Below are 251,315 nucleotides of genomic sequence, written 5' to 3' on the forward strand. Positions count from 1 at the left end.
ATTCTTAATTATAAACTGGGTGGTTGGAGTCCTGAATGCTGATTGGCTGAAAGTCATGGTATATCAGATCATATACCACGGGTATGATAAAACATTGCTCTCTCAGGGTCTCTGTGCAGCTCTGGGTTAGCTGGTCCACCCTACGGTCCAGCTCAGACAAGGAGTAAGGGTCGTACTGCAGAAAGCAGGGCTCCTGGACCTCCTCCACCACGTCAGCCAGGGCCAGGTCATGGGCCGACAACACACCACTGCACCTGGGAGGGAGAGGGAGGGACAGGGAAAGGGTTAGAGTTAAACTGGAGGGTGGGACAGGGAGAGAGAGAGAGGGATACAGTTAAATTGGAGGGAGGGACAGGGAGAGAGAGGGGGATACAGTTAAATTGGGGGGAGGGACAGGGAGAGAGAGAGAGGGATACAGCTAAATTGGAGGGTGGGACAGGGAGAGAGAGAGAGGGATACAGCTAAATTGGAGGGAGGGACAGGGAGAGAGAGAGGGATACAGTTAAATTGGAGGGAGGGACAGGGAGAGAGAGAGAGGGATACAGTTAAATTGGGGGGAGGGACAGGGAGAGAGAGAGAGGGATACAGCTAAATTGGAGGGAGGGACAGGGAGAGAGAGGGATACAGTTAAATTGGAGGGAGGGACAGGGAGAGAGAGAGAGGGATACAGCTAAATTGTAGGGAGGGACAGGGAGAGAGAGAGAGAGGGATACAGTTAAATTGGAGGGAGGGACAGGGAGAGAGAGAGGGATACAGCTAAATTGGAGGGAGGGACAGGGAGAGAGAGAGAGGGGTATATTTAAATTAGAGGGAGGGACAGGGAGAGAGAGGGGGATACAGTTAAATTGGAGGGAGGGACAGGGAGAGAGAGAGGGATACAGCTAAATTGGAGGGAGGGACAGGGAGAGAGAGAGGGATACAGTTAAATTGGAGGGAGGGACAGGGAGAGAGAGAGATACAGCTAAATTGGAGGGAGGGACAGGGAGAGAGAGAGAGGGATACAGCTAAATTGGGAGAGACAAAAGTGTATTGAAAGAGAAAAGATGAGAGAATCTGCAGACAAGCAGAAAGACCAAGTTTCTGTTAAAAGTAAAAAATAAAATAAAAAGGGAAATTCATTTGAATGTTAAAGTTAACAAAATCATACTTGAATACTAGTAAAAATTCTACTTGAATACTAGTAAAATTCATACCCTTACACACGACATACCTAACCCGGTAACACTTTACTTGGCACCCATTGTCATAACACATGTCATATGTCATAACAGTTGACAACTTGTCATAATATGGTCATAACATTGTCATGACACATATATTTAGACTTGTTGTGACATATATTGCGTTATTTTATGGCTGGTTATGACACCTACATAAGAGTGTCAAAAGCCACAAAACCTACCACACAAGACAAAACCTTCCATTACACCATAGCCTATGTGTCAACAGTATGTTCATGTTATATAACATTTTCAGAAATGTACCATATTAAATGATCATTGTAATTGTGCACACATTGATGTCAGACATGCACCTACCTCAATGCTCTGTGTCTGATGACTGGGCTGAATGCAGGAGCAGATTTCAGGAGCAGGACAACACACCCTCTTTGTTTCTGATGACTGGGATGAATGCAGGAGCAGATTTCAGGAGCAGGACAAGACACCCTCTTTGTTTCTGATGACCGGGCTGAATGCAGGAGCAGATTTCAGGAGCAGGACTAGACACCCTCTTTGTTTCTGATGACTGGGCTGAATGCAGGAGCAGATTTCAGGAGCAGGACAACACACCCTCTTTGTTTCTGATGACTGGGCTGAATGCAGGAGCAGATTTCAGGAGCAGGACTAGACACCCTCTTTGTTTCTGATGACTGGGATGAATGCAGGAGCAGATTTCAGGATCAGGACAACACACCCTCTTTGATGACTGACATAACGGCATGTACATGACAGGCCTATCTGGCTTATGTGATGATGATGGTCATAATGCTTCTTGACAGTGTTATAAAGTGTATTTTCTTAGTCCAAGTAAATTGACACAGGATGGTCATAACGCTTCATGACAGTGTCATGAAGTGCATTTTCTACAAGTTATTTAAAAGATGTCTGTTAAGAATTTATTAAAACAGGACTTCAGAAACAAACTTTGAAACGAAAGGAAGCTTCTTGGCAAGGAAAAATCCCATTTGAATAAATGTGGGTTTTGACACTCTTATGTAGGTGTCATAACCAGCCATAAGATAATGCAATATATGTCACAACAGGTGTAAATAATGATGTGTTATGACACTGGATGTCAAGTAAAGTGTTACCCAGAACCCTTAGACACACAACTCAGAACCCTTACACACAACATACCGGACCCTTACACACACAACTCAGAACCCTTACACACAACATTCCGGACCCTTAGACACACAACATAGAACCCTTAAACACAACATTCCGGACCCTTACACACACAACATAGAACCCTTAAACACAACATACATGGACACACGACATGAAACTAAGGCACTAGTGTTTCTGAACAAAGTGATGGACGATACTGTCATAAATGATATAGTGAAAGGCGGCAGCACCATCCTAGGCACCTTTTTTACCTGGCCAGCGGCCACTGGTATGAATCATGGGACATGAGCAACGACTGGTTGGACTTAAATCAAATGTCACCAGCGTTCAAACAAGCCTACTATTTTCATGCCAGCCTCGCAAGCTCCTTGCCCCTCTTTCACTCACCCCTACTTTCTCCTTCTCTGGAATACACAAACACACAGGGGCGCAACTTTCACTGTGTCCCCCCCACATTCTGAAATTGCATTTTTGTCCCCCCCAGTTGTATCATTGGAATGTGATACAAAACGAGGCAACGGTGTGCTTTAGGACCATGTGGACCACTCCGAGCGGTCGGGTAGGATGTTTGGAGTGTTTATCCAACCGGATGAAAACATTTATATGTTATGTCCCCCCCACTTCTAAAACCGAAGTTGCAGCCCTGCAAACACATGTACTCAACTCACACATGTACTCAGACATACAAATGAGTGCACAGGCAACAGGACTCACATGTGTATGAAGACAGTCCTCATTCCTAAAGCTTGTACGATGGCACATGCGTGTTGCCCACCTGGTCTGCCAAAATATGCCAACACATGCTTTAAAAAAAAAAAGGTTTATTTTTTCTTGCTTATATAAATGTTACGTTCCAAATGCTTCAAAAAAATGTATGGCATGCGAGGCGTATTTGCGTTTAGACAGAGCATTTGGGCAGCGTCTGGGAATTTTCCTCAAAAGTCTAATGAAATTGGTGTCACACCCTGATCTGTTTCACCTGTCCTTGTTATTGACTCCACCCCCTCCAGGTGTCGCTTGTTATCCCCAGTGTATTTATCCCTGTGTTTCCTGTCTCTCTATGCCAGTTCATCTTGTATGTTCCAAGTCTACCAGCGGTTTTTCCCCATTCTACTGCCTTTGCTATTCTCCTTTTTCTAGTCCTCCTGGTTTTGACCCTTGCCTGTTTCTGGACTCTGTACCTGCCTGCCTGCCACTCTGTACCTCCTGGACTGGTTGGAATCTGAACTGGTTTTGACCTTTTTCCTGTCCACGACCACTCCTTGCCTACTCCTTTTTGGATTATTAAACATCTTAAACTCCAACCATCTGCCTCCTAAATCTCGTCTTGTGTCATGATAATTGGAGTCATGAATATGGGCTACTGTTCAACATGGAATGGTTTATTACTAGCAACACTATTTCATATATCATTAGTCTAATGACTATTGCTCATGTTGAAATGGGACTAATTCATGTATTTCAACAAATTTTTATTTTACCTTCATTTAGCTAGGCAAGTCAGTTAAGAACAAATAATTATTTTCAATGATGACCTAGGTACAGTGGATTGTTCGGGGCAGAACAACAGATTTTTCAATTGTCGGCACGGGGATTCAATCTTGCAACCTTTCGGTTACAAGTCCAATGCTCTAACCACTAGGCTGCCGCTAAGAATGTCTCTAGTGAAAAAAGATACATCAAATAATCCCTCCTCTCAATACCTGTGTCAGTGCTCTGATTGGATGACATGGCCTCGTTGGCCACTCTGACAAAACCCATGGCAACTTCCTCAACGCTCATCTCTGATTTGCCACCCATGACCCTGCTGTTGTGTGAATAGGCGCTCCTGTTGGCACTGCTCTGGGATTGATTGGTGGAAAAGAAAAGGTTGATCTCGCGGGTTAGCTGGTGAAAGTGCTTCATGGTGTCATCGCTGGACAGAGGCTCGTCCTGTCCCGGACCAAAGATCCTGGGGAAGAAGGAAGGGAGCAGGCGGCCCAGAGGCAGGTTTCCATCCGTCGCGTCAGAGAACAACCTATGGAGATCAGACACGAATACCTGTACATTAGACCAGGCCTTAGACCACAGTCTACAACTCACATATTTCTGTCTTCTGTGCAGTACTACCAAACCAAAAGTGTAGGGCTGGTTCATAATATAGGCAACACTATAAAGAACACACTTCCATACAACCGTAGCAGGAATCATACCATACCAACCGTAGCAGGAGTCATACCATACCAACCGTAGCAGGAGTCATACCATACCAACCGTAGCAGGAGTCATACCATACCAACCGTAGCAGGAATCATACCATACCAACCGTAGCAGGAATCATACCATACCAACCGTAACAGGAGTCATACCATACCAACCGTAACAGGAGTCATACCATACCAACCGTAGCAGGAGTCATACCATACCAACCGTAGCAGGAGTCATACCATACCAACCGTAGCAGGAGTCATACCATACCAACCGTAGCAGGAGTCATACCATACCAACCGTAGCAGGAATCATACCAACCGTAGCAGGAATCATACCATACCAACCGTAGCAGGAGTCATACCAACCGTAGCAGGAATCATACCATACCAACCGTAGCAGGAGTCATACCATACCAACCGTAGCAGGAGTCATACCATACCAACCATAGCAGGAGTCATACCATACCAACCGTAACAGGAGTCATTCCATACCAACCGTAACAGGAGTCATACCATACCAACCGTAGCAGGAGTCATACCATACCAACAGTAACAGGAGTCATACCATACCAACCGTAACAGGAGTCATACCATACCAACCGTAACAGGAGTCATACCATACCAACCGTAACAGGAGTCATACCATACCAACCGTAGCAGGAGTCATACCATACCAACCGTAACAGGAGTCATACCATACCAACAGTAACAGGAGTCATACCATACCAACAGTAACAGGAGTCATACCATACCAACCGTAGCAAGAGTCATACCATACCAACCGTAACAGGAGTCATACCATACCAACCGTAGCAGGAATCATACCATACCAACCGTAACAGGAGTCATACCATACCAACCGTAGCAGGAGTCATACCATACCAACCGTAGCAGGAGTCATACCATACCAACCGTAGCAGGAGTCATACCATACCAACCGTAACAGGAGTCATACCATACCAACCGTAACAGGAGTCATACCATACCAACCGTAGCAGGAGTCATACCATACCAACCGTAGCAGGAGTCATACCATACCAACCGTAGCAGGAGTCATACCATACCAACCGTAGCAGGAGTCATACCATACCAACCGTAGCAGGAATCATACCATACCAACCGTAACAGGAGTCATACCATACCAACCGTAACAGGAGTCATACCATACCAACCGTAGCAGGAGTCATACCATACCAACCGTAGCAGGAGTCATACCATACCAACCGTAGCAGGAGTCATACCATACCAACCGTAACAGGAGTCATACCATACCAACCGTAACAGGAGTCATACCATACCAACCGTAACAGGAGTCATACCATACCAACCGTAACAGGAGTCATACCATACCAACCGTAGCAGGAGTCATACCATACCAACCGTAGCAGGAGTCATACCATACCAACCGTAACAGGAGTCATACCATACCAACCGTAGCAGGAGTCATACCATACCAACCGTAACAGGAGTCATACCATACCAACAGTAACAGGAGTCATACCATACCAACCGTAGCAGGAGTCATACCATACCAACAGTAACAGGAGTCATACCATACCAACAGTAACAGGAGTCATACCATACCAACCGTAGCAGGAGTCATACCATACCAACCGTAGCAGGAGTCATACCATACCAACAGTAACAGGAGTCACACCATACCAACAGTAACAGGAGTCATACAGGTATTGTGGTTAGTGATAGGTTAAGACAGTTGAATGTTAATCAGGCTTAAGATTGAGTGAACTCATTATCATTATGGAACAGAAATGATCCCAGATTTGACCTTTAGCTCAATTCAGGTAAACATATTATTTGCCTGTTGTTCATATTGCTTCTGTGTGCGTGTGTGTGTGTTCAGGGTATTCCATATTGTAATGCCACTGATACTATTCCATCTCTGAAATAATATAGGAGATCCAGGAAAGCAGAATTTCAGAGAGCAAGGGAGAGAGGGGAGCAAGAGAGAGGCGCAGACAGAACAGAGAGAGGAGCAGACAGGACAGAGAGAGGAGCAGACAGGACAGAGAGAGGAGCAGACAGGACAGAGAGAGGAGCAGACAGGACAGAGAGAGGAGCAGACAGGACAGAGAGAGGAGCAGACAGGACAGAGAGAGGAGCAGACAAGACAGAGAGAGGAGCAGACAGGACAGAGAGAGGAGCAGACAGGACAGAGAGAGGAGCAGACAGGACAGAGAGAGTAGCAGACAGGACAGAGAGAGGAGCAGACAGGACAGAGAGAGGAGCAGACAGGACAGAGAGAGGAGCAGACAGGAGAATATATATAGAGAGGTGGGAAGCCAACACAAGACAAACATGTATTATATTCCTCTCAAGCCAAAGGAAGTAGTGGTTGCTAAACATTACCTCTCAAAAAAAGAAAAATGCCACTTCTGACAAGTCCTGTGTGTATAAACTGTTAGACCCTGATATGTTCCTATCCCTGAAGGACATCATACAGGTCTCTCTGATCATCCATCCCAGTTAGCAGCTGCAGCTGTGAAAGATTTTTCAATGCATTAAGACATCTACATACAGTACCTGGTTTAGGAGCCTAATAACCCAAGATAAAATGCATCATGACAATTGATAAAGATATACTAACAGCTTGTGAAAGAGACAGGTTTGCACAGCTGACAAATAGGCGATATAGTTTGATGCTACCCTCAACAGGAAAATAGCTTTACACAGTTCCAACAATATCCAACGGATGGCAGTCTAAAATCAGTCTAAAATCCCAATCCTGCTATACTGCAACTACAACATTATTTCATGCAAAACATTCATTTGTGGTCTAGGCTGCCACCCTTTGGATTATGTTGGAACTGCACAGTGTGCGCAGCACAAACTCACATTAGTTATAGCCGCTACATTGTAAATCAGGCATCTTGCATTGGCGGTGCAGCATTTTGAAGGAAGTTATCAAGGAAGTGAGTTTGTGTTTATACAAGACCTCCCGCCCTCACCTACCGTCAACCAATCATGTCAATGCGGTGCTTTACGGAGCCCTCCGCATTGTTAAAAACTTTGAGTCGCACAGCGATGTGCTACTGAGCTCAAATTGGTCTCTGCGTGCCTCCAGTCTCCGCAATTTGCGTCACACCATCCATACGGCGCCTCCGACCACATGGCGGTAATGTGACCAACATCAACATGAGGCTTTGTGTTGTTGTTGCCAATCGCGATATAGTTATGCACTTGTTATTTGTACGTGCTAATAGACTCTTATAAATATTAACAGTCGCTACGCAATTAACTAACACCATATTCAATGGGTTTACTGACCACAATCCATTGAATTAATATAAGAAGTATTGATTATTTGGCGTCAGGATAGCACAGCGCATGGACAAAAAGCAGTGAGATATGCAACATAGCGTTATGTTCCTGCAAAATGTTCACGGTTAGCGTGCGGGGCGCTTCATTTCGGTCGCGCAGGGATGAAATCCCCGCCCTCCTAGAGTCAGGCCCAGGTCTTCATAGCCCAGCCTATTCTTATTGAAATTACAAGTCAATCTTACAGATTGGCAATTTATAACGGTTTGCAGTCTTAACATCTGGTACATAATACCGTAATGACACAGTTGCCAGAAAATAGCTTAACATTCGTTTTTTAAAGTTTAATATGTTTTCTTTTGCGACATATTCAAATTCCTTTATTAATCACATTAGCAAGCAATAATTATTATTTTGATGGAAAACCGAATTTTGCTTCTTAGGTCGAGATTACTTACACTCGATAACGTTATGGAAAAAAAGGTTTATTGGCTAAATGTAGCAATTCCCCTCTTGCTGCAAAAATGTTTCACGGTATCAGGCCTTGTGGTCAGGTTTTGAATAGTCGTTATTCTGTACATTTTTGCTAGACCTGGCAACCCTGGAGAGGTACACTATATTACCAAAAGTATGTGGGCACCTGCTCGTTGAACATCTCATTCCAAAATCATGGGCATTAATATGGAGTTGGTCTCCCCTTTGCTGCTATTACAGCCTCCACTCTTCTGGGAAGGCTTTCTACTAAATAAAACATTGCTGCCGGGAATTGCTTCCATTCAGCCACAAGAGCATTAGAGAGGTCAGGCACTGATGTTGGGCGATTAGGCCTGGCTCGCAGTCAGCGTTCCAATTCATCACAATGGTGTTCGATTGGGGTTAAGGTCAAGGCTTTGTGCCAGCCAGTCAAGTTCTTTCACACCGATCTCGACAAACCATTTCTGTATGGACCTCGCTTTGTGCACGGGGGCATTGTCATGCTGAAACAGGAAAGGGCCTTCCCCAAACTGTTGTCACTAATTTGGAAGCACAGAATAATCTAGAATGTAATTGTGTGCTGTAGCATTAAGATTTCCCTTCACTGGAACTAAGGGGTCTAGCCCGAACCATGAAAAACAGCCCCAGACCATTATTCCTCCTCCACCAAACGTTACAGTTAGCACAATGCATTGGGGCAGGTAGCCTCCTCCTGGCATCCGCCAAAACGAGATTTGTCCGTCGGACTGCCAGATGATGAAGCGTGATTCATCGCTCCAGAGAAGACGTTTTCACTGCTCCAGAGTCTAATGGCAGAAAGCTTTACACCACTCCAGCCAACGCTTGGCATTGCACATGGTGATCTTAGGCTTGTATGCGGCTGCTCGGCCATGGAAACCCATTTCATGAAGCTTCCAACAAACAGTTGTTGTGCTGATGTTGCTTCCATAGGCAGTTTGGAACTCGGTAGTGAGTGTTGCAACCAAGGACAGACTATTTTTACGTGCTACAGCACTCAGCTGTCCCGTTCTGTGAGCTTGTGTGGCCTACCACCACGCGGCTGAGCCGTTGTTGCTCCTAGATGTTTCCACTTCACAATAACAGCACTAACAGTTGACCGGGGAAGCTCTAGAAGGGCGGAAATTTGACGAACTGACTTGTTCGAAAGGTGGCATCCTATGATGGTGCCACGTTGAAATGCACTGATCTCTTTAGTAAGGCCATTCTACTGCCAATGTTTGTCTATGGAGATTGCATGGCTGTGTGCTTGATTTTATACAAATGTCACCAATGGGTGTGGCTGAAATAGCCGAATACACTAATTTGAAGGGGTGTCCACATACTTTTGTATATACAGTGGGCTCCAAAATTACTGGCACCCCTGACTAGCAATGCACAAACAATTATAGAGATAAACTCAAAATACCAACATGTGAGAAATACTGTACTTATTTAATGTTTCAATGGAACCAACCAAAATCATAAAATTATTCAATACAAAATACATTTGACCAAAATCAAGGTTTCATAAGTATTGGCACTCCTCATTTAGTACTTAGTGCAACCACCTCTGGCAAGGATAACAGCATGGAGTCTTTTCCTGTAATGTTTGACAAGGTTAAGGAACACATTTGGAGGGATTTTGGAACATTCCTCTATGCAGATCCTTTCAAGATCCTTCACATTCTTGAGTTTGCGCTTATCAACTGCCCTCTTCAACTCAGCCCACAGGTTTTCGATTGGATTGAGGTCCAGCGACTGAGATGGCCATGGCAGAACATCGCTTTTGTTGTCATAGAACCATTTCTGTGTGGATCTTGAGGTGTGTTTTGGGTCATTGTCTTGTTGGAAAGTCCACCTACGGCCAAGTCCCAGCCTTCTGGCAGAGGCAACCAGATTGTCAGCCAAATTGCCTGATACTTGGTGGAATTCATTATGCCATCAATCTTAACCAGTGCCCCTGGACCTCTGGAATTAAAACAGCACTGATCCACCACCATATTTCACTGTGGGTATGAGGTGCCTCTCCTTGTATGCATCTCTGTTTTGACGCCAAACATGCCGATGCTGTATCTGACCAAAACATTCAATTTTGGTCTCAACTGACCAGAGCACCTTCTTTCAGTCATAATTTAAATGATGTTTGGCAAACTCCAAGCCCTTGCGTCTGTGTCTTGGGGTCAGAAAGGGCTTTTACTGGCAACCCTTCCAAAGAGCCTGTGGTTGTGGAGGTGGCATCTGATGGTGCCTTTTGAAACCTGGTGACCCCAAGACGCCACCAAGGCCTGCAATTCTTTCACAGTGATTGTTGGGGATTGTGTTGCTTCTCTCACCATCCTCCTCCCTATCCTGTGGGGGGAAATGTATTTGCATCCTCTCCCCGTGAGGTTTTCAACTGTTCCATACCTTTAGAATGTTTTAATAATTGCCCTGACAGAGCTCAGTGGTATATTCAATCGTTTGTGGATCTTCTTGTAGCCATTAACAGATTTATGAAGGTCTACAACCATCTGTCTCTTTTGAACTGCCAGTTCTTTTGTTTTCTTCATGGTGTTGGATGACAAAGGGATATTGCATGCAAGTTTCCTCATTTTTATACCCTAGTGAAACAGGAAGTGATGTAATGGCTCAATATAGTTCCTTAAGACTTAGATACACTTAAATAAGTGGAGTTTAATTTTGGTAGATGTTATTTACAATAATCTTTAAGGGTGCCATTAACTGCGAAACCTTGATTTGGAAGACATTGATTTTTAATTAAATCAATACATTATTTTGATGGGTTCCATTGAAACATTAATAAAGTACGGTATTTCTCGCATTGGTATTTTGAGTTTCTCTCTATAATTATATCGTTTATATTTTTGAAAGTATTATTTGTGCATTGCCAGTCAGGGGTGCCAGTAATTTTGAAGTTCACTGTATAGTGTTGTCAATATATCCATAATCTTGCTACACCCCTGCAGTCCGCTGAACTGAACATGCAATTGAAGCACCCCTTGCCACCTCTATTGCCTTGGTGATGCAGAAACGAGAGACCACATATGTGGCTGTTTTATAAAAATCTGGGAATATTTGACCAAGGAAACATTTCTGGTTGGTCTCAGGGAATGTAAAACAGTTTAAGGGAGACTTTTAAAACGTGATTCAGTGAAGTAACAGCAAATATATTGAATAAGCAAGGAGAGCCTCACAAGTTTGATGACATTACCTTATATATTTCAGTCTAATACAGCTATTTACTTACTTTTGTAGGTCTTCACCAAAAGCACATTAGACCTAACTGTCGTCTTCTGTCATTAGACCTAACTGTCGAAGTGATTTGAGAAATATGATTGGTTGACAATAGGCCTATTACATGGCCTAACGCCTCGATTACACCAACAGCACCATTACGTTTTGGTACACCAGAAGTCCATTTCTAACGGAACGCTGTGTTTGCCTTACAGCGTTGTCTTGCAGTTGCAGTGCTTTCTGCATGTGTAAATGGCTTGACAGAAATACTAGCAGAAGGTGAATGCTGAACTTCTGTTGCAAACATATCCAGATGATGCTGTAGGTGTGATCGAGTCGTTAGGCTACTACATCCTTATGATGTACACTGAGTGTACAAAACAATAAGAACACCTGCTCTTTCCATAACATAGACTGACCAGGTGAATCCAGGTGAAAGCTATGATTCCTTATTGATGTCATTTGTCAAGTCCACTTTAATTAGTGTAGATGAAGGGGAGGAGACAGGTTAAATAAGGATTTTGAAGCCTTGAGACAATTGAGACATGGATTGTGTATGTGTGCCATTCAGAGGGTGAATGGGCAAGACAAAAAATGCAAGTACCTTTGAACGGGTATGGTAGTAGGTGCCAGACGCACCGGTTTGTGTAAAGAACTGCAACGCTGCTGGGCTTTTCATGCTCAACAGTTTCCCATGTGTATCAAGAATGGTCCACCACTGAAAGGACATCCTGACGAATTGAGGTTGTTCTGAGGGAAAAAGGAGGTATTCTTCTCTGCTCATACAGGAGTAATACAGGCCTAGTTTACAAATTCTGTGGCTAAATTGGCAATGTAGGCCTGATTGCAAAACTAATGCATTGCGAAATGTTTGCAATAAACTCATGATCACTCACTAGCATAGCCTATGGCAAATCCTAAACCTTGTCATATGATGGTCATCATTTTTTAACTAGGGGTTAATCTCGATTTATCAGGAGATGCTGCAGCACCCTCAGAATCCCTACTTCCACGCGGCTATGTGAGCGAGCTCCCCGATTGTGCAGTGCATCTCAGAATCTTCATTGACGTGCTTGAGGCAAGCCTCGTCTCTCTTCCAGTGTTGTCACCTTTCTGAAAACAGATTTACAGCTTTTTAGTACCAGCTAGCTGCAACAGTTGCCTGGCTACCCAGACTCCTTGCTCCTGCCATGCCCACGGACGTTAGTTTCTTCTCCCCCAATGAAAAAAGGGAATAAAGGGGAAAAGTTAATGAAGTATGTAGCGAACGACAGAGCATAGTAAGAATTTGGCAGACTACTGCAACAGATTGCCATCATATGACAAGGTTTAGGATTTGCCATAGTGGTGTGATCCTGAGTTTATTCCAAACATGTAGCAATGCAATGCATCAGTTTTGCATTCAGGCCTACATTGCCACTGATTGACAGAAAGCTACCTATAATGAAAAGCTGCACGAATTCTGGCATTCTATTCCTCCGTAGGTTACATAATAATAATTTGTTACATTAAAGGAGCCGATCTGGTTAAAGATAATACAAAGAAAAAAACTTTTTACATTTTTTGGTACCATCATCTTTGAAATGCAAGAAAAAGGCCATAATGTATTATTCCAGCCCAGGCACAATTAAGATTTTGGCCACTAGATTTTAGACTGATCCAATGAACCACTGCATTTCTGTTCAAAATGTTGTATCAAGACTGCCCAAATGTGCCTAATTGGTTTATTAATACATTTAAGTTCATAACTATGCACTCTCCTCAAACAATAGCATGGCATTCTTTCACTGTTATAGCTACTGTAAATTGGACAGTGCAGTTAGATTAACAATAATTGAAGCTTTCTGCCCATATCCGATATGTCTATGTCTTGGGAATTTGTTTTGTTACTTACAACCTCATGCTAATCACATTAGCCTACGTTAGCTCAACCGTCCCGCGGGGGTGACACCAATCCCGTAGAGGCTAATAATGTAAACCATGAAAATAGTGTATTTGCCAGACTGGGTAATACATTGTAATTACCTTAAGCAACTTGAATAGGCTAAAGAAATGCAGAATGAGTGTGCCATCCTCATGAGCTTGGGCAAAACAGGAGGCATTCAAACCGTGTGGTGGTTGTTTGTGTTAATGCTTTATCATATTAGATTTAATTAGAGACTAAATCTTGTGTTTAGAGTGGCTTTATTGACACACTGTTTTAAAAACGCACTATGGCACACAGCAGTTACTGAGCAAATCTGATTATTCCATGAAAACTGGCAGATAGAAAGTGTTTTCTTGGCGTTCATACATTTGTCTGTCTGTAACCAGAGCCTGTGAGTAATAAATAGAACAAAATAGAACACTTAGTCTTGGAAACAGATCTACGTGACAGAGCCTGGCATTCATTCAGAGGTGCTAAAACATAGAAAAACATGCAGAAGTATTAATTTCACATGAACTCTCATGTACTTTCAAAATGGCTATTAATTGGCACACATCGCAATGCAGTTTGAAACAGAGATTGTTTGTTCTGTTTCTATGCAGAAAAAATGGCATTATATCCAGTCAGAACACAGTACGCTCTCTGTTACAACCCCAGAATGCGGTCATTAGCATTAGACTTTGGCTTTGAGGGCTGAAAAAGTTAAGTACACTTAGTTTAATGTGTCCCTGAACAGTATTGCATGACTCTGGCTGCACTTAGACAAGCAGCCCAATTCTGATATTTTTTCCACTGATTGGTATTTTGGCAAATCACATCAGGTTTTTTTTCAGAGCTGATCTGATTGGTCAATAGACAAATGAGTGAAAAAAATATCAGAATTGGGCTGACTGTCTAAACGCAGCCTAAAGGGAGAACAGAAACTAACAGAAAACGTGCATAGCTAAATGTGCAGTGCAATCATCAATCCTTTGAGTGACACACAATTTGTCCTATCTCACTCTCAAACACACATCCCTCATTGTCTTTCTCAGTGGCAGTTCTGACACTTTGGGTGACATTTTTGGTTGTTGATGTTGCAGCGGCAGCCTCCGCTGGTATCTCCCGGACCCTGGGAGGAAACAGAAGCACATTAGATATTTTATTGTCACACCGGATAGGTGCAGTGAAATGTGTTGTTTTACAGGGTCAGTCATAGTAAAACGCCGCCCATGGAGCAAATTAGGGTTAAGTGCCTTTCTCAAGGGCTCATCGACAGGTTTTTCACCTTGTCGGTGTGGGTATTCGAACCAACGACCTTTCAGTTACTGGCCCAACGCTCTAACTGCTAGGCTACATGCTACATTGGACAGGTAGCAGACAGATGTGAAATGTCTGCATTACAGGTGACCGGAGGAGCACAACCATGCAGAGCTAAACTGAATTTGACAGAGACAGGAGGGGCAGGCTCTTACCCCTGGCCCCCAGCGAGGCCCTCTGGTGACCCAGCAGATCTCACTGTGACAGACAGTGCAACGCAGCCAATCACAGCCCTCCTTTTTCTGCACGATGATGCCGCACTGAGGGCAATGCATGGCCTCCCCGGAGAGGACCAGGGTCTGAGAGAGAGAGACACAGGTATTACATGTTAATATAACAGTTATATGTTAATATGATATGAGCAAAGTCTTACAAACCTGAAAACGAACAATCCTTCCCCTAAAATCTCATTGTCCTCAATGCTTTGCTGAAATCGATCTACAGGTATAAATTATGTGTGTAAAAGTGTCTGTGCGTCACCTTGAGCAGATCTCTAGTTCTGCGGGCTGCCGAGTCGTTCTCAGCACGGGTCGTAAGGTCATCCTGGTACTGCTTACAGTCCATCCCTTCATGAATCGCCTGAGACAGACAGAGTAGAGAAAGAGGTCTGTTCAAATCCATGGTGTATGCAATCATTGGTGAATGTAAAGGTGATGTGTGTGTACCTTGCAGAGCAGGCAGTTGTGCTTGTTGCAGACGGGGCAGTGGAACACGTTGACGGTGTCCTCGTACACACACCACCCGGCACAGTCTGGGCTGGCACAGTGGTAACTGCCCTCACAGCGAGACTCTGCCACAGACAAACCTCTCTGCAGCCAGCGCTCGTACTCCTCTTCCGACACCAACTGGTAGGCAGGAAGGAACGAAAGAGCAGAGGGGAGAGAGATGATTAGATGACTGATGTATCGTGGGTTTTCTGGTTTGCATTAGCCAGGCATTAGGCAGTGCGTTATAACAGTATGTCTCTAATATCCAATGGGCCATCGTGCAGCTACTATTAAATACATTAGAAAGAAGCCAGTGATGTCACCACTCACGGCTCTGATCTCTCTCCCCTGCAGGGTGCAGTCACAGGCGTATGTGTCATCACGGTAAGGACAGGCCACTTCCGGGTCCTCACACATCAGGACTACTGAGCGCAGGCAATCTCTGTGAACACAACACACTGGTTCCATCTCTGCAGAAGCATCTCATCTCACCCACGCCCTTCTTGCACAGTTCGAAATCCCCCCCAACACAATTCTTGTAGAAAGGAAGAATCCGAGGGGTGTAAGCAATACGATGTTATAGCTCCACTTAGCAGCTCTCTGGCAGGCTAAGTGGAGTGTCCACCACATTGCTAATACCACTCCAATGCTTTCAGATCAGCTAGTGTCTAGGTGGAGGGTCATGGGGGGGGGGGGGGGCGGGTCACTAGGTGGAGGGTCATGGGGGGGTCACTAGGTGGAGGGTCATGGGGGGGGGGGGGTCAGGAGGGGGAGGGTCACTAGGTGTAGGGTCAAGAGAATTGCGGACTGGGATACGGTCTCCTATGTCTCTGAGTGGTACCTGCAGAAACAGTGGAGACACTCTCTGAGCAGGACTCCCTCCCCAGGCTGCAGGTCCAGGTAACAGATCCTACAGTCCACAGCATCTGGGTTGGGCACCAGGTCCTTTCCATCCAACATCACCAGCCGGGCAAAGTTCTCCCTCCGCTCTGCTTCCCTCGCCTGGGGTGGTGGGGATCCACAATATACAACAACACACACGTTGAACACGCACGTTTGTACACACACATCGTTCAAACACACAGACAGACGTTCATTTTGTTCAAAACAGCATTTTATTTTCTTGCTTTATTACAGTTAAATACACATTTTAAATTGCAACAACATGGATGTTTTTTTGTTCTACATTCAGTCAAAAGGCCTTCATTATTTATTAAATTGTGCATTTTGAAAGTTAATACATTAAAAACAAACAGCCATTGAAGTTGTCCACTTGATGACCCTGACTGTAACAAACAGGCACAGTGGGCAACACAGCAGTTCTTTGTCTTCTCTGAAATAGTAGGTTTCAACTGGTTGGCACACACGAAGCAAACTAGGCCTACATGGATTTGCAGTATAATTACATAATTCATTACAAACATGCAAAGTTACATTTACATTTCAGTAATTTAGCAGACGCTCTTATCCAGAGCAATTTACAGTAGCAATTATAATTAAGTGCCTTGCTCAGGGGCACATCGGCAGATTTTTTTCACCTAGTCGGCTCGGGAATCGAACCAGCGACCTTTCGGTTACTGGCCCAATGCTCTTAAACGCTAGGCTACCTGCTGTCCTATATACAAAGTCTTCGACATAGAAGAGCCATGATTCTTTCATTTGCTTAAAAGTCATACAAACACACTTCTGTGCAGATAAACATACACTACATGAACAAAAGTATGTGGACACCTGCTCGTCAAACATCTCATTCCAAAATCATGGGCATTAATATGGAGTTGGTCCCCCCCCTTTGCTGCTATAGCAGCCTCCTCTCTTCTGGGAAGGCTTTCCACTAGATGTTGGAACATTGTGTGGGGACTTGCTTCCATTCAGCCACAAGAGCATTAGTGAGGTAGGGCACTGATAAGCGATTAGGCCTGGCTGGCAGTCGGCGTTCCAATTCATCCAAATGGTGTTCAATGGGGTTAAGGTCAGGGATTTGTGACGGCCAGTCAAGTTCTTCCACACCAATCTCTACAAACCATTTCTGTATGGACCTCGCTTAGTGCACAGGGGCATTGTTATGCTGAAACAGGAAAGGGCCTTTCCCAAACTGTTGCCACAAAGATGGAAGCACAGAATCGTCTAGAATGTAATTGTATGCTGTAGTGTTAGGATTTCCCTTCACTGGAACTAAGGGGCCTGAACCATGAAAAACAGCCCCAGACCATTATTCATCCTCCACAAAACTTTAGTTGGCTCTATGCCAGCTTTACACCACTCCAGCCCACGCTTGGCCTTGCGCATGGTGATCTTAGGCTTGTGCTCGGCCATGGAAACCCATTTCACGAAGCTCCCGACGAAACATTTATTGTGCTGACGTTCCAGAGGCGGTTTGGAACTTGGTAGTGAGTGTTGCAATCAAGGATAGACCATTTTTACGCGCTAAGCACTTCACCACTAGGCGGTCCCGTTCTGTGAACTTGTGTGGCCTACCACTTCGTGGCTGAGCCGTTGTCGCTCCTAGACGTTTCCACTTCACAATAACAGCACTTACAGTTGACCGGGGCAGCTCAAGCTGGGCAAAAATTTTACAACCTGACTTGTTGGAAAGGTGGCATCCTATGACGGTGCCACGTTGAAAGTCACTGAGCTCTTCAGTAAGGCCATTCTACTACCAATATTTGTCAATGGAGATTGCATGGCTGTGTGCTTGATTTTATACACCTGTCAGCAACGGGTGTGGCTGAAGTAGCCTAATCCACTAATTTGAAGGGGTGTCCATATACTTCTTTATATATAGTGTATTTGTATCAAACAATGTCAGAAGGTAGGTAGCCACAATGCTATGTAATGCACAGTCACTGAGATTCTGTCACAACATGAATGAGTATTGCTCAGTAGCGTGAGTGTATGGGTTGAAGAGAATGTTTACAGTGGCAAAATATAGAAAGTGTGTGTGCGCGTCAGTCAGTCAGTGTCTTTCTGCGATGTTACGGAGTGTGTGTGTGCCTGTAGTCCTGGGCCAAGTTTTCCAGTAGTGAGTCATTTTGAGCACCGGCGCCCCTCAGCGCCTCTCTTCTCCCTTTCTCCTTCAAAAAACAAAGAGACAGAAGAGAAGAGAGTCAGCCTTAGAGCCCATCCTACCATCCCTGCTCTTCTCAACTCTGCTACCCCTACGGAGCCTACCTTTCCCCTAATAAACCTTTCCCCTAATAAACCTTTCCCCTAATAAACCTTTTCCCTAATAAACCTTTTCCCTAATAAACTATGCACTGTAATTAACTGTAAACTGTGTGCAAGACTGTATGTGTTTGTCTAGGTTTCTACCTGTCCTGTTGACACTGTCTGACAGCTTGCATTTCCTGCTGTATGCACCATTTGACTGTGTTTATGTGCACGAGTGCGTGAGTTTGTGTATGTGTTCATGAGCATAAAACATCCTACCTGCTGGTACTGTCGGACAGCTTCTTTCTCCTGCTGTATGCGGTGAAGCTCCAGAGGGTCTGGTTTGTAGCTCCCAGGAACAGTATAGCTCTCTGGACGGTCTGTACTGCAGATCTCACAGCCAGGCCGTGTGGGCTTGTTTATGTACGTGCAAGAGGGGCAGGCCCAACCCTGAGACACACAGCGAGACTGTCTTTACAGGTGTGTTGCTGGAAACCTACTGTATGTCAACTTACCGCATCTAGGTATGCATGCATACCTAGATGAAATCCATGTAGCAGAGTGAAATAGTTAGTCAATTAATACCAAGGGGTACTGTACAGAGCTTGTGTGTACCTGAGGCCCTGATTTCTTAGGGGTAAGTGCTTTGTTGAGTTGCGGCATCTCCAGGTTGATGAGGTCTTTGATTTCACTGATGTTCAGCCTCTCTGCCCCGGCTCCATTTGGCCCCGCTCCATTTGAACCTATTGGAACAAAGCTCGGTCAGGAGGAAGCCAACACAATGGGTCCTTCTGTCAATGGTGTGTATGTGCGTGCATTTGTGTGAGTGTTTAACAGTGTCACCCATGCTGCTGTGGCTCAGTCTGGGGGGCAGGGTGCTGTAACCCCTCCAGTCCTGGGATGTGGGGCCGTTGCTTGGGGTCTCAAGAGGAGGGGTAGCGGGGGTGAGGAGGGCTCTTTCCTGGTCCTGCTGGAGCAGCTGCCGTGTGAGACGGGCGTGGCGGGCAGAGAGGAGGTACAGGAAGGCCGTGTCTCCATCCCTACGCACCCCGTAGGACGCGAGAGAGCGCTGGTCGGCACACAGACACTGGCCAATCACCCAGCGCTGCACCCGCGGATGGAAGCCATACTCCAGGAATACCTAGGGGACAGAGAGAAAAGGTACAAAAACTAAAAACACAGGCAGAAAGTAGGTTTACATTATGATGAAACTATTGTAGAGCTAGATACTGTTAGAGATCTGAATTCAAACTTTTAAAAAAAGAATATTTTATTTAAGCTGTTCAGACTGACCTGCTGCTTGAGTATTGCGATGGTCGCGTGGGGGGGGACTTTCACTGTGACACAACAGGAAGATGAAGAATCTTCGACCACTACAGCCAAGCTTTCACAGAAAGATACAATCGTCATGAACTACTAAAATATGCATTTCCTGTCATCGCACCAGTTCACACAATATTCAGACTTCTTCAATAACTTCCTGTTCTATTACCCAGTAACTTGTTTGCTCTTAACTCTCTCACCTAAGCTCTGTGTCTCCGTAGCTCCTCTCAGAGGGCCGGATCTTCAGCTCTGCCTGCTGACGAGCCAGGGTGGCAGCGTAGATGGAGGCCGCCTGGATGTCACCAGCCTCGATGGCCCTGGTCAGCTCAGCACACATCTCCTCTACAGATGAATGGACACAAGGTTGAAACACAGAGTCCGGGACAGTGAGCAATTGAAAAAAAGAGTAGAAACTTGGCCAATACACTACTGTACACACACACACACCCACTGAGGGCTACCTGTGCGTGGTAAGGAAGCGGAGCTGGGTGTCTCCAAGGCCTCCAGAGGAAGTTGTCGGTCATCGGTGGGAGGGCTGTCGGACACTGAGGGGTCAGGAGAGGAGAAGACAGGGGACTCAGGTTATTAGAGCACAGCAAAGATTGGAGGAGAAGACAGTGGAACATCTGAACAAAGAGAACAGAGGCAGGAAGAAAGTAGACTAACCCCTGTGTGCCTCTCTGAGTGATGACATTACCACGGTGGCCCACTCCTGAGCCTCCTGCTCGCAGCGGAAGTTGAAGCTGATGCGGTCGTGAGGGGGCATGAACAAACTCAGCTCGTGGCATTTTGGCGATTTCACCTCATAGTGCACCGACCTCAGGTCAAACTCTGCAATGGACTGGAAGACATGGAGGGGGAGAGAGAAGAAGAGTGATGCTCATTTTATCACACTGAAATTGGCTGCCTACCACTCTTTGTTTCATGGTAGTATGTTGACTTTAGGTATTGCATTGATGTCATGTTGGAATGACCTTTGAGCTCTGTTTTTGGGAGAGAATGATTGGACAGCACTGCAGCCTATAGACCTAGTCAATGGGAATGCCTTTGGAAAGTATTCAGACCCCTTGACTTTTCCACATTTCTAAAATTGATTAAATAAATACAAATCTTCATCAATCTACACACAATATCCAATAATGACAAAGCGTAAACAGGTTTTTAAAAAACAGAAATACCATATTTACATAATTATTCAGACCCTTTGCTATAAGACACAAAATTGATCTCAGGTGCATCCTGTTTCCATTGATCATCCTTGAGATGTTTCTACAACTTGATTGGAGTCCACCTGTGGTAAATTCAATTGATTGGACATGATTTGGAAAGGCACAGACCTGTCTATATAAGGTCCCACAGTTGACAGTGCATGTCAGAGCAATAACCAAGCCATGAGGTCAAAGGAATTGTCCGTTGCGCTCCGAGACAGGATTGTGTCAAGGCACAGATCTGGGGAAGGGTACCAAAAACACAGTGGCCTCCATAATTCTTAAATTGAAGAAGTTTGGAACTACCAAGACTCTTGCTAGAGCTGGCTGCCCGTCCAAACTGAGCAATCGGGGGAGAAGGGCCTTGGTCAGGGAGGTGACCAAGAACCCAATGGTCACTCTGACAGAGCTCTAGAGTTGCTCTATGGAGATGGGAGACCCTTCCAAAAGGACAACCATCTCTGCAGCACTCCACCAATCAGGCCTTCATGGTAGAGTGGCCAGACGGAAGCCACTCATCAGTAAAAGGCACATGACAGCCCGCTTGGAGTTTGCCAAAAGGTCTGATGAAACCAAGATTGAACTCTTTGGCCTGAATGCCAAGAGTCACGTCTGGAGGAAACCAGACACCATCCCTACGGTGAAGCATGGTGGTGGCATCATGCTGTGGGGATGTTTTTCAGCGGCAGGGACTGGAAGACTAGTCAAGATCAAGGCAAAGATGAATGGAGCAAAGTACAGAGAGAGATCCTTGATGAAAACCTGCTCCAGAGCACTCAGGACCTCAGACTGGGGCGATCGTTCACCTTCCAACAGGACAAGCACACAGCCAAGACAACACAGGAGTGGCTTTAGGACAAGTCTCTGAATGTCCTTGAGTGGCCCAGCCAGAGCCTGGACTTGAACCCGATCGAACATCCCTGAAAATTGCTGTGCAGCAACGCTCCCCATCCAACCTGACAGAGCTTGAGAGGATCTGCAGAGAAGAATGAGAGAAACTCCCCAAATACAGGTGTGCCAAGCTTATAGCATCATACAAGAATACTCAAGGCTGTAATCACTGCCAAGTGTTTCAACAAAGTACTGAGTAAAGGGTCGGAAATACTTATGTAAATGTGATCAGTTGGTTTTATTTAAATATAAATTAGCAACATTTTCTAAAAACCTGTTTGTGTTTTGTCATTAGAATAAGGCTGTAACCTAACAAAGAGACAAGGGGTCTGAATACTTTCCGAATGCACTGTATAACTACACTACCGGTCAAGTTTTAGAAAAACCTACTCATTCAAGGGTCTTTATTCTTACTATTTTCTACATTGTAGAATAATAGTGAAAACATCAAAATTATGAAATAAAACATATGGAATCATGCAGTAACCAAAAAAAAGTGTTAAACAAATACAAATATTTTATTTTAGATTCTTCAAAATAGCCACCCTTTTCCTTTGACAGCTTTGCACACTCTTGGCATTCTCTCAGCCAGCTTCACCTGGAATGCTTTTCCAACAGTCTTGAAGGAGTTCCCACATATGCTGAGCACTTTTCCTTCACTCTGCGGTCCGACTCATCCCAAACCATCTCAATTTGGTTGAGGTCGGGGGATTGTGTTGGCCAGGTCATCTGATGCAGCACTCCATCACTCTCCTCCTTTGTAAAATCGCCCTTACACAGCCTGGGCGTGTGTTTTGGGTCATTGTCCTGTTGGAAAAACAAATGATTGTCCCAATAAGCGCAAACCAGATGGGATGGCGTATCACTGCAGAATGCTGTGGTAGCCATGCTGGTTAAGTGTGCCTTGAATTCTAAATAAATCACAGACAGTGTCACCAGCAAAGCACCCCCACACCATAACACCTCCTCCATGCTTTATGGTGGGAAATACACATGCGGAGATCATCCGTTCACCCACACCGCGTCTCACAAAGACAGCGGTTGGAACAAAAAAATCTCCAATTTGGACAAATTTCCACCCGTCTAATGTCCATTGCTCGTGTTTCTTGGCCTAAGCAAGTCTCTTCTTATTATTGATGTCCTTTAGTAGTGGTTTCTCTGTAGCAATTTGACTATGAAGGCCTGATTCACACAACCTCCTCTGAACAGTTAATGTTGAGTTGTGTCTGTTACTTGAACCATGTGAAGCATTTATTTGGGCTGCAATTTCTGAGGTTGGTAACTCTAATGAGTTCATCCTCTGCAGCAGCTCTGGGTCTTCCATTCCTGTGGCGGTCCTCATGAGAGCCAGTTTCATCATAGCGCTTGATGGTTTTTGCAACTGCACTTGAAGACACTTTCAAAGTTCTTCAAATGTTCTGTATTGACTGACCTTCATGTCTTAAAGTAATGATGGACTGTTGTTTCTCTTTGATTATTTGAGCCGTTCTTGCCATAATATGGACTTGGTCTTTTAACAAATAGGGCCATCTTCTGTATACCACCCCTACCTTGTCACAACACAACTGATTGGCACAAATGCATTAAGGAAAGAAATTCCAGAAATTAACTTTAAACAAGGCACACCTGTTAATTGAAATGCATTCCAGGTGACTACCTCATGAAGCTGGTTGAGATAATGCCAAGAGTGTGCAAAGCTGTCATCAAGGCAAAGGGTTGCTATTTGAATAATCTCAAATATTAAATATACTGTGATTTGTTTAACACTTTTTTGGTTACAACATGATTACATGTCTGTTATTTCATAGTTTTGATGTCTTTACTATTATTCTCCAATGTAGACAGAAAACCCCTTGAATGAGTAGGTGTTCTAAAACTTTTGACCAGTAGTTTATACTGGACAAAATTACAAAGTGTTGGTCCTATATTTCATGAGCTGAAATAAAAGATCCCAGAAATGTTCTATACGCACAAAAGCTTATTTCTCTCAAATTTTGTGCACAAATTTGTTTACATCCCTGTTAGAGCATTTTGTCCTTTGCTAAGATAATCCATCCACCTGACAGCTGTGGCATATCAGGAAGCTGATTAAACAGCATGATTGTTACACAGGTGCACCTTGTGCTGGGGACAATAAAAGGCCACTCTAAAATGTGCAGTTTTGTCACAGAATACAATGCCACAGATGTCTCAAGATTTGAGGGTGCATGCATTCGACATGCTGACTGTAGGCATGTCCACCAGAGCTGTTGCCAGATAATTGAATGTTAATTTCCCTACCATAAGCCGCCTCCAACGTCGTTTTAGAGAATTTGGCAGTACGTCCAACCGGCATTACAACAGCAGACCACGTGTAACCACGGCAGCCCAGGACCTCCACATCTGGCTTCTTCACCAGCGGGATGGTCTGAGCCACCCGGACAGCTGATGAAGCTTTGGGCTTGCACAACTGAAGAATTTCTGCACAAACTGTCTGAGACCGTCTCAGGGAAGTTCATCTGCATGCTTGTCATCCTCCCCAGAGTCTTGACCTGACTGCAGTTCGGTGTCGTAACCGACTTCAGTGGGCAAATGCTCACCTTTGATGGGTACTGGCACGCTGGAGAAGCTCTTCACAGATGAATCCAGGTTTCAACTGTACCGGGCAGATGGCAGATAGCGTGTATGGCGTTGTGTGGGCGAGCGGTTTGCTGATGTCAACATTGAACAGAGTGCCCCATAGTGGGGTTATGATACGGGCAGGCATAAGCTAAGAACAACGTAAACAAATAGCATTTTATCGATGGTAATTTGAATGAGATACCGTGACGAGATCCTGAGGCCCCATTATTGTGCCCTTCATTCTCCGCCATCACCTCATGTTTCAGCATGATAATGCACAATCCTGTTGCAAGGATCTGTACACAATTCCTGGAAGCTGAAAATGGCCAGCATACTCACCAGACATGTCACCCATTGAGCATGTTTGGGATGCTCTGGATCGACGTGTACAACAGCGTGTTCCATTTCCCGACAATATCCAGCAACTTTGCACAGCTATTGAAGAGGAGTGGGACAACATTCCACAGGCCACAATCAACAGCCTGATCAACTCTATGCTAAGGAGATGTGTCACGCTGCATAAGGCAAATGGTGGTCACAAGATACTGTCTGGTTTTCTGATCCATGCCACGAGCTTTAAAAAAAGTGACTAACAGATGTATATCTGTATTCTCAGTCATGTGAAATCGGTAGATTATGGCTTAATTTATTTATTTCAATTGACTAATTTCCTTATATGAACTGTAACTCAGTCAAATCTCTTGCGTTTATATTTTTGCTCGGTGTATTTTGTTGAACTATAAATTGTTTCAAATAACTGACAGTTCAATGAATGACAGCCAAAGGTAAGCATGAGACCAGCGGTAACCCTCTGTACACATGTCTGCCTGCCTGCCTTGGTAACGCTGGTAATAATAAAACATCACGTGACATGTAACTTTACTCCATCGAGTTTTAGCTGACAATTTCAAAAACTATTTTTAATGAACAGCATTTTGTAATTTGTCAAAAAGCAATAAACATTATTTGTCAACATGGCTGACAAATGAAATGAATTGAAATCCGCCTTTAACCCTTCTCTCTTACCACACTCCGACCCGTTGTTCCGCTGGTGTCCCGTAGCGTGAGACGGAATTCCCCGGACTTCCCGGGGTCCATACTGAGCTGTAGACGGAGTGACTCATCACCTGCCCCAGGAAGACACAGCGGCCGAATACCAGAATGGCAAACTGATACCCGTACCGACATCAAGACGGTATGGCAGCCAGTTTGTGAGGCCCCATAGCCAGGGATAGATGAGGACGGGTCCGGCGGTGGGGTGTGAGTAGTCCACCCGCCTGAGCTCAGCGACATTCCACCAACAGCCTCATGCAGTGTTTGGAGACGTCAAGACACCGTTACCGGTGTGTTTACCACCACGCCAATATTGCCAGCAACGATTGCTATTAGTATTCCCATAAAATGTGCAGTTTCATCGTAGTCCCTCCATTTACCAAGCTCACAACAACAGAACCGATGAACGACCAGCTACCAGGAAGTGCGCACTCTGTGTCACTGTTTGTTTGGCTGGCTCTCTCGTGCTGCCAGTGCCAATCATTTGCGCCCCCACACGTTGTATCCATGTACTGCACAACATGGCTTTTCTGCAGGTCCAAAAACGTTTAATTTCCTACATTTCTCAAAATCAGGTTCACAAATATACAGTATATGTGATGTACTCCTATACTAAATTGTATACGTATTTTTTAAACTTGGACCTGCAAATTGTAGTGGAGACAATTGCGTATATGGTTGACCTACTTTCAAAAAGACATTAGCAGATAGAAATGTCTGAGGACTGCAGCACTAATGTCATGCCATGAAAATGTTGCTTTTTTGGCCCCACAGTTGTAGTCCAACAACTCAAACAGCTTCTAATCCAGTGTTCCTTCATTTAGGCCTGGTGAAACAGCGACCCCCATTGTTTACCTTCATGTGTGCGCCAGTGGAAATAGAATACACATCCATTGAAGATGCCTGGAAAAGTCCACATCGTATCCCTGCACTCACATACTAAAATGGGGGAAGTCTGGTCCGCTCTGGTCACTTCCTCTTGCTGTACGGAGCTCAGTCAGCCAGCCTGGTCCTGAGATGTGCGTAAGGGAATTTCCAATTTGGTACACCCAACTTTTAACCTAAATCCAATGACATGGAATTCAAGTTAGTTGACAGCTCAACCAAATATAAATCGAAACTAGACGTTGGAATGACGTCTGTGCCCATGGGATAGCACTGTCATGTCGGTTACAGTTTATGTTTTCACTAATTGTTGTTATCGATAAATATTTTCTTATATCAGGAAAAAGTAAACATTGTCTGAAGTTGCTGTTTGGTTTTTCCGGACCCTGACATTGGAGTCAGTCTTAATTAACCCCTTCCCTCCCGTGCCATCATTGTATGAGGGCAATTTGAGTGTCACATCTGCTCAGTGAGTTCAATATTTACCTTTGTTTGCACTTCCGTTCAAAACAAAGCCACTGGTGTTATAGTTCCGACCCTAACCCCGACTTAATGTTACACATCAATATGAAATAAACAGTGCTAACTGGTATGAGTGTATGTTTTTGAACATTTCCCTGAAGAATATTAAAATAAATCAAAGCAACTGCATTCACCCATAGCTCAAAGACGCCAGATCATCACCATTCAATTTAAGTTGGTAAATAGTATGTTACGTTGTCATCAAATACACTTGGAATAAGCCAACCCTTGAAACCCTATTGTTGATTGATGGCGGAAATAAAGATAAACGTATTACTTTTGGCAAATTCAGCCCACCAGCTATGTGAAAGCTAGCAGGATACATAGATCCTTAATAGAAACTAGGTTGAGTCATACAAAAAAATCCCAGCAGTTAGTGAGTGTTTGATCTCTGTATACTGAGTTTACAAAACATTAAGAACACCTGCTCTTTCCATGACATAGACTGACCAGGTGAATCCAGATGAAAGCTAAGATCCCTTATTGATGTCACTTTTTGTTTTTCACGCTCAACAGTTTCCCGTGTGTATCAACAATGGTCCACCACCCAAAGGACAGGAGGGGACTCAATATTAGGAAGGTTTTCTTAATGTTTGGTATGCTCAGTGTATATCCCTCTCCCACAGGGCAGTCCATTGAGGAGATATACCGGTCTGCTAATGTGTTCCTGAAGAGGGGTGCCATGTTTCACTATGATGAGCGCCTGGGCCTGCCCGATATCCCCTGCTTCACCTTCTGCTCCCGAAAGAAAGACAGCAGATCAGGGCTGGGATTCAATCAAACCCAGTAGCTACCAAAAAAAAACAATGGCGTAAATACAGAAATGCTGGTTTGTTTGAATTGAGCCCCATGTCAACAAAAAAAAGCACCCTTAAAAAGTACATATTAAGTATTTCTCTTGCATTAAATGCACTTCACGTTACAGGGTGGGAAAGTGTTTGCTATGCTGTTAAATGCATTGATAGGATAGATAGACAGGTGCATTAGCAGGATGCACTGTAGCACAATGGTGTGCAGAAGGGAATTATACATTTTATAGATTCATGATTAATATAAAGGTTTGGTTCACTTGGATGTGTTTCTTAAACTTTAAAATAGGGTGTATTTATTTGCAGAACTGATTGTTTATGAAAAACCATTTAAGTTGAATCTGGACTACCTACCATGGGTGAAAATGTTGCTCTTATATTGTGAAGTACCTATTTGGACACATTCCTGTGAAGTGCATGTTATAACCTCATTCTTCCTCTGCTCCCCTCTTCAGAGATGACTTGATGTGCATGCTGTTGTGGTGAACCAAAATGGCTACCACATTGCCTGCTTCAATCTCACTTTAAGAAAAAAATAGGCCAAGGAGAAGGTTTAATGTGAATTAGATTACGTAGGGAGGAAAGGAATAAATACATTGTGACCACACAATTATGTACCGTTTTTGGATAGTGTGTGTAAATGTTACTGACATACTGTAACTCATGATGTACTTAGATATTAGCTGTTTGCAACACTAAAGATTAGTAATTTGATAATTGTATATATTTAATAATTTCAGTTTGTGACAAAACAAGCAATGTAGAGAATCATTGTACCATCTAAACCACTGAAATATCGTTTCAATTTCCAAAAATATTGTATTTTCAGCTGTTTGAAGCTGGTGTACAAAACCGAAAGTAAAAAAAGCAAAGGAAATGTAACAACAGAAAGCATAGAAATAATGCATATAGACTTGCTTTCAATGAGAATGACAGATCTATAACTAACATTTCTATGTGAATTTGGTCGTCAGCTCAAAAATTACATATTGCAGTTTTAAGCCTTGTCCTGGATTTACAACCCCTTTGAATTAAGAATCTCCCATAAAAATACTTCTTCTTAGTCTAGGACTAGGCTTAGTCTGTGTCCGGCAAACTGGCCCATAGTGAACACAAGATGAAATGCTTGATTCAAATAGACCTGCACCATAATTCAAATAGCATGCATTAGATCCATGATTTGTGAAGGTGCATAATATCTGTCCAATTACAATTTGTTAATGTATAAATCCTGTATTAAATGAGTTCTTTGCCATTTGCTCTGAATTTCAGGTTCTCTGATTCTGTTCATTGATACAGAGTTCAACATACAGTAGAACAAGTTATGTTTATAAAAGTTCTGACTACTGGGGATTTCAAAATGACAACTCGTTCTTAAAATAAAAGCTTCAAAGGCAAAAATGACCTCTGTCCGAAATATACTCTCTGATTATGCAATCCCCTACAGAAGGGTAGTAAGCATACATCAGCAGTTTTCCATTTTGCCCACTAGATGTCCTACTCTTTCCAATGTGAGAGTAGAGAAATACACAACGTTCCATGCCAAATGTGAGAAGTTCCTTTTATTGTTGACATAATAATGTGCGGACACACTCTTTTCACGCCACTTCGATACATCTATGACCGGAAGTGATTTTCCCTAACCCTTTTCCTAACCTTAACCGGGGTAGGCCGTCATTGTAAATAAGAATTTGTTCTTAACTGACTTGCCTAGTTAAATAAAGGTTAAAGAAAAATCAAATAAAACCTAATTCTCCTAACCTGCTAAATTAATGATCCTAACTTGCTACGTTAATCCTCCTAACCTGCCATTAAAAAGTAACTTCCGGTCATAGCTGTACAAAGTGGTGTGAAAAGAGTGTTTCTCAACAATGTGTGAACCCGTTACTGTATCCTGTTTAAATCCATGTCACTGTTTTATTAGTCATCAGTAAAGGTACCCTGTGGTCGAATTGAACACTGATACTATTTTAGCTGGATGTTGATACATTGTCGCTTTTGTTGATTGCATATGTGAATTTGGATACAATGTTATAGGCTATATATTATTATTGTTTCCATATATTTAACTTTTTATTGTCTTTACAGACAAATTTTCTCTTTGTCAAACACTTCAATGTGTGGACATTCCAAGCAGAATATGCTTATTTTTGGCTTAAGGGTCACTTTTGCAGAAGGATTGAGTCTGTTTTCAGCACCAGTCACTGATATTGATACTGCTAAAAGTATTTCCTGTTGCCATAGATTCAAGAGGTTCACGCCAAAATGTAAGGTCTTCAGTAGACCAGTAGATCAGTTTCAAAATGATTAAAAAATAAATGCATTGAGGCTGGCTTTCAAAACTCAAGTTGGTCTTATGTTTGGATTGCCTGTCTGATGCACTTTGTGCTGGCCTTTGCTCTCATGTTTGTCTGAAAGGTGGCAACTGGAAAGCATCCTCAATAACAGGTGTGGAGCCATAGCAATCGTCCCTACAGTTCTGCACAAGGTTGAACTGTCTCACCCCAGCCGAAGTTACCGCCATTTTGGTGACTCATGTCATGACCGAACCACACACAAACACACACCCACTCACCCATCCACACACACACACACACACACACACACACACACACACACACACACACACACACACACACACACACACACACACACACACACACACACACACACACACACACTGAGACTAGCAAACAGGTCAATGATTAACTCCTCAAGCCAGGAACACATGCACCTCACTCACACCACTATCACTTTCCACATGAAGCATGGTAAGAGAAGGGCTGTATTCCTAAAAAAGTTGTTTACATGATGTTCATGTACTGCTACTGCTGTAACAAATCCCAAGGTTGTTTCATCACAGATTGTGTGATGGCCTCTGGGCATAGACTTTAGTAGGACAGACAGCCACGCTGCAGAGCAGGTCAGATCTCAAAGCACTCGAGCACTCCAAACTATTTGGATCCCTTGACAGGGTTGAATGAGGCTTCATGTTACTGCCTACTCTCTCTCTCTCTCTCTCTCTCTCTCTCTCTCTCTCTCTCTCTCGTCCTCCCCTCCCACACACACTCTCTCTCACTCCCTCTCTCTCATCCTCCCCTCCCTCTCTCTCTCGTCCTCCCCTCCCACACACACTCTCTCTCACTCTCTCTCTCTCGTCCTCCCCTCCCACATACACTCTCTCTCACTCCCTCTCTCTCTCGTCCTCCCCTCCCTCTCTCTCTCTCCTTCCCCCTCACTCTTCTATCCTACTACTGTTCAAACTTGCAAACATCTCGTTTGTCACCTTTTCTTCCCCCTAATATCAGGATAGTGTCAGCATAGGCAATAAAGGTTTCACATTTATCCAGAGAAAACAATTTAAAATAAGTGTTTTTTATTGGACAAGCCCAGATGGTCCCTCCCTGTTTCAGTCTGTTTTCTTCCGTTCGGTGCCCAATGAACACAGCCCATGTGATAGGTCCTTCAAAAGGGTATAGTGGTGATTTGGGGTTGGGGAAACCTCTCCAACCAGTAGGAACCAAGCTGACAAGAAACCTTCCTAGAACATAAAGAACATTTACACCTAGTTCCTGGTTGGTTAGATAATAACCTTCTAACATTATTTGAATATTCCTATTCAGGGATGGAATTAAATTAGAGTTCTTGAAATGTTGCTAGACTGTCTTTGAGAAATGTTGTGGAAAAAGACGCCTGTTGCCTAAGAGAGTTCAATGGAGGAATGAGTCAGGCTCTATTGCACTGACCTGTCATCTCTCCAAAATCCCAATAACCCACTGGGCACACCACGTCATTTCAATGTTGATCAGTGAAATTAAAACCTATTTTCACCCACTCAAAAAGACAGACAAAAGTTTGTTGAATTCCCAATGTGTTATCACTATGCTTTCAACCATGCAAAAGCACAACTAAATTCCAATGGAAAATACATTTCAGATTTTTGGTTTAGTTGTCACCTAAATGTGTTATCACTTGCTTTCAACCATTTAAAAGCACAACAAAGGAATACAAGGAATTCAAATAGGAATACAATATCAGATATTTTGTTAATTTATACAATTTAATGTGTTATCACTGTGCTTTATCTAATCACAGAACCAAATGACCAGTATTGCAGTTTAGATTACATTAAAGTACATGGTACAAGTGATCAATGCCATTTGAGATTCTGCACAGATTAGTATAGCAATTGTAAAGCTCTCCACAGACATGTCACCTTTGCATGCTATCTTGAACATACAAGCTTTCTATGATTACATTTGTTGTTACAGTAACCTCAAAATGCAGACATGGTTGTGTTACTCATTTTAAAGTTGAATAAATATGGTTACATTAGTTTGTAAGATAGCTTTAACTTTAGGCTATTTACTGTATTACAAAAGTGACATTGAATTGTGTTTGGTTGTCATCTCAACCAAATATCAACATTTGAAGGAGATGTTTTTTCTGCTTGCATAGTTTTATCTGTGCCACTGAGTGAGTCTGGCATTAATTCCAGTTTGTCTACAAATTAATAATTGATATGTTGGATTCACGTCTCCATTTCAACCAAAAATTAAAGTTAAAGAACAGGACTAAATCAAATCAAACTTTAAATGCACTTTAAATACAGTTTGATATCATTTAGTCCTATTCTTTAACTTAGATTTTTGGTTGAGATGGAGATGAGAATCCAACATATTTATTATTAACTTGTAGATTAGTGCCGCTTTTGATACCATCGATCACCACATTCTTTTGGAGAGATTGGAAACCCAAATTGGTCTACATGGACAAGTTCTGGCCTGGTTTAGATCTTATCTGTCGGAAAGATATCAGTTTGTCTCTGTGAATGGTTTGTCCTCTGACAAATCAATTGTAAATTTCGGTGTTCCTCAAGGTTACGTTTTAGGACCACTATTGTTTTCACTATATATTTTACCTCTTGGGGATGTCATTCGAAAACATAATGTTAAATTTCACTGCTATGCGGATGACACACAGCTGTACATTTCAATGAAACATGGTGAAGCTCCAAAATTGCCCTCGCTAGAAGCCTGTGTTTCAGACATAAGGAAGTGGATGGCTGCAAACTTTCTACTTTTAAACTCGGACAAAACAGAGATGCTTGTTCTAGGTCCCAAGAAACAAAGAGATCTTCTGTTCGATCTGACAATTAATCTGGATGGTTGTACAGTCGTCTCAAATAAAACTGTGAAGGACCTCGGTGTTACTCTGGACCCTGATCTCTCTTTTGAAGAACATATCAAGACTGTTTCAAGGACAGCTTTTTTCCATCTACGTAACATTGCAAAAATCAGAAACTTTCCGTCCAAAAATGACGCAGAAAAATTAATCCATGCTTTTGTTACTTCTAGGCTGGACGACTGCAATGCTCTACTTTCCGGCTACCCGGATAAAGCACTAAACAAACTTCAGTTAGTGCTAAATACGGCTGCTAGAATCCTGACTAGAACCAAAAAATTTGATCATATTACTCCAGTGCTAGCCTCCCTACACTGGCTTCCTGTTAAGACAAGGGCTGATTTCAAGGTTTTACTGCTAACCTACAAAGCATTACATGGGCTTGCTCCTACCTATCTTTCCGATTTGGTCCTGCCGTACATACCTACACGTACGCTACGGTCACAAGACGCAGGCCTCCTAATTGTCCCTAGAATTTCTAAGCAAACGGCTGGAGGTAGGGCTTTCTCCTATAGAGCTCCATTTTTATGGAATAGTCTGCCTACCCATGTGAGAGACGCAGACTCAGTCTCAACCTTTAAGTCTTTACTGAAGACTTATCTCTTCAGTAGGTCCTATGATTAAGTGTAGTCTGGCCCAGGAGTGTGAAGGTGAACGGAAAGGCTGGAGCAACGAACCGCCCTTGCTGTCTCTGCCTTGCCGGTTCCCCTCTTTCCACTGGGATTCTCTGCCTCTAACCCTATTACAGGGGCTGAGTCACTGACTTACTGGTGTTCTTCCATGCCGTCCATGGTAGGGGTGCATCACTTGAGTGGGTTGAGTCACTGACGTGGTCTTCCTGTCTGGGTTGGCGCCCCCCCCTTGGGTTGTGCCATGGCGGAGATTTTGTGGGCTATACTCGGCCTTGTCTTCGGACGGTAAGTTGGTGGTTGTAGACATCCCTCTAGTGGTGTGGGGGCTGTGCTTTGGCAAAGTGGGTGGGGTTATATCCTGCCTGTTTGGCCCTGTCCGGGGGTATCATCGGATGGGGCCACAGTGTCTTCTGATCCCTCCTGTCTCAGCCTTCAGTATTTATGCTGCAGTAGTTTATGTGCCGAGGGGCTAGGGTCAGTCTGTTTCATCTGGAGTATTCTCTTGTCTTATCCGGTGTCCTGTGTGAATATAAATATGCTCTCTCTAATTCTCTCTTTCTCTCTTTCTTTCTTTCTCTCGGAGGACCTGAGCCCTCGGACCATGCCTCGGGACTACCTGGCATGATGACTCCTTGCTGTCCCCAGTCCACCTGGCCATGCTGCTGCTCCAGTTTCAACTGTTCTGCCTGCGGCTACGGAACCCTGACCTGTTCACCGGACGTGCTCGTTGCACCCTCGACAACTACAATGATTATTATTATTTGACCATGCTGGTCATTTATGAACATTTTAACAACTTGACCATGTTCTGTTATAATATGCACCCGGCACAGCCAGAAGAGGACTGGCCACCCCTCATAGCCTGGTTCCTCTCTAGGTTTCTTCCTAGGTTTTTGGCCTTTCTAGGGAGTTTTTCCTAGGGAGTTTTTCCTAGCCACCGTGCCTCTTTCACATGCATTGCTTGCTGTTTGGGGTTTTAGGCTGGGTTTCTGTACAGCACTTTGAGATTTCAGCTGATATACGAAGGGCTATATAAATAAATTTGATTTGATTGGTAATCAACCAAAGCTTGAAACACTAGGTCTATAGGTATTTTCTATTCTTGACTCCTGGGCTGAATTTAAACAATAGCTGTTGATGACTTCGCAAATGCTATATAGGCCTAAATAGCATCATTGATATGATTGATGGTTACATTTCATTTGCTCTGTTAAACATACCCTTTGGAATGACTTCGATAGCAACAGTGAATCTATTTAGTGGAGATTTCTCAACAATCCCTCTCATGATAGCACATTGGTAGTAGTCGGTGACAAATATCAAAGCTCAGCAGGGCTTGATTAAAACCAAAAGGATACCTGTAGATAGATCAACTCATCACTAGGAGGTGCTGTCCAGCTTATTGTTTTTTTCTTATTGTAGATATTACGTTGAAGATCTGATGATGTTTCAAAGGTTGAATATTGGTTACCATGATGACATAATCCTGTGGTTGAAATTTTAGTTGAGGGTGATGACTTTTTGCAAATCCAATGTATTTTCCACGTAGACTCCACGTCACAATACATTGACAAATTAATTTGAAACAACGTTGATTTAACCAGTTTGTGCCCAAAAGAAAGAGACGTTACTAAAGGGAGAGAGGACATTCTTGCACTTGTGGCTAATATATACTGTAGTTGCCCAATGTAATTGTTGCTATTCTCTTCACCTCTTCATTTCCATGTATTCCATCCAAACTATTTTATGAATTGGCACAAAGGTAGATTAGATGCACTTCAATCAGTAACCTTTCTCTTGGGGTCAAGGGTGTTATAGACATAATAACCAAATTATGATTTATTTGTAATTAATGTAATAAAAATTAAAACATAAATGGATGACAGATGGATGAGGTTGTTTGCAAAACATTTGAGAGATCACAACTTCACTCATCCTCATATTCCAAGTTATTTTTTTAGCCAAAGAGACCATACACTTTAAAATGGACTTAATTAAGGGCAAACTGCGACTAAGAAGTGGGTGCAGACTATTTTTTTGTGCATATTGCGCCCAGTAATAAAGAATGAATCAGCAAGTTATAAAGAGAGAATTTACAAGTTGCCCTCATGCACGAAGAGTCTCTGGGCAGCTATAGTGCAGTGCAGCCTGCAAGGCAAACAACTGTTACCTACAAATCATCCGTCACCAATGGAAACCGGTTTTTCACCACTCCCCCTGTCCTCTTTGCATTTACTTAGAAGCACATGCTGGAGCCAGCCAGGGCAACATCTTTAACAACCTGTTTACTGTACTTCACATAACTACTTTCTTTAAGCACAAAGTCAATTTCTGCAACACATATATGTGTAAAAAAAATGCAATAAAAGTTTTCAGCAGTTAAATAGACTCCATAGGAAAGAAAAGTAGACAGTCAGTCCACAGCCAGTTGAGTAAGTGCAGCATGTGCTTGTCATCCCCCACACAACCAACAGGTGTTTATCTCATGTGACTGTCGATGGTGCGAGGGTAGAGTCAAATACAGTGTAATTACTGTTTGAACAGGAAGACAGCGTCAAATGGTTTTTAAAGTTAAAACATAGTGACCCATATGCGTCGAGTGCTATCAACTTCTTCGACTCATTTAGAAAAATGCGCTCGCGCGCGGTTCAGACCAGTCTGGAACTTGTTTTACAGAATGTGAGATGCTGTGGTCGCCTCGCCCACGATGGATGAATCCACCCTTTTGTTGCTGTCGAATTGGGATAGTTGTTCCCAGCAACGGGGTTGAAGCCATGATTACGTTCAATAAATAACATCACTCTCATTTTCGTGGGTTTTGTGACTGAAGAAAGGCACACTGCCATTTCTGGCAATTATGCGCGCGCACGCAATCTCAACTGTTGACCACCATCATGTATAGGCATGCTACAGGTCTTACTTGAAACTCAAGTCAAATTGATGAAATTGTCTTTTATTATCATAAAATCACATACAGCTTTTTAAAATGTTTGAGAGTTTTGATGGAAGATCATCAAGTTTGAGCAACCTAAAAGTTAAATAGTTATTTAGCATGAAAGCCCTTGAAGACAAAGACTGATACCATTAGGGGAAAGGCAACATGTTTGTGAATCAGTTCAAGGAAAGCATGCACAGCAGCTTGAAACTAAATGTGCTAATTGCACAACAATATAAATCATTATATTGCTATGGCTAATTGTTTGTCAATATTGTTCATTGGAATTTGAAAGTAAACACTATTAGATTAGTGATGTAATGTAATTACTTTTCATCACAGGCTCATGAGGCTGATACTGTGAGTATTTCCTTTATATAGGCTAGGCACTGCAGAATGTGTGTGTGTTTATGTTAAACATTCAAGTTTAAAAAAAAGTATATTTATAAACTACTTGACTTGGACAGAAATAGGTGCCGGTACTGTTTATATTTAGGTGCAGGAGCTCCACAATAGTTTTGAGGTAATATTCTATAAAAGTAACAGGAGCTCAAGCAGTAGAACATTTGAGATGTCGGTACTCAGCTCTGGTGAGCTCCTGTCCAAGTCAAGCACTGTTTTTAAAACTAAATTGATGCACATTATGAATGTGTAAGAAGGTCCATATTTGCCTTTAATTGAATAGCTCACCAATCTTTCTTTAACTCTGCATTGGGAAATACAGTGCCTTCAGAAAATATTCACACCCCTTGACTTTTTGCACATTTTATTGTGTTACAGCCTGAAATTAAATTAGATTAAATAGAGATGTTTTTTGTCACTAGCCTACACACGATACCCCATAATGTCAGAGTAATATGATGTTATTCAAAGTTTTTACAAATGAATTAAAGATTAGAAGTTCAAATGTCTTGAGTCAATAAGTATTCAACCCCTTTGTTACAGAAGCCTAATATGTTCAGGAGTAAAAATGTGCTTAACAACTTACAATAAGATGCATGGACTCTGTGTTTAGTGTTTATCATGATTTTTGAATGACTGCCTCGTCTCTGTATCCCACACATACAATTATCTATAAGGTTCCTCGGTTGAGCAGTGGATTCCAAACACAGATTCAACCACCAAGACAAGGGAGGTTTTCCAATGGCTCACAAAGAAGGGCACCTATTGCTAGATGGGTTAAAAAAAAGCAGACATTGAATATCCCTTTGAGCATGGTGAACTTATTAATTACACTTTGGATGGTGTATCAATACACCCAGTCACTACAAAGATACAGGCGTCCTTCCTAACTCAGTTGCTGGATAGGAAGGAAACCACTCTGGGATTTCACCATGAGGCCAAAGGTGACTTTAAAACACTTATAGAGTTTAATGGCTGTGATAGGAGAAAACTGAGGATGGATCAACAACATTGTAGTTACTTCAGAATACTAACCTAATTGACAGAGTGAAAAGAATTAAGCCTGTACCGAATAAGAATATTCCAAAGCATACATCCTGTTTACAACAAGGCACTAAAGTAATACTGCAAAAAATGTGGTAAAGCACTTAACTTTCTGTCCTGAATACAAAGTGTTATGTTTGCACAAAATCTAATACAACACATTACTGAGTACCACTCTCCATATTTTGAAGCATAGTGGTGACTGCAACATGTTATGAGTATGCTTGTAATTGTTAAGGATTGGAAGTTTTTCAGGATAAAAAAAGAAACAGAATGGAGCTAATCACAGGAAAAAGCCTAGAGGAAAACCTGGTTCTGTCTGCTTTCCACCAGACACTGGGAAATGACTTAACCTTTCAGCAGGATAATAACCTAAAACACAAGGCCAAATCTACACTGGAGTTGCTTACCAAGAAGAAAAGGAATATTCCTGAGTGTCTGAGTTAAATTTTTGACTTAAATCTGCTTGAAAATCTATGACAAGACCTGAAAATGGTTGACAGAGCTTGAAGAATTTTAAGCTCTTAGGGGTGTGAATACTTATGTAAAAGAGATATTTCTGTATTTCATTTTCAATACATTTTCTAAAAAATCTAAAAACATGTTTTCACTTTGTCATTATGGGGTATTGTGTGTATATGGGCGAGATTTTTTTTAAATTAATTTTGAATTCAGGCTGTAACAACAAAATGTGGAATAAATCAAGGGGTATTAATACTTTCTGAAGGCACTGTATGCTAGGTATCTTCTTAGATTAGCTATACAAATAAGATCTAAGATCTCACTCCCAAAATCATATGTTTGCCAGATGTTTTAAAACCTTCTGAAGTGGTCTATCGAGATGAGTCCATGTCCCATGCCTCAACCCCATATTAATAGGAAAGCTAAGCACCGTTTCTTTATTTTATTTGGTGCAGATCTTTTCCATTCAGTTGGGGTTGATTGAGCATACAGCTGAATAGAGCCTAGAGTTGAACTTTCTTAGAATGTTTAGTGATCAATGGTCAGATCAATTTGCAATAAGTGTCTCCATAAGTGTCATAAGAATGATGTGATGCAAACAAAATTACAACCCGTTCATCATATTTTTGTTGTTGTTGAAATCTAGCACTAAAAACATCCCAAATTAGCATCCTTATTATCTATCATTCCTGAAGCATCACTAGGCCTATATGCTTGGCAATGGCTATGGATGTTTAGGTTAGGTATAATCAACAGAAGCCACAATGACCAAACTCTCTCTAGGCTAGGCCTATCCTCTCACAATTACTATTCAGTTCATTAGGCCTAAATGAAAGTTGTTCGTCTAGATTTATAATAATTAGTAGCCTAATGTATCTGACTTCATCTCAATGGGGCCCAGACAGTGTGAGGGCTGTGCAGGCTCCTACCAGTTCAGCTGCATAGAGGGGAGGGAATGTTATGTCGGCCAGTGGTTGATGAGTAAAGGCACAGGGAGGGGTCTGTATCCAGAGAGGAGGGCTTGGAGGAATGTGGGAGTATGCCAGCACCAGTTGAAACTAAATTTAACAATTGAAACTAGTTAAATATAGTTTGCTTATGCATCCATCACTGGGTCCTGTACCTACTTAAACATTATTTAATCATTACACTTACTTAAAAAATGATAGGTGTGTATTCTTGGTCGGCTTTTATTTTATAAAACGCATCTGTTCATCGTTCAAAGTTGCCCCATAAAGAAATGTTGATCAACAACAAAGTTCTAGAACTTTAAAGGGCTCGAGTTTCCTCGTCGTGCACTTCCTCTCTCGACACGTTTTCATGTTGAGGGTACCAGGCCGCTCGATAAAACTTTTTGCTCTTTTGAGACCCCTCCTGTAGAGATGCTTACTGGCTTAAGTCTTGTGGAAGCAGCCTCAGTAACACGTCCCCTTGGAGACTAGCAGGAGCAACACGTGATGCGTCTTACTTATCAGGTTAGGGGAGAGGAGAGAGCTGCGCTTTGGGGACGGTCAGAGAGGATAGCGAAATAAGTGTTTTCCTCTCGTCTCTGAACTCTTTCTTCTATCTTCCTTTTTAGGAATTTGGAAGAAAGAGGGGGGAACAAAGTTGTCGAACTTTGCACATCCTCAGAAACGCCATTTTGATTCCTCTCCGGAACAACTTTGCAGCTTCTTTTTTTTTTTCTTAGCCCATCATCACCATTCACCATCATCAGTATGTCTCGGCGTAAGCAGCCCAACCCCAACAAAGTCAAACGTAAGTACCTAGCTAGCTTCTCGGCTTATTCTCTAAATTCTGCCTTATTTGTCAGGTTTAGTCGATATGTGATGTTAATTGCGTGTTTGGCGAAGTTTACAGTTGTTGTGACAAAGTTGTAAAACTTCGAAAAGCGACGTGGATAGGATAGTTTTCTCGACTCCCATTCGCTTCCTAGTTTCGCTGAGGACCTGATGCTCATCCATGATTAAAACGCTTGAGCGATGGAATTTCTCTTCCTTATATGATTATTCGTAACCGACGAGGTTTAGTTACTCATCGCCACTTAAAAATTAACAGCAATTGTCGGAGTTCTAACTTCCACCATCGGTAAAGTTTGTTTTAATTATGGGGGCTGGAGGTGGAGGTTCAAAGTCTGCTAGCTTGCTAACTAACCGCCTGTTGCTCCGCTCGAGCATCCATATCTTCAGTGCACTTTGATCGAAGCCTAGCTACAGCTTAGTGGCCATGTGTCGGTATAGCTAGTTACATTTTGACCTTGTCAAGTCGTTTTCGAAACTTATTTGTTTTTCAAGAGTAGCCTGTGTGTGTGTGTGTGTTAATTCGATTTGTTCAATGATTCGATATCATTATTTCTTCATTGTTCAGGAAGTAAACATAATAGTTATCCGTACTCCATCACGCCGCTTGTTATCCTAGTCTATATTTGTCCTAATTATTACATCACTAGAATTAAGATCGTCATTATTTGTCTTTTTCACATAATAAAATTATCATTCAGTGATATATGCTAATTAATTTTGGATCATCTACGAGGTTGATGTGTAAAGTGTTTCTTGGTGATCATTTATGGTTCGTTTTATTTTTTGTTACTCTTTTAGACGCTCAAAAGTTACTCAAGTGAAGTGATGAACTGATGCGTGTTTGTCTCTAGTGGAACTGCAACGTAGCGAGGGCTGGTTAGATAATGGTTGCTAGGCATTTTTTGTCATACGTCCCTTGCTCTCGTCGACTACTGTGCGCATATAACCGCATTGGGTAAAAGTGTAACTTTGTCTCTACTGTGTTTCTCTGTTTGCAAAAAGTTCTCTGGTGATAGAGAAATTACCTGTTGATATTTGCATTGCCTACTGTTTTGTTGGTGGTTGAAAATAGAAGCAACACGGTTTTTGGAGCGCTCAGTGGTCGATGTTCCTCTTCTCTCGAGCTCTCTGACCACTTGGAAGAAGACAGGGAGGAGAGTGCTGATCCGGATGAGCAGTTCGCATTCCATTACGAAATTCTACACTGTAGTCGAGTAGGCCCACGACGACAGCGGGATCAAACGCGCTCATTTTGCTGTAGGGAAACTCGCCATCCAAATCTAGACTCTCTATCAAAGATGGTGGGTTTATTTCAGTTGAAGAAATACTGAAGTGTGAATAGTTTAGTTGAATGTGTGATGAAACTAACACCTCAAGGCAACACGAGGGGACGATGGAGATAATGGTGGGGGTGGGGGTAGTAAGCAGGATGCTCAGTTGACTTAATTGCTTGAAGTGAATTGAGGAAAGCCTGATATAGGCTAGAGACATAACTTTGGTTTTTAAAAGTAGTTTTTCTGTGGTAGAGAAAGATGAGTCTGTCCTGGTTTAGGCCCTGCAGTCATACTGAAGCAAGGCCATGTAAATAAAATGGCAGACTAGATCAGAGGAGAATGCTTTTGCACTGTCAAGAAGACAGTTGGTTTAAAAATAAATAATGTAATCATCCCTCATAAATTATCATGTTCTTTTTGGAGGAAGTTATATAGATGGTGTGATTTGAATAAATGATCAATACATTTATTCTATACTAACTATTTTCTATTGAATTCTGAGCCTGGAGATACAGTTGAAGTGGGAAGTTTACATACACTTAGGTTGGAGTCATTAAAACTCGTTTTTCAACCACTCCACAATTTTCTTGCTAACAAACTATAGTTTTGGCAAGTCGGTTAGGACATCTACTTTGTGCATGACACAAGTAATTTTTCCAACAATTGTTTACAGACAGATTATTTCACTTATAATTCACTGTATCACAATTCCAGTGGGTCAGAAGTTTACATACACTAAGTTGACTGTGCCTTTAAACAGCTTGTAAAATTCCAGAAAATGATGTCATGGCTTTAGAAGTTTGTGATAGGCTAATTGACATAATTTGAGTCAATTGGAGGTGTACCTGTGGACGTATTTCTAGGCCTACCTTCAAACTCAGTGCCTCTTTGCTTGACATCATGGGAAAATCAAAAGAAATCAGCCAAGACCTCAGATAAAAAATTGTAGACCTCCACAAGTCTGGTTCATCCTTGGGAGCAATTCCCAGACGCCTGAAGGTACCACGTTCATCTGTACAAACAATAGTATGCAAGTATAAACACCATGGGACCATGCAGCAGTCATTCCGCTCAGGAAGGAGACGCATTCTGTCTCCTAGAGATGAACGTACTTTGTGCAAAAAGTGCTAATCAATCCCAGAACAACAGCAAAGGACCTTGAGAAGATGCTGGAGGAAACCGGTACAAAAGTATCTATATCCACAGTAAAATGAGACCTATATCGACATAACCTGAAAGGCCGCTCAGCAAGGAAGAAGCCACTGCTCCAAAACTGCCATAAAAAGCCAGACACAAAATAGATGGCATCATGAGAGAGGAAAATTATGTGGATATATTGAAGCAACATCTCAAGACATCAGATAGGAATTTAAAGCTTGGTCGCAAATGGGTCTTCGAAATGGACAATGACCCCAAGCATACTTCCAAAGTTGTGGCAAAATGGCTTAAGGACAACAAAGTCAAGGTATTGGAGTGGCCATCACAAAGCCCTGACCTCAATCCCATAGAAAATCTGTGGGCAGAACTGAGAAAGCGTGTGTGAGCAAGGAGGCCTACAAACCTGACTCAGTTACACCAGCTCTCAGGAGTAATGGGACAAAATTCACCCAACTTATTGTGGGAACTTGTGGAAGGCTACCCAAAACATTTGACCCAAGTTAAACAATTTAAAGGCAATGCTACCAAATACTAATTGAGTGTATGTAAACTTCTGACCCACTGGGAATGTGATGAAAGAAATAAAAGCTGAAAGAAATAATTCTCTCTACTATTATTCTGACATTTCGCATTCTTAAAATAAAGTGGTGATCCTAACTGACCTACGACAGGGCATTTTTACTAGGATTAAATGTCTGGAATTATTAACTGAGTTTAAATGTATTTGGCTAAGGTGTATGTAAACTTCCGACTAAAACTGTAGTTGATGAATGATCGATGTGGAATCACACTTTAAAAGAGGAGGTCCCTTTGTATGTCCTCAGCTCTCCACCCTCCACAAGGTCTCCAAATCCACTGCATTATTGGTACTCATGACCCTTGCCTGTTGACAAAATAGACTAGCTATGGGTCTCAGTTTAGCCAAGGAGTCTGGAGGCAAGTCAGTTTGAACAGTTAAAAAAAAAAAAAAAAATCCTTGATGTGGGATGCATAGAGCGCAATAATGTTTGATTTTATGTGATGTTGACCAGTTGTAGGTAGTTACACATGCCAGAAGGCCAAAGGCATATTTGATGTGATAGGCTTTAATGTAGAAATGTTTGTTTTGTCTTCGGCCTAGATGGTCCTAATAATAACAATGTCATTATACACAGAGTGTACAAAACATGAAGGACACCTGCTCTTTCCATGAGATAGCTTCTACCTGAATTCACCTGGTTAGTCTATGATCCCTTATTGATGTCACTTGTTATATCCAATCAGTGTTGATGAAGGGAAGGAGACAGGTTAAATTGAGACATGGATTGTGTATGTGTGCCATTCAGAGGGTGAATGGGCAAGACAACAGATTTAAGTGCCTTTGAACAGGGTATAGAGTACCACAGTGTGGTATGGCATTTATTAGGATCCCCATTAGCTACTCTTCCTGGGATCCACATGAGGTCATAATGCCCATAAAACCTAGCTGTCAAACAAGGAAATGGTTCCAATAGTTTTTCCACCATTCATTTTTTCCCATGGGGGATTTCAGAAACACTTAAAATAAGGGCTGTGTTTCGCGTAGGTTTACCCTGGCGTGACGTTTTGATTAACTGTGTAAATCTCTCTAGGACAAGGTGACTTTTATCAATATATTCACCTCTATTTACCCCCCAAAAATGAAATGCTAATTAGCTGCTAATGTGGCGATCATAAAGAACTACAAATGCTATGATGATCTGGATGAGACCGAAGCAAAAGGTAAGAATCTCTGGATTAACTGTCTAATGTTAGCTAAATTTAGTAATGAGTAAATTGGCTACATTTATTTTAAATTGACAATACTATGAACTGCCTTGTGCATGTTTTAAATTGACACAATACCTTTTTAGTAAAGATGTCAGCTAGAAATGACATGCAGGGATTTGTAGTTTTTCTTGATGTCTACTTTGACGCTTATTAGCATTTTCGGATCTGAGAGTAAATGGAGCCGATTATATTGATAAACGTCACCTTGTCTGAGAGAGATTTACATGGTTATCAAAATGTCACGCCAGGGTAAGCCTGCACAAAACACCGCCCTTATTTTAAGAGTTTCTAAAATTCCCTATTGGATAAATGAATGGTGAAAAAACTATTGGAACCATTTCCCTGTTTTGACCTCTAGGTTTTATGGGTATTATGGCACCTCCGCTGTGAGGCTCTATGGTAGTTGGTGCCAGGCCCACAGGTTTGTGTCAAGAACTGCAACGCTGCTGTTTTGTTTTTTACACTGAACAGTTTCCTGTGTGTATTAAGAATGGTCCACCACCCAAAGGACATCCAGCCAATTTGACACAACTGTGGGAAGCATTGGAGTCAACAAGGGCCAGCATCCCTTAAGAACGTTTTTGACACCTTGCGAAGTCCACACCCTGATGAATTGAGGCTATTCTAAGGGTAAAAGTGGGGGGTGCAAGTCAAAATTAGGAACGTATCCTTAATGTTTTGTACACTTAGTGTATATGGGCTGGTTAAATAATTTAAATAAATAGGCCACTCAAGGGAATGATTAGTCCAACTAAACACTCGATAATATCCAGATGTGAACCATGGATTTTGTAGCATCACTGAAACGATAACACAAGTAATTAGGAGTTTGGATAAGCTAAAAGGACAATCATTTATATATTCTTTGACAAAAAACCAAGTCCGCTGGTCAACATTCCTCCCAATGAGGTTCGGGCCAGACGAGGATGCTGTGAGCTCCCTCTAAGAGAGGTATTTAAGAGCCTTCAACCCCCCTCCCCTCCAATCGGGTCCCTTATGCTCTCATTAGCCCACCATTTAACCTAATAATAACCCACCCATACCCCCAAAGACACCTACTTAAACACAATGTCCCCTGATGGCAAGCCGACAGTCAAGTCCCTTCAACAATGCAGGGCATTGGTATTAGGTCCGTGCTGCCCCCCCCCCCCCCCTCATTCTTTCTCTTCTCTCATTTAGCTGTTAACCTGTTGTTCTCTGAGGCTAAATCAATGGAATAGGAGAGGGATGTATGGGTCGAACCACCCGGAAGACACGGTCAAAATGAGAAAAGTTGTGGTATTAAGACACTTTTTCTCTCTCTTCCTGGTGGAGATGGGTCGTGGTTTCCCCAAGGGTACAAATGGGTTGGCCCTTTGGCTCCTAGAGCTATTTTTAACCCGCCTTTTTTAGATAAGATTAAGTTCCATCTCCTGGCTGGCCAGTGGGGCATGGAGGGGACACAGGGACTTACTTGTAGGTGCAGGAGGAGGAAGGAAAGAGGGAACCTGAGGAAGATGGTTTCCAAAATGGAATCTAGGGTTGGGCCTCACTGTGCCACAACGCCCCTCCCCACAACGCCCCTCCTCCTCTTAAACCTTCTTTGCTCAGGAATTTCTCAAATGTAGGGTACTCGTAACTGCTACATTGCAAATTGAAGTAATTCATAACGTGTTTACTTTGCGATTTCGGGAAATGGCTAAGTTCATACATTTTACGCCTTGATGCAGTTGTTACTAATCATTGACAACTTGTTTAAATATGACAATGCACTGTATTGCACCTCATATGTTACATACCCAACATTATTGATGGAATTAGGGAACGTTGGGGAGGCTCCAGGTATGTGGGGATGCGGTAACACAGCCAAGTGACATGACAGAAATTTGAGAAGTGGACAAAACAGCTAAGTAGGACGGTGTCGGTGCTTCCATTGTGTGCACATAGGCCGCTTTTTAAAGGGATGTTTTCATTGGGACTGAGTAGGGAATGGACTTCTTTCACAGGTGTGTGAATGTAAGCTGCAACTAACAAACACTCACGGAGGGACCTTACAGTAGACATTACAACATGTCCCTGGGGTGAGTCCTTAGTTAGCCCTGCTATACTCTGCCTGTGGTCTAGGCCCCAGTGTAAATATAGGCCTAGTGGTGAGGCTTGGTGATATTTGTAGGCACAGTTACACATTTGTGGTAGAAGTCCCAAATCTAGATTAATATCAGTCTTTTTTTCTAGGCGATACTTGGCTGTACAGATAATGTGCAAAGTAGGTCCTAATGTTTATGGGGCCCGTCTCTCGAGGTACTATTGCATCACATCGCTGGATTCTGTAAACATTTGGATGAATTCATTGCTGACTACTCCAAGCCACTACTAGAAAATCCATACCATCCATCCTACGTTGGTGAACATTACCATTTTTGTTGTTGACGAATGGATGGATGCCTTTATTTGTTGTTACAGGTACTAGGTGACCTATTTTACTAGCAACCCTTGCCTTTACAACCAAGTAGCACCTTGGTTGTCCAATAGTTCTCCTCTCTCTCGTCGATCCACAAAAGTGTGTTGTTAATATTGGCCAAGTCATCCATCTCACAGGGTGTGTCCAGGGTCTAACTGATAAGCTGCAGGGAGGGAGGGAGAGAAGGAGGGAGGGAGGGAGCCCTGCATTGGGGTGATGTCTGCCCTGTCTCAGTGCAGAGCCCTACGTGTTCTTTATCCCTCTGCCCAGCTCCGAGCTGTCACTACCCCCCCCCCCCCCCCCCCCCACACACACACACGTATACACCACAAACATACACACACCCTTCCCAACCACCGGCCACCACCTAGTCTTCAACCTCCAGCACAGGCTGCAAATAAAGCAGGTATTTACTGTGGGTTCAAAGTCTAGCTCGACGGCTGTGTCACTGATGTGAAAGAATGCCACAAGGAGGAGGGTGGAGGAGGAGGAAAGGGGTAGAAAAAATGAAAATGGAGGCTGCAGCAGGACCTGGGGTGAAGCATGGGGGAGACAGGAAGTTAAACTGCCTCCTTTTCGAAGTGGTGGGGGAAGAGATGGAGGAAGTGGAACAACAATGGGTCTGCTCTCCAGTGTTGTCCCCTTCTCCTAAGTCAGCCCGTTTCCAAGCAGCTAGCTCTGTCTTACGGCTGAGAAATAAAGTTTAAAGTCTTGTTGTTTTGTTTACAATTCTTTAATTGAGTTCTAGTCCATTGACTCCTATTTACCTGCAAAATAACCCTAAAAATACTCTTACCACAAAGTGGATTGTCTTTCCCCCTCCACGAATAGCCATCTCTCTGTGTCGGCTGTCTCGGAGAGGAAAGGGTTAACACTGTAGAGAGAGTGATGGAGAGGAAAAGGGAGGCTAAATGGAGAGTGCGCAGTAAGAATGTCTCCAGCTCTTGCGCTGTCCCTCCCTCTCTCTCCCTTTCTGCCTCCTCGCTCTGTCTTTACCTTTCTCTCTCCTCCAGCCCCACATCGCTCCCTCCCTCCCTCCATCTTTCTTGCTGACTAAACAGTTTTGTCAGCTGGCAGTTGCTCGCAGGCTGAGGATTTGCGATAGCTTCTGGAGGTTGGGGGGGGGGAGGGGTGGTACTCACAGGCAGCACTTGTTGCTCACTGGAGCTAAGCAGGGGAGGGAAGGAGGAACCAATGATGTGTGTAAACCCTGGATGACTGACAGAGGGCGCTGTATTGAAGCCACTGCGCAGCCATCTTGGTACTCCTACTCCATTGTAAAAAAAGATTTTGGAAGCTATATAAATGCATTTTATAAATGTTTAAATTTGTTTTTGACAAGTTTATTCTATTACAGACAACTTTAATGCATACTTATAAATGATATTATGTGAGCTAAACATTAAAAAAAATGAAATAATATATTCCTTAAAGTATTTTTTTAGAGTACTAATGTTACTGTCCCCACTACAACAACAAAATACTTAAATACTGTAGAATTCCTTTCATTCCTATGGACGATTGCTCCTACTGGGGAGTGCCAATATGGCCGACCGGTGGCTTCAAAGCCTCAATGGCCAATAGATTGCATCAGCAATCCAGGGTTTATATACGTCATTGGGAGGAACAGAGTGAGAGACAGAGACAGAGGGAGAGGGGAAAAAAAGTGCGTACGGCAACCGCATCGTCCAACCAGTTTTGTGTGTGTGTGAGAGACGGGAAGAGATGAGAGAACATGCAAATATAACATACTTTATCATCAACACAGCCAGATTACTGCAATCAAAGTTTTTGAATTTGGACATAATGTTTCAGGCAAATAGTTTTTTATACTACCTAACATTGTGTGGTGTCTTTAGAACGTAAATAAATGTCTTGAGAAATGTAGTCAAATGAATGGATGATTATAGGCTGTATCTGCTAGTTGTAATCGAGAAAAGGCTCTGTTAGTCTGTGTGTCTCAGACAGTCAGTCAGCTGCACAGAGACGATAAATATTGAAGGAAGAGCTGCCCTAATGACAGCCCACCTGAGCGCTGCATGCTGGGAAAAGATGCCAGTGGGGTCAGAGGTGACTGCTAATATGGTGCAGACGTGCTAATATAGCTTTCAGAGGCTTCTGACTGAATGTACACCCAATCTATTTCCTGCAGTTTTATATTTTCCTTCCTTGTGCATAACTATGGTGGAGCATTTCGACGTGCATCTGAGTCGTGTTACTTTTAACTCACCGTTTGGAGGTTTAGGCTAACTTCGTTATGTTTTTCTGTATACCCTGCTTTCTGGAATAAAGGATAAACAATTGAAATCCAGGGCAATATTCACATTTCCTTTGCATTGTAATTGTTAAACCCAACTCCACGTTGGTAATCCCTATTAATCCTGCTAGGCTAGCTCTGCGTAATGCCTCTTCAAAACGGCGTCCTTGGAAGAAACACTGAGCTGCCACTTCCTTGTCCCATTCTCTCTCTCTCTCTCACACACACACTAGCCGTCTTCCCCTTCATCAGTTGAAAAGGTACCATTTGTTTGTTTTACAAACAGACGGCACACCTCGTCTCCATCGAGACCGGAGCACATGCCCCCAGACTTGTTGCTTGTTGCTCCTCCTTGGTCTTGAAAGGAAGTTAGCGCCACACACCTTCACTCACCCCCCCCACACACCTTTACTCACACCCCCCCACACACACACCTTCACCCACATCCCCCCACACACACACACCTTCACTCACATCACACACCTGAGAGCATCCCTTTGCACTGCTGGGTGGGGGAGGGGACAGGGATTATGGGATGGGAGAGGCTTTCGTGTAGGAGGAGACGGGGGGGGCAGAGTATGACTGCTTGGTGTTACTGTTTTTTTCTTCCTGTTTTGAAATGATTCAGCGCTTACAGCAAGTAGTTTTGAACTAGCCTAGTCCTACATAAATTGACTATTTTTTTCCTAACATTTTCATGAGAGAAACAAATTTCGAGGAAAACACAAGAACTTTCATTCTTACTGACAGGAGGAACTCTGTTTTGAGTTTGAGTTTTCTGTTAAAAGTTCTCTCTGGTTATTAGACATGCTCTCATCATCAGCCGTGAGACAGACAAACCACACAGACAAGATGGGGTAATCTCTGTGACGTCGGCTACACACGTAACTCTGTATCATGTCGTTCCACGCCCAAGGATTGAGGATGACACTGGTTATAACTCAACCCCTCCCTGCCTGCTTCTGTCTCACATCACAGAATGAAAACGGTGTCGCAAAAAAAAAAAATTTGCTAATGAGATTGAACTATTTGTTTCGAGACAGCTTTTGATTATGATTGGACAATGGATAAAGATGCGCACTGTTTCCAAAACACTTCCTCCGTCCTGAGAAGAGCTGGAGAGGAGGAATGCAAAGAGGGGGAGAGGGGTGCTTAGTGGGGGGATGGATAAGAGAGGTGAGGGGGTGGGATAGGTGTGTTCACTCCGTTGATCTGAAGTTAACACTACACCCCACCACCACCACACACTGGGAGTAGAATTGATGGGATAGGCTCTCTTCTGACATGCCCTGGAGGCAGGGCACACAAAGGCAGAAACGCGGTCCTTTCTCTGGGTTGAAACCTGGCCTCTTCTCCCTCCACCCCCCACAACAGGAGCAGCTCGCTCCCACACAATGGAGGGACCTACCTTAAAAGCTTAAACCCTGCCCAGACAACACTGGTGATATATAGGCCACACACCCATCTCACGGAAGGTGTACACACACAGACAGACAGAAACACAGGACCACTTCTGCTGTTTCAACCATCCAGGGAAATGTTTTCTCTCCGAACTGAACAGCTCTGAGATAACTGTATAATGACGTAGGCCTAGTGCAACTTTTTTAGCCCCCCCTTCCGATCCAAGTATCACCAGCAAAGACCCTATATCATCCTCCCCCACCCCCCATCACTCTCCTGAGCTGCGCTCTTCCCAGCATCCTCGGCTTGGTGCGAGTTTGCGGCACCTCCTTCAAAGAGGAATTATAATTAACCAGCCAGTCAGACCAGCATGTCAGCCAGCTCTCCTCCTCTCTGCTCTCTTCCCCCTCCCCCCAGGTACCAAAGTTCACCAAAGTGGAATCATAAACCCCGTCCAAGGAGAACATTAAACATCTTTCACAGCTTTCCCGCAGGCATTGGTGCCCAGTTGAAAACCAGGTTAAGGCTTTCCTTCGAAAGAGCAGCTGCATTGGGACAAAAGAGGAGACTTTGACCCCTTTATGTAGCTAACTACTTTCCACTGAGATGAGTGCACTCCCTCCTAGCTCTTGCTCCTTCACTAGGTATTGAACAGTAGTTGGCCAGTTTCGTCTTTGTCCATCATTCATCCCTCCATGTCTACTGACAAACGCTTTGCTTGTTATTTGTCGCCAAATACTGCAGAAATGTGAACTGTGAAACCACCAAACTTTCTCAGTCCTCTGAGTCATCAAGGCGGTCTCAATCAACACCGTCTCTGGAAGATGATGCCATTTCAGGTCCGTTATGTCCAGATATGTCTCCACTTCCTTATCTTTTCAGAGCAAGGTCACCAAGCTTGTGATGCAATGACTCAGTCAGCCCCCTCAGTGTTGAAGACTGTAACAGTGTAGCAAGGCCCCGGAGACGGGAGTGTTATGGCCCCGGAGACGGGAGTGTTATGGCCCCGGAGACGGGAGTGTTATGGCCCCGGAGACGGGAGTGTTATGGCCCCGGAGACGGGAGTGTTATGGCCCCGGAGACGGGAGTGTTATGGCCCCGGAGACGGGAGTGTTATGGCCCCGGAGACGGGAGTGTTATGGCCCCGGAGACGGGAGTGTTATGGCCCCGGAGACGGGAGTGTTATGGCCCCGGAGACGGGAGTGTTATGGCCCCGGAGACGGGAGTGTTATGGCCCCGGAGACGGGAGTGTTATGGCCCCGGAGACGGGAGTGTTATGGCCCCGGAGACGGGAGTGTTATGGCCCTGGAGACGGGAGTGTTATGCTCATTGAGCCATCTAATGATCCTAATGGAGATTGTCTGAGTAAAGATAGACTCGCATGCTGACAATTTAAAGGCTCTAAGGAATTGTCTTGGAATACGTCTGTACCGTCATTTGGTTTGTTCAGTCATTGATATGTTTTGTTGTTGTAGTTGCTGGGACTTAGCATTGGTGTGTCATTTGTCAAGATTAAGACTACTTAATTCTGTCAGTGCAACGTTTTCATATTCTTAACTCAGCAAAAAAAGAAACGTCCCTTTTTCAGGACCATGTCTTTCAAAGATAATTAGTAAAAATCCAAATAACTTCACAGATCTTCATTGTAAAGGGTTTAAAGACTGTTTCCCATGCTTGTTCAATGAACCATAAACAATTAATGAACATGCACCTGTGGAACGGTCATTAAGACACTAACAGCTTACAGACGGTAGGCAATTAAGTTCACAATTATGAAAACTTAGGACACTAAAGAGGCCTTTCTACTGACTCTGAAAAACACCAAAAGAAAGATGCCCAGGGTCCCTGCTCATCTGCGTGAATGTGCCTTAGGCATGCTGCAAGGAGGCATGAGGACTGCAGATGTGGCCAGGGCAATAAATTGCAATGTCCGTACTGTGAGACGCCTAAGACGGGGAGACAGGACGGACAGCTGATTGTCCTCGCAGTGGCAGACCACGTGTAACAACACCTGCACAGGATCAGTACATCCGAACATCACACCTGCGGGACAATACAGGATGGCAACAACAACTGCCCGAGTTACACCAGGAATGCACAATCCCTCCATTTGTGCTCAGACTGTCCTCAATTGGCTGAGAGAGGCTGGACTGAGGGCTTGTAGGCCTGTTATAAGGCAGGTCCTCACCAGGCAACAACGTCTATGGGCACAAACCCACCGTCGCTGGACCAGACAGGACTGGCAAAAAGTGCTCTTCGTTGACGAGTCGTGGCTTTGTCTCACCAGGGGTGATGGTCGATTTGCGTTTATCGTCGAAGGAATGAGCGTTACACCGAGGCCTGTACTTTGGAGCGGGATCGATTTGGAGGTGGAGGGTCCGTCATGGTCTGGGGCGGTGTGTCAGCATGATAATGCCACCAGGAAAACTGCTCGTTCTGTGCGTGATTTCCTACAATACAGGAATGTCAGTGTTTTGCCATGGCCAGCGAAGAGCCCGGATCTCAATCCCATTGAGCACGTCTGGGACCTGTTGGATCGGAGGGTGAGGGCTAGGGCCATTTCACCCAGAAATGTCCGGGAACTTGCAGGTGCCTTGGTGGAAGAGTGGGGTAACATCTCACAGCAAGAACGGGCAAATCCGGTACAGTCCATGAGGAGAAGGTGCACTGCAGTACTTAATGCAGCTGGTGGCCACACCAGATACTGACTGTTACTTTTGTTTTTGATTCCCCCCCTTTGTTCAGGGACACATTATTCAATTTCTGTTAGTCACATGTCTGTGGAACTTGTTCAGTTTATGTCTCAGTTGTTGAATCTTATGTTCATACAAATATTTACACATGTTAAGTTTGCTGAAAATAAACGCAGTTGACAGTGAGAAGACGTTTCTTTTTTTTGTGAGTTTATAAGTGTGTGCTGGTTGTGATGCCTTTAGCCTAGGCCTGACTAGTCAGAATAGCATGCCACCAGAGACATTTTGAGATGGCGGGACAATGTCAGGGATAAATAGAACTCTGAGGGGGAAAAGAAGACTTATTTCTCCTCATGTCATTCTTTGATGAGGAAATGGGTCATCCCACAAGACTGCAAAATCTTTTGGACTATCTGAACAGGAAATGGTGGCTTGTGGATGTTTTTCAGGTTTTCATAATATGATTAGCACTTGTGTGCATCATTAGGGGAATTGTTGTCAGAAGGTGAGGGGAAATAAACTGGTTCAGAAAGAAGTAGTTAACAAAGAGAATAATCAAAATCTAGTCAAAGCTTATCCTTCAGGCACTCCCTAAGCCAGCACTTCTATCCCAGTAAACATTCACTTTTTCTTTATCAGGCCTTGTGCTCGACGAGGAGACACTTTGCTCGGAGCCTTGAGGCAGGTATCAGAGCAGGAGCCTCCTAGATGCTAGCATGTCTAGCATTACTATTAAACATGGAAAGCAGAAACAAGCTTGCTGTCTTTGTAACTGTTCCTTACTGCTCCATTCTCCTCCTCCCATAGTGTGTTGGGGGGGTTGACTTTGAACACTTTCAAGCCCTGAAAGTAGCCCATCTTTCAACCTCCCAGATTTTGCTCTGCTCGGTCACCCATCCTGCTCTACCACTCAATAATGTCTGACATGCAACAGGCTCCATCACTGCCTAACTTGGGCAAACATCGAGCTGGACAATGAGGATGTAAATTAGGTCTTTACACTCAGTCAGCTGAAATGTTACATGTCTTTTATTTCCCCACACAACACTGGGCAGAAGACCAGGGCTCATTGTGACCAGCCTCTGATGCTCTGACCCCTCTGGGCTGTAGGGGTCCCTCTGTTTGGGCCACAGGCTCTAATAGTTCTACGCATTGTGTGCTGGTGGGTGTATTTGTCATGCTTTCAGAAAATTATTCATCGCTTGTCTGTTTTTCTTGCTTTCTTTCTTGTCAAGGCTGACTCCATCTTAAGAATCACAATTCTAGACCGTAGATGATCACAAGTACTTTTTAAAAACATATTTTTTTATGACAATTATTGGATGGGTGTACATTACCATAAGATGGCAGTTTATTTATGTGCCCCCCCCCCAAAAAAAACTGCTCTATGTGAAGTTCCAGCATCTCCACCTCCCACCCCACCCTCTAGATGAATCACTCCCTTGTAGGAGCCCATTTCCCCAGGCAGTAAGGCAGGCAGAGAATCCATGTAGTGAGATCCCAGCACTGCAGGAAGAGGGGGAAAAAAACACAATGTGACTCTTATTTCAGAGAGGAGTAGTGGAGGGATATGAGGGGTAGGAGTAGTGTAGTGGAGGAGAGGGGGGGTGGAGGAGGGGGGGAGTAGTGGAGGGATATGAGTGGTGGAGGGGTAGGAGTAGTGTAGTGGAGGAGAGGGGGGGTGGAGGAGGGGGGGGGTAGTGGAGGGATATGAGTGGTGGAGGGGTAGGAGTAGTGTAGTGGAGGAGAGGGGGGGTGGAGGAGGGGGGGAGTAGTGGAGGGATATGAGTGGTGGAGGGGTAGGAGTAGTGTAGTGGAGGAGAGGGGGGGTGGAGGAGGGGGGGAGTAGTGGAGGGATATGAGTGGTGGAGGGGGGGAGTAGTAGGAGAGGTGGCGAGGGGGAGTAGTAGTGGAGGAGAAGGGGGGGTGGAGGAGGGGGGGAGGAAGAAAGACAGGCAAGACATGATGTGATGCTGCTGCTGTGTGAGTTGTTTCAGTGTAGCCGAGCGGTGCTGTGCTGCACGGCCGGTCATATACCCCCGGGGGCGCCATGTATACCCCCCACCCCCGTTGCTAGAAGTTGTGAGAGCCCCCTCCTACCCCCGCTCGCTGTCATTCACACGTGCGGCTCAGGCAAACAGCTGGCCGCGGAGTACCTGATTGGCCTGAGGCAGAGAGCAAGGGGGCCGGTGCCCATGTGGGTAGGAGGGGCTTAGGCACTGGGCGGCTCAGTGGGTGAGTGCGAGCTGGTGACGGCAAATAGTTGGCCGATGTTGTCTGGCCTTGTACTTTGGCCTGCATCCTCACTTTACAGTGTTAGGTCATCTAAAATCAAGAAGCCAAAGAAGGGGGAGGAGGATGGGGGTTAGGGGGGAGGGGTTGGAGGATGGGGGTTAGGGGGGAGGGGATGGGGGGGAGGTGTAGAAGGACAGATACAGACAATACCTGGTGGTGCCTCTGCTGAACTGATCCATCTAGTTTTACACTTTGCTAAATGTTGGCAGACACACACACACACACACACACAGAGAGAGGCAGTCCTCTACAAGGAGGAGGGAAGAAATGGTCTTGACAGCCACAAATTGTGTGTGTGTGTGTGTGTGTGTGTGTGTGTGCGCGCGTGCGCCTCAGTCCCCAGCCCAGATGAAGGGTGTATTCTTCTTGGCTGTACAAAGAGCTCCATTATGGTGAGAGTGGTGAAGAGGCCTATCCTCCCGACCTGGGCTGTGGTTCCTCTGCTGGGAGAACCCCCACCCCCTCCAGTGGTTTGTCCTGCTCTGTCTCCTCATCAGACATGGTGGAACACAGACCGACAGCCTCACAAGCTGATGATGCTTCATGCTCCAGTTAAAAGAGCATCCCAGACTCATAGGGATACAGCATTTTAAACACAAAAGACCAAGTAGCGTAAAAACATTTCACTCACATATCACTCGCTGCATTTCAAGCAGTTATTGTGCGAAATGACTTACTGCGAATGTCTGAAGTGGCATACTTTTTACATCTGACAAACAAGTAGACCAAACTCATCCCAGATGTGTATGTTCACTGTGTACACTGCTCTATAGTAACATGAACACTACTGTCTGTAATGACTGACTGAATGGCTGAAATAATTGTCTGCTTTTTAAGATCTGACACAAGCAGTTCAGATGACTACATGGGTTGGGAGATGCTTTGGGTGGGCTTTTTGCTTTTTTGTGGTATGCCTTTGCACACAAGTTTTCATGTAGGATGGGCTAATCCGTGTGACGAGGGTGTAAGTCTTGTCTGAGGGACTTGGTGTGTTGGGTAAGTCCAGGCTTAGGCAGGTAGGGCGTGTATGAGCTTGTAGGCCTGAAGGCAGCCCCCCCCACAACCTACACTCACACACACACACATATATATATATATATATATATATACATACATACATACATACATACATACATACATACATACATACATACATACATACATACATATACACACACACACACAAGTGCTGAAAGACTGTGAGGGTTTGCGAAAGACAGCGACACACCCAAGTGCATTGTTGTAACACTGGGGATGTTGTTGAACTGAGCCCATCTCTTTTCACTTCATTCCTCCCCCAAGATGTTATGTTCCTCAACTGCTGGCATGCCACCATTTTATAAAGAATCTAACTAGGAGGCTTCTAGTTATTGGTGCTTGGCTTCATGTGGATACAAGGTGTCCTGGACCGTATGTGTAAACCTCAGCAACAAATGTTGTGGGTTGGCGTCGAGTTGGGCATCATGGCCTAATTCGGGTGAATCGAAATTAAAACTGGAGGATGCCCCATATGCAAATAGGAGCAGACCATCCCATACAGCCTTAGTAAACAAAGTGCTTTTAAAGGCTGTTCTGCTGTTCATTGGCTTGGAATACTGATACGGTAGTCAATGCCTGTTGGTAAACTAGACTATTAACTGACTTGAACTTAACAGGCCTTTTTAAGAGCTGCACATAAAGTGGATGGAGCAGAGCAGCATCAACACAGCAGGCTCTGTTGTTGGAGGTGCTGTGTGTGTGTGTGTGTGTGTGCGTGCGCGCACGCCCCAGAATTTATGGAGTGGTGCTGTCACTGCCGCCCCTGAATGAATGTGCCATTTGTTGCACAGATAGACAACTGTCAGTGGAGAGCAGTCCAGGTCCACTGTGTCCTCTGTGTGGAGAGAGAGAGACCCATGTGACTGATAATGGGGACGTACACTTTTTGTATTGATGAAACACATAAAGTTGTGGAACTTGAAGTACAAGTAAGAGCTAGACTCATCTTTACCACAGACCTACAGTTTCTCACCGGCCCCAAAGTGTACTGTAAAGGTGCGTGTGTGTTTGGGGGAAGGGGAACGGTTGCCAGAGAGGACAAATGAGCAGAACAGGATAGGTAGTATACAGAGAAAGATGGATGGGTCTCCGTTTCCCTACATAAAAGGGTCTGGTAAATAAAGGACTGGGGGATGAACATAACAACAAAGGAGGGGGGGTTAAAAGCGTACCCTTTCTGCTCACCGCTGTGATTTACTCATGGCGGAGAGACGTGCCAAATAAGTAGCTTGCTAGCAGGGGCTATTTATTCTCAGCCTGTTGGGGATGTCAAGCCAACTCTCCCCTACATCTATCTGGCCTTCAGAGAAGACCTTGCTTCATGTCCCCTTTGATAAAGGTATAGGCTAAGGCAACACAAGTACACACACACACATACACAGCAAAGGAACTCAAAAGTTATCTCTTTGGGAAGTAATCAGTCCCTTTTTTTCTCCATCACTTTTATTTGTAGGAATGTTTAAATGAGCATTAGCGTGTAACTGTAGTGTAGCTGTTATGTGTATGTGGCATTAAGGGCACATACAGTACATTGCAGCCAGCTATCTGGTCGGTGTGGTTCGTTGGTTCACGCAGCTGTCAGTGGGGCTGCATGGGATCTGTCAGGACACAATCTACATCTGCACTCTCACTCTATGTAACTGGCACCCACCACAATGTCTCTGTGTTTGTGTCGTGTGTGTGTGTGTGTGTGGGGGGGGGGGGGGGGGGGTGTCTTTGTGTGTGATGTCAATATAGCCTAACTTACATTCACTTATTTTATATAGGCCTAAAAGTATTTTTGTATATGAGTGTGTTAAACTAGCAGTGGTAGCCTACTGCTTTGTCAATAGAGTAGTAGAATAATGTAGGATAATCTGGTTGACGTTATCTCTCCCTACATATTTTCCACTACTGAAGATGTGGCTGAAATATGAGCCTATCATGCCCCCCACCCCACCCCCACCCCACCCCCACCCTGGGCTCCCGAGTGGCGCAGCGGTCTAAGGCACTGCATCTCAGTGCAAGAGGTGTCACTACAGTCCCTGGTTCGAATCCAGGCTGTATCACATCTGGCCGTGATTGGGAGTCCCATAGGGCGGCGCACAATTGGCCCAACGTCGTTAGGGTTTGGCCGGGGTAGGCTGTCATTGTAAATAAGAATTGGTTCTTAACTGACTTGCCTAGTTATATAAAAACCAGGCTCATGTGAGCCTGTCAAACTAGACTCCACTCTGGAGAGTCAACACTCACTCCCCAGAGTGGCCTTGCAGCAGACCTCCAGTCCCAGCCACTGTCCCAGCCAAGGCAGCATATGTCCCATTTAGGGCTTGAATAAAGCCCTGTCTTTTCTCCTGGAGGAGAGGAAGGCCCCCAAAAGTCCCTGGCTGTCGCAGGCACCTGTGGCTGGCTGACAGCTGAGCCCCTGTGTTGCCAAGGACCCTTGTTTCCAAACCCTACTATGCCACCCTTGATCTGTGAAGTGTGTTTGTGCTGCTGGGCAGCTTGACAGCTTTCCTCTGAAGCATCCAGTGGCTTATCGTCTGTTTTTGTGTTAGTGAAATGGTCTACAGTGCCTTTAGAAAGTATTCACACCCCTTGAGTTTTTCCACGTTTTGTTGTGTTACAGCCTGAATTTAAAATGGATTAAATTGAGATTGTGCCACTGGGCTACACACAGTAACCCATAATGTCAAAGTGGAATTATGTTTTTAGAATATTTCTTTTTTTATACAAATTAATAAAAAATTATAATGTCTTGAGTCGATAAGCATTCAACCCCTTTCTTATGGCAAACCTAAATAAGTTCAGAAGTAAAAAATGTTCTTAAGTCACATAAGTTGCAATAATAGTGTTTAACCAATGCCTCGGTTTTCCAATACCTCGCAAAGAAGGGCACCTATTTGGGCCAATTGTGCGCAAACCTATGGGATCCCTGGCCACGGCCGGTTGTGGCACAGCCCGGGAATGAACCCGGGTCTGTGGTAATGCCTCTAGCACTGCTTTTTGACCGCTTTGCCACTCGGGAGGCCCAACTCTCATAGCTTTTGATACAAAGCCTAGAATATACTGTATGGTACGTTTCCCCGTGCTTTTATCAACCATACTTTTATCCATCATTTTAGCATTCCACCATTGGCTAAGTGAATATTTATATATGGGAAGTTATAAAATAATCTTACGATCTGGGCTGGAGGCAGAATGGTAGCAGATGAACATGCAGTCTGTCACGCTTTCATAATGAGTTTTAGGTTGAAATGTGAGACATCCTGAGAGAGACTCTTTTTACCTCAGGAGAACTGCGATCTCTACCCACCAGTTTCTCAGTGGGTTTCACAACTCTCTTTTCAGGAGTCAAATTGATCAGTCTTCTCACAGTTCATGAGACTTTGTTTGTAAAGTTGCATCTCTGTGCGTTCTCAGCTTTGAGGAGAAAAGGGGAACCTGAAATCACAGCGATCAAGTTGTTTCTCGCTGGTGTTGTATAGAAGGAAGTTTAAAGAGCTCAGCTGCCGTCAACTTTTTCTCTGATATAAAAACACACACACACAAGGAACTCAAGACCACATTAGGAATTGTCACACGTTTGACACGTGTGCTGGTTGGTCAGATGACTTCAATTTTTTGCATTGCTGTCATTTTTGCTCTGAAAAAGTATTCAAATGACTTAGACTTATTGGAACTGAGTGAAAAAAAACAATGGAAAAACATTCCCTACTCAATTCCTCATGATGCTGATCGACAAGTTTGATTTACGTAGCTTATTTAGCTGAGGGCAAGTCACAAATAAGCAACATATACCAAACTTTTTGACATTTTTTTTCTGAAAAAAACAAAACAATCATTAGAACTGTCTTGCTCATTGGAGAAAGCAATCTCTCCAAAGTAGTCAACATGATGGTGGTTGGGTGCACTGTTTGTCTCTACAAGGATGCTTAGACCAGAGCGAGGCATGGCTTATCCTGTAGCATGGGTTAGACTTGACTGGAGAGCCAATGAGCAGCTAGCTTCTCCGCTCTGGTGGCAGCAGAGAGCTGATGGAAACAGACATGGGGGCTCTCTTCCTCTCTAAACCATAATGGAGGAAACCGGCTCGTCTAGTTTGTCCAGATGATCCTCCCTCCCTGCCTCCACCTCTTCTCTTAGTGGGCTGTGCACTGCAAAGCCATTCATCTCTTTCACCTCCCTTTCTCTCTCACTTCCCTTTTCTCGGCCTCCATCTTCCTTTTTGCATCTGTCTGTTCCCCCCCCACACCCTCTTTCTCTCTCTTTCTCCTTTCTCTTTCTCTCTCTCTCTCTTCCTCCTCTTTCTCTCTAGCTGTCTCTCTAGCTCTATCCACCCCCCCTCTTCGCCCCCTCTCTCTGCTTTTATCTTAACCTTTCCCTGCTGTAACTGATATAGCGGGGATGCTGTCGTGTAGAGCAGGCAAAAAGTGATATCTCCCTGTGCCAACTGCTCTGCTCTCAAACCTCCAGGCTTTAGCACTTGTCTGTGCCTGTCAACCGGCTATGAGAGCAGCACAGCAGCATTCTTACACACACACACACACACACACACACACACACACACACACACACACACACACACACCATTGTCACTGGCTCTAGTTCTACTCCCCATCCTCATCCTGTAAAGTTTATATTTTCTTCACAAGACTGTTCTCTACATAATAAAAATATACCAGTATGCAGTTTAGAAGAATTGCCTATCTTGCATAAAATAAAGCTATTTTAGGCTACTTACTTACTAGCAGAAGTTCTATGTGCCCATAGGTCCCCCCATGGGTTTAAAGTGTCTTAGTGTGCTAATTAGGCTAGCCATAAGCAACAGAGGCTACCAGTTTAGTGAGGGCTTTGTTCTGCCTGCTGATGAAACAAAGTGATAAACCTCCAACCAGTAACAAGCTGATAACTGGACAGCTCAGTTTACGTGCTTGTATCTCTCTCAATTAGCACTGTTAAGACTGCTCTTTTTAAAATTATATATACAGTACCAGTCAAAAGTTTGGACACTCCTACTCATTCAAGGGTTTTTCTTTATTTGGACTATTTTCTACATTGTAGAATAATAGTGAAGACATCAAAACTATGAAATAACACATATGGAATCATGTAGCAACCAAAAAAGTGTTAAACAAATCAAAATATATTTTATATTTGAGATTCTTCAAAATAGCCACCCTGTGTTGTGATGACAGCTTTGCACACTTGGCATTTTCTCAACCAGATTCATGAGGTAGTCACCTGGAATGCATTTCAATTAAAAGGTGTGTCTTGTTTAAAGTTAATCTGTGGTATTTCTTTCCTTCTTAATGCGTTTGAGCCAATCAGTTGTGTTGTGACAAGGTAGGGGGTATACAGAAGATAGCTCTATTTGCTAAAAGACCAAGTCCATATTATGGCAAGAACAGCTCAAATAAGCAAAGCGAAACAACAGTCCATCATTACTTTAAGACATGGTCAGTCAATGCGGAAAATTTCAAGAACTTTCAAAGTTTCTTCAAGTGCAGTCACAAAAACCATCAAGCCCTATGATGAAACTGGCTCTCATGAGAAACACCACAGGAATGAAATACCCAGAGTTACCTCTGCTGCAGAAAACAAGTTCATTAAAAAAAATTGCAGCCCAAATAAATGCTTCACAGAGTTCAAGTAACAGACACATCTCAACATCAACTGTTCAGAGGAGACTGTGTGAATCAGGCCTTCATGGTTGAATTACTACAAAGAAACCACTACTAAAGGACACCAATAAGAAGAAGAGACTTGCTTGGGCCAAGAAACACGAGCAAAGGACATTAGACTGGTGGAAATCTGTCCTTTTGGTCTGATGATTCCAAATTTGAGATTTTTGGTTCCAACCACCATGTCTTTGTGAGACGCAGAGTAGGTGAACGGATGATCTCCGCATGTGTGGTTCCCACCGTGAAGCATGGAGGAGGCGGTGTGGGGGTGCTTTGCTGGTGACACTGTGAGGTTTTATTTAGAATTCACGGCAATTAACCAGCATGGATACCACAGCATTCTGCAGTGATATACCAACCCATCTGGTTTGCACTTAGTCCCACTATCATTTGTTTTTCAACAGGACAATGACCCAACACACCTCCAGGCTGTGTAAGGACTATTTGACCAAGAAGGAGAGTGATGGAGTGCTGCATCTGATGACCTGGCCTCCACAATCACCCGACCTCAACTCAATTGGGATGAGTTGGACTGCAGAGTGAAGGAAAAGCAGCCGACAAGTGCTCAGCATATGTGGGAACTCCTTCAAGACTGTTGGAAAAGCATTCCAGGTGAAGCTTGTTGAGAGAATGCCAAGAGTGTGCAAAGCTGTCATCAAGGCAAAGGGTGGCTACTTATATTTGGATTTTTTTAACACTTTTTTGGTTTCTACATGATTCCATGTGTCATTTCATAGTTTTGATGTCTTCACTATTATTCTACAATGTAGAAAATAGTACAAATAAAGGAAAAACCCTAGAGTAGGTGTATGTATGTATGTATGTATGTATGTATGTATGCATGCATGTATGTATGCATGTATGTATGCATGTATGTATGTATGTATGTATGCATTTTTTTTCCAGTTTGTAACAGGTAGCCATAACACTTTATTTTTTACACACCTGCAAGTGTGTAAGGCCTAATAAAGTAGAATTGAGAGTTTTTTGACGTGCAGTGATCAGTATCTAATCATCTGTATCGATCACGTTTTGCACCACTTGTATAGCCTAGTTCAAACCAAGCTTCTGTGATGGGTTTTATATGTAGGTTAAGTTATTGTCTGCTCCACAGTAGCATGGCCTTTCATCTGTCAGACAGCTAAGTCGCGTACGCAGCACGCAGCACGCAGCATGGTGATCCTGCTGGACTTACACTGGGCCACAGTTGGTCTCCTCTGACGTGTACACAGGCCAGGACGCGCATGTAGCATTTCTTGTGAACAGGACTTGAGATGCTTGGGGACACAGTCCACTGATCGTGGCTAAACAGGCATTTGAACCGAAAATGTCTCCTCCGCCCAGCCCCATTATAACTGCCTCTTAATTAGGCCCTCTTACCAGCCACTAATCTGATAATCTCTGTTCTGTCCCTCCTTTCCTCTCTCTCGACCCCTCCTCCCTCTTGCTCATCCCTGTCCTCTCCCGTATCTCTCGACCCTTCTCCTTTTCTCCGTCTCTCTCATCCATACTTCCTCATCTCATCTGTCCTGTTTTAGCTAGCCATTTTTATCCTCCCTCTTTTTCTTATCCATCCTTTGCTCTCTCTCATACACAGATGTGTGCGCACCACACTCCTCTCGCGAGACAACTCCCCACAACACCCTGCAACAGCCACCATTTAGAATGTGTTCTCCCTCCCTTCCCCCCTCATCTTAGTTTTTCCCCCCCAAACCTCTTTCACAAAGTAGATAAGCTGTCGGTGGCTCTGCACTGTAATTCCTTCTTGTGTCCATCTATCCTTGTTTGCCTCACCTATTACCATAATAATCAGCTGTCAACAGCTTTTTGTGCTAGTCTGACATGTTGGAAATAAATGCCATAATGAGAATGACTGTCTCGTGTTGGGTTCTTGTTTGGGCCTTCGTTTCAACTCGCCATCCTGCAAAGGGCCACGGTTTCCTGGTTTCGCTGTCGGCAGTGTGTGTGTTGGTGCTCAGAGACACGTTTATGTGATAAGAGTACACGTTGTTTGATTCATTTACAGCTTAACAAGGCAAGAAATCAGTCTACTACCTCCGAGTGTCTCTCTCTCTCTCTCTCTCTCTCTCACTCACTCACTCACTCACTCACTCACTCACACACACACACACACACACACACACACACACACACACACACACACACACACACACACACACACACACACACACAACAGCAGCCTTCTCATCATAGACCAGAGCAGCATGCAATGACAGATTGTGTGTGTGTGCGTGCATGTGTGTGTGCGCGTGCATGCGGACGACATGACTGTGTGTATTGACGGCGGTCTCTGTGCTCTCCCTGCAGTGTGAGCAGTGGGGTGCTGACACTCGAGGTGGGCAGGCAGGCAGGCCGTGGTCACCCACCCAGGCCCTGAGCTCCGAGCCCAGACGTGTTTTTGCCCTGGTCTCTCGACGGGTAAATATAAGGCTCTCTTCCCTCCATCCCACCACTCAATACTGTAAACTCCCCATATACTGAAGGCTGTGCTTTAACCTTCACTCAGCATGTCTACTTTTTTTCCTCCTTTATTCATTCGTCATCCGTATTCTTTTTCACATTTTCACATGTTCTTCCATTCTTGCGTTTTTTCTGAGTGTTTTGACATTCATCAGTTGCTTTCTATAGACGTAGGTGGAGAACAGTAAAAGTTAAAGGCTCATTTTGCTTCATTACCGATTTTGGATGAAATCGTGTCATTTGTTTTCTTCCAGTAGTTTTGGTGTGTGCGTAGAGCACACTGATAGTCACTGTGTCTAGCACTCAAGTCATTGTCCAGACTCTGCGCTATGTGCATGGCATGCTGTCATCTCTACCCTCTCTTTATCTGGCTGTGCTTTTGTTGAGAAGAGGAGTCCTTTTTCCTCAATTCTTTGTCTCACACACCCTACCTCCAACATGTGTGTAGGTAAGTCACACAGATTACACACTTTGAGTCACTGCTCTTTGCCTTGTCGGCAGTATGGTATTCCCACCTCCCTCACCCCTCTGATTGTTGGGTCGACCCTTGGATGATGGGAGTCAGGACTGAACCATTTTGGATGATGGGAGTCAGGACTGAACCATTTTGGATGATGGGAGTCAGGACTGAACCATTTTGGATGATGGGAGTCAGGACTGAACCATTTTGGATGATGGGAGTCAGGACTGAACCATTTTGGATGATGGGAGTCAGGACTGAACCATTTTGGATGATGGCAGTCAGGACTGAACCATTTTGGATGATGGGAGTCAGGACTGAACCATTTTGGATGATGGGAGTCAGGACTGAACCATTTTGAGTGATGGGAGTCAGGACTGAACCATTTTGAGTGATGGGAGTCAGGACTGAACCATTTTGAGTGATGGGAGTCAGGACTGAACCATTTTGAGTGATGGGAGTCAGGACTGAACCATTTTGAGTGATGGGAGTCAGGACTGAACCATTTTGAGTGATGGGAGTCAGGACTGAACCATTTTGAGTATGCACTGATTTTTTTCATGTTCTACCATTTTCTCAGTTCGTGTCATATTTAGACCTGAATATGCCATGATTTTATTTACATATTATATGCAGCTGCAGCATTTCTAAATAATTTAATTGTAAATGTGTCCTATAAATTAATTATTGATGTCAAAATCCTGGGTTTAGATAAAATCCTGTGTTTGTCCATCCCATCTTTACATTGATTAATTAATGGTGTTCCTATACTTATTGTACTTCTGTTTTGTACAGTCTGCCTGTCCCTGGTTAGACTGAGAGCTTGTGTAGTGTGGTCTCCCCTGTCTCCCCTTCTCCCAGTCTGCCTGTCCCTGGTTAGACTGAGAGCTTGTGTAGTGTGGTCTCCCCTTCTCCCCTTCTCCCAGTCTGCCTGTCCCTAGTTAGACTGAGAGCTTGTGTAGTGTGGTCTCCCCTTCTCCCAGTCTGCCTGTCCCTAGTTAGACTGAGAGCTTGTGTAGTGTAGTCTCCCCTTCTCCCAGTCTGCCTGTCCCTAGTTAGACTGAGAGCTTGTGTAGTGTAGTCTCCCCTTCTCCCAGTCTGCCTGTCCCTGGTTAGACTGAGAGCTTGTGTAGTGTGGTCTCCCCTTCTCCCCTTCTCCCAGTCTGCCTGTCCCTAGTTAGACTGAGAGCTTGTGTAGTGTGGTCTCCCCTTCTCCCAGTCTGCCTGTCCCTAGTTAGACTGAGAGCTTGTGTAGTGTAGTCTCCCCTTCTCCCAGTCTGCCTGTCCCTAGTTAGACTGAGAGCTTGTGTAGTGTAGTCTCCCCTTCTCCCAGTCTGCCTGTCCCTGGTTAGACTGAGAGCTTGTGTAGTGTGGTCTCCCCTTCTCCCAGTCTGCCTGTCCCTAGTTAGACTGAGAGCTTGTGTAGTGTGGTCTCCCCTTCTCCCAGTCTGCCTGTCCCTAGTTAGACTGAGAGCTTGTGTAGTGTGGTCTCCCCTTCTCCCAGTCTGCCTGTCCCTAGTTAGGCTGAGAGCTTGTGTAGTGTGGTCTCCCCTGTCTCCCAGTCTGCCTGTCCCTGGTTAGACTGAGAGCTTGTGTAGTGTGGTCTCCTCTGTCTCCCCTTCTCCCAGTCTGCCTGTCCCTAGTTAGACTGAGAGCTTGTGCAGTGTGGTCTCCCCTGTCTCCCCTTCTCCCAGTCTGCCTGTCCCTGGTTAGACTGAGAGCTTGTGTAGTGTGGTCTCCCCTGTCTCCCCTTCTCCCAGTCTGCCTGTCCCTGGTTAGAATGAGAGCTTGTGTAGTGTGGTCTCCCCTGTCTCCCCTTCTCCCAGTCTGCCTGTCCCTGGTTAGACTGAGAGCTTGTGTAGTGTGGTCTCCCCTTCTCCCAGTCTGCCTGTCCCTGGTTAGACTGAGAGCTTGTGTAGTGTGGTCTCCCCTGTCTCCCCTTCTCCCAGTCTGCCTGTCCCTAGTTAGACTGAGAGCTTGTGTAGTGTGGTCTCCCCTGTCTCCCCTTCTCCCAGTCTGCCTGTCCCTAGTTAGACTGAGAGCTTGTGTAGTGTGGTCTCCCCTGTCTGCCTGTCCCTAGTTAGACTGAGAGCTTGTGTAGTGTGGTCTCCCCTGTCTCCCCTTCTCCCAGTCTGCCTGTCCCTGGTTAGACTGAGAGCTTGTGTAGTGTGGTCTCCCCTGTCTCCCCTTCTCCCAGTCTGCCTGTCCCTGGTTAGACTGAGAGCTTGTGTAGTGTGGTCTCCCCTTCTCCCCTTCTCCCAGTCTGCCTGTCCCTAGTTAGACTGAGAGCTTGTGTAGTGTGGTCTCCCCTGTCTCCCAGTCTGCCTGTCCCTGGTTAGACTGAGAGCTTGTGTAGTGTGGTCTCCCCTTCTCCCCTTCTCCCAGTCTGCCTGTCCCTAGTTAGACTGAGAGCTTGTGTAGTGTGGTCTCCCCTTCTCCCAGTCTGCCTGTCCCTAGTTAGACTGAGAGCTTGTGTAGTGTAGTCTCCCCTTCTCCCAGTCTGCCTGTCCCTGGTTAGACTGAGAGCTTGTGTAGTGTGGTCTCCCCTTCCCCCAGTCTGCCTGTCCCTAGTTAGACTGAGAGCTTGTGTAGTGTGGTCTCCCCTGTCTCCCCTTCTCCCAGTCTGCCTGTCCCTAGTTAGACTGAGAGCTTGTGTAGTGTGGTCTCCCCTTCTCCCAGTCTGCCTGTCCCTAGTTAGGCTGAGAGCTTGTGTAGTGTGGTCTCCCCTGTCTCCCCTTCTCCCAGTCTGCCTGTCCCTGGTTAGACTGAGAGCTTGTGTAGTGTGGTCTCCCCTGTCTCCCCTTCTCCCAGTCTGCCTGTCCCTGGTTAGACTGAGAGCTTGTGTAGTGTGGTCTCCTCTGTCTCCCCTTCTCCTAGTTAGACTGAGAGCTTGTGTAGTGTGGTCTCCCCTGTCTCCCCTTCTCCTAGTCTGCCTGTCCCTGGTTAGACTGAGAGCTTGTGTAGTGTGGTCTCCCCTTCTCCCAGTCTGCCTGTCCCTAGTTAGACTGAGAGCTTGTGCAGTGTGGTCTCCCCTTCTCCCAGTCTGCCTGTCCCTAGTTAGACTGAGAGCTTGTGTAGTGTGAGCTTGTGTAGTGTGGTCTCCCCTGTCTCCCCTTCTCCCAGTCTGCCTGTCCCTGGTTAGACTGAGAGCTTGTGTAGTGTGGTCTCCCCTGTCTCCCAGTCTGCCTGTCCCTGGTTAGACTGAGAGCTTGTGTAGTGTGGTCTCCCCTGTCTCCCCTTCTCCCAGTCTGCCTGTCCCTAGTTAGACTGAGAGCTTGTGTAGTGTGGTCTCCCCTGTCTCCCCTTCTCCCAGTCTGCCTGTCCCTAGTTAGACTGAGAGCTTGTGTAGTGTGTTCTAGAGGAGGCAATGTATCCACTAAGAACATGTTTGGGTGCCAGCATGCATACTGTCTGTCTGAAACAACTACCCCGTAACTACCAATCACATTCATACTGAGGAGAGGAGGGGCGAAAGAGAGAAATTAACAAAGTCCTAGCAATCTACACAGTATTACAATCAAGTGTTTTTTTTAATAACAATTGAGATTATTAGTATAAAGTGATGGTATCAAGATGAGCACCTCATTGAACTCGGTGACTACCTCCTTGAGTAATGTGTGGGTGTGTGTGAAAGTATGTATAATGTTATTCTGTGTCTTGATGCATGAACTGTGGCTGATTTAAAAAAAAAAAGTGTGTGTGTGTGTGTGTGTGGCGACAGACAGACGGGGAGGAGGGGAGACAGAAGGGGGGAGGGAGAAGGGGACAGACGGGGAGGGGGGATATAGGGGGGAGACAGACGTAGAGGGGGGAGACAGACGGGGAGAGAGAGGGGGGACAGATGGACAGACGGGGGAGAGAGGGTGGGGGGACAGATGGACAGACGGGGGAGGGAAGAGAGAGGGGGGACAGATGGATGGAGGGAGGGAGGGAGGAGAGAGGGGGGACAGATGGACGGAGGGGAGACAGAAGGGGACAGACGGAGAGGGGGGAGACAGACGGAGAGGGGGGAGACAGACGGGGAGAGGGAGGGGAGAGGGAGGGGGGGACAGATGGACAGACGGGGAGAGGGTGGGGGGACAGACGGACAGACGGGGGAGGGAAGAGAGAGGGGGGACAGAGACGGAGGGAGGGAGGGGAGACAGACGGGAAGGGATGGGGGACAGATGGACAGATGGGGGAGGGGAGACGGGAGGAGAGAGGCCAGACGGGGGAGATGGGAGGAGAGAGGACAGACAGATGGACAGACGGTGGAGACAGATGGACAGACGGGAGAGAGAGAGGAGACAGACGGGGGGAGAGAGGGGAGACAGACGGGGAAGGAAGAGAGAGGGGGGACAGATGGACAGACGGGAGGGAGGGGGGACAGATGGACAGACGGGGGGAGAGGGAGGGGGGGACAGACGGGGGGAGAGGGAGGGCGGGACAGATGGACAGACGGGGGGAGAGGGAGGGGGGACAGATGGACAGACGAGGGAGGGGAGACGGGAGGAGAGAGGCCAGACGGGGGAGATGGGAGGAGAGAGAGGACAGACAGATGGACAGACGGGGAAGAGGGAGGGGGGACAGATGGACAGATGAGGGGAGACGGGAGGAGGGAGGACAGACGGGGGAGATGAAAGGACAGACGGATGGACAGACGGTGGAGACAGATCGACAGACGGGGGAGAGAGGAGACAGACGGGGGAGAGAGGGGAGAGAGGGGAGAGAGATGGACAGACGGGAGAGAGATGGACAGACGGGGGGAGAGAGGGGAGACAGACGGGGGAGAGAGGGGAGACAGATGGGGGAGAGGGAGATGGACAGACGGGGGAGATAGATGGACAGACGGGGGGAGAGAGGGGAGACAGACGGGGGGAGAGATGGACAGACGGGGGAGGAGAGAGGACAGACGGATGGACAGACGGGGGGAGAGAGGGGAGACAGACGGGAGGGAGCGAGATGGACAGACGGGAGAGAGATGGACAGACGGGGGGAGAGAGATGGAGGGAGAGAGGGGAGAGAGATGGACAGACGGGAGAGAGATGGACAGACGGGGGAGATGGGAGTAGAGAGGACAGACGGATGGACAGACGGTGGAGACAGATGGACAGACGGGGGGAGAGAGAGGAGACAGATGGGGGGGAGAGAGGGGAGACAGACGGGGGGAGAGATGGACAGACGGGGGGAGGAGAGAGGACAGACGGATGGACAGACGGTGGAGACAGATGGACAGACGGGGGAGAGAGAGGAGACAGACGGGGGAGAGAGGGGAGACAGATAGACGGGAGGGAGAGAGGGGAGAGAGACGGGGGGAGAGAGGGGAGACAGACAGGGGAGAGGGAGATGGACAGACGGGGGAGATAGATGGACAGACGGGGGGAGAGAGGGGAGACAGACGGGGGAGAGATGGACAGACGGGGGAGGAGAGAGGACAGACGGGGGGAGAGAGGGGAGACAGATGGGGGAGAGAGGGGAGACAGATGGGGGGAGAGAGGGGAGACAGACGGGAGGGAGAGAGGTAGAGAGAGATGGACAGACGGGAGAGAGATGGACAGACGGGGGGAGAGAGATGGACAGAGGGGGGGAGAGAGATGGAGGGAGAGAGGGGAGAGAGATGGACAGACGGGAGAGAGATAGACAGACGGGGGAGATGGGAGGAGAGAGGACAGACAGGGGAGAGGGAGATGGACAGACGGGGGAGATAGATGGACAGACGGGGGAGAGAGGGGAGACAGACGTGGGAGAGATGGACAGACGGGGGAGGAGAGAGGACAGACGGGGGGAGAGAGGGGAGACAGATGGGGGAGAGAGGGGAGACAGATGGGGGGAGAGAGGGGAGACAGACGGGAGGGAGAGAGGTAGAGAGAGATGGACAGACGGGAGAGAGATGGACAGACGGGGGGAGAGAGATGGACAGAGGGGGGGAGAGAGATGGAGGGAGAGAGGGGAGAGAGATGGACAGACGGGAGAGAGATAGACAGACGGGGGAGATGGGAGGAGAGAGGACAGACGGATGGACAGACGGTGGAGACAGATGGACAGACGGGGGGAGAGAGAGGAGACAGATGGGGGGAGAGAGGGGAGACAGACGGGGGAGAGATGGACAGACGGGGGAGGAGAGAGGACAGACGGATGGACAGACGGTGGAGACAGATGGACAGACGGGGGAGAGAGAGGAGACAGACGGGGGAGAGAGGGGAGACAGACGGGAGGGAGAGAGGGGAGAGAGGGCAGACAGACGGGGGAGAGAGGGGAGACAGACGGGGGAGAGAGGGGAGACAGACGGGGGAGAGATGGACAGACGGGGGAGAGAGATGGGAGACGGGAGGAGAAAGGACAGACAGATGGACAGACGGGGGAGAGAGTGGAGACGGGAGGAGAAAGGACAGACAGATGGACAGACGGGGGAGAGAGGACAGACGGGGGACAGATGGACAGACGGGGAGAGAGGGTGGACAGATGGACAGACGGGGGAGAGAAAGAGGAGACAGATGGACGGACGGACGGACAGACTGGGGGAGACAGACGGGCGGAGAGGGAGGGAGGACAGACGGGCGGAGAGGGAGGGAGGACAGACGGGGGAGACAGACGGGGGAGAGAGAGAGGGGAGACGGGAGGTGAGAGGACAGACAGATGGACAGACGGGGGAGAGAGGACGGACGGGGAGAGAGAGGGGGGACAGATGGGGGGGAGAGAGAGGGGGGACAGATGGACAGATGGGGGAGAGAGAGGGGGGGAGATGGACAGACGGGAGGAGAGAGAGGATGGACAGACGGGGAGACAGATAGACAGACAGGGGAGAGAGAGATGGGAGACAGACAGGGGGAGAGAAGGGAGACGGGAGGAGAAAGGACAGACAAATGGACAGACGGGGGGGAGAGAGGGGAGACGGGAGGTGAGAGGACAGACAGATGGACAGACGGGGGGAGGAGAGAGATGGGAGACAGACAGGGGGAGAGAAGGGAGACGGGAGGAGAAAGGACAGACAAATGGACAGACGGGGGGGAGAGAGGGGAGACGGGAGGTGAGAGGACAGACAGATGGACAGACGGGGGAGAGAGGACAGACTGGAGGAGAGAGGACGGACGGGGTGAGAGAGAGGGGGGACAGATGCACAGACGGGGGGAGAGAGAGAGGATGGACAGACGGGGGGAGAGAGAGAGGGGAGACAGATGGACGGACAGACAGACTGGGGAGACAGACAGACTGGGGAGACAGACAGACTGGGGGAGAGAGACAGACAGACTGGGGGAGAGAGACAGAGAGACAGACTAGGGGAGACAGACGGACAGTGAGGGAGAGGATAGACAGACGGGGGGAGAGGGATGACAGACAGACGGGAGATGGAGGGGAGAGAAAGGAGAGATAGACAGGGGAGAGAAAGGGGGAGGGAGGGGAGACAGACAGGGGGAGGGAGGGGAGACAGGCAGACGGGGGGAGAGAGAGAGGACAGGCAGACAGACGGGGGGAGAGAGAGGACAGGCAGACAGACGGGGGGGAGAGAGGACAGACAGGCAGACGGGGGGAGAGAGGACAGACAGGCAGACGGGGGGAGAGAGGACAGACAGGCAGACGGGGGGGAGAGAGGACAGACAGGCAGACGGGGGGAGAGAGGACAGACAGGCAGGCGGGGGGGGAGAGAGGACAGACAGGCAGACGGGGGGGAGAGAGGACAGGCAGAAAGCTGGGGGGAGAGAGGACAGACAGGCAGACGGGGGGAGAGAGGACAGACAGGCAGACGGGGGGGAGAGAGGACAGACAGGCAGACGGGGGGGAGAGAGGACAGACAGGCAGGCGGGGGGGAGAGAGGACAGACAGGCAGGCGGGGGGGAGAGAGGACAGACAGGCAGACGGGGGGGAGAGAGGACAGGCAGACAGACGGGGGGGAGAGAGGACAGGCAGACAGAAGGGGGGGAGAGAGAGGACAGGCAGGCGGAGGGAGAGAGAGGACAGGCAGACGGGGGGAGAGAGAGGGGAGACAGACGGGGGAGAAAGGACAGACAGACAGACGGGGAGAGAGGACAGATGGGGAGAGAGGACAGACAGACGGTGGGAGAGAGAGGGGAGGGGTAGGAGAGGACGGACGTGGGGATGAGAGGACGGGACGGAGGGAGGAGACGGACAGACGGGGGTAGGGAGGGGACGGATGGACGGGAGAGGAGGAGAGACGGCGACCAAGAGAGAGACGGGGGGGAGAGAGGGGGGGAGGACAGAGGGACAGAGAGGACAGAGGGACAGAGGGAGAGAGAGGACAGAGGGAGAGAGAGGACAGAGGGAGAGAGAGGACAGAGGGAGAGAGAGGACAGAGGGAGAAAGAAGAGGAAATAAGAGGGGAGAGGAGAGGAGATACTGAGAGGGCAGGAAAATATATAATTGGCTGGGCTGTGGGTCTCGACAGACATTTTCCGTGGCCACATTGTTCCGTGGTTGGTTGAAACACACCCCTCCCCCATCTCTTCCTCCCTCCCATCTCTTCCTCCCTCCCTCCCATCTCTTCCTCCCTCCCTCCCATCTCTTCCTCCCTCCCTCCCATCTCTTCCTCTCCTCCCTCCTCCCGTCTATTTCACACCAGAGCCCAGATCTGTGAGAGGAATGCAAGCGAGTGGAGCTTCCACATTACTGATGCTATCTGCATGGCTTATCAGATCAAGTTTAAACTATTTGTGGGTATGTGCGTGACTATTGGTAGCCCTATGTAGGTCTAGATGTAGGTGTGTGTGTGTACACGTCTCCTTTATTAGTCCAAGGAGAGGGTTGAATCCGGTTATGTTAGCACTTTGTTTAGAAGAGATTATCCTAACTCTCATTTGTCACCGTGGGATGTGGTAACTCACTTCTCTCTGCCTAGCAACTGACTCTGTTGTGACATGCTGCTGCCGATACTGAGCCAAGAACTTTCACTTTAGCAGAGAAACAAATATCCTGTTTTATTCAATGAACTTTGCTGTGTGTGTGTGTGTGTGTGTGTGTGTGTGTGTGTGTTGACCTGAACACATGGGAAGATAGATACTTGCACACTGTCAAACCATTTGGGGAAAACTGCAAAAATATATCCAAATCCCTGAACACAGCAATATAGCCTACCGCGTGTTAAGCATTTACCATAGGTATAGCCCTGGCCTATTATAAAAGGAGGAGGAAGCGACTGAAAGAGGGATGGAGAGACGGCGAGAGGGAGAAACGGAGACGATGGAGGGGAAGGGGAAAAACAGGATTATTGAGAGGCAGAGGAAACAGAGAAGAGGCTCTGTCCGTTCCTGTATGCCTCCCCCTCCTTGCCTCTGTAAACATTGTACTGCACCGACACCCTGACCTTTGCTCTGTGAGAGGGGGTGGAAGAGCACAGAGCTAGAGGCATGGTAGCTGGATGTGGTGTGTGTGGTTAGAAGTGTGTGTGAATTTTCTCTACCTGTTGCATCTGTGTTGCATTTGAGTTGGCCCTACCTGTTGCATTTCAGTGTGTAGGTTGTGTGTGTGTGTAGGTTGTGTGTGTAGGTTGTGTGTGTGTGTAGGTTGTGTGTGTGTGCACGCATGCAACATGTCAGGGCAGGGTAGTCTGAGAGAGGGGAAGGAGAGGGAGGGAGGATGGGTAATGGCAGCTGAGTGTGAGCTGAAGGAGGAACCGGAGGAGGAGAGAAACAGGAGAGGGGGAGGGGTGGTCCTCTAAAAACTCACAAGAAGCTGGCCAGTGAGAAGGGGGAGAGAGAGAACACTCAGTCAGACACAGCCACCACACACACGTGCAGAGAGAAAGAGGGAAGTGGAACACTGTGACTGGCGAGTCTGTGCTTCCTGTTGTGATCGAGGAGAGTGTCATGCTCTGCCACTTTGTCTAAACGCCAGTCAGTCACATCTTCACAGGCAGGCCAGACAGGACCAACTGTACTTTACTGTTCTATCACTCACAAACACACAAAACTATGCTGCTATGTATTGGCCGAAAGGCTATTCTACTCTGCGTTTTCCATCAACGACCCTACATTAACTTGGATTAGGCAATTGCATTTCTTAACCCTTACACTTGTGGGAATTGGCTTATAGTGCCTTCAGAAAGTATTCATACCTCCTTGACTTATTCCACATTTAGTTGTTACAGCCTGAATTCTAAAATTCACAAAAAACACCCATCTACACACAATACCCCAATAATGACAGTGAAAATATGTTTTTTGTACATTTTATAGAAAAATAAATACGAAAACATTTAATTTACACCCGAGTCAATACTTTGTAGAAGCACCTTTGGCGGCGATTACAGCTTTGAGTCATCTTGGGTATGTATATCAGCTTTGTACATCTGGATTTAGGGATTTTCTCCCATTTCTTCCTTGCAGATTTTCTCAAGCTCTGTTAAGTTTGATGGGGAGCGGTGGTGAACAGCAATCTTCAAGTCTTCCACAGATTTCCAGTGGGATTCAAGTCTGTGGTTTGGCTGGGCCACTCTAGCGAAGACTTTCACATTCTTGTTATGAAGCCATTAAAGCGTTGCTTTGGCTGTATGCTTGGGGTCATTGTCCTGCAGGAACGTAAATCTTTGCCCCCAGTCTAAGGACGTTTGCACTCTAAAGCAGATCCTTATCAGTCTCCCAGTCCCTGCCCCATAGCTTGATACTGTCACAAATTTGCAAACATTTTTAAAAACATGTTTTCATTTTGTCATTAATGTGTATTTTGTGTAGATTTGTGAGCAAAAAAAATCGATTTTAACAATTTTGAATTCAGGCTTTAACACAACAAAATGTGGAATGAGTCAAGGGGTATGAATCATTTCTGAAGGCACTATATGGATGCGGCTAAATTGAAATGTTTCTTACAGAAGAATTCTGAAAAGCATATGCATTATTACACTGAGAAGAAAAATCCTATCAAATTGTATTTGTCACATGCTTCGTAAACAACAAGTGTAGACGAACAGGGAAATGCTTACTTATGGGCCCGTCCCAACAATGCAGAAAGCAAAAAAGAGAAAGAATAGAAAAATAACACGAGGAATAAATACACAATGAGTAACAATGACTTGGGTATCACGGTGCACCAGCACCGAGTCCATGTGCAGGGGTACGAGGTCATTGAGGTAGATATGTACATATAGGCAGGGATAAACTAGGCAACAGGATTAGTAGCAGCAGCAGCGTATGTGATGAGTCAAAAGAGTTAGTGTGAAGAGAGTCAATGCACATAGTCCTGGTACCTATTGGTTAACTATTTAACTATACTGAACAAAAATATAAACGCAACATGTAAAGTGTTGGTCCCATGTTTTACGAGCTGAAATAAAAGATCCCATTTGCACAAAAAGCTAATTTCACACAAATTTTCTGCACAAATTTGTTTATATTCCAGTTAGTGAGCATTTGACCTTTGCCAGACAATCCATCCACCTGACAGGTGTGGCATATCAAGAAGCTGATTAAACAGCATGATCATTACACAGGTGCACCTTGTGCTGGGGACAATAAAAGGCCACTTTAAATGTGCAGTTTTGTCACAATACAATGCCACAGATGTCAAATATTTTAAGAGTGTGCAATTGCATGCTGACTACAGGAATGTCCACCAGAGCTGTTGCCAGATAATTTTATATGAATTTCTTTACCATAAGCCGCCTCCAATGTTGGTTTTAGAGAATTTGACAATACGTCCAACCGGCCTCACAACCGCAAACCACGTGTATGGCATTGTGTGGGTGAGCGGTTTACTGATGTCAACATAGTGAACAGAGTGCCCCATGGTGGCGTTGGGGTTATGGTATGGGCAGGCATAAGCTACGGACACCGAACACAATTGCATTTTATCGATGGCAATTTGAATGCACAAAAATACCGTGACGAGATCCTGAGGCCCATTTTTTGGGGGGCGTATCTGTGACAAACAGATGCATATCTATATTCCCAGTCACCTGAAATCCATAGATTTAATGAATTTATTTAAATGGACTGATTTGGCATGCTTGTATGCCATCAAAGCTGTAATAATTATAATACTCAACGTCTCATCTTTCCAAATACATTGAGTCCTCATAATTAACACCAAATCCCTCACTCAGACAACAAAAAAATTGCAAAACTTGCCCAATTAGCAGGAGGGAGGGGCACGTCTTGTCGCGAGCGGAGCTAAAGTTCAAAATGGCTGTCTGTCAAAACACTGAACTCTGATGTCATGTATAGCATGTTACTGTACAGCTACTGCGTTCCAATGTACAGTTGGAAGTCGGAAGTTTACATACACCTTAGGCAAATACATTTAAACTCAGTTTTTCACAATTCCTGACATTTAATCCTAGTAATAATTCCCTGTTTTAGGTCAGTTAGGATCACCACTTTATTTTAAGAATGTGAAACGTTAGAATAATAGTAGAGAGAATGATTTATTTCAGCTTTTATTTCTTTCATCACATTCCCAGTGGGTCAGAAGTTTACATACACTCAATTACTATTTGGTAACATTGCCTTTAAATTGTTTAACTTGGGTCAAATGTTTCGGGTAGCCTTCCACAAGCTTCCCACAATAAGTTGTGTGAATTTTGTCATTCCTCCTGACAGAGCTGGTGTAACTGAGTCAGGTTTGTAGGCCTCCTTGCTCGCACATGCTTTTTCAGTTCTGCCCACAAATTTTCTATGGGATTGAGGTCCGGGCTTTGTGATGGCCACTCCAATACCTTGACTTTGTTGTCCTTAAGCCATTTTGCCACAACTTTGGAAGTATGCTTGAGGTCATTGTCCATTTGGAAGACCCATTTGCAACCAAGCTTTAACTTCCTGACTGATGTCTTGAGATGTTACTTCAATATATCCACATCATTTTCCTCCCTCATGTTGTCATCTATTTTGTCAAGTTCATCAGTCCCTCCTGCAGCAAAGCACCCCCACAACATGATGCTGCCACCCCCATGCTTCACGGTTGGGATGGTGTTCTTCGGCATACCGCTGAGGAAGGAGACATGTTCTGTCTTCTAGAGATGAACATACTTTGGTGCGAAAAGTGTAAATCGATCCCAGAACAACAGCAAAATAACTTGTGAAGATGCTGGAGGAAACAGGTACAAAAGTATCTATATCCACAGTAAAACGAGTTCTATACCGACATAACCTGAAAAGCCGCTCAGCAAGGAAGAAGCCACTGCTCCAAAACAGCCATAAAAAAGCCAGACTACGGTTTGCAACTGCACATGGGGACAAAGATCGAACTTTTTGGAGAAATGTCCTCTTGTCTGATGAAACAAAAATAGAACTGTTTGGCCATAATGACCATCGTTATGTTTGGAGGAAAAAGGGGGAGGCTTGCAAGCCGAAGAACACCATTGTTGGAAAAATTACTTGTCATGCACAAAATAGATGTCCTAACCGACTTGCCAAAACTATAGTTTGTTAACAAGAAATGTGTGAAGTGGTTGAAAAACGAGTTTTACTGACTTCAACCTAAGTGTATGTAAACTTCCGACTTCAACTGTAGATACTTATCAGTGTCCAAGTCTGCCATTTTCAACCCGTATACGGGTACAAGTGTAAAGGGCTACACAAAGACAATCCACAATAATCAACTTTGGTCTGCTGTCTCTCTTGGCATGTAAAATATTGTATTGATTGGTGGTAAGTTGGTAGCAAGTTTTTATCTGGTGCTTTTGCATCTCTAGTCATGTTGAGTGTTGTGTGTGATCTGTGCTAGTTAGTGCCAGCCGGTCCCACTGCCTTAACACTTCTCTTGGTGTCAGGAGAGAGACCGTTAGGAGGGGGAAGTTGACTTCTCTTGGTGTCAGGAAGAGCGAGACCAGCCTCGAGCTGGCCTCAAGCTAGGCCCATCTCCCGGCTAGCAAACGAAGTACACCAACTACAATACCTCTCTTGCCAATTGGCCTGGACCCTTTGTCGACACGGAGCCCCGCCGATCCATCACAACTGGTCTGCTGACGTAATTCGGCCGATGTGCTCTTAACCGGCCTTTGCGTCATGGATGTAGGTGATGATTCATCTGATAGCCCCGGCCCGCTAGCTTCCTGAACGCCATGTCTCCCGCTCGCCTAGCATAGTCATCGACTACCAAACGGCTCCCTGTTTCATCTATTGCTGCTCATTGGACCCTATGATCACTCGGCTACACAGCTGATGCCTGCTGGACTGTACATTGATACGGTACTTCATTTTGTTTTGTCTGTCGGCCCCAGCCTCGAACTCAGGCCCTGTGTGTAGCTAACTGACCCTCTCTGCCCATTCATCACCATTTACCCGTTGTTGTTGTCCTAGCTGTTTACCCATTGTTGTCTCACCCATTGTTGTCTTAGCTCTCCCAATCAACACCTTTGATTGCTTTATACCTTTCTCTAATGTCAATATGCCTTGTATACTGTTGTTTAGGGCAGCTCTCATTGTTTTATTTTACTGCGAAGCCCCTAGTCCTGCTCAACATGCCTCAGATAGCCCCCTTGTCCCACCCCCCACACATGCAGAGACCGCACCTAGCTTAACTGGCGCCTCCAGAGATGCAACCTCTCTCATCGTCACTCAATGCCTAGGTTTACCACCACTCTACTCGCACCCTACCATACCCTTGTCTGTACACTATGCCCTGAATCTATCCTACCACGCCCAGAAATCTGCTCCTTTTATTCTCTGTTCCCAAAGCACTAGACGACCAGTTCTTATATCCTTTAGCCGTACCCTCATCCTACACCTCCTCTGTTCCTCTGGTGATGTAGAGGTTAACCATGGCCATGTGTGTCCCCAGGCGCTCTCAATTGTTGACTTTTGCAACCGTAAAAGCCTTGGGTTCATGCATGTTAACATCAGAAGCCTCCTCCCCAAGTTTGCTTTATTCACTGCTTTAGCACACTCCGCTAACCCTGATGTCCTTGCCGTGTCTGAATCCTGGCTTAGGAAGGCTACCAAAAATTCTGAAATTTCCATCCCCAATTACAACATTTTCCGTCAAGACCGAACTGCTAAAGGGGGCGGAATTGCAATCTACTATAGAGAGAGCCTGCAGAGTTCTGTCATACTATCCAGGTCTATGCCCAAACAGTTCGACCATCCCTCATCCATCTCTCCAGAAATAAGTCCCTCACTGTTGCCGCTTGTTATAGACCCCCCTCAGCTCCCAGCTGTGCCCTGGACACCATATGTGAAATGATTGCCCTCCATCTATTGTCAGAGTTCATACTGCTAGGTGACCTAAATTGGGATATGCTTAACACCCCGGCCGTCCTACAATCTAAGATAGACGCCCTCAATCTCACACAAATTATCAAGGAACCTACCAGGTACAACCCCAAATCTGTAAACATGGGCACCCTCATAGATATCATCCTGACCAACTTTCCCTCTATATCCACCTCTGCTTTTTTCAACCAGGATCTCAGCGATCACCGCCTCATGGCCTGTGTCCGTTATGGGTCCGCGGTCAAACAACCATCCCTCATCACTGTCAAACGCTTCCTAAAACACTTCTGCGAGCAGGCCTTTCTAATCGACCTGGCCCGGGTATCCTGGAAGGATATTGACCACATCCCGTCAGTAGAGAATGCCTGGTTGTTCTTTAAAAGTGCTTTCCTCACCATCTTAAATAATGTCCCTCTCAATTATTTTTAACTAAGAACAGATATAGCCCTTGGCGTACTTCACTAGCTTCGAATAGTTCCCGCGATATGCAACTTTTCAGGGAAGTCAGGAACCAATACACACATTCAGTTAGGAAAGCAAAGGCTAGCTTTTTCAAACAGAAATTAGCATCTTGCAGCACTAATTCCCAAAAGTTTTGGGACACTGTAAAGTCCATGGAGAATAAGAGTATCTCCTCCCAGCTGCCCACTGCACTGAGACTAGGAAACACTGTCACCACTGATAAATCCACGATAATCGAGGATTTCAGTAAGCATTTCTCTACGGCTGGCCATGCTTTCCACCTGGCTACCCCAACCCCGGCCAACAGCTCTGCACCCCCCGCAGCAACTGGCCCAAGCCCCTCCCACTTCTCCTTCACCCAAATCCAGACAGCTGATGTTCTGCAAGAGCTGCAAAATCTGGATCCCTACAAATCAGCTGGGCTAGACGATCTGGACCCTCTCTTCCTAAAATTATCCACCGCCATTGTTGTAACCCCTATTACTAGTCTGTTCAACCTCTTTCGTATCGTCTGAGATTCCTAAAGATTGGAAAGCGGCCGCAGTCACACCCTCTTCAAAGGGGGAGACCCTCTAGACCCAAATGATGTCGCTCTTGCCCTGGGTGACTCTTTGATCCTCCTCTACTCAGACGACACCATTCTGTATACATCTGGCCCTCTTTTACACACTGTTAACAAACCTCCAAATGAGCTTTAACGCCATACAACACTCCTTCCGTGGCCTCCACCTGCTCTTAAATGCTAGTAAAACGAAATGCATGCTCTTCAACCAATTGCTGCCCGCGCCCGCCCGCCCGACTTGCATCACTACTCTGGACGGTTCTGACTTAGAATATGTGGACAACTATAAATACCTAGGTGTCTGGCTAGACTGTAAACTCTCCTTCCAGACTCACATTAAGCATCTCCAATCCCAAGTTAAATCTAGAATCGGCTTCCTATTTTGCATCAAAGCCTCCTTCACTCATGCTGCGAAACATACCCTCGTAAAACTGACTATCCTACCGATCCTCAACTTCGGCGATGTCATTTACAAAATAGCCTCCAATACTCTGCCTCCAATTTGCTGAGTAGTCTATCACAGTGCCATCCATTTTGTCACCAAAGCCCCATATACTACCCACCACTGCGACCTGTATGCTCTCGTTGGCTGGTCCTCGCTACATATTCGTCTCCAAACCCACTGGCTCCAGGTCATCTATAAGTCTTTGCTAGGTAAAGCGCCGCCTTATCTCAGTTCACTGGTCACCCACTCGTAGAACGCGCTCCAGCAGGTATATTTCACTGGTTATCTCCAAAGCCAACACCTACTTTTGCCGCCTTTACTTCTAGTTCTCTGCTGCCAATGACTGGAACAAATTGCAAAAATCACTGAAGTTGGAGACTTATATCTCTCTCACTAACTTTAAGCGTCTGCTGTCAGAGCAGCTTACCGATCGCTGCAGCTGTACACAGCCCATCTGTAAATAGCCCATCCAACCAACTACCTACCTCATCCCCATATTTGTTTTAGTTTTTCTGCTCTTTTGCACACCAGTATTTCTACTTGCACATATATCACTCCAGTGTAAATTGCTAAATTGTAATTACTTCACCACTATTGGCCTATTTATTGCCTTAACCCCTTACTTCTTTTGCACACACTGTATACAGATTTTTCTATTGTGTTATTGGCTGTATGTTTGTTTATCCCATGTGTAACGCTGTTGTTTTTGTCACACTGCTTTGCTTTATCTGGGCCAGGTCGCAGTTGTAAATGAGAACCTGTTCTCAACTGGCCTACCTGGTTAAATAAAGGTAAAATGAAGAAATAAATATAAAGAACGTTAGGGGGGAAAGTTGACTTCTCTTGGTGTCAGGAGAGAGACCGTTAGGATGGCAGGTAGCCTAGTGGTTAGAGCGTTGGACTAGTAACCGGAAGGTTGCAAGATCGAATCCCTGAGCTGACAAGGTAAAAATCTGTCGTTCTGCCCCTGAACAAGGCAGTTAACCCACTGTTCCTAGGCCATCATTGAAAGTAAGAATTTGTTCTTAACTGACTTGCCTAGTTAAATAAAGGTAAAATATATATATTTTTTTTAAAGGATGGAAAGTTGACTTCTCTTGGTGTCAGGAGGAGAGAGACCGTTAGGAGGGAAAGTTGACTTCTCTTGGTGTCAGGAGGAGAGAGACCGTTAGGAGGGAAACTTGACTTCTCTTGGTGTCAGGAGGAGAGAGACCGTTAGGAGGGAAAGTTGACTTCTCTTGGTGTCAGGAGGAGAGAGACCGTTAGGAGGGAAAGTTGACTTCTCTTGGTGTCAGGAGGAGAGAGACCGTTAGGAGGGAAAGTTGACTTCTCTTGGTGTCAGGAGGAGAGAGACCGTTAGGAGGGAAACTTGACTTCTCTTGGTGTCAGGAGGAGAAAGACCGTTAGGAGGGAAAGTTGACTTCTCTTGGTGTCAGGAGGAGAGAGACCGTTAGGAGGGGGTAATAAATAGCCAACATGTGGTCATCGGATATCTCCCTCCCTCTCCCCTTCTCTCTTTTCCCCAAGTCCCTACCTAACCCAGTCTGTGAACTGACAAGCCAGCCTTGATAAAGACGGCCCCTCTCTCTCATACACGCACACACGCACAAAAACAGTCTTCTACGCAAGACACCCGGCTGTAGCCACCAGTGGAATGCTTTGAAAATGCGTCCTTGCGTCCTCCCTCTCTCTCCATCTCTCGCTCTCTCTCATATTTAACACAGTGCTAGCTAGTTAGCGTGCTAACATCGCGAGGGACCCAAAGGTGAACGGGTTATAAACAACACTGCTCTGTTAGTGCTGGGTGAGAGCAACCCCCCCACCCCCCACTCCCAATGTTTGCTTTGAAGAGCATGTGTCAGTTTTGGCAGTTTGGCTTGGGGCTCATTGTCTCTCTATCTGCCTTGCTGGTAGAGGACACAACTTCCCTATTTAATGTATTACTCATTGAACATAAAGCTGCAATATGTAACTTTTTGGCGACCTGACCGAATTTACATAGAAATGTGAGTTACAGATTTGTCATTCGCATTGAAAGCAAGTCTAAGAAGCGGTAATCTCTAGATCTGTTCTGTGTGCTATTTCTATTCTTCCCATTCTTAAGTTTCGTTTTTGCATCTTTTGGTTTTGTACACCAGCTTCAAACAGCTAAAAATACAATATTTTGGGTTATTGAAAATATATTCAGTTGTTTAGATGGTACAATGATTCTCTATACTAAAATTGCTTGTTTTGCCACACAAACTGAAATTAGGTGAACTATTAGGAAATGGCGGAACAACTTCTGCATATTGCGCCTTAAACAATGGTTGTAGTTTGAGTCTAATACAAGTAGCAAAGTTGCTCAAGGTGATGCAAAGGTAGCCCTGGTTTAAACACAGTGCCTTCGGAAAGTATTCATATAAAAACCATAAACTCCCTTGTGTTGCAAGTAGCACCATGCCCAGACCACCGAGTCATTAAAACTGACCACATTATTAAATAATGCAAAAAATGAATGAAAGCCACTGGTTTACAACTAGCAAAGTATTGTGGAGTAGTAAGTAGCTAATGGAGTAGCAGCTCTAACTAGCAATACAAAGCACAGACTAAGTAGTATGGTCATGTTGAATAGTGGGGGGTTGGCCAAGGGGTGTGTGTGTGTGTGTGTGTGTGTGTGTGTGTGTGTGTGTGTGTGTGTGTGTGTGTGTGTGTGTGTGTGTGTGTGTGTTAACCGCAGATCTCAAGATTAGCCGTGGATTTGTTTTCTTTCATTAGCTGAGCATCACCCCCTCCTTCCATCCCGCACTCTGATTGGTAGATCAAACGCTTGGGCAGCACTTTTTATGGCCTGCTAAAATGAACTGCAACAGATGGTGGGAACCGAGAAGAGGGAGAGGGGAGAGGAGAGGAAGGATGAAAGAGGGATAGATGGAGGAAAGAAAGAGGGGGAGGAGAGACAGGAGGGGGGGGAGGAGAGAAGAGATACCGATGCAGAGGGGAGTTGGAGAAACGAAAGAAGGCCAAGCGGGGAAAAAAGGTGTGGGGAGAGGAGAGATTGCACAAGGGCCGTGCTAGGTTTCCAGATTTCTGTTGTGATGTTTCAGAGCAGGCAACTGGAGGAGAGTGTTGCACTTGTTTGGAGATTCCAACACACGCTCATGGAGAGAAAGTGCTGTGTGTTACAGGAGAAGAGTGTGTTTGCATGCGTGTAGATGGTGCGGAGGAGGAGGGGCAGCAGTGGCTGCTGTTACTACATCTGTTCCCAGCCATCACTCTCACTACAGCTTTGACCCCCCCCCCTCATCCATAACCCACCATCCTACACACAGACACTACACTGCGTGTGTGTGGATGGAAAAGTCGCCACACTGTGCCAAAGAGCAGCAAACAAGAATGCCTCTCCACGCCTCTCCTCTCTTCTCCTGTCCTGTCCTATCCTGTCCTGTCCCCTCCCCTCATCTATCCTTGGGCCCCTCGCAGCTCGCACTCCCTTCCTCTCACAGACTCCTCCCACCTCCATTTGCTCTCCCTCTTTTCTTCCCTCTCTCTCCATCTTGTTTTGTCTGCCTGCCTGACTGGGTCCTTCGCTCCATCCTCTCTCACACTCGCTCTCTCGGTTTCCCTCCTTTTCTTCATTGTAACTCCTGTCGTTTTAACCTCAATCTGAACAACACATCTGTATTGGTTGTTACACTTTATTTGCAAAACTTTATAATCGTGTTCAATTAATTACAAGGTGCTCATTCATATTACTTATTTAGCCAGCTAAGTTCATGAAGTTGGATTGATTAATGGAAGTATTAGGCTGTGCAATCAATTATTTTAATAGATTATTGGAAACGGTAGCCATTTTTTTTAGGTTTCAAGTCCTATGTGAAAATACTCTCAATCAATCAACTTGCAGCAGCCAAAGACATAGATTTAAATATAGCAACCTCCACCACCATCCCCTTCCACACACAGTCAGTCAGCCACCAATCTGGCAACCGCATGAGTCAGCTGACAAGGTCAGAGGGGTGGTCACACCACAACCCTCCTGCTGGGCTAGAGGGGACACCGGTGTGAGGGCAAAACGCTGGTGACAAATCACTTGTGACACGTTTCCATAGATTTAAAGCCACCATTCAGTCTCCCTTACTTTATTAAAAATCAGTGCCTTCGAAAAGTATTCAGACCCCTTGACTTTTTCCTTATTTTGTTAGGTTACAGCCTTATTCTAAAATGTATTAAATACATCAAAATCCTCAGCAATCTACACACAATACCCCATAATGACAAAACGAGCAGGTTTTTAGAAATGTTTGCTAATTTATAAATACATAAAAATGTAAATATGAAATTTACATAAGTATTCAGACCCTTTACTCAGTACTTTGTTGAAACACCTTTGGCAGCAATTACAGCTTCAAGTATTCTTGGGTATGACGCTACAAGCCTGGCACACCTGTATTTGGGGAGTTTCTCCCATTCTTCTCTGCAGATCCTCTCAAGCTCTGTCAGGTTGGATGGGGAGAGTTGCTGCACAGCTATTTTCAGCTCTGGAGCAGGCCTTATTGGAGGAGTGTGCAGAGATTGTTGTCCTTCTGGAAGGTTCTCCCATCTCCACAGAGGAACTCTGGAGCTCTGTCAGAGTGATCATCGGGTCCTTGGTCACCTCCCTGACCAAGGCCCTTCTCCCCTGATTGCTCAGTTTGGCCGGGCGGCCAGCTCTAGGAAGTAAATAAGAATTTGTTCATAACTGACTTGCCTAGTTAAATAAAGGTTAAATACATTTTAAAAAACATCTTGCAAATCACCAGCAGAGGGCCAGCATTTTGAATCCATTTTCACGTTCACTCTGTTAGTAGTGCTTACAAATCGGATCATAACTCTAAAACTAGCAAAGATCCCACACTGGAACTTTGATATGCCAGTAGAGTATATTATGTTCAACAATATATACAGCGGCTTCGGAAAGTATTCAGACCCCTTGACTTTTTCCACATTTTGTTACGTTACAGCCTTATTCCAAAATGGATTAAATAAATACAAATCCTCAGCAATCTACACATAATACCCCATAATGACAAAGAGAAAACAGGTTTTTAGAATTTTTGTAAATGTATTAAAATAAAAAAATAGAAATAACAGACCATTTGCTATGAGACTCTAAATTGAGCTCAGGTGCATCCTGTTTCCATTGATCATCCTTGAGATGTGTCTACAACTTGATTGGACATGATTTGGAAAGGTACACGCATTTCTATATGAAGGTCCCACAGTTGACAGTGCATGTCAGCGCAGTCTGTAGAGCTCCGAGACTTTTGTCGGAGGGATTTTTGTGGGATTTTGTCGAGACACAGATCTGGGGAAGGGTACCAAAAACATTCTGCAGCACTGAAGGTCCACCAAGAACACAGTAGCCTCCATCATTCTTAAATGGGCGAAGTTTGGAACCAAGACTCTTCCATTTTTTTATATAACCTTTATTGAACTAGGCAAGTCTGTTAAGAACAAATTCTTATTTACAATGATGGCCTACTCCAGCCAAACCCTAATGACGCTGGGCCAATTGTGCGCCACCCTATTGGACTCCCAATCATGGCCGGTTGTGATACAGCCTGGAGTCTGGAGTCGAACCAGGGTCTGTAGTGACGCCTCTTGTACTGAGATGCAGTGCCTTAGACCGCTGCGCCACTCGGGAGCCCACGTGATGTGCAGTGATGCAAGTAAAAGGACATTGTCTACTATTGGTTACATTGCCTACTATGCCAATTTCTCTGTATAAAATGGCCCATAACTGTTTTAAACTATCACTCTTGAACTTTGATATGCCTGTAGAGTAATTTATGTCAATGAAAAAAAGCAAAATATTTTGTACATGGGATGCAGTAGCAGCAAGACTTGGAGTGAGACATGCACACCCCCCCTCGCACTCTGACAGAAGGGTTTGTGACACTGCACCTGCTTAGGCCATGTTGCTGTTTGTAAATGGGGTGTTGATGAGTAATCGTGTTTTCATATAAGAAAATACATAGTGTTGGTATTCCGTGTTGGTATGCCTTCATCATAATAACTCCTTATTATACAGTACCAGTCAGAAGTTTGGACACACCTACTGATTCCAGGGTTTTTCTTTATTTTTACTATTTTCTACATTGTAGAATAATAGTGAAGACATCAAAACTATGAAATAACACATATGGAATCATGTAGTAACCAAAAAAGTGTAAAACAAATCAAAATATATTTTATATTTGAGATTCTTCAAATAGCCACCCTTTTCCTTGATGACAGCTTTGCACACTCTTGGCATTCTCTCAAACAGCTTCATGAGATAGTTACCTGGAATGCATTTCAATTAACAGGTGTGCCTTGTTTAAAGTTAATTTGTTGAATTTCTTTCCTTAATTCGTTTGAGCCAATCAGTTGTGTTGTGACAAGGTAGGGGTGGTATACAGAAGATAGCCCTATTTGGTAAAAGACCAAGCCATATTATGGTAAGAACAGCTCAAATAAGCAAAGCGAAACGACAGTCCATCATTACTTTAAGACATGAAGGTCAGTCAATACAGAACATTTCAAGAACTTTGAAAGTTTCTTCAGGTGCAGTCGCAAAAACCATCAAGTGCTATGATGAAACTGGCTCTCATGAGGGCCACAACAGGAAAGGAAGAACCAGAGTTACCTCTGCCGCAGAGGATAAGTTCATTCGAGTTACCAGCCTCAGAAATTGCAGCTCAAATAACTGCTTCACAGAGTTCAAGTAAGAGACACATCTCAACATCAACTGTTCAGAGGAGACTGTGTGAATCAGGCCTTCATGGTCAAATTGCTGCAAAGAAACCACTACTAAAGGGCACCAAAAAGAAGAAGAGACTTGCTTAGGCCAAGAAACATGAGCAATGGACATTAGACCGGTGGAAATCTGTTCTTTGGTCTGATGAGTCCAAATTTGAGATTTTTGGTTTTAACCGCCATGTCTTTGTGAGATGCAGAGTAAGTGAACGGATGATCTCCGCGTGTGTGGTTCCCACTGTGAAGCATGGAGGAGGAGGTGTGGGGGCGCTTTGCTGGTGACACTGTCAGTGATTTATTTAGAATTCAAGGCACAATTAACCAGCATGGATACCACAGCATTCAACAGTGATACACCAACCCATCTGGTTTGAGCTTAGTGGGACTATCATTTGTTTTTAAACAGGACAATGACCCAAAACGCACGCCCAGGCTGTGTAAGGGCTATTTGATCAAGAAGGAGAGCGATGGAGTGCTGCATCAGATGACCTGGCCTCCAGAATCACCTGACCTCAACCCAATTGAGATGGTTTGGGATGAGTTGGACTGCAAAGTGAAGTGAAAGCAGCCAACAAGTGCTCAGCATATGTGGGAACTCCTTCAAGACTGTTGGAAAAGCATTCCAGGTGAAGCTGGTTGAGAGCATGCCAAGAGTGTGCAAAGCTGTCATCAAGGCAAAGAGTGGCTACTTTGAAGAATCTCAACCAACACTTTTTTGGTTACTACATGATTCCATGTGTTATTTCATAGTTTTGATGTCTTCACTATTTTACAATGTAGAAAATAGTAAAACTAAATAAAAACCCTTGAATGAGTAGGTGTCCACACTTTTGACTGGTACTGTACATGGAATCAGGAATACCAGCCCTTTGTATTTTCTTAAATAAATAAAAATTAACTACAGTAACTGTTGGCATTTTAATTCCCTGTGTACCAAAATCGAACCTCGACCCCACAACCACAATACGTACCCCATCCGTGGGTTTGGCGAACCATTACACCCTTAGTCTGTAATGTCACTTCTCTACTCCCTCCTGGGACTCACTAGAATAAACACAACCAGCCGTCACCAGTCTGTTCAAGCTCACCTCTTTCACCCACTCTCCCCCCTCTCATCTCCTCCTTTTCCTCTCCTCCATCTCATCTCTCTCTACTTCTCCATTTCCAAGGCTTTCCCCCCTTCCTTTTCTCGCTATCATCCTCAACTCATGTCCTCCATCCCTTTTATTTCTCTCCCTTTTTTTATTCACTTTGATTAGGGTGAGTCATTTGGAAAGCCAATGTAGAGGAATGTAGACACTAAAACACACACACACACACACACACACACACACACACACTCCAACCCTCCCTCCATGAGGAGGAGGAAGTGGCCTGGACCGGAGAGGAGCTTCCTGTGGGGCTGTGAACGGGAATCTGCAATTAACAGGGGGGGGGGGCTCTCTTATTTGGGCTCTCTCTCTCACCCCTCTTCTCTCCTCTTTCTTGCTTATTCTGCGTCTGTATCTCTCTCCTTCCCCCTTCTTTCTTTCCTTTTTCCATCTACCCCTCTTCTGCATCCTTCTCTTTTGTCCTCTCTCTGTCTGTCTGTCATTCGTCTGTTTCTCGGTCACCGTCTGTATTAGCTGGAACTCCTGTGATACTGTGTCATAGCACGTTAGCTGGGCCAGATAACAATAGTAGGCATAGTTAGGGATGTGTGCTGGATACAGGATGGGCCTGGGGGGATGGTACAGAAAGCGCCAGTCTAGCATGGAGTTAGAGAGATTAGCCCCCCCCCCCAAACCCTCCCATCGGGGACTGGCCCTGGTGCAGAGAGAGGATAGGGAAACCAAGGGCTTGAATCTGTGTGTGTTTGATTGGGTAGTGGCTGGGGGCCTATGGGTTTACCTGACCATGGACCATATACACTATTGGTGGCCTGCTGTGATTGGTTTCTTACTAAATTGTTATGCTGAGGATAGAAAGGGGAGGACATTTCATCCTCTTTCTCCCTCCCGCCCGCCCGCCCTCTCTTGTCTCATACGAGACAGGTTTAATGCCATAAAACACAGGCTATCATGTCTAGCTAGCGACATCAACTCAGCCAGTATTCTTTCGCTCTCCCTATCACAAGGTCACCCTCCTCCTCCCCTCTGCATTAACCTTCAGCTCCCTCAACCCCTCTAGGCCCTCCTTCCACTCCATAGCCAACCTATGCTCTAGTGCACACTGTGAAGTGCACTGCATACTCACTTCATTTACCATCTTCTGACTCCTCATGTTAACATGTACGTATGTGGCATCTGTCTCTTTGCGCATGCCTTGTACCTTTTTTCATTTGTTGTAGTGAAAAATGCTAATGCTGGTAGCTAGCTACAGAACATTGTGCTAATGCTTGTAGCTAGCTACGGAACATTGTGCTAACGCTAGTAGCTAGCTACGAAACATTGAGCTAACACTAGTAGCTAGCTACAGAAAATTGTGCTGTATTGGAATGTTGGCAACGTTATCCTTACATTTTTTTGGACTGGCAACATGTTGCTAGTAAATGTTAATTTAACTTCCTGAATTTAAATGGAATTGACCCCAACCCTGCTAAGTACCAACGCCTTCTTAGTTTTTGTGTATGTCCCATGTCACTAAGTTTGTGTGTATGTTGTGTTCCTGCAGTGATGGAGAGCGCCACAGAGGACAAGCATCCGGGGGGAGGGGTGAGCGCTGAGCTGAGCGCTGTAGAGACTGAGCACTCTGAGGGGCAGGAAACCCCCGACTCCACACACACACAGGACGAGCACACAGGTGAGGGTGGTGTATGTGCCTGTGTCCGTGTCCGAGTGTTCTTGTGTGTGTTGCAGAGCTGGTGTGTGTTAGTTTGCTTATACTAGCTGCGGTTTCCTCACTCTTCCCAGGGAGTAACGGAGCTATGGAGGAAGGAGAGGAGGAAGATGAAAATGGAGAGAATATGACAGAGGGCGTGGACTTGTCATCCATCAACGCCATGATGTCTACGGTGATGAACGCAGGCCAGCTCAACGGAGCCATGGAGCCCTCCTCAGCCCCTGCCTCAACACCTTCCATCCCCATTAGCAAGACCACCCCACCCAGACCCACTAGTGTCAATCGCAATGCCAGGAGAAACACGGTACAAACACAAACACACACACACGCGCGTAAAAAAACGAACCAAGGACAGGGAGGAGACTGAGTCAGTGTGGCATCACATTTGAAATTACGTGTCAACTGGTTGAAGTAGAAAAGAACAGTACAGTAAAAGCTAGTTTTTCACCAGGCTCCAACAATGATGTAAAGGTGTGTGTGTGTGTGTGTGTGTGTGTGTGTGTGTGTGTGTCAGGACCGAGGGATGGGGGGTGGGTTGTAAGGGCAGGTAAAGAAGCATCCTCCCGTCTCACTCCACAACTCTTGCGTCCCAGTTTCAAACGAGTAGCGACAAGTGGTCCTTGCCTCTCAAGTCCCCTTTTGTCCCCCCGGCCCTGCGTTACATGGCTCCTATTAAAGCGTGGGATTGGGGGCCATAATGCTCGGGTGTAGGACAAACAGTTGTCACTTATGACGCGAACACACACACAAATACACAGCCTGGAAGAGCCATCCAGGAGTTGTAGGCCGACCTACCCCTGACATGCATAGTGTACTTCACATCCCCTTAGCAGGAGTGGCCAGGTTCTCAGCTGCTCACCTCTTGAGGAAACCGGCTTAAGGCCTATTACGTCATTTAGCAGATTGCCAGCTCTAACATAGGCCACACACAGCTATAGCATCAACGCATGCTACCAGGTGAAGAGGTTGTCACCAGTGGCCAGCTTGCAGAGTTCACACTGTGCTGTGGTTTAGAAAGAGCAGCAGAAAAAAGGATATGGGGTCACATCTTTTGCTGAAAACCTAAAACTCAATTCAGCTCTCGCGCGCTCGCTGTCCATCCTGCAGTCTAGACACACACACACACACACACACACACACACACACACACACACACACACACACACACACACACACACACACACACACAGGAGAATGAATGAATGATTAAGGATGTTTCTTGACCTCTGTTGCCACACACTATACAGTGGAGTTGAGCACCAGATCACTTGAGTCTGTGTGTGGAGAGAAAATGTCTGCGATGCACTGGATGCCAGCGAGACGATGGGCTGTGAAACAGACTTGAGCCCAAGCCAGCGGTGCAAAGGAAATGAACAATTCCTTTACTAGGCCTCTCCAAGAGAGGAAAAGGAAGTGCTTCCTAGAGATTGTTTTTGAAGATTCTCTCTGTCTATGTGTGAAAGAAAGTATGCATATTTGTGTGCAAGTCGGTTTTCTGTGTGCATGCATCTAATTTTGTTTCTGCCACCTTTACACTTATACAGTGTGTGCGTGCATGTGGCGATCCATGGCAGTCCAGTGCTATGTTCAGTCAGTCGGAGTTAATTATCAGCTGTAGTGTCAACAGGAGAGAGAGAGGAAGGTGGGGTGTAGGGTTACACTGAGCTCAAGGTGAAACATCCCCCTCACCATTCTCCACAAACAACGCATACATGCAAGCAGACAAACGCATCAAACCGCACACACGCACACACACACCCGGGCTACAGGCGAATGAGTGACAGGGTCAAATCCAAAACTCGCTGGGACTAGCAGGTGCAATTCTCTGTCTGTAATTTTAACCGCAGAATACAGGTAATCAATGGGGGGGGGGGTCTGCCAGACCAAAGCAAAGTACATTTTTCACTTATATTATTTTTCCCTGACCATTCTGGTCTTTATTATCAAAAGAATATAAGTAATGATGACATTGCTGTATATCCCTCCACTCATGCACAAGGATAGGATGGCAGACCCTATGGTGAATGAAGCCGCCATCAGTGCTTCAGGCCGCACCAACCACAGCCCAACTATACAATAGTTATGAAAGCCACGATGACCAAGTGTTTTTATGGTATAGACTGGTTGGTTGTTTAGCAACAAAACCGATGAATGCGCAACTGTGGGGCGAAACAGATGGGATTGGCTTAGATTGTTAACTATTTCGTCACCAATGTTTACTGAAAACATAAATTTGCACAATGAGCAATTGTTTCTCAAATACATCGGTAAAGTTGTTGGTTAGCTAACTAGCGAATGTGAGCCATATTAGCATTGACATGAAATCAGTTAAAACGCCTCAAAACAAGACATGGTGTCAAGAACAAGATGAAACAAGCTGAAATGAGCCGCTTATGATTCCCCACATGATAGTTCCTTGTCATCGTTGCTAGCGATCTGGCCATCCAGAATTACAACAACACACAGACATCTGCCCCATTTGAAGCTTGCACATCGTTTTTGTGACTTTGTCAGCCAACCCATCTATAGCCAACCCTCTCAAACTTCTCCCAACGATCAAAGCTTAACCATTTCTACCATACATAGCGATCCACATTGCAGTTTGAATTTTTTTTTATTTTCATGCATCTTTATACTTTCCAATATCAAATTTAGCCGCAGTGGTTAGTTCTTGTCTCATCTGTCAATGGGATGAATCCCAACGCGCATAACCCAGATCCTCCATTGACACAGTATGCTCCCATCTTGCCTGTCTTATTAGTTGTAACTTGTGGTCTCTTGTCTGCTTTACAGGAAGCCAAAGACGTCAATACAGATTTCATCTGTCCGCTGTGTGACAAAGACTGTATGACCCAGCACCAGCTCACTATGCACATCCGACAGGTAACACTACTATTACCATTACTACTTCTGCTGCTACTTCTACCTCTACTACTTCTACTAATGCTGCTACTTCTACTCCTACTACCACCACCACCACTACTACCTCTGCTTCTACTTCTGCTGCTACTCCTACTACTTCAACCATCACCACTACCACCACTATTACTTCTGCTGCTACTTCTACTACAACCATCACCACTACCACCACTATTACTTCTGCTGCTACTTCTACTACTTCAACCATCACCACTACCACCACTATTACTTCTGCTGCTACTTCTACTACAACCATCACCACTACCACCACTATTACTTCTGCTGCTACTTCTACTACTTCAACCATCACCACTACCACCACTATTACTTCTGCTGCTACTTCTACTACTTCAACCATCACCACTACCACCACTATTACTTCTGCTGCTACTTCTACTACAACCATCACCACTACCACCACTATTACTTCTGCTGCTACTTCTACTACTTCAACCATCACCACTACCACCACTATTACTTCTGCTGCTACTTCTACTACAACCATCACCACTACCACCACTATTACTTCTGCTGCTACTTCTACTACTTCAACCATCACCACTACCACCACTATTACTTCTGCTGCTACTTCTACTACTTCAACCATCACCACTACCACCACTATTACTTCTGCTGCTACTTCTACTACAACCATCACCACTACCACCACTATTACTTCTGCTGCTACTCCTACTACTTCAACCATCACCACTACCACCACTATTACTTCTGCTGCTACTTCTACTACAACCATCACCACTACCACCACTATTACTTCTGCTGCTACTTCTACTACAACCATCACCACTACCACCACTATTACTTCTGCTGCTACTTCTACTACTTCAACCATCACCACTACCACCACTATTACTTCTGCTGCTACTTCTACTACTTCAACCATCACCACTACCACCACTATTACTTCTGCTGCTACTTCTACTCCTACTACCACCACCACCACCTCTGCTTCTACTACTACTTCTGCTGCTACTCCTACTTCTACTCCTACTACAACCACCACCACTACTGCTTCTGCTACTTGTACTCCTACTACCACCACCACTACGACTTCTTCTGCTACTTTTACTCCTACTACTACTACTACTACTTCTGCTGCTACTTGTACTCCTACTACCACCACTACTACTTCTGCTTCCACTACTGCTACTGCTACTACTGCTACTACTACTGCTACTACTACTGCTACTACTGCTACTACTGCTACTACTGCTACTACTACCGCTACTGCTGCTACTACTGCTACTACTACTACTACTACTTCTGCTTCCACTACCACTACTGCTACTACTACCGCTACTGCTGCTACTACTGCTGCTACTACTGCTACTACTACTGCTACTACTACTGCTTCCACTACCACTACTGCTACTACTACCGCTACTGCTACTACTACTGCTGCTACTACAACTACTGCTGCTACTACTACTACTGCTACTGCTACTACCACTGCTACTGCTACTACCACTACCGCTACTACCGCTGCTACCACTACTACCGCTGCTACCACTGCTACTACCACAACTACCACTGGTACTACCGCTGCTACCACTGGTACTACCGCTGCTACCACTGGTACTACCGCTGCTACCACTGGTACTACTGCTGCTACCACTGGTACTACTGCTGCTACCACTGGTACTACTGCTGCTACTACTGGTACTACTGCTGCTACCACGGGTACTACTGCTGCTACCACTGGTACTACTGCTGCTACCACTGGTACTACTGCTGCTACTACTGCTACTACTACCACTGCTACTACCGCTACTACCACTGCTACTACCGCTACTACCACTGCTACTACTACTACTACCGCTGATACCACTACTGCTACTACTACTACTACTACTACTACTACTACTACTACTACTACTACTACTACCACTACTACTACGGCCACTACTATTGCTGCTACTAATTCTACTATCGCTACCACTACTGCTACTACTGCTGCTACTACTGCTACTACTACTGCTGCTACTACCGCTACTGCTCCTACCGCTACTGCTCCTACCGCTACTGCTACTACCACTACTGCTACTACTACTACTGCTGCTACTACCGCTACTGCTCCTACTATTGCTGCTACTACCGCTACTGCTACTACCGCTACTGCTCCTACTATTGCTGCTACTACCGCTACTGCTACTACCACTACTGCTACTACTACTACTGCTACTACCGCTACTACTGCTACTGCTGCTACCGCTACCACTACTGCTACTACCACTACCACTACTGATACAACCGCTACTGATACTACCACTGCTGCTACTACCGCCACTGCTATTACCACCACTACCACTACTGCTATTATCGCTACTACTGCTACTACCACTACCGCTACTACTACTGCTACCGCTACTACTGCTACTACTATTGCCACCACTACTAGTACTACTACTGCTACTGCTACTGCCACCACTACTAGTACTACTACCGCTACTGCTACTGCTACTACTGCTGCTGCTACTACTACCGCTGCTGCTGCTACTACTACTACTACTGCTACTACCGCTGCTACCAATACTACTGCTGCTGCTACCGCTACTACTACTGCTACCGCTACTACTACTACTACTGCTACTACCGCTGCTACCAATACTACTGCTGCTGCTACCGCTACTACTACTGCTACCGCTACTACTGCTGCTACCACTACTACCACTACTACTACTACTGCTACTACCACTACTACTGCTACTACCACTACTTCTACTGCTACTACCGCTACTACTACTGCTACTTCTACTACTTCCTCTCGCTCTCTGACATTCAGTAATGGAAGTAATAATGTATAATGTGTCGTAATAATATCTCTTTCGCTGTCTCTCCCCTCCCAGCACAACTCGGACAACGGGGCGACGGACCACTCATGCAGCATCTGTGGCAAGGCCCTGAGCTCAGCCAGCTCGCTGGACCGCCACATGCTAGTGCACAGCGGAGAGAGGCCCTACAGGTGCTCCTTCTGCGGCCAGACCTTCACCACAAATGGCAACATGCATAGGTCAGACGCACGCGCACACACACACACACACACACACACACACACACACTAACTCATTCTCCACCTCGCTCCGTATCAAAGGGCTACCTACTAATGTTTAGGCATTGTGGTAGGGGCGGATGTGATTTCTGCATTTGGCGTTGTTTTTATTTTTGCGCATCACACAGAGGCTAGAAGAAAACGTCTCATTGCTAATGTTGTGCGCTTGTACAGCACCTCACAAAATGGACATTAAGAAATGTAGTGGACTGTTTAAAGATTGTATGCCGTTGAAAGGCCCAGAGTATTACCAACAGTAAAGCTTTGGTCTTTAAGCCTTTCTGTAAGTGGTTCCCTACCCAGGTGTGATAGCAGCACCACCCAAACACATGTGGAGTACTGCTCACATAAAACCAGCAAAAATCCAAGCGTTAGTACCTGTCGCTAACTGCAGACACGCCCTTTAGAATAGCCCAGCAGTTGTTATAAAACAAAATAATCTGTAAACAAACAAATCTTTTTAGTGCTCAGTTTTTCCCGGAGATAAAGCATTTACAAAAATGATTACCGAAATATTCTGCTTTTACAAAATGTTATACTGTTTGTAAATAAAATAAAATGTCTTGCTCTTGTTATATCTTTTAGAACTGACACGCTAACGTTGGTCAGGGCAGACCGTTTGCCTGGAGGGGGATGGGGGACTGTGGTACAGAGATAAATATATAGGCGTTGTCGGGGGTTGGGATGCTCTGGGTAAGGTGTGTGTGTGTGTGTGTGTGTGGTGTGTGTGTGTGTGTGTGTGTGTGTGTGTGTGTGTGTGTGTGTGTGTGTGTGTGTGTTGACGCTGTTTAGGCAAAGCAGAGTACAGGAAGTAGGAAAATGACTTTGCCCCACTTCAACACACACACAACAACAACTGTTAGGGCATCTGCTCCCAGCATACTTGACTGATGGCAGGGTTAAATACCGACTTCTTCTCTCTCTGCACTCTTAGGGGTTTTATTGTGGGTGTGTGTGTTAGAATTGGGGGCTTGAGGTTTAATTGATGTGATGTGAGAAGCTCCATCCCTTTTGAGTTGGCCAGCCCTACAACATAAGCTTCTGAAGTTATCCTGATAAAGTGGTGTTGTAAAATCTAAACGGTTGGCTGTTGAATCTATCTGCATGAGAGGGATGCACCAGGACAGTAGTCTGCCTGCTCCATCGTTGGAGAGTTCATCTTTTCACCCTCATGTGTATGGAATGAAGAGGTGTGGGCAGGAAGGAATGAGTGTAGGCCGAGTCAATCTGAGAGAATACGAGAGTGTGTTTATGTGTTGGTCTCTAGTGTTAAAGAATGCCACTGAATTCTGTTTAGACGATACTAAGATTGTTGCATAAAAAAAAGAAAGTTGTTTTCTTTGCATATTCGTGTTATTTTTCACCATTCTGTTCAGCATTTTCTCAACACTCCAAAAAGAAGCAATGCTTTGGGGCAAGAAAATCAAAGCACAGGGGTGTATACATCAGCGAGTTGTAACATTCAGAAATTGAGTGGTCTCTCTTCATCCTATCTGCGACCTTCCTTGTGAATGTTCCACGGTACTGAATTTATCCAGCCCTAGTCTGATGTGATGGAGCTGTCCATGTGGCTGGCAGGGGAGCAGCCATTTTGTTGCCAGAGCATCACATGAAATGGGGCCTGCTGTTGTGAGCCTGTTGCCAAGGAGAGGCATCCTAACCCTATGAAGGGTTTGGCGAATAGACTGAGCCAGGGGGTAGTGGATGGGCACTCTGCTTTAACTCTTTACAAGACAGTGAGAACACTAAAGGGTGGTGGGGAAGAGCGGGATAGAGAAGGTGCGATGGTAAGGAGAAGTGCCCTTGGTGTGACATTGCACAAGAGCAGGCAGCATCATTTTGATGCTACAGTGCCCCCTGTCCACCCACTGTGGTGGTGCAGTGGATTTTTACAGTTTGGATGAGAAGGGAGCTGTTGAATCATCAACCCCGCTGTCAGTTTGATCTCTCTCTCTCTCTCTCTCTTTCTCTCTCTCTCTCTCGCTTTCTCTCTCGCTTTCTCTCTCTCGCTTTCTCTCTTTCTTTCTTTCTTTCTTTCTCTTCAGTAGACTTTGTTGACATGGCAAGTTACTTACATTGTCAAAGTATACATATAACAAAAAATGGTGGGACCAACAGCAATAAGGCATTAATAGTAGTAGTGGAAATTTTCATGAGAATAACAATACATTAAAGCAATAGTAGTAGACCAGTCTCGCTCTCTCTCGCTCGACTGGCCATAAGAATAGCTTACTTTTTGAATTATTAAAAAATACATCTTATGTATCTTGATAATGAGTTTTGTTGTAACGTTGATACTGTTTGAGTTGTTTGAGGTCTGAGTGCCTCAGTAAAATGACCTCTTCAGTCCTGAAAGTAGTGTTTTTGCAATTTACAGACAGTCAAACCATCAATCAACTAGATAGACTGATGGGAAATGTTTTTTTAGGCAGGTGAATTTAGGAGGATGGCTGAGGTGACACAAAGACAAGTTGGTTTCATCCAATCACGCTGTGCTGACATGACAGCTTAGCTCTCTCGGGATTGGCTGACGCCAGCGGTCAGAGTCCAGGGGATGCGGCTGCTGTCTGTCAGGTCCCCAGATGGGTGGCCAGCTCGCTGCCTGCCTGCTATTTCTAAACCAGGCACTGACGGCAGAGTGAAAGCTGAGACCTGTGCTGCCAACCCAACACTGGCTGACCTTTCCTCTTTCGTGCTGGCGAATGCGCGCACGGTTGCTCACACACACACACACACACACAGGCGTGCACACTCACGCCACGGACATACAGTTTTACACAGAAAAACACTTATTGACGCAAACTCACACGATCGCAGTCACACTCACGCAAACACACTTATACACAGATATAGCTAGAGTACAAATCCATGCATACACACACTATCAAAGTTACTCGCAAACAAGTTCACCCACACAATTGCACAATAATGTACCCACCTTTATTCAAGCAGATGCGCAGGGACAACTTGTGAAGTATGGGTGCACAGTCGCGCACACACAGAAATGTTAGTACACTCACAGAGGCCCTATGACTGACTACTGATGCAGGGCTCTGTGTGCTAGGCCAGGCCTGTCAGGGATGTACTGATGCAGGGCTCTGTGTGCTAGGCCAGGCCTGTCAGGGATGTACTGATGCGGGGCTCTGTGTGCTAGGCCAGGCCTGTCAGGGATGTACTGATGCGGGGCTCTGTGTGCTAGGCCAGGCCTGTCAGGGATGTACTGATGCGGGGCTCTGTGTGCTAGGCCAGGCCTGTCAGGGATGTACTGATGTAGGGCTCTGTGTGCTAGGCCAGGCCTGTCAGGGATGTACTGATGCAGGGCTCTGTGTGCTAGGCCAGGCCTGTCAGGGATGTACTGATGCAGGGCTCTGTGGGTTAGCCCCAGGGATGTGCTGATGTGTTTTCCAGGGTCTTAGTCCTCCTGTCCCCCCTCCCTTCTCACACACACACCACACGCACACACGCGCACACACACACACACACACATACGTCCTTAAATCAACTGATGGCATTTGACCTTTCACCAGACAGAGTAGAGGGGGGAGGAGTCCTGTATGGTTTAGCCCCCCCCATTCGTTTCTCTTCTCCTAGCTCTGCCGTTATCAGTGACCCCCTCTCAAAGTTTAAACTAATGTAATCAGCTTAAGAAGGACACACTCAAGTCACATACACCTTTGCCTCTATCCCCCTCCCCCAGCTATACATTGTCCCCTCCAGCCCGACAGCTGAATGTTGTGTAGTGAGGAGGAGGGGAAGAGAGGAGGAGGAGGGGAAGAGAGGAGGAGGAGAGACAGGAGGTGAAGGAGAGACAGGAGGAGAAGGAGAAAGGGGGAGAGAGAGATTAGCAGCAGGAACAACAAATGCTTCCAGAGGACTCTGTCTCAACAGGATTCTTTTTGTGTTCCAATCATCCACCACAGGACTAATAAACATACTCTATGTCCAACTGTATTACTATATCTGAATTCCATGAATAGAGAAATAAATAGCTGAACTACCCCTGTAAACGTTACTAGAGAAGGCAAATTTCATAGACATAATATTACAGGGATGGAGATGACTGCCCTTCATGGTACCCTCGACCCTTTTCCCTGGCCCGGAGTTAGGTCCTTACATGGGCCTGCTGAGCCTGCTGGATAATTTGAGCAACTTAGACTATTACCGCCTTCCCTGCCCTCCTCCCAAGTGTGTGTGTTTGGTGTGCTCACGGGCCAGAGTATGTGAGCGGAGCTGGATCAGAGCGAAGAGCGGAGCATGCCCAATTTGACTAGTGCTTAACTTCACAAGCTCAGGGCATGCCCGGCCCAGCATGCATTTGTAGTCTACTTGTGTGCTGCTATAGCCCCTTTCTTTAGCTACTGTCATGGAATTCATGAATATTTTCATAAAGAAACTGATAAAACACGTATCCCGAAAGCATGATGGTGTACTAGGTGCACATGCGAACAGAAAGGAACGAGGTGGGTAGCTAACTAAGTGTGTCATTGTAGCAAAGTATTTATAAACTCAAAATCAGATGTCTTAAGTTTCCTTCATTTTGGTTCTATTTTCTATACAATAGGCTATCACTGATTTTGGCCCAATAGGCCTGACATATTACCTCTTTCAAGGAGATTTCTGTTTTGATAAGGTTATTTTGCCTGAAAACCTTTAGGCCTACCTAATAGATTTAAAAAATAACTCTGCATCCCTACACAGCCTGGCATGAGTGGCCCGAAGGGTGTTCAGCATCCGCAGTGCCTGAGCAAGCGCGGAGAGGGTCTTCTCCCCTGTTGGCCTGCTCTCCAGACTCTATCACATGAGCCTGAAGCCACAGACTCTGACCAAACTTGTGTTTCTAAAAGTGAATTCAAAGGCACTTTTTATTTCATTCTAACTTAGTCAGACTATATGCACAATTAATAGACTATAATGATTTAATACAACAAACTGTTATTTAAATGCTGAGCGTTTAGTGTTCCTGCCAGCCTAGTGTGTAGCACACCCAAGCAAGTGCTTCACAATTTATTTCTTTGTAGACTATAGCCTTGAAATAATAGGCTAGTAATATGGCCTAAATAATGAATTTTTGTTCCTTTTCAGGCTACATGTCAGGCTCCTGTACAGTGTTGATATGCTGTTTTAAAATATGACGTGGCCTATTTGAAATGATGAGCACACACCTTTTCCTGTTGTTTTAAGAAATACTTTTCATAAACATTATATGGTTTGGTTTCAATACTTCAAAATCAAATGGTAGGTTCAGGTAGTCACAAAAATAGTGTTGCTTAAATGGGGATGCTAATGAGTGGATGGAATTTGGAACAGCATTTTTTTTCTGTGAGCGAGAAGCGGGATTTCCGACCGCTCAACCCCGCTCACATACTCTGGTGCGTGCGTGCGTGCGGAGATTATTGAGCCCAGCTCCCCAATCTGGCAACCCTCCAAGCTGTCTCTTCAGTAGATCTGAAGTTCTGGGAATTAAATAAGTGGTGTACATCAATCCAGCATTTGTTTTTAGGCTCTTTACTGTAATGCACCTTTCAAACCATTCTGGTGGCAGAATTTGTTGTAACTTCTCAAGGGATATGTTTTGTGTTGGACTGTGATGTTATGCCTTTCATAGAGTCCTGTTGGCTCATCTATTAGCACTGGGCAGAACATTTTGCCTGCATGTTATGTGGCTTAACAAGTGGATTATTTTGTTGTTCAGTTGCTTAGTAACCTGGGCCTACTGCCGATCAAAAGCCTGTGACTTGTCTTAATCAACCAATGGGATTTTGTTTCACTGAATCTCTGTCTGCATATTTGGTTAATTCTCTGGCTGGACAAATAAGTGGAGGTGGTATATCACATCTATCACTGATCAGAAACATTTAGAAATGCAATAATGTGGCCTAAATGAAGAGTAGGCCTATTATTTTGCTCGATGGTGTATAGGCAACTCCAAAAGCCTGTGGAGGTTGTGAAATATGAACTCAAATAAGACTCAAATAATTTGGAAAATATAGACTGCTGTTATTTTCTATAGGTGTCATGATGAAGATACTCTCAATGTAAGACCCTACACCTGCTCCCTAACAAGGCAGTGAGGGTAGGAAAGAGATGAATCATGATGAAAAGCAGCAAGGGCTTGCCTTGGGCTCTGTTTCAAAATGTATATATTTTTTTATATGACCGCAGTTCCACACGTTGCCATGAAGTTGTGTGGGAAACATTTTGTTGTCTTTTATTGTGTTATATTTCATAATATTCTTAGCCTATTATAACATGTGTGTTGACTGTGATCAGGGTAAGTGTGTCTTGTCTGTTTAATGAACATGATAACTATTGATTTAATGTGCATGCCGCAGCCATATAGGCTGTACAGACCAGTAACAAATTAAACTCAAAATATTTGATTAGTCTTAGGTTTCTTAGGACCTGCCTAAATGTGATATCCAATTGGTAGTTACAGTTTTATCCCATCGCTTCAACTCCCATACGGACTCGGGAGAGGCAAAGGTCGAGAGCCATGCGTCCTCCAAAACATGACCCGCCAAGCCATATAGAGCTTCTTGACACACTACTCAGTTAACCCGGAAGCCCGCCGCACCAATGTGTTGGAGGAAACACAACAACTGGCAACCTGAAGTCAGCGTACATGCGCCCGGACGCCACAAGGAGTCGCTAGAGCGCGACGGGACTAGGACATCCCAGCAGGCCAAACCCTCCCCTATCCCGGATGATGCTGGGCCAATTGTGCGCCGTCTCACGGGTCTCCCGGTCGCGGCCGGCTGCAACACAGCCCGGGATAGAACCCAGATCTGTAGTGACGCCTCTAGCACTGCGATGCGGTGACTGAGACCGCTGCGCCAGTCGGGAGCCCATGGATTTATTTTTGATGGTGTATATTCTCAATGGATTTATTAAAATAGACGCCCACCCACATCTTCACACCACTACTGCCACTCGTCCCCAGCATGCCGACATGCGCACGGGCCAAATATAAAAGGCATATGCAGGCAAGAATGTGGTAAAAATGGGTCTGTTTGTAAAGGGGTCATATAAAAAAATATCTATTATATATATATATATATATATATATATATATATATATATATATATATATATATATACGGGCAAAATATCATAAATCCTATGTGAAAGCGGTATAATACTACTAGCAGGGTAGACCTGGGGTGGGTGGGGGTGTATGTCATGAACAGGATCACGGAGATATTCAGCTAAACCTTTCCTCAACGACCATAGTTGTAGCCTGGGTGCCAGTCTTTTTCTGCTCTCCTGCCAACTCCTAATGGAATTGTCATGCCAAATAGCTTGCCAATGGGACCTGACTATAGGAGTGGGCTTTAAAGCACAAACAGATCTGGGATCTGGCTACTTGTTCTGTTCTGATGTCTTTTCTTTTCTCCTTCTCTCCTCCCTGCAGACACATGAAGATCCACGACAAAGACCCAGCCGGCGTCATTCCTATTAGCCCCCCCTCGCCCACCAAGAGACGCCGCCCCTCCGCCAAGAGGAGGTCAGCCATGGACGAGGACACAGAGCGAGGCGACGAACCACCCAACAAAAAGGTAATACACACACACACGAACAGTCCACTCCACCGCATTACATTCCCAGTTAAGTCATTGTTATTGTTACCTGTGTGTGTGTGTGTGTGTCCAGGTGCTAGAGGAGAGTGTGTTGGAGGAACTGGGATCAGGCCGGGGGGATGATGAGGTGTTGCCATGCCCAATCTGCTTCAAGACCTTTGGCTGCAAGTACGACCTGGAAGTCCACATGGACACACACCCTGACACCACTCTCAGGTACTAGAGCCTAAAACACACACACACGCACACAGAGTGGCATTACATTGACACTCTGCGTGTAGTTGATATGTCACAGATTTAATAAATTGTCACCAAACTTTCAAGCAAATCAACAGTTAGAATTAATGACAGAATGTATGGTGATAAATCCTGTAACAGTAGTGGTTATAAAGCCCCCCCCCCCCCCCAATGTCAGGGGTCAATGCTAGGGTCACAGGCTGAATGACCTCTGCCCTCTCTCCACCCAGGTCCTAAACACCTGGTTCTCCATCACACTGCTAAAGGCCACCTCTGTGGCCTCTTCCTCATTGGGAAGACATTTTCATTTAAAATTGTTTTAAATGCTTTGTTATCATGGATAAACCGATCAAATCACCTTCAGACTAAATGTTTCACTTGACAGAGTTTAACTTCAAAGCACTGTGCTGCAAGGCCAATTTTACCCCCTCTCTTCAGGCCCTGAGGCCTAAAAAGTGGGAAAAGTCGTCAGGAAGGCTATCCCCGGAAAGGGCGGGAGGGATGGAGTTGGGGGGTTAATGAGTCAAAGAGGGGAGGCGTTGTGATGCGGTTGGCTGGACAACGGAAGGGGGGAGGGGAACGGTTTTCCATGGTTAAATCACAATCTCCAGATCACCATAGCGACTCAATTCCAAACTCAAACCCCAACTTGGGTTGAATGGATAGCCGCGCATAACTCACATAGGAATGTATTTGTCTGAACTGAAAAGAAGACAGATGCAGCCTTTCTGTAGTTGAGTTGGGCAGCAATCTGATTATTGTAGGAAGTGCTGCAAATTTAGCCCTAATCCCAGTTAATCACAAGAGTTGAGAGGGACAGTTAATAGGATATGGCTGCACTGGCTGGCTTGGGTACCTCAGTGTACACGATAAGAAGCTGAGAAACGACACACTATTATATTGTATTATGCTAATGCTAACATTTTTATTCTATTCTATTGAGCCATTTACTTTATCTTTGTATTCTAATATTTTATTTGTTATTGTTGTCGAGGGGGAACCTGCAACTAAGCATTTCGTTGGACGGTATATAGTGTGTATATCCCGTACATACGACTAATAAAACTTGAACTTGAAACACAAACGCACACAGACTCACAAACACACACCCTGTAGTTGCAGCAGAATTCTCTGGGCTTGAGCCAACCTCTGTGAGATTAGACGGCTCTCGCAGACCTGTGTGAGAGACCAAAAACACAGTCTTTCTCACAGGCATACACAAGCACGCACAGGCATACGCAATGAATGTGTACACAGAGTGCCCACCACATACCCACAGAGGTGTGAAACCACAGGGAAGGTAGGAGGGGGCTGGGTGTGTGGGATGAGGGGTGGCTGGGCAGGTGTGTAGTGCTGGGGGACTGTTTCAATTGAGAATATACAGAAAATAATTATGATCCGTTCTAAATAAATAATATTTAATTACCACAAAAATTCCATGAGAAACGATAGAATGACAAACCAAATAAATACGTAGGCTACAGCAGCCTAGAGGTAGGTCTTCTCTCTGGTAGTGGGAGGAATGATGAAGAACTGTAGGCTACAGCAGCCTAGAGGTAGGTCTTCTCTCTGGTAGTGGCAAGAATGATGAAGAACTGTAGGCTACAGCAGCCTAGAGGTAGGTCTTCTCTCTGGTAGTGGGAAGAATGTTAAAGAACTGTAGGCTACAGCAGCCTAGAGGTAGGTCTTCTCTCTGGTAGTGGGAGGAATGTTAAAGAACTGTAGGCTACAGCAGCCTAGAGGTAGGTCTTCTCTCTGGTAGTGGGAAGAATGTTAAAGAACTGTAGGCTACAGCAGCCTAGAGGTAGGTCTTCTCTCTGGTAGTGGGAAGAATGTTAAAGAACTGTAGGCTACAGCAGCCTAGAGGTAGGTCTTCTCTCTGGTAGTGGGAGGAATGATGAAGAACTGTAGGCTACAGCAGCCTAGAGGTAGGTCTTCTCTCTGGTAGTGGGAGGAATGATGAAGAACTGTAGGCTACAGCAGCCTAGAGGTAGGTCTTCTCTCTGGTAGTGGGAGGAATGATGAAGAACTGTAGGCTACAGCAGCCTAGAGGTAGGTCTTCTCTCTGGTAGTGGGAGGAATGATGAAGAACTGTAGGCTACAGCAGCCTAGAGGTAGGTCTTCTCTCTGGTAGTGGGAGGAATGATGAAGAACTGTAGGCTACAGCAGCCTAGAGGTAGGTCTTCTCTCTGGTAGTGGGAGGAATGATGAAGAACTGTAGGCTACAGCAGCCTAGAGGTAGGTCTTCTCTCTGGTAGTGGGAGGAATGATGAAGAACTGTAGGCTACAGCAGCCTAGAGGTAGGTCTTCTCTCTGGTAGTGGGAAGAATGATGAAGAACTGTAGGCTACAGCAGCCTAGAGGTAGGTCTTCTCTCTGGTAGTGGCAAGAATGATGAAGAACTGTAGGCTACAGCAGCCTAGAGGTAGGTCTTCTCTCTGGTAGTGGGAAGAATGATGAAGAACTGTAGGCTACAGCAGCCTAGAGGTAGGTCTTCTCTCTGGTAGTGGGAGGAATGATGAAGAACTGTAGGCTACAGCAGCCTAGAGGTAGGTCTTCTCTCTGGTAGTGGGAGGAATGATGAAGAACTGTAGGCTACAGCAGCCTAGAGGTAGGTCTTCTCTCTGGTAGTGGGAGGAATGATGAAGAACTGTAGGCTACAGCAGCCTAGAGGTAGGTCTTCTCTCTGGTAGTGGGAAGAATGATGAAGAACTGTAGGCTACAGCAGCCTAGAGGTAGGTCTTCTCTCTGGTAGTGGGAGGAATGATGAAGAACTGTAGGCTACATGTGTGCACTACGAAAGCCCGCTGGAGGCTTGACAACTTTGGCCAATCAGAATGTTGAAAATAAAATCTAAATTCACCAACCCTCTCTTGCGCAGTGGAACCCCGAACGATATGTGAACACTTGGTTATTGCGACACCGTTCTGCCAAGGACATCAAAACCAGAGTGGCCGCCGCAAAGCCTGACCCTCTCTGATTGCTGTAGCCCTGCTTGGGATATTTAGAGTATATTGGCTATTGGTTGAGACGCAGGGCCCTTTCTAGCTTGGTATGTCAGGTGAGAAATTGGAAATGTGAATTGGGCCAAGTTGGAGGTAATAATAATAATAAATAATTGTATGTAGATTCATGAGGAAAAACATTTATTTAATCCATTTGGAATAAGGCTGTGTAACAAAATTTGGAAAGGGTAAGATGTCTGAATACTTTCCGAATGCACTGTATATTGTAACCATTTGTTCAAGCTAATCAAATCAAAGTTTATTTAGCGCTCCAATCATTTATAATACTTATTAAGATCTGTTGCCTACACCTAATATCCTACTGATCACTTATTGTTGTTAATCTTTTATTTATGATGATGATAATATCACATCTCACAATGGTGCTTGTTTAGTAAAGTTAGATCAAAGCCGAATCAATGTTTTCCAAGATCACATAACAATTCATTTGTATTTTACATAACAGAACTGAATATAATAGCATACTATGACGTTACTGACCAAAACACCTCATGTCTGATGAGATTTTAAGATGGTTGGCTGAAGCTGAATAGCCCCCCAAAAAATGTGCATGCGCCAAAACTCAACAGAGCCACTAGGCAGGATATATGCTTTGATTGAAGAAAAATACAAGGTTAATAGGTTTAACACCATCTGCTCTAACTAAAGAAGATGGAAATGCGTAGGCTATTCCCATGAACTGATTGAGATCAATCAAATGATTGGCATGCAGTTTCACATTTCACAATTTATTTTCAAATTTTAGTAATTTAGCAGACAAGCTTGTCCAGAGCGACTTACATTCACCAGTAAAAGCTGAATTATCATTCATGATTGACAGTGATGATGGCCTATTTTGAACTTAGGTATGCCTAACTTGGTGTTTGAGGGTATTAAAAATATCAACATTTCTTCAGACAATGTGTGGGCATAGGCAGATGTTGTGATTGGCAATTTTATAACAGGGCTTTTCAATTCTATAACAGGGTTGTGCCGAGTAGTCGGACAAACGAATATCGCAACGGAAAAGGGCAATTTTCTGGATACGGTTTATGATCTGAGTATTTTTTGTAATTATCTGTGATTGGAAAAAAATCCATTTTCAGGTGACAACACGCGTCTTTCTCATATCAGTCAGTCGTGTGAGGTTCTACATGGTCTAAATTACTCAACTGGCTAGTTTGTCTGTCTGTAAAGAGAAGGGCAGGCTGTCCGTTGAGCCTGCTGTTCTAATTGGGTAGAGTGAAGCTGTATTACTCCATCCACTTGCTTCATCATTTCACATGATCAGTTTTCCTCACATGTTTTTGGTCTGATCATTTAGATTGCTGCTGCCTGTTACTATGATAAATCATATGGCTAGGACGTTTAATATTAAGCTATCAATGTGCATAATATTCGAACAAGTGTGGCAGGGTAGGGAAAATAGATGAAATACTGATGCGTTATCTGACTGAGTGACCGCAAACTTGGCTGCCCGCTGCAGACATACATGCATACATGCATACATGCATACATACATACATACATACATACATACATACATACATACATACATACCCCTCCGTGCGCTGCTCCTAATCTGCAGCTTTTTGCAATGAGAATGTGCAGGGAGGCATTTTGTCAACATCTACTTAGGCATATTAAATCATTTAATTTTTTTCCGGATCACGAGTATCAACTGTGAATTTACAGATACGATTACAAATATTATTATGGCCATGTCAGGACACCCCTATCTCCCAACCCTGTTCCTGGAGAGCTACTATTAGGTTTTCATTGTAATAATTAGCTGGATGGTAAGCTGAATCAGGTTAGTTACAACTGGGGTTGGAGTGAAACCCTATAGGACGGCAGCTCTCCTGCCACAGGATGTGGAGTCCTGTATGGCTATCCAATAGGCTACATCTGTCGGTACAAACTTTGATTGAGGAAATTATGACCTCATTTACATATTTTTTGCACTCCCTCACCTAAAACAATAGCACTAGACCACTGGGGCTGGATGAGTGGGTCCAGCCTTAGATGTGTGTGTGTGTGTGTGTCTCCATGCGCACGTCTTGATAAAGCTGTGTGTAATCCCCTCGGGCACCTCGTCACAGGATGGCCGATAAGAGGGCCGGCCCTAGGAGACACTGAGCAGCTGTCCCTCTCAGCGCCTAACGACGTCCGCTTCATCACTGCCACAGGACGTGCTGGGAGTTATCCACACACATGATTTAATTTACACATGATTTGATTTAAGTGTGTTCTTACACCCAACTACAACACAGCACTACAACATAGTAAAAATCCCTGTATTATATATCATCATATTTCTGTGTCTTGTCTCTAGGTGTGACCTGTGCTGCCTCTCCTTTCGGACCCACCGCGGCCTGCTGCGGCACAACGCCGGCATCCACAAGAAGATGCCCACGGACCCCGGCGGACGGCCCTTCATCCAGAACAACCCCTCCATCCCCTCTGGCTTCAACGACCTGGCCTTTATCGACTTCTCCTGCCGCAAGTTTTCCCACATCGCCCAGGTCAGAGGTCAAGTTATGGAATAATGTTGCTGATGCTCACAATGCTACTGATACGACTAATTCATATAATGAAACTGATACTACTAATTAATATGATTATGAAACCGATACGACTAATTCATATGATTATGAAACTGATGCTACTAATTAATATGATTATGAAACTGATACGACTAATTAATATGATTATGAAACTGATACGACTAATTAATATGATTATGAAACTGATACGACTAATTAATATGATTATGAAACTGATACGACTAATTCATATGATTATGAAACCGATACGACTAATTCATATGATTATGAAACTGATACGACTAGTATGTTGGTCATCTCTCACACAAGCAGTGGTGTAAAGTACTTAAGTAAAAATACTTTAAAGTACTAGTTTACTATTCATATTTGACAACTTTTACTCCATGCATAATAGTGTACTTTTTACTCCATGCATTTTTCCTGACACCCAAAAGTACTCGTTACATTTTGAATGCTTAGCAGGACAGGAAAATTGTCTAATTCACACACTTATCAAGAGAACATCCCTGGTCATCCCTACTGCCTCTGATCTGGTGAACTCACTAAACACATGCTTTGTTTGTAAATTATGTCTGAATGTTGAAGTGTGCCCCTAGCTATCCGTAAAAAAAGAAAATCGTGCCGTCTGGTTTGCTTAATAAAAGGAATTTGAAATTATTTATACTTTTACTTTTTATACTTAAGTACATTTAAAACCAAATACTTTAGACTCTTACTCAAGTAGTATTTTACTGGGTGACTTTCACTTTATTTGAGTCATTTTCTTTTAAGGTATCTTTACTTTTACTCAAGTATGACAATTAGGGACTTTTTCCACCACTGCACACAAGGCCTCAGTCTGCTCTTCCACACTCTAACCTCATCTGTCTGTCTGTCTCTCCAACAGGTCTGGTGTGAGACCAATCTCCGCCGGTCCACCAGCAAGTTCCACCCCGCTTTGTGTGCGATGCCTGTGACAAGGCCTTCCCCCTACACTCGGCCCTAGACCTGCACAAGACCACCATTCATCATCAGCAGCAGCCGTCGCCCGTAGGGGGCGGCCAAGAGACCCCTGCGGTCCAGGAGAAAGCCGACAACCCCGCCCCCTCAGCAGGCCAGCTTCCTGGAAATCCCTGGGTCTGCAGCACATTTCCCAGGTCAAGCCTCAGCCTTCTGAGGATGAGGTCCGTCAAGCCCAGCTGGACAGTATCCGGGTCATCCAGGTGGAGCCTCCGGACTCCACCCTGCCCCAAGAGGCAGCTTCCACAGCTTCTGGATTTCTGGGCGGCCTGGGCTTGGTGGCTGCTTCGTCCCTGCAGGGCCTGTCCAGAGGGAGGCCCTCAGCCTGCTCTCCCTGCAGCCCTTCCCCACGGCTTCCTCTTCCAGCCGGACGGTGGCACTGCTGTCAAGCCCGTCTGTGGCGAGGCTGGCCTGATTGAGCTGGCTGACATCCAGAAAATCCTGAAGGTGGCCTTGGCCGCCCCCGGTCAGATGGGCCTCCTGCCGACACTGGCCAAGGCCCCGCACCAGGGAGTGTCCGGCCAGGCGGCCAGCTGCAAGCCCATGCCCCCGCTGAAGCCAAAGCCTATGGTGGCACCGCGCTCCAGCCTGGCTGCCTCCACGCCGCCGCCGCTCCAGAGTACCCAGCAGGCTTCCCTGGGCTGCATCAGCCCCAGTCTGCCCCCGCCACCCAGCCAGCTGCTCAATATGCCCCAAGAGTCTTCATCATCATCATCATCATCCTCCTCTTCCTCGGGCAGCCAGGCCTCCCTGGAGAAGATGCAGATGGAGGCGGACTGCATGGGCGACGCCCACATGCCCAACGACTTGACGGAGCTGCAGATCAAACAAGAGGAGGGCCAGGCGGGTGGGGGAAAGAAGGGGTCAGGAGGGGCCAACCGCGGGGGTGCTAAGGCATCCTACCCCTGCCGTTTCTGTGACCAGGTGTTTGCCTTTTCCGGGGTGCTGCAGGCGCACATGCGCTTCCACCTGGGCATACTACCCGCACCAGTGCAACATCTGTGACTACGTGGCACCGACAAGGCCACGCTCATCCGCCACCTGCGCACGCACAGCGGCGAGCGCCCCTATGTGTGCCGCGTCTGCCACTACCCTTTCACCGTCAAGGCCAACTGCGAGCGCCACCTGCGCAAGAAGCACATGAAAAACACACGGAAAGAGATTGAGAAGAACATCAAGTACGTCTCGTCTACCACCACCCAGGACCCTTTGGAGCTGGTTTCTGCCGGCGACACCGCCTGCCGCTTCTGCGGTGAGGATCTAAAGAGCTACCGGGCTCTCCAGATCCACCTGCGCACCCACAACGGCTGCCAGCGCAAGCCCTTTGAGTGCCGGCGGTGCGGGGCGGCTTTCCTGGCCAAGAGGAACTGCATCCACCACATGCTCAAGCAGCACCCCGAGGTGCAGGAGCGGGAGATCGAGGAGCACATCGCCACCCTTCTCCCCGCCATCACAGCCACCACCTCCAGGGCCAGTCCCAGCAGCCCTCTGGCTCTCAACGGCGTCACGCCCACCAACAGTGCCACCCTGCAGCCGGTCAAGGTGGAGGATCTCAGCATCTACTCCTCCTCTGGTGACCTGGATCAGCCCTTGGACTTCTCCAACAAGAGCCGGGGGGCAAGCAGGACAAGCAGCACTGCGGGGAGTCTGACCGGGTCTCCTGGGATCAAGCTGGAGACGGTCAGCCCAGCAGCTTACGACTGCTCCATGGAACCTATTGACCTGTCCATCCCCAAGAACCCCAACAAGAGGCTGAAGATAGACACCACCACTGTTTCCACGGTGAGCGTGGAGCGCCGAGAGATCAAAAAGGAGCTGCCCTTCCCCAGCGTACTGGACCACCTCTCCTCAGCCCTTCAGCTGGACAAGAGCACTGAGGAGAAGCTGACGACCCCCCAGTCTGGCTCTTACCAGCTCCCCCCAGTGACCCCCTCCCCGCTCCCCATTGGCACCACCACAGGCCGGGCACTCCGTCTCAAGCCCCTGCTGCCCAAACCAGCCTCTACCTCCTCATCCTGCTCTCTGAAAGAGCTTCCCCCTTTGGCTTCCATCGCCCAGATCATCTCCTCCGTCTCGGGGGCTCCAGACCTACTCAAGAGGGAGCCAGATAACAAGGCTCCTGCCGCCCTCAACGGCCTCCAGACAGAACCGGAGCGTCCAGCTGGGGGCGACAACAGCTCAGAAACATCGATGGAAGAGCTCCCCCTAGAGGGCTCGTTCAGAAAGCGCACTAGAAAGAAGCCAGTGAGCCAGGCCAAGACTATGGCACCTGCCAGTGTGTCCATGCTCGAGCAGAACACAGGAAGCGGCTTGGACCTGGAATCCAGCGGCGAGTTCGCCAGCGTGGAGAAGATGCTTGCCACCACTGACGCTAACAAGTTTAGCACCTACCTGCAGACGGGGGCGGCGGAGCTGGGAAGGCGGGACGAGGGGAGACAGAGCCCGGGAGAGGAGAAGGAAGAGAAGGAGTCACCACCTCAGTCTGTGCCGCCCCAGTCCAAAGGAGGGAAGAAGAATGCCTACTCCAACTCAGTGCAGAAGATGACCTGTCCCTTCTGTCCTCGGGTCTTCCCCTGGGCCAGCTCCCTGCAGAGACACATGCTCACACACACTGGTGAGCCATAGGGAAACACACAAGCGCGCACACACACACACACACACACACACACACACACACACACACACACACACACACACACACACACACACACACACACACACACACACACACAGCTGGTTGAGACAGATTGGATAACTCCCCAAATACCCAACACACAGCTGTCATAATAAGTAATGTTGTTGAAATACTGCGTAAATAGACAAGTCACAACAACGCAATGATACCTGGAAGATTCTGTTCAGTAATGTAGAAAAACGTTATACAAGATAGTACAATTCCAAGAAATGAATGAGTTATTAATTTGACAGGTTTTCTAAAGGGTCTAACTGTGTGCATTTTGCATATTTAAAACTTCCTGTGGGTTCACAACATGTCCCTAATACTTCTTATGTGACGTTCAGTCTTCTCTAATGTGCTGTCGGCTACAGGTCAGAAGCCCTTCCCCTGTCCCAAATGTGACGCCTTCTTCTCCACCAAGTCCAACTGTGAGCGCCATCTGCTGCGCAAGCACGGCGTGACCAACCGCTCTCTGCGCCGCAACGGCCAAGTATCCAAGAACGGCGATGAGGGGTCACACGACAGCGCAGGTAAGAAACTGTATTGTAGTATACGGTATTGTATTGTAGTATACAGTATTGTAGTATACGGTACTGTATTATATTGTACTGTATTGTAGTATACGGTATTGTACTGTATTGTAGTATACGGTATTATAATATATGGTATTGTACTGTATTGTAGTATACGGTATTGTACTATGCGGTATTGTACTGCACTATACTGTAGGACTACCATACTGCTATTCTGTAATAATCCATTTGTAATTTGATGGTTCATTTTGTGTGTGTTTTCTAGAGAGTTCCGAGAATGAGCAGGCTGCGGGAGAGGTTTTGGATCTGAGCCGCATGGACCCAGATCAGAAAGGCGACGCATACGAGTCGCCAAACGCAGACCAAACACCAGACATTGCTGAGCAGCTGCTAGGGGAGATGGAACCGCAACCTAGCAACAACAAAACCAACAACAATTATGAAAATGAAGACTATGACGACAATGATTCACAGAGCAACAAGAGCTTGGACCTCAACTTCGCCAGCAAGCTCATCGACTTCAAGTTCTCGTCGGATGGCGAGCAGCCTCAGACCTCCCTGGGCGGAGAAAGGGTGGTGGTGGCCGAGCCGGAGAGGGTGATGGACGTCCAGCAGCAGGACCAAGAGTCCTCCAAGTACACCTGCAAGAACTGCAAGAAGAACTTCCGCTACGCCGCCACCCTGGCTCGCCATGAGAAGGCACACCTGTGTGAGAGTGTACCCCCCGAGGAGGCTTGTGGAACGGAGGGGACCGGGCCAGGCACAGAGGAGCTCCCCAATGCTACTACAGCCATCACCGAGGAGGAGGATCAGGAGGAGGAGGAGGAGGGAGAGAAGGAAGCTCCGGAAAGCGAGGGAGCGGGAAGTGTGATGGACAGCGGCTCGGAGGAGGAGAAAGAGAAGGAGGAGAGGAGCGATGAGGAGGGGGGCTTGGCAGAACTAAAGAACGGAGAAGGAGAGGTGGGAAGAGGGTCGGGAAGCAAAGCAGACAAGAGGAAGAAGATCTGTAACGTGTGCAGCAAACGCTTCTGGTCACTGCAGGATCTGACGAGACACATGCGCTCGCACACAGGTACTAGTTGATTCTATTGTTGTAGCTTTACTTTCTTTAAAGGTATTTATACCTGGCCCTGCTCTGGTGTATGTGTGAATATTGATCTGTTTATTTTTTATTAAGGCGAGAGACCCTACAAATGCCAGACGTGTGAGCGCACCTTCACCCTGAAGCACAGCCTGGTGAGGCACCAGCGGATCCACCTGAAGCCGCGGGGCAGTGATGTAGCTGATGCCAACGGGGCAGAGGCCCCGGCCGGAGACTCGGCTAGTGAGGAGGGAGAGTGCACCCCAACCAGCACCTGTCCTCCTTCAGAGAACGAGAGTGAGGGCACCGGAGTGGCCGGGGAGGAGGGAGCTGAGAAAGAGGCCCCTCTACCAGGCTCCACAGCCCCTGACCAGTCCCTGTCCACCACTGAACCAGCCCAGTCCGAGTCAGCTACGGAGGCCGTGGCTGAGCTGCTCATTAAGCCAGCCTCGGAACCAGTCTCGGAACCTGTTCTGGACCCATCTGTAGAACAAGCCTCGGACAGCGTCTCTGAAATAGCTGTAGAACTAGCTGCTGTAGAATCAGCCTCAATAACAGCTAGTAATACAGCCACTGAACCAGCAACAGAAACCCCCAAAGAATCCTCCACAGAGTCCCCCACCCCACAGCCCTCTGCTGTAACCCCAGAGAAAGACCCAGAGGGCCCATCGGAAGGCTTCATCCAAGGCCTACTGGAGATCCACACCAAGCCTTCCCGGGAGTTCATCCTACCTGCCGGCGAGGCTCCCTTGGTGGGCGTGGAGTGAGGGAGCCCCAGTCTCTGGTTCTCTTTACGCAGTGGACCGCTGTATGTGCCACAGTGCCATAAGATAGAAGTACCCCCCCCCCCAATAATGCAAGACGATGAAATCAAGAAGAAACACCTTGTTTCTAAGTGCCTTACTACTTCTATTTTTTATTTTTTTTGCTATATCTTTATCTACATTTATCTACGGAGGATCTAATTTGTATAGCTTTTTATGATGATTACATAATTGTTTTTGGAGTCTATATAGAGATGACCTTTGAATAAGCAATAAATGAAATCTCATTTACCATGACCGATTTATGACATGATCAAGTGTGTGACAGACGAATAATAACCGTTAATGTGTATTTAAACCACAGTCGTACCTTAAAAACAATGCAGAGACTGAGTCAGTTCACAGCAGTGGAGATAGTCACTCATGTAACTGGAAACACCGCTATAGCAGACAACTGTCAGGCTGTCATAAAGGTGTCCTGAAAAAAGACTGGCGTTGTTCTCTCTCCTTCGTCTTGATTTACTCCCTCTCCCTTTCTCACTCGGTCCCTTATCCCTGATTACCAACGTCTACAGTGTCTCTTTTTGTTTGCAGAATACATGAATGAACTGTGACGTGATTTGGTGTGAGGGGACAGGTGACAAAGAAAACAGACTTGACAATGGATAGCCTGCCACATCTGAGAACTCTGCTTTTGTCTTTGGTTTTTAACATGCCCTCTTCCCATAGGCTCTCTTTATCTTTTCAGAGATAATATGGGCAATATTTGCCTGAACCGTGTGTTTTTTCAGAATCATTCTCATTTAATTCCATGTGCGTTGACCATGTTGCATTTGGAGTATTGTGTGTGTTATTCGTTCAGGAGTCGGTGGGGGGATATAAGGTTTTTGCGGAAATTGAGCTTTTCCTGAACAAAAGGGCTTGATATGTCTCTCACCGTCACCCTCTAGCGTTCCTAGAAACCTCTCTTGGAGGTCCCATGTTGTCTGTACTACCACCAGTGTGTCTAGCTTGTGTCCACTTTCCCCTCTTCCCTAGTGGCAACTCATTTTCTTGCTGCTAATTTAGACGTCTTCCATAACGACTGTCACTGTGTTCTTAAAGCCTGTGGTTCTGCTGGGTTATTTTATATGCAGAACTCACCTGGTGCTCTAGGTAGAACCACTTACTCGGTTTTGGCTACTTCCCCCCCTTCCACCACCCCCCTCCCCCCCCCTTCCACCACCCACCTCACCCCCCCTTCCATCACACCACCTCACCCCCCCCTTCCATCACCCACCTCAACCACACCCTTCTACCACCCACCTCACCCCCCCTTCCACCACCCACCTCACCCCCCTTCCACCACCCAGCTCATCCCCCCTTCCACCACCCACATCACCCCCCCCCCTTCCATCACCCACCTCACCCCCCCTTCTACCGCCCCCTTAGCCCAAGAGTATATTTCTGAGGTGGGACTCAAATGTCAATCATGCCACCTTGCAGGGCTGAATTTTGTAGAAATGTATTTCCTTTTTTTTCTTCTCATTTTATATAAAGCAACCTCAGAAGCAAACATATGAAACCTCATGGCGCACATATGAACTGTAAGACGCAGGCAGCATCGGCTGGCTGGAGGCTGACAGACAGCCACAGAGCAGAGAGCACTGGACTAGTCAGCCGCCGCCGGACAACTGCCCATCTGGCACTAACAACATACAAACAAACCTACTACTACTACGACAATAAACGGCTAAGCAATCAGAGAGAGAATGAACCGAAGTGAATTTCTGAGCTGTGTTTAGAACTTGAACGTAACACAGAGTATTAAGTGGGGGGGTGTTGACAGGTGGCGAAGCTGCTACTCCATGCAGAAGACTGCCCTTTAGTGGCCGTACCCCGGTATCTCCCCCATCCCAACCCTGCTCTCAGGCACTGGGAAAGTATTGGCAGACTAGAATGCAAAATGCAATCCTGTCCTCAAAAAACACTGTCAAGGGACTCCGCTTCTCTCATTTGTCCCTGTGTGGGTGTGTGATTATGAGTCCCATAAGAATGCACATGGACTGTTTTTATTGTATTTATTTGGAAACCCAGTGAGGGGTGAAGAGATGTGACTTGAGGAGAAGCCATTTATGATTACCACATTGATGCTGCAGAGAATAACGGATTCAAATCCACAAAATGGTCGCCCAGCATCGGCCTGGAACTTCTATTAGCAATAATCACTATTGATTCTAAAGCTTTATGTACACCATTGCACGTGTTTAATAGACTGTGTGGATCTATTATTAAAAAAAAAAAATTTTTTTTTTTTAGTTTGGCTAAGAAAATATATTTTTTTTCTCAGATATATAAATATGTATAAAACTGTGAAATTAATTGTGTATAATGGGTGAGTTTTAGGCTAGTTTTGCATGTAACCTTTTGTTCAATTAAGGATAATTTCTTTTCTCTCGCTCTCAGGGTCTTTATAAAATGCATATTCAACACTTCATTTTCCTGAGTGCAAGAAGTTCTTCCAAGTCATGATTTTATTTGTAATGCTTAATTGTCAATCACTCATTAGCACTTGATTGTGAACTCAAATCAGGAGAACAGAGAAAATGAACTTGTGCTCAAATCCCCGTGGTTGAAAGCGTAGTCAAGACTATTTTCATCAGCATTCTTTTGAACAGTATACCCATAAACAAGGTGTTTTTCCTTTTTTTGTTTGTCTCCTTTGATTCTTAATTTTTATCCCTCACTTCAAATTTCTGTCACCCTTGACCATATTATCCTCTCTCGTTTTGAAGAGGAAATCAAGTCGTGACTGTAAAAAACAATTAAAGTGGCTGTCCTGTGTCACTGTCTGACGTTCTGACCCGTTGTGAAAGGGAACTTGCATCGCTGCTACGGCCACCAGAACTGACCCCATGAAAGGACCTGGATCAGAACCTTCAACGTTAGCTACACTGCTCCCTCCTTCTGGTATTACGGCGCTTCAGAATCAGAATTGTAAGCTGTTCTGTATTGAAAAAATTAAAGGCAATAAAGATATATTAAGGAAAGGTGTGAATCAACTGGCCTGGTGGTGTTTTTTGTCTAGCCCAAACCATCGATCACTGGTACGTGTTTCACACTGTGTGGCCCAGTACACGCTCTGCTTCTACACACATTTGACACAACAGTTGTGATACCACAGTTTTGTCCTTACAAAAATAATGTACACAGCTGTTTTGGAGACACCTCAAAAATGATTTTTTTGTATCACAAAAATATTGGTTGTGTCACAACCTGATTACGTGGCGTCAAGGTTCAAACCGAGTCAGACCGAGGTACTATATGTTGGGCTGGCCTGCTTACACATCCACCATAGTTGCTGGAAAAGTGTGAAAATAAAATATCCAAGCCAGCCAGCATATTACTTGATTTAGCCTTATCCTATACTGTGAATCAAGCATGTGTGTCTTGTAATCATGAATCCATGAATGTACGGCGCAAAGTGGCCATACTCAGTCAGCATTCATCCCAAAAATGTATTACTGTCTAGGGTCGTTCCACAAAATGAGTCCCTTTTTGGGTAGTGTAACTTTTTGGGGTAGGTCAACAAAAATGTTTTATTTCACCAAATTTTAACATTCATTCATGACCAACATATGTTCAACTTAATAAAAAACATGTTTTTATTATCTCAATAGGTGAAATTATATGAAGTGCCTATTGAGGTAACAGGGTTGACGCTTTTATCTTAAATCAGTCGTGTGGAACACGGAGGGGGCAAATGAATGCAAGCTTAACAATCCCATTTTTTGTGAAAACATTTCTGGCCTATCTACGGGAAACAGGGTTGACGTGATATGCTTGACCCCCTCAGTCTTTCACTACAAAACACACCACGCACACCTCCAACTCAATCATCAAGTTTGCAGATGACACAACAGTAGTAGGACTGATTACCAACAATGACGAGAGCCTACAGGGAGGAGTAAGGGCCCTGGAAGAATGGTGCCAGGAAAATAACCTCTTACTCAATGTCAACAAAACAAAGGAGCTGATTGTGGACCGCAGTGGAGAAGGTGGAAAAGCTTCCCAAGTTCCTCGGCGTACACCTCACTGACGATCTGAAATGGTCCCACCCACACAGACAGTGTGGTGAAGAAGGCGCAACAGTGCCTTTTCAACCTCAGGAGGCTGAAGAAATTTGGCTTGGCCCCTAAAACCCTCACAAACTTTTACAGATGCACAATTGAGAACATTGGGCTGTATCCCTGCCTGGTACGGCAACTGCACCCCTGGTGTGCCCAACGCATCACAAGGGGCAAACTACCTGCCCTCCAGGACACCTAGAGCACCCAAAGTCACAGGAAGGCAAAAAGGACATCAACCACCCGAGCCACTGCCTGTTCACCCCGCTATCACCCAGAAGGCGAGGTCAGTACAGGAGCATCAAAGCTGGAACAGAGAGACTGAAACACAGCTTCTATCTTAAGGCCATCAGACTGTTAAATGGCCATCAGACTGTTAAATAGCCATCACTACTTTTAGATTTGTGTGTATTGTTGTGAATCATTTTTAGATACTGCTGCGCTGTTAGATACTACTGCACTGTTGGAGCTAGGAAGCATTTCACTACACCCGCTAAATACGTATGTGACCAATAAAATTTGATTTGAAGAGTAGAACAGGGTTAGCCTTAGGAGGGTTTCCCAAACTCGGTCCTGGGGACCCCAAGGGGTGTACGTTTTGTTTATTGCCCTAGTACTACACAGCTGATTTAAATAATCAACTAATCATCAAGCTTTGATAATTTGAATCAGCTTGTAGTGTTAGAGCAAAAAACCCCTTGGGGTCCTGAGGACCGAGTTTGGGAAACGCTGACTTATAGGGGCAGGTTGTTTGTTGTTTTTTTACCTTCAAATGCAACACTAATCACGTGAAATAAATAATAAACTTGTGGAATGACCTTCAAAGTAACAAAATAACGAGGGCTTTACAATGATGGTCAAAACATGGGAGAAATCTTGGGGTAAAATGGGTTCAAAATCTTCAGAGAAGTCGGTGCACAGAGGGACACGTCAAAATGCTGAATTTTGGCACTTTAGCAAGTCTTTAATTCATATTAAAAATACGATTTATTGAATATTCCATGTGGTCTCTATATAAGGGCACTTTAATTTATAGCAGGCTTTTAAAATCCAATATTGGTGCACAATTTCTGCTTAAAATATCAAAGGGATGCAAAAGGGCCTCATTTCGTGGAACGACCCTCTCTCTAACCTGAATCGTTTGGTGATTTCTTGGACTAACAACTAAACAAAAGCGATACTCCAGGTTTTCCAACTCAGATCCTGTAAATACATAAATTATATTTGTGTGGTTTAGATATCATGCATATTAAATGTGTAAATACACACTCACTTTAATACACGCACACCATCCCACATGTCCAGAAAGATAAAGTACTGTTGATGATGGCAGGGCAGAGGTGTTGCTTCTGGATGTGTTTGAGCAGATCATTTTGATCACCACCTTTCAAAGTGTGTTGCATTATGGGGATAAAAAATTGTCCGACTTGCGTCTTCACGTCGACTGCATAAAAAAATGTGCTCAAAGGTCAAAGTTTTGACTGCAGTCGACTGCAGTTGCTCTTCATCACCTTCATCCTGCAGTCATCACCTGCATGGTGGGAGGCTCTACTGTCAACCAATCATTAGGGGTTTTTTGTTTGACAAACGCAAACATGACTTAAGACGTGACTGAAACAGGAACTTTCCCACAATTCATGTATTTTTTATTTATTTAACCTTAACTGACTTGCCTAGATAAGTTAAGAACAAATTCTTATTTATAATGACGGCCTACCAATTGTGTGCCGCCCTATGGAGCTCCCAATCATGGCCGGATATGATGCAGCCTAGATTCAGACCAGATACTGCAGTGATGCCTATGGCACTGAGATGCAGTGCCTTAGACCGCTGCGCCACTCGGGAGCCCGAGTTTTGTCTACAGTCGGTTGCTTTCGCCTTATCACTCAAACGAGCCCACTCTCTCTGCCACAGTTTGAAGTGTGACCCTGCAGAGTCAGGATGATGGACAGATGCCCGGCCCCCTAACAACCAGCCTAGCAACCAACCAGAGACCAGGGCCCTAGGTGTGAAAGGACACTTTATGGCACCTAGCCTGCTAGGCTCCAGCGGGGGAAGGGTTGCCTACAGCAAAGGTTAGAAAGTTGGAGTTTTCTCTCAGAGAGAGGTCTGTGAGATGGGGTGTTAAGAGTCACCGGCAGGGAATTCGTACCATGTTCAGTGTCGGCTAGTGGGTGATGTCCTCCAGTACCCCTAGAGGTACACATTTTGTTGTAGCCCCGGACAAACACCTCATTCAGCTTAAGGGATTGATGATAGTTGAATCAGATAAGCTTGTACCCCCAACAGTACACCCTATTTTAGCCCCAGACAAGCACATCTAATTCAACTATCATCAAGCCCTTAAGTTGAATGAGGTGTTTGTGTGGGGCTCCTACTCTGACTCTTTGTGGATACGGCCCCTGCCTTTACTGTTACACTGTAGCTGATGACTGGTCCCTGATCTTGCTTGGTCTGCGAATCTATCATTTTGTTTGTTGATAGTTTTTCTTTCCAAAATAATACTAGCTGGGCGTATAATGTTATAAGCAATTTTACATTACTTTTCTCAATGCAAAGTGTTTATAATAAGCCTTTAACGTTACGTAAACGAATAAAATGGACAAAATGTATACTCTGAGCCAGCCCGGTAATCAATCAAGATGTCGTACTTTTAAAAGTTTATTTATGTTGAGCAATGCCAGCGCATTGCGGTTTGTTGAATCCCGGCCCCTATGCAGTTATTACTCTACTAATTATACACTAATCAATTATTTATTTCATTGATCAAATTGGTCACAACACATGGTTAGCAGATGTGAATTGCGAGTATAGCGCAATGCTTTTGCTTCTAGATCCAACAGTGCAGCAGTATCTAAAAGGTAATATCTAATCAATTTCACAACAAAACCTAATATCTAACAAATTCCACAACAAAACCTAATACACACAATCTAGTAAGGAATGGGATAAGAATATATAAGTATAAAATATATGTATGAGAGCGGCAAGATGCAATAGATAGTGAAGGTGTCCTGGAGGGCAGGTAGTTTGCCCCTGGTGATGCTTTGTGCAGACCACGCCACCCTCTGGAGAGCCCTGCGGTTGTGGGCGGGTGCAGTTTGCCGTACCAGGTGGTGATACAGCCCGACAGGATGTTTCTCAATTGTGTACCTGTCAAAGTTAGTGAGGGTTTTTGGTGACAAGCCACATTTTTTCAGCCTCCTGAGGTTGAAGAAGCGCTGTTGCACCTTCTTCACCACACTATCTGTGTGCGTGGACCATTTCAGTTTGTCGGTGATATGTACACCGAGGAACTTAACTTTCCAACTTCTCCACTGATGTCCCGTCAATGTGGATGGGGGGGGGTGCGCCGTTTCCTGAAGGCCACAATCATCTCCTTTGTTTTGCTGACATTGAGAGGATATTTTCCTGGCACCACACTCTGAGGCCCTCACCTCCTCCCTGTAGGCCGTCTCGTCGTTGTTGGTAATCAAGCCTACCACTGTTGTGTCGTCTACAAACTTGATGATTGAGTTGGAGGCGTGCATGGCCACGCAGTCGTGGATGAAGAGGAGGGGGCTGAGAACACACCCTTGTGGGGCCCCAGTGTTGAGGATCAGCAGAGTGGAGATGTTGTTTCCTACCTTCACCACCTGGGGGCGGCCCGTCAGGAAGTCCAGGACCCAGTTGCACAAGGCGGGGTCGAGACCCAGGGTCTCAAGCTTAATGATGAGTTTGGAGGGTACTATGGTGTTAAATGCTGAGCTGTAGTCAATGAACAGCATTCTTACATAGGTATTCCTCTTGTCCAGATGGGATAGGGCAGTGTGCAGTGTGATGGTGATTGCATCGTCTGTGGACCTATTGGGGCGGTATGCAAATTGGAGTGGGTCTAGGGTGTCAGGTAGGGTGGCGGTGATATGATCCTTGACTAGTCTCTCAAAGCACTTCATGATGACGGAAGTGAGTGTTACAAGGGGCGGTAGTCATTTAGTTCAGTTAGTCTTCTTGGAAACAGGAACAATGGTGGCCATCTTGAAGCATGTGGGGACAGCAGACTGGGATAGGGAGAGATTGAATATGTCTGTAAACACACCAGCCAGCTGGTCTGCGCATGCTCTGAGGACGCGGCCGGGGATGCTGTCTGGGCTGGCAGCCTTGCGAGGGTTAACACGTTTAAATGTTTTACTCACGTCGGCCATGGAGAGCCCAGTCTTTGGTAGCGGGCCGTGTCTGTGGCACTGTATTGTCCTCAAAGCGCGCAAAGAAGTTAATTTGTCCGGGAGCAAGACATAACATATGTATTAGTTCACACTGTAGTAAATAAAAACAGACAGCATATTCTCATCTCCACTTTAATTTTTCTGTTTTCTACATCAAGACGTACCAGTCTCCAAATTGAACACTTCACTTACATACTCGGCAGAGAAAAAACAATAATCATTAAAGTTTGCGACAATATCACAGAGAAAAGAATCTCCTGAGATCCATCCATTCTCAAATGTTCATTAAAAAGCTCAGTGAAAGATGTCATGACTCAAACAATAGAAGGATATTAAACAGTAAATACATTTGGGGGGGGTGCGATTTAATTGCGAAAATGTTTTGTTTACATAAATTTGACAGTCCAGAGAACATTTAATTGCCTAACTGAGTCAGTGCCTAACAGTTAGCCCAAAGTCCCTCTCATAAATTACTATGAACAGGCTATGGTACAGTAGTAAATGTACTGTGCCTCTAAAATGCACAAGTAGAAATGCAGTATAAAAACCCATTAGCCAGTTCACTCATATATATTCCCCAGTAGATACTATACACCAGTGCGGGAGCTTTATTCAGATTGCGGTCTTACAAAAGTAAAAAAATCTAATCCTGAATTCATACTTGTACTTGACGTAAATCGATTTTGGGAATATGAAGAATGCAAATGTCAAAAAAATAAATAAATAAAAAGGCACATTGAGGGAAAACTATGACAGTTCACCATATCCTCATTATGTTCACAGAATCATCAAAGATGGTCGAACGTTGCAGTGCATTACCAATAACAAGACTTGAAGCCAGGCCTCCTCTGTGCCACCATGCAGAGGACAACAACGTGACAGAAACCCAAATGTGCAGATATTAAACGGTGCAAAACATAAAACAAATTAAAAGGGCGTGTTATGGTTTTCCAGGACACCAAAATTAACAATCACTATTCCGCCTCAAAAGATATTCATAGGTGAAAAATGATGACAAGGCAGTCGCAACAAAACAGAAACCTAGAAGAAAAACCCTGAACTGTATCATCTCCCACTATCATTTACCCAGCTCTAAAACCAACCACTTCCGTCCACCATCCCCATCTCAATCCTCCCTATGCTTCAAGACATCTTCGCAAAAACACACTCAAACTGCATTAAATGTTTCTTCATCACAACACCTCTGTGATAACGCTTCTTTTGACAGAATAATTAACAAATGGGACCGTTTGTTGTAATGTTTTATCTAGTTTAGCGGTAGAAACCAGTCTCTTGTGAAGAGGACGGCACTTGGTTCCGTGGTGAGAGAAGACTGTTGCCTTTCCACGGCTGGCAAGGGGAGGTATGGCTGTGTCAGGTGCCAAGCGCGAGTGAGAACTGGGCAGGGGCCTGGTCACTCGTCCGAACCAGCCGTGCGCTTTTGTGTCCTCTTGCGGGGAGACCGTTTGGGGGAGGCCTTGTCTAGGGAAACGAGAGGAGAGTTTTAGGAAATGTTTGCAGGTGATGTCCTTTTTAGATGTCACCCTTTGGATCAGACAAGCAGATCAACAAATACTTTGTTCATAGGCCAAGTCTAAAATCAACAACTAGCCGCACCTTGTAGATCTTTATGGATCGGATGAATTTAAGCAATATGGTTGAAGCTCCACAGACCTCGTTGCTATTACCCTGTTGCTTATATCCAACGGATCCTTTCAGATCTACGAGGAGAATCTCAGGGTAGGAGCTAGGGACTGAAGTCAGTGACCACAGCTGTTACACCCAAGGCTAACATGAACCAATGATTGAGATTGCATATTCAGAAGCGCTAATAATTACATTCACTGATGATTCAGAGGAAACATAAGAATTTTGCTCAACCACTACTCTACTACTGCTCGCTCCTGAGAGAAACGGAAGCCTCACCTCGCCGACTCTGCACTGAAGACGTAAGGAAAAAGAGGGAGAGAGAGAGAAAAGTGTGAATGACCCCATGCACAGAAAGAGAACAGGTAGTTTCGAAACACGAGCCAAACACAGAAAACTCAAGAAGAGCCTTTAGCTAAATACACCCAGAGAAGACAACAGGCATCTATGAAACACTGCAATGTTATACAGCTATAGAGAGGAACATAGCAAGGAGGTGGCATAGCAGCTAGGATGTGTGTCACTTCTGTCCTCTTAAACACACATTTCATGAGACACTGTCACTTAGATTTTGAACTTGTACTAGACCAATTTAAGTTAGACCCATATATTTAACTTTACACTATTAGTAACCAAGGCAGAGCTGTTGAAGGTGCTGGCACCCCTGGAGCTAATGGCTAGCATAAACAGCTAGCTCCCCCGTGGCCACTAGGTAGTATAACGGTGAGTGGTGTAGTGAGGACTTACTGATCTGATTGAGGGTCTCCTGGGGAATCCAGCTCATGTCCACGTCGTTGTGGCTGGACGTGCCCATCTCCACCTTGGCAGCTGGTCTCCTCCTCTGCACGGGGGGAACACAAGAGGAAGTTACTAAACTGACTTCCACTAGACTTCTACAGAAACCAAACCCTAAAACGATCTTGTATACCATAAACCCTTTTTCAGCATTTTCCCCTCAGTCTTCTGAAATGCTCTAGTGTGGGTTAGAGACTTGAACTTCCTCCATTCAACATTGAAACACAATCCTCAAAACTATCACCACCCCATAACCTTTTTTTTCTTCATTTTTGACCCAGTAGTAGTAGTAGTAGTAGCGGAGCACGAAATGGCTGAAACTGAAGTCGCCAAAAGTCGTAAATTGGCACTTAGTCTCCCTCTTTCCCCATCTACCTCGATGTTCATCAGAAAAGTGGTGTATTATCTCATATCATTTTCTGGCACTCATTGTGCTCATCCTGAAAGAACATCAACTCATCAAATAACAACCATTAGGCATCTCCTAATTCATTTCTCTCTGGACTGCCATCTACTGTCATCTCTGCATTAGGTGACACTTAGTGCTGGCTGAATATTCTATGTAAATCTTGTCATGGAGCATTGCCTCAGCAGTAGTACATCTCTCTCTTTCGGTCTTCGTATCATTCGAGGAAATAACACAAACAAAGGAATGATATGCTTAATTCATTGTCTTTCCGTCTCCTGGATCCAGTGGCGTGGGCATTGTAGCTTTACCTTTCTGGACTCCAGCAGCTGATGAAGGCCTACCACCAGTAGCAGGCCCAGACCAGACAGGAACACATACATGAAGATCCTGAGGATACAGGAGAGAGAGAAGAGTTAAGACACGCTGCACCAACACAGACCCATGGTATGGCAGCCATCTCCAATAGAATGGTTTCATTTAGCACTTCTAAATGTCTTCCAACACAGGGCTAGTTCATATGGCCTCACGTCTCTCCATCCAGTCCATCCTCTCTCTCGGTGATGGTCACTGTCTGGTTGAACACAGCATCCTGGAACGTGTTACCCTGAGAGAGAGCGAGAGGATCAAATATCACCTCCAGCTGGTGAACTACGACCCCCCTTTATCTTCTCCGGGTTAATCTGAAAGTTTAACCTCGCATGCAAATAGTGGGAAGACTTCAACCACACACCATGAGTTAAACTCATTTCCTAATATAAAAACAATTGCCTAATGAAATATAGATAAGGAAACAGATAAGGAAACTGAGAAACCAAACCCATGACCATACTTGATATGCAATCATTTGTGAAAAAGACAAAAAATGGCTGACTAAGCTGAGGCCCACTCACGTTGCTGTCTTTGTAGTTGAGGTTGATGACCAGGCCGAAGGGGCGCCCGCCCATGGGCTCGGCTGGGATGAAGGAGTACTCGAAGGTGGCCTGGCGCCCAGCTGGCACCACTATGCCCAGCTGCAGGGCTGTGAAGTTCTGGATGTAGAACTGGAAGTCCTGTGGGTAGCGAAAGGATGCATCCAGGGACTCCACCACAAAGTTGTCACTGCCCTTGTTGGTGAAGCCCATCAGGAACTTCACAATGTCGTTGGCTGGGAAGTCTGGAGGCAAACGCCAGGAGGAAGAGCAACAAAAGACTATAGTGGTGGCGTGATGGGGAATTTGAAGCATACACAGGCTTGTCGGAATATTAAGAATTCCTTTTCATTCAAGTCATTTAGCAATAAATGCACTCAAATATGGAGGTTGAAACAACATATTATAGACTATGCATCGTAGCTAAGTAAATCCATCTCCAAATACAAGTCAGTCTTAGTATTAAAGTGAAAAAACACAGTTCATAACAATCATAATGACAAAAATGAAGTGCAAATTCAGATAGATATGTTGAGACGAGCCCCAATCTGTTCCCGTACCCCTACCGTCTCCCTTGACAAAGAGGATGGTGGTGTCAGCATTGGGGGAGGCATTCACTTCTCCTCCAACGGCTTCCTCCTCCTCCTCTTCTTTTTCTTCCGTCTAAAATATACAAATTAGACACTATTTTTTAGATGAAAAAAGCAAGGACAGATAGGGCCCATGTTAAAAAACTAGGGAGGCTAATCTCAAAAGTAGCCTAATCTCTTACTAATTCCGTATTTTCATCATCTTCAACTTCGGCCTCATCATCCTCATCCTCTGTGTTCACATCAACATCATCCACAGCATCTTCATCAGCTGCCTCCTCATCCTCAGTAGCATCCTGGGCTGCCACCAATGGCCCTGGATTGATTGTAAGGAAGTACATTGATTAAAATCTCACCAAATACATTTTTTTGGAAAACAAACTTGTGTTGGGAGGAGTCAAAATGAAATCTATTATTTTCACACCAGGTCACTTAGTTACATAGTTAATATTGTATCAAGGGTTAACAAATATTGTATTAATTACAGTTACAGGCCCTAGGCCTAACAAACGTAATTACATTTTCTTTCCTTTTCTGTTTCATATCGTAAGCTTCTAAGACACTAAAGCAAAACACTGATATGATTGCCAGGCTTTGCCAACAATAGAGGGCTTCTGTGGCCAAGTTCTGAGGCTGCTTCTTCTAGCCCAATAATGGACGTAAAGGAGCCTAACGTTACTCCTTATTGTCCAAGGAACTTACATGATCTGTTTATAGGCGAAATGGCCCTGGAAGCCAAATCAGCCAAAAACTTCATCTAAACGCAAATCGAGTCTTAATTACGGTTCTAGAAAGCAAGTAGGCTGGTAAGGAAGGACACGTCAGTCTAGTTAGATAGCACACCGTTACGGATAAGCAAGACTCACTATTAAATAATATTTGCAATGAATAGTTACTAAAAAAAACGTGTAGCCAGTATCAACATCAATAAAACTACTAATTGACAAAGGCAGTAGCTACAATGTCCTACTAGCAGAAAATACAATTTGCACAAGAGCATGGAGTGGCCTTCCAAAGCTAACTTAACTAGCTACTGTAGCTAACTGTGACTGATGGCCAATGCTGTTTCTCTTCATCTAGTTAACTTAAGTCCAGTTCGATACTCACCTTTCATGATAATCGTTGCCGGGAAAGCTAGTAATACCAGCAAAAGCAGTTTAGGTAGAAATTGTACCATTTTGAAGCAAAATCCGTAAGCCTCCTTCCCGGTGAAATATTGCTTCACTAAATCTTACAGCTCCTTCCGACTGCTAAATTGAAATGCGCATGTCCACATCCGGGTAGTGCTAGATTCAAAATATACGTGTTCCGTCAGAGACATTAGAAAAGGAGGAGATAAGAATCCCGGCTGGTCATCATTTTATCTCCCTGAATTTACAAGCTGCTAAAAAATCAAAAGGTACTCGATGATATTGGATATTAAACAACACCGTTCTTAAAGATCCTATTCTCATTGGAAACATGAGAAAGATATTTTTGCAAGAAAAGACTTGGGTCATGGAAGTAGATGGGATTTGAGTAGCCATTAAACGTGCCAAGGAGCTGATGCACCTAAAGAACCTTAGAGAAAAACTGTTGATGATCTTTTCTTTAGAAAACTGTCAAGCTATCTCAAGAAGAAGTCTGTATTTAAATCTTGACAACTAGAATTAGAACAGCTTTACACAGATCTGACAAAGATCAAGAGCAAAATGGATTGAAGAGGAGGGAAGAAACACTCATTATTTTTTTGCACTTGAAAGAGAAGCTACAAAAGAAAATCTATAACTGTACTCAAAATGAATGATGTGTTATGCAAAGATCCCATTACAATATCAACATTTGTCAATTCATTTTATGAAAACCTTTACAACTCAGTTTCAGGAAGATGGTTGTGAAAGCTACATTTGCCACATTCAGAATTATGTCCCTGTAATTGAGGATGATTTCCACTCAGATTGCGATTCACCTGTGTCTATTGAAGAAATTAGAGAGGCTCTGAATTCAATGACAAAAGGGAAATCCCCTGGCCCTGATGGCCTGTCAGTTGAATTCTATAGACAGTTTTGGGAGTTACTAGAAGACCCGATTTTAATATGTTTCAAGATTGCATTGAAAATGGTGAAATGGTCTCCACTATGAAACAGGTCCTTATTTCACTGATTCCGAAGCCTAATAAAGTCATTGACAATTGGAGACCAATTACTTTATTAAATATTGATTACAAATTGATTGCTCTGGTTTATGCCAAAAGATTAAAGAAAGAAATAGATGCCATTATAAATGAGACTCAAACAGGATTTATGAAGGGCCGTCACATATAAGCTCTAACATTAATTTAGTCTTGGACCTTCTAGATTATTCAGATGCAATTGACTCAGATGCGGTTGTCTTATTTTTTTACTTCTGTAAAGCCTTTGACACAATTGAACATTCATTTCTCTTTCGGCCTCTTAAACTTTCTGGTTTCGGTGAACATTTTATCTAAGTCATTTGCATGTTTTACAAATATGTAAATAGTTCTGTGTTACTAAACCTTAATACTTCCAAAAGATTCAGTATCAACAGAAGTGTACGACAGGAATGCCCAATTTCGGCATTTTATTCATTTTGGCTGTGGAACTTCTATCTCTTGATATTCTGAATAATGTAAATCTGCATGGCTTAACCATTTTTAACAAAGAAATACACATTTCCCAACTGGCTGATGATACTACTCTTTTTTTAAAAGACAAAGACCAGGTCGCCCTTAATGCGATCACTACATTCTCTATTGCATCAGGATTAAAACTGAATGTTTCTAAATGTGAAATCTTATGACTCTGATGACAAAGAAATAGAAAATATACAACTGCACTCTTTTCAGTCCTGACTTCAATTTGCTTGAAAATCAGAAACAAAGTTGGAAGATCCCTTTCATCTTTGATTCCCAACCAAATTTACTGAGCTTGAGCAGTTTTGACAAAACAATGGATATACACTGAGTGTACAAAACATTAGGAACACCTTCCAAATATTGAGTTTCACCCCCTTTTGCCTCAGAACAGCCTCGGGGCATGGAGTCTACAAGGTGTCGAAAACATTTCACAGGGATGCTGGCCCACGTTGACTCCAATTCTTCCCACAGTTGTGTCAAGTTGGATGTCCTTTTGGGGGGAATACTTTTCTTGGTACACACGCCAAGCTGTTGAGCGTGAAAATTACAGCAGCGTCACAGTTCTTGACACACTCAAACCTACTACCATACCTCGGTTCAAATGCACTTAAATCTTTTGTCTTGCCCAATCATGCTCTGAATAGCACATATTCACAATTCATGTCTCAATTGCCTCAAGGCTTAAAAATCCTTGTTTCTCCTCCACTTCATCAACAATGGTTGAAGTGGATTTAAAACTTCTTAAGGATCAAATCCCGTTAACGGGATAGATTTGACAACATCTGGTGAAATTGCAGAGTGCAAAATTCAAATTACATTATTAGAAATATTTAACTTTCATGAAAATACAAGTGTTATACATCAAAATAAAGCTTAACTTCTTGTTATTCCAGCCGCTGTGTCAAATTTCAAAAAGGCTTTACGGCAAAAGCACACCATGCGATTATCTGAGGACAGCGCCCCGCTGTCAGATGCATAACGAAAGTCAGAAATAGCAATAAAATAAATCACTTACCTTTGAAGATCTTTATCTTTTTGCAATCCCAAATGTCTCAGTGACACAATGAATGGTAATTTTGTTCGATAAATTTCTTCTTTATATCCCCAAAATGTCCATTTATTTGGCGCGTTTGATTCAGAAATACACCGGTTCCAACTCGCCCAACATGACTACAATGTATCTAATAAGTTACCTGTAAACCTGGTCCAAACATTTCAAACAACGTTTCTAATCCAACCTCAGGTACCCTAAAATGTAAATAATCGATCAAATTTAAGATGGAATAAACTGTTTCCAATACCTGAGAAAAACAACACGGAGCGCGCAGTCGTTCATGCGCACCAAAAGACTAGAGTCCACCTGAGTGACACTTACAAAGAATAGGACTACTAATTCATTTTTCAAAAAAGAAACATCGAACAATTTCTAAAGACTGTTGACATCTAGTGGAAGCCATAGGAACTGCAACCTGGGCCCTAAAAATATCAGGTTTCCCATAGAAAAGCATTGGAAAACACAATGACCTCAAAAAAATGTTTCCCTCGATGGATTGTGCTCGGGGTTTCGCCTGCCAAATCAGTTCTGTTATACTCACAGACACTATTTTAACAGTTTTAGAAACTTTAGAGTGTTTTCTATCCAGTACTACCATGCATATGCATATCCTAGCCCCCAGCCTTAAGAAGTTTTAACAAGTGACATCAATAAGGAATCATAGCTTTCACCTGGATTCACCTGGTCAGTCTATGTCATGTTGCTAATGTTTTGTATACTCAGTGTATGTTGCCCTAAGAGTTGTGCAAAGTTCATAGAATCTTATTCAAAATTATTCACAACTAATGACTGCCAAAGGTGCTTCCAACTCTGGGTTGTGAAGACATACGCAATCAAGACATTCATTTGGAAAATGTTATAATTGTTCTTTCACTTTAAAAATGTGTAGTTGGTTGTGTAGATCGGTAGGAAAGAAAATCAAATGTTTTCCCTTTATAGATTTAATTTTAAGGCAGCAAAATATGAAGTGCAAAGGGTGTGTAGCCTTACTAGCGAATATAATAAGCTTTTTAATAAGTCATGCTATTACCAACATACAAGCTCAATAACCTTAGACAAATGGTGGTCTTGTCAATACAGTAATATTGTACATTTATGCACTGACCATGTATAATCCTTTGTAACACCTTTCAAAGGGTGTTTGAATTAACCAAATACAAAATCATTGTTGACAAAGCGTTTTTATTTTTCACACATGACACTGCAGTTAATGACAAAAAAATAAAACAAATGGTTAACTCAGGAAAAAGTGGCATCTCACTAAAACTCAGTGATGGTGTACAAACTGAGTAAAACATTTTCTTTTATAGAGACATTTCAAAACGAAACTACTCGAAGCAATAAACCACTGGACAAAAAAAAATCTATGATGTTTCTTGCTGTCCCATTATTTTCTCTTCAAGGCCAATAAATATTACCATTTTATAAGTTAGCCATTTCTGTTTATTAGCTACCACATTCCATAATAACATGTAATCTACAATAACATGTTAGAGATCCCCAGCTACCATGTATCCAGAAACTATGTCATTGAATGGCCACAGTAGGCCTAGTATTCAATAATCTTTGCACCCCTCAAGATATTACAGTATAAACCATTTATAACATGCACCAATACATGTACTGTCATTAGTGTCTGCAATCCTGAAGAGTAAAATAGGATAATCTGATACTTTATAGAAGCTTATACATCACAATACTGTTCACAACAGTTCAGAAATATCAAGATTTGCAATCCAACTTCATACACCATTCTTGGGTGTTACTTGAAACTGTGCACATAGCAAAATATGACAACCATGTTGCCAGTTAGCTCTAAATTATGTGGACATAATCTAATCAAAGCCTGTGTGCGGCTTAACTGGTATATGAGATGTAAATAATCCACTAAACTCACAGAAACCGGTGAGATTGTGTGACTCGTTGACTATAGATTGCATCAACTATATTTATTTGTGGAGCTGGTTTAAACCAAACCCTTATGTCATCAGACAGAAACAGTACGAAGCGACGTGTTAACGAGATAACAAAAGCTAAACAGCTAACTTTCTGGCAATCACTGTCAGGACTTTATTGAAACATACATTTCTCCTCAACTCCCTCTCCCTTTCCCTCCTGTATACATAAAACACAGTTAGTGTGGATGTCTAAATGCGAAACATAATAATAGAAATGAAATACAAAGGAGTATATGAAGAAGGCCCCATTCTGGTCCTGGAGGACTATGTTGGGCTCTATTCAAGCAAACCCGCTAAGCACTTTTCCAGGATAAGTCGAAAACATTATTGTTCTTGTGCTGCAAAACTGCACTTTTGGAATCATGAAGTCAACACAACACTGTTTACTGTGTGAAACGAAAAGAAACTGCACTGCCTAACAAATTCAAATGTGCTTTCTATTGTGTGAAACATTATGTTTTCGACTGCATTCCATTGAATATGTATTTTTGTCTGCTAATGTTGTCTATTTGAGGGTTGCAATTCTCTGATTGAATTATATAAACAATTTTAATGAACTCTGATCACGTGGGGCAAGCCACCAATGCCTTAAATGAAACCAAAAGCAAAACGTATTACATGATTACTTTAAACATAATTTTCAGCGGATACTGTGGCTATGATAGTTTGTGCCTGTAGTCTAGACAAGGCAAATCGAACAACTCCATTCAATTAATGTATCTTACTGATGCAGCTCTCCAGGACCAAACTTAAAACAGACACTTGCGGAATGGACTCTGCCTACACCATGGTAAGGCTAGCCCTTGGGTCCATCTCAATAATCTAGAGTAGCCTCCTTTCCTCATCTCCTCTCCTTCATCTGTACTGACATGAAAAGAACTGGACTGGTGAAAGTCAATTTCCTAGTAGGCATCCAATCCACCTTATCCCTTCCACCTATTCAATCAGTGCAGATGGAGGAGAGGAGACAAGGGGAGAGGAAAGAAAACCACTTGAAGACTATTGAGATGCATCCCTTAGTTGAAGCACTCCACATAGTTGGCGGGGAGCATGCCTGATTTGCCGGTCCTCTGCACGGTGCCGTACATCCAGCCCTCGTCGATGGGCTGAGCGTTGACGATGACGTCACCGTCTCGGAAGGACACCTCGTCGTGGTCCTGCGCTGCGTAGTCGTACAGCGCCCGGTACACTCTCTGAACGGGAGGAGTGGGAAGATTGTTAATCATGTGGGTTTGTGTCTACAACGTTAATAGTACAACATAAATATCACGGCACACAAGTAGTGGACTGTGTGAATATGTTTTTTGTTTGTTTTTGTTAACAAATATTTGACTGACATATTTAGAATAATTTCCTAATTGAATTGACCATGGCATACAAATAAGATCTTGTAGGAATTTTTAAAAACAACAATAATAGACTGCTTGCATTGGAACTCACCATGGTGACAGATGGGGGGGACTGCACAGACCTCACAGAGGACATGCTGGTCTGGTGCATGTAGCCATACCCATGCTGCTGCTGCTGAGCACTCTGATGGTATGCCCCAGGTAGCACAGGAGCTTGTAGTCAAAGACATACAGGTAGACACATAGACATTGATAACAACATTTTGAGACCTTTCATTTAGTACTCAAAACAGTTTTTTTGAGCAGGAATACCATCTCCTTTGAGTCGCACTGCGCATACTAGGTGATTGTTAGAACATCACAAAGAAATCTAAATGGATCCATGCCATCCCCAGTTGACCTGGAAATCAATCAAATAGTTACTGACTGTTAAGTATGTCTGTGGGCAGGGAAGAGAACTGTGAGAGAGTTAGAATTAAAACAGTTAAACATCCCAACCATCGTCAAATCCCTAGGAGGCTTTCAAGCATTGGATTAGGGACTCCTGTGTACCTCATGTCAGTGGGCTGTTGGTCAGGTTGTATAGAGAAGGGCGAGGGAGGCATTCTGTTGGTCAGACATGTGCTGGGAGAGGAGTTAGGTAAGAGGGGAATCAGGAGTCACACTGATAGTCAATGGGTGAATGAATGATGTCTACTTCTTCCACCGTATGTGTGTGTGTGTGTGTGTATATGTGTGTGTATATGTGTGTATGTGTGTGTGTGTGTACGCACGTGCTTGTTATTGGTGTGTTGACTCACAAGTTCAAGCATCTGTATGACCTAATATTTCAAAAACCTAATTTCTAAGTGTCTATATGTTTACATTTTTCTGACTGAGCTCTGACTACCTCTGTCCTGGGACTGCAGTGCGGAGCTGCTGCTGCAGACAGACAGGCTTTTGTCCCACAGATCAGAGGCAGAGGCCAGTGAACTCACTGACTGGGCCTGCGAGTGCACCGACTGCTGAGACTGCTGCCGGGTGAGGCGGCTCGCACGCTCTGATGCACAGCCACAAGAGGGCGACAGAGACAGTAGGAAAAACAACAGTGAGGAAAATAACAGAGCGAGGCAATGGAAAGAAAATAAACAGAGAACGTAAGGAGGAGGAAATGAATGTAGAATGTAGAAGAGATGAGTGGAGCAGGAGGAGGATACAGGAAAGTGTGGAGGGAGATGAAAGCATGTTGTCGGGTTTTGTAGTACCAGACAGTCTGTGAAGACTTTTAGACTGAATGTTATCCTCCACAGGGTCAAAGTCAAAGATGGAGCCTGGGTCTGTCCGCCACACCTTAAGGTCTTTGACAGGGGAAAGGTCAGGTAAAGGTAATTTAGACTTACAGAGAAAAGACCGGAAGAAAACAGGAATACAAAGGAACGGAAAACAGAAATCCACAGCTTAAGTCATGTAGATTACAGAGAGTAAACACATACAGTTTCGGGCCAGGTGAGTAGAGTCCAATGTGGAGCTTCCGTCTGCAGAGTGAGAAACTTGTCACAATGGATCTTTTCTGTTTCCACAAATGTAACGTGGACACATCTGGGCTTGGATCCTTGTTGTCACTGACACTAAACAACCCCTAATTGCTAGACACTAGACAGCAAATGTAATTGAAAAACGTTGTTCAAAGGACATCACAAATTCCCCTCACTCTTCAAAGATTAGATTAATTAATTTCCCTGACTTTAAGGTCAAATCCTTTTTGAGGACGTGTGGTGCCTGCCATTTTGTGTGCTGCTCACCTACGATGATGCCGCCGGGTCTCCTGTCCATCTCCACCACCTGTGGGTGCACTCCCTTGTAGGCTGCCTCGCTCATCATCAGCTTGTTCCGGTGGTGCATTCGCTCCATGCTTTGGTCCTCCATCACTGGGGTGCAGCCTCGGCCCCTAGTCCGCTCAAAGTCCTCGTGGTATTTCGCCTGTCAAAGCAAATATGGGTGGCACATTTTCAGCTTCACGATAACAAGTCAGAGTTTTATGTGGCAGCTTAATAAGAGGAACATTATTGATGTACATTGACACATTTGTGAAATCGTGTCACACCAGGCAAATCGTCTGTCAAACGCACAAAAACACATGTGCCGATGCCCACACACACACACACACACACAAACACACACAAACAACCAGTGTGCATTTTGGTCAGACAGAAAAGGGTGCATTTTGGTCAGTATGCAAAAAAACTACACACAAGTAACCATGTAAAAACATTTTTATTAGTAAAACACACACTCACAGACACGCTCACAAACACACGCTCATTAGGGCTCCCTCATGAATGGTAACAGCCATGCTGTTAACTCTTTAGCTCTGTGGGTTAAAAGTGCAGCCGTCCCACCCGCCGTGTGCTTGACACGTGTTAACTCGCTCCATGGTCTGCGCAACCGCCATGGTAACCTGAGCTCTACCATGGAGATATCGTTCTGGGACTTCCTGACACGCCTCAGTTCGGGCGTGTCCAACTCGTTGCAGGACCGGCCCTTCATCTCTTTCATCCCACGCTGGTACTGCACCTGGAACACACAAAAGATAAGCATGGTCATCCTCACCAGCACACTCCCACCTGGGTTTGGTTCAATCTCTAATGTAGTGCCATTTCCACGACATAGGGCACTGCTTGCAGTCAGAGCCCACATACATGTTGCACAGGAGGTTACTGAACGATTTTAAGTGTGGCCCCCACGGACCTCGGTGAAGACCTGATGCGGCCCACGGGCCAAAATGAGTTTGATGCCCCTGATATGAAAGCTCATCTGACCAGAATCTGTGGTAATGACTGGAGTGGAATTTGTGGAAATGTTTGTCGTCATTCCATTTGCTCCGTTTCAGTCATTATTATAAGCCATCCTCCCCTGATAGGTTGTCATTTCAGGTGCATCCTATGTGACTTGCCGAGCTGATGTTCTCCTGGTTCTGACGGACTCTCTCCAACTCTGGGGTGACTCCCACACTGGTGGCCTGCAGCTGCTTTTTATACTTCACCTGTGGTCACACGACATTCACACAACATTAAAACAACATTCACAAGTCAGAGTTTATCTGTCTCCACAACCAGAAAACCAGTTTGCAACCAGAATATTACATTATTATGACGTCCCATGCCAGATTTTGCCTCCTGGGTATCATTAGTGATTGGCAGCTGGGTGAAAACAGTGTCCCGGTTCAGTTGCCATGGCTCCAGAGGTCCTGGGCTGCCTGGCTGGGACCCTGTGTCCCTCCCGTCTGCTCTGCTCCCTCAATGGGGGATTGTTCAGCAAGGTCCACTAATGTTTGTAATGACTTAGACCAGGGCCAGTGTGAAAGGCTGTCTGTGTCAGCCGGGACAGGACAGAGTTTCAGACCAAAATAATGTTCAATAACAAACCAAGGGCTTTTGAGGAGTTTAAATGTAATGCCAGGAGCAAATTCAATGGTAGGCATTGTATCAGTAACCAAATGGTTGTTCAGTGTGTCTGCCGTTTGTCATTTTTAGTTTGCAGCAATGAAGCTGTAGAAAACCCAAACAAAACCAGATGAAACCAGATTTCAAAACAAGCCCTTCCTGTGAGGTCAAAGGTCAGACAAGGTTCTCACCGAGCTGATGTTCTCCTGGTTCCTGCGGACCCTCTCCGTGTCAAGGGTTTCCATGACTGCCGTCCCGCTCCCCACCCCCTCTCTGTATTTCACCTGGTCATGGGACAGAGCCGTCACACAATCTTACAGCGGCACTGTTAACTTGCTCACCGTACAAATGTCATAAAAATAATTCCCATCAACACTCATCATAATATTGAAGACCTTGTTAAAATAAGAAAGCCAAGTACATAATAGATCTAGGTACAGATCTAGGTTCAGATCTAGATACAGATCTAGGTACAGATCTAGGTTCAGATCTAGGTACAGATCTAGGTACAGATCTAGGTACAGATCTAGGTACAGATCTAGGTTCAGATCTAGGTTCAGATCTAGGTTCAGATCTAGGTACAGATCTAGGTACAGATCTAGGTACAGATCTAGGTACAGATCTAGGTACAGATCTAGGTTCAGATCTAGGTTCAGATCTAGGTACAGATCTAGGTACAGATCTAGGTACAGATCTAGGTTCAGATCTAGGTTCAGATCTAGGTACAGATCTAGGTACAGATCTAGGTACAGTCTAACTTACAGCAACATACTGTAGTTCATAAGGTCCAAGGACTATATGCACAGTACATGGTTGTGTAGAACAAAGGATTACATCTTACATCACTGATTTTCTTTGTGTTCTCTCTTGCGAGGAGGATTTCTGGCGTGTCAGTGACAGAAGACATCAGGCTTCTGTGCAGCTTTGAGTCCCAAGCGTACCGACACTGGAGGTTTAGAGCAAAAGGGCAACTGTGTGGACAGATAATACTGCATGTTATAAAAGTGTGTGTGTGTGTGTGTGTGTGTGTGTGTGTACTGTGTCCCTCACTGAGCTGATGTTTCTCTGGTTGTTCTTCACTCTCTCCATCTCGGGGGTGTCGAACCCATACGAACCCTTCAGCTTCTCTGCTTCATCCTTGTACTTCTTCTGCATAGAGCCGAGAGATTGACACTCCATTAAAGCACATATCCCATTCATTAGTGTAACATAAAGGGCTACTCATGGTGGCATGCAGTACTGAGAGGTAGCCCTACCTGACTGTAGACATCTTTCATGTAGGCGGCGTGCAGTAGTTCTGGTGTGTCCGTCACCGTACCGTACGAGCTCTCCCTCAGCTGGGCTGTCTGCTTGTAGGAGGCCTGAAAAAGTCAAACACAGACTAACACTTACAGTACACTAACAGACTTAGGTTAGCTTAGCAACAACAGGATATTAAAAGCATCATGACAGAAACACTGGTTTTCGTTTCCTGTTGCATAACATTTTGCTACTCTGTGCCCCAATGAACACGATCAAGGTCTCAAATGAAGGTTTTGTTTTAGAGTGAAACAAAATAGACACAATATAGTCTCTAAAATTAATGTTTTATGAGGTGGTTTCATAAGACAGCGATGCAGACCGGCGATGCTTGGGCCATCTATAAGTGATGAGGGAGGACCATACGTTGTCTGTGTGAGTTGCGGTTATGTAATGGAGCCCTGAGGCTGGACGGGTCCATCTGCTGCCTGTTATTTTACCTGATTATAATGACTGTGAAGCTGATTAGTATTACTGTGGGCAGGTCTGTAAAAGAGAGCAGGTGTTCTCAGATGGAAAAAATTGCCACAAAGCAGATGTGATACTTTACTGCTGCGTCACATTTGAAATATTGAGAATTTAAAATATGACAAATGTGACTGGTTCCATTTCCGCCTCTAACCCTTTGGGGGCTCCTGTCTAGTTCAGAAGAGGCTGGTGGAGCAGTTATAGGAGGAGAAGCTCATTGTAATGGCTGGAAAGGAAGGAATGGAATGGGGGTCAAACGAGTGGTTTTCATGTGTTTGATGCGTTTGATGCCATTCCATTTATAACATTCCAGCCATTACAATGAACCCATCCTCCTATAACTCACCCCACCAGCCTCCTAGGGTCTACATATACCAAAGGCTTTGGATAGTTGTAAGCAATACGATGATGGCTCTACTTGGACAAAGTTGTAGGGGCTAAGTAGAGAATTGGAGCTGGGCCTAACTAGTGGTATGGGTTGGGCCCTACCTGGCTGGTTAACTAGTGGTATGGTTGGGCCCTACCTGGCTGGTTAACTAGTGGTATGGGTTGGGCCCTACCTGGCTGGTTAACTAGTGGTATGGGTTGGGCCCTACCTGGCTGGTTAACTAGTGGTAAGGGTTGGGCCCTACCTGGCTAGTTAACTAGTGGTAAGGGTTGGGCCCTACCTGGCTGGTTAACTAGTGGTAAGTGTTGGGCCCTACCTGGCTGGTTAACTAGTGGTATGGGTTGGGCCTTACCTGGCTGGTTAACTAGTGGTATGGGTTGGGCCCTACCTGGCTGGTTAACTAGTGGTAAGGGTTGGGCCCTACCTGGCTAGTTAACTAGTGGTAAGGGTTGGGCCCTACCTGGCTGGTTAACTAGTGGTAAGGGTTGGGCCCTACCTGGCTGGTTAACTAGTGGTAGGGGTTGGGCCCTACCTGGCTGGTTAACTAGTGGTAAGGGTTGGGCCCTACCTGGCTGGTTAACTAGTGGTAAGGGTTGGGCCCTACCTGGCTAGTTAACTAGTGGTAAGGGTTGGGCCCTACCTGGCTAGTTAACTAGTGGTAAGGGTTGGGCCCTACCTGGCTGGTTAACTAGTGGTAAGGGTTGGGCCCTACCTGGCTGGTTAACTAGTGGTAGGGGTTGGGCCCTACCTGGCTAGTTAACTAGTGGTAAGGGTTGGGCCCTACCTGGCTGGTTAACTAGTGGTAGGGGTTGGGCCCTACCTGGCTGGTTAACTCTGTGGCTTTCTTGGCCCTCTGCATCTCCAACACGTCACCACTGATCTCCATGCCTTTACCCATGATGTCATTCTCCAGGTCCTTGCGGTACTCTTTCTAAAGGGACAGATTCAACACTGCTTAATTCTCACATAATGTAATGATGGTGTGATATTGTGCATCACAAAGGTGTGTGTGTGTGTGTGTGTGTGTGTGTGTGTGTGTGTGTGTGTGTGTGTGTGTGTGTGTGTGTGTGTAAATTCCAAGAAGTAAAGAAACTGTGAAAGTGAAAGATGAGTATAGAAGCAAAACTGTACCTCATTGAGGATGTGGCTGGCGTTTTTAGCCCGTATGAGGTCTGGTGTATCCTCCAATCCCAGCCCTGAGAGCCCCCTCCCCTTCACCTCCAGTCCTTCCCTCCTGTACTCCTTCTGTAGGCACCAGCCATAGAAATATCATTACTAGAATGGACATTCTCAATCAAGCAAATGTTTTTCAATTCTAACAATGTATGTGTAGATGGTGCATATCAGCAGATGGCAAAATGGACTCAGACCATAGACTTAAGACCACATTCGAAGTAGAGAGACATTTGATTTTGAGATGAACTATCCCTTTAACATATCATAGAGGGCTATGTTGGCACAGACCTCACTCAGGACGTTGCTGGCGTGGCGGGCAGTCAGGTATCCAGGGGTCAGGTCAACGTCCACTAGGGCCTTGCCCCGGATGTGGTCATCATATTCCTTCCTGTACTCTCTCTGATGTCAGTGGGAAGGAAAAGGCACGCCATCACCCTTCTGTCATTACCACACACGCACGCACACACACTTCAGCATGTTACATCATTACAGTAAAGGCAGGTGTGTCACCCACCTCACTTTGCATTTTCTGAGCCTCCTTGGACACTCTGTAAGACTGTGTGTCCACAAACTCCATCTGGGACTTGCCTTTGTTTCTCTCATACTCTTCCTTGTATTTCACCTGTTAGGGAAGCACATCCATTAAACCACAAGAGGCAGAAACATCGACGATCAATAACGTGTGTGGGAGTAATAATATACAGTATAATATATATCACTGCAGGAGGTGAACCTACAACCTTGCTGCTAACGCCACGCTTATCCAACAGAGCCACACAGCCCAGTTATCTTTTAAAAAAACATCCGGGAGGTCATACTGGAGATCCACGCCGTTCCACCTAAGGCTCATTTAGATGTTTTGACCCTCAGCGTTGAAACATTGTTTCAGTAAACCCCATGGTAGTATAGACCACAGCTTGAGGAGTCTCTTACTATTCCCACCTGGCTGTGCAGTACCGCATTCTCCCTGTGGTGGAGCTGTTCTGCTGTGTCCAGTGCTATATGGTAGTGTCCCTTAGACTGCTCGTACTTCTTCTTGTACTCTACCTGAATAGACAGAGGACAGGTGTTTGTTAGAGCAGGGCTGGATCAAAAGCCTGCACAGTGCACAGTGCACGGCTCTCTAGGAGGGTTACTAGACGTTCTGATCTGTATCAGGGAGAGGGAAACATTACGTTGCTCTGCAGCTTGCTGGCGTGTAGAGCGTGTTTCAGCTGTAGTAGGTTGGACAGGTCCATGGATCCCTCCATCACCTGGTTCTGGTTGGTCTTATACTTCACCTGTAGAAAACAAACAAACACAGATAGAAACCTTTCTTAAATTAGTGTTGTCCTTCACATGCGGGGGGTGCAAGGCATGGACAAGGAAGCAATGTGAGGATTCTGTGAGGTAAACAACAGAGGATTCACCTCACTCATCCCCACGGGAGTGGTACAACTGGCTTGGGGTCAATTCCTGTTTTAATTCAAGTCAACAAAAATGGCCCATTGTTTTTACTGAGGACGCTTTCAATGTCAATTCACCTCGTGAATTGACTGAACTGAGATGACATTAACACCAACCCTGGTAAATACACAGGAAATCTGTTCTCAAATCCTAAGACGTCTGACATGGGAACTTTCATCCTCACAGCACAGGCTACAGCTTCTCATCCAAAGGGCCCCACTCTCTTTAGTTTCAACCAAACCCTCCATTTGCCTTTAAAAGGTTCCCATGGAAACTGCTAACACAGCAGCCTGAATTTTAGCTAAGTGCACGTTGAAAGCAATAAAACATAGGAACCTCAATGGAACAAACCCAGGAGACGGGAGAGGAGCTGAGGGGGGTGTCCCATTGAGGTTCAATTTACAGGTTGTTTCTGAAGGGATATTTGAGGAGTGTACTATAATACCCCACTACCGAGCCGAGCACAGCTGAGCTGCCACATTCAGTAGCCAAACGTTGTTGAACGTTGCAGATAGAAATGCTACAAATAGAGCCGGCGTGATTCCTTATTCTACATGTCAGAGAGGCATGTAGAAAAACATGACTGTTCTACATAGCTTATTTCTATCTGAAAGTTGCATCCTGCTGAACATTCCCCAGGTTACACATCCACCATAATGGCCGGAACTGTGTTGGAAAAGACAATGTGGGAAGAAAATCAGAGACAGCACTGTACAGTTTGGGCCGGTGCAATAGTGGGAAGTTTACATACACTTAGGTTGGAGTCATTAAAACTCGTTTTTCAACCACTCCACAAATTTCTTGTTAACAAACTATAGTTTTGGCAAGTTGGTTAGGACATCTACTTCGTGCATGACACAAGTAATTTTTCCAACGATTGTTTACAGACAGATTATTTCACTTATTATTCACTGTATCACAATTCCAGTGGGTCAGAAGTTTACATACACTAAGTTGACTGTGCCTTTAAACAGCTTGGAAAATTCCAGAAAATGGTGTCATGGCTTTAGAAGCTTCTGATAGGCTAATTGACACAATTTGAGTCAATTGGAGGTGTACCTGTGGATGTATTTCAAGGCCTACCTTCAAACTCAGTGCCTCTTTGCTTGACAACATTGGAAAATCAAAAGAAATCAGCCAAGACCTCAGAAAAATAATTGTAGACCTCCACAAGTCTGGTTCATCCTTGGGAGCAATTTCCAAATGCCTGAAGGTACCATGTTCATCTGTGCAAACAATAGCACGCAAGTATAAACATCATGGGACCACTCAACCGTCATACCGCTCAGGAAGGAGACGCGTTCTGTCTCCTAGAGATGAATATACTTTGGTGCAAAAAGTGCAAATCAATCCCAGAACAACAGCAAAGGACCCTGTGAAGATGCTGGAGGATACAAGTACAAACGTATCTATAGCCACAGTAAAACGAGTCCTATATCGACATAACCTGAAAGGCCGCTCAGCAAGGAAGAAGCCACTGCTACAAAACCGCCATAAAAAAGCCAGACTACGGTTTGCAACTGCACATGGGGACAAAGATCGTACTTTTTGGAGAACTGTCCTCTGGTCTGATGAAACAAAAATAGAACTGTTTGGCCATAATGACCATTGTTATGTTTGGAGGAAAAGGGGGGAGGCCTGCAAGCCGAAGAACACCATCCCAACCATGAAGCACGGGGGCGGCAGCATCATGTTGTGGGGGTGCTTTGCTGCAGGAGGGACTGGTGTACTTCACAAAATAGATGGCATCATGAGGGAGGAAAATTATGTGGATATATTGAAGCAACATCTCAAGACATCAGTCAGGAAGTTAAAGCTTGGTCGCAAATGGGTCTTCCAAATGGACAATGACCCCAAGCATACTTCCAAAGTTGTGGCAAAACGGCTTGAGGACAACAAAGTCAAGGTATTGGAGTGGCCATCACAAAGCCCTGACCTCAAGCTTATAGAACATTTGTGGGCAGAACTGAAAAAGTGTGTGTGAGCAAGGAGGCCTACAAACTTGACTCAGTTACACCAGCTATGTCAGGAGAAATGGGCCAAAATTCATCCAACTTATTGTGGGAAGCTTGTGGAAGGCTACCCAAAACGCTTGACCCAAGTTAAACAATTTAAAGGCAATGCTACTAAATACTAATTGAGTGTATGTAAACTTCTGACCCACTGGGAATGTGATGAAAGAAATAAAATCTGAAATAAATCATTCTCTCTACTATTATTCTGTCATTTCACATTCTCACAATAAAGTGGTGATCCTAACTGACCTAAGACCAGGAATTCTTACTCGGATTAAATGTCAGGAATTGTGAAACTGAGTTTAAATGTATTTGGCCAAGGTGTATGTAAACTTCCGACTTTAACTGTAAGTGCACCACGTGACTGGGGTATGTGTGGGGACGGACAGGGCACGTTGGAGACCAACCTGGCTGGTGAGGGCGTGGGCAGCCTGTGTGTGTTTGAAGGACACACAGTTGCTGGGGTTGTACTGGGGCCTCTGACCCTTGAACTCCCTCTCAAACTTCTCCTTGTAGTGCACCTGATGTGTGTTATGAGTGTGTGTATGTGAGAGAGTGAGACAGAGATTGAGATATGTGAGTACACACAGCGACAGCAGAAATGATGAGGCACACACACCATTACCCCCTTATCCACCCATCTTTCTCCCCCTCAGCAATCCACCCCCTCCTCCCCCTTCAGCTCTCCGTCCAGCAGTCATGACAAAGCACGTCTGTGGTGCTAAACCAGGGGACCCAGCAGGTCTGGGACCAGGCAAGGCATGAATGTCCTTTCATTAAACAGTGGCCGAAGGACAGAACACTAAACACTACAGGCCCCGTCTCAACAAAATTGTCTCCTTCCCTTGTCTCATTAACAGTGGCAGAAGGGTCTGTCAGAACAGTATCGAGATGCATGGTTTTGTCGCAATACACTTAAACCATCTCCTTTCATTGTATCCTTTCCTTAGCTCCTTCCCTTCATGGTTGGAGACAAACTCATTCTCCAGTCAATGGTACAATACCTGGTTATAAAATGTAAAACAGTAGTAGACACACACACACACACACACATATATATATATATATATATATAGGCACACACAAAGGACAAAGTGGAATATATATATATATATATATATATATATACACACACACACACACACATATATATACACACATATATGCATATCCATGTATATATGTGTGTGTGTGTGTGTCTACTACTGTTTTACATTTTATAACCAGGTATTGTACCATTGACTGGAGAATGAGTTTGTCTCCAACCATGAAGGGAAGGAGCTAAGGAAAGGATACAATGAAAGGAGATGGTTTAAGTGTATTGCAACAAAACCATGCATCTCGATTATCTTACCAGGCTAGCGAGTTTGGAGGCCACTTTGGCATGCTCGATATCAGATCTTCCCAGGACATCATTGTAGATTTCATGCTTAGTTTTACTCCTATAGGACACCTGTGAACCAGAGGAACCAGAGAAACAAGGGCAAGCAAAGACACACTATGAAAAGGCTAACTTTGCTATTCAGTATGTATTGTCTCCGTGTTATGTACATGGGCTTCTCCCTAAATGACGCAGACTGTGTGTATGAGATCTCAGCTAGGGACCAGGACTGGGACTGTTGATGTGGTGGTAGAGCATTGGAGGTGCTGAATATTTGATGAGTGCTACTACCCACACACACTGCCACACCTACACTGCACAAGCAAAGTTGTGTATCCCACTGTAAACGAACTGCCACTTTGAAGGCTTAATGAAGCCTTCATAAACCCTTTATAAGACCTATAAAAATGTTTCAGACATTATTCACAAGCAGTTATCATATGCTATATAAAGGGTGGCAATAAAGTTTATGACAGAACACATGATGTAAGGTCCTTTTATCACCATTATGTAGTCGGACTTTGCTTAGACATGAATTGTTAACATCTATCTAGTTCTGAATCTAAAGTTAATTTAGAGCGTGACCCTCGTCTAGTCTTGGGACTAGAGTGAGGTAAATCAACACCATGTCCAACACCTTTTCATAAAAAAAACGAAAGACTAAACAATAGAATATATATACAGTTGAAGTCAGAAGTTTACATACACCTTAGCCAAATACATTTAAACTCAGTTTTTCACAATTCCTGACATTTAATCAGAGTAAAAATGCCCTGTCTTAGGTCAGTTAGGATCACCACTTTATTTTAAGAATGTGAAATGTCAGAATAATAGTCGAGAGAATGATCTATTTCAGCTTTTATTTCTTTCATCACATTCCCAGTGGGTCAGAAGATTAAGCTTCCCACAATAAGTTGGGTGAATTTTGGCCCATTACTCCTGACAGAGCTGGTGTAACTGAGTCAGGTTTGTAGGCCACTTTGCTCGCACACGCTTTTTCAGTTCTGCCCACAACTTTTCTATAGGATTGACGTTAGCACTTTATGATGGACACTCCAAAACCTTGACTTTGTTGTCCTTAAGCCATTTTTCCACAAATTTGGAAGTATGCTTGGGGTCAGTGTCCATTTGGAAGACCCATTTGCGACCAGGCTTTAACTTCCTGACTGATGTCTTGAGATGTTGCTTCAATATATCCACATAATTTTCCTCCCTCATGATGCCATCTATTTTGTGAAGTGCACCAGTCCCTCCTACAGCAAAGCACTCCCACAACATGATATTGCCACCTCCGTGCTTCACGGTTAGGATGGTGTTCTTCGGCTTGCAAGTCTCCCCCTTTTCCTCCAAACATAACAATGGTCATTATGGCCAAACAATTCTATTTTTGTTTCATCAGACCAGAGGACATTTCTACAAAATGTACAATCTTCGTCCTTGTGTAGTTGCAAACCGTAGTCTGCCTTTTATATGGCACTTTTGGAGCAGTGGCTTCTTCCTTGGTGAGCGGCCTTTCAAGGTTATGTCAATATAGGACTCGTTTTACTGTGGATATAGATACCTTTGTACCTGTTTCCTCCAGCATCTTCACAAGGTCCTTTGCTGTTGTTCTGGGATTGATTTACACTTTTTGCACAAATTACGTTCATCTCTAGGAGACAGAACGCATCTCCTTCCTGAGTGGTATGACGGCTGAGTGGTCCCATGGTGTTTATACTTGCGTACTATTGTTTGTACAGATGAACGTGGTACCTTCAGGCATTTGGAAATTGCTCCCAAGGATGAACCAGACTTGTGGAGGTCTACAATTACTTTCTGAGGTCTTGGCTGATTTCTTTTGATTTTCCCATGATGTCAAGCAAAGAGGCACTGAGTTTGAAGGTAGGCCTTGAAATACATCCACAGGTACACCTCCAATTGACTCAAATTATGTCAATTAGCTTATCAGAAGCTTCTAAAGCCATGACAGCATTTTCTGGAATTTTACAAGCTGTTTAAAGGCACAGTCAACTTAGTGTATGTAAACTTCTGACCCACTGGAATTGTGATACAGTGAATTATAAGTGAAATAATCTGTCTGTAAACAGTTGTTGGAAAAATTACTTGTGTCATGCACAAAGTAGACGTCCTAACTGTTATGCCAAAACTATAGTTTGTTAAAAAGAAATGTGTGGAGTGGTTGAAAACCAAGTTTTAATGATTACAACCTAAGTGTATGTAAACTTCCCACTTCAACTGTATATATTATATTGTCTTTACTGTAAATGCACTTCAGAAACAGTTTGATTTGACATGAACTCACATCGCTGGCCAGTTCAGTGGCCTGTTTGGCGTTCAGGATATCAGGTCTGTCCGCCAACGTGGTGAAATTGTGGTGTTCCTGTTTCCCTGTCCTGTAGTTTACCTGAAGGCAGGGAGGCGGGAAGGAAGTGTTAGGATTATTTGCAGAGCGATTCATTTTTTGCATTTCAGGGGCATTCATTCAATCATCATAATTTGTGTACTGTAACATTGTGTCAAAATGCAATGTCTCCTCACTGGCTGATATTTCTGTAACAGAGAGATTAAGCATAGTGATAGACATTAGAACGATCAATGGGAACGATCAGTCGGATCCTTTGGCCCACTTTTCCCTGGGTGATGTTGATGCATACTGACAACTCTCAAATGAGCAATGTGGCCAGAGGGCCCTCAGAATCCATTATGGGATATTGGCACACAAAAATCCCTGACCTCAACCAAGCATGCAGAATGTGGATAAAATGTGCATTTGTGTGCACTTAATTCTTCCATGGATTCATATCCATGTTGACTAAAACTTCAGACAAATGTATTTTATACAGCACAAGTGACAACAACTAGCTAGCCTAAACCAGAACATTTCCCATGATTGTAGCTTGTGTGACCTACAGCGGTTTAACAGTTACCGCTGCTGCCTTAGAGTATATGTAAGCCAGGTTCGAATCTGGCCAACTCCCTTCTAACAACCCACCTCCTTACTGTCCTGTCTCTCTTATTCACTATTTCTGCATTATAAACATAAAACAGTTTGTATCAGGGGAAATGCATTGTGGGTAATTACTTCGCTCTGCTGTTTGTTGACTTCCATAGCGTGGGAGACCTCTGGTAAGGTCTCCATGGTGGTGTAACTGGACTGGCCTTTCTCCGCGTTGTACTTCTCCTTGTACAGTTTCTGGAGAGGACGACAGACCAGAGAGAAGGGCAAGAAAACCATTACATATTCAACGTGCTGACTACACGAGACCCTGGAAAGGATACATCACCCACCCACACACAGTACACGAGATTCCCATCTGAGCGTGAATCATTTAGCAGGAGGGTGAACGTTAACAATATGCAGCTAATGAATAACTGCTCGTTATCCAGGTATGATACCTCTGGTATGAACCAGTCACAGGGCACTGAGAGGTGATGGCCGCCAGTGTTATAGCTCTTTGGGAAATGGAGTGATGGAAGAATAGATCAAGTGGGTTGTGTAGAAATACAAATTTGAATAATACACTAAGCATAGGTTGATCACCTCAAACCTCTGATCGGTGTTAGGGAGAGAGATACAGACAGAGAGCGGACTGAGAGACAGAGACAGAGAGCGGACTGAGCCAGACAGAGACTGGGACAGAGAGAGACTGAGACAGACAGAGACAGAGAGAGACTGAGCCAGACAGAGATAGACAGAGACAGACAGAGACAGAGAGTGGACTGAGACAGAGACAGAGAGTGGACTGAGACAGAGACAGAGACAGAGAAAGACTGAGCCAATGAGAGAGAGACAGAGAGACAGAGACCAGACTGAGCCAGACAGAGATAGAGACAAACAGAGACTGAGACAGACTGAGCCAATGAGAGAGAGACAGAGACCAGACTGAGCCAGACAGAGCCAGACAGAGACAGACAGAGACAGACAGAGACTGAGACTGAGACAGACTGAGCCAATCAGAGAGAGACAGAGCCAGACAGAGACTGAGACAGACTGAGCCAATCAGAGAGAGACAGAGACAGACAGAGACAGAGACTGACAGAGAGTGGACTGAGAAAGACAGAGACAGAGATAGAGCGAGAGAGAGAGACAGAGACAGACTGAGCCCGACAGAGAGTGGACTGAGACAGACAGAGGGTGTGTGTCTGGGTCTGGGCCAGTGGGTCTGCCTGCAGAACAGTAGACATCACAGCTGTTCCCCTCAGCCTCACGCCTGGTTGGGCACCTTGATACCCACTCCCCTGTCTAATCCATTGGCACTGAAGAGTATTAGGGGTAAGGGATTGGTTGGGCAGTGTGTTCCACTCAAATTTCAGGGCATTCCACCTGGACTTCTGTATGAGCACTGATCCAGCACATAGTTATGCTATCCTCCTTTAGCAGGTGTCTCAGACTTGATGATATTCAGGTATATCATAGCATCAAGCTGGACACAAATAAACCAGACAGAAACATGGACTACAGCTGTGGACCAGATACTGGCATGCTTACATCACTCTGGTGCTTTGCCACCTCTTTAGCAAATGCAGTCTCAATGGTCTGGGGCATCTGTGAGTACAGACTGTGGCCCGTGTCCTTCCTACCCTCTTCTTTGTAGCTTTTCTGAAACAAGAAGGGAACCTCGTTGCACATACTGTTTGACAATATTTATTATAAACAACGCACCCACCCACCCACACAATATACCTGGCTGTAGAGCTGGGAGAGCTCTTTGGCATGCTGAATCTCACTGGTCTGGGGCATGAGGGAGTACAGAGAGTTGCCCATCTCCTTTTTCCCAGCTTCTTTGTATTTCCTCTGAAAACAACAACAACATTGTGAACTCTTCGTGGCTCTGATGATCCTTCCTCTGAACTCCACCAAGAACCCATCTAGAATCAATCAGCTTGAGAGAAAACTCAAGAGCATAGAAGCAACAACTGGAATATTTTAGCTATTTGATGCTGGCTGCAGTAGTTGATATGGTAAGTCTATGACTAACATAGAGCCATTCTGCAGGAGTGTGATGGAAGCTGCTGATTTGTCATCACACAGTTAGTAGAACAACACTGTGAGCCCCACCTGAGACATCTCTTGAGACATTTCTTTAGCGAACTTAGTCTCCATGGTTTCAGGCAGTAGTGCGTACAAGCAATTGGAATGTTCCTGGGTGTCACTTTTGTAATTTTGCTGAAAATCAAAATGGATACCCCCCAAAAACCCAACGAGAATGTTTGAAAAATATATACCATTCTATGTACAGTTGAAGTCGGAAGTTTACTTACACCTTAGCCAAATACATTTAAACTCAGTTTTTCACAATTCCTGACATTTAATCAGAGTAAAAATTCCCTGTCTTAGGTCAGTTAGGATCACCACTTTATTTTAAGAATGAGAAATGTCAGAATAATAGCAGAGAGAATTATTTATTTTTATATTTTATTTCTTTCATCACATTCCCAGTGGGTCAGAAGTTTACATACACTCAATTACTATTTGGTAGCATTGCCTTTAAATTGTTTAACTTGGGTCAAACATTTCAGGTAGCCTTCCACAAGCTACCCACAATAAGTTGGATGAATTTTGGCCCATTACTCCTGACAGAGCTGGTGTAACTGAGTCAGGTTTGTAGGCCTCCTTGCTCGCACACACTTTTTCAGTTCTGCCCACAAATTTTCTATGGGGTTGAGGTCAGGGCTTTGTGATGGCCACTCCAATACCTTGACATTGTTGTCCTTAAGCCATTTTACCACAACTTTGGAAATATGCTTGGGGTCATTGTCCATTTGGAAGACCCATTTGCGACCAAGCTTTAACTTCCTGACTGATGTCTTGAGATGTTGTTTCAATATATCCACATAACTTTCCTCCCTCATGATTATATCTATTTTGTGAAGTGCACCAGTCCCTCCTGCAGCAAAGCACCCCCACAACATGATATTGCCACCCCTGTGCTTCACAGTTGGGATGGTGTTCTTCGGCTTGCAAGCCTCCCCCTTTTTCCTCCAAACATAACGATGGTCATTATGGCCAAACAGTTCTATTTTTGTTTCATCAGACCAGAGGACATTTCTCCAAAAAATACGATCTTTGTTCCCATGTGCAGTTGCAAACCGTAGTCTTTTAGGCTTTTTTATGGTGGTTTTGAAGCAGTGGCTTCTTCTTTGCTGAGCGGCCTTTCAGGTTATGTCGATATAGGACTCGTTTTACTGTGGATATAGATACTTTTGTACCTGTTTCCTCCAGCATCTTCACAAGGTCCTTTGCTGTTGTTCTGGGATTGACTTGCACTATTCACACAAAAGTATGTTCATCTCTAGGAGACAGAACGCGTCTCCTTCCTGAGCGGTATGACGACTGCGTGGTCCCATGGTGTTTATACTTGCGTACTATTTTTTGTACAGATGAACGTGGTACCTTCAGGCATTTGGAAATTGCTCCCAAGGATGAACCAGACTTGTGGTCTACAATGTTTTTTCTGAGGTCTTGGCTGATTTCTTTTGATTTAACCATGATGTCAAGCAAAAAGGCACTGAGTTTGAAGGTAGGCCTTGAAATACATCCACAGGTACACCTCCAATTGAATCAAATTATGTCAATTAGCCTATCAGAAGCTTCTAAAGCCATGACATCATTTTCTGGAATTTTCCAAGCAGTTTAAAGGCACAGTCAACTTAGTGTATGTAAACTTCTGACCCACTGGAATTGTGATACAGTGAATTATAAGTGAAATAATCTGTCTGTAAACAATTGTTGGAAAAATTACTTGTGTCATGCACAAAGTAGATGTCCTAACCGACTTGCCAAAACTATAGTTTGTTAACAAGAAATTTGTGGAGTGGTTTTAATGACTCCAAGCTAAGTGTATGTAAACTTCCCACTTCAACTGTATATCTTTTTAAAGAACACATACATTAAAATCTACAGTACATATGATCTGAAAATGCATATATTACACAGCATATATTTTCTTCATAAAATGTTTTGTAAAATATACCATGTATTTATTTTCACACAAATAGAAATATAGAGTACATTTGATTTTTAAATGCACGTACGAAACGTATACTGCATACACTTAAAGTCAAGACATACTGACACTCGTGTGTGCCTAGTTTACCTCGCTCTGCATTTCTGAAATCTGTTTGGAAAACTCTATCTCCTTTGTCCGCGGCAGCTGGGAGAAAATGCTGCTGGATATCTCCTGTTTCCCTTTCTGTTTGTATTTATTCTGAAAGACACAACAAGACTAAGCAGGTCAGAACAAAACTGCCATTTTGATCTTGTATCAGTCCATTATCATAGCCTGTTGTATTACAGTAACATCCATCCATCCATCCACCCACCTCACTCTGCAGTTCTGTCACTGTTTTAGCAAACTGAATCTCAGTGGTTTCTGGAAGCTGAGAGTACAAGCAGGTCAAACTCTCCTTTTTACCGCCTTCTTTGTACTTATTCTGGAGAAGAAGAGGTGTGTGTATGCTTCAATTTCAATGAAAAATGATTAAGAAATGCTGTTTTATTGGGAATGCTAATTTTGTACAACGGAGGACACCTGAGACTGATAACATTGTTGACTTGTCTACCTCACTCTGTAACAGAGAAGCCTCTTTAGCGTGCTGGGTCTCCATAGTCTCTGGTAACAGGGCGTAGAGACATCTGGAGGCCTCTTTCTGCCCTGCTTCCTTATATTTAGTCTGCGACGCAATGAAAACAATCATGTCATTTCTGAATTTCCTTGTCAGCACACTAACTGTTATCAAATATAGATGATATCTACCATATCTATTTATCAGCTGTGTTTTCCAACTCCGGTCCTCCAGTACCCCAACAGCACACATTTCTATTATAGCCCAGGACAAACTCACCTGATTCAACTAATTGAAGGCTTGATGATTAGTTGACAAGTTGAATCAGGTGTGCTTGTCCTGGGCTACAACAAAAACATGTGTACTGTTGGGGTTACTGGAGGACTGGAGTTGGTAAATACTGCCATACAGTGTAATCATTGGAACTTGCCTGAACATAACTTTTGTCTGTAATTATTATTGTTCAGTGTACTTGAGACAGCAACTAAATAGAAAGGAAGTGGCAAAATAATCAAGTGCGTCCAAGTCTAACCTCACTCTGAAGTTCGGTCACAGCCTTCACAAACTGGGTAAGTTTGGTCTCTGGTAGTTGAGAGTAAATACAGGTAGAGATACTCTTCTTACCTTCCTCTTTGTACTTGTTCTAGGACACCAATGGGAAGAAACACAGAATTGGACTCAGTTTGACTTTTGGATTTAGACACTGGGGATCTGTAGAGAGTGTTGTTAGTCAGGTGTTATTGGGGGTGACTTAGAAATAATCAATAATATAATCAATAATAAAAACTTTCACTGTCACTAGTGTTAAGCCGAAGCTTTGGCTGTTTGTTCTTTACCTCGCTCTGTAGGTCAGAGACTTTGGCAGCAAACTGGGTCTCTGTAGTCTGGGGGAGCTGAGAGTACAGACTACTGGACTGGGTCAGTTTCACATTCTCCTTGTACTTGTTCTGGAAAGACAACAAATTGGAACCCTCATTAAGCCCTAGGATGATATTTTCCCTTAGCACAGCATTTATTTCAAAATGAGTAAGTACGGTTAAAAACACCGCCTTTATGTGTATCTTAGAATTGGTGGAATATAGTATGAGGCACATAGACCTTTACCTCACTCTGTAACAGAGAAGCCTCTTTGGCGTGCTGGGTCTCCAAAGTCTCTGCTAAGGTGGAGTAGAGAGAAGTGGAGGCCTCTTTCTTCCCTGCCTCCTTGTATTTAGACTAGAAGACAAAATACGACATGAAATTATCTCACATAATAGGTAACGAGTAAATTCTTATTTCAACATTGACATACAACTTATGAATTATAATGTGCTGAATAAAATGTTCCTCTTTTCAACGACTTGCTGAATGCGCTTCCCGCAATAAACATTGTCACTGTATCTTATCACCGTCTCTTTCACCACTTAAGAAGAGAGCGTAGAGAGACATGCTTATCAATAAGGCAGGTTGTCTACGTCTATTTAAGAGAGGAGATAGAGGACGCATCTGCTGTGATACCATGCAGGAGTGTGATGGAAGCTGCTGGTTTGTCATCACACAGTTAGTAGAACAACACTGTGAGCCCCACCTGAGACATCTCTTGAGACATTTCTTTAGCGAACTTAGTCCCCATGGTTTCAGGCAGTAGTGCGTACAAGCAATTGGACAGTTCCTGGGTGTCACTTTTGTAATTTTTCTGAAAGGTACAGAAAGTGTTGACAAAAATGAATAAAGTATTTTTGTCAGGATTGAAAATCAAGATTAAACTGTTTCAGTTGGTAATGAGTGAATGCAAAGAGACACAAACAAATGATTCCTATAGTAACATGATCAAAATGAAGAACTACATGCACACACATATCTTTTCTTTGTGAGTGTTTCAGCTAGACATTAGAAGGAATATTTTACAACACATGTGGAACAGGTATAGATAGATATTCTACATTGACTGATCAAAGTGAAACAGTAAAGTAATCTGAGCAAAAAAAACTAAAAAAACTTTACCTCACTTCGGAATTCTGATTGCTGCTTGGCAAATTGTGTGTCCGCTGTTTCTGGCAGCGAGGAATACAGGCTGTTGGAACGCTTCTGTTTACCATCCTCTTTGTATTTCACCTGAAAAGCACATCTCTTTGATTTCTGTGGATCCAGGTAATGTGTCTTTTAAATGGATGTTTTTGCAAAAGGCCTGTTGGCATAAGTTTTTCATGATGCCTTACCTCACTATAAATATCACGGTGCTCTTTGGCTAGTTGGGTCTCTGTCGTTTCTGGAAGCAGGCAGTACAGAGAACTGGAGGCATCCTTTTTGCCACCTTGCTTGTATTTCAGCTAGAGAAGGAAAAACAACGTCTATGGTGATCATGATGATTACGATCAGAAAACATATTTATTCTGAGGGATACTAGAGGATCTGAATAGCTGAATATATCTATATGAGGCATAACGTCTTAATGTATGGAATACTGTATCAGTGTACTAAACTATACCTTAAACATATTTGTACACTACATATTAAAGTATACTGTATATAAGTGTATATGTGACGGTAGATGTGTAAAAGTACACTGTTAATCTACCTCACTCTGTAGCAGAGAAGCCTCTTTGGCGTGCTGGGTCTCCAAAGTCTCCGGTAAGGTGGCATAGAGAGATACTTGCTTCTTTACTGCCTCTCTATACTTTTTCTAAAACACAAAGTTATGTTTTTTTTGTTTAGTTTCCAAGGTCTACTACATTTTTACGTGCTCCCTAAAAGTTTCCCACTCAAAATCTTGAAAAAGTCGGTTACATTTTATGTAGACCATCCGTCATGGTCTACATAAAATTGTCATAATCATGACATAACAGATGTCTTAAACAATCATGACAGTTGATTTCAGTTTATTAAAACAAACTTTACACTGTCATTACACAATACATTCGTTTACTACACCATTTAGCTGGTATACACATCGTTGGTGTAATAACAGTGTAAAGTCAGTTGTCATAAGCCGACACCAGCTGTCACGAATGTATTAATAATCTGTTGGGCTACATAAAACATGACACTGTTGTTTCGCCCATGATGAAGGGTTCAAGTAGTGTCACCAAAGTCTGTTATCTAAAGTCTTACCTCACTCTGGAGTTGGGAAACGGCTTTCAAAAACTGCGTCTCCTTGGTCTCTGCTAGTTGAGAATAAACGCTTGTCGAAAGACTCCTTTTCCCATCTTCTTTATACTTGTTCTGATGGACATAAAAAAACATTACACTTGTTCCTTTAGATGATGTAACCAAATGATGACATGGATTGCATTGGTGCAAATAAGCCTAGTAGACAGAATCACAGTAAGATGATTTCAAGTGTTCTAGCTAGCTACCTCACTTTGGAGCTCTGTAAGCTCTCGGGCAAACTGGATCTCTGTTGTGTCAGGAAGTTGAGAATACAAGGAAGTTGACATGTCCTTTTTGCCTCCCTCTTTATAGTTATTCTGTAAAAAAAAGAAGTACTGAATGTTGTAAAAGCTCATTATCAGCCAGACATGAGGCAAAAAAGCACTGGTAGCATATAAAGCACTTGAATACAGACCCCATGAATTATGTGTGTGTGACTCACCTTGCTCTGTAGCTGGGAGGCCTCTTTGGCGTGCTGGGTCTCCAAAGTCTCTGGTAAGGTGGAGTAGAGCGAAATGGAGACCTGCTGCTTGCCTGCCTCCTTGTACTTGGCCTGCCACCCACAGACACACATTCATTTGCCAATCTCAGTTCTAGAGTCAGTGGCAATTATTGTCACCAATGACATTTAGTGTCATTGGTGGTTGTTATCAGTTCCATACACATGGGCCTCGACTGTCCATCCTCCCTCTAAGTGTCTCCTCTTATCTCTCGACCTGCCTGTCTTTAAACTGACCCCACAGCCCAAGCCAATACCCTACCACCAAAATAGACCGTTCAACTTAGTCTCTGTTTAAAGTCTATGTTTTCACAAGGTCTCCATTTATGGCTATATTTCTTCCCCTATCCAAACTTCACCATGACATTCTAATAGCCTACAACTCCTTTATTAACTGTTTGCAATGCAGTAGTTTTGACTTAGCTACAACCAGCACAGTAAAGGCTTTCAGAAGAAATCAAGAAGAGGAATAATTCCACACACAAGCTACAAGTCACTAGCTACCCAATCAAATCTAAAAGGTACATTTTTATATATATTTATTTTACCAAGATGGAGCAAGCTGTTACTGTTGGCCATGAAAAGCAAACGACATTTCAGGACAACAGCTTAGTTTGTTTGAGTGAAGTCGCTTTTTTTAATCACACATTTTAAAACAACCCTGTGAGCCCCACCTGAGAAATTTCTTTAGTAATTTCTTTTGCGAACTTGGTCTCCATGGTTTCAGGCAGTAGTGCGTACAAGGTATCGGGCAGTTCCTCAATGTCTCTTTTGTACTTTAACTGGAAAAGTACAAAACATATCCCCAAAAGTTTAAGAGCAAGTCATTTTTGGTATTGAGAAATTGAAAGGTTGTTAATGAACACAACTTGACATGGAAATACATGAAAGAAATTACTAAATCATTTCAGAATAGTAACTTTTTTTGTGACATTCGTAAAGAGAGGAAACAAATTCACAAGAACCTGACAACAACACACGCAATAACATTTTTTTTGCAAATGAGACTAAACTAGAAATAGTCAAATAGTTGATTTAGTGGTAAAACAGATGCTGTACCTCACTCTGTATTTCTGACATCTGTTTGGCAAACTGAGTGTCTGCTGTTTCCGGGAGTAGAGAATAAAGGCTTGAGGAAATGCCTTCTTTACCCTCCTTTTTATACTTCACCTAGAACAAAGTCATAATGCATGTTTCATGTCCCTATTTCAATAGGCACATAGGAAAACTATATTTAAATGCTTCTGTCTAATCAATAAATGTAATTGTTGATGAGTAAAATGGAGGACATGAGAGGAGGCAGAACCCACTGTATTTGGCTGTTGTCTTGGCATGACTATACTATTTTGTACCTCGCTCAGCATCTCAGAGTGCTCTTTGGCTAAATGAGTCTCTGCCGTCTCGGGGAGAACAGAGTAAAGAGAACTGGACATCTCCCTTTTCCCGGCATCCTTGTATTTGATCTGGAAAAGAGGAAGCAAAATCAAAGATGTTTTATAGCACCTGATTAAAAGCTAGCATTTCTAGCTACAACACAATATTGAATTACCAGAATTTAAATGTAATTAAACCTTATAAATTTCACTTACTTAGTCATTAGAAAGAGTGTCGGACTAAATGGCGAATCCTAACTTCTCCTGAAGTAAAATTTTCACTTAGTCTCCCATTGATGGGTTAGCTGACAACACCATGAAAATGATGCGCAAGATTCAAATGGCGCAGAAGTTCATATGTTGTCGTGATTCTGGATGGCCGGATATCTCGCAGCAATGACAAGAAACTGTCATGTGGGGAATCGTAAGTGTCTCATTTCAGCTTGTTCTTGATAACATGTCTTGTTTTGAGGTGTTTTAACTGATGCCATGTTAATGCTAATAATATTAATATTAGCATTGACATGAAATGAGTCAAAACATCTCTAAATAAGACATGGTATCAAGAACAAGATATTATGACCAAAATTCATTAGCTAGCTAACCAACAACTGTAACGATGTATCTGAGAGACAAGTGCTCAACGTGCTAATACAATTATGTTTTCAATAAACATTGGAGATAAAATATGGTTTACATGTTGTCAACAAAATTAGACAACCCCGTCTGTTTTGCTCCATAGTTGCACATGCGTCGGTTTTGTTGCTAAACAACCAACCCATTTATAGACATCAATGCATGAATAAGATAAAATAATTGGAAGTTAGGATTCACCCCTACAGTGTGCTTATTTCATTAGCCGTGCTACTGATGAAGCAGAGATGTCCTATAAGTGTGGTGAGGGGACGTCAGTGTTCGTGCTGTAGGCCTACTGTACTGTACCTGGCTCTGAAGCTGGGAGACCTGCTTGGCATGTTGGATCTCCAGAGTCTCTGGCAACACAGAGTAGAGAGACTTTGCCTTATTCTTCCCTGCCTTCTTGTACTTAGTCTGAAAGAAAATCATTCAAACCAATGCAGATAAACAACATATACTGTAATTGACTTCACCTCCAAATCAGAGGTTTATCTTCGGCAAGAGCCATAAAATCTGGAAATTGCTTCTCTCACAAACATTGTCATTGAAGTACGAAAATCTATGTGAACCGGCTGCTCTTCTCACCTGACTTTGCAGTTCAGAAACATTTTTGACAAATTGGGTCTCCATGGTATCTGCTAGTACGGAATAGACGCTTTGGGACATACCCTTCTTCCCACTCTGTTTGTACTTGAGCTAAAGAAAAGACAATGAATCCATGACGGATTTTAACATTAATTTAAAATTATACTTCCACAAATGACACGATTAAGTCGTATTTAGTTACTCTGCGGATAACGCTGATATATTCATAAAGATTTCTAAGTAGTCCTATAAAATTTGCAATGTTCCTATTAGCATTAATATTCATGTCTTTGAGGAAAATCTGTGCTCACCTCGCTCTGCATTTCAGTGAGGTCTCGCGCTCTCTCTGTCTCCATCGTCTCAGGGAGTTGAGAGTAAGCCGAACCAGAGAAGACTTTCTCACCTTTGTATTTGAGCTGGAAAACAAAGTAATGGATGTGAGTTGAGGTAGTCCTCCGTGCTTCAGCAAACAAAGTAAAGTAGAAGAGGTGCTGCTCAACAACAGAGACAGGAATAAAAACTATGGCTTACCCTAAAGAAACTTCCAATAGTGTAGTTATTTATGGTAAAGGCATTGGAGCACTCAAATAACACAGGCAGAGATTTGCTTCATCTTAGAACGCTCAGGCTTTATTCCATTAGATGGACAGGTACACTGATGTTTGAAACTGATGTAATGGATGTTTGTCAGTAACAGGAAGGGTTTCCTCTGAATTAGTTATGATGAAAAATGTAATGTACAGACATCAGATGGGCCGCCCATGTTCTTACCTCACTCTGTAGCTGGGAAGCCTCTTTGGCGTGCTGGGTCTCCAAAGTCTCTGGTAAGGTGGAGTAGAGAGAAGTGGAGGTCTCTTTCTTCCCTGCTTCTTTGTATTTTGTCTGGAAAACAACAGCAACAAAAGACACAGTGGTGGAAAAAGTATCCAATTGTCATACTTGAATAAAAGTAAAGATACCTTAATAGAAAATGACTCAAGTAAAAGTGAAAGTTATCTGGTAAAATACTACTTGAGTAAAAGTATTTGGTTTTAAATATACTTAAGTATCAAAAGTAAATGATCAAATATACTTAAGTATCAAAAGTAAAAATCATTTCGAAATCCTTATATTAAGCAAACCAGACAGCATCATTTTCTTGTTTTTTTATTTATTTACGGATAGCCAGCAAGACACTCCAACACTCAGACATCACTTACAAACAAAGCATGTGTTTTGTGAGTCCACCGGATAAGACACTGCAGAGATGACCAATTATGTTCTTTTGATAAGTGTGTGAATTCGACAATTTTATTGTCCTGCTCAGCATTCAAAATGTAATGAGTATTTTTGGCTGTCAGGGAAAATGTATGGAGTAAAAAAGTACCAAATTTTCTTTAGGAATGTAGTGAAGTAAAAGTTGTCAAAAACATAAATAATAAAGTAAAGTACAGATATCCAAAAAACCTACCTAAGTAGTACTTCCAAGTATTTTTACTTTACACCACCGCTATTTTTGTAGACATAATAAAAATATACAGGTATTCTCTGACTAAAATACATATTTTGTACATGAAGATTGATAAAGTAAAAGGATACATGTTTTGTGTTTCTCTTGGAAAGGGAATTCCTCATTCTCTGGCTTCAGTTATTGACAAAAGGCAGTATCCAATTTTGAGAATCACATTTTGTATAAATCAATGAATTTATGTTCATGGAGGATTTACAGTAAAATAACTCAAGTTAGTACTGTATTCAGCACATGTTGATGTTTGGTGATTTTAAACAGATATTTACCTCGCTCTGCATTTCAGACATCTGCTTTGCAAACTGTGTCTCTGCTGTCTCGGGGAGCAGAGAGTAGAGGTTTATAGAGTTCTCCTCAGTATCTTCTTTATACTTGATCTGGTATAGTAGAAATGAAGATGACAGCTTATGAACCAGAGATAGTTGAGACCAAGCCTACAAAAGCATTATTTATTTGTTTAACTAGGCAAGTCAGTTAAGAACAAATTCTTATTTACAATGACGGCCTAACCCGGACGCCCTATGGGACTCCCAATCAGGGCCGGTTGTGATACAGCCTGGAATCGAACCAGGGTCTGTCGTTTCGCCTCGAGCACTGCGATGCAGTGCCTTAGACAACTGCGCCATTCGGGAGCCCGAGTGGCGCATTACCAAACAGCAGTAAGAAAACCTTGGTATAGTATGTGTTTGCTTCCCTTTTAGTTATTTAGCTATATTGGATATGAAGAGGCGACATGAAACATCTACCAGCGCTGACCCACAAACCAAAATACGTGGTAGCCTGAATGAAATTATTAATGCACATTTTTGGGGGGAGAATGCACATTGTACTCCCTGTGTATTCGTACAGCATATACACACAGCATTTACCTCACTTCGCATTGCTGATTGTTGTTTCGCAAAATTAGTCTCAATTGTTTCGGGCAGCGTAGAATAAAAACTGGGGGAGGTGTCCTTTTTCAGTACTTCCCTGTACTTTAGCTGAAATAAAGGAAACATAACATGAAAACATTGGTTTGAGATAAATGTAATAGTACACAAATAGCATTAATAAAGCACCTGGTTTCCCTTTTCATTCAACCTGGACTAATGGGTAGACATAATGTACTGCAGTAAAAGTAAATTTGGGACACTCAAATTAGTATGATATGTTACAGTTCGTATGGTATGTATTCATTTGTGGATGTCCATCAGCCATTTCGTATGGTATGTATTCATTTGTGGATGTCCATCAGCCATTTCGTATGGTATGTATTCATTTGTGGATGTCCATCAGCCATTTCGTATGATATGTTATGAATTGCAATTTGTACAATATGTTACGAATTCCAATTTTTTGTGGCTAAAGTTAGCGAGGTAACTAGGCGGCTAATGTTAGCTAGGTGGCTAACGTTAGCTAGGGTAGGGGTTAGGGTTTGGGGTTTAGGTTCGGTTTAAGGTTAGGGTTATGAGTTAGGTTAAAGGGTTAAGGTAATGGTTAGGGGAAGGGTTAGCTTACATGCTAAGTAGTACGTGCTAAAGTTAACCGTGATGAGTTTAGAACAAGCAACCTTTGGGTTGCTAGACGTTTGCATTATACACTCATCCCACCCACCTGCTCTTGTTTTTGCCTTAATTAAGTAACCTGTCTTATGCAACCATACCAAACATATCACACTAATTTGAGTGTCTTGAATATACACTGAGTGTACAAAACATTAGGAACACCTTCCTAATATTGAGTTGCACCCCCTTTTGCCCTCAGAACAGCCTCAATTCTTCAGGGCATTGACTCAACAATGTGTCGAAAGAGTTCCACAGGGATGCTGGCCCATGTTGACTCCAATGCTTCCCACAGTTGTGTCACCTTTGAGTGGTTGACCATTCTTGATACACAAAGGAAACTGTTGAACGTGAAAAACCCAGCAGCGTTGCAGTTTTTGACACTCAAACCGGTGCGTCTGGTACCTACTACTATAGGTAGTTCAAAAACACTCAATGGCACACATACACAATCCATGTCTCAATTGTCTCACAGCTTCAAAATCCTTCTTTAACCTGTCTCCTCCCCTTCATCTACACTGATTGAAGTGGATTTAACAAGTGACATCAGTAAGGGATCATAGCTTTCACCTGGATTCACCTGGTCAGTCTATGTCATGGAAAGAGCAGGTGTTCTTGATGTTTTGTATAGTCAGTGTACATTTACTATGTATGTTACATCTCTTCTATGAAATCAGGCTGTTTCATTGTACCACCACCATTCTTTTCTACATGCTAAATAGTCTGCAGATATACTATATGTGTGAGATTATATGCAGGTAATTGTGAATACAGTATGTCTTTATACTCTACCTCACTCTGTAGCTGGGAAGCCTCTTTGGCATGCTGGGTCTCCATTGTTTCTGGTAAGGTGGAGTAGAGAGAACTAGAAACTCCCTTCCTCCCTGCTTCTTTGTACTTCATCTAAATTGAGGAAAAACAGATACAGCATTTTAATCAGTATTTATTTCCAATGACTTTATTCAAGGATCTGTATAATTTTAATGGGCATCGCCACACCGTAAAGAGGTTACTATGAATTTGACAGAAACTTACAGGCACCTCAGTGGCAAGAAAAATTCTGTATTTCATATTTCAGTACACTTACTGTAATATAAATATGGTATCAAAGCAAGTACTGTGTAATGACACTAAGTACAATACCGTAAAATTGACTATATTATACTGTAAAATAGTAAATGCTGCCTTAATCGGAATGAATAAATAAATGAATGGATGAATGACATTCATTGAGGGTAGGGATTGTATTTCACAGTGTTTTACTGTAATTACAAGGGATTGGTGCAAGCAGAATGGCTGCTAGGTAAAGTGTTTACACGTTACAACATTTGAATTCATATATGGTGTTTTATATCACTTACACTCCTAGAGGCCTTAAAAAAAGGCTTCCAATCTAGCAGCGAAACAGACCAAAAGCTCATGGCAAAATGCTTAACCATTTAAGGTTGCATCCACCCCAATCTGTCCCCTATACATTTTAAATGAATGGGGCACAATAAACACATAGGAGTTAAATTGGTACAGTATTCTCACTCACGGGTGCAACAAATAGCCTCTTACAAGGCACACCTCAAAATATGTTAATGAGCCAGAAAAACAATACCATGCACCCACTAATGGTCAAAAAGGTTTTTGGAGCTTCAAAGATACGGTACGGTACTTTATTCTGTGGGGTGGAATTACAGTACCATTCGAAATACAGCAATTATTTCCTCACCCACAACATTTTCAGAGTAATTTACTGTTGATAATTCCCCCAAATACTGCATAAATTACAGTTTTCCATCACAGTGCATCATTCCAAATGGAACAAACATGTAAGAACAATTTCCCTATGCTGTAAGGGATAATAGATGCTAACCTCACTCTGAAGTTCAGATACAGCTTTCGCAAACTGTGTCTCGGTGGTTTCTGGAAGCTGAGAGTACACACTCGTGGAGATACGCCTTTTTCCTTCTTCTTTGTATTTATTCTGGAAAAAGGAAAGTATTGTGATATATAATCGTTCTACTTTTTTGGTTAATTCTCAATCATTATACAGAAAAGCGCCCAAAACAGAAGTTATGAACTATATGTCCAGCCACCTCGCTCTGCATCTCTGTCATTTCTCTGGCAAACTGGATCTCTGTGGTCTCTGGGAGTAGAGAGTAGAGGGAGGTTGACATGTCCTTCTTTCCACTCTCTTTGTATTTGATCTGAGAAACAGAGAGAGATGAGTAAATATTAACACTTGTTTAATGATCACAATCCAGGCACTTGTGTAGATATGAAAGTATTGGATACAATGCCTTCAGAAAGTATTCATACCCCTTGACCTATTCCACATTTTGTTGTGTTACAGCCTGAATTCAAAAGGGATTCAATATATTCTTTTCTCTCACCCATCTACAAACAAATCCCATAGTAACACAGTGAAAACATGTTTTTAGAAAATGTTAGCAAATGTTTTGAAAATGAAAATGAAATATCTAATTTACATAAGTATTCACACCCGAGTCAATACTTTGCAGAAGCACCTTTGGCAGCGATTACAGCTGTGAGTCTTTCTGGCAATGTTCCCTCTAATGTTTGGGGCTCTGAGCAAATTTTTGGTCTTGTGAGCGGAAACGTGAATGTTGTGAGAATTTTGTGCAACTTCCGGCTCGCGTTTAGAGTGAACACTGCGGCTGTACCATTACAGTTTTACACAGTAGCCAATAGGCTATCGTGGCTATTTGAGCATAATGTAGGCCTACCAACAAAACCAATGGCGCAAATCCCATAACATTTTCACATGGAAATAGCTTTTTATTTCTATGATATAGCCCAAAAGTTTTTTACCTGACTCCCTTTTCAAAGACAGCTTGAAATGTAGCTTACACATTTTGTGCTCTTGTAGGAAGCAGTAACTCCCCATTGCTGCCCTAAACTTATCTATAACTGGGCTAATAACTAGCTAACTAGCAAAGAATATCAACAAACGTTCACACGCGGCTCTGATCTGAACTGATCTGAAAAAAGTGCATTCATTCGCTCGGGGTGATTGAAAGACCCCTCATGGGCTACCTGCCCAAATTTGACTTTGTTGTGCTCTGGCTCTGCCTACAACAAAATCACAGACTCAATCTTGCAAAGTTAGATTTGTTTTGGTTTGTTGCATTGAAAAGGGGCTGATATAATGTCGATTCGATCACACAAAACATTGATCTATATAGTGCAAACTAATGGGGTGAACTCAGTGAAGTTCGATCTCTTGCGTCTCTTCGCGTGGCCTTGCACAGCTTAGATGAAACTTTGATTTCTGGGTCTTGAGCTCTTCAAGACCCAGAAAGCAATGTTCCCTCACCTGGATTGTGCAACATTTGCCCATTATTCTTTTCGAAATTCTTAAAGCTCTGTCAAATTGGTTGTTGATCATTGCTAGACAACCATTTTCAGGTATTTCCCTAGATTTTCAGGTAGATTTAAGTCAAATTGTAATTTTGCCACTCAGGAACATTCCCTGTATTCTTGCCCCAAACATAACACTTTGTATTAAGGACAAAAAGTGAATTGCTTTGCCACAATTTTTTTGCAGTATTACCTTAGTGCCTTATTGCAATCAGGATGCATGTTTTGGAATATTTGTATTCTGTAAAGGCTTCCTTCTTTTTACTCTGTCAATTAGTTTAGTATTGTGGAGTAACACAATGTTGTTGATCCATCCTCAGTTTTCTCCAATCACAGCCATTCAACTCTGTTGTTGTTTTAAAGTCATGGTGAAAACCCTGAGCTGTTTCCTTCCTTTCCAGCAATCCAGCAACTGAGTTAGGAAGGACGCCTGTTTATTTGTAGTGACTGGGTGTATTGATACACCATCCGAAGTCTAATTGATAACTTCACCATGCTCAAAGGGATATTCAGTGTCTGCTTTTTGTTTTCTTTCAACAATCTACCAAATGTTGCCCTTTTTTTGCGAGGCATTGGAAACCCACCCTGGTCTTTGTGGTTGAATCTGTGCTTGAAATTCACTTTGACCGAGGGACCTAATTGTACTCTATGTGTGTGGTAGAGAGATGGGGTAGTCATTCGAAAATGATGTTAAACACTATTATTGCACACAGAGTCCAACTTATTATGTGACTTGTTATTTAGGCTTGCCAGAACAAAGGGGTTGAATGCATATTGCCTCAAGGCATTTCAGCTTTTCATATTTTTTAATTTCTCTAAAAACAAAATTCCACTCTGACATTATGGGGTACTGTGTGTAGATCAGTGACACAAAATCTGCATTTAATACATTTTAAATTCAGGGTGTAACACAACAAAATGTGGAAAAAGTCAAGAGGTGTGAATTCCTTCTGAAGGCATTGTACTCAGGAGAATTGTTTCTGAACCCGGATTATGTCTGAAGACATCTGGAGTTGCTAGCAGAATGACTATAACGCAAATATATTAATGCCAGGAGCATTTATGCTCACCTCGCTCTGCATCTCTGTGAGCTCCCGAGCTCTCTCTGTCTCCATCGTCTCAGGGAGTTGAGAGTAAGCCGAACCAGAGAAGACTTTCTCACCTTTGTATTTGAGCTGGAAAACAAAGTAATGGATGTGAGTTGAGGTAGTCCTCCGTGCTTCAGCAAACAAAGTAAAGTAGAAGAGGTGCTGCTCAACAACAGAGACAGGAATAAAAAACTATGGCTTACCCTAAAGAAACTTCCAATAATGAAGTTATTTATGGTAAAGGCATTGGAGCACTCAAATAACACAGGCAGAGATTTGCTTAATCTTAGAACGCTCAGGCTTTATTCCATTAGATGGACAGGTACACTGATGTTTGAAACTGATGTAATGGATGTTTGTCAGTAACAGGAAGGGTTTCCTCTGAATTAGTTATGATGAAAAATGTCATGTACAGACATCAGATGGGCCGCCCATGTTCTTACCTCACTCTGTAGCTGGGAAGCCTCTTTGGCGTGCTGGGTCTCCAAAGTCTCTGGTAAGGTGGAGTAGAGAGAAGTGGAGGCCTCTTTCTTCCCTGCTTCTTTGTATTTTGTCTGGAAAACAACAGCAACAAAAGACACTGTTACTTTTCGAGACATAAAAATATACAGGTATTCTCTGACTAAAATACATATTTTGTACATGAAGATCGATAAAGTAAAAGGATAAATGTTTCTGTGTTTCTCTTGGAAAGGGAATTCCTTATTCTCTGGCTTCAGTTATTGACAAAAGAAAATATCACATTTTGAGAATCATATTTTGCACAAATCAATTAATTGATGTCTACCGGAGATTTTCACGGTAAAATAACTGAAGTTTGAACTGTATTCAGCCCATGTTGATGTTTGGTGATTTTAAACAGATATTTACCTCGCTCTGCATTTCAGACATCTGCTTTGCAAACTGTGTCTCTGCTGTCTCGGGGAGCAGAGAGTAGAGGTTTATAGAGTTCTCCTCAGTATCTTCTTTATACTTGATCTGGTATAGTAGAAATGGAGAGACCCCTTATGAACCAGAGATAGTTGAGACCAAGCCTACAAAATCATTGCCAAATACCAGTGAGAATAACTTATGTGTTTACTTCCCACACAAAAGCCTCCCCAAAGGTTAATTTATAGTTGTTTTAGATAAATTGGTTATGAAGCAACATTAAACAATTCTAATCACTAACCCACAAACCAAAATATGTGATAAAATTATTCATGATTTCTCTGAGATAGTAATTTTCTTGTAGTTATTTTGCAAGAATGCACATTGTATATACATGCTGTGTATTTTAACAGGATATACACATAAACACACATATATACCTGGCTCTGCATTGCTGATTGTCGTTTCGCAAAATTAGTCTCAATTGTTTCGGGCAGCGTAGAATAAAAACTGGGGGAGGTGTCCTTTTTCAGTCCTTCCTTGTACTTTAGCTGGAATAAAGGAAACATCACATGAAAACATTGTTTTCAGACACATTTCATTGCCAACTAATAGCCAATAATAAAGCACACTTTAACCTGCATATCTACCACAGCATTCTGCAGCGATACGCCGTCCCATCTGGTTTGCGCTTACTGGGACTATCATTTGTTTTTCAACAGGACAATGACCCAAAACACACCTCCAGGCTGTGCAATGGCTATTTGACCAAGAAGGAGAGTGATGGAGCGCTGCATCAGATGACCTGGCCTCCACAATCACCTGACCTCAACCCAATCGAGATGGTTTGGGATGAGTTGGACCGCAGAGTGAAGGAAAAGCAGCCAACAAGTGCTCAGCATATGTGGGAACTCCTTCAAGACTGTTGGAAAAGCATTCCTCATGAAGCTGGTTGAGAGAATGCCAAGAGTGTGGAAATCTGTCATCAAGGCAAAGTGTGGCTACTTTGAAGAATCTCAAATATAAAATATATTTTGATTTGTTTAACACTTTTTTGGTTACTACCTCATTCCATATGTGTTGTTTCATAGTTTTGATGTCTTCACTATTATTCTACAATGTAGAAAATAGTAAAAATAACGAAAAACCCTGGAATGAGTAGGTGTGTCCAAACTTTTGACTGGTACTATATTTATATATATACAGGATATTTTTATTGTACCATTTTTCTGTACAGGCTAAATAGTCAATAATACTGACTAATAGATATATGTGTGAGATTGCAAGTATGTGTGAGTACAGTATAGCTTTATACCAGTGTTGGGAAAGCTACTCTGAAAATATAATTTTCCAAGCTACACTAAAGCTACCCTTAAGGAAAATATAGTTTACTTAACTAAAGTTACTTTGAAAATGTAGTTCACTAAATCCAACGACAAAATTATTATATGAAAATCTGAAATGTCATAAACAAGAAATTGCAAGAACAGATCACTTTGAGGTCATACTTTAACAGAATGTGTAATTTAGCCTATTAGAATAAAAAACTGGAGCTGGTGCAAACCCAGAAAAATGATTTGGAGTGGAGGTGCTGACTAACGGTGAATAAACTATAAACTATAAAAATAAAGAGAGTTGCACACTCCATATATAAACTCCTGTATATAAACTCCCATTACCGTGCTGAGAGAAGGACAGTCTACCGTCTAGCCATACTCCCAAGTACTTGTATGAGGTGACTACCTCAAGCTCTAAACCCTCAGAGGTAGTAATCACACATGTGGAGAGAGGTGCATTTTTCTTACCAAACCAAATTACCTTTGTTTTGGAGGTGTTTAGAACAAAGTTAAGGCCAGAGAAAGCTTGTTGGACACTAAGAAAGCTTTGTTGAGAGCGTTTAACACAAAATCCGGGAGGGGCCAGCTGAGTATAAGACTGCATCATCTGCATATAAATGAATGAGAGAGCTTCCTACTGCCTGAGCTATGTTGTTGATGTAAATTGAGAAGAGCGTGGGGCCTAGGATCGAGCCTTGGGTACTCCCTCGGTGACAGGCATTGGCTGAGACAGCAGATGTTCTGACTGTATACACTATAGCAGCACGCCATTGCTTAGAATCAAAGGCAATGGTGACATCAATTAGGACCTTCAAGGTTGCAGTGACACATCCTTAACCTGAGCAGAAACCAGATTGCATACCAGAGAGAATACTATAGACATCAAGAAAGCCAGTCAGTTGATTACTGACAAGTTTTTCCAACACTTTTGATAAACAGGGCAAAATAGAAATTGGCCTTTAACAGTTAGGATCAGCTTGATATCCCCCTTTAAACAAAGGATGCACCGTGGCTGCCATCCAAGAAATGGGAACCTCTCCAGAGAGGAGAGAGAGGTTAAACAGGTCAGAGATAGGCTTGGCGATGATAGGGGCAGCAACCTTAAAGAAGAAAGGGTCTAAACCATCTGACCCAGAGGGTTTTTTGGGGTCAAGTTTAAGGAGCTCCTTTAGCACCTCGGACTCAGTGACCGCCTGCAGGGAGAAACTTTGTAGCATGGCAGGGTAAAAAGAGGGAGGAGCATCGGGGCTAGTCGCATTAGAATTAGTGGGAGATGAGAAAATGTTGGACGGGCAAGGAGGCATGGCTGAGTCAAATAGGAATCCTGACTTAATGAAGTGGTGATTAAAGAGCTCAGCCATGTGCTTCTTGTCAGTAACAACCACATCATCAACATTAAGGAACATGGGCAGCTGTGAGGAGGAGGGTTTATTCTCCAGGTCTTTAACCGTTTTCCAGAACTTCTTGGGGTTAGATGCACAGAGAGAGAACTGCTCCTTAAAGTAACTAACTTTGGCTTTCTGGATAACCTGAGTGCACTTACTTCTCATTTGCCTGAACGAGAGCCAGTCAACCTGAGTATGCGTGTGCCGAGCGTTTCGCCAAATGGAATTCTTGAAGTGAAGTAACTCTGCCAGATCACGGTCGAACCAGGGGCTGAACCTGTTTTTAATTCTAATTTTATTTATGGGGGCGTGTTTGTTAACAATACCACTGAAAATATCAAAAAAGAAGTTCAGAGTGTCTTCGTCAGAGGGGATCAAGCTGATTCTATGCCAATTTACAGAGGCTAGGTCATGAAGGAGGGCTTACTCATTAAAGTTTTTTAGCAAGTGTCTATGACAAATCAGGACAGGTCATTTCACCCTGCAGGCATTATGAACACAGGCTGTAAAACAGTGATCACTAAGGTCATTACAGAAAACACCAGACTGATACCTATCAGGATTACTGGTGAGGATAACATCAAGGAGAGTACCCTTTTCTGGGTGTTTAGAGTCATACCTTGTGGGATTGGTGATACTCTGAGAAAGATTTAGGGGGTCCCATTGCTTAGGACTTGGTCGGGTGGTTTAAGCATGTCCCAGTTTAGGTCAACTAGCAGGACAAATTCAGACTTAGTGTAAGGGGCCAGGAGAGAGCTTAGGGCAGGTAGGGTACAGGCCGGTGCTGATGGAGGACGATAGCACCCAGCAACAGTCAACAAAGAGCTATTTGAAAGTGTAATGCTTAAAACCAGCAAATCAAATTGTTTGGGGACAGACTTGGAGACAACCAAGCCCTGAAGGTGTTCCTTGGTAAAGATTGCCACTCCACCACCTTTGAAAGATCTGTCTTGCCGAAAAGGTTATAACCATAAAGGCTAACATCAGTGTTCAAAACACTCTTTCTTAAACACGTCTCAGTAATGACCAACACAACTAGATTGGAGCTGTGTGCAATAAATATACAGTATATATTAAGTATTAAAGCACAATTGTACTGTATGCTAGCATATTTTTCACACTGGCTTAAGCCATGGAAGGAGCAGGCCAGCCAAGGCAACTGTTGCCTAGCAACAACTGCCTCGCACAACCACTGCCACCATTCAGTCCCTTCATATTTCACCCAATCACTTCTCATTGCACTTTCAGTTCATACCCAACAACTGTAGTTTAGACATTGACCACAACAACACAACTACTTACCACAACCACACAACTACTGACCACATATATTGACCAGAACAACACAGCTACAGGTCATAACTACTGAACACAACTCCTGACCATTACTGACCACAACTACTGTTCACAACCACACAACTACTGAACCACACAACTACTGAACTAAAGTACTGACCAAAACGACTGACCAAAGCCACACAACTACTGACCACAACCACAGAACCACAACTACAACTGTTGACCACAACCATGCAACTACTGAACCACATAACTACTGACGACAGCTACTGAACTAAAGTACTGACTAAAACTACTGATCACAACTGCACAACTACTGAACACAACTACTGACCACAACCACACAACTACTGAACCACACAATTACCATCTACAACTACTGAACACAACTACTGGCCACAAATACTGACCACAACCATACAACTACTGACCACAACTAATGACCAAATCTACTCACCGCAACATCACAATTACTGACCACAACTACTCACCACAACAACACAACTACTGACCAAAACTACTGACCAAAATTACTGACCACAACCACACAACTACTGAACCAAACAATTACCATCCACAACTACTGGCCACAAATACTGACCACAACCATACAACTACTGACCACAACTAATGACCAAAACTACTCACCGCAACGTCACAATTACTGACCACAACTACTGACCACAACTACTGGCCACAAATACTGACCACAACCATACAACTACGGACCAAAATTACTGACCAACATTACTGACCACAACCACACAACTTCTGACCACAACCACAAAACTACTGACCACAGCCACACAAATATTGACCACACAACTACTGACCACAACCACACAACTACTGACCACAACCACAACTTCCATTATCACAAAAATACTTGTTAAAAGCTAAAGCAAGCCCTACAACTTTACTTGTAATGTTACCATCTCGTTAACGACTGAAAACACTACCAAGAGACTCAACCAGAGGGGACTGCTCAACTCAGTTCAGGTCCACCAAATTTGGCCAGACAGCTTTTTCAGTCAGTGGTGTCTGGATTATGGAACACCCTGCCAACCAGTGTGAGAGAGTGCAGTACCTTTGTTAGCTTCAAGGCAAATCTGAAAAAGTGGCTAAAGGCAAACCAGTCATGTGAACATTAAAACATTCAGACTCTTAATTAAGAAGGCACATTTAAACTCTGATGTAATATTATCATTATATTGTCTATTGTATTTTTCAATGTTTTATATATAGAGATATATTTGAATAGGGTTTTGTATTGTAGCATTGTAATGATGTAGTGATGTTGCTTTCTGCCCAGGGACTACAGATGGAAACTTGCTATCTATCTAAATCTGGTGCAATGGCATATTGTACATGGCCCCTGACAAATAAACACATTTTCATTTAGTTCAACTACCACCAAGCTACTGCAAAATGCCTTTTCAATTACTAGTTGAACTACATGTAGCTCAGTACTCCCCATTACTGTTTATACTCTACCTCACTCTGTAGCTGGGAAGCCTCTTTGGCATGCTGGGTCTCCATTGTTTCCGGTAAGGTGGAGTAGAGAGAACTAGAAACTCCCTTCCTCCCTGCTTCTTTGTACTTCATCTAAATTGAGGAAAAAAAGATTCAGCATTTTATTCAGTGTTCACTTCCAATTACTTTGCTCAAGGATCTATACAATTTTGATGGGCATCGCCATAATTCCAAATGGAACAAATATGTACGAAAATTGTCCCTTAACTGTAAGGGATAATAGTTGCTAACCTCACTCTGAAGTTCAGATACAGCTTTCGCAAACTGTGTCTCAGTGGTTTCTGGAAGCTGAGAGTGCACACTCGTGGAGATACGCCTTTTTCCTTCTTCTTTGTATTTATTCTGGAAAAAAGGAAAAGCAGCCTATTATGATATGTAATACATGACCAAAAGTATGTGGACACCTGCTAATCGAACATCTCATTCCAAAATCATTGGCATTAATATGGAGTTGGTCCCCCCTTTGCTGCTATAACAGCCTCTACTCTTCTGGGAAGGCTTTCCACGATTTTGGAACATTGCTGCAGGGACTAGCTTCCATTCAGCCACAAGAGCATTAGTGAGTTCAGGCACTGATGTTGGGCGATTAGGCCTGGCTCGCAGTCGGCGTTCCAATTCATCCCAAAGGTGTTCGATGGGGTTGAGGTTGGGGCTCTGTGAAACCAGTCAAGTTCTTCCACACCGATCTCGACAAACCATTTCTGTATGGACCTCGCTTTGTACAAAGGGGCATTGTCATGCTGAAACAGGAAAGGGCCTACCCCAAACTGTTGCCACAAAGTTGGAAGCACAGAATCGTCTAGAATGTAATTGTAAGCTGTAGCGTTAAGATTCACTGGAACTAAGGGGCCTAGCATGAACCATGAAAAATAGCCCCAGACCATTATTCCTCCTCCACCAAACTTTACAGTTGGCACTATGCATTGGGGCAGGTAGCATTCTCCTGACATCCGCCAAACCCAGATTTGTCTGTCGGGCTGCCAGATGATGAAGCGTGATTCATCACTCTAGAGAACGCATTTCCACTGCTCCAGAGTACAATGGCAGGGAGCTTTACACCACTCCAGCCGATGCTTCGCATTGCGCATGGTAATCTTAGGCTTGTGTGCGGCTGCTCGGCCATGGAAACCCATTTCATGAAGCTCCCGACAAACAGTTCTTGTGCTGACGTTGCTTCCAGAAGCAGTTTGGAACTTAGTAGTAAGTGTTGCAACCGCGGACAGACAATTTTTACCCGCTACGTACATCAGCATTCGACGGTCCAGTTCTGTGAGCTTATGTGGCCTACCAGCCGTTGTTGCTCCTAGAAGTTTCCACTTCACAATAACAGCACTTACAGCTGACCGGGGCAGCTCTAGCAGGGCAGAAATGAGAAACTGGATTGTTGGAAAAGTGGCATCCTATGACGGTGCTACATTGAAAGTCACTGAGCTCTTCAGTAAGGCCATTCTACTGGCAATGTTTCTCTATGGAGATTGCATGGGTGTGTGCTCGATTTTATACACCTGTCAGCAACGGGTGTGGCTGAAAAAGCCGAATCCACTAACTTGAAGGGGTGTCCACATACCTTTGATTATATAGTGTATAATCGTTCTACTTTTTGGGGTGATTCTCCATCATTATACAGAAAAGTGCCCAAAACAGAAGTTATTAACTATATGTCCAGCTACCTCACTCTGCATCTCTGTCATTTCTCTGGCAAACTGGATCTCTGTGGTCTCTGGGAGTAGAGAGTAGAGGGAGGTTGACATGTCCTTCTTTCCACTCTCTTTGTATTTGATCTGAGAAACAGAGAGAGATGAGTAAGTATTAACACTCATTTAATGATCTCAAGCTAGGCACTTGTGTAGATACAAAAGTATTGGATAGGTATAAGAAATATGGTATAAAATACACCTAGAAAGAGGTGCTTATACTTATCTATTTATTTTAGAGCTACATTAAGTACCCAGGGGAATTGTTTCTGAACCTGGTTTATGTCTGAAGAAATGTGGAGTGCCAATGGAAGTTGCAAACAGAATGACTATAACAACATTATATTAATGCCAGGAGCATTTATGCTCACCTCGCTCTGCATCTCTGTGAGCTCCCGAGCTCTCTCTGTCTCCATCGTCTCAGGGAGTTGAGAGTAAGCCGAACCAGAGAAGACTTTCTCACCTTTGTATTTGAGCTGGAAAACAAAGTAATGGATGTGAGTTGAGGTAGTCCTCCGTGCTTCAGCAAACAAAGTAAAGTAGAAGAGGTGCTGCTCAACAACAGAGACAGGAATAAAAACTATGGCTTACCCTAAAGAAACTTCCAATAGTGTAGTTATTTATGGTAAAGGCATTGGAGCACTCAAATAACACAGGCAGAGATTTGCTTAATCTTAGAACGCTCAGGCTTTATTCCATTAGATGGACAGGTACACTGATGTTTGAAACTGATGTAATGGATGTTTGTCAGTAACAGGAAGGGTTTCCTCTGAATTAGTTATGATGAAAAATGTCATGTACAGACATCAGATGGGCCGCCCATGTTCTTACCTCACTCTGTAGCTGGGAAGCCTCTTTGGCGTGCTGGGTCTCCAAAGTCTCTGGTAAGGTGGAGTAGAGAGAAGTGGAGGTCTCTTTCTTCCCTGCTTCTTTGTATTTTGTCTGGAAAACAACAGCAACAAAAGACACAGTGGTGGAAAAAGTATCCAATTGTCATACTTGTACTTAAGTACTTTACACCACTAAAAATACTTTTGTAGACATAATAAAAACGTACAGGTATTCTCTGACTAAAAGGCTTTTTTTTGTCAGACGGATAAAAGTTTTTCTGTGTTTCTCTCTGAAAGGGAATTCCTCATTCTCTGGCTTCAGTTATTGACAAAAGAAAATATCACATTTTGAGAATCATATTTTGCACAAATCAATGAATTGATGTCTACCGGAGATTTTCACGGTAAAATAACTGAAGTTTGAACTGTATTCAGCCCATGTTGATGTTTGGTGATTTTAAACAGATATTTACCTCGCTCTGCATTTCAGACATCTGCTTTGCAAACTGTGTCTCTGCTGTCTCGGGGAGCAGAGAGTAGAGGTTTATAGAGTTCTCCTCAGTATCTTCTTTATACTTGATCTGGTATAGTAGAAATGGAGAGACCCCTTATGAACCAGAGATAGTTGAGACCAGCCTACAAAATCATTGCCAAACACCAGTGAGAATAACTTATGTGTTTACTTCCCACACAAAAGCCTCCCCAAAGGTTCACTTATACATGTAGATGTTTGGATAAATTGGATATGAAGCGACAAGAAAGATTTCTAATCACTGACCAACAAAGTAAAATATTTGATAACCTGAAATCAAAATATTCATGACTTCTCTGTGATCGTATTCAGAGCAAATTTAAATAAACAATCAAAGAACTATTTTACTCGTAGTCATTCTGCGAGAATGCACATTGTACATGTATTTTATTTACATTCTTTTTTTATTTATTTAACCAGGCAAGTCAGTTAATAACAAATTCTTAATTGCAATGACGGCCTATACTGGCCAAACCCAGACGACGCTGAGCCACCCTATAGGACTCCCAATCACGCCCGGTTGTGATACAGCTTGGATTCGAACCAGAGTGTCTGTAGTGAGGCATCTAGCACTTACATGCAGTACCATAGACCGCTGCACAACTCGGGAGCCCATACTGCATACTGTGTATTCTAACAGCATATACATGCATATGTATTCTTTACCTGGCTCCGCATTGCTGATTGTCGTTTCGCAAAATTAGTCTCAATTGTTTCGGGCAGCGTAGAATAAAAACTGGGGGAGGTGTCCTTTTTCAGTACTTCCTTGTACTTTAGCTGGAATAAAGGAAACATAACATGAAAACATTGTTTTGAGACTAATTGAATTGTACTCATATAGCCAATAATAAGGCAATAGCGGTTAGAGCGTTGGGCCAGTAACCGAAATGTCCCTGGTTCGAATTCGCAAGCCGACAAAGTGAAAAATCTGTCGATGTGCCCTTGAGCAAAGCACTTAACCCTAATTTGCTCCAGGGGTGCTGTACTACTATGGCTGAAACTGTAAAACAACACATTTCACTGCACCTATCCAGTCAGTGTTGTTGACATTAAAAAACATATGTACTGTATATTTATAGATATGTTCTTTCTGTACCATTTTTCTGTACAAGCTTAATAGTCCAAAATACTGAGCAATAGATAGCATACGTGTGAGATTGCAAGTATGTGCGAGTACAGTATAGCTTTATACCAGTGTTGAGAAAGAAACTCTGAAAATATAATTTACCAAGCTTGCAAGTACAGTACCAGTGTAATATTTCGACACACCTACTCATTCCAAGGTTTTTCTCTATTTTTTACTATTTTCTACATTGTAGAATAATAGTGAAGACATCAAAACTATGAAATAACACATATGGAATCATGTAGTAACGAAAAAAGTGTTAAACAAATCAAAATATTTTTTATATTTGAGATTCTTCAAAGTACCCACCCTTTGCCTTGATGACAGCTTTGCACACTCTTGGCATTTTCTCAACCAGGTTCATGAGGTAGTCACCTGGCATGCATTTCAATTAACAGGTGTGCCTTGTTAAAAGTTCATTTGTGGAATTTCCTTCCTCCTTAATGCGTTTGAGCCAATCAGTTGTGTTGTGACAAGGTAGGGAGGGTATACAGAAGATAGCCCTATTTGGTAAAAGACCAAGTCCATATTATGGCAAGAATAGCTCTAATAAGCAAAGAGAAACAGTCCCATCATTACTTTAAGACATGAAATGCAGTCAATCCGGAAAATATCAAGAACTTTGAAAGTTTCTTCAAGTGCAGTCGCAAAAACCATCCAGTGCTATGATGAAACTGGCTCTAATGAGGACCGCCACAGGAAAGGAAGACCCAGAGTTACCTCTGCTGCAGAGGATAAGTTCATTAGAGTTACCATCCTCAGAAATTGCAGCTCAAATAAATGCTTCACAGAGTTCAAGTAACAGACACATCTCAACATCAACTGTTCAGAGGAGACTGCATGAATCAGGCCTTCATGGTCGAATTGCTGCAAAGAAACCACTACTAAAGGACACCAATAAGAACAAACGACTTGCTTAGGCCAAGAAACACGAGTAATGGACATTAGACCAGTGGACATTTGTCCTTTCGTCTGGAGTGCAAACTCTTGAATGAGTAGGTGTTCTAAAACTTTCGACCGGTAGTGTACATGTAGTTCAGTACTCCCCATTACTGTTTATACTCTACCTCACTCTGTAGCTGGGAAGCCTCTTTGGCATGCTGGGTCTCCATTGTTTCTGGTAAGGTGGAGTAGAGAGAACTAGAAACTCCCTTCCTCCCTGCTTCTTTGTACTTCATCTAAATTGAGGAAAAAAGACTCAGCATTGTTTTCATGTATTTATTTCCAATGAATTTAGTCAAGGATCTGTATAATTTTGATGGGCATTGCCACAATTCCAAATGGAACAAATATGTACGAAAATTGTCCCTTAACTGTAAGGGATAATAGTTGCTAACCTCACTCTGAAGTTCAGATACAGCTTTCGCAAACTGTGTCTCGGTGGTTTCTGGAAGCTGAGAGTACACACTCGTGGAGATACGCCTTTTTCCTTCTTCTTTGTATTTATTCTGGAAAAAGGAAAGTATTGTGATATATAATCATTCAACTTTTTTGGTTAATTCTCAATCATTATACAGAAAAGCGCCCAAAACAGAAGTTATGAACTATATGTCCAGCCACCTCGCTCTGCATCTCTGTCATTTCTCTGGCAAACTGGATCTCTGTGGTCTCTGGGAGTAGAGAGTAGAGGGAGGTTGACATGTCCTTCTTTCCACTCTCTTTGTATTTGATCTGAGAAACAGAGAGAGATGAGTAAGTATTAACACTCATTCAATGATCTCAAGCTAGGCACTTGCGTAGATATGAAAGTATTGGATAGGTATAATAAATATGGTGAAAATTAAATCTAAATGCTATATAGTACCTCACTCCGTAACTGTGACGCTTCCTTGGCGTGCTGGATGTCCTTGGTCTCAGGGAGTAGAGAGTACAAAGAAGTGACCACCTCCCTCTTGCCCACTTCCTTGTACTTGGTCTGCAACACCACAATAAAAAACGATCAATTCACATTGCAGGGCCCTTGTGTAGACAAGTGTTTACTGAACTTTAATGAAAGTTAGATTTTGTTTGGAATTAATGTTCACCTCGCTCTGCATTTCAGACATCTGCTTGGCCAACTGGGTCTCTGTGGTCTCGGGAAGCAGAGAATACAGGCTTGTCGAGATCTTCTGCTTCCCCCCCTCTGTATACTTGAGCTGAAGGAGGAGACACAGAGACATGTGTTTCTTGATCCTGAATCTTCTTAAACCTTCTCTGAAGTTCATGATACATTTCTGTAATACTTTCTAATAACTTTAATGACTTAACATTTAAGTATTTATAAACTATAAATAAGAATTTCATTATTTGTAAAACATGTACAATGAATAAGCATAATTATGTATAAGCATTTACAATGGCTTATTCATGAAAGGTATTATGAAGTTTTACCCTAAATTCTTCTAATCATTCATTGACTCATATCTATGAGTCATAGGCCTTCTGTGCTGTGAAATTACCTCGCTCTGTAAGTCGGAGACCTCTTTTGCAAACTGGGTCTCTGGTGTCTCCGGGAGCAGAGAGTAGAGGCTAAAGGAGTTCTCCTTCCTGTCCTCTTTATACTTTTTCTACAAAATGGTGGAAAATGATTTGAGTCAACATGATTGAATTTAAAAAGATTGGAAGATAAATCAATAACATTTATTTATAAATCCCTTTTTACATCAGCCGATGCCACAAAGTGCTACAAATCCTTGTGAATCATCAAGAAATATACTCCTCCTGTTTTTGTTGTTGTTGATAAATTGGATAATGAAGAGGCCACATGAAACATTTCCAAGCGCTGATTCACAAATTACAATACGTGATAGATTGAATTAAATGATTCATGATTTATCTGAGATTCTTTTCAGTGCAATTCTTTTTTTAAAGAACCTTCCCTTTTTTATGTAGTCATTCTGTGAGAATGCACATTGTACTCCCTGTGTATTCATACAGCATATACACACAGACATATTCTTTACCTCACTTCGCATTGCTGATTGTCGTTTCGCAAAATTAGTCTCAATTGTTTCGGGCAGCGTAGAATAAAAACTGGGGGAGGTGTCCTTTTTCAGTCCTTCCCTGTACTTTAGCTGAAATAAAGGAAACATCACATGAAAACATTGGTTACCTCAAATGAGAACTAGAGAAAACTTGAAACTCCCTTCTTGACTGCCTTCTTGTACTTTATCTGACACGAAAACAATAACAGACATCTAAGGACAAGCTAGAAAGACTTTATACAATGAAAAAAAATTATACAATGAAAAACAATTGGACAATTGAAATGGGCTTACATAAGGCTTTCATAACACACCTACCACAAGTATATAAGTATTTCATAAACGCCGACGTCAAATGCCAACAACCGCAAGTTGATATTTTTTTATTATACCCTTTTTGACATATACAATTATGAAAGGCTTATGTCATTTCTTATGATATGTATGGGTTATGACGTCCTTATGTTCAAGTAAAGTGTTACCTGACATTTGGCTTTGATTTTTGTGTTGTTGATGTCCATACCTCACTCTGGAGTTCTGACACAGCTTTAGCAAAATGGGTCTCAGGGGTCTCTGCTAGTTGAGAGTAAATGCAACTGGAGGAATTCCTTTTGCCACTTTCTTTGTATTTGTTCTGAAGGATGACAATGCAAAAATACTCAATTCATTAAACCCAGGCATAGACAATAAGCAAGCTTCAATCTGCACAACATGTAATATTGACTGAGGCTGAGCTTAACATTAGACCACTTCTGAGGTACACAAAACATCTCACAAACTTTTATTTTGGGGGTGTTCTAAACCTTGAAATAGCTGAGACTATAGTTGCAGTAAATGCTTCCCTGACTTTACAAATGAATACACACCTCGCTCTGCATTTCTGTCATTTCTCTGGCAAACTGGATCTCTGTGGTCTCTGGGAGTAGAGAGTAGAGGGAGGACGGAGTACCTTTGCTTAACTCTTTGTATTTCATCTGAAAAGGAAGACAGAGAACAGCAACTAATGACAACGTTCTAATTGAATTCAGGCTCAACACTTCAACAGTTGGCACATTTTCTTTCAAATGTACTGAGTAGAGGGCAGTGACCGTCTTGGATTTAGGCGGGTATCACACTAAACACACTTTTTAAAGGGATAGTGCCTTTAATTCCATTCTTTTCAAAGGTGCGGACGCACTAGGAATGATCCTACACAGTAACACGCCTCCCCTCGCCTCACACTTTCACTGTTGTCTATGGCTGTTGGTGTGACCTTGTGTCGTCATCAATGTCCATGTTGTCTGTAAATGTTGATTATAAATGATGATTGTCTTCACACTTAAGACACGTTCCTGAATAAGGCCAATGAAGTGAAGTGGACTGAAGTTAGAATACCTCACTCTGTAGCAGAGAAGCCTCTTTGGCGTGTTGAATCTCCATGGTCTCTGGTAGCAGGGAATACATGGAGGTAGACAGCCTTCTCTTCCCTGCCTCCCTGTACTTGTTCTGCAACACAAGAGAAATAGCGTCAGTTGCTTTTTACTGCTTGACTCATTGTATTCTGGTCTCACCACTCTAGGCTGTGTTTAATACTGACAGTGGTATATTGATCATGCCTGGGGTCATGGGATTTGAGCGGTAGCTAACATAGTCTGACTGGGAAGTAGACTGAGTTCATTGCCCATCAGACCATGGAGGCTAGGTACCCGGAAGTCTTCACCACTGGCCATCTCGGGTTGGCCAATCAGTAAAGGGAGAATATTAAAGAATGTTAATACAGTGACCCCATGTGCGTAACACTAAAGCTACCGTACGGTCATTAAATCTTTCCTCCTCATGATGAGAAGAGGAAGCGGAGGAAGAGGAGGGTGGTATTACCTCACTCTGGAACTCTTTCACTGTTTTAGAGAGCTGCATCTCAGTGGTGTCTGGAAGCAGGGAGTACAGGCTGCTGGAGATCTCCCTTTTCCCCTCCTCTCTGTACTTGCTCTGGAAAAGAAACAAGCACATTCCAAAAACGCTGCCATTCCTAGGCATATTGTGAGACCAGTGCTAAGTGAATGAATTTTCTTGCCACTGTGGTTGATGCGTCAGCCACTCAAGTGGATGATATCCGATTTGAATGTCGTTCATTCTCAATTTTACCAAATGGTGTCGGAAGTGGGAAAAGCTCTCACCTCACTCAGTATGTCCGAATGCTCCTTCGCAAACTGAGTCTCAAGGGTCTCCGGGAGCAGTGAGTAGAGGGAAGTGGATATCTCTGTCTTCACATTCCCTTTGTACTTGATCTGGAAAAAGACCAAGTTAGTATTGTATTAATATCTCCTGTAATCCTTGTTATTTATCTGATGCCAAAGTGTTTCAGTGGCATTTAACATATTTATCGACTGAACGTATTCAACCTTAAGCCAGGTAAGTATTCGAGCACACATTATCTTTTACAATAACAACCCGTTTCAGAATTACTGTGAAGGGTGACTTCAAGCTCAAGATGATCAGGCTGGACATATGCAGCCAAGCAATTACACTCTATAAGGCTTCTGTGTAGCTAAGTCAGAGAGGCTGAAATAACAAGGAGGTTTGGCGTGATGTCACTACCTCACTCTGTAGCTCGGAGGCCTCTCTGGCGTGTTGGGTCGCCATTGTTTCTGGAAGCACTGAGTAGAGACACATGGCTGTTTCCAACTTTCCTTCCTCCTTGTACTTGGTCTAAAACATAACAGAGATGGAAAGACAATACAAATAATCCCTACTAGCATCCATGCTAAGACAAATGCACAAACGCAAAACATACCTGTGTCATAGTTTATGAAGATAGCCTAAAATGACAAAGTGCTTATGAGAAAAACTACTTAAAATTATAAGGAAATAACCAGAGGAAAGGATGCACTACTGTTTTTATGCTTTTAGGATGTTGGGCCATACGTAAAAAAAATTACTTTGCTTCTATCGACACACATGTTTAAAAGACCAGCCAAGCCTTTTTCACAGTGAAAGGTCACATTATCTGAATCTATTAAGCTTGTGAGAGCTTCAGGTGAAGCATCCGTGTTGAATATTGATGTGAGTTTTATTCAGTCAACTGTTCGTCTTGTTCGTCTGCTTATGTGCATAATGTATGTGTGTAGGTGCGCATATGTGTGTTATGAATGTGTGTGTTGACAGGAGCGGAATGCACTTTAAAAGTGCAACTAGGGCCTGTTGACAATCGACAGGACAGTCTATCCACAAGCAGAGCACCAAAACAGTACCTTTCTATCACAGGGCTGACAGACACTGTGACTGGAATGACAAAGCTCAGTGCTGAGGAATGTGTTGTGTCTCTGTGGTTTGCCAAGGTGCCAAGGACAGGGGAGAGGGAGAGAGAGAGCGAGATAGGGGAGAGCGAGAGAGACAGAGAATGACGTCAGCAACACACAACTCACCTCAGAGATGAAAGCGTTGATGTTCTTGGAATGCTGAAACTCTACATCGGGGATGAAGAGGTTCTGGGCCTTGGATTTCTCATAACCCTCCTTGTACTTCACCTACAGGGTAGCAGGTAGCAGGGTTATGTTTTGTTCTTTTGTCTTTCTTAGGCCCACCACCACCCACAATATTTGAAGGACAACTTTATTATTTTAATAACATGGTCATGACAAACAGTAAAATACAGGTCGATACAAAGCATACCGTTTTCAGCATATCGTTATCTACACAGGCTGCTTTTCCTCCAAAACCTTTACAGGTGGCTACACCCCATTACTGGACACTGAGCCAATCCTGCCACATCCTCCCACAAAAACAACATGCTGTATTAAAGAACAAAGAGGATGAATCCTACTTACGTCACTTGCCAGAACACTGCATCTCCTGGCAAAACCGGGTTCGGGCAAGACGGGCTTAGCAGCCGAGGCCTGACAGGAGTCAAAGCACATAGTTACAGTCTGCAAAGGGTTAAAACCTGTAGGATGACAGCTGATATGTTGGGCCTCATAATGGTTGAAAATAAGCTTATTGCAAGCTACAGTAATTAGGTAATGACACATTTATTTTACCAGGTAAATTGACTGAGAACACATTCTCATTTACAGCAACGACCTGGGGAATAGTTACAAGGGAGAGGAGAGTGGATGAATGAGCCAGTTGGAAGCTAATAAACTAATAAGGCACTTTATATGGGTGGCCGTGCACTAAGAGCTCATTACTAATGAATACAGTAACTTAAGTGTATGGGTCTGCTTGGCACGTTGTCTGACTGTACCGGTTGTGTTACAGTGTCTATTGTAGCTACAGCATGAAGCAGACAAAAGCTCAGCTAGACAATTGTTCCTCTGGCTGATACTGCTTATCAATGCTTTTCCATTTGGACACTGTACCAACCACTAGCATGGCATTACAATGGGGGCATATATTTGACCTTCTACATTTTACCAGAAAAAAGTCAGGCAAAAAAAATCTTCTACATCTCCAGAACAGGGGGGGATAGAGATGGTCTTTCCATTTATTCAACTAGGGGACTCAGACACTGAAGAGAGAGGAAAAGAGAACACGAAATATAATAAAACTACGCGGAAGTAATATACTGTAGTGTCAGAATGTCAATTATTTATGTCCTGTAATCATGTTTCAACAATTTATTTTTCCTGCCAAAAGTATTCAAATAGCCAGAGTGCTTCTCCGCTCGTGTGAAATTGTATGGCCAGCAGTTGCTAAAAGTTTTATCTCCACTAAGTGGTGGGTGTCATAATTAGAGAGCACTTTGAGACATGTCGGAATTATTCTACATCACAGATGGTGAATAAGTAATTATGCAGCTTCATGGTGCAAAATAATTGGTTTATTATGTTGATGGACAACAAGGAAACATTCAAATGGCCAATCGCAAACCTCTCTAACCAGTCATCCCGCCCTCACTTTTTTCTCTCCATATGACCAGAGGAAAAATGGCGGGGGCTTCTGAATGATAAGCAGCTGAAATCCAAAATAGTTGCTACGTTCTTCTTTACTAGATATGGCTTCTTATCTAATGGGCAGGCAGCACAAACTGTACTTCCTCCCTTTTGAAAGCCATAAAGAACTAATTTCATTTGAGGGATCGTAACACCATGGTTACTCAAAATTAAAGTTATCTTCTGAGTTGGAGCAGAGGGAGGGAGTTCTGATCTAATCTATACATTTCTAGGCTTGTTTGGTTCCCATGTGCCTTTCCTGTCTAGTAATAGAAGTACTATTTTAGGACACCTTCAGACGCCAGACTCACCTCTCTTTGAGCTTAGCTTCCATAGTAATCTCTATCTCCTAGGGGTGTTGAGCACAAAAAAGGGTCCACCCTCTCATTTCAGTCCAGATTAATTATCCCAACAAGCCTCTTCATCTGTGGTGCTGTGGTGTAGGCATGACTAAATCCCTCAAGGGCTTTCCTCCAAATCCTTTACAGGTGGCTATCACCCATTACTGGACACTGCAGTGAATCCTGCCACAACTTCGCACAATTACAACAGGCTGTATTAGAGAACACAGAGGATGAATCCTACTTACGTCACTTGCTAGAACACTGCACCTCCTGGCGACATGCACACTGGGTCTGCGCAAGACGGGCTTAGCAGTCAAGGCCTGATAGGAGAACAAAGCACATAGCTACAGTAGGTATAAATCCCCCCGCAGCTTTAGAAAAGCGTGCCAGTCTGTGCCAAGGTCATCAGAAAGACACAGGCCAGGGCAATGCCAACTGGCATTCTCACCTCGACTGCCCCTTCTGTGCCATGCTCGTCCACCGCTGCTTCTCCCAGCACCGTTTCCTCCGATGATTCTTCCATCCAGGTGACTCGTCCTGTAGCACGCTTGCCCACCACTGCTTCTCTCGACACGGTTTCCTCTGACATTCCTTCCATCAAGGTGACCGTTTCCTCCAACGTTCCCGCCATCAAGGTGACCGTTCCATCTATCAAGGTGACCGTTCCTTCCATCAAGGTGACCGTTTCCTCCGATGTTCCATCCATCAAGGTGACCGTTTCTTCTGACGTTCCATCCATCAAGGTGACCGTTTCTTCCATCAAGGTGACCGTTTCCTTCGACGTTTCATCCATCAAGGTGACCTTTTCTTCCATCAAGGTGACTGTTTCCTCCAATGTTCCTTCCATCGAGGTGAGAGCTTTTTCCGATGTTTCTTCCATCAAGCTGCCCGTTTCCTCTGACGTTTCTTCCATTGAGGTGACTTCTGGGTAAAGAAAACAGTAAAACACACAAAATAGATGGTTTTGAGGCAGGTAATGTAAATGTGGCCAGCCTAAGAGTCAAAACGCTGTTCTGGAAGGATTTCGTTTTCTGGCTCAACTCTCCCTCTCGACTCTATGTTGGGTACTCCTTATCATCACCACTTTCCCGATTTAGACCCCACTTAGGGCGTTATCAATGGTAATGCCGTACATGTGAATCAGAGGGCCAGTCTTAAGGGTGGGAGGGTGAGGAGGTTCAGGAAAGGTGTCGCACACTGAATGGAATGTCCCAATCCAGACATGTCCTCTAATAACCAAAGTATTTTAGTTATTTGAGATAACAAGTGCAAGTCCAAAAAGGCAACACCCTCCTTAACCTTCAACCTTACAAAAAACCTTCACTGGCCTGACCTTAAGGGTAACCATGACAGAATGAAGTGACCAGTGGAGGGGAGTGCAAAGTTGAGGCCAATAAAGCAGATATGGAGGAGTTGGCATGAGAATAATATTACCAGAGCGCTTTACACTCTCCCATCCTCCCACTCAGTCTCCAAACAAGCTGATTGGATGCAGGACACAATTAATTGGCATTAACATTCAATATCCCTAATTTAGACCTGACTATTACCATAATTGACCCCTAAATATACAGTGAGGGGAAAAAAGTATTTGATCCCCTGCTGATTTTGTATGTTTGCCCACTGACAAAGAAATTATCAGTCTATAATTTTAGTGGTAGGTTTATTTGAACAGTGAGAGACAGAATAACAACAAAAAAAGCCAGAAAAACGCATGTCAAAAATGTTATAAATTGATTTGCATTTTAATGAGGGAAATAAGTATTTGACCCCCTCTCAATCAGAAAGATTTCTGGCTCCCAGGTGTCTTCTATACAGGTAACGAGCTGAAGGGAGTGCTCTTAAAGGGAGTGCTCCTAATCTCAGCTTGTTACCTGTATAAAAGACACCTGTCCACAGAAGCAATCAATCAATCAGATTCCAAACTCTCCACCATGGCCAAGACCAAAGAGCTCTCCAAGGATGTCAGGGACAAGATTGTAGACCTACACAAGACTGGAATGGGCTACAAGACCATCGCCAAGCAGCTTGGTGAGAAGGTGACAACAGTTGGTGCGATTATTCGCAAATGGAAGAAACACAAAAGAACTGTCAATCTCCCTCGGCCTGGGGCTCCATGCAAGATCTCACCTCGTGGAGTTGCAATGATCATGAGAACGGTGAGAAATCAGCCCAGAACTACACGGGAGGATCTTGTCAATGATCTCAAGGCAGCTGGGACCATAGTCACCAAGAAAACAATTGGTAACACCCTACGCCGTGAAGGACTGAAATCCTGCAGCGCCCGCAAGGTCCCCCTGCTCAAGTAAGCACATATACATGCCCGTCTGAAGTTTGCCAATGAACATCTGAATGATTCAGAGGACAACTGGGTGAAAGTGTTGTGGTCAGATGAGACCAAAATGGAGCTCTTTGGCATCAACTCAACTCGCTGTGTTTGGAGGAGGAGGAATGCTGCCTATGACCCCAAGAACACCATCTCCACCGTCAAACATGGAGGTGGAAACATTATGCTTTGGGGGTGTTTTTCTGCTAAGGGGACAGGACAACTTCACCGCATCAAAGGGACGATGGATGGGGCCATGTACCATCAAATCTTGGGGCGAGAACATCCTTCCCTCAGTCAGGGCATTGAAAATGGGTCGTGGATGGGTATTCCAGCATGACAATGACCCAAAACACACGGCCAAGGCAACAAAGGAGTGGCTCAAGAAGAAGCACATTAAGGTCCTGGAGTGGCTTAGCCAGTCTCCAGACCTTAATCCCATAGAAAATCTGTGGAGGGAGCTGAAGGTTCGAGTTGTCAAACGTCAGCCTCGAAACCTTAATGACTTAGAGAAGATCTGCAAAGAGGAGTGGGACAAAATCCCTCCTGAGATGTGTGCAAACCTGGTGGCCAACTACAAGAAACGTCTGACCTCTGATTGCCAACAAGGGTTTTGCCACCAAGTACTAAGTCATGTTTTGCAGAGGGGTCGAATACGTATTTCCCTCATTAAAATGCAAACTAATTTATAATATTTTTGACATGCGTTTTTCTGGATTTTTTTGTTGTTGTTCTGTCTCTCACTGTTCAAATAAACCTACCATTAAAATTATAGACTGATCATTTCTTTGTCCGTGGGCAAACGTACAAATTCAGCAGGGGATCAAATACTTTTTTCCCTCACTGTAGGGCTTTAGGCACCAATCCTGTGGGAGGTTTTCTCCTCTTATTATATGTAGTGGAATAGGGTTTGTATGGCACAAAGAAAGCTAGATAGCTTTAACTGGATGACAGACCCATTTGGAACCAAATCTTGATACCAGTGAGTCTACAGTGAGGAAAGTCAATTTGGCCCAGTGACTCATGTTGCAACAAGCAGCACTTGTTGTTATTATGTATCCTGCCAAGATGGAATATAAGGAAATTCACTTGCAGGTGCAAAGTTGTCAGCATACAGTAAATTACAGTTCTCTAAAAGACAAAGAAATCAAGTTGTTTCACACTGCTCTCAATGCCCTGGCTTCTATCCATTGAAATTACACAGAAACGTCAAAGAGATGGCAAATAAATATAACACATTGACATTCTAATCTGAAGAATGCCTGTGTTTCAAAACTAGATCCTGTAGAACCGCAGTGTGCCAGTCAATAGCTCTAGCAACATGTCTGCACTCCCTATTAGCAGAGAGGTCGTCCATGGGCAGTCAGTTAAAGAAGGCCCTATTCTTCCTGCATGTGGTCATGTGCCTGGGCTCTTATCTCAAAGGCACTGAGCAGAGCTGTGGTAGCAGAGCCCTCACCTTTTATCAGCCTCAACACAATAGAGCCCTCACCTTTTAGCTCAAACCACCCGCGGGCCGTATGTTTGACACCCCTGAGTTGTATAATACTTGTTTCGCTGTGTAGATGAATATGTGAATTTCAGGCTTGCTATACAGTACTTCTCTTTCTCTGGTTTACCTGAGAGGAACTGAAACCAATGTGTTTACTTCTGCATAAATGTGTTAGGGGAAAAAATTGTTAGGGATTTTGAAGACACAAAAAGGACAAAACAATTCAACATTGTTTGTAGAGCATGCAAGGGCTATTAGTAAAATTGTTGTGTGGTGGTATTATACATTTGTATTTTAAACATGTCATGGTGTAATAATGTTATATGATGTACTGTTTTATATGTAATGTAAGTGCCTTAATGTGTTTGGACCTCAGGAAGAGTAGCTGCTTGGCAGGAACTAATGGGGATTCATAATAAACCCCCAGGAAGAGGGTTTTATTGTCAATTTATAGGATACTGTGAAGGGTTAAGCTTTTCTGACTGAAATCAGTCATCACCCTCATTACCACCCACCCTTCTACTCTGCAATCAGTACAGTCTAGAGTCTAGGAAACAGCAAAAAATGTGCATGTTTTGGGGTACTCAACACAGTCGAGGCTATTACAGTGGAAAACATAATCACTGACAGCCATGTGTCATCCCTGGCCACTGTCTAATCTAATAGAAACATACTTTTACAATTCTGCCACGACTACCAGCAAAGGTAAACTGGGATGATATTGCCAGCTCATCAATATTAATTTACAGTTGAGAGTACTGTCAGTGACCTAAACCCTTCTCCATCGCTGACAGAGTTATTCATACGGCCCAGGGAAGCCAAGGGTGTGGACTGTAGCAATTCAACCATCAATTAGTGTCAATCAATTAGAGTTCATTGAATTGTAGTACTATGGAGCAAATAACATCTTAGCAGTCCTTTAGGTTTGGAGAGGAGAAGCCTTGTAGGTCTCTGGTTGGGTTCTCCTGTGACACACGACATTCCCGAGATAGATGAGCACCACATTGACTGTGAAAGTCATTCATTAGGCTTCTCGCCTAAATAGCACTGCAGGTCGCTATGGCAGATTATATGCTGGAGGTAGTGAGGCTTCAGTAATGTGGTCCACAATATGCACTGCTCTTTAGAGGGTAATTTTTGAAGACAATGATGTTGCACGAGAACTGGGTTCAATCTGTATTTGTTTTCTTTTAAACACTTTAGCTTGGCCAGATTGAGCTGGAATCAATGGAATGGTCCCAAATGTGCAACCCCCTACCATCTGGCACTCCAGGCAGGCTTAATTAAAATGCTCAAAATATTTGGAAGAAAACAAAACCTCAGGTTTGGACTTTACATTGTGGAGTGAGGTTTGGGCTGCAAGAATAGTGCGCCCGTCCATACAGTAGCATGAACAGGCCCGTCCATACAGTAAGTAGCATGAACAGGCCCGTCCATGCAGTAGCATGAACAGGCCCGTCCATACAGTAGCATGAACAGGCACGTCCATACAGTAGCATGAACAGGCACGTCCATACAGTAGCATGAACAGGCCCGTCCATACAGTAACATGAACAGGCCCGTCCATGCAGTAGCAGGAACAGGCCCGTCCATGCAGTAGCAGGAACAGGCCCGTCCATGCAGTAGCATGAACAGGCCCGTCCATACAGTAGCATGAACAGGGTGGCATGAGCCAAAATTATTTGTACTAGTTTTTTTAGCAGGGTGTCAGATGCTGGCTTAATAGGGCAGCCATCTGGCCGCTAAGTTCACTCAACCATTTCAAAGGGGAACCAAACAGCCAAAATCGAGAGATAAAATGTAAAAGTTTCGACCCATCATTGTCTCCTTTGAAGCTCTGTCAACATCGCTTGCAGAAAAATGCAAAACAAAGATCCCTGAGGGCCAATCATGTGGTCACTGCTGCACTTCACCTCGTGTGAACACTATCGCTACTTTCCATTTAGTCACATTTTACACCAGAGCCACAAAAGCCTGTGCTTTTGACACATCACGTCAGCACTATTTATAAAGTATTGATTGTAACTCCACTGCCTCGGTCCGTTAGCAGTAAATTGGGGATGCAGTATGAAAACTAAAATCCTTGATTTACAGTAAGTCACCTTATGTTTGTTTCTTAACATGACAATAGCTAAAATGTATTTATTCATAATTTACTCATCCTGTATTCACACAGGTGGGGTGGCAGGTAGCCTAGTGGTTAGAGCGTTGGACTAGTAGAGCGTTGGACTAGATCGAATCCCCGAGCTGACAAGGTAAAAATCGGTTGTTAACCCACTGTTCCTAGGCTGTCATTGTAAATAATAATTTGTTCTTAACTGACTTGCCTAGTTAAATAAAGGTTAAATGAGAAAATATAACAGGTAATCCTACTCTTTTAGAAGGGGCACAAGTTCTAAATGCCACAGTGCAACACAGTTGCTGGGGGTATCAGGAGAGTAAGGGCTAAGGAATGCTTTAGATTGGCCACGGAGATCACAGAGGGGGGAAACAGGGATGGGACAGCCTTTAGAGTGGGACTAGCACCCCTCCTATGGACAGCATTAACATAAACAACAAATCCCAAATAAAAATGTATTTTCTGGTTAGATTAAAAGGAAAATGAGTCCCATAATCACCGCAACACAAAAGGGATTTCTATCCAGTAATGTTCAAATTAAGGATCATTCAAAACAGCTACTGCATGTCCGTGTGCAGTTGAAGTCAGAAGTTTACATACACTTTAGTCAAATACATTTAAACTCAGTTTTTCACAATTCCTGACATTTAATCAGAGTAAAAATTCTTAGGTCTGTCTTAGGTCAGTTAGGATCACCACTTTATTTTAAGAATGTGAAATGTCAGAATAATAGCAGAAATAATTATTTCTTTCAGCTTTTATTTCATTCATCACATTCCCAGTGGGTCAGAAGTTTACATACAATCAATTAGTATTTGGTAGCATTGCCTTTAAATTGTTTAACTTGGGTCAAACTTTTCAGGTAACCTTCCACAAGCTTCCCACAATACGTTGGGTGAATTGTGGCCCATTCCTCCTGACAGAGCTGGTGTAACTGAGTCAGGTTGGTAAGCCTCCTTGCTCGCACATGCTTTTTCAGTTCTGCCCACAAATTTTCTATGGGATTGAGGTCAGGGCTTTGTGATAGCCACTCCAATACCATGACTTTGTTGTCCTTAAGCCATTTTGACACAACATTGGAAGTATGCTTGGGGTCATTATCCATTTGGAAGACCCATTTTCAACCAAGCTTTAACTTCCTGACTGATGTCTTGAGATGTTCCTTCAATATATCCACATAATTTTCCATCCTCATGATGCCATCTATTTTGTGAAGTGCACCAGTCCCTCTTGCAGCAAAGCACCCTGAAAACATGATGCTGCCACTCCGCTGCTTAACAGTTGAGATGGTGTTCTTTGTCTTGCAAGCCTCCCCCTTTTTCCTCCAAACATAACGATGGTCGTTAAGGCCAAACAGTTCTATTTTTGTTTCATCAGACCAGAGGACATTTCTACAAAAAGTACGATCTTTGTCCCCAAGTGCAGTTGCAAACTGTAGTCTGGCTTTTTTATGTCGGTTTTGGAGCAGTGGGTTCTTCCTTGCTGAGGGGCCTTTCAGGTTATGTCAATATAGGACTCGTTGTACTGTGGATATAGATACTTTTGTACCTGTTTCCTCCAGCATCTTCACAAGGTCCTTTGCTGTTGTTCTGGGATTGACTTGCACTATTCGCACCAAAGTACATTCATCTCTAGGAGACAGAACGCGTCTCCTTCCTGAGCGGTATGACGGCTGCATGGTCCCATGGTGATTATACTTGCGTACTATTGTTTGTACAGATGAACGTGGTACCTTCAGGTGCTTGAAAATTGCTCCCAAGGATGAACCAGACTTGTGGATGTCTACAGTTTTTTTCAAAGGTCTTGGCTGATTTCTTTTGATTTAACCATGATGTCAAACAAAGAGGCACTGAGTTTGAAGGTAGGCCTTGAAATACATCCACAGGTACACCTCCAATTGACTCAAATGATATCAATTAGCCTATCAGAAGCTTCTAAAGCCATGACATCATTTTCTGGAATTTTCCAAGCTGGTTAAAGGCACAGTCAACTTAGTGTATGTAAACTTCTGACCCACTGGAATTGTGATACAGTGAATTATAAGTGAAATAATCTGTCTGTAAACAATTGTTGGAAAAATGACTTGTGTTATGCACAAAGTAGATGTCCTCACCGACTTGCCAAAACTATAGTTTGTTAACAAGAAATTTGTGGAGTGGTTTTAATGACTCCAAGCTAAGTGTATGTAAACTTCCGACTTCAACTGTATATCTTTTTCAAGAACACATACATTAAAATCTACAGTACATATGATCTGAAAATGCATATATTACACAGCATATATTTTCTTCATAAAACCTCTGACTTCAACTGTATGTATGATGAAGTTGCTGATGCATATGGGAAGACTGTTTGTATAAATAACCCCATGCATGTTTTTCCATGTTGTTTGGGATTTGATAACAGGGTAAGACTGGTAGGCGTGGTGCAGCTAAAAAGAGCCCGTAACAACCCAGATGTGGTTGAAAACCACACCAGAGGATTCTGGGCCAGTGCGGTAGAAGTGGGGGAGTGGATGTGTATTTTGGGGGGCCACCGCTCTGTATTCTTTGCGTCATACTAGCCATGATGCAGAAACAGAAGGCATTCAACCCTGTCTCAGTACTATAGCATTCATATACAAGTCAACCGTGTACATGTTGTTCTGAGGCTAATGTAGCATTAGTTGCTAACTAGCATTAGCAGCTAAACCTAAGGATATTGTAGCATTAGCTGCTAACTAGCTTTAGCAGCTAAACCTGATGATATTGTAGCATTAGCTGCTAACTAGCTTTAGCAGCTAAACCTGAGGGTAATGTAGCATTAGCCACTAACTAGCATTAGCAGCTAAACCTGAGGATATTGTAGCATTAGCAGAAGGATAGATGTCTCATGCTCTGGCACGCTGGTTTTAGGCCCTGAAAACCTGCCAAAAGTGCTAAATGACACACACAGGCATTTAATGGATGTTGTATAATAAATATTTATTAAACTGGTATTTGGATTAGACTAGCAGCATTGATATGCTCCTATCTGATAGCACTTTTTAGAGTAAAAAACAACAGAACAACAAAGAATTTCCTATAGGTTTCAGTGTCCTCCTGGTAACAGAACCAAGCGTTGGTTTCAGAGTGCCCTCCACGTGTGCTCTGATGTGTTAGTTAATGAAGGAGGTAGATGTATCCACAGTAATACTCTCCGGGTGGGTTTACACAGCGGAATAATGCAATCACACGGTCAGGCGAGTTGGCCCTGGGCAGTGAGTGGGGCTCGCTTACCTGGATCAGCAGTGGGTCAATGTGCCACATCTGGGACGATGGCGCCCGTAACCCTATCCTCCCCCTGGAGGACCTGCGGGCACTAAAATCAGATATGGTGAGAGCACATACAACAGGGGTGACAAACTCATTCCATGGAGGGCTGAGTGTCTGCTGGTTTTTGGTTTCTAAGACCTAGACAACCAGGTGAGGGGAGTTCCTAACTGATCAGTGACCTTATTTCATCAATATAGTACAAGGAATTAGTTAAACACATAACATGCAGTATCTAGAAGAGTAAGGGCTGGATTCAATCCGTATCACTTTAGTATCGCGGAAGACCTGCATTAAAATGTAAAGGTAATTCCTGACATATGCAGCGTTTACCATGAGTGAAGTCTCAGCGATGGTGGGAACATTGCCTTTAATTGTTAATCGTGCTATGAAGCGGATCTTCAGCGCCAAGGACTGAATAGAGCCCCTAGTGTGTTGTATTAATGGGGACCCAAGACAAGAGACAATGTCATCAGTCTAAAGCAGTGTCCTTTCCTTTTCTCCTTTCCTTTGAACTGATTTGAAAACACTTGACAGCAGGACCTCCCTAGTAGGAATCCCCCATGTGGATTCACCCACACTGTCTTATGTAGCAGATAAGGGAAACGAGACGAGGAAGCCAAATTAGACTATTGAGATGCACCCGAGGTAGATTTCTCACCTGATAGGAGTGTTGAATTCGTTTGGTGGCACATTTGGTCTCAGCATACTCTTGAGTCGAGGGGTTGGGACAGGGATGTTCACTGGCACCGCTTAACTGTTATATGTCATCTACATAAACTGAGGCTGGCCGTGTGAAGGCCCCTCGTGCACTTACCAGTACTGTAGTGTGTGCATGTGTGGGTGTCATTATGAAAAGGTAGACATTCTGTACGTGTATTATTTCAATGTAGTCTGTCATACAGAAGAGAGATAAGGAGTTGATAAGACCAGATAAGAGAAGAAAGAGAGAGAAAGGAGCATACTGTATGTTGAGTGTGTATGTTTGTGTGTTGTGCAAACCCGTGATTTCGCTCAGTGACCAAAATGCACCCTCTGATTCACACACTCGTCCAGCTTTCACGCTCCACTTCTCTCTCTCTCTCTCTCACACACACACACACACACACACACACACACACACACACACACACACACACACACACACACACACACACACACACTTTCCTCTCCTCCATTCCTCCACATTACGTAACATTGACAGACTCCCCACAACAGTACAAACAGGACACCCACACTAAGGTCAGGGGTGTGATGAGGTAACAAGGACAGGAAGAGGAAGGAGGGGAAGGAGGGGTAACCATGGAGACCAGAGGATATAGAGGAAGTGACCACAGAGAAGCATACATTACTGATCTGCTCCTGTGTCTTCCTCAGTCTCTGTTGCTCTGGTGTGTCAGATACAATGCTGAAGCCTCTGCCTTTGCTATCCTCAAAGTCCTTTTTGTATTTCACCTGAAACAAGAGACAGCGATGAGATTTGAAAAACGACTTAGTCGTAAAACTTTGCCATTTGAAAATCCTTCCTTTCGACGGTGGTTCTAAGCTGCAACACAATAGTCTGACAAGTGTTGTGATGGGAAAGAGAGCCTGCTGTTTTGAACTGAAGATACCGGGGTAAAAAGAGGCTGGTCTAAATCAAATTAAGTGTTTTGTTTGGAAATAAGCCGGTTAGTTTAGGTGTTTTCTTGGTGCCATTTAATCTCTGAAAATATTTAAAATTACAGTTGTTTTGTAGTCCCTACAATTCCGACAAAATGATTCTTGATTCAAAGCCGTTCATCTTGTAGATACCCACACTATACAATAGCTTTGTGTAGGGAACATAGTAAATGCAAATTAGAATTAGAATTAAACCTTCATCTTTGACTATTGGAGTTTTGAGAGCATTATTCTCCAACACTTTGAAGTCTCATATCGTGACATAAGCTCTTACATAAAGTATGATCGTTATCACCTGATCGTTATCTTATTGTGTGGAATAATTATACTTTGTCAAGGGAACACTAGGAATAATTCATACATCACTAGACTGCTAGCTATATAGGATTGTAAAGAAAAGCAAAGGGAAAGGGGGATACCTAGTCTGTTGTACAACTGAATGCATTCAACTGAAATGTGTCTTCCGCATTTAACCCAACCCCTCTGAATCAGAGAGTTGCTGCTTTAATCGACATCCACGTCATCGGCATAAATTATTACATATTCAACAAAATCTCTTTCTCTGAGCAATTGTATTAGTATAAAATAATATAATTTCAACAACAGAAAAGTGCATACAGTATAGCTCAGTATTTGAATTATTTATTTTATAGAATCATTATTACTCATCATTATTAAGGGTGTCAATAATTTCACACCCTACTGTATAAATCATACAAACACGAACAGACAGAGCTAGGCTACTGAGGCCTACAATAATGAAGAGTGTAAACCTCATGGACAGAATGGGTTATTCATTTATCAGTCTACCCAAGAGGCTTTAATGTACACGTTTCAGCTGATTTCTCTCAAAGTAGCCTATCAGTGGCGATATTCTGTCCTTCAGTATTAATAGTCTATTATTGCTACTGTTATGTAAGGCTCAACCTGTGATTTATGACTCATATCATTAGCATGTCAAATTAAAGCTAGAAAAACACAGGTTGATAAATATCCCAGACATTCATGTTTCTGGCTGAGGGACTGGCTGAGATTCTCAGACAGCACAAGGGAATGGCTGGGACGAGGGGCAGTTCGTTCCACTAAGCTTGCATACTCAGCAGGGCTAGAGAAAATGCCTGCATACCTACTACAAGTAGCTAGAAGCTCACCAAGAGCTAGGGCTGGCCACCCTGTTACACATCAAGAACCATATGAATTAAATCCAGCAGTCTTCTCAGCTCTGGGTTCTGCTGGGTGACTCACTGAAAAGTGTGAGATGTACAGCCGTGGAGGCTGCTGAGGAGAGGACGGCTCATAATAATGGCTGGAATGGAGCGGCATCAAACACAAACCATATGTTTTATGTATTTGATACCATTCCTGTCCTCCTCAATTAAGGTGCCACCAACCTCCTGTGATGTACAGATGTACATTACATAATAGATCCATTATGCAGACGTTTCATAGTGTACCAGTGTGCTTTGATGGAAACAGTCAGGTAGATACGTTAACAGAGCATCTCAATTGGTGTAAAAAAGGCTTGTGTTTATTTGTGGCTCTAGGGCAGGTGCTGTACGTGGTAAACAACAGTAGAATGGATGTGGTGAGAAATGCATTGCTTTGCTCCTCCGTTATAGTCGATAAGCACAGTCCCTCACTCACACTGACCGCCAGAGAGACAGAGAGAAAGAGAGACACCAGGGTAAATTACTCTAGTAAATCTCTGATGGTAAATTATACTGTCAGGTAATAACAGTTCCTTTTATTACAGCATCCATGGCTGGTGCCGAGAGAGACGGCAATAATACACACAGACCTGGCTGTTGCTCTACACTGAGGATGTCCTCAGTTGGGTTTGAGGACAGGGATCGATATGAGTAGGCATCACCGACTGGGTTTGCAAAGAATTGTGGGCTGATTATAGAGGGGGGCATGGCCACCTCACATGGTTTCTCTGACACATAGCATCTCAGACCATCTGGTAACAGAGGGAGAAACTGCACGGCCATTGTCGGGGTGCTTGGCCGCCAGACAATAATGAGCAGGGGCCAACATGATCTCAGTGACTGTGTCAGGGTCACTCAGCCAGTTAGGACAGCACTCTGAGGGGACAGAGAGGGAGGATTATCCCAGGCCAGTTAACAGACAAAAGCTGTAAGTGCATCAGGAGTGGAGGCACCGATGCCACCACACACTCATAGGACAAAACACAAATGAGGATGAACACTCAATGTGCAAGAGCTAGTTCTGTCAGTGAGAGACTGGAGTGTTGGATAGACATCTGTATTTTGTGTGCGTGTATGTGTGTGTGTGTGTGTGTGTGTGTGTGTGTGTGTGTGTGTGTGTGTGTGTGTGTGTGTGTGTGTGTGTGTGTGTGTGTGTGTGTGTGTGTGTGTGTGTGTGTTTGTGTGTGTGTGAGAGATGCCCCTCTCCCTGGCCTGGGACATAGCCTGACTCCTTCTGGAGACCACTGAGTGGAAAGCTGTCCCTCAGTGAACCAACAATCTGCTGCCAAAACATGCTACCAAACATGACAGCTTCAGACAATGGTGATTTATAGTACGTTTTTTGAAAATGTTCAGTTGCCAGACATGCCCCAAAATGTGGTCTATTTTGTACAGTATGTTTGCATTGTTGTTCGGGCTACAACAAAGGAGAAGAAGGAGAAAAAAAACAAGGGAAATCAAGCGTGAAAGGTGACATAAGAGTCAGACATTGTTGACCGACTCCTCTAGGGCATGGGCGGGGCGTTCCACCAGAAAGGCTGACATGTTGTGTCTAGAAATGACCCAGATGTGAGCCAGTTTCAGGCTAAAAGCTAACAGTCATACCTAGAGAGCCTAGTTTAGAGGGAGTGAGTATGACTGTCCCCCTGACATAGAAGACAACTTGTTCTGACAATGTCGTCTATACTACTTCATCTCTCCACCCTCACTTAACAGGCTGTCTGATTTTCTAGTGTAGGCCCAAGTTACAGCAAATATCACACCAAATGTTAGTCACCGAATTAAGGTTGTGACTCGCTTCAGGAAACTAGGTGTATGTTGCACATCACTACTTCACAGGAGAGGCATTTGATCGTAAACATGTATTTGTTTTATTAAAATGCGTAGTTGGTTTAGCCATGGAAAAAGACAGGAACCTTCCCGCTAGCCATGATTGGCTAAGATAATGGATGCGTTGGACATGCCGGGAGATGAGTTTGGATTGGTCTGTCATGTAGCACACTTCTGTCTATAACTTGAGCTGCTCAGTATGTGTTGATAGTCCTTTCTACTGTGCCGTTTTTGAAAGATATAACATTAGCCATCGAGAACTACAAATGTTTTGCTACTTTTCTCAACAACATTGATGCCCTGAATTTAGCAGGTGTAACAATATAGCTTCCGTCCCTCTCCTCGCCCCAACCTGGGCTTGAACCAGGGACCCTGTGCACACATCAACAACTGACACCCACGAAGCATCGTTACTCATCGCGCCACAAAAGCCACGGCCCTTGCAGTGCAAGGGGAACAACTACTTCAGGTCTCAGAGTGAGTGACGTCACCCGATTGAAACGCTATTAGCGCGCACCACCGCTAACTAGCTAGCCATTTCCCATAGGTTACACAGGCACTATTGATAGTTGGAAAAAGTGATGGGCTACTTTCTGCACATGCCACGGTCAGTGTGAACCTGAGTGACTTGACACAACGCTGGCCAAACAAGATGTAGCTACAAACAAAACAGAGTTAAATGGTTCCAGTCTGCGTGAGCGTTTATCCATGTATACGGGTATCCATGTATACGGGTATCCATGTATACGGGTTTCAAATTTTGTCAGAAAGTCATTTTCATTGCAAGTTAAAGCATACTGTTAGCTAACTAGCGAACGTTAGCTTTCTGGGTCGCTAACTACAGTCACGTGTGTGATCTGTGTAGCAATATTATTCAAATCAGAAATCCCATTTGCATTGCTAGTTATAGCCTAATGTTAGCTAGCTAACATTGAACCTAGTTTGTTAGCTTTAGCTACCTACAGACTCATACTACAGCTATGACAATGTTTGTATTGGTAGTAGTATGAGGTGGGAATATGTCAGTTTATTGTTTCGCTAGCTTGCTACATTTCTGAACAAAAGACTCTACTTAGCCAGATGATTACATGACCCATCAAGATAGCCAGGTGTGTCTGGGGGTGATTACAGCCATCTATTGTATTTAATGAACATGTAGTGACCCATCCACTTAGCTAGATGTGGCTGGGGGGGGGGGGGGGGGTTATAGCATTTTCTTCACATGACCCATCAATTTAGACAAGTGTGTCAGGTAAGCTTCATCTAATAATTATACAATATTTATACTATATTTTTATCTAGGCACTTCCTGTTTTTGATACTGCTACTGTGCAGGTAACCATTTCACTGTACCATTTACACCTTCTGTATCCTGTGCATGTGACAAATACATTTCAATTTTACTTGATATAGTGTGTGTTTACCAGACACGTTAATGTGAAGAACAACATGATTTGCACCAAAGTCAGATTAGGATATAGGCCAAGGACTAGACTTGTATCTTTACCTGGAGTTTTTCCTTATTGTAGGCTACTACTTTTACCACTTTAGTCTTAATCTTTGGTTGTTTACTAAACTACTCACTCTGTTTAGCACATGGCCTCATATGTAAATCCTTAAAGAGATGGGTGGGGCTAAGGCTTAAGAGGGTGTGAACGATATTGATTGGGTTTAGACAAAGAAGAGCTCTCCAGTAGGTGTACCAAACATTCAAGGGCCATTTTCTCAAAAGTGGGGTTCAAATTGTAGCAACTTTCAAAAGCAGAATTACTTTCCCATTGTTCCTCAACTGCAGTGTATGATACCATTTTCTAGCTCAGAGTCTCTACCGATCCCCGCATTAGCCTCATGCTCCCTCTACTTTGTCTCCCTGCTTCTGCTCATATCCTGTCATCAAAATAATAAAAATACCTAAGGAGATCGGAATTCTTTTCTCCTTAAAAAAATACTTTAAAAAAAGATTGTGATGCACCGAAAAGAAACAGGTAGAAACAATTACTGGTGTAGTTTGAAATTAGGAGTAGGAATGTTAAAATAGATACTCCAACAACTATTTTTTAAACACTTGATCCTATCTCTTTGGGGCCATGTAAATAGAACCATAGGTTAATCAGGGAAATCTCCAGTGGAGCCAGAGCCCTTTCGGCCCCTTAGATTAGTTACCTCAAGCTTAAATAACCAAATTACTGACGCGCCACCGCCTTTGAGAATGTGCTCCAAAAAACAGGCCAAAGAATGGATTGCTTGTGTGCGAAGCAGAGACAAGATGGTATTTTCCTATCCACTGGTTGTTAGTGTGTGTGCAATAAACCCTAATCCACTGATACAGTTGGATGAATGTTGACATACAGTAAAGTGATTGTGTGTGGCTCAGTTGCATGGCAATGACAATATCAGGATTGTAGGTTCGATTCTCACTGGGGCCACCTACACAAAAATGTATGCACGCACTACTGTAAGAGGCTAAGAATAAAAAACCTCATAAGTAACTAACAATCAAATGTTCTGTAGTTATAGAGTACATCATTTGATCAGTGGCTATGGATACATGAGCCTATGTGAGAGTGGGGGAATGGAAGCTGCTGATGATTAATAAAAGTTATACAATCCCATAATCTGTATGAAGAGGATGATGAGAGTACCTTGATGATTCTGATAGTCAGAAGCTCATCATTACAGAGGAATCACTGAGAGTCTTGCTTGTGAATACATATAAAGCTATCCGTGTCTCCAGGCACATGATTGATGCCTTTAGATGATCCGCAGTGTTTATGACTGCAGAATGAAAGCAATACAGCTCTCTGTAGACTGGAGATTCAGGGTAAACTAAATCAGACAGATCCTGTGACCTCCTTCCTTCCTTCCTTCCTTCCTTCCTTCCTTCCTTCCTTCCTTCCTTCCTTCCTTCCTTCCTTCCTTCCTTCCTTCCTTCCTTCCTTCCTTCCTTCCTTCCTTCCTCCCTCCCTCCCTCCCTCCCTCCCTCCCTCCCACCTCCTTCTCCCTCCCTCCTTCTCTTTGACGTTCCTGTCTCTTCCTTTTGGCTGTGTTCTGAGCCAAAGGACTGGCACGTGGACAGACACCCAGTGTGTCTGTGTTTCTTTGACAGATGGGCCCTGGCTGTGTGTCCCAGTACAGGCAAGTTAGGGATCTGACAGCCAGATACAGGCAGAAAGGGAGGTCTAGTAAAGGAGCAAAACATGGGAGTGGCGTTTCACTGGTGTGGCTACATATTACACCTTTGTAACGACATAGAAGTTTGGATCCTCTAGTTCCTTCATTATTACGATGTGTTTTCCAGCCCAGCACCTGAAAGTGATGTGAATTTGACGACATACACAAAAATTTAAGGCCATCTCACCTGGCTCTGCAATTCACTCTGATGTCTCAGTCTCAAGTTCTCTGGGGTGTCAGTCACAATGGTGAAGGACTGCTTGGGGTAGTGCCTGGAGAGAGAGAGGGTAGGGAGGTACATATGTGAATATTGAACTACTGCTATGAGAAGACGATTCCTCTCCTTTGCACACATTATTTTCTCTAATAATCTAATGGCAAAGAATGGAGACATTTTCATGTTTACCGTCCTTAACATTAAAGTAAGAAGTCAGCTAATTGATTCCAAAAGTTGAAGTGTCATGTATATTTGAGTGCAAGGTTGTCTCCTACATTTTGGTTTTTCACAAAGGATCTAGCTTTTCAGACCCACAATTACAACAACTGAGTCCTATTGGCATATGGGCAACTTTTAAGAACAATCATCAAGTAAAATGCTCCCAATAAACATCCCCCAAAATCCCAGATATACACTATGCTGAGAGTAGAACATGTAGAACGTGAATACAACTTAACAGACACAGGCAATACTTGCTAAAACAATTGCCTATTGAAAAGTCTAAAAGCGGAAAGTTCAGCTATGACCTGATGACAACATTGAAAAAGGAGACTTTGAATGACCCGAACAAAGGTAACAAACATATCACTGTTACCTGGGAAATACTAGGCTCTGCACACAGCCTTTTGGCACACACACACACACACACACACACACACACACACACACACACACACACACACACACACACACACACACACACACACACACACACACACTGGTCTTCTTGAGCTTGAAGATTGCATGTTTGGTCCAAGTAAAGTGCAAATTGGTTCAATAAAGCTTATTGTTAAATTAATGTATGATGAAAATATAAAGTAAAAGTCTTTGGTTGGATAGGGTTCATGGAAATCACACCTAAACTATCCCTCTGATGTCCAGTGAGGAAATAGGAGGCTGGATCTGTGTCTGTGTTTGAGAGGGTGCTGGAAGGGGATGAAGGGCCCTTGAATGTGTTTGCCTGGGAGGGATAGAGGGACAGAGGTAGGAAAGAATGGAGGGATGAAGGGATGAAGTGGTTGACCACACTTCATCCCTCACAGGCTGTGACTAAGGATGCCAGGGGGAGCTGGCAGAAGTCCCAGACTGTACACATGGGAGTCTAGAGAGAACATCAAAAACAGAGAGATGGACAGAGTACTGAGAGAGAGAGAAGGCCAGATAGTGAGAGATGGACAGAGGACTGAGAGAGAGAGAGAGAGAGAGAGAGAGAGAGAGAGAGAGAGAGACAGAGACAGAGACAGAGAGGGGCCAGATAGTGAGTGAAATGGACAAAGTACTGAGAGAGGGCCAGATAGTGAGAGATATGGACAGAGTACTGAGAGAGAGAGGGACAGATAGTGAGAGAGATCAGTTGATTGTTGTAGATGACTGAGAAAGTGATAGAGCCTGAACGAGAGAGATGGAGGAGATCTCTTTCAGCACAGTTCCAACAGCTATGATGGATGCGTAACCAGGCCAGCTCCGCTCAGTGGTGTGAAAAGCTCTTAGTAGTAGCTAAAGTTGTTGAGTATACATGTTGATGAGTTTATTGTATGAATAATATTGGGTTAATTTCTCTTTCATATTTCTGCAGGTTTTGCGATTTCCACAAATAAACTTAAAATAATATTTGTTCTAAGACATCAAAAACGTACAATGGTAGATTGTAAACAACCATTCTCTTAACAATAACCACAAGATTGGGGTTACATGGACCAGGTTTTTCACACTGAATGCTTGTTACTACTGTTGTAGGCCCCATCTGTCTAACTTCCCTTATTTAAAACAGTCTGGCAGAACACCAAGCAAACACTTGTGTAAACATTTTAAGTATTGGAATGAAGCTTGTGAACGGGAAGGTAAAATGCGGCTTATTTAAGTTGAACATGCAAAGTACTGGAACATCGCTCACTAAATGTAGGGGTAAAGAGAGGTACTGGAACATCGCTCACTAAATGTAGGGGTAAAGAGAGGTACTGGAACATCGCTCACTAAATGTAGGGGTAAAGAGAGGTACTGGAACATCGCTCACTAAATGTAGGGGTAAAGAGAGGTACTGGAACATCGCTCACTAAATGTAGGGGTAAAGAGAGGTACTGGAACATCGCTCACTAAATGTAGGGGTAAAGAGAGGTACTGGAACATCGCTCACTAAATGTAGGGGTAAAGAGAGGTACTGGAACATCGCTCACTAAATGTAGGGGTAAAGAGAGGTACTGGAACATCGCTCACTAAATGTAGGGGTAAAGAGAGGTACTGGAACATCGCTCACTAAATGTAGGGGTAAAGAGAGGTACTGGAACATCGCTCACTAAATGTAGGGGTAAAGAGAGGTACTGGAACATCGCTCACTAAATGTAGGGGTAAAGAGAGGTACTGGAACATCGCTCACTAAATGTAGGGGTAAAGAGAGGTACTGGAACATCGCTCACTAAATGTAGGGGTAAAGAGAGGTACTGGAACATCGCTCACTAAATGTAGGGGTAAAGAGAGGTACTGGAACATCGCTCACTAAATGTAGGGGTAAAGAGAGGTACTGGAACATCGCTCACTAAATGTAGGGGTAAAGAGAGGTACTGGAACATCGCTCACTAAATGTAGGGGTAAAGAGAGGTACTGGAACATCGCTCACTAAATGTAGGGGTAAAGAGAGGTACTGGAACATCGCTCACTAAATGTAGGGGTAAAGAGAGGTACTGGAACATCGCTCACTAAATGTAGGGGTAAAGAGAGGTACTGAAAGTAAGGGGTTGGTGCCCACAGGTTCTTTACAGACGGGTTTCCCAGGTCTAAAAACAGTAGAGCGACATAGTCTCAATGGTCTAGCGATCAGTGGCGCTGCCCTCAGAACGCACACGTAACAGTGCTGGGGTGGGTTCAAATCTGACCCACTGCCTACACTCCCTACTCCAGTCTTCAACTGGCTGTCCAATTGATAAAATACCAACTCCTTAAAAGGCTGGAGAGCTGTCATTCAGAACAGAGAGGATCCACTAAACTGGAGCTCTTGTGGTTTCAGGGCCTCTGCTTCCCATTCTCTTTCAGCCTCATTCCCTGCCATCTTTCTCAAAGAGTTTTGCTGCCAATATTACCCATCAACCTTTCTTTTGTGGTTTTCCTTTCTTACACGGTACATAATGTGGGGTTTTCCTGCTACCTGTCTAAAATACCAGACCCCTCAGTATGACCTCAGTATGACCCTAACGACAGCACAGAACACTCACTTAGCAAGAGCTAACTTGTGTTGTAATGAAACAAAACAGGCTTTGTCACTTTGTCGCCACTTTTCATAAGATTTCCCAAATGGAGAGCAGCGAGCAGCTTTAGGATGGAAGAGGGAATTTGAATAGATGTCTGTTAACAATGACGTTGTGGAAGCAACCATTTGGGGCATTATTCTACCACTAAGTACAAATGAAAGCCCCTGACTATTAACTTATCTATGTGGCTCAATGGGTTAGACATTAAACAAAGATTGTGGGTGTGATAAGGGTACATTGTAAGTTGTTCTGAGTAAGAAAGAACATTTGCTAAAATGGTCATCTCGTTGTATTTTAAATTTGTGTTACTGTTCTTGTCTATCAGTGTATCAGTATTTTGCTATATGACATGTTTTATGTTTTTGTGTGGACCCCAGGAAGAATAGCTGCTGTTTCGGCAAAAGCTAACTGGGATTCGAATAAACCATTGAACCATTTCCCCTCTCATAAGATCCTCTGAACAACAAAGGGAGCAATGTCAGATGACTAGTCAAGAGCTTCACCAGAGTCCAGTATACTGACCTCACACTAACATTACAGAGCTTCACTAGAGTACAGTATACTGACCTCACACTAACATTACAGAGCTTCACTAGAGTCCAGTATATTGACCTCACACTAACATTACAGAGCTTCACCAGAGTACAGTATACTGACCTCACACTAACAGACCTTCACCAGAGTCCAGTATATTGACCTCACACTAACATTACAGAGCTTCACCAGAGTACAGTATATTGACCTCACACTAACAGACCTTCACCAGAGTCCAGTATATTGACCTCACACTAACATTACAGAGCTTCACTAGAGTCCAGTATACTGACCTCACACTAACATTACAGAGCTTCACTAGAGTCCAGTATATTGACCTCACACTAACATTACAGAGCTTCACTAGAGTCCAGTATATTGACCTCACACTAACATTACAGAGCTTCTCTAGAGTCCAGTATATTGACCTCACACTAACATTACAGAGCTTCACTAGAGTCCAGTATACTGACCTCACACTAACAGACCTTCACCAGAGTACAGTATATTGACCTCACACTAACATTACAGAGCTTCACTAGAGTCCAGTATACTGACCTCACACTAACAGAGCTTCACTAGGGTACAGTATACTGACCTCACACTAACAGAGCTTCACTAGGGTACAGTATACTGACCTCACACTAACAGAGCTTCACCAGAGTACAGTATACTGACCTCACACTAACAGAGCTTCACTAGAGTACAGTATATTGACCTCACACTAACATTACAGAGCTTCACCAGAGTCCAGTATACTGACCTCACACTAACAGAGCTTCCCTAGAGTACAGTATACTGACCTCACACTAACATTACAGAGCTTCACTAGAGTCCAGTATATTGACCTCACACTAACATTACAGAGCTTCACTAGAGTCCAGTATATTGACCTCACACTAACATTACAGAGCTTCTCTAGAGTCCAGTATATTGACCTCACACTAACATTACAGAGCTTCACTAGAGTCCAGTATACTGACCTCACACTAAAAGACCTTCACCAGAGTACAGTATATTGACCTCACACTAACATTACAGAGCTTCACTAGAGTCCAGTATACTGGCCTCACACTAACAGAGCTTCACTAGGGTACAGTATACTGACCTCACACTAACAGAGCTTCACTAGGGTACAGTATACTGACCTCACACTAACAGAGCTTCACCAGAGTACAGTATACTGACCTCACACTAACAGAGCTTCACTAGAGTACAGTATATTGACCTCACACTAACATTACAGAGCTTCACCAGAGTCCAGTATACTGACCTCACACTAACAGAGCTTCCCTAGAGTACAGTATACTGACCTCACACTAACATTACAGAGCTTCACCAGAGTACAGTATACTGACCTCACACTAACAGAGCTTCACTAGAGTACAGTATACTGACCTCACACTAACATTACAGAGCTTCACTAGGGTACAGTATACTGACCTCACACTAACATTACAGAGCTTCACTAGGGTACAGTATATTGACCTCACACTAACAGAGCTTCACTAGAGTACAGTATATTGACCTCACACTAACATTACAGAGCTTCACCAGAGTACAGTATATTGACCTCACACTAACATTACAGAGCTTCACTAGAGTCCTGTATATTGACCTCACAGTAACATTACAGAGCTTCACCAGAGTACAGTATATTGACCTCACACTAACATTACAGAGCTTCACCAGAGTACAGTATACTGACCTCACACTAACAGAGCTTCACTAGAGTCCAGTATACTGACCTCACACTAACAGAGCTTCACTAGAGTACAGTATATTGACCTCACACTAACATTACAGAGCTTCACCAGAGTACAGTATACTGACCTCACACTAACAGAGCTTCACTAGAGTCCAGTATACTGACCTCACACTAACATTACAGAGCTTCACCAGAGTACAGTATACTGACCTCACACTAACATTACAGAGCTTCACCAGAGTACAGTATACTGACCTCACACTAACATTACAGAGCTTCACTAGAGTCCAGTATACTGACCTCACACTAACATTACAGAGCTTCACTAGAGTACAGTATATTGACCTCACACTAACATTACAGAGCTTCACCAGAGTCCAGTATATTGACCTCACACTAACATTACAGAGCTTCACTAGAGTCCAGTATACTGACCTCACACTAACAGAGCTTCACTAGAGTACAGTATATTGACCTCACACTAACATTACAGAGCTTCACCAGAGTACAGTATATTGACCTCACACTAACAGAGCTTCACTAGAGTCCAGTATATTGACCTCACACTAACAGAGCTTCACTAGAGTACAGTATATTGACCTCACACTAACATTACAGAGCTTCACCAGAGTCCAGTATACTGACCTCACACTAACAGAGCTTCACTAGAGTACAGTATATTGACCTCACACTAACAGAGCTTCACTAGAGTACAGTATACTGACCTCACACTAACAGAGCTTCACTAGAGTACAGTATATTGACCTCACACTAACATTACAGAGCTTCACCAGAGTACAGTATACTGACCTCACACTAACATTACAGAGCTTCACTAGAGTACAGTATACTGACCTCACACTAACATTACAGAGCTTCACTAGAGTACAGTATACTGACCTCACACTAACATTACAGAGCTTCACTAGAGTACAGTATACTGACCTCACACTAACATTACAGAGCTTCACTAGAGTACAGTATACTGACCTCACACTAACATTACAGAGCTTCACTAGAGTACAGTATACTGACCTCACACTAACATTACAGAGCTTCACCAGAGTACAGTATACTGACCTCACACTAACATTACAGAGCTTCACTAGAGTACAGTATACTGACCTCACACTAACATTACAGAGCTTCACTAGAGTACAGTATATTGACCTCACACTAACAGAGCTTCACTAGAGTCCAGTATACTGACCTCACACTAACATTACAGAGCTTCACTAGAATACATTATACTGACCTCACACTAACATTACAGAGCTTCACTAGAGTACAGTATACTGACCTCACACTAACATTACAGAGCTTCACTAGAGTCCAGTATATTGACCTCACACTAACATTACAGAGCTTCACTAGAGTACAGTATACTGACCTCACACTAACATTACAGAACTTCACTAGAGTCCAGTATATTGACCTCACATTAACATTACAGAGCTTCACTAGAGTACAGTATATTGACCTCACACTAACATTACAGAGCTTCACCAGAGTCCAGTATACTGACCTCACACTAACAGAGCTTCACTAGAGTACAGTATATTGACCTCACACTAACATTACAGAGCTTCACCAGAGTACAGTATACTGACCTCACACTAACATTACAGAGCTTCACTAGAGTACAGTATACTGACCTCACACTAACATTACAGAGCTTCACTAGAGTCCAGTATACTGACCTCACACTAACATTACAGAGCTTCACTAGAGTACAGTATACTGACCTCACACTAACATTACAGAGCTTCACTAGAGTCCAGTATACTGACCTCACACCAAGATTACAGAGCTTCACTAGAGTACAGTATACTGACCTCACACTAATAGAGCTTCACCAGAGTACAGTATACTGACCTCACACTAACATTACAGAGCTTCACTAGAGTACAGTATACTGACCTCACACTAACATTACAGAGCTTCACTAGAGTACAGTATACTGACCTCACACTAATAGAGCTTCACCAGAGTACAGTATACTGACCTCACACCAAGATTACAGAGCTTCACCAGAGTACAGTATACTGACCTCACACTAACATTACAGAGCTTCACTAGAGTACAGTATACTGACCTCACACTAACATTACAGAGCTTCACTAGAGTCCAGTATACTGACCTCACACTAACATTACAGAGCTTCACTAGAGTACAGTATACTGACCTCACACTAACATTACAGAGCTTCACTAGAGTACAGTATACTGACCTCACACTAACATTACAGAGCTTCACTAGAGTACAGTATACTGACCTCACACTAACATTACAGAGCTTCACTAGAGTACAGTATACTGACCTCACACTAACATTACAGAGCTTCACTAGAGTCCAGTATACTGACCTCACACCAAGATTACAGAGCTTCACTAGAGTACAGTATACTGACCTCACACTAATAGAGCTTCACCAGAGTACAGTATACTGACCTCACACTAACATTACAGAGCTTCACTAGAGTACAGTATACTGACCTCACACTAACATTACAGAGCTTCACTAGAGTACAGTATACTGACCTCACACTAATAGAGCTTCACCAGAGTACAGTATACTGACCTCACACCAAGATTACAGAGCTTCACCAGAGTACAGTATACTGACCTCACACTAACATTACAGAGCTTCACTAGAGTACAGTATACTGACCTCACACTAACATTACAGAATCTTCATTGTCTGAAAAGACACAGACAGGCAGCCCCATGGGAGTAGACAGTTAACCACAGCCTAGGTCAACTCAAACCAAGAAAGCCACCCAAAAGACCCACTACTTTTCAGTGTGTTGTTGCGGATAAGACATATCTATGGAAGGCTTTACCACTGTTATTGTGTATTGGTGACCCTAATAAAGTCTGTCAATATGTAACATCACTTTCCACACAGAAATTACTTCCTGTTGCGATCCCTCAACATGTCTCCCTGGGACGAGCTACACAATACAGGGAGGATGAGGAACAAGAGGACCAATGAAGTGCATCGCCTCTTCTGTTTCTCTTCCTCTATTTCCAGCTCATTTTCACCTAGCCTAGAGGTTCCAAGTACTGCTGCTTGTTTTTTTTATCACCACACACCTGGTGTCCCAGGTCTGAACCAGTCACCACTCTGTTTATGTCACGGCTCTCAATCAGTTCCTCATTAGAGGTTTGGCCCCTCAGGCCAGGAGTTCAATAGTCCTGCCACAGGGCATCTAAAAGACGTCAAGAAAGACAGGCAAACAACTTGGTCCCAGTGGTACTATTCCGGAAAACCAAACCTGTAGGTAGAGTGCCTTCAAAACAAGCATTCTCTCTCTCTGTCACAGGAGCGGAGGCTCAGAGAAAGGTTTCATGTGGGGCTTTGGTTACCGTCTCTTGGGCATGGACAGCTAAAAGACCTGGGGAGAGGAGAGAGTGTATGTGTGGGTGGCCTGTGTGTATAAATGAGTATGTGTGGGAGCTCTGTCCTCTACAGGTCCTCTGTTTAGCTGCCTCTACCTCCCCCTCTCCAGGCCTAGAGTTACACATCAGTGGCCCCAGTCTCCATTGACAACGCTGGACACTTTGTTTGGGCGGCGCAACCCAATCCCCTGAAACAAAGGCCCACTCAGTGGGATGTCAAACACTTGCTCGGCAGCCAAGGTACCTCTTCCTTGGCCAGAACAAAAAAGAAAGGTACAATAAGCTATTTATCCCTGGACTGCAGAATTAAAAAACCTCCTGGAATGTAAGATCCCCCATTTTTTTTTCTTCCTGTTTGTATTTCATTTACTTTGAGGTTCTTACCATGTCCATTTTTTTCCATCTGGTAGGAATATTGCTATATTGGAGCAGAATGGAGACAACAATCAGTTTGACCTTGAAAGAAATATGTGAATGCCACAACAAAATGAGCACAAATAACCTCTGTTATATACGTGTTGCCACAACAGCTAAACACAAGTAACCTCTTAATAAGGACCAACCTGGGTATACAGACAGGAATATACAGGCCAAAGCACATCCACTCGCTATGGTAACAATGTTTTTACTTTATCCAAGCCCATCTGATTCAACCAATTCATGACTTGATGACCAGGGGAATGTAGTGTGTTAGTTCTGCAATTGATCAAATAAGTCTAACAACTGGGGGTAGTTGAGGAGAGGTTTGGGACACACTATAGTATCTAATATAGGTATTTCAGTGAAAATACCTATATTTTCTGTCACTTTCTCCTGCCTCGTAACACAAGTTTCCAATTGGCTTATTCCACCCCTCTCCTCTCCACTGTGACTCTTTCCCTGGTTGTTATTCAGAAAGTTAACGTTCTCAAACTGACCTTGTATAATAAAGTTGAATGCATAATGTGTTGGCTCAGGACAGATCCAGAGAAATGGGATCGTTAAGAGGAGGGAAAGATACGGTGACTTGGCTTGATGCCCTTTACTGTGGGAGGGATTCTTAACCCAGGAAAAAGAGCAAAAGTCAGTTCAAACGAAGCATGAGGGCACACTGCTCACACACACACACACTTTTCATGCTGACTTGAACACAGACATACTATATAACCATCCAAATATGCACTAACTAGCATGACCTCTATCAAAAATGGATCCCCACACCAACGCCCGCACAGACACACACAGTATTCTTCTGAGTGCTGCAGCCTGCATTACAGTGCATTCGGAAAGTATTCAGACCCCTTACCTTTTTTCACATTTTGTTACGTTACAGCCTTATACTAAAATTGATAAAATAAAACATTTTCCTCATCAATCTGCGCACAATACCCCATAATGACAAATCGAAAACAGAAATACCTTATTCACATACAGTTGAAGTCGGAAGTTTACATACACCTTCGCCAAATACATTTAAACTCAGTTTTTCACAATTCCTGACATTTAATCCTAGCAAAAAATCCCTGTTTTAGGTCAGTTAGGATCAAGACTTTATTTTAAGAATGTGAAATGTCAGAATAATAGTTGAGAGAATGATTTATTTCAGCTTTTATTTCTTTCATCACATTCCCAGTGGGACAGAAGTTTACATACATTGAATTTGGTAGCATTGCCTTTAAATTGTTTAACTTGGTTCAAACGTTTCGGGTAGCCTTCCACAAGCTTCCCACAATAAGTTGTGTGAATTTTGGCGCATTCCTCCTGACAGAGCTAGTGTAACTGAGTCAGGTTTGTAGGCCTCCTTGCTCGCACATGCTTTTTCAGTTCTGCCCACAAATTTTCTATAGGATGAGGTCAGGGCTTTGTGATGGCACTCCAATACCTTGACTTTGTTGTCCATAAGCCATTTTGCCACAACTTTGGAAGTATACTTGGGGTCATTGTCCATTTGGAAGACCCATTTGCGACCAAGCTTTAACTTCCCGACTGATGTCTTGAGATGTTGCTTCAATATATTCACAATTTTCCTGCCTCATGATGCCATCTATTTTGTGAAGTGCACCAGTCCCTCCTGCAGCAAAGCACCCTCACAACATGATGCTGCCACCCCCGTGCTTCACAGTTGGGATGGTGTTCTTCGGCTTGCAAGCCTCCCCCTCTTTTCTCCAAACATAACGGTGGTCATTATGGCCAAACAGTTCTATTTTTGTTTCATCAGACCAGAGGACATTTCTCCAAATAGTACGATCTTTATTCCTATGTGCAGTTGCAAACTGTATGTAGTCTGGCTTTTTATTGGCGGTTTTGGAGCAGTGGCTTCTTCCTTGCTGAGTGGACTTCCAGGTTATGTTGATATAGGACTCTCAGACTTGTGGAGGTCTACAATTTTTTTTCTGAGGTCTTGGTTGATTTCTTTTGATTTTCCAATGATGTTAAGCAAAGAGGCAGGTACATCAGGTACATCTCCAATTGACTCAAATTATGTCAATTAGCCTTGTGATACAGAATTGTGATACAGTGAATTATAAGTGAAATAATCTGTCTGTAAACAATTGTTGGAAAAATTACTTGTGTCATGCACAAAGTAGATGTCCTAACCAACTTGCCAAAACTATAGTTTGTTAACAAAAAAATTGTGGAGTGGTTGAATAACGAGTTTTAATGACTCCAACATAAGTGTATGTAAACTTCCGACTTCAAATGTAACTATTTGTTCAGCACTTTTGAAATGTACAGCGACAGAATTCAGAATATGGGCCGTTCTTACAGTGTTCTCCCTGTACACCAAGTCAGAACTGTAGGATAAATAAAGAGGGCATATAAGCAGACAATGAATGCTCTTCCAATATTCAATGATTACATTTCTCTAAAACAGGCTATAGGCTACATGTGCACCACCAAGTCAAAACAGTAGGTGAAATTAAGAGGGGAAAAGGTACCAAATTATTAGGGTGAGGCATATGGGCTACTAACAGCTTACTACAAAACATACACTTAGTATTACTTTCTTAGCTACAGTATACATATCTCCCTGGCATATTACATCATTTATGCAGCAGCATACAATACATTTTTGGACTTGTTGTGCTGTGCTCACTTGAATAGGAAGGTGGCGCGGCGATCCTTCGTGGGCAAATTGGGTCATTAAACTTTGTCAACAAAGTCTGGCATTCTCTGGATTTATGGTGCTTTCAAGACAACTGGGAACTCTGGAAAAAAACAAGGTTGAATCATGATGCCGTCAGTGATCTTCAGGTCGTAGCTCTAGAAAGAGGCCCGAATTGCCGACTTGCAATTCTGAGTTGGATGACCGTTTAAAATGTATTTTCCCAGTCAGAGCTCGTTTTTTCCCCGAGTTCCCAGTTGTCTTGAACTCACTGAAGTCAGATTTCCCAGTTCCGAGTTTCCAGTTGTTTTGAGCACGGCAGAAGTCATGCTGGATGTTTATTCTTTTAAGCTTGGAAAAGAGACCCTTAAACCCAGACTTGGGACCACACACCCACCTCACTGAATAGCAGGCTAGTGATTGCTTTGCAATGCTTGCAGTTAGCCACTGATTCCTTCCAACCACTCATTGTTGAATTTGCGATTTCCAACTTGTTGTGTAATGTTTATGTCCAATGGCCGATGAGCACAGATACATTTTAGCTATAATTTATCTTAATTATTTTCCTGAATGATGGGTCACCAATGGTTGATTGCCATTGTACATACACACTGGGAACACACTAGTTGAATCAACGTTGTTTCAACGTCATTTCAATAAAATTACGTTGCACCAATGTGGAATAGTAGTTCATTTGACATCTGTGCACAGTGGGTAGTCCCTGTAGAACTAAAGTATACTTTCAAATGAACACTAAGTGACAAACGATTGGGATGAAAATGGTCTCCCGTAGCAACGGCTCACACATACACGTCTCTTTCAACCCTGAGAATTCACTGGTGTATATGCTGAATGGGACTATTTTAGAAACAAGTTTATTAGGCAGGGTAGGTGTGGAGTGGGTCTTGTAAGTCTCTCTTGTACCTCTGCACACACAATAACACTTTTGCTCCTCACAGCAGGGCAGAAAAACATGGCTGCCAACCAGGTGTGCGTGGTCTAATTAGAAGAGTCAGGGTCAATGTGGGGAGCTGTTGTTGACATCGGTACAGCTCACCCCACCTTTCTCTCTCTCTCTCTCTCTCTCTCTCTCACTGTCTGTCTTTCCCTCTGTCTCCAGGTCATCCATCTATCAGGGATGGCTCATTACTCACCTCTCTCTCTCTGTGTTTTGGATGAATATGTGAGGAGAGTCTATGGGATACCAAGCTTCAGTCATGAATCAGCTTGCTACTCACTGTAAACAAATCTGGCAACCCATCTACCACTGCCTTGAACCCAACACCTTGGGTTTGCGTCTCTCAATTGTCTAAGGTGTCTTCCTCTTTCCATATCTCCTCTTTCTTCTGCTTCATCAAATGACTGATAGAAAGATGTCTAGAATTAGATTTTCACTTGTCCAGTTCTTAAAGGAGCAGTAGGCAGCTTTTTGGGCGACCCTACCAAATTCACGTAGAAATGCGAACCATTTTCATTTTAGCAACCAGGAAATGGCGGAGTGATTTCAGCCTATTGTACCTTAAAATATCAATGTACAGTAGATGGATGGAAGGAGACAAGGAGCAGAGGCTACTGTCAAATGGAACCCCATTACTGATGAAGAGCCAAACTAACCTAGCTAAAGAGGACCCAACAATGGGCATTTTGACATTTGACCTTTAGCAATGTGCATATTTCTCATCTCCAACATGCATTACTCTCTGTCGTGATCTAACAACGCATTACTCTCTGTCGTGATCTAACAATGCATTACTCTCTGTCGTGATCTAACAACGCATTACTCTCTGTCGTAATCTAACAACGCATTACTCTCTGTCGTGATCTAACAATGCATTACTCTCTGTCGTGATCTAACAATGCATTACTCTCTGTCGTGATCTAACAATGCATTACTCTCTGTCGTGATCTAACAATGCATTACTCTCTGTCGTGATCTAACAATGCATTACACTCTGTCGTAATCTAACAATGCATTACTCTCTGTCGTAATCTAACAATGCATTACTCTCTGTCGTAATCTAACAATGCATTACTCTCGTTGATAATTGGCACTGGAGAAGTGTTATAGCTAATTACACGTAACGCATCACTTCCGTTTGATAATGTATCAATTTCTACTTCAAGGCTTTGCGTGAGTGTGCGCTCATAACCCCTGGCGAATAAATAAATAAAAACAGCACTGAGTAAATTACAAAACGCTAAATGGGTCTTTGCATCCCCCTGGTAAGACAAAAACCGATCCCAAACGGCTTGATTTACATGACTGAAGCATTTTGTTCTCACATGCGCGTCAGACCTAAATATAACCCCTCGTGTCCTTTCAGACACCGTTTCCAATAATACACTCAGAGACATCCTGTTCACATCGAAAGTTTGCTTATTATTCGGGTGAAACGGCAGAGATTTACAATGCTCTGACGCTGGCGTATTGTGAGGACCGATGTGGAGGGCATTGTTTAAATGTTACTGTGGCATTATCATGCGGTCTGTGGGTGACCCTCCCAGTCTGCAGTAGCACTAGGTTGGTCCTATTCTGCGTTGTTTTGGTTTGGTTTCCTGAGCGAGAGAGAAAAAAATGGTTGCTTTGATTTCCGGCGGCGGGGGTTGGTGGGGGTTCCAACTTCCTGTTACCTTGGCCTGGTGGGATATAACAGAGGGAGCCACAGACGGCCATCCCCGTCAATGTTCTTTTTTTTGAACACACACAAAGACAAATGCATGTCCACGACACCACTGTCCATACCTTGTTAAACAATGCTGAGTGAATTATCACCGACAGGGTGAATGTGATGTTCTCCCTCTCTTGGCGGTTCTATGACTGCAGGCTGAGACAACTTATTTCAATCCTAATGCTGTTATCTCCCATGTATGGAATATGACTTTCACATTCATCATTCAAAATGCCATGTCAGTGAAGCAACATTTTTCCACTGACCAGTCACCCTCTATAGGCACCTGACGGGAGAGGTGTTGATAAAACTGTGTGACTTCTAGAAGCTGAAATAAAACCTTCCAAGTACGTGTCATCTAGTCCAGGTAAATCCATCTGTACAAGATGGTCTCTTTGTACTCTTCTCACAAGCAAACACTTCTCGTCAGTTGTGTGATGCTCAGCCAAGCGGAAATAAACATGGTGTCAGCTCCAAGTGTTGTTATACAGGTTGCTGCACAAAGTATCGAAAGAATAGCATTGTCTGGACTTTTAAACTGGCAGCCATGTTCCTAACTGCCACCCAAAAACATGGACACTACAGCGAGTATTCTTCCTGCCTTGTTACACTGCCTGTGTGGTATTTCACAAAGCAGGAGTGCAGACTTACTCTTGAAAACACTGTATTGTGAAACAACTCTACATTGTCTGCTGTGATTGTACTTTATACAGTAGGAGCCATAATATAATGGACCGTAGTTATGTTTCAGCCTCACTGTAGAGTGTATATTACACATACCATTTATTATCTTCCCTCAGGTTTACAGCCAAAAAACATGTGTCCCCCAAATCAGGGTGGATCCTGGCACCTGTGTCAGACTGTGTATCTCCCCCTCTGTGTAAATGGTGTGGTACATGTCCACCCAAGGGGCCCTTTCCCCACAACAGGCCTGTTCTGGAGCTATACTCTGTGCGAGTCCATATGTTCTAGAACAGCCTCTCATCCCGGCAGTGACCCCAAAAACAGGCAGATCTCAGGACCTCCACTTATACAAATGAAGAAGAAGAAAGTCGCATACACTAGTTTGTCCTTGCTGTGGATTTACAGTATATGACTGAGCTGTCAGCTAAAGAGCCTTCATCCGGGTATGAACATACACTGAAATATCTTTATAGATATACTCAGTGGCGACACATCATTCAGGGCATGCTGTTTTGAGCCTCATATTTTTAGCAGAGCCTGTTTTGCATGTTATTTTGGCATTAATACGTGTCACATATCAGCTTGAAAACAATACAAATACATATATATCCTTGAGTTAATAAAGCCACATACATACATGGTATCTTTATTGTTTTCTTGAGTAGGGCAGCTCCAAAATGCAGGTGTTTCAGCTTAGCTCAATGCTTTCTGTGGTGGTGGGACAAGCCAGCAGAAAATACGGAGCGTTGCGCCGTGATTGGCTCAGTGTTCTGTCACTCATGGGGACAATACGTCACCGCCAAGTCTAAGTGTAGAGCTCGAAAATTCAAGCCCCTTGGGTGCTGCCATTCTAACTACATTAGCCTCTCTGGCGCATGTGGGACGAACTCGTCCCACCTACGTAACAGCCACTGAAATCCAGTGGCGCGATTTTTGAATCGTTAGAAATACTATTACTTCAATTTCTCAAACATATGACTATTTTACAGCTATTTAAAGACAAGAATCTCGTTAATCTAACCCCACTGTCCGATTTCAAAAAGGCTTTACAACGAAAGCAAAACATTAGATTATGTCAGCAGAGTGCCCAGCCAGAAATAATCAGACACCCATTTTTCAAGCTAGCATATCATGTCACATAAACCCAAACCACAGCTAAATGCAGCACTAACCTTTTATGATCTTCATCAGATGACACACCTAGGACATTGTGTTATACAATACATGCATGTCTGTTCAATCAAGTTCATATTTATATCAAAAAACAGCTTTTTACATTAGCATGTGACGTTCAGAAAAAGCATAACCCCCGCAAACTTCCGGGGAATTTACTAACAGTTTGCTAAATTACTCACGATAAACGTTCACAAAAAGCATAACAATTATTTTAAGAATAATAGATACATTACTCCTCTATGCACTCGATATGTCCGATTTTAAAATAGCTTTTCGGATGAAGCACATTTTGCAATAATCTAAGTACATAGCCCGGCATCACAGGGCTAGCTATTTAGACACCCACCCAGGTCAGCCTCCACCAAAATCACATTTCCTATAAGAAAAATGTTCTTACCTTGCTTGTTCTTCGTCAGAATACACTGCCAGGACTTCTACTTCAATAACAAATGTTGGTTTGGTCCCAAATAATCCATCGTTATATCCAAACAGCGACTTTTTGTTCGTGAGTTCTAGACACTATCAGAATGCTACATCACGGTCTTGCGCATGGCGTGACAAAAAATTTCTAAATATTCCATTACCGTACTTCGAAGCATGTCAACCGCTGTTTAAAACCAATTTTTATGCCATTTATCTCGTAGAAAAGCGATAATATTCCGACCGGGAATATGCATTGAGCCTAAACAGCCGAATTAAATTTCTCCTCAGGAGCGAATCATGCACGCGCCTCATTCAAAGGTCCTCTGATCCGCCACTTACCAAAGGCGATAATGTGTTTCAGCCTGAGGCTGCCTCGTCAACCTTCAGGTATTTCCCGGGTTCTGAGAGCCTATCGGAGCCCTGGGAATTGTCACGTTACAGCTAAGATCCTTACTTTTCAATAAACAGATGCAAGACGCACGACTCCTTGTCAGACAGGGTACTTCCTGCATGAAACCTTGTCAGGCTTTTGCCTGCCATAGGAGTTCTGTTATACTCACAGACACCATTCAAACAGTTTTAGAAAATTCAGAGTGTTTTCTATCCAAACCTGAACAATAATATGCATATTCTAGCTTCTGAGTTGGTGTAGGAGGCAGTTAAAAATGGGCACATATTTTTTCCAAAATTCTCAATACTGCCCCCTATCCCAAACAGGTTAGAAGTGCCCATCCAAGAAGGCTCAAGGTCATTGGCCACAGATAAAATGACGTCAAGTCACATTATATCTACAGTAGCTTTGATTGGACTGAACATCATACTTTCAAAATCTTAGCTAGCAGTCATCATCATGAATCAAGTCGACAATCTACTGGCAAATCCTTTTTAATCCTTGTCATATGAAGAGAAATAATGAGTATCGTTGCTCATCGGCCATAAACATTACACAACAAGTTGTAAATCGCAAATTCAACAATGAGTGGTTTGGAAGGAATCCGTGGCTAACTGCAAGCATTGCAAAGCAATCATTAACCTGCTATTCAGTGGAGTGGCTGTGTGGTCCCAAGTCTAAGATTAAGGGTCTATTTTCCTAGTTTAAAATTATAAACATTCAACATTGACCATGCCGTCAATGAAGCATGATCTGTGCCGCGCTCAAAACAACTGCTAACTCGGAACTGCAAAATCTGACTTTAGTGTGTTCAAGACAACTGGAAAATCAGGTTTTTTTTTGTTTTTTTTTGCCAACGAAGGACTGCCGCGCCACCTTCCTGTTCAAGTGAGCACAGCACAACAAGGTGAGTCCAAAAATGTCTTGTATATGTCACGTCCTGGTCAGTATATAAGGTTAATTGTTTTGTAGTTTGGTCAGGGCGTGGCAGAGGGTATTTGTTTTATGTGGTTGAGGGTGGTGTGTTTGTTTAAAGGGTGTTTGATGTAGTATTTCCGGGGTTTTGGTTTATAGTCTATGTTTATGTATTTCTATGTGTAGTCTGGTGAGTGTGTTTCTATGTTGTGTTGATTGGGGTTGGGACTCTCAGTTGAAGGCAGGTGTTGTCTATCTGCCTTTGATTGAGAGTCCCATATATTGGGGTGTGTTTGTGTTTGTGATTCGTGGGTGATTGTTCTGTGTTGAGCCTATGCTAGCCAGACTGTTTGTAGTTGTTCGTTCGTTCGTTCTTTTTTGTTTTGTTATTTTGTACGTTCATTTTTTGAAGTTAATAAATTCTCAAGATGAGCATACACGTACCTGCTGCGTTTTGGTCCTCCTTCACCGACGACAACCGTGACAGAATCACCCACCAAAATTGGACCAAGCAGCAGAGGAAGGAGCAGACGGATTTCGAGTTGGACTGGCGGGAGAAGTGGACTTGGGAGGAAGTTCTGGACGGGGCCGGACCTTGGCACCAGGCTGGGAATATCGCCGCCCGCAGTGGGAAATTGAGGCAGCCAAGGCAGAGAGGCGGTGGTACGAGGCCAGAGACGCGCTGAGGGAGAAGCACGAGAGGCACCCCCAATAATTTTTTTGGGGGGGGCACACGGGTAGTTTGACTAGGCGTAGGAAGAGCCGGAAGCCAGCTACCCGTGGTTATATGGAGGAGCGTATGAGGTGGGGAGCGCCATGTTTCGCTGAGAAGCGCACTATCTCACCCATACGCACGCACAGTCCGGTGCGAGTTATTCCAGCCCTCGCAGGTGCCGTGCTAGAGCGGGCATCCAGCCTGGTAGGAGGATGCCTGCGCAGCGCATCTGGTCGCCGGTACGCCTCCGAGGACCAGGCTACCCAACTCCTGCTCTACGCACGGCTACCATCAGGCCCCTGCACAGCCCAGTCTGCCCTGTACGAGCACCCCGCTCGTACAGGGCTACTAGTTCCATCCAGCCAAGGCGGGTTGTGCAGGAGGTAAGATCTAGACCGGCTGTGCGCCTCCATAGCCCTGGGTTTCCAGCTCCTGTCTCTCGTGCGGACCCGGAAGTGCGTCAACCCAGTCCGACTCGTCCTGTTCCCGCTCCCCGCACTAGCCTGCAAGTGCGTAAACCCAGCCTCGCCAGTCAACAGTCGTCAGAGCTGCCCGCCAGTCAACAGTCGTCGGAGCTGCCCGCCAGTCAACAGTCGTCGGAGCTGCCCGCCAGTCAGCAGTCGTCGGAGCTGCCCGCCAGTCAACAGTCGCCGGAGCTGCCCGCCAGTCAACAGTCGCCGGAGCTGCCCGCCAGTCAACAGTCGTCGGAGCTGCCCGCCAGTCAACAGTCGTCGGAGCTGCCCGCCAGTCAACAGTCGTCGGAGCTGCCCGCCAGTCAACAGTCGCCGGAGTGGTCAGACTGCGCTGAACTGCCGGAGTGGCCAGACTGCGCTGAACTGCTGGAGTGGCCAGACTGCGCTGAACTGCCGGAGTGGCCAGACTGCGCTGAACTGTCGGAGTGGCCAGACTGCCCTGAACTGCCGGAGTGGCCAGACTGCCCTGAACTGCCGGAGTGGCCAGACTGCCCTGAACTGCCGGAGTGGCCAGACTGTCCTGAACTGCCGGAGTGGCCAGACTGCCCTGAACTGCCGGAGTGGCCAGACTGCCCTGAACTGCCGGAGTGGCCAGACTGCCCTGAACTGCCCCGAGTTGCCAGACTGCCCAGACTGTCCCGAGTTGCCAGACTGCCCAGACTGTCCCGAGTTGCCAGACTGCCCAGACTGTCCCGAGTTGCCAGACTGCCCAGACTGTCCCGAGTTGCCAGACTGCCCAGACTGTCCCGAGTTGCCAGACTGCCCAGACTGTCCCGAGTTGCCAGACTGCCCAGACTGTCCCGAGCTGCCAGACTGCCCAGACTGTCCCGAGCTACCAGACTGCCCAGACAGCCTGGAACGGCCTGAGCCGGAGCCACCTCCAGAAATAGGTGGGTTGGGGAGGGGGGGTGTAGCACAATGCCGTCGTTGACGGCAGCCACCCTCCCTTCCCTCCCTTTAGAAAAGGGGAAATTTTCTTTTTGTGTTGTTTGGGGTTATTTTTTGTTAAGGTGCTTCCGGGGTAGCACCTTTAAGGGGGGGGGGTACTGTCACGTCCTGGCCAGTATATAAGGTTAATTGTTTTGTAGTTTGGTCAGGGCGTGGCAGAGGATATTTGTTTTATGTGGTTCAGGGTGGTGTGTTTGTTTTAAAGGGTGTTTGATGTAGTATTTCCGGGGTTTTGGTTTATAGTCTATGTTTATGTATTTCTATGTGTAGTCTGGTGAGTGTGTTTCTATGTTGTGTTGATTGGGGTTGGGACTCTCAGTTGAAGGCAGGTGTTGTCTATCTGCCTTTGAGAGTCCCATATATTGGGGTGTGTTTGTGTTTGTGATTCGTGGGCGATTGTTCTGTGTTGAGCCTATGCTTTTATCGTTCGTTTTCTTGTTTATTGTTTTTGTATTCGTGTTGATTTAATTAAATGTTCAAGATGGAATATATCGACTCTGCTGCGTATTGGTCATCCTTTTCCGACGATGATTTCGTTATATCGTCAGAAGACGAAGATACTTGTGACAGTATACTGCTGCATAAATGTTTATGTTGTGTATGTTGTGTAGTAAGATGTTAGTAGCCCATGTGTCTCACCCTAATAATTTGGTCTATTTTCCCCTCTTAATTTTGCCTACTGTTCTGACTTGGTGGTGCACATGTAGCATACAGTATAACCATTTTTAGAGAAATGTAATCATTGAATATTGTAAGAACTTTCATTGTCTGCTTATATGCCCTCGTGATTTATGCGACGGTTCTGACTTGGTCTACAGGGAGAACACTGTAAGAACGGCACATGACAAGGCGCCGCTGATAGCCAGGTGTAGATGTTATATAGTGCAAGTGTTGTTGTCCATTAGTTTACTCCAATTAGGGGAGGGGTGTTAGGGTTAGGGGGAAATAATAAAGGAAAATGTATTAAAATATATATTTTTTTTAATTGGAAATTACGTAGGCAATTTCATTGATGGAAGCCACAATATATGTGCAATATTAAAGCTGATCTACCCCCTAAAAAAATCTAATAATCAAATAATAATCAAATCAAAAAGAACAACAACAAAAAACAGTTTAAGATAATTACTTTACGGCAAAGTTTTAGAGAGCCAGGGAGATCTATTATCGTCTACACGGCTGTCGAGGTGATTAAAAGCTGTTTTGGGCTTTTTTTACTCAGCGATAAGACGTTAAAACTAAGACATTCACTGAATAATCCATCTTGCCCTTGCTGCTGGCTGAGCAGATCCTTTCCCTTAAAGCACAATACAACCTCAGCAGTTGTAGAGTGAGAGTGAGAGTGAGAGAGAGAGAGAGAATGAGAGAGAGAGAGAGAGAGAGAGAGAGAATGAGAGAGAATGAGAGAGAGAGAGAGAGAGAGAGAGAGAGAGAGAGAGAGAGAGAGAGAGAGAAAGAGAGAGAGAAAGAGGGAATGAGAGAGGTTCCATGCAGGGTTCTTGTCACTTAGCAATAACACTGATGGGAATTACATGAGAAATCTCTTTTAAGCCTTATAAGCATAATGCAAGGGTCAAATTAAATTGGTCAAATATTAATTGGTGTGTCATTCGCTATTAAGGCTGCATCCTCATCATTGAAAGCGCCTTAGCAATTATATTAACTGAGAATAATTTGACCAAAAAATGATATTCTATATACTTTCTATATGATGGAATTTAACATTCCACATTGTTTATATGATTGTCTATGTTCTCGTTTGAAAGCCACAGAGGAGGATTTCATTTATTCATATAGGCCTCCCTGAGCAGTCTTATTCTAAATTACACCACTAGGTCTACCTGAGCAGCTGGTAAGGATGATGACCTGACATTAGCTTGGCCAAATCTTATCTTCAGATCTGCACTACAGATGTAGGCTCTTCATTTGATCACCCTGTTGTGGGAGAACTTTCCTGTAATGTAGCAAATTGTAAAACGTGTAGTGTATTTCAGGTTCAAAAAGGCTTATGAAGTTTGAAATTTCCACTTTGAAATTTCAAACTTGATTTTCCTTCACGAAAAATTTTGCCTGGAGATCAGAACATAAAATTAACCAACCTTTCCCATCAGAAAGAAGCTGCAATGTTAAAGCCAGTGGTGGAAAATGTACCCAATTGACATACATAAGTAAAGATACCTTAATTGAAAATGAGTCAAGTAAAAGTGAAAGTCACCCAGTAAAATACTACTTGAGTAAAAGTCTTTGGTTTTAAATATACTTAAGAATCAAAAGTATATGTAATTGCTAAAAGATACTTAAGTATCAAAAGTAAAAACACAAATCATTTCAAATTCCTAATATTAAGCAAACCAGACGGCGCCATTTTCTTGTTTTTTATTTATTTATGGATAGCCAGGACATCATTTACAAATGAAGCATGTGTGTTTAGTGAGTCCGCCAGATCAGAGGCAGTAGGGATGACCAGGGATGTTCTCTTGATAAGCGCGTGAATTGGACCATTTTCCTGTCCTGCTAAGCATTCAAAATGTAACGAGTACTTTTGGGTGTCAGGGAAAATGTATGGAGTTAAAAGTACATTATTTTCTTTAGGAACGTAGTGAAGTAAAAGTTGTCAAAAATATATAAAAAGTAAAAGTACCAATACCCACAAAAACTACCTAAGTAGTTGAGGTCGACCGATTATGATTTTTCAACGCCGATACCGATACCAATTATTGGAGGACCAAAAAAAGCCGATATCGATTAATCGGACGATTAATTATTATTTTTTGTAATAATGACAATTACAACAATACTGAATGAACACTTATTTTGACTTAATATAATACATCAATAAAATATATCATCAATCGTATGGCGCTACAGAGGGTGATGCGGACAGCCCAGATTCCATGATTGGGTATGATCTTACAGCATCCCCCGATCACAAATGCATGATCTAATTAGGCTGTCCAAGAGCTGGCTAACTGCTGAACCCCTGACGCTTACGACCATCGGCAAAGTGGTCATAGATAAATATATACGCTCTCTCCTGTTCTAAGCAAAAAAGTTAGCCAGCCAAGCTAACCCGCCAAGGATGGGGGGGACACCAACAGCCAGCTCCCAGAGACGACGCCCCTTCTTGAACCTGGACAGCAGGAAGTGCTACGAGTGTGGCGTGCCTACGGTCTCAGCCAGTCAGGTAGTCACCGGGCGTCCCTGCGGCTTACTGATGGCATGCTGGGCTGAGGAGAGTGGTTCTTCCCCTGACACCACGGCCATCACGTGGACTCCGGGAGCATGGTGATCCTGATCCGACTTCACCCAGTCCCCGAACCTGACTGACACCGTGGCCATCACGTGCATACATGGTGAGACCAAGGACTACCCTACCATACTCCTCCACCTACAGACCACAAAGGGACAACACACGGGCACAGTGGGAGTTGTCCCAAACTTGCCTGTGCCAGTCGTTCTTGGAAGGGATTTCCCGATGTTCCGCCAACTGTGGACCAGTATGTCCGGAGATGTGGGGAACCGAGGGAACCAGAAGGGAGGAGGAAGCCGGAGAAGTGGGAGGGACACCAGAAGGAGGGATACCCGGATGTGTTGATTCCAGGAAGTGGACTCGCAGGCATCAACGGATCCCCTCTCGGAGGGGGACTCTGAAGCCAGACTGGAGGGAGAGGTGGCGAGTCTGGAAGACATGTTCCCAATGAACCATGAGGTGGCACCAGAGCCCACCTCTCTAGCGGGCCAGTTTGGCACGGCCCAACTGGAGGATCTCAGTTTGGCCAGCACTCTCCAGCAAGTGACCGTAGTGGACGGAAAGCCCGTGGAGGGGGTAAGTCAAATAACCTATGCCCATTTCACTATAAAGAAGAAGTTGCTATGTCAGGTCGTGAAGAAGAATGACGAATGTCTGGAGTTGTTGTTGGTGCCCCGTCCCTTTGCACGATTTTACTGGCCAGGGGTGAAGAAAGCAGTAGAAGAACACTGCCACAGTTGCCCAGAGTGCCAGCAAGTGACTACAAAACCCCATTTTCGCAGTCCCATAATTCCCCTACCCATTATTACAGTTCCTTTCAGCAGGATCGCAATGGACCTGGTGGGACCTCTACCCAAGAGCAACCGAGGGCACCAATACATAATGGTGATCCTGGATTATGCCAACAGGTACCCGGAAGCCATTCCCCTGCACACCATGGCCACCAAGGAAATCGCGAGTGAGTTGGTCATGCTGTTCTCCCGAGTAGGCATTCCCGACGAGATATTGACCGACCAGGGCACCCCGTTCATGTCACGAATCATGAAGGACCTATGCAAGCTAATGAAAATAACCCAGTTGCGCACCTCATTGTATCACCCTCAGACCGATGGATTGGTGGAAAGATTCAAACAAACCCTGAAGCAGCTGATAAAGAAGGTGATGGAGACTGATGGAAAGAATTGGGACCAGATGCTACCCTACCTGATGTTCTCAATCCGAGAAGTGCCCCAAACTTCAACAGGATTCTCTCCCTTCGAACTCCTGTACGGGAGACAACCCCGAGGACTGCTGGACGTGGCTAAAGAAGCCTGGGAACAGCAACCGTCGCCCCACCGAACCTTGGTGGAGCACGTGGGAGACATGAGAGATCGGATGGCAACCCTTCGGCCCCTGGTACGGGAACACATGCTGGAGACACAGGAGGACCATGCGAGAGTGTACAACAGAGGGGCACAACAAAGAGACTTTCAGCCAGGAGACAAAGTGTTGGTGTTGGTCCCCACCTCAGAATGTGCGTTTTTGGCCCAATGGTACGGGCCATACGAAGTCATTGAGAAGGTGGGTGAAGTTAACTATAGGGTCAGACAGCCGGGACAAAGGCATCGGACACAGATTTACCATGTGAATCTGCTAAAGAAATGGAATGCAGGTGATATACTCTACTCTATGTCCCAGAAGGAGGCTACCACAGAGACCGAGCCGGCAGAGGTGCCAACAGGGGAGCTGCTGAGCCAAGCCCAGAAGCAGGAGCTGAGGGAGTTGGTCGGCCAAAACCAGGATGTGTTCTCCAGTGAACCAGGACACACCGATCTGGTACAGCACAGCATCATCACCGAAACTGGGAAAAAGGCAGGGAGAAGCAGATGGCAGGGAGAGGTGAGGGGAGTGGTTATTGAGGGGAGATATCTTGCAGCCCGCTGGCTCCACCCCCGAGCCTTATATGGACTTCCTGCCCCAACGAGGTGAGGCTGTGGGTTGTTAAACCAGGGAATTCTTAGGGATAAAGGAGGAAGCAGCCTGCACAAAGGGGTAGAGTAAGGAGAGAACAAAGTGTGTTATGAAGGGTGGGAGAAGAGAGAACAATATCTGTGTGATTACCAATTGTGACCTGGACTGTCAGACTACCCCCCCTTGTGTACCGAACCGGATTGGCTGAGGACCCGAGTGTGAGGATTACCCCTGGAGAACGGAACGGACAGTGAGAACGGCGTGTGGACTGGGAAGTAATTGGTGAATTCCCCTTCTTCCCCAGTGTACCATAATTCCTATTAAACTCCCCATTTGCATTCTAGTTGTGCTCCTGGTGCATGTTTTGTTATTGAACTTGGTGACGTGGAAACCCCACACCCTTGAGCCTGCTACAATATTTATTATGGTATTGGCACTGACCCTGAAACTGATCCTGTATATAGCTTACTTACTTTTCTTGTGTTGTTCTTATTTATTTTTCTCGTGTTTTTTTGTCCTACTTTACTTGATTTTATAGTACTATACTGTATATTGATATTGATTATTGCATTGTTGAGAAAATAACTTGCAAGAAATGTATTTCACCCCTACTCGTGCACTTGACAATAAAAACGTAAAACTTGAAATCTTTACTGATCTGAAAAGACAGTTTAGGTGATAGCAATATGGAAGACGATGGAACTGAATGACCTGGAAATCACTTTCGCCTGTTCCGTTCTTTGATGTTACTGTAGAAGAGGCAAGGGGATGAAGAGAAGATGCAGCGCTTTTGACTATTAAGATGCACCCTTTGTGTTAAGACAGCAGGTAAACCTTTGTGACAGAGATGCTTATCAAATGACATGCTTTGTAGCAACACATGACTAATGGTTTTGCTTTTGTTTGTTCAACTATTCATGCATAATATTCTTCTTCCATAAAATATACTCTGCTTTAGATCTATGCCTTTTCACAGCTTTTCAGTTCTGGGTCATCTCATAAAAGATTCGTCAGAGAGTTACATAAGTTTCCCTCATATTTCTTGTCTGCATGACAAATGACGTTGTCTCTGTCTCTGTCAGACAAAAGAACATTGTCAACCCTTGTATGCGTTTCGTACAATGAAACGTCCTCTTATCTTGTGTGTTGGAAATGCTACTTAGCTTTTGGGGCATTTATCATGTCCCTCAATAGCAGTAGTTACAAAATGGCACTATACGAAAGGCTCAAAAACATCTTTGCATCATCACTTTCTAATGAGCTGTCAGACATTAGATAACATACTGTTAATTATTGTAACTTAAAAATAAATATTAATATAAATATTCTACAGAGAAATGTATATTTAAAAGATTGAAATGGCATGACTGAATATAAGCCTTCCTCTACACTGCAATACAAGAGCGGTCTTTTAAAAGGTGGCAATTTGCAGTTGCAACATCCATTTTTGGACTTATAAATGAATGATATGTACGCATTGATTCTTGAAGAATATAACTTGTAAATGCCTCATGAGCTTAGTTTAACCGTCATACTATATAGCCTCAAAACATTGTTTAAAGGTTAGGAACCCGTGGGGGTGGGCTTAATAAGAATGCACCACCCCAACACATTAAGGAACACCTTCATTTCAGGGATACTGAATATCACCAGGACAAAGTGTGTGTGTGAGTTTTCAACCATGTGCATCCAGACACAAACTTGTGTTAATGTGGGTTAATTTGTTTTCAGGCACAGTTTAACATCCGTTGAATTTATCTTTGTATTGGCTCCATCAATTTAAATAATTAATTTGCAATGACCTTGTGGGACATCCCACGAAAAGAACACTTAAGGAATTTGGGGAATTCCACATAGGGAATATAGTCAGAACACTAAGGTCTTCTAGAGGCTACGGAGAGGTGTAGTATCATAATGAAATAGGTGGCCTATTCTACAAGTCTATTAGCCAGTGAGAGGAAATGGTTTTATGGCCCTAAGGGGTCAGAGGCCATTTTCACCCAAAGGAGACATTAATTAAATGCTATTGGGTGTGTGACAAAGGGTAGGACAAAGTGTGTTCTGTTTGTAGACTTAGAGGCTGTGCTTCGGTAGGCTTTCCTGTATACATTTATAATGCAGTCTTTTCTTGGGGATTACTCTAAACAAATGTGTTGAAGCAGCATGCAACAGACAAACAAGATATTTGCTGAAAACATTATTTGGGCATTTCTACTGTGTGTGTGTGCGTGCTGATAATACAGCAAAATAGATAGTGTCTATGCTTTATATATTGTTCAAATGAAGGCTACATTGAAACCCTATCAATAACAACACAAGGACAGCAGATCAAATATATTTAAAATGCTGTTGTTGAAATGCTGGAGGTGTTCCTCTTCAACAAACTGCACTGTACTTCCACACTAGCATCAGACCCTTGAACGGACCCACACTTGTTCAGGTAAGTGGGCTTACACACACCCCTTCCCTGCAGATCTGAACAAGAGCTCGGTAGAGGTAACCAAGCACATGAGCTGTGGTTCACCACACAAACAGTCCTTGCTTGCTATTATGAAAATCAAATTCAACAATAACAAAACTGTTTTCAATTCGACTTTTGCTTTCAAAAGCAGCTCAAATAAAACTTCTAAAAGGAACTATAGCCATAAAATTCTACCATGCAAATACACTGTGTGTTATAAGGAAATAATGATCGCTCTAGAATGCCTTTCAAGCCAATCAGAAAAGAGTATTCAACAATGCCATGGTATAAATAGAACGAAGAATGTATTATGTCCTGTGCTCTTAAATGTAAATGACAGTAACTGCACTCCTGTAATTGTGTGTGTGTGTGTGTCTGTGTGTGTGTGTGTTTGTGTGTGCGCGTGTACGTGCGTGTGTCAGTCCACGTGAATTAATCTTCTGTGCGCTACTGCAAGAGCATCTAACTCACACACAAGGGCCGTTTATCTGAGATGTAAAGAGAAACGCAAAGCAGAAAACCAGGCAAAAGCGTTGGCCCTCCATCTGCTTCCATGCTGGGGGACAGAAATAGACTTGTTGTGCTCTCTGATAGAAGGCCCTACTTGCCATGTTGCTCTATGCATCAGGCCAGTCTCCAGCCTACACTTCAGATTTCTCATCTGAAAGCTTTGCCAGACACATCTGGATGTCATGAGTGTGTTTCAGATGTAACAAGCCTGACATTACTAGTAGATTAACCAGGCTTTGGAGACGAGGACAGACATGGGCCTCTCCTGTACTGTAACACTGACTTGTCAGGAAATTCTCATCTGGACTCAACTCCATTTTTCTATGTTCATGTGGAACTGGTGGGAATCGAACCTGGGTCTTGCGCACACCAGCCCAACAACTTAACCATTAGACCAAGAAGATATCCTCATGGCCAAGAGCGAAACAGTGTCAGGAAGGTCCACCTTATCACAAGAGCGGGATTCCAAATCACCTCCACTATAAATGCATTGCCCATTAATGCCCACTAATGCCCACTGCCCATACCCTACTTCTGCCACTTCATCAACAAAACTGTTTGAGACCACTGACTTAAGCCCTAAAACCAAAGCATATAAATAACTGAAGCAACAAATGTACTCACGCATTGCAGTAGGGCTTCTTATCGTAGCCTTTGTAGTTCTTCATGTTCAGGGTCATCTTACACACCTCGCAGTGGAAGCATCCTTTATGCCAATTCTGGAAAGGAAAACACAAATGATATTTCAATTCAGTTTGACCTTCTGCTGGTGCTCAAATTTGAGAATTGTGAATGAATAAGTGCCTTTATTAGTTGAAAGGCATCCGAGACATGACTAATATTCCAGATTTCTATTACCACAACCAAGAGAAGTGATTCTAAACAATTAAGTGAAAAAGAAGAAAATAAGAAAGGTTTCTGAATTAAACAAAGGTTACAGTATCAAAAGAAATCAAATGCGCCGAATACAACAGGTGAAGACCTTACAGTGAAATGCTTACTTACAAGCCCTTAACCAACAATGCAGTTAAGAAAAATAAAATGTTAAGTAAAAAAAAAAAGTAAAACATTCAAAAAATAAAAAAATAAAGAATTAAAGAGGAGCAGTAAAATAACAGTAGCGAGGATATTTACAAGGGGTACCGGTACAAAGTCAATGTGCGGGGGCACAGGTTAGTCAAGGTAATTGAGGTAATATGTACATGTAGGTTGAGGTAAAGTGACTATGCATAGATAATACACAGAGTAGCAGCAGCATAAAAGAGGGTGTGTGTGGGGGGACAATGCAAATAGTCCGGGTAGACAACTGATAAGCTGTTCAGGAGTCTTATGGCTTGGGGGTAGAAGCTGTTAAGAAGCCTTTTGGACCTCCTTTTCAATCTCCTGAGGGGGAATAGGCTTTGTCGTGCCCTCTTCACGGCTGTCTTGGTGTGTTTGGACCATGATAGTTTGTTGGTGATGTGGACACCAAGGAACTTGAAGCTCTCAATCTGCTCCACTACAGTCCCGTCGATGAGAATGGGGGTGTGCTCGGTCCTCCTTTTCCTGTAGCCCACAATCATTACCTTTGTCTTAATCACGTTGAGGGAGAGGTTGTTATCCTGGCACCACACGGCCAGGTCTCTGACCTCCTCCCTACAGGTTGTCTCATCGTTGTCGGATGATCAGGGCTACCACTGTTGAGTCGTCAGCAAACTTAATGATGGTGTTGTTGTCGTTCCTGGCCATGCAGTCATGGGTGAACAGGGAGTACAGGAGGGGGCTGAGCATGCACCCCTGATGGGCCCCCGTGTTGAGGATCGGCATGGCAGATGTGTTGTTACCTACTCTTACCACCTGGGGGGGTGGCCCGTCAGGAAGTCCAGGATCCAGTTGCAGAGGAAGGTGTTTAGTCCCAGGGTCCTTAGCTTAGTGATGAGCTTTGAGGGCACTATGGTGTTGAACGCTGAGCTGTTGTCAATGAATAGCATTCTCACGTAGGTGTTCCTTTTGTCCTGGTGGGAAAGGGCAGTGTGGAGTGCAATAGAGATTGCATCATCTGTGGATCTGTTGGGGCGGTATGTAAATTGGATGGGGTCTAGGGTTTCTGGGAAAAAGGTTTTGATGTGAGCCATGACCAGCCTTTCAAAGCACTTCATGGCTACATATGTGAGTGCTACAGGTCGGTAGTGATTTAGGCAGGTTACCTTAGTGTTCTTGGGCACAGGGACTATGGTAGTCTGCTTGAAACATGTTGGTATTACAGACTCAGTCAGGGACAGGTTGAAAATGTCAGTGAAGACACTTGCCAATTGGTCAGCGCATAGTGCATGCTCGGAGTACATGTCCTGGTAATCCGTCTGGCCCTGCGACCTTGTGAATGGTAACCTGTTTAAAGGACTTACTCACATCGGCTACGGAGAGCGTGATCATACAGTCGTCCGGAAAAGCTGATGCTCTCATGCATGCTTCAGTCTTGCTTGTTTCGAAGTGAGTATAGAATTAATTTAGTTCTTCTGGTAGGCTTGAGTCACTGGGCAGCTCGCGGCTGTGCTTCCCTTTGTAGTCTGTAATAGTTTGCATGCTCTGCCACATCCGACGAGTGTCGGAGCCGGTGTAGTACAATTCAATCTCAGTCCTGTATTGTCACTTTGCCTGTTTGATGGTTCGTCGGAGGGCATAGAGAGTCCTGCTCCTTGAAAGTGGCAGTGCTACCCTTAAGCTCAGTGCAGATGTTGCCTGTAATCCATGGCTTCTGGTTGGGGTATGTACGTTTGGTCACTGTGGGGACCATGTGATTGACACACATGACTCTGTGAAACATAAGATATTACAGTTTTTAATGTCCCGTTGGTAGGAAATTCGTAATCGCAGCTCGTCCATTTTGTTATTTCACTTTTTAGGGTAGAGGGGGCAGTATTTTTGATTTCGGATGAAAAGCGTGCCCAGAGTAAACTGCCTGATACTCGGGCCCAGAGTCAAATATTTGCATATTATTACTGTTTGAATGATGTCTGTGAGTATAACAGAACTCATATGGCAGGCAAAAACCTGAGAAAAATCCAACCAGGAATTGTGGAAATCTGAGAATTGTAGTTCTTCTTTTGAATCCCTATCGAAACTACAGTGTCTGTGGGGTCACCTTGCACTTCCTAAGGCTTCCATTGGCTGTCAACAGCCTTCAGAAAGTTTTTCCATCATTCTCCTGTTACTGGGCAGAGAATAGTAGCTCAGTCAATGAGTGGACTGCCTATGGACAAAGGACTTGTTGATGCGCGAGCCCGAAAGCGCGCCCCTCCTTTTTCTTTTTGAATGAATACGGTATTGTCCAGTTGGAATATTATCGCCGTTTTATGTTAAAAATACCCTAAGGATTGATTGTAAACAACGTTTGACATGTTTCTACGAACGGTAATGGAACTATTTGACTTTGTCTCTGGTACTGCTTTTGGATAGTGATCTAAACGCACAAACAAAACATTTTTACATTTACATTTTAGTCATTTAGCAGACGCTCTTATCCAGAGCGACTTACATTTCATTTCATACATTTTATTTATTTACTTTTTATTTTTTTTTCGGAGGTATTTGGACATAAATATGGATTATTTCCAACAAAAATAACATTTGTTGTGGAAGTAGGAGTCCTCGGAGTGCATTCTGACGAAGCTCAGCAAAGGTAAGAGAATATTTATAATACTAATTCAGAGTTTTGTTGATGCCAGAACTTGGCGGGTAGCTGTATAGCTTGCTTCGATGGCTGAGCTATGTACTCAGAATATTGAACAATGTGCTTTCTTCGTAAAGTTATTTTGAAATCTGACAAAGCGGTTGCGTCAAGGAGTAGTGTATCTATAATTCTTTCAATAACTGTTGTAAATTTTATCAACGTTTATGATGAGTATTTTTGTAAATTGATGTGCACGTTCACCGGGAGTTTTGGTGGGAATACATTTTCTGAACATCACTCGCCAATGTAAAATGCTGTTTTTGGATATAAATATGAACTTTATCGAACAAAACATACATGTATTGTATAAGATGAAGTCCTATGAGTGCCATCTGATGAAGATCATCAAAGGTTAGTGAATATTTTAGCTGTACTTTTGTTTTTTTTAATGCATGTCCTCACTTGGAAAATGGCTGTGTGGATTTTCTTGTGAAGTTTATGTCCTAACAATCTAATTTTATGCTTTCGCCGTAAAGCCTTTTTGAATTCGGACAATGTGGTTAGATTAACGAGAGTGTTATCTTTAAAATGGTGTAAAATAGTTGATTGTTTGAGAAAATGAAATTATGAGATTTTTGCATTTCACGCCATGCTATTTCACTGGCTGTTGAATAGTGTGGGACGGTCACGTCCCACCTAGCCCAGAGAAGTTAATGATTGTACGTTGGCTAATAGGACTGATGGTAGAGGCAGATTACCCACTCGCCGTCAGATCCTTACAAGGCACCCCGACCTACAGTTGAAGTCAGATGTTTACATACACTTAGGTTGGAGTCATTAAAAATCGTTTTTCAACCACTTCACAAATTTATGGTTAACAAACTATAGTTTTGGCAAGTCGGTTAGGACATTTACTTTGTGCATGACACAAGTAATTTTTCCAACAATTGTTTACAGACAGATTATTTCACTTATAACTCAGTGTATCACAATTCCAGTGGGTCAGAAGTTTATATACACTAAGTTGACTGTGCCTTTAAACAGCTTGGAAAATTCCAGAAAATTATGTCATGGCTTTAGAAGCTTCTGATAGGCTAATTGACATCATTTGAGTCAATAGGAAGTGTACCTGTGGATGTATTTCAAGGCCTACCTTCAAACTCAGTGCCTCTTTGCTTGACATCATGGGAAACTCAAAAGAAATCAGCCTAGACCTCAGAAAATAAATTGTAGACCTCCACAGGGTTGGTCATCCTTGGGAGCAATTTCCAAACGCCTGAAGGTACCACGTTCATCTGTACAAACAATACTACGCAAGTATAAACACCATGGGACCACGCGCCGTCATACCGCTCAGGAAGGAGACGCATTCTGTCTCCTAGAGATGAACGTACTTTGGTGCGAAAAGTGCAAATCAATCCCAGAACAACAGCAAAGGACCTTGTGAAGTAGCTGGAGGAAACAGGTACAAAAGTATGTATATCCACAGTAAAATGAGTCGACATATATCGACATATCCTGAAAGGCCACTCAGCAAGGATGAAGCCACTGCTTCAAAACCGCCATAAAAAAGCCAGACTACGGTTTGCAACTGCACATGGGGACAAAGATCGTACTTTTTGGAGAAATGTCCTCTGGTCCGATGAAACAAAAATAGAACTGTTTGGCCATAATAACCATCTTTATGTTTAGAGGAAAAAGGGGGAGGCTTGCAAGCTGAAGAACACCATCCCAACTGTGAAGCACAGGGGTGGCAGCATCATGTTGTGGTGGTGCTTTGCTGTCAGGAGGGACTGGTGCACTTCACAAAATAGATGGCTTCACGAGGAAGGAAAATTATGTGGATATATTGAAGCAACATCTCAAGACATCAGTCAGGAAGTTAAAGCTTGGTCGCAAATGGGTCTTCCAAATGGACAACGACCCCAAGCATACTTCCAAAGTTGTGGCAAAATGGCTTAAGGACAACAAAGTCAAGGTATTGGAGTGGCCATCACAAAGCCCTGACCTCAAACCTATAGAACATTTGTGGGCAGAACTGAAAAAGGGTGTGCGAGCAAGGAGGCCTACAAACCTGACTCAGTTACACCAGCTCTGTCAGGAGGAATGGGCCAAAATTTACACAACTTATTGTGGGAAGCTTGTGGAAGGCTTTCCGAAACGCTTGCCCCAAGTTAAACAATTTAAAGGCAATGCTACCAAATACTAATTGAGTGTATGTAAAGTTCTGACCCACTGGGAATGTGATGAAAGAAATAAAAGCTGAAGTAAATCATTCTCTCTGCTATTATTCTGACATTTCACATTCTTAAAATAAAGTGGTGATACTAACTGACCTAAGACAGGGAATTTTTACTTGGATTAAATGTCAGGAATTGTGAAAAACTTAGTTTAAATGTATTTGGCTAAGGTGTATGTAACCTTCCGACTTCAACTGTACGCCCCCGATATCGCCGTCTCTTCTTCATGCGAATGATTTGGGTGTCTGAACTAAATCCTTTGCGTCCGACTCGTTAAAGAAGAAATCTTCATCCAGTACGAGGTAAGTAATCGCTGTTCTGATATCCAAAAGCTATTTTCGGTCATAAGAGACGGTGGCAGAAACATTATGCACAAAATAAGTTACAAATAACACACACAATAGCACAATTGGTTAGGCACCCGTAAAACGGCAGCCATCTCCTCCGGGCATTGCCCTGAGGTAATTGCTGATTCTAAATTGAGCAAATAATTTAACTAAGAATGTCTCTGTATGTGGTAGGTGTCAGAGCTGTACAATAGGCCATGCATTTGGTTGCAGATACGCCTGTGCTACAACTGTCCACTGGCGTTTCGGCCACAGATTTGCTTGGATAGGTGACAGAAAGTAGTCAATGCCCGTGATGTGTTCCCTTTGATTGCATGTGCATGATGTGATGTCCTTAGAAAGTGGCCCACATTAATTTCATATGGCCATAAAGCAGGACCAGGGTTTGTGGTTTAGATAATGGGTAGGCCTGCAGGAAACGCAGGGCCCAGGGCTGAGTGGTCAAGAAAAAGGCTATAGCGTTTAGCAGACATAAGATGCTCACTTCTAAGTTACATGTTTACTATTAACCTGTAGTAGTAATCGTATCCTAGTATAGACCTAGGTCTGATTTAGACATCAATAATACAAAGGCGCTATTAAACAATAATGAACTAGTATTATTATATTCCACCATAAATCAGCATTCATATTTTGATCTAGGGAAAAGAAGATCACACTCAAGAAAATGCCAGTCATTCCCTATTGAGCAAATCTGAATAGCCTATGTCCTTCAGGGGATAAAGGATAAACTTGCAGGCTATTCCATCCCCTTGTCATGTCAATATGATTCATAGGCCTACACTCATAGCAACTTTTTTTCTATCTATAACCTATCATAAGCTAAAAGGGTTGTTTGGCTGTCCCCATAAGAGAACCCCTTATGGTTCCATGCAGAACTCCTTTTGTTACATGTAGAACCCTTTCGGGTTCCATTTAGAACCCTTTCCACAAGGGGATCTACATGGAACCCAAAAGGGTTATTCAACGAGGAAAGCCAAAGAACCCTGTTGGAACGCTTTTTTCTTAGAGTGTATGCTACAACAGATAGGCTACTATAATACACCTATAAACTTTTTGCATAATCTGGGTTTGTGTGTAGCAGTGCACTCACTCTTTCGTGACATTAGGCTATGTGGCCAAAGATAAGTTTGAATCGAAGTTTAAAAATCCACCAACAGACTCCTGAAATACAGCGCAGTCAATTCTGATATAGACAACTGCCTAACAGTGCATTAAAATTGTGATCTGACCTTATCAAGGCAGTTGACTTTCTCTGTCGGATAGACAATTTTCCCACAGCGCGCGCACGGCGGGTTCATTTTCAAATATGCGTCTTTATTCCACACGACAATAAATCCAATATATTCGTGCGCAATAGTTGTTCAAAACCTGGTAACAGCTCTGTATCATATCCCGAGGTCAAGTCGGTAAAAATAAAGTAGCGCTTCTCTCTCTGAGCGGTGCGTCTCGCAAGTGCGTTCGCACAGTCACTATGCTGTCCTGAGTAGATGCCGCATTAAAATTGCACAGACGTAAACTGTGGCTGCTTGTGTGACACAGCACCTACCACGATCCAAGCTGTTTGATTCAGCAACGAGACGACAGCGCCAAGCCAGGACCGCATGATGTTCGTGATTCGTAAAGAGCGAGAGAGAGAGAGAAATGGGGATGGATGGAGAGAGAAAGACAGAGAGACGGAGAGAGAAAGACAGAGAGACGGAGAGAGATATCCCTTAGACCAAAATCCCATTCATTTAAAATGCATGCTTCCTTTTGCCTGCTTTTTCGTGCATCTGAAAGCGTAGGGGATTAAAAAAAAACACTGCAAATTAGAATACACCTAAAGACCTTGTCATGATTCAGGCATTTTCACAGACCACATAACCAAAATACAGGTAGCGTGTCTGTGTAAATGGTTCTCTGCTTTTTTGCAGGTAAATTCATGAACACTTCCATTGTTTAACACCTCCCTAATTTGAAAGGCAAACATCCCCCAGAGCAGGGTTGGGGTGGGTGTGGGGGGGCATGGCTACCAGATCAGGCAAAACTAACTTAACCAACTCTGGACCCTAGTTGTATGGTATGACATGGTAATTCATCAGCTGTAAAAGTCAGTTTTATATGGGACCAGATTATTTTTCTAATCAGGTCATATGTTTTTTTTTTTTTTTTAACTCCTGGCCAATGGAGGATGAACACATTAAAACCCTGTCAAACTGCAGCAGCCTTGTACTTGTTCATACACTACATGACCAAAAGTATGTGGACACCTATTCATCGAACATCTCATTCCAAAATCATGGGCATTAATATGGAGTTGGTCCCCCCTTTGCCGCTATAACAGCCTCCACTATTTTGGGAAGGTTTTCCACTAGATGTTGGAACATTGCTGCAGGGACTTGCTTCCATTCCATTCAGGCGCAAGAGCATTAGTGGCTGATGTTGGGCGATTAAGCCTGGCTCACAGTCGGCGTTACAATTCATCCCAAAGGTGTTCGATAGAGTTGAGATCAGGGCTCTGTGCAGGCCAGTCAAGTTCTTCCACACTGATCTTGACCAACCATTTCTGTATGGACCTCACTTTGTGCACGGGGGCATTGTCAGGGCCTTCCCCAAACTGTTGCCGCAAAGTTGGAAGCACAGAATCGTCTAGAATGTCATTGTATGCTGTAGCATTAAGATCTCTCTTCACTGGAACTAAGGGGCCTAGCCCGAACCATGAAAAACAGCCCTAGATCATTATTCTTCATCCACCAAACTTTACAGTTGGCACTATGCATTGGGGCAGGTAGCATTCTCCTGGCATCCGCCAAACCAGATTCGTCTGTCGGACTGCCCGATGGTTAAGCGTGATATACCTGAATGCACTAATTTGAAGGGGTGTCCACATACTTTGTATAGATAGTGTATGAATTATATTGTAAAACTTACGTGTAGACCTTTGCATATGTAATTAAAAAGTTATGCGTACAGTATGTCATCACTATTGTGTTAAATTATTAATTCCATTCAGTTATTTTGGATTCAAAAGGCCTAGGTGTTCCAGTGTTTAATTGCTATATTGTAATTACTTCGCCACCATGGCCTATTTATTGTCTTAACTTACCTTATTTGCACTCACTATATATAGACTTTTTGTTTTATTTTGTTCTACTGTATGTTTTGTTTATTCCATGTGTAACTCTGTTGTTGTTGTATGTGTCGAATTGCTATGCTTTATCTTGGCCAGGTCGCAGTTGCAAATGAGAACTTGTTCTCAACTAGCCTATCTGGTGAACAAAAAAAGGTAATCACCCAAAGTTTGAATATAAACCAAATTTGACCACATTAACATTTCCTCAGAACACAAATAAATGTGCTTATATTAGTCTAGAAATACATAGCTTAGGCTATAAATACATGACGTTATTGCTTTGTTTCCCCTGACCAGGCCCAGATCGGATCAGAAGGAATTTAGGCTACCTGCAGCTGTGGTTGTTATAGGCTGCAGTTGATCAGACTAAGGCACAGATTAATTGTGCATGCGTCAACAAATCATGAGGCATTTCAATGTATACATTTTTTGGGGATGGCGGGTATGAACTTTCATATAAAATAGCTTGTTGTAACTCCCCAGTGAATTCACTTATATACTAAACCAACGTTTTCAGTCGCAATTTGATTTTACCACATGTAGGCTGAATGATTTGCAAGGCATTGATAAAAAATGAAGCCTGACTTGCTGTAATGTAAGTTAGGCTTACTGTACTTTTATATTCGTATGAGAGGGGTAGTAGGCCTAACTGTTCATTTTTTATAGGCTAACGTTACTTGATAAAGACATGATGTTAGCAACTCAGTGCTTTTGTCCTGAAGCTAAAAAATGTAATGAGTGTAGCAGCCTACAGACGAGAAAATAAACCCTTTAATGTCTGCACATGCTTGTGAATTATTGCATTATTCAAAATCGGCAGGTAGCCTAGCGGTTAAGACCATTGGGCCAGTAACCGAGCAGGTTACTGGCCCACGTTCTGCCCTTGAGCAAGGCAGTTAACCCCCAACAACAACAGGAGCCGAAGACATGGACGTTTATTAAGGCAGCCCCAAGCTCCTCTCTGATTCAGAAGAAGACACATTTTGGATTGAATGCATTCAGTTGCAGAACTGACTAGGTATCCCCTTTAATATGGTTTCGTTCCGTTTTTCAAATGTGTAATATGGTTAAAATCCTTAAGAGTCTATTGACGCACCCATGTGTCAATCTAAGTAACATAATAAAAAAATCCCAATAAAATAATGCCAGTTTAAGCAAGAGATATCAGTTTTTGGGCTACGTCTCAATCCACCTCACCACCTATGCCTATGTCTATGCCTTCCGCATCTGCAGACCATGAGACATCCCGAAAATCGGTCTTTTCACAAAAATGTCTGCAGTGTCCGAACGGTTTGGCCTACAAACTATTATCACTACTCTATGGAAAGGGGAGATTATCACAAACACAACCCCCACAAGTGACATGTCTGAAGGTAACCCATGCAAACTAATGGAAGTATGGAGGTAGTTTGTTTGTGCCAACAAATATAAGGGATTAAATGTGTCCAAAAAAAACTAAGATTTCCTGAGCTTTCTTAAATCTCCTTGATATAGGACAGACACTTCAAAACCTTATTCTACATTTGTGAAGTATTTTTTTTGCCATCTATGAATGTGTTATTCAGTGCTTTTCCATGAGGTAGTAAAGGCCAAATTCAATATTTTATATATCTAATTGATCAGCGGTTGTCAAAGCTGAAATTAGTGTAACAGTCAGGCATTTAAAGTATACTCAATTTTCGAAATATCACATACTATAAAACGTTATTCTTCCACATAGTCAAATGGAATACTATTTAGGATGCAAGTACGGGTATTCGAACACGTCCAGGGTCTCAATTTACTGTTTACTGTTAGAATAGTTGAATACACAATGTGTAAGTTCGAGATTTGGTTGTGCATCAGCAGTTTCTCTCTTGTTTTGTCAGTCACAGCAAGAGAGCAAGAGAGAGAGAGAGAGAGAGAGAGAGAGAGAGAGAGAGAGAGAGAGAGAGAGAGAGAGAGAGAGAGAGAGAGAGAGAGAGAGAGAGAGATGGGAAGGAGAACAGTGGCGGTTCTAGACCATTTCAACTGGGGGGGCCAAGCTGGGGCCAGTTGTACTGTTGGAGGGGCCAGTTACATTAGACGTTATTGTTGTCATATCGTTTTCTTCACCGCATTGAAGGCATTAGCAGGCAAAAGACCATGTTCATAATCATCATCGTTGCCACTGTCTAATAACGGATGTAAAAAAAGAATGATAACAAATTTTTGCTATGTAAAAATGATTTCATACTCCACATTTAGGGGGGCCACAAGGGGGTCCAAAATTGTTGTCACAGGGGCACTCAACCCCCCCCCCCAGAAGCACTAGTGAAGGAGAGAGACCAGACTAAGCAAATTAAATGCAGCACAAGCTTAATTATTTAATTAAAGCACTGTTTAAAATTGTTGTCAAAGGCCACTAAAACTAAGCATGTTGTGACTTGTTTATGTTGTGTCAAAGACCAAGCATCATATGAACGGTTGTCTTTGCATCAATTATGTTCACAACATTTAATTTAAAAAACATCCTCTTTGCAATCTTTTCATTTAAAAATGCTCATAATTCACAATCATAATAATTGTTTCCACCTGAGTGGCGATCCTTAATCTATAGACCAGCATCATAACTGTATCAGCACAGGCACATCATTTCACATGTCCATTTGTGTAAAGAGAAAGAGACTGGCAGCCTTGCATAACACATTCAGTGGGAAGAAGATCAAAAGGTCCCATCCTAGAGTTTTTGTTCATATGATTGCAAGGTAGTCATGAACTATAGCTCCGCCCACATAGCCTGCACAACAACAGCTCTAGAAATCCTGTGTCATACTCTTTTTGGCCAGACAGAATAAGATACATGGGCTGAGGACAACGAGGGCTATGTGCTTGCAGTCTCCACGGAGGACGTATGTAAGTCATTGAAACGTATTAACCCTCGCAAGGCTGCCGGACCAGACGGCGTCCCTAGCCGCGCCCTCAGAGCATGTGCAGATCAGCAAGTTGTTGTGTTTTCGGACATTTTCAATCTCTCACTAGCTCAGGCCGTTATCCCCACCTGCTTCAAGATGTCCACTATCGTCCTCGTGCCCAAAATAGGGAAAGTAACTGAATGACTACCGACCCGTAGCACTCACTTCCGCCATCATGCTGTGGTTAGAGAGGCTAGTGAAAAATCCCATCACCTCCTCCCTCCCCGACCCTCTCCAATTCACCTTCCGCCCTGACAGATCCACGGACGATGTAAACACCATTGCAATGCACACTGCCCCCACCCACCTGGACAAAAGGAATGCATATTAACAGGAATGCCTGTTCTCTCCGCTTCTATCACTCAGACACGGGCAGTACAGGAGCATCATGGGAAAAAACGGACAGAATGGCCAATAGCTTCTTCACCCAGACCATCAGGCTGCTAAATAGCCATTGGCTAATAGCTTCTACACCCAGACCATCAGGCTGCTGAATAGCCATTGGCTAATAGCTTCTACACCCAGACCATTAGGCTGCTGAACAGGCATTGACTCATTATTGTTTCATTTACTTCTCTTTGACCTATACTGTTGGAGCCTAAAAAGGCCACTGTACCAGGCAAATACATTTTCGAGCCTGTGCATGTGACAAAGAAACTCTACCAACCATCTACACATACTGAGACATAGGGGTGCCGTTTTGCTCGCTCGTATGCTTTCGGCGCGCGTCTTTGTCAAACTATCAATATTAAGAGACCCCCCCCAAAGTTGGACTTTTGTTCCCATTAGAGGAGCTCATGTCTCTGGCTTCCCATTAGAGGAGCTCATGTCTCTGGCTTCCCAGTAGAGGAGCTCATGTCTCTGGCTTCCCATTAGAGGATCTCATGTCTCTGGCTTCCCAGTAGAGGAGCTCATGTCTCTGGCTTCCCAGTAGAGGAGCTCATGTCTCTGGCTTCCCAGTAGAGGAGCTCATGTCTCTGGCTTCCCAGTAGAGGAGCTCATGTCTCTGGCTTCCCAGTAGAGGAGCTCATGTCTCTGGCTTCCCAGTAGAGGAGCTCATGTCTCTGGCTTCCCATTAGAGGAGCTCATGTCTCTGGCTTCCCAGTAGAGGAGCTCATGTCTCTGGCTTCCCAGTAGAGGAGCTCATGTCTCTGGCTTCCCAGTAGAGGAGCTCATGTCTCTGGCTTCCCATTAGAGGATCTCATGTCTCTGGCTTCCCAGTAGAGGATCTCATGTCTCTGGCTTCCCATTAGAGGAGCTCATGTCTCTGGCTTCCCAGTAGAGGATCTCATGTCTCTGGCTTCCCAGTAGAGGAGCTCATGTCTCTGGCTTCCCAGTAGAAGAGCTCATGTCTCTGGCTTCCCAGTAGAAGAGCTCATGTCTCTGACTTCCTTTTAATTGGCCTATTGATTGTAACAGGCTGCATGTGTTTCAATTGTTTGGCGAGTGCATTGAGAGGCCAGACCATAGCAGCAGGATCGTAAGTCATGCAAGATGTCAGAAGCAGAACGGTCTACTTAGATTTTTTTTTATAGCCAATTTAAAATCAAGACAAAGCAAAAGTCTATCCATATATTATTTTAAGCCGTCTGTTCCTAAGACTTTATTTTGTAATTTGACTCCTCACCACTGGTGTAAAAGTACTTAAGTAAATATAATTTAAAGTACTACTTTAGTAGTTTTTGGTGGGTATCTGTACTTTACTAAACACACATGCTTTGTAATTGTCAGAATGTTGGAGCATGCCCCTGGCTGGCCCTAATTTTTTTTAAAGGAAGAAAATGGTGCAGTCTGGTTTGCTTAATAATATAATGAATTTGAAATTTATAATTTTACTTTCCATACTTAAGTATATTTTTGCAATTACATTTACTTTTTGTACTAAAGTATATTTTAAACCAAATACTTTGACTTGTTTGACTGGGTGACTTTTACTTTTGTCATTTTCTATTAAGGTATGTTTAATTTTACTCAAGTATGACAATTGGGTACTTTTCCCACCACTTCTCAGCACTCATTAAACGGCACTGTAGCACATGATAGCAATGCCAGTTTCAGAGACGGTGTTCTCCAGAAATATCACGGATGTGGTGCGCCGCCGAGTGGCTAATAATGGTAAAATCATTGCGCCTGATACATTGTATACGTCAGTCTGTTAACAACAGCATCTGGTCCGTTCAACAGTTCAAATTACAGCATCTTCTTATTTGCGTGTCTCGGAAATAGTGTCGTAAAAATCTGGGAATTAATTTTAGTGGTTCAGTCTGTCCTGCTATTAGATTCAACACAATAATCATGTTTCAGCTTTTTGGGATATCCCATAATGCACTACCAATTTCTACAAAGAACAAAAATTATTTCTCAAAATATTGCATCTATTTCAGCGCGCAATCATTGTACTAAATGCAATGGTGGAACACATATGTTGTTCGCATAAGGTTTCTACAATGTCACTAACCATGACTAAAACCTATATTTGTTCATGTCTATATAAATACGTATGGCGATATGATCTGCAGTTGACTGGTCCGATTGTAGTGGGTACAAACGATTGATAATGTTCACAGTCAGTTACGTAGAGTCCACATTTGTGACCCCAACCTGCTCACTACACAATTTGACTAGTCTTTTGGAAAACAGAAAGAAGCGTGTTTCTCGTAACTTGCATATACATATATTTCTATTATCACACATCTTGTAATACTTGCTAGTTGTAACCATGATCAGAAAAATAATATGCAAAATATTTGCCTGAACTCAATCTAACAAAATATAACTAGACCAAAAACAATATACGTCAACCCATCAACTATCCCAACTAACGAAACAACTCGGATTTCCCGAATTAATTTTACTGTCTAATGAGCTCATGAATATTCAAAATAATTCCCAGCGTACACCGCGGCCCTACAGTTGTGATTGCACATTTCTAAATTACGTGCAGTAAACAGTATATCACTCAACGCGTGGATATATCACATTAATATACGATATTCTGCACACTACATGAGAAATGTACAATCACAAACCACTACCCAAAGTGTCGAATCCGTACTACAGTATAAATAATGTGCAACAAAGAAAGAATGTTTCGTGGTTGGTCCGAAAGCAGTAGAAATTACACTTGATTGGTTCAGTCAGTTTAATAAGAAATCCTGGTTTCTTCTCTGCACCCTCCCACTGTAGACTTTAACTAGCCTTTTGCTTGGCAAATATTCTTATGTTACCACTATCCAAAAACATTAAATAGCATTAAAAAAGCATAAAAGATACCGATCGCTGCAGCTGTACACAGCCCATCTAACCTACTACCTACCTCATCCCCATATTTGTTTTGGTTTTTCTGCTCTTTTGCGCACCAGTATTTCTACTTGCACATCCTCATCTGCACATAACGTAAACTCACTCACATTTGTACAGAATGGGGTTGCGTACGTTATCCTCTTATGGCTAGGGGGCAGTATTTTCACGGCTGGATAAAAAAAGTACCCGATTTAATCTGATTATTAGTCCTGCCCAGAAACTAGAATATGCATATAATTATTAGCTTTGGATAGAAAACACTCCAAAGTTTCTAAAACTGTTTGAATGGTGTCTGTGAGTATAACAGAACTCATTTGGCAGGCCAAAACGTGAGAAGATTCTGTACAGGAAGTACCCTGTCTGACCATTTCTTGCCCTTCTTTGTCATCTCTATTCATTACAAAGGATCTCTGCTGTTACATGACACTTCCTACGGCTCCAATGGGCTCTCAGAGCCCGGGAAAAACCTGAATGACGTAATTCAAAGCCCTGGCTGAAACACACAAGCGCTTTTGCTAAGTGGTCTATCAGCAGACAAAGGGCTTAGGCGCGCGCACTGGCCGCCCCCGCCTTTCTGTTTTTCCCTCTTTTTAGCGAAACGCAGATTCCCGGTCGGAATAATATCGCTTTGTTACGAGATAAATTGCATAAAAATTGATTTTAAACAGCGGTTGACATGCTTCGAAGTACGGTAATGGAATATTTAGAATTTTTTTGTCACGAAATGCGCCATGCGCACGACCCTGATTTACCATTTCGGATAGTGTCTAGAACGCACGAACAAAACGCCGCTGTTTGGATATAACAATGGATTATTTGGGACCAAACCAACATTTGTTATTGAAGTAGAAGTCCTGGGAGTGCATTCTGACGAAGAACAGGAAAGGTAAGACCATTTTATTTTTCTTATAGTAAATGTGATTTTGGTGAAGGCTAAACTTGCCGGGTGTCTAAATAGCTAGCCCGTGATGGCTGGGCTATGTACTTAGAATATTGCAAAATGTGCTTCATCCGAAAAGCTATTTTATAATCGGACATATCGAATGCATAGAGGAGTTCTGTATCTATAATTCTTAAAATAATTGTTATGCTTTTTGTGAACGTTTATCGTGAGTAATTTAGTAAATTGTTAGTAAATTCCCCGGAAGTTTGCGGGGGTATGCTAGTTCTGAACGTCACATGCTAATGTAAAAAGCTGTTTTTTGATATAAATATGAACTTGATTGAACAAAACATGCATGTATTGTATAACATGATGTCCTAGGTGTGTCATCTGATGAAGATCATCAAAGGTTAGTGCTGCATTTAGCTGTCTTCTGGGTTTTTGTGATCTAATGTTTTGCTTTCGTTGTAAAGCCTTTTTGAAATCGGACAGTGTGGTTAGATTAACGAGAGTCTTGTCTTTAAATAGCTGTAAAATAGTCATATGTTTGAGAAATTGAAGTAATAGCATTTCAAACGTTTTAAAAATCGCGCCACAGGATTCAACTGGCTGTTACGTAGGTGGGACGAATTCGTCCCGCCGGTCCCATAGAGGTTATATCACTCCTATGTAAATTGCTAAATTGTAATTACTTTGCCACTATTAGCCTA

At 43.8% G+C, this 251,315-nt stretch overlaps 4 protein-coding genes and 1 long non-coding RNA gene across 29 annotated transcripts; 2 read left to right on the forward strand and 3 right to left on the reverse strand.

Moving 5' to 3' along the window:
• Nucleotides 1-13,691: 13,691 nt before the first annotated feature.
• On the reverse strand, nucleotides 13,692-26,253 carry shrprbck1r (sharpin and rbck1 related). The gene is made up of 14 exons (XM_029755436.1): nucleotides 25,657-26,253; nucleotides 20,597-20,771; nucleotides 20,392-20,475; nucleotides 20,131-20,272; nucleotides 19,901-19,991; nucleotides 19,451-19,748; nucleotides 19,223-19,350; nucleotides 18,887-19,057; nucleotides 16,299-16,459; nucleotides 15,788-15,899; nucleotides 15,416-15,595; nucleotides 15,231-15,329; nucleotides 14,906-15,049; nucleotides 13,692-14,562 (listed from the first exon to the last, which is right to left on the reverse strand). Exons 1-14 carry the CDS (start codon nucleotides 25,921-25,923, stop codon nucleotides 14,482-14,484), a joined length of 2,133 nt encoding a protein of 710 aa, XP_029611296.1. The 5' UTR covers nucleotides 25,924-26,253; the 3' UTR covers nucleotides 13,692-14,481.
• A 1,488-nt stretch (nucleotides 26,254-27,741) lies between these two features.
• On the forward strand, nucleotides 27,742-29,161 carry LOC115195523 (uncharacterized). The gene is made up of 2 exons (XR_003878709.1): nucleotides 27,742-27,968; nucleotides 28,355-29,161. It is a non-coding gene; the product is annotated as an uncharacterized LOC115195523 (long non-coding RNA).
• A 10,681-nt stretch (nucleotides 29,162-39,842) lies between these two features.
• LOC115195524 (ras-responsive element-binding protein 1-like) lies at nucleotides 39,843-117,407 on the forward strand. Its single transcript, XM_029755437.1, is given in 15 exon segments — nucleotides 39,843-40,316; nucleotides 91,323-91,451; nucleotides 91,562-91,794; nucleotides 94,284-94,373; nucleotides 97,277-97,440; nucleotides 104,891-105,035; nucleotides 105,130-105,272; nucleotides 110,633-110,822; nucleotides 111,751-111,795; nucleotides 111,798-112,841; nucleotides 112,843-112,876; nucleotides 112,879-114,477; nucleotides 114,912-115,070; nucleotides 115,339-116,145; nucleotides 116,251-117,407. Coding segments are annotated over 15 exon segments (5,493 nt in total). The 5' UTR covers nucleotides 39,843-40,276; the 3' UTR covers nucleotides 116,922-117,407.
• Nucleotides 117,408-125,345: 7,938 nt separating this feature from the next.
• Nucleotides 125,346-130,860, reverse strand: LOC115195525 (translocon-associated protein subunit alpha). Of its 4 annotated transcripts, none has more exons than XM_029755438.1 (9): nucleotides 130,686-130,860; nucleotides 129,761-129,894; nucleotides 129,549-129,651; nucleotides 128,971-129,233; nucleotides 128,608-128,684; nucleotides 128,389-128,467; nucleotides 127,624-127,717; nucleotides 127,156-127,170; nucleotides 125,346-126,711 (listed from the first exon to the last, which is right to left on the reverse strand). In XM_029755438.1, exons 1-9 carry the CDS (start codon nucleotides 130,753-130,755, stop codon nucleotides 126,644-126,646), a joined length of 903 nt encoding a protein of 300 aa, XP_029611298.1. In that variant the 5' UTR covers nucleotides 130,756-130,860; the 3' UTR covers nucleotides 125,346-126,643. The 4 variants fall into 4 exon arrangements, with proteins under 4 accessions (XP_029611298.1, XP_029611299.1, XP_029611301.1 ...); XM_029755439.1 differs by having other exon boundaries at nucleotides 129,555-129,651; nucleotides 130,686-130,859; XM_029755441.1 differs by lacking the exon at nucleotides 127,156-127,170 and having other exon boundaries at nucleotides 129,555-129,651; nucleotides 130,686-130,859.
• Nucleotides 130,861-134,432: 3,572 nt separating this feature from the next.
• LOC115195527 (LIM zinc-binding domain-containing Nebulette) lies at nucleotides 134,433-241,885 on the reverse strand. 22 transcript variants are annotated; one of them, XM_029755443.1, is made up of 79 exons: nucleotides 197,480-197,975; nucleotides 188,734-189,209; nucleotides 188,531-188,605; nucleotides 186,838-186,906; nucleotides 186,436-186,537; nucleotides 185,609-185,719; nucleotides 185,188-185,298; nucleotides 184,889-184,999; nucleotides 184,406-184,516; nucleotides 183,898-184,005; nucleotides 183,555-183,665; nucleotides 183,011-183,121; nucleotides 182,507-182,614; nucleotides 182,093-182,203; nucleotides 181,873-181,983; nucleotides 181,629-181,739; nucleotides 181,406-181,516; nucleotides 181,136-181,246; nucleotides 179,609-179,719; nucleotides 178,884-178,991; nucleotides 178,412-178,522; nucleotides 177,952-178,056; nucleotides 177,557-177,667; nucleotides 176,118-176,228; nucleotides 175,848-175,958; nucleotides 170,773-170,883; nucleotides 170,333-170,440; nucleotides 169,906-170,016; nucleotides 169,445-169,549; nucleotides 167,090-167,200; nucleotides 166,867-166,977; nucleotides 165,798-165,908; nucleotides 164,334-164,444; nucleotides 163,734-163,841; nucleotides 162,729-162,839; nucleotides 162,269-162,373; nucleotides 161,958-162,068; nucleotides 161,679-161,786; nucleotides 160,716-160,826; nucleotides 160,423-160,533; nucleotides 160,038-160,145; nucleotides 159,307-159,417; nucleotides 159,071-159,181; nucleotides 158,826-158,936; nucleotides 158,293-158,397; nucleotides 157,934-158,044; nucleotides 157,719-157,829; nucleotides 157,303-157,410; nucleotides 156,840-156,950; nucleotides 156,572-156,682; nucleotides 156,268-156,378; nucleotides 155,733-155,843; nucleotides 155,493-155,603; nucleotides 155,267-155,377; nucleotides 153,229-153,336; nucleotides 152,854-152,964; nucleotides 152,659-152,769; nucleotides 151,252-151,362; nucleotides 150,472-150,573; nucleotides 148,143-148,241; nucleotides 147,196-147,309; nucleotides 144,503-144,607; nucleotides 144,270-144,374; nucleotides 143,842-143,949; nucleotides 143,616-143,726; nucleotides 143,283-143,396; nucleotides 142,972-143,082; nucleotides 141,253-141,357; nucleotides 141,047-141,145; nucleotides 140,838-140,942; nucleotides 140,188-140,280; nucleotides 139,507-139,596; nucleotides 139,023-139,127; nucleotides 138,356-138,533; nucleotides 138,047-138,088; nucleotides 137,819-137,911; nucleotides 137,464-137,613; nucleotides 136,666-136,787; nucleotides 134,433-136,418 (listed from the first exon to the last, which is right to left on the reverse strand). In XM_029755443.1, the coding sequence occupies exons 2-79, from the start codon at nucleotides 189,196-189,198 to the stop codon at nucleotides 136,242-136,244; spliced, it is 8,871 nt and encodes a 2,956-aa protein (XP_029611303.1). In that variant the 5' UTR covers nucleotides 189,199-189,209; nucleotides 197,480-197,975; the 3' UTR covers nucleotides 134,433-136,241. The 22 variants fall into 22 exon arrangements, with proteins under 22 accessions (XP_029611303.1, XP_029611302.1, XP_029611306.1 ...); XM_029755442.1 differs by lacking the exon at nucleotides 197,480-197,975 and having other exon boundaries at nucleotides 188,734-189,330; XM_029755446.1 differs by lacking the exons at nucleotides 181,873-181,983; nucleotides 197,480-197,975 and having other exon boundaries at nucleotides 188,734-189,331.
• Between the last annotated feature and the right edge of the window lie 9,430 nt (nucleotides 241,886-251,315).

The sequence above is a fragment of the Salmo trutta genome, chromosome 6 (genome assembly GCF_901001165.1).
Source record: "Salmo trutta chromosome 6, fSalTru1.1, whole genome shotgun sequence".
Taxonomy (NCBI): domain Eukaryota; kingdom Metazoa; phylum Chordata; class Actinopteri; order Salmoniformes; family Salmonidae; genus Salmo; species Salmo trutta.

What these genes read in the sequence shown, in the direction of transcription:
- shrprbck1r (XM_029755436.1), bottom strand. Translation starts at nt 25,923, where the DNA reads ATGTCGCTGAGCTCAGGCGGGTGGACTACTCACACCCCACCGCCGGAC. An exon ending in TCGCAATACTCAAGCAGCAG is followed by an intron (nt 19,749 to 19,900) that starts GTCAGTCTGAAC and finishes TCTGTCCCCTAG; the next exon opens with GTATTCCTGGAGTATGGCTT. An exon ending in CTGTCCGACAGTACCAGCAG is followed by an intron (nt 16,460 to 18,886) that starts GTAGGATGTTTT and finishes CCACCACCCCAG; the next exon opens with GCGAGGGAAGCAGAGCGGAG.
- LOC115195525 (XM_029755438.1), bottom strand. Translation starts at nt 130,755, where the DNA reads ATGGTACAATTTCTACCTAAACTGCTTTTGCTGGTATTACTAGCTTTC. An exon ending in ATGATGAAAATACGGAATTA is followed by an intron (nt 129,652 to 129,760) that starts GTAAGAGATTAG and finishes TGTATATTTTAG; the next exon opens with ACGGAAGAAAAAGAAGAGGA. An exon ending in GATGGACTGGATGGAGAGAC is followed by an intron (nt 128,468 to 128,607) that starts GTGAGGCCATAT and finishes CTGTATCCTCAG; the next exon opens with GATCTTCATGTATGTGTTCC.
- LOC115195527 (XM_029755443.1), bottom strand. Translation starts at nt 189,198, where the DNA reads ATGGAAGAAACGTCAGAGGAAACGGGCAGCTTGATGGAAGAAACATCG. An exon ending in TGAAAGAGTTCCAGAGTGAG is followed by an intron (nt 184,517 to 184,888) that starts GTAATACCACCC and finishes CTTGTGTTGCAG; the next exon opens with AACAAGTACAGGGAGGCAGG. An exon ending in CTTCCCAGCTACAGAGTGAG is followed by an intron (nt 170,884 to 175,847) that starts GTAGAGTATAAA and finishes CCTTTATTCCAG; the next exon opens with CTAAAGTACAAGGAAGGACT.